Source organism: Stenella coeruleoalba (assembly GCF_951394435.1).
Source record: "Stenella coeruleoalba genome assembly, chromosome: 18".
NCBI classification, from domain to species: domain Eukaryota; kingdom Metazoa; phylum Chordata; class Mammalia; order Artiodactyla; family Delphinidae; genus Stenella; species Stenella coeruleoalba.
Window position 1 is genome coordinate 48,577,230 of NC_137164.1, and position 243,077 is coordinate 48,820,306.

At 40.0% G+C, this 243,077-nt stretch overlaps 1 protein-coding gene and 1 pseudogene across 5 annotated transcripts; both read left to right on the plus strand.

The window, feature by feature from the left end:
* Positions 1 to 19,982: 19,982 nt before the first annotated feature.
* On the plus strand, positions 19,983 to 222,650 carry LMO7 (LIM domain 7). 4 transcript variants are annotated; one of them, XM_079903486.1, is made up of 33 exons: positions 19,983 to 20,213; positions 20,964 to 21,034; positions 87,124 to 87,194; positions 101,020 to 101,089; positions 126,029 to 126,135; positions 161,493 to 161,523; positions 162,310 to 162,423; positions 166,542 to 166,740; positions 170,976 to 171,228; positions 172,199 to 172,477; positions 172,749 to 172,949; positions 173,785 to 174,504; positions 175,482 to 175,511; positions 183,595 to 183,712; positions 185,790 to 185,932; positions 187,232 to 187,658; positions 189,296 to 189,604; positions 198,751 to 198,865; positions 199,924 to 200,085; positions 200,946 to 201,052; positions 202,291 to 202,351; positions 204,031 to 204,087; positions 205,941 to 205,966; positions 206,847 to 206,951; positions 207,917 to 208,009; positions 208,423 to 208,676; positions 209,587 to 209,652; positions 211,755 to 211,807; positions 213,923 to 214,136; positions 216,986 to 217,264; positions 219,173 to 219,281; positions 220,397 to 220,499; positions 221,860 to 222,650. In XM_079903486.1, the coding sequence occupies exons 1-33, from the start codon at positions 20,048 to 20,050 to the stop codon at positions 221,880 to 221,882; spliced, it is 5,136 nt and encodes a 1,711-aa protein (XP_079759612.1). In that variant the 5' UTR covers positions 19,983 to 20,047; the 3' UTR covers positions 221,883 to 222,650. The 4 variants fall into 4 exon arrangements, with proteins under 4 accessions (XP_079759612.1, XP_079759609.1, XP_079759610.1 ...); XM_079903483.1 differs by lacking the exons at positions 172,199 to 172,477; positions 172,749 to 172,949; positions 173,785 to 174,504; positions 219,173 to 219,281 and having other exon boundaries at positions 200,865 to 201,052; XM_079903484.1 differs by lacking the exons at positions 19,983 to 20,213; positions 172,199 to 172,477; positions 172,749 to 172,949; positions 173,785 to 174,504 and having other exon boundaries at positions 20,662 to 21,034; positions 200,865 to 201,052.
* A 10,803-nt stretch (positions 222,651 to 233,453) lies between these two features.
* LOC307176486 (WD repeat and SOCS box-containing protein 1-like) lies at positions 233,454 to 236,059 on the plus strand (annotated as a pseudogene). Its single transcript has one exon. The product of its transcript is annotated as a WD repeat and SOCS box-containing protein 1-like (transcript).
* Positions 236,060 to 243,077: the final 7,018 nt, after the last annotated feature.

Consider the following 243,077-nt stretch of genomic DNA (forward strand, 5'->3'; position numbering starts at 1 on the left):
GTGGAAGAGTATTTGAAGAGTTAACGTCAAAACACGGTTGGTGTGATGGTCCATCTTTTCAGGAGAATATTGGTTACACAGGTGTATACATTTAGCAAAACTCATTGAAATCTTACTTCACTATATATACATTTTACCCCCCCAAAACAAAACAATAAAAAAAAAAAACAGAGCAGAGATGGGGTGGAATGAATATAGCAGAAGACCAGATTGGTCCAGAATGAAGTTCTGAACCCGTAGAATTGAATGTAGATGTTTTATACGTGCTTCACTGAGTTAGGGTGGATTCCTGAGGCTGTAACATGAAATAAGTGGTATTTTAAGAATCTAAAAAAGAGGGACTTCCTTGGTGGTCCAGTGGTTAAGACTCTGTTCTCCCAACGCAGGGGGCGTGGGTTCGATCCCTGGTCAGGGAACTAAGATCCTGCGTGCCACATGGCACAGCCAAAAAAAAAAAGAATCTAAAAAAGTGGATATATATATATATATATATATATATATATGTATATATATATATATATATATATGTATAACTGATTCACTTTGCTGTACAGCAGAAACTAACAGAACATTGTAAACCAGCTATACTCCACTAAAAATTAATTTTAAAAAAGAAATGGTCAGTAACTTGATGCAGGTGTTAACACTATGGTAATTATTTTGAAACATATAAATGCATTAAATAAATTGTACACCTTAAAAAAAAGTTGAATAAATTAGCTGTTTGTTATTTAAAGTGTGGTTACATCAGTATTACTTGGGGAACTTGTTAGAAATGAAGAATTTCAGACCCCACCCTTTACCTACTGAATCAGAATCTGTGTTTTCAGCAAGATCCCTGAGTGATTCATATTAAGTCTGGGAAGCACTGGATTAGAAAAAATAGACTATGATGAGGTCACTTTGGACCTATCTGAAGAGGGCCTGAATGAAATGTTGGCAATAGGGATGAAGAAATAATCTGAAACAATGCTGTAAATGGATAGTATATAGAGATGATGCTTTGGCATGCCAATAACAACAACAAAGTGTTCGGGTTTTTTGTTACATTGTTTGCATTTTGTCCTCAAATTTATCTTGTGTATCATCTTAAATATTTTAAACATTCCTAAGCAGTGTTCTGCCTGTTGCCTTGCTGGATTTCTCCTACATAATTTCTTTTTTTTTTATATATAAATTTATTTATTTTTGTCTGCATTGGGTCTTTGTTGCTGCACACGGGCTTTCTCTAGTTGCGGCGAGCGGGGGCTACTCTTCGTTGCGGTGCATTGGCTTCTCATTGCGGCGGCTTCTCTCGTTGCGGAGCACGGGCTCTAGGCGCGCAGGCTCAGTAGTTGTGGCGCCCGGGCTTAGTTGCTCCACGGCGTGCGGGATCTTCCCGGACCAGGGCTCGAACCCATGTCCCCCGCATTGGCAGGCGGATTCTTAACCACTGCGCCACCAGGGAAGTCCCATAATTTCTTAATAGCTTCTTAATCAGTGACATGTTAGCAAGAATTTACATAGTTTCTCAAAGTTTTCTAGGTTGAGTACTATTTAAAAAAAATTTTATTGAGGTATATTTGATTTACAATATTAGTTTTAGGTGTACAACATAGTGATTCAAAATTGTTATGGATTGTACTCCATTTAAAATTATTATAAAATATTGGCCATATTTCATGTGCTGTACAATATATCCTTGTCGGTTATTTATTTTACACATAGTAGTTTGTATCTCTTAATCCTATACCCCTATTTTGCCCTTCCTCCCTTCCCTCTCCCTACTCCCCACTGGTAACCACTAGTTGGTTCTGTATACCTGTGAGTCTATTTCTGTTTTGTTATATTCATGCCTTTGTTTTATTTTTTTAGATTCCACATATAAGTGATAACGAACAGTATTTGTTTTTCTCTGCCTGACATTTCACTAAGCATAACGCCCTCTAGGTCTATCCATGTTGTTGCAAATGGCAAAATGTCACTCTTTATGGCTGGGTAATATTCCATTGTATATATACCACATCTTCTTTATCCATTAATCTGTTGATATACACTTCGGTTGCTATCATATCTTGGCAATTGTAAATAATGCTGCTATGAACATTGGGGTTCATTTATCTTTTGAATTAGTGTCTTTGTTTTCTTCAGGAAAACTACACCCAGGAATGCAGTTGCTGGCTCATATGGCAGTTCTATTTTTAGTTTTTTGAGGAGCCTCCATACTATTTTCCCCAGTGTCTGCACCAGTTTACATTCCCACCAAGTATATGAGGGTTTCTTTTTCTCCACATCCTCACTAACATAGATTATTTGTGGTCTTTTTGATGATAGCCATTCTAAGAGACATGAGGTGATACCTCATTGTGGTTTTGATTTGCATTTCCCTGATGATAAGCAACGTTGAGCATCTTTTCATGTGCCTGTTGTCCATTTGTATGTCAAGTTCTGGGTCATTTCTGTATGTTGCTGTTAAGGACCATAATATGTTTTGGGGAAATGGGACTGACTAAAATGAAACTTTAAATTTTTTCTTGGTGGACTTTTGAGAGCTGACTAAACATCACCTTTCAGAAGGTGTAATTATTTGCTTTAAATTATTGAAACAGAGGAGCATTTATAAACTCTATAATATTTAACCCCTAATATATTGTGTTCATTTGTGACTAAAACAGAAGTTATCTGTATTTTATGGTGAATCAAACTTTAATATATCTTAAATGCAAACGATCTTTTTTTTTTTTGCAAACGATCTTTAATTCTGTAAAAGTTATTTAAACAAAGATCTGATTTAAATTTAATTTCCATCTTAGATTTGTGTACAGTATTAATTAGGTAAGCTTTATAATTGGGTTGTGTATAACATAAACCTGCTTATTTCATGTAATGAAAATATAGTTTAAGAGGTTTTTAGCCATTAATGTTTTTTTAAATAAATTTATTTTATTTTATTTATTTTTGGCTGCGTTGGGTCTTCGTTGCTGCGTGTGGGATATTCTCTGGTTGTAGCGAGCGGGGGCTACTCTTCATTGTGGTGCGCAGGCTTCTCGTTGCGGTGGCTTCTCTTGTTGCGGAGCACGGGCTCTAGGCATGCAGGCTCAGTGGTTGTGGCACATGGGTTCAGTAGTTGTGGCTCACAGGCTCTAGAGCGCAGGCTCAGTAGTTGTGGCGCACAGGCTTAGTTGCTCCGCAGCATGTGGGATCTTTCCAGACCGGGGCTCGCACCCGTGTCCCCTGCACCACTGTGCCACCAGGGAAGCCCCTAGCCATTAATGTTTGACTACTACTATAGTTTTCAAAAGAAGCCTCTATAGGCTTAAGATTCCTATATTGATGCTTATAAGAAAATTGCAAAGAGGCATATTTTCATTACTTTTTAAAAACTTCTATTTATAGAAATTTATTTCTTTTAGGGAAAGTTTACATACATGTATATAGGTGTATTTACACCCACGCATGCATATATATATGCATGCGTGGGTGTATATACATTATCTGGAAATTAATAAGTATATATGTGTATATATGTATGTACATATGCATATATGTGCATGTATATATATGTACATACACATTCATACCTTGAATAGGAAAATAACTTTGGTCTAAATTCTCTGCATATTATTAAAATCCCTGACTGAAGTTAAAGTAAAACCAGTTTGAAAAGTGTGTAATCATTGTGAAGGTTTTTAGAGATAATTTAGATGAATTTGTACGCATATAAAGTTTAATAATGTTTTAATCTTACAGAATTCTCTGGCAAGGTCTTAAAATGAGGTTCCTTGTGCTCTCAACGGAATTACTACCAAAAACCAAGTGTGGAATACACTGAGTTTTCAGATATCAGAAAATAAGTTTTGTCACTGCCTTTGTCCCTTTTGATTTCAAATTTTGACCGCTTACAAGCATAAACTATTGTGATTTGGAAGATCCAGTGTCCTAAGGGCATTTTTTTTCTTGGTGCCAATGGTGGCAGTAGATGAGACCAGTCCACCATGCCTTAGTTTCACATAAATTCTTACTTGTTTTGCTTTTCTATAAAAGTTATTCTAAACCTTTCTCTTGATTTCTTCATTTAGGATAGCGGTTCTGAACCTGTCTGTTGCTTCCACCTGATAGGTGAGAGTCCCCAGTATGACATTACTACAGTCCAAGCCTAGATATTATAAGGGAGGCTATGTAGACAACAAGGGCTATATAGATTATGAGCATTAATTTCTTGTCTAATTGATAGGATGGTTGGAAATCCCTGGTTTAGAGGCACTGAATGTACATAATCCATACTAAAAGCTATTTTGCAAAATGAATTATTTAAAATAATTTAAAATGCATAGAAATATGTAATAAAGCTGTTCTAATCTATGAGGCAGATATGAGTGTAAATTGAATTAAAATAAAAATCCATATGGTCAAGAATAAATCCCAAATGATATGAGTGACACATTTTAGTTCATTTAAAACTCTGCCCTTTATCAACATGTAAACATAGTTGGTATTTAAATAACAGTAATTATGCTAATAACATTATGCTAAAACATAAACATTGTTTACGTTGCTTTGCCTACTGAGAGTTTAACTACCTATGGTTGAAGAATGACAAAAGATGGCTTTTGAATTTTCCTTAGGGCTCAGTAGTAGAAAGTTATTTTCCTTTATTCTGCCCTGAATACTAAGTATTTGAAGGCAGACATTCCTCCCATCCTCCACCACCACTGGTAGAAGTATACACATTTGATAATAGTGTATACAGTTAATGGGAATGTTACATTGTTTATATATATATATTTTTACCACTGAAACCAAAACATATTTCATGGTCTGGGTATAATTTAAAAGAAACATGAAGAACTGATTTCTTTTATAAACAAAATGCACATGCCTTAAATAGTTCTTCATTTTAATATGATAATATTTGCTCTCATAGCTGTATTCTGGTATGACTTAATAATCAGCTACATATGAAGTATTTGAGATAACAGTACAGTAGTACTGATTTTATTTTAAGAACCTTAGAAAATGTGACTTGTGGGCAAAATAAACACAAAGAATGTTTAAAGGGAACTATTCACCTTACTGTTTTAGTTTTTACTATGCTTTTTTCCATTTTCAGAACCCATGTATCTCATTTGCTACAAGTATTCCAGTGGAGGCTCTTAATTTCCCAAGGCTAGTAGCCGTCTACTGTTTACTTACTGTGCATGGAATGCCTAGAGAAAGTGACTTCTATAGCTAAATTAATAAAGCATAGGAGAGAAAATGCTTAGGCTAATTTATTCATATCCCTCCAATATTAATTCTATAGTTTATAGCTATGTAGATATTAAGAATTTGTTGAGCGGTTAACCTGGTTTAAAATGGGCTCCAGTTATTCTCAAACTTTTCCATCTCAGGAACCCGTTAACACTCTTAAAAATTATTGAGGAGCCCAGAGAACCTTTATAGGTTATATTTGTCGATCTGTAAGTATTAAAAATTTATGCAAATTTTAAGAATTTTTATGAATTCATTTAAAAGTAAAAATAAACCCATTACAAGTTAAAAAATAATTTTAATTAAAATAACTTTTAAAATTTAGTGAGAAGAGTAGCACTGTTTCACATTTAACAAAATGCAAAATCTCTTTAATATCTGACTTATTGAAGACAGCTAGAGTCTCCTTTCTGATAATGAAAAGTGCTTGCTGAAGTTGGCAGTTTAGGGAGTCGGTGGTGATCTATGTCAAAACAATTTGAAGACAGTCATTGGAGGACAAAGTCAGTGTCTTTTGCACAGCATTTTATCCTCAGAGTCTGGTACAGTGCTTGGTACATAGTAGGGCCCAGATGATATTCAGTAGGTGATTGAACTATACTGCATTGGGTTGAGATGTGAATAGAGGGTGAAGATACGGATTCAGGGAGCACAGACACCACCTTCAAGCCACTTGGTTGAGAACAGGAGAGAAATTAGGTCATAACTGGATTCAGAGCAGGATCAGAAAGGTCTTTTAAAAGAGTGTTTCTTTGTGAGGAAACAAAAACAGCGGAGAGAAACTGAGGACACAGGAAAGAAAAGGGATGACAGGGGGACCTACGGAGGGTGGGGATGGGTAAGATATGTATCATCTAGCAAAGCATTTCATACTTTAATAAGCATATGAGATCCTAGATCTAGTTAAAATGCAGATTCTGAAACTGTGTATTTCTAACTAGCACCCAGGCTGCTGGTCTGAGGACCTCACTATGAGTAGGGATATTCTAGAACCCAGCTGAAGAGGTGAACCTTGGAGGAGGAGTCGATACCTCTTCCATTGAATTGGGAGATCTTGGCTGATGGAACTTTTTTTTTTTTTTTGCGGTACGCGGGCCTCTCACTGTTGTGGCCTCTCCCGTTGCGGAGCACAGGCTCCGGGCGCGCAGGCTCAGCGGCCATGGCTCATGGGCCCAGCTGCTCCGCGACATGTGGGATCTTCCCGGACCGGGGCACGAACCCGTGTCCCCTGCATCGGCAGGCGGACTCTCAACCACTGCGCCACCAGGGAAGCCCCTGATGGAACTTTTTTAAGAGAGAATTTTTTTTCTCTAATATCCAGTTAGTACCCTTTTCCTTTCTAAATACCCTTTCTAGTAATTTAGAATTTCAGTGTTCCCACAATGCTTGATTGATAGCATGATACTGAGGTTATGACATAAGATATAGTGATTTTACTATTTTAAAAAAGAGACATTATTAGGATCACTAACAATTGTCTAAATGTCATTGCTTCATAAACAGAGCTCAGACTTTGGTGTTAGACATGGTTTGATTCTTGGCTCTGACTGAGTGGTTTTGGGCTATTAACACCTTAAGTAAAAGTACTTTCATGCAGGTTGTTTTGTGAGAATTACAGGTGTAGTACATAAAAGCCAGCACACAAAAAGTGGTGTCTATCATTACCACAATCACTCCACAAGTGCAATAAGCTGTATTGAATGTAATTTCAAACTTTGTTTCATGAATCATCAGATTCATCTAATTTTTTAAAATAATTTAAATAAGAAGGTGGAATGAACAGATCACATTTCATTTCTATGCACAAGAGAACTGTGCATATTTCTTCTAGAATTCGGACATGGTTTAACTTAAAAAAAAAATCTCAAAATAGCTCAAGTTAGCAGACATGCAATTTTAGCAAGGATGATTGGAATTTCGGCCTTTCCTGTAATACTATTATATCCAAGCAATCCAAGCATACTGCTCATTAGAAAACATTTTTATCTGAATCTTTTACTCTTGGGGGCCAAGAATGCTGTTTTTCTTTTTTATAGCTATGTTTATGGAATGTAAATCACCCTGAGCAATTATTTTGACATTTCAAGTTATAACTACTCATTCTTCATTTATAGCTCTTTGAATTTTGACAAATTTCAATACAGTGACAAAACAAGGTCAGGTACATTCAATATAAGGTTATGGTGTACACCTATTTTAATTTGTTAGATCTACTGTGAAGAAAATGAGGATATACAATATTTCACTTTTTACAGTCGGACTTCCTATACTAAGAACAGACCTCCGAGCTCTGGGAATTTTGAGGCAACTGATCATTGCCCAGTGTCTGGGTATGTGTGGGCTTGCGGTATCTCAGGGAGGGAGTCAGCAGCACAGAAGGTAATAGTCCCTTGACTACTTCTATATTGTTGCTTTGAAAACAGCAAGGCAGAATGTCCTCATTTGGCTTTCTTCAGGAAACACATGCAGATGGCAGAGAGGAACTCAGTAGAAGGTTAAGAAATAAATACTGCAATTGAGATAAAAATTAAGTCAATATTCCAGACTATTCCCAGGCACATTTTACCTGAACTTTTATTGCCAGTAGTCACAGTATTGCAAATAATTAGCTCTGTCTTATCTATTTTATAATCATTGTTGATCTCTTGCACTGGTAGAATATGTGCAGATAGCGGGAGATATTAATATAGCATAAAGCATATTGTAATTTGTAGCGTGCTTTCACATACAAGGTGATGAGGGCATGCAGAAATGTCAGCCAAGCTACTTGAAGCCAGTTGTAGTTTAGGTTTGCGGGCCCAGTGTTATTAAGATCCTGCTGGACTTTGCTTTGAAAAGTTTTTCTCATTCTTCTTCTAAATCTTGTAATTGTTAAGTACTACCTTCATAATTCATGCTCCTATTCTAATCATGCTTTTAAGAGCTTTAAGAATTCTAAGCCCAGGGATCCCTTCAAAAAGACCTGACTAGAGCTTCCCTGCTGGCGCAGTGGTTGAGAGTCCGCCTGCCGATGCAGGGGACACGGGTTTGTACCCTGGTCCAGGAAGATCCCACGTGCCGCGGAGCGGCTGGGCCCGTGAGCCATGGCCGCTGAGCCTGCGCGTCCGGAGCCTGTGCTCCGCGGCGGGAGAGGCCACAGCAGTGAGAGGCCCGCGTACCGGAAAAAAAAAAAAAAAAAAAGGACCTGACTAGGAATGGATGCTTATGGTGGGTGCCATGCTGATTTACAACAACTATCCTAACCTGACATTAGATCTATTCAACAGATACAGCAATAAACATGGAGTATACTGATGTCTGATTCTGTAACATTTAGTTATGCACATGAAGAGTTTCTTTTCTCTACTGTATTGGCTGATTATATCAGGATACCAATTAAAAGAAGGTCTGAAAATTAATAACTCCTGCTTTTGATTTAACATCCAATAAACTTTTCTCTGGCCATAATGGCTTAAAGAACTGAGCACTTCCTTGGCAAAGAATTTTTCTGGCATGAAATATTACTGTAAAAATTTTTTTGTTGTATAACAAAATGAAAGGTTAATTTTACATTGCACTTATTTTGCAAATGATATGAAATTTCTACAAGCCACTAGAAGAGCAAAAATAATTTTAAGTGTCTCTAAAATTTGAATTAAAGTAAAAATATTCTTAGTATTTTATCGGGTACATATTTGTGTTTGACTTTTTTGGGACAAGCACTTGTGTATCTTGGTATCTCTGCTAGCTAGTATAGTGCCTTGGAGACTCAGCAAATGTTTGTTGTTGCTCAATAAATATATGCTGATTAGTTAATTTTCATTTTCCCCCATGTTAATGGTTTAGCTCTCCTAGTCATGAATTTTTATGCAGATATAAATTTGGAGATTAAAAGAAATTCTGGAAGGACTATTCTTATTAAGGTAAAAATTTTCTCTAATTTCTAAGCCAGAACCAGAAAAGTCAAAGCATATTTTGAATAATTAAATTGGTAATTTATTGTAGGTGTTGTCAAATAAAATTTTTCTTTCAAAATGGTGAAAACCTAGGCTATTGAAGCTTATCAATTTAGGTTTGTTTTTTGTCTTTTTTTAGAAGGAAGTTAAGAGTGGCTTTATTATTAACAGTAAAGTAGACACCAGGATAATACAAAACATAAAAAACAGAAACAGAGAGGAACGTTACATAATAACAAAAGAGTCTATCCATCCAGAAGACATAGCAATCCTAAATGCTTGCACCAAAAAATAGACTTCAAAATATGAAAAGCAAAAAATGATGAAATTGAAAGCAGAAATAGACACATCAAGGTCCCTTAATTTAGATTTATTTTTAAATATGTTATAGGAAGATAAAAATTATTGAAAATTTGGCCATGGTATAATTATTACTAAGATTTTAGAAAGTGAAATGATGGGTAAATAACATTCTTCTGGCCTATGCCACCACTAGGAGAATAAAGTCAGTTCATAAATGCATATGATACCCAGGTGTCTCTTGGGTATTCCTAAATCTTTGATCTTTTGGAGTTACATCTCCTTTAATTTTCAAATAGAATACCTTGAATGACTATTCTAGCTTCCCCAAATATCTCCAAGGATTTTTAAGAGCACATGTATCTCCAGCCTTCTCTGGTTCAATTATATGCTTCTGCTGAATTGTCAATTTCTGTTTCAGTCTTTCAACTATGACAGACACTGATCTTTCCCGGGTAGCACTTTGCCTCATGTAGGATTACCGTACCCTTCAAAGCACCACTAACATAAAGCTGTGTATCCAACTTTACCAAAGGTCTCCATACTGCAGGAGAGAATTAGAATATAACAATGTCCACCACTACCTTAAATCTATACGTTGAATATAACTATATCTCGAATCTAAGGCAAAAGAGTTAAACCTTTTGCAGGTATATCCAGCTTCCTAGCTATTCTGCCCTACATCAGAGTCCACCCTGTACTTGTTTGTTGGAGAAAACACCTTTCATAAATATTTCACAGGGCCAACTTCCATCCTACTTTAAGAATATTCCACTCACTACCTACAGGAATTGGTTTCTCTCTAGGACTCATTAGACATCCTTAGACACAAGAATGCACACAAGGGGACTTCCCTGGTGACGCAGTGGTTAAGCATCCGCCTGCCAATGCAGGGGACACAGGTTCAAGCCCTAGTCCGGGAAGATCCCACACGCCGCAGAGCAACTAAGCCTGTGCGCCACAACTACTGAGCCTGTGCTCTAGAGCCCGCGAGCCACAACTACTGAGCCCACGTGCCACAACTACTGAAGCCCACGTGCCTAGAGCCTGTGCTCCACAACAAGAGAAGCCACCACAATGAGAAGCCCACACACCGCAATGAAGAGTGGCCCCTGCTCACCGCAATTAGAGAAAGCTCGCGTGCAGCAATGAAGACCCAATGCAACCAAAAATAAATAAATAAATAAATTTTTAAAAATTGCTGTTGTTTAAAATAAATAAATAAACCAACTGACCCATACATTCAAGGAAATCCCTTTGCTTTGTTTCATAAAGAACCTTCTGAAGGAGGTGGGACCAAAGCTGGCCTGTTCTGTGGTTACTTCCAATCCTTGAGGGAACACCTGACTCTCCTCTGTGTAGACTATTTCATGGCTGTGCTGGAACTCTGAATAGACAAAGGCTTCAGTTCTTTCTTTTTCTTTTTTTAAAGGTAGAATATTTATTTATTTATTTAGGCTGTGCTGGGTCTTAGTTGCAGCACTTGGGATCTTCATTGCACATGCAGACTTCTTAGTTGTGGCATGTGGACTCTTAGTTGCAACATGCATGTGAGATCTAGTTCCCCGACCAGGAATGAACCCCGGGCTCCCTGCATTGGGAACGCAGAGTCTTACCCACTGGACCACGAAGGAAGTCCCAAGGGGTTCATTTCATAGCTGTTTTGTAAGGTCTCTTCACTCTGCATGATGGTGAGCATGAGATGTGCTAGAGATCACTCTGATCTCACTACTGATGCCCAGACAACTACTAGGGCTAAATCTAGGAGCACAACTTAGGTCTCTTATTCCCCAGGCCAGTCCATTTTATAGTTTTGGTAACCTTTCCTTTTTGAAGCTAATATTTTTTTAATATCCACCCACTATTCACAGAATAGGAAGAATGAAGGGGTTATTTTTAAAAATGTAGTTTGAATTTTTAGAAGTTTCTTATAATATATGGGTGTTTCCTCTCTGCAAAAATAAAATGAAATCTTTTATACTTCAAAATATAAATAAAAATGGCTATTACAATTCTAAGTTAATAACACAGTAAATGCTGTGCTTAATTTTTCTTCCTGTTTTTTTTTTAGCAGACCAAGTTGAACAGACAGTAATGTTGTTGGTCTTTTCAAGTAAACTTAATGAGAGGTCAGGTAGAACTTCTGTGCCAAAACATAAAAACACTAAGAAAGAAAATGTTTTAGAGAAAACAGGGCTTGACTATTCTTATCTTTGATTATTATTACTAAATATATCCTTTTAGGGAAAATACAGAGTTCATTTTACTCATTTCACTAGGTTGCAGGAAGAGAAGTTTAGTAAACAGACATTCTCTCTTTCTTCTTACCCAGAAGCCCCAATAGTTTATTTTAAAGATAATTTTAGGGTAAGTCCTTTTGATCTTACTGCTATCACTTAGAGAATTATAGTGTGGTTTTGCAAATCTGGCTAGAATGCAGGACCTTAACAACAAAAAAAACCCAACAAAAACCAAAGTCTTAGATTCTCTGTTAAATCATTTGAGTTCAACGATAGGAAACTCTTGTACATGCTGAAAAAATGAAACAAAACAAAAAACCCCAAAGCCTTCAGATCTTTACAGTAGGAAGAAAATAACCAACTACTCTTCAAATTATGGGGTTGGTCCCATGTTTTGAAAGTTACCATCTCTACTGGTCTCTTAATGAGCTGTCTGTGCACACAGGGGAAAGGTCAATAAGAACCAAGGGCTTCTATCTAGACTATCCCATCTCCTCTAGCAGATTCAGAAGACATGTTTAGGACCCCTGCCTTTATCCACTGGGCAAAGCACTCATTATCATCATATTACGGCTGTACTGAAAACTTCCTCAGTATTTGTCTGCCTTTTGGGGGAGTGATATAGTACAGGATTCACCTAGAATATTTTCCCTTTCTGCTTCCTGCACATCTACATTCCTCCCTCTTACCTTCATTTCTTAAATATTGTCTGTAACATTGTGGCTACTTTTTGCTCCCTGGCTTCCATTTCCAAATCTAGGGTTAAACCTACCTTTCTGAATATCATTATGTAAGTACTGACAACATCCGTAATCCTTTAATTACCAACACTGAAGGATGTATTTTTGTGGGCAAAGATGGGATAATTAGGATTTTATCATTATATATTTATTTATTTTTTCTGTTTACGAGAACTTTTATTTTTTTCCAGTTTTATTGAGACATATAACATATATTGACATATAACATTGTGTAAGCTTAAGGTGTACAACATGATGATTTGATGCACGTGTAATTGCGGAATGATTACCACAATAAGGTTAGTTAACACTTCCATCACCTTACATAATTACCATTTCTTCTTTTTTGGGGGTTATAACACTTAAGTTATACTCTTGGTAACTTTCAAGTATATAATATTGTTAACTATAGTTACCATGTTGTACATTATATCCCCAGAACTTATTCATCTTAAATCTGGAAGTTTGTATCCTTTGACCATCTTTCCATTTCCACCAGTCCCTGCCCCTGGCAATCACCATTCTAGTCTCTATTTCTATGAGTTTGGTACTTTAAGATTTTATATATATATATATATATGTATAACACATGTGTATATTTTCTTTATCCATTTATCCATTGATAGACACTTTGGTTATTTCCATGGCTTGGCTATTGTGAACGTTGCTGCAATGGATATGGGGTTGCAGATACTTCTTCAAGATACTGACTTCATTTCCTTCAAATATACATTCAGAAATGGAATTACTGGATTACATGATAGTTCTATTTTTAATTTTTTGAGGAATCGCCATACTATTTTCCGTATTAGCTGTATCAATTTACATTCCCACCAACAGTGCTCAGGGTTCCCTTTTCCCAGCATTCTTGCCAACACTTACCTCTTGTCTGATGATAGCCATTCTACCAGGTGTAGGATGATATCTCATTGTGATTTTGATATGCATTTCCCTGATGATTAGTGACACTGAGCATCTTTTCATGTGCCTGTTGGCCATTTGTATGTCTTCTTTAGAAAAATGTCTATTTTTTAAATCAGATTTTTGTGTGTGCTGTTGAGTTGTATGAATTCCTTATATATTTCAAATATTAACCTCTTATCAAATAGATGGTTCGCAAATACTTTTTCCATCTTCATTCTGTAGATTACCTTTTCATTTGGTTGATTGTTTCCTTTGCTGTGCAGAAGCTTTTTAGTTTGATGTAGTCCCCCTGGCTTACTTTTGCTTTTGTTGCCTGTACTTCCGGTGTCATCCAAAAATCATTGTCAAGACCAGTGTCAAGCAGCTTTTTCCCTATTTTTTTTCTAGGAGTTTTATGGTTTCAAGTATTACAATTAATTTATTTCCTGTTAGTTTCTGTCAACGGTATAAATTAAGGGTCCAATATCATTCTTTAGCATGTGAATATCTGGTTTTCCCAACACCATTTACTGAAGAGACTATACTTTCCTAATATGTATTCTTGGCTCCCATGTCAAATATTAGTTGACTATATATTTGTGAGTTTACTTCTGGGCTCTTGATTCTCTTTCATTGGTCTATGTGTCTGTATTCATGCTAGTATCATACTATTTAGATAACTATAGCTTTGTAATATAATTTGAAATCAGAAAGTGTGATGCCTCCAGTTTTGCTCTTCTTCCTCAAGATTGCTTTGACTATGTGGGGTCTTTTGTGATTCTGTATACATTTGTTGATTGTTTTTTCTATCGCTGTGGAAAATGCCATTGGGATTTTAATAGGGATTGCACTGAATCCATAGATGACTTTGGGTAACGTGGACATTTTAACAATATTAATTCTTCTAATCCATGAACACTAGATATCTTTTCATTTTGAATTTGTGTCTTCTTTAATTTCTTTCATCAGTCTCTTGTAATTTTCAGTATACAGATCTTTAACCTCCTTGGTTAAATCTATTTCTAAGTATTTTATTGTTTTAAAATAGGATTCTTTTCTTTCTTTTTCAGGTAGTTTGTTGTCAGTGTATAGAAATGCAAATAATTTTTGTATGTTGATTTTGTATCCACAACTTTACTGAATTCTTTTATTAGTTATAAGCTTTTTGGTGGATTCTTTAGAATTTTCTCTATACAAGATCCTATCATCTGCAAACAGAGACAATGTCATTATATTTTTTCATCTACCTTCTAGGAGTGATTCTTCCTGTTAATAAATATGTTTTATAAGCATGAGAAATATACCAGCCATGTGGATGTTGGCTATCTGAATCCATGAGGGTTGACATTTTTATGAGCCATATTCAACCAGAGTATAAAACTCAGTTATTTTATTAGAAGTGTTTCCACTGTACCTGTCTCTTCTTGCAATTCTTTCCAGCCACAAAGTCCCTTCATTCTTATCATCTTTGCCCCAGGCATCATCCAGCCCAGTGCTTCCCTGCCCCTTCCTCTTTCATAACACAGAGTAACTCCTTTCCCACAATTCACCTAACTCCTCTCTACTCTACCCCACACACTTGTTTAAAAAAACTTGGGCACCTCTACTGAACCAAAGCACTAATCGATGAAGCCAGTCTCTCCCTGTAGAGCAGTGGTTCTCAGTTGGTGGTGATTTGGCCCCCAGGAGACATTTTTGATTGTCACAGCTACAAGGGTGCTACTAGCATCTAGTGGGTGGAGGCCAGGGATGCTGCTAAATATCCTACAATGCACAAGACAATCCCTTATGACAAAGAATTCTCCAGCCCAGATTGTCAGTAGTATACCTGTTGAGAAATCCTACTGTAAAGAAATTCTTATATTACCTTCAGTAATCATTGGTATTTTCTACTCTGCTCCTATTAATGTTTTATTACTTCTGTGCATTAAAAGTTATATATTTTATACCCATACCCACACCAGTCAGTAATCAATGGTTGAACACCAGATACGTGTCAGGCAGAGTTAGGCACTCCTAAGTTGCTCATAGTTCTATGAGGAAGACAGACAGTATAATACCTCGTGATTGAAGGGGCTATGATTACATAAAGAAAAGGTACCTGGGCTTCCCTGGTGGAGCAGTGGTTAAGAATACGCCTGCCAATGCAGGGGACATGGGTTCGAGCCCTGATCCGGGAAGATCCCATATGCCACAGAGCAACTAAGCCCATGCACCACAACTACTGAGCCTGTGCCCTAGAGTCCATGAGCCACAGCTACGGAGCCCACATGCCACAACTACTGAAGCCCACATGCCTAGAGCCTGTGCTCCACAACAAGAGAAGCCACCGCAATGAGAAGCCCGCGCACCGCAATGAAGAGTAGACCCTGCTTGCTGCAACTAGGGAAAGCCCACGCACAGCAAGGAAGACTCAACACAACCAATAAATAAATTAATTAATTTTTTTAAAAAAAGAAGGGGTACCTAATGTAGCCCAGGATGATCTGCAAAGATATTTTGAAGGATTCTGAGAAGGAAGAGGCCTGAATTGAGCCTGGAAGAATACGTAGGAGAAAGCCAGGCAAAGAAAGGGAGAGAAGCACGTTTCTCACAAAGGGAAAAATATGGGTCAAGACACATGGTTAGAGAAGAGGGCAGCAGCAAGTCCTGAAGGATGTCAATGTGCTGGCAACGATCAGATGGCCCTTAAGCTGGCAACTGGGAGTCCTTGAAGGAGAAGCTAATTGGGTAGAATGATAAGATAAGATTTAACTTTAGAAAGGTCATACAATTTCTGAAATCTGGCTGAGAGCTAATGAGGGCCTGAACTAAACTGGAAATGAGGATGAGTAAGAGGGGCCAATTGGAGTGATATTGAGGAGAAAGAAAGGACAGGACTGGGGATGGAGTGGACGTGGAGGTAAGAGACGCGAAGTCCAGCATGACCCCCAAATTTCAGGTGTGGTACCATTTACAAGTCAGGGAAGGCAAGGGGAAGTTTGTGGGATGAGACAGAAAGTCAATTTTGGACGTATCTTTGTGTCATACAAATGTTTTCATTTATAAAAGTAGTATACATGTCTCTTACCAAAAAATTGTAGAAGAGAGAGAAGTATGAAATGTCCATCCAACCAGTGCTAAACTTTGGATGGAGTTTCGTTTTGTTTTGTTTTGTTTTGTTTTGGCTGTGCTGCGTGGCTTGCGAGATCTCAGTTCCCTGACCAGGGACTGAACCCTGGCCACATCAGTTAAAGCCCGCAATCCTAACCACTAGGCCACCAGGGAACTCCCATTTTTTGGGAGGGAGTGAAGTTTTTTCCAATTTGTTCTATGTGGAAAATTATGCATTTTAAAAATACAATCAGTGGGATGAATTGGGAGATTGGGATTGACATATACACACAAATATATATAAAATAGATAACTAATGAGAACCTGCTGTAGAGCACAGGGAACTCTACTTCACTTTGCTGTACCGTAGAAAGTAACATAACATTGTAAAACAACTACACCCAATAAAAAAAAATGCAATCACCAAATTGGGGTGCTTTATAGATGTTTTTTTCCCCACTTCGTAATATATTTTTAAACATCTCTCTGTGTCATTGAACATCCTTTTACATTTTTATTGACTGCACAATATCTCACTCTATGGAAGAACCATAATTTACTCCACATTTCTATTGTTTAGATTGCTTCGAGATTCTCATTTCTAGCAAATCATGTGTAATGCCATCACAGGTTGAGTCTTCCAGAAACTGACAGAAATGCCACTTGAAACATAAGCTATTTATTAGGGATTGACCCCAGGGAAGTGAAGAGGGAAGGAACAGCAATGGGCAAGGGAGACGTTGAACTATGACAGAGGTTGACTGCTTCAACAGACCTCATAGCTACAGAAGGGCCCATCAGGGCTGTCCTGAATTGGGTGGAAATGACTGGGCTTTTATAACCTCAAGTCACTCAGTCACCAGACAAGGGCTGCTCTGGCAGGGCATGACCTCAGGTGAGGCTGCCCTCTGTGGCTGAGGTAGACTTCCAAAGGGAGGCTTGGCCAGTGCATCTCTGTGTCCACTGCAGATGCTCATTGTGTGCATATATTTTCACTCATATCCTTAGGATAAATTCCCAGAAGTAGGACTGCTGCAGTAGAACGTGGGCATTTTAAAAACCTTTAATATTTATTGCCAAATTACCTCCCAGAAAGACGGGTCACTTTCTCCTACCAACAGTTCAGTTCGTCACTAATATATAAGAACATGACAATTGTACTGTTTTATGTTTTTAAATATTGAAAGGCACCTCAAATTCTTTTGGAAAATAAATAATATCTGTGATGTTTTGTTATTGTGAATTTCATTTTTAACTCCTAAGGCAGGTTACCTTTCTCTATAGAGCTGTATAAATCTTTCCGAAAGGATAAAACACTCTAATGACTGATGGTAAGACACAAAGAACCGGATTTCGGTCTCGTGAGTTGTAAATCTGCAACACTGAAGTGACAGAAACGGCTGGTGCGTGAGCTGACTTGAAACAGAATCTGCAGTACCCTACAGCTCTTTCCCTGTGAGTATTTGAGCAAATAAATGAAATTCCCACTTATTAGGAAGAATCCATATTTGACACACTACTGTTAGAGAGAGACGAACGGGAAATAACCATCATTTATTGAGTGCCTGCTCCATGCCAAGCAATGCCCTTGGCTTTTACATACACCATCACATTTAATTCTCACAAGAACCCTTTGAAGTAGTTATTATCACCACATTTTTCAGGTGAGGAAATTGAAGCTCACAGAATTTGGTAACTTGGTAACCTTAGTCATACAGGTTCCAAAGCCTGTGCACTTCTTGCCATCCTGGGCTGCTGCCCCCAAAGCTGTAAGTCAAGTGACACAGCAGTAGCTTTAAATGGTATAGTATATATATATATAAAACAACTGTAGTAACAGTAACTCTCATGAAGCTTGCAGAATGTCTGTCTTTCTACTGGGTTGGAAGTCCATAGGATTTACTATCTAAAATTTTTAAATTTTTGTAACACTTATGATACCCAGCACATCACACATATAATGTGCTCACTAAATATTTAATAGAACAGGTCTTAAATAGCTGGAAAGAAATTTCTTCCTAGTTTCGTTTATCCTTTCATCCTCATTTTGGGTTTGTCCTGATCATGGTGTCGTCAGGAGGCGAAGAGATGATCCAGTCGACCGTTTTCCACTTTAGCAGGAACAACTGTGAGCTCTTCTAAACAGACCCACTGATTACAGACAACGCCAGTGAAAAAAGGGTTGGATGAAAATAAACATAACAAATTCCTCTAGAAGTCACCCCAATCGGGAAGGATGCTGGTGAAATCTTTATTCAGAAGTGTAAATGAGTTTAATCCAGCCTTTAGATCTAACTTCTAGGTAACAGGAAATAGTGAGGGAAGAGAAATATGTTGAACACACCACAAAGAAGCCATAAGACAAATCTAGAAGTCTGCCTGGTTTCTTTTTAAGAAGATAATGTCATTCGAAAAAGGGGGAGGGGGTAGAGTGGGAGAGAAGGAGGAGGCTATTCTAAGCTAAAAAAAAAAAAGAGGTAACCGAACGCAATGTGTGGTTATTGTTTGAATTCTGGTCTAAGTCAGCTGTAAAAGACATTTTGGAATCCATTGGAGGAATTTGAATCTGGACTGGGCATATATTAATACTAAGTAATTAAGGTTAGCTTTAGTTAGGTGTGAAAATGGTAATATGGTTATGTAGAAAAGCGTTCTTTAAAGAACGAGATGTATATTATAATACTTAGAGAGGAAATATCTATCTTTTTAAAAAAATTTTATTTTATTTATTTATTTTTGTTTGCGTTGGGTCTTCTTTGCCGCGCGCGGTCTTTCTCTAGTTGTGGCGAGCGGGGGCTACTTTTGGTTACGGTGCACAGGCTTCTCATTGCGGTGGCTTCTCTTGTTGTGGAGCACGGGCTCTAGGCGCGCGGGCTTCAGTAGTTGTGGCATGGGGGCTTAGTTGCTCCACGGCATGTGGGATCTTCCCGGACCAGGACTCGAACCCGTGTCCCCTGCATTGGCAGGCGGACTCCCAACCACTGCGCCACCAGGGAGGCCCTGAAATATTTATCTTTAAGTAGGAAATATGTATATTTTCAGCAGAAAATGTGACGAGGTAAATAAGGCAAAACTAGGTTTTAGCTATCCATTATACTAGTCTCTCTGCTCTTTGACGTCGTTTTGCATCATAAAGAGGATCAACCAGGAAAAAAAAAAAAAAAAAAGGTATGGCTTCCTTTACCGGAGTAAGAATCGATCTTTATCTTCTTCCAACAGTGACAACATCAACGTGTGGGCCCGGATAGGGCTTCAGGAGCATGAAGCGAGATTCCAGGGAGCCTAGACAGACGAGCAGGTTCCTTTCCGGAGATCTGATTTCTGTGGGAAAAGAACCCGCGTAAGGCAACCCTTGAGCCTCCTACCCTCCAGTCCTGCGCACCTACCCAGGCCCCCTGCGGATGGTGAGTAACCCGTCACCTTACTGCTCCCTAAGTGTTCCCAGACCACGCAGGGTGGCGAGTGTGACGCTCAGGGTGAGGGCGGGAGAATGCTGGGTTCCCCTCCTCTCCGACCCTTCGCGGAGGGATGGGGCCTGAGTGGCAGGTATCTTCCACCTCACCCACCTGGAAGCGAAGCGGAGAGGGGCTGGCCCAGGCTGGGGGAAATGGGCCGCACATGCCAAGGCCACTACCCTCACCTGCCGCCAGGAGAGCTCTGGCCGCGGCAGGGGGCGGAGACCCGGGAGTGCGGACGTCCTCACCTGGCGGCGGGGCGGGCGCGCAGCGGACTCCGCCGGAGAGGGAGCGGCGCGCTGCGAAGTTGGGCCGCAGGTGAGGGCGGCGGGCTGGGCCGCGCTCCACCGCGGGGGACGTTTCTTGGCTGGGAAAGGTGCAGTTGTGAGCAGCTATTCCTGGTATGTCAGGCGGGCCGGGCGGCCGCGAGCCCTGGGGGCGCCTCTTCCTGGGGCCCCGGCAGAGGGAAGGCGGCCAGGCGGCCGGAGGCGGGAAGGATGCGGACAGGATGCGGGCGCGGGGGCGCATCTCCTCCGGGCGGGGCCGCGGTCCGGCGGGTGGCGCGGGAGCGGGTGCGTGGCCCGGGCCACGGCCTCCTGGCGGACTGTGGCATCCCCTGGGCCAGACTGTCCGACCACAAAGGCCGCTGCGGCCGGGAGCCCCCGGGCGCGGCGGGGGGTAGGGTGGGGAGGACGGAAGCGGCGGCTGGCCGGCCGGGGGTGGGCGGCGGGGGTGCGCGGGGGCGGGGCATTCCGGGAGGGCGGCGGCCGCGCAGCCACTTTTGAAGTCCAAACAGTCCTCTGGGTTGGTGCTGCGCGCCGCCTCTGGTAGCCCTCTCCGCCTCCCGCGCTCTGCCTGGGTCTCCGAGGCGTTTTCAGGAGTTTAGAGAAAGCCCCGGCTTCAAGTTCTCGTGGGTTCGAAACTTTACCGAACTGCAGGGTGCAACAAAGGGTCAGAGAGTCCGGGCGTCTTGCAGCCGGAGAGAGGCCGGAGCAGCGGGCCGGACGCGCGCGGCACTCCCGCCTTTCCGCGCACCCACTATGTCTCTCTCTCCCCCTCTCCCCCTAGTTCTGGAAGTGATGGAGGAGGCGGAGGCCGACTGCGCCCTAGCGTTCGCCGAGGCCCAGAGATGGGTGGAGGTGAGTGCCTTTACTCCTCTTCTTTCCGCAAGAGTTGGCGGCCTTGCGGCCGCTCCCGCCACTCTGCTTTCAGCCGCCTCCCGGACCTTAGCTTGCGCAGCGCCTCAGGCTGGTTCGCTCAGCAGTTTGGGGGACTTTGCAAGTTCTGCGCCTCCTATGATTTAACGTCCAACGAAGCCTAGCGCTGCCCTCCCCGCCGACGGTCTCGCTGGCTTCCCCGGATCTCCTCTGCCAGGACAGAGTCGAGAGCTTGGCCCCGCGGGTTTGGGGACCGCGCATCTCTGTGGAGCAGCCCACGTCCGCGCCAGGACGCCTGGGATGTACCTGCTGGGCAGAGACGGCCCAGGGTCCTCGGGAGCGTTTCTTTGGGGTGGCTAGAAGTGGAAATGCCTGAAACATACTTGCTTGGGCAGCGTATTGTGTGTTGTGTGGGAGGGCGGATGGAGGAGGTTAGACACCTGTGGCGCACCTGGAGCGATGCTTTCTCCGAGGCAGCTTCTGGAGCCCAGGGTGTGTGAATCAAGTCGCGTACGTTTTCCAGAGTCGGCATTGATAAGACTAAGATATCCTGAAATCACTTACTCAAGGGTTGTTAGTTTCCCAGCTGTGCCTCAGGGAGGAGATCTTCCGTTCCCCTCTTTGCCGTTAAAAAGGAGATGGTCTCTTGGAAGTTCCTTGATCAACGCATTAGGGTTACGTTTGTCTGTAGAAAGTTAACACCAGGACTTCTAGCCGTTTTATTATTGGATGAAAAAGATGACTTTTATAATGATGCTAAAGAAGTCTTCGGAGCAGATGTGAATCAGGAACCAAAAGTATTGCCTTTACCAGCCTTGCAGTCATTTAAGGGTTATTGATGCCACGTGCTGGTCTACTCAGCGTATTTAAAAATTCAAATTAGGATTAAAGGTTATTCCATGGAAAAACAAAATATTCAAGAATCCCAAAGCAAACAGTACTTTAAAACAATTCATTTCTCCTTAAAGAAGTAAATTATGTATGTGGGGAAAAAAAAGATAAACTTTAAATGTTATGTTTTTCACGCTAAAGGAAAGTGAATGTATCATTACCCACTAGACAGTGGCGGGAGATGGAGATGGGGGGCGGCTAAGAAATTAGCTTTGCCGTCTTTTTGTACTGAAACTTGAGCTGGTTTGAAGGTGACTTAGAACGGGGTGAGGGGAGCGCGTGGGGAGGTTGGGAGAAGAATAAACACTGTATTCTGAATTGAAATGAGAGTGGAAAAATTCCAGCAATGTAGTTAAGGGAAATAACTTCCCCCATTCATAAACCTTGAAAAGTCAAGGCTTCCAAAGGTAATTTTCCATTAGCAGTATGTACACTGCATAGTTTTAGAAATCAAACTTGCCCTTCTGTGTCTGAATGTTGAGATGGAGAGAGGGAGAAGGGAAGAAATATGGGGATACTTTTTTGGCCATACAGGGCTCCTGTGTGGAGTTTGTATCTGCAAGTTCTGTATTTGCTTCAGGGAATCTGTGAATATGGATGATTTCACATCCTTTCCTTTTTCAGTATACGGATATTTGAAATCTAAACATTGTTTTGTGTGTGATAGCTTGCTTATAATTGGAGACTTCTGTGAGAAATTTGTATCTAATAAACTCTGGGGAGGTGTGTTGTGATAAAAGATACCCCGTGTGCACGGTAAATGTGCTCTTCTTCCCACCACCATCCCACTCCACCTAAAAGTGTTTGTCAGCAATGATTTGGCAACTCTGTAGAGTGCTTTGTTCATCATTAGCAGAAAGCCAAATCTTTCTAAAGGCTTTGCCATATAATTTTGATATGGTTAACTCTCATGAAATTAAAATCAAGTGACTTTTTTCCCCTAGTGCCACAGGGAGCGAGGCAGTACGTTCATTGAAGATATGTGAATAATTTACATATTCACATATACTGTTGGTATACTTGGGACATTGAAGTGACAGCATTGTGTTCACTGTTAGGTTTATGTTATTTCTCCAGTTAGTGTCCAAATTTATCTGTCTCCTTAGCTTTGCCTTTATAACCAGAGCACATATTTTAAAATATCGCTCTTGCCAAAAGAAGCAGAGTGAATGAGTGTCTCATTCCACAACCACTTAACCCTGAGAACCCCTAATTTGAGGATAAAATATTGAGTCCAAAGTGTATTTATAAACTACTTTGGAAAGCAAGGAAGATTATAGTGTAAATCTTTCTTCTGCTTACTAATAGTTTTGCTCCATTTTTCCATTTCTATCATATTTTCTCCTACATACATTGAAGCATAAGTGGTTCATTCATATATATATTTTTATATATATACAGTACACATATATAAACATATATGTATTATGTGAATTATATCATTCATATATATGTATTTATATATATACATATAACACAAATAAATACATTAATATATTATATACTATAATATACATATTATATGTATTGTATGTAATATGCATATAATATAATCTGCTACCTTTATTCTCAGCTGCAGCTTTGACCAACCCAAGGTCAGAAAACCCCGATAACCTTGTACATCTTTGAAAGATGACCAGAGTCCATGGCCGTATGTCTTTGCCATTTCCATTCTCTGTCAGCGATTTTAAATAACTAATGTATTATTCCCACAACCAAAGTTCAAGTCTTAAATTTGTTTTGTTCTGGGAGGAGGAGAAAGGGTAAGGTGAGGGCTAGTGCTTGTTATTCTGCCAATTATTGTCATTTCATGACTCTTTTTGTTTATTTCAAAGTGTTCTTCGATATTTAAAAGTGTACATATACTTCTGGTTAGTTTCATATTTGAAATCAAAACAAATGTAGGAACATAACCTTTTACGGTAATTCAACATCATGATATTGGATTATTATCTGGTTGGAAATGTGGTTTGGAATATTAATAATGTATTGAGCTAGTTTATGATTAAACACGGGTTGAAAGCCAAATAATGTAATGGTTTGAAGGCAGAGGCAGAGGGGAAGCTTGATTCTAGCAAGGTCATGGAGTGGGAGAGGAACTGGTAGAAAATGCAGCCTGGACCCTCTAATTTTAGTCCTTTTCTTCAGCACCTTTTAATTTTCTGTACCTAATAGTTGCCTCTGTCCCTCTGTTGATGGAGCATTTAAAAACCTGTGATAAACAGACAAGATACCAACGAAATTGAAAACTGAGTATATTGCTCATTGCATTGGTTGGTCACCCATTCCAGTCTGTGACTTAATGTTCCTATCTAGGTTGAGGTTTAAACACAGTAGTAATTTTTATGACTGGAGCGGATCAGGCTAACTTAATTCAACACCTTCCTGCTCACCTGCCCGTCCTGTTATCTCTGTGTTCGAAGTTTTCAGTATCACTGTCACCCTGTAGAAGGACCAAAGGGATGCCAACTTGAGCTCATTGCCATGCCTGGCACCAGAATATGAATCCTTCCCCAGTTACTTCCAACTGGTCTGTTTCTCCACCTGCCCCATTTTTGTCCTTTGGGAGTTGTGTGCTGGTCATCACTTTTGTTTGCGTTTAGTGCTAAATTTTTAAAGAATCGCACTCTGTGGGTCCCCCATTGATATTTACAAAATTCCCCCAAGTGGTTTCCCTCTTTCTCTGTAAACTGCATCCCTTCTACTGGTGGTTTCCAACCTGTGGTCTGGCGTGAAAAGGTTTGCTGGGTGCACTTGAATCTTCAGTGCATACCGGTGTTGTCAATAGACTAAATGAGGGTCTTATGATTTGTACTGTTGCTTTTCAAATGGATGTAGAGCGACGTAAACAGACAAGATACCAATGCATTTGAAAATGTTACTGAATTCATAGAAGCATTTCTGGTAATTATATATAATTTCAATTAACAGATATTAAGCTTGAAAAGACTCTGATGGTAAAACTTTGTTTAAAATTTTAAATGTTAGAAAGCAATTCTTACACTAGCTGTTGCGATTAAAATTAGTTTTTCAGAATATAAACCTGATTTTGTTTTTTGTTTTCTGAGGAGCCATGAAAAGATTTTAAAAGTCCGCATTTACATTAAGCTGTGAAGTGTAGCATTCACAGCCCTTTACAATCTGGTCTCCGTCTGTGTATCTATCTTTATTTTTTGCTCATTTTCTCCATTACTATTTGCATAGTTGCCAGATAGCATAGACATTAAAAGCACAGATTTATACAGCTATCCCCAGAACTTATTTATCTTTATAACTAGAAGTTTGTACCTTTTGACCACCTTCATCCAATTCATGATGACTGCAATTAACACTGCTGTACAGTATATTTGAAAGTTACTAAGAGAGTAAATCTTAAAAGTTCTCATTACAAGGAAAAAAGTTTTTTGTAACTATATGAGGAGACGGATGTTGACGGAGCTTACTGTGGTAAACATCTCACAATATATGTCAAATTGTTAGGTGGTACACCTTTAACTCATACCAAGCTGTGTGCCAATTAAATCTCAATAAAGCTGAAAAAAACCCCAAAGCACCGTTTTGGAATCAAATCATTGTTCAAGTCCTGGCTCAGCTTCTTAAATGCTGTAGGCCTCAGTCAGTGTTCTTCCTTGAGCCTCCAGTGGTGCTTACGCCAGTTGAATGAGATGCTGACTGTAAAGGAATTAGTGCTCCCTAATCCTTGCTTGTGTTTCCCCGCCCCACACAGGGTGCTGTTTTCTCACCTCCAGGCTGTTGTGTGTGGAATGCCTGCTATTCCTTGTTTACCTAATATGTGTTGCTCCTCTGCATTCTTCCATGCTTGGGCTCTACAGTCAAGCTTTATGTGAAGCCTTTTCTCGGCCACCAAGCCTCCACCCCACCCATTCCTTCCTTATCACTATTGCTTGTATGGATTTTTCTTTTTTGCTCTCTGTGGTATAATTACAAACATTCTTCTGTATTAGACTAGACGCTAACTGAGGGCAGGAACAATAGCTTGTCTTTTGCTTGAGGATTTGGCACAGTGCCAGGTAAACACTTGTTGAGTGAATGTACAATCCTAAGGCTGGAGCTTTAATGAAACCTAAGGACCAGGACTCTTTCCTTCTCCCAGTGGAAATGTGCATCAGAGTCCAAAGCTGAGCTTGTTGCTTTGGCAGTTGGTTGGGACCAGCTACAAGATACGCGTTCATCTGGGTGCCAGTGTGTACTTACCTATTTACGCAGTATTTCCTCTTCTGCCCCAACCCTGTTCCTGAGTGATGTCACTCTACTCCTGCCTTTTAGTTACTGGTTCCCCTCATGGGGACTTACATTCAGTCGTTCTGTTATCCAGAAAATGCCTATGAAGTGCCTACTCTGTACCAGGCACTTGCTGGACTTGCTGATTCAACTGCCAATTCTTTAGTATCTTTCTAGGACCTCCAGACAGAGTGCACCCCGTGAGGAGCAGACATGCAAACAGAGCCTGCAGTGCCATCAGATAATTGCTCTGATGGAATTTTGCCCCGTGTATAGTGATGGCATCTGGGAGGCAGCCTGAGCTCACAGAGGAGGCAGCACTTGAGTCGAGGCTGGAGTGGGGCTAACACCTTTGCCCCCTGAGCTAGAGCATTGTGACTTTGTAATTTGTTGAGAGATGTTGAGGTTGCATACAGCACAACTTTCAGGAGTTGCTTGGAGTAGTTTATTTATTTTTATTTATTATTTTTTATATTTAAAAAAAATTTATTTATTTTTGGCTGCGTTGGGTCCTCGTTGCTGCGTGTGGGCTTTCTCTAGTTGTGGCGAGCAGGGGCTACTCTTTGTTGTGGTGCGCAGGCTTCTCATTGCGGTGGCTTCTCTTGTTGCGGAGCACGGGCTCTAGGCACGCGGGCTTCAGTAGCTGTGGCACATGGGCTCAGTAGTTGTGGCTCGTGGGCTCTGGAGTGCAGGCTCAGTAGTTGTGGTGCTTGGGCTTCGTTGCTCCGCGGCATGTGGGATCTTCCCAGAACAGGGCTCGAACTCGTGTCCCCTGCACTGGCAGGCAGATTCTTAACCACTGCGCCACCAGGGAAGCCCCAGAGTAGTTTATTTTTGTTCAAGTAACCTTTGCATGCAGTGAAATGCATAGGTTTTCAGTGTAGAGTTGCAGGATATACCTTTTTGTCAAATGTATAGGCCCGTGTACCCAGCACCCCAATCAACTTATTGAATATTTTTACCACTCAAGAACGTTTCCTTCCAGAAGGGCACATCAGTCTTTACCTCTCCACTCTTCAGATTTCTAGCATCATAGATTTCTCAGGGCAGTTGTGAGCAGCCAAGGGGTGTCTTGATGTCAGTTTGTTTCTTTTTTCTTTATGCAGCATCTTCCTATTTCTTAAACATCCTCTTTATTTAGCAAATAAGAAAGGATCCTAGGACAGGAGGGGCGGCGAGAGATGAGGGCGTTCACAGAATTCTCTTGGGAAGGAACTGATTCACACAGAGAGGAACCAGGACAGAGATGCTGTTAGAATAGCTTGATTCCAGGAAGGGTAAACAGATATGACAAGGTATTTCCTGAGGAAGTGGGAGGATTCTAGCAGTGTCAGTCATTCTGGATCCTTCCAGTGTACTGGTACACTGAAAGCTAGAAGTGGACCTCTTCTTAAAGTGGGGGAAAATACTAGGAACTTGTACCTTTAATAAAACAGAGTGTTCTTGAACTGGCTAGAGAAATGAAATCCCTGGGCCAAAGGAAATGAATGATTTTTTGGTTCTTTTTTTTTTTTTTTTTTGCGGTACGCGGGCTTCTCACTGCTGTGGCCTCTCCCGTTGCGGAGCACAGGCTCCGGACACGCAGCCTCAGCGGCCATGGCTCACGGGCCCAGCCGCTCCGCGGCATGTGGGATCTTCCCGGACCGGGGCACGAACCCGTGTCCCCTGCATGGGCAGGCGGACTCTCAACCACTGCGCCACCAGGGAAGCCCGATGCTTTGGTTCTTGATGCACATCATCAAGTCACTCTGTGAAAGCTTTGTGCTAATTTGCAGCCATGAGCAGAGGCTGGGGGCCCCAGCCTTTCATTATTCTGGCCAGAATTAGAAATTGTCATTTGCATTTTCCCTCTAAATAAATAGATGAAAGATGTGCATTCTACTTTTTTTTAGGTCACTAATGATGTTAAACATTTGTCTAACCGATGACTCATTGGGTTTTCTCCAGTGAGGAAGGGTGAAGCTGAAACAGGGAGGGTTCTACCTCCTCTAAATGAGGTCGCAAAAGGCTCAGAGGGCCCTTGGCCTGGTGACGTAAGTCTCTAAGTTCATAGGCCAGGGTAGGGCCATTGAGGAAGCGTCCCCTGAGTTGTCTCACTTTGCTTTTGGGTTGTTTGGAGATAGGCCCGTTGAGTTCTGAACACAATTATGAGATAAAGAATGGAACAGTTGGCTGTTTTGAGGAATTCTTGAAGCTTCTCCGAGGCTGAGAGAGGAAGAATTTCCCCGGTGTGTGGAAGGAAGTGTGCGATTCGTTTAACCTGTTGGGCTCTTGGCCTTCTCTGCGGTGCTCCAGGGCGCTCTGTTTCTGGATGCCCAGAGGGCTTTGGGTGGTCAGGGATTTCTACTGAGGCTAACTGGTCTCCTTTTTTTTGCGGTATGCGGGCCTGTCACCGTTGCGGTCTCTCCCGTTGCGGAGCACAGGCTCCGGACGCGCAGGCTCAGCGGCCATGGCTCACAGGCCCAGCCACTCTGCGGCATGTGGGATCTTCCCGGACCGGGGCACGAACCCGCGTCCCTTGCATCAGCAGGCGGACTCTCAACCACTGTGCCACCAGGGAAGCCCTAACTGGCTCCTTTTATCTCCTGCTTCCTTTCAAAATTACTTCTCAACATAACAGCATTTGAGTTTTAGAAAAGCACTAGTTTTGACAACGTTAGTTAAGAAAAACCAAGCAACATCAGCACATTTACCTGATTCTTTTAGTTCGGAGAAATCGATTGTCGGTGAACTCTTTCATCTATTACATCTATTATCTGCAGATTGAATTGTCCATATTGTTCCTGTGCTCTACAGTCCCTGACAGACAGTTCGCAGGTTCTTGTTGAACAAATGAAAGTTTTGTGTCCAGTCAAAAGGTTGGCTGATTTAATTGATGTCTGTAGATCTCCTTAAATCTGTTAACTGTCAAAAATGTATCTGAGCCCGAGGAAATGATAAACTATGTGTTGTACCCGTGTTTACTGTTTCCAAAGGTAATTTTTGGGTATGTTTCTTTAAAAATACTTTTGATGTACTCAGAGCTCTTTAACAAGGATGATACCTGTCATATATGCACAGCTTTGAAAACAGGTTTAGCACACTCACTCTGCCACTTACAGATGAATCGCCACACGGCCCCATAAACAGCCTTTTCAAAGACTGTAAAATCCTCCCTGGTAGGCTTCTCAAAGCCTGGTTCTAATTCCCGGGTACAGGATGCTCAGTTTGGTGCTTACGTGTGTTTAGATGATAGTGCGCAGCCCTAGACATCACATGTGTCTTTAAGTACCTGGGGGATTGTCTTAAGGAGAGAGAATAGAAAAGTCTTCTGTGGGCTTAGAGGGTAGAACTGGTAATAACTGATTGAGCACAGTGAGACTTTTGACTCGTATTTTAAAGACCCTTCTATAAAGAAAGAGCTGTCCTACACCAGAATGGACTGACTTGAATGGTGGGTTACCGCCTAGTGAAGGTTTTCCAAGAGTAGGTAAGTAACTGACAATTAAAGCAACTAGTAGTTATTTTTTTTAACTATGTGGAAGACATGTGGCTAGAGCATCATACCCACATGCTCTTATAATGAAAGACTATTATTACCCAAATATGTGTGTGTGTGTGTGTGTTTCCAGATGAGGAAAAAGAAGGGTGAGAGGTAAAATAATTTGCTCAAGGAAACACCAGAACTAGTAAGTGGTGGTTGGGGATTTGAACCCAAGCAATCTGACTTAATCAGTATATGCTGTTGTTCAAGAGGGACACCGGTCGGTAAATCGTGGTGAAGGATTTATAAATCAGGAAGAGAATGGGCTGTCAGTCTTCATTCCACCTAAAGCTGTAAGATTAGCTGCTTTCTGTTTATGACAAGTCCTCCACACACAACAGGTTCTGTCTTGTGATGTTAGTGCCTGGAAAGCTCGTGATCGAATATTATGTAAGCTACAGCATTGCTAACAGATACTCTTGAGCAATTGCAGACTTTAGGTTTGTATGTTCTGGTGTATCTAAGTGCTCCATAAACCCTTGAAAGTGTTACAAAATGGAAACATGGTTATATGATGACACTGAGTTATACTTTGTACTAGAGTAGGAGATAAATTACATCTAACTAGTTTCTTCTCTAAACAATTTATAAAATTCCCAATTTTTTCTCTTATACTACCTGATTTTAAGTAGTACATGGTATACCAAAATTGTACAGTCTGTTACTGTATAGTGCTTCGAAATATATTTCGTATTTTTGATGAGGATACTTTCTAGTTAGTGTTTTAGACTTGTAAGGACTGAAGCCAAGATCATGATCAAAGATTTTGCATTCTTGACTAGATTTAAATTTGACTTAGGTGTCTGAGCTAGGAAGGAAATACCTGATTTATTATATCACCATTTCATAATATTCAAAGGAAGGGTGGTTGTTACCAACCTTGTTACAAACTTTCTCATTAGAGTTTGAGGTCTCTCATTCTACCTGAGGAAGGAGAAGATAAACAAGCATTTTACCTTTACTTCTTGAGTGGTGTCTAATCAATTTGGAATTTTACCCTATTGCCTGAAAAAATATCGTCCATCTATCAGTAGCGTCAGACATAGTTGGCCACACCTTCCTTCTTGAAACATTTCCTTCAATTGCCCTCTGGGTTTTTCTCCCATTTAACTTGATATTTCTGATTTTCCTTTGCTGAATCCTAATTATTTGGGTAGATGTTAAGTGCCCTGGGGTTCATTCATCTTTCCATGTTGTCTCTTCTTTGTCTACAACCTCTCCCTTGCGGGTGTTATCAGATCCATAGCTTTGTACACCTTCTGTGTGCTGATAGCTTCCACGTTTATATTCCTGACCTGACATTGTGTCTGACACCCCCCTCATATACGTATGTGTATACACACACACACAGTCTCAAGATTTCCAATTGTAGGTCAAATAGGCACATCACACTTTGTTCAAAACAAAATTCTTAGTTCCTCTCCCTCCCTCCCACCCACCTACTCATCCCCTCAATGTTTCCCATTTTAGTAAATGGCACCACCGTTCACCCACTTGCTCAGGTTCCCAACTTCGAAGTCGCTGTTGCCTCCTATTTTTATCACACCCCACGTCCAGTCTGTCAAGAAATCCAAGTGGCTATATCTCCAGATACACCCAGAATCTGACCACCTCTTACCATGTCCATCATCACCTCCCTGCTTCCAAAGTAACAGCCAGGTTCCTCTTTAAAAAAGTGAACCAGAGATTGTACATTCAACTCTTGCCCTCTCTTCCCTCCACAATGGCTACCATTACATTGAGAATAAAATCTGAGTTTTTAACCCATGGTCTCCAGGTCCCCACATGACCTATTCCCTGTTTGCCTATCTCCTCTCTGCTCCCACTCTCCATCTTGCTTGCCATGCTTCAGTCATCCTGGCTTCCTGCTATTCCTTACATGTGCAAAGAAGGTTTTTATTTTAGGACATTAGCATTAGCTTTAGCTTCTGCATGAAAGCATTTCCTTCACCTATTCAGATCTCAGCTTAAATGATACCTCCTCCTCCCTGTCTCCCTTTCTTTATTTTTATTTTTTTTTGCGGTACGCGGGCCTCTCACTGTTGCGGCCCCTCCCGTTGCGGAGCACTGGCTCCGGACGTGCAGGCTCAGCGGCCATGGCTTATGGGCCCAGGTGCTCTGTGGCATGTGGGATCTTCCCGGGCCGGGGCACGAACCCGTGTCCCCTGCATCGGCAGGCGGACTCTCAACCACTGCGCCACCAGGGAAGCCCCCTGTCTCCCTTTCTATAAAATAATCAGCCTTGTGACCCCATACTCTTATATTTCATAGCACTTATCATCACTTGCTGTTGTATGATATATTTTTTGGTTTGGCTGTTACTCCCACAAGCATATGAGTGTTTTGATTTGTTTTCAAGCCTTGAATAGTGCCAGGTATTTAGTAGGCACTCAATAAATGGATAAATAAATGGATGAATGAACAAATGTCTTTTAATTCTTTACAGTTGATGTCTTTCTCACTCTGATATGACTGACTTTCAGGCTGTGCTTCCCTCAATAAGACAAGTTGGTTTTGTTATATTAGGGTTTTGTTGGTTTTGTTTTTCTTGTTCAAGTTCCGTTCTGGATTGAGCAAGTTCAAAGCATGTTTTTAAGAAACAAGTTTCAACCATGTAAAATTGACTTTGCTCAACCAATTGTAAAGATGCCCAAAGGTAAGCAAGTATCGTAAGGTAAGAAACATCCTAGAAAATTTGAAGATGAGCCTCCTTAGCTGAATATCCTGCACTGAGGACAGTGCATCGTCATGAAACTCTGGGTTTTAGTCATGAAAAAGATCTTACAACTCCCTGACTGGTGTCCTCCAGCTTGAGCGTGGACCATCCCCAGGAGCTAACTGGAGACAGAGCAGAAGAAAATAGCTTTACCTTGTTCAAAAACAAAAGAAAATAATTAAAAATTTGAGAACAGAAACACTTCCTTCTGTCCCATCTCAGACATCCGAGTCTACTTCACGCTTTCCCAGTGTTGCACTTTATACCACTTTTTTCAGGAGTCATTCTGAGATGGCGCATAAAGCCGAGAAGCGCACGTTTCCAAAAGAGCGTCATTCAGAAATGAGGGAAAAAGGGAAGCTGAAACTTTTTGTCTGTTTTTATGCAAGCGACTTTCTCTTAATGTGATTTAAAAAAATTATGCCTGGGCTTCCCTGGTGGTGCAGTGGTTGAGAGTCCGCCTGCCGATGCAGGGGACGCGGGTTCGTGCCTTGGTCGGGGAGGATCCCACATGTCGCGGAGTGGCTGGGCCCGTGAGCCATGGCCGCCGAGCCTGCGTGTCCGGAGCCTGTGCTCTGCAACGGGAGAGGCCAGAACAGTGAGAGGCCTGCGTACCGCAAAAAAAAAAAAAGTTAAAAAATTATTCCTCCTAGCTGTCATATGGATTAAGTGATAGCTCTCTTTTCATAAATAGAATGTTTTATTCTGTAAGTTTCAGGTGGACAGCATTATAATTCGACATCTGTATACACTGCAAAGTGATCGGCAGCACAAGTCTAGTTACCATCTGTTAAATATAATTTCTTTACAGATGAGAAAAGAGCGGCTCAGAGAAGTAGAGTTTCTTTCCCAGCACTGCTGATACTGTTAGAACAAGTGTTTGAAGTTATATTTTTCTATCAGAAGAACTCAAGCTCTCAACCATTTCATTCACCTTCCTCTGTTTCTCTTCCTCTTTTATGACTGTACCTGCTTTTTGGCACATACATGCTGTGTTGTACTGTTCCGTATGTCTGCCTCTGTCTCTCTTTTTTTCTTATTTCACAATTAAAAAGCATAAGAAAGTGCTTAGACTTAATATAAATGTGATGTAAATTCACACTAAGATGTAAGTAGATACTGTTGAATAACTTCCTGCCGTTGGGATGAGACGGGCCTAGAGACAGCATGTGTGTGTGCGTGTGTGTGTATTGAGGAAGGGGAGGCTTGGGCACTGGCTTTGGTGGTTCTTCCTGGGGCTCGTCCTGGCAGGGAAGAGACAGTCCCAGGGCAGCATGGGGATAAGTGTTGGAGAGCATATCTCTGGGGAGATGGGAGAAGCCTTTGGAGGCTCTTAGAGAAGGTCCTTCTGGAGCTGGACCAGAAAGACGATGGAACACAGTGTGCAGGGCAGTTGAGTTGGGTAGCGGTGTCACTGGCATGAGCAAGGGCCTCTTGGATTGTTCTGTTGGCAGGACAGAGAAGCTCATAGTCTACTTAGCGTGGAAGGTGCTTATTTGAAGGTAGTGAGAATTTCAAGCCCAAATTGTGGATAAAGAAGTTAATTTTTTTTTCCTGTGAATGTCATGTCAGGTGATGTTGGAACCCATGGGACAGAATGGGACGGTGGAGGGGAAAGACCATATCACCTAGAAGATCAAGGTGCTTGCCTTGGGAGTCAGTGTCTTTTGTTAAGAGGAAAGGAAGAGCAAAGAGAGGTTGTGGTCCAAATGCAAGGCAGAAAACTAGGAGGGTGTTAGGGACCCTAAGGGAAGTGTTGGTTCCGTGAAAGGTAGAAAGGAAGAGGATGGTCAGCAGTGTTCAGGACTAAAAGAAGTGATCAAGGGAAAAGAAGATGGAAAAAGGCCATTGAATTTGGCAAGAGACGTCTCTCACTTGTTGAAAATAGAGCTTTGGCTTGTTAGTGTGAGAGCCAAATGAAGCCTCAGGAAATCCTGCTGGGAAGTCTCAGTATAGGCGTGCGAGTGCCCTGAGAGAAGAGGTAAGGAGAGCTATTCAAGAAATCTAGATTCTCTTTACTTGTGTTACCAAATCCACTCCTTACCCCCAGCTTACATATACTAAATGTTCAAACCGTTCATACTTACGGGAAGTACACTCTAGGACAACAGGTCCGAAGGCATCATTGTGGTCTCTACATGAAGTACTAAAGTTGAAGCATACTGTCCTCTTTTGACATCTGTGCCCTTCACGTGCTGAAGATCATTTTAATCTCCTGAATTTATTTCCTGTTTCCTTAGCAGGGAAAATGTCTCTTTTGTCCTCAGGGTTTTTAGCTGATAATCACTTGGTAAAGTTACTTTGTTTACGGTATTTAGAATAAGTATATCTTTTTTTTTTAACATCTTTATTGGAGTAAAATTGCTTTACAATGGTGTGTTAGTTGTTGCTGTATAGCAAAGTGAATCAGCTATACGTATACATATATCCCCATACCCCCTCCCTCTTGTGTCTCCCTCCCACACTCCCTATCCCACCCCTCTAGGTGGTCACAAAGCACTGAGCTGATCTCCCTGTGCAATGCGGCTGCTTCCCACTAGCTATCTGTTTTACATTTGGTAGTAAATGTAAAATAGATATTTGGTAGTTATTTTGGTAGATATTTGGTAGATATTTTACATTTGGTAGTGTATATATATCCATGCCACTCTCTCACTTCGTCCCAGCTTACCTTTCCCGCTCCCTGTGTCCTCAAGTCCATTCTCTACATCTGTGTCTTTTATTCCTGTCCTGCCCCTAGGTTCATGAGAACCTTTTTTTTTTTTAATTTTTAGATTCCATAAATATGTGTTAGCATACGGTATTTGTTTCTCTCTTTCTGACTTACTTCACTCTGTATGACAGACTCTAGGTCCATTCACCTCACTGCAAATAACTCTATTTCGTTTCTTTTTATGGATGAGTAATATTCCATTGTATATATGTGCCACATCTTCTTTATCCATAGAATAAATATAAATAGTTTTGATTTAGTGACTCTAAGAAGCTTAAGGTCATATTAACCAGAAAACAGATGATAATAAAAGAAATAAAACGTTTAAAACTTTTAAATATCGATGCACATCGTTGCCATGAAGGTGTACATTTCTGGCCTGTTGGGTCTGTTTCTTTTCTGTGTTTAGCGTGGTATAGTGGCGAGAGTGGCAGGGTTTGAGGTAGTACTTCATAGGCATAGCTCGTACATGGCAGGTCCCAGAGTAAAAGGTGTGACATGGACAAGACACGTAGCATCCCTAGGCCTAAATTCTCGCTGTAAAGTGAGGGTTGCAAGGTGGTGATAAGGTTTAAAAAGAAAAGAAATTTGGGAGACGTGTAGGTTACTCAACAAAGTGTCCATGTTAGTAGTAGTATTCTACTTGCATCTGTATACAGTCAGAAAACAGATGATTAATTGATGACTTTTTTGGTTTTCCCTGGAATGGCTAATTTTTATGGATGTGTGTGTACGTGAGCGCATGTGCGCCTGCGTGTGTGTGAATCTCAAAATGCACTTAGATAACTTGCTGTGTATTCTAACCTCTGGTTTTCAATTATGGGTCTTTATTAAGTTCTTCTGTACTGTTCTTAAGCTGTGATAAAAAATCCTTTCATTTATAAGGACTTGAAGTTAGAATGAACAAATGCCTTATGAGTAATGAATTCTGTTTCTTTTTTTGGTTTGTTTTTACTTTTTTTCTTTGGCTGTGCTGCACAGCCTGCGGGATCCCAGTTCCCCACCGAGGGATCGAACCCTGGTGGGTTTGGCAGTGAAAGTACAGAGTCCCGACCACTGGACCACAGAGAATTCCCTGAATTCTCTTTCTTGATGATACTTCTGTCATCATCATCTCTCTAGGGACCCTCAAGTTCATTTTAGCACATCTTTGCTATTGATTCTTTTCTGTCAATGGACCTACAGTATAAATCTAAGGCTAGTCGACCTGCCTGAGACCTTTTAAGTTGAAGGAAGAGAATTCCATATTTATTGCACTGTTGAAAACACTGCCATATATTCTGTCCTCACTGCTGCTTTCCGTTCAGCTACTAGTTTCAGATCAGAGAGAAGGGTATGTAGATTATGTGCATTAAGATTCTTTCCACATAAATTGTTTTTTTCAAGTCTCTATGCGTTACTGTTATTTCAGTTATTCTTTGTTCTTCATGCGTCTTTTTTATCCTTTAAGTTACTTTTCATGTTTTGTGTGTGTCTTTGAATCATCTCATTAATTTCGCTTTTCTGCTGCATTCAGTTTGGAAGAGGCAATTGTAAGATCCTTCCAATAAAGACACTTTTTGATGTCATCCTAAAAATGAGCCTAATGGGCTATTTTAGAAAAGAGAAGCTTTTACCGTTTCCATGAAGAAAGGAAATGCATTTTTAGGTGTTTTATTCAAAGGATAACATTATACAACTGCTTGTTTTTAAGCCAATTTGCAAACATATTTAGACTTGGAAAATGCTTGTAAGCCCTGAAAGGTATCACTTGCCAAATAGCTGATCCTTTTGAAATTTGGCCTCACTTCTGGGAAAAGAATGTGGTTGACAGCACACTGCAATGTGCAGTAATCCTTTTTGTGTAAGGAAATGAATCTTCTTGGCTTGATAAACTCCAGATGAGTTTCTGGCTCTTTGATTATTACCAAGTCATTTAAAATTAAGGTTTCATTATTCAGTTTAGGTACAGCCACCGTCTCTGTGCTTGTAATGGCCAATGTGATGTTCAAATCCTTTGCACAACTGAAGCATTTTGGGGAGAAATTACATTTGGGTGGGCCATTTGGGGGTACAAGCTTATGATGTGCCTTAAGGAGGTCAAGTTGAAGACCCATAGGAAGTTCCGCTGGTGTCATAAAGGAGAATTTTCTTGGAAGCCCACCTAGATGTTTCTACTTAACTTTTCATCAGTCAACCTTTTCTGCAAAATAGTCTGAAAAATGTAGCTGGACACATAACTGCTCCCAACAATACGGCGGTTTCATTACTAAGGAGGAAGAGGTTGACAATGAAATCTCTGCCATACTTATTTTCTGATTGTTCCTTTTTTTGTAGCATTTTGCTTTATTATGATTGCAATCTAGTGTCTTAGCTCTTTGAAGATATTATAATTTTTTTTTCCCCTTTACTCCCTGCATTGTCTGTGTCTTCCAAGCTCCTTTTCTGTTTTTTCAGTTTTGGCTTTGGTCTCTTTTAAATTGGAAGTTTCTCTTAAACCTCTGATGATCATTGTCTAACTGCTCTTTAGGTTTTCTGTCAGTTTCTGTATGTGGGGCCATGTTCCTCACTACCCTCCCTACCCGGAGGACCCATTGCCTCTAGACTCTGATTCTTTTCTGGAGGAACTTGCCTGCTTTGGTTCTGCACTATGCCTTTGCATGTCCTGAAGTTGGAATTTCCTCCATTCTGTTTGGTTGGGTACCACTCCTCCATCTACTTTCCACGTCCAAATGTTTTTTCACAGTTTTCTTCTACTGTTGTCTCTTTTTGAATTCCCTTTGTCTTTGTGGATTAATGCCTTAAATTTCTGTGCTGTCATTTTGGTGAGGTTTTGGGAGGCAATGGAGAGAAATGTGTAGCCAGTTCATTGTGTTCAAGCAGAAGTCCAGTGTGTGTGTGTGTGTGTGTGTGTGTGTGTGTGTGTGTGTGTGTGTGTGTGTGTGTCTACAATAGAATAAAAGAGTAGAAAAACGTGGGTTGAATGACGGTTATAATTATTGCCTAGGTGAATTTCATACTAGTAAAATAAATGCCACCTTATATAAATTTTTAAAGAATCCTATCTTATTGTAAAATTAAATTGAGGGGCTTGTATAAATCTTAAATACATACACTGTAATGAGGCAAAATTTAAATCACAAATAAAGGGATAGTGAATGCAGGACAAGCAGAAAACGAGCATAAGAAAGAAACTAAAGCCACAGATGAGTTGCAGTTTCTGCTATGTTTTCTAATACCTGTGCTAGTAATAGGTCATAAACTTCATCTTTGTAGCAGTTAGTTCAGTTCAGAGACAGAATCTTGACCCCATCTGTGCCTTTCACAGCCTGGCTTTTATGCACACTCTTTCACTCACCTCTGAGGAAACTTGGCCCTTCAAGGGAAAAAAAGGAAGTTGACATGAGTATCTAGGTTCTAGTCACTTCAAATAACTACATCCTACAAAGAAGAGGACAGAAGATCAGAGAGCCTGAGTAACCTGCCCAAGGAAGAGCAAGCCATACCTCCAATCCTGGCTTCAGTCCTGCTGTCCTGTCTGCGACATCACAGTTGCTTCCAGTGACACCCCTTCTGTGAATGTTTCCCTAAATGAGAACGGCACTTCACTTGTTATAATTAGTTGTTTGTCTTTGCTACAAGCTTCTTCCTCTTTTTTTACCAAAGATTTAATATTTCTTTTATTTGTTCCCAGTTTTTTTTTTTTTTTCTGTACGCTGGCCTCTCACTGTTGTGGCCTCTCCCATCGCTGAGCACAGGCTCCGGACGCGAAGGCCCAGCGGCTATGGCTCATGGGCCCAGCCACTCCGTGGGTGGGATCCTCCCGGACCGGGGCACGAACCCGTGTCTCCTGCATCGGCAGGCGGACTCCCAACCATTGCGCCACCAGGGAAGCCCTGTTCCTAGTTTTATTGAGATATAATTAACATATAACTTTGTATTACTTTAAAGAGCACAACACAATGATTTAAGTATATTTTATGAAATGATCAACACAGTAAGTTTAGTTAACATCCGTCACCTCACATAGGTACAGATATTTTTTCTTGTGAGGAGAACTTTGAGATCTACTGTCTTAGCAACTTTCAAATATACAAAACAGTATTGTTAAGTGTAGTCACCATGCTGTACACTATGCTGCAAGCTTCTTGAGAGGAGTTGCCAAACCACCTAGGGCCCAAGTACAGTACCTGGACCCTTAAGGATGGCTCAGTAGAATTTTCTTGAAAGAAAAAAGTGTTGAATAAATTTAGTGCTTTGCACATAATACTGGTACTATAAATCCTTACTGAATGAGACCTGCGACTTGGTGACTTAGACGTGTAACCTCTGGAGGAAAGAAACGCTGGGGCAGAGAAGGAAAGCTATCAGTACCACTGGAAACAGTGTGTAATGGTGCTGGTATTTTGTGGTTAAAGGGAGTGTACTCCAAGTCTCTGATGACAGAGCCCAATAAATAGTTTTCTGTTACTCTAGTGAATTTACACCTGTAATTCTGGCATCATTAGTCAATAAATAATTCACAACTTGACCTGAGGATTATTAGAGATGTTTATAAAATACTCTATAAAACATAAACTTAGATTAGATTTTACTAATCACATAATGCACAGTGATCTTAAAGTTAGCAAATAAATAATTTAAATTCATTTTGTACTTTTTCTTTTCTTTGCAACCATGGTGGGTCTCTCTATGGCGAATGTAATAGAATCATAAGACAACACAGGATCCTGGGGTTTTTTTTTTTTTTCATATGAAAAATACCCCTTTCTCATTTTTATCATTAATACACTATCCTCTACCCTTTCCCCAAAGAAGAAATTTGGAATGTATATCAGGATCCTAAGCAGGAAACAGACCACAACTCACATGATTCAAAGAAGGCAAGGTCTTACAAATGTGTACAAAGAGGTAAGGGAACCAATAAGAAACAAATCTGGGGCCATTGAGGAGGACAGGCAGGTTTGAGTTTTAGTTGTGAAGTTTCTTGAGAGGCAGTGGAAAGGAACAGGGGAAAATAATACCCTGATCGTTCTGTTATTCTTTGTCACCTACATCTGACACTTCTCGTTGGACAAATCCAGTCAGAGGCCAGTTGGCTAAATAACCAAGATGATGCAGTCCTCAGGGGGGACAGGAGGGGGGTGTAATCAGATCGGTGTGGGGGGGAGCTAGAGAATAGGTTGGGGTGGAGGTGAGAGCAAACAAACTAACCAGCATAGATTTCACCCATTCCCATCTCTTTCTTTTTGTGTAGCCCAATTTTAGGTCTGGACTGAGAATTTTCCTTGTAGGATTTTGATCTTAAGGGTCCTTGTTGAACATTATTATACATTCCAGTCTCATTACTCAGGATCTTGGTCTACCGTTGTTTCTTCTTTTTTCATCTCAAGACCTCTGATACATGCTTAGATATACTTATTTCTCAAATATTTTCCTTAGGTCCTATTTTGGGTAAAAACGTTTCTGAAGCTTTGCATATCTGGAAATGTCTTTCTGTTACCTCATGGATGAATGATTCTTGTCTGGCTAGAGTTTTAGATTGCAGGCTTCATACTTCTGAAGTCTGTAGAGATGTTCCACAGGCCTCTCATTTCTAATGTGGTTGGGGAGAAGTTTTTGTAACTAGTTCTTATCTGGAAGCTTGTTATATTTTTTCGTGTAATATTTTGATACGAAAATATCAGATTTTATTCAACTCAGTGAAATTTTATTCCATTTGTTTAATTATCGCTCCCATCTTTAGTCACCTCCTTTTGTTGGTATTTAGGTCTCCAACTGCTCTCCCAGAAGTCTACTCATGATCTCTGTTTGTAATTTTGCTCTGTGGCAGACATTTCTTTGAGGCCTCTGCTCTTGGGAGTGCTGACGTTTCAATTCACCCGCTAATTTTTTTAGCTCATGGATTATACATTTTTTAGGTTACAGAAAGGATGGTTATTATTTTTTGGTGTTGACTTGAACTTCCTGAAGGGCTCGTTTTTTGCTCAGGTTGTCATCTGAGCCTGGCGGTAGCTCTGTTTCATTAGGAGTTGGGAAGATTTTTCTTGTTTATTCTTCCTTTGGCTGCTGGGCCCCCGTAGATATGTAGTTATTTTGCCTTGTCTCCTCATTGCAGTTCAGGTCCAGCTTCTGGGCTTCCTTGTATGATGGAGGCTTGGTGGTTTCTATCCACGTGGTGGGCAGTGAATCTGTTGATGGGTCCTTGGTCTGTCTATCTTGAGACACCAGCAAGAAACTCCTGTGCTCTTATGTGATTTTATGCTCTTCTACCCTTGTCTGGATACATCCCTATCTGCTCTCATCCTGGGGCCTGTGGAAATTGACCGTGTTCCCTTAAGGATTCAGGTCTGTCTGTGGGTCACTTCTCCCTGGGAGCCACTCTGGTCAGAGGTTTACCCTGGGGTCTTCCACTGTTGGTCCCCCAATTCTCTCATGCTGAAGGGGAGACAGTCCTGCAACAACTCCTTGTTTACTTGTCGGGGGCCCGGTATCTTGCCTGGAGCTGTGGGTCCAGGGGAAATGTATGGCTTAGATTTGAAGTTAGGAGAGGGAAAAAGGCTGTACATATTTAATATGATACCACCTCCACTGTATTTAAAAATCTCTTGAGCTTCCCTGGTGGCGCAGTGGTTGAGAGTCCGCCTGCCGATGCAGGGGACACGGGTTCGTGCCCCGGTCCGGGAAGATCCCACATGCCGCGGAGCGCCTGGGCCCATGAGCCATGGCCGCTGAGCCTGCGCGTCCGGAGCCTGTGCTCCGCAACGGGAGAGGCCACAACAGTGAGAGGCCACAACAGTGAGAGGCCCGTGTACGGCAAAAAAAAAAAAAAAAATCTCTTAGGCTTTCTATAGATACATTATTAATATTTATCATGTTTTTGACCATCTATTCAGCAATTCAGAGTGGTTATTCACCTTTGCAGTATGTTTAAAAGTTTAACTTCGGAGTTTTTTAGTGCATAAAGATGTTTTTGCATTTCAAAATCTGGACTGTAACATTTTCTCTTAAATTATGACTTTGGAGTAAATGCAGGCAGATTTTGTATACTAACTGGTTGTCATAGTTATGGTTTCAGAGATGCCATGTTTAGCCTGTGGTTAGTAGACTTTAGAACGTTTGTAGTCAGTGGAGAGAAATCCTAGACAACAATTTTCATTTGGATGTAAAATGTGTGGCTCTTGGAAAGGTTACATCAATTCTGTTGGCTATGAAAAAGCTTAGTTCAGGTCTGGCACACTGGCAGCCTTTCTAAGGGCTGCCCTATGAAGAAGGTTAGACTTTAGGACCCTTCTTTCCCTTCCCTTCTTGAGGGAGATTTGATACGATTGTTTCAAATTACTCTTCTGTCACCTTTTGTGAGAAAAACAAACTCGTCCTGTGCTGATTTCAAATAGTATTGGTATTAGTATTGGTATTTAAATTTTATATTTAAAAAAAAAGTAAAATTAATATCCAATTCATAGGAGCTCATCATTGGGGATAGAAATTATTACTAAAGTTTTTGTCACCCACAAGTAACCTTGATTACTAAGTGCCATTTAAAAATAAACGTTAGTGAGCTTCAGTTTTGTCTTAAATTTTTCATGGTCATTATATTTTGTTCCTTTAGTACATTTTTCTGTCCTATTTTGGACCATTTAAGAATGGGCCCATTTTAGGGAGGGACTGATTAAAAATTCATTTCTTCTTGCATTTTTTTTTTTTTTTTTTTTTTTGTGGTATGCAGGCCTCTCACTGTTGTGGCCTCTCCCGTTGTGGAGCACAGGCCCCAGACACGCAGGCTCAGCAGCCATGGCTCACGGGCCTAACCGCTCCGCCGCATGTGGGATCTTCCCGGACCGGGGCACGAACCCGCGTCCCCTGCATCGGCAGGCGGACTCTCAACCACTGCGCCACCAGGGAAACCCTTGCATTTTATTTTGGCATTTCATAAGGTTCCAGGAGAATCCAGGAATATATCCATTCTCTTTAGATTTTCAAATTGCAGTTAATAGTTTGTAATATTCTTATAAAAAACTTTATGTATTTACTGAAAAAATGTTTATCGAACACTTACTGTGTTCCACGTGATATAATTAATGGGACACAGCAACAAAGAAGTAGGTATAAGTCCCTAGCCTCGTGGGGCTTACTTACATTTTGGTGGGAGAGATAAAAAATAAACGAGCTGACGTTGTATTAAAGTTTTGTTTATTGCTCCATTTTAGTCTGTTTTTTGCTCATTGTAGTTTATCCTTTCTAAAAAGAAAATTTTAAATCCCACCACACTATCCAGAGGTATGTGTACCTTATTGATCGTTTTCAAGAACGAATTTTGATTTTATTTACTTCTAATTTTGGTATGCATGCAGGGGATGGGATTCCTATTTCATTGTTTCTGCCCTTCTCTTTAATATCAATCTTACTTCTTGTTTCTTGGCTTTCTTGCTTTTTCCAACTTCTTAAATTCCCAGCTCATGGGGCACGGTGCCTTCAGTTCGTGCCCTGGGAGACCGAGTGATTGCTGTCTTACCCCTTTTCTAGTCTCAGGGTCTTGTCTTTACTACTTTTGCTTTGCTTCAGAGCTGTCTGCTTGCCAGTGGGAGAGGGGCACCTCGGTCTCCCGAGGTTGTCGAGTTAACCACATGCTGTGCCATGAGGAGAAGGTACCTTTGTTTCCTAAATATTATTCCATTCGTTTGTCATGATTCCTTAGAAACCCATTCCCTGGAGTTTTCGAAATTTTATTTGAGTCTCCCTCCTGAGTAGTAGAAGAGATGCCTTTTGCCTCGTCAGGATTTTCAGGTGCGGAGCAGGGTTGGCTGATAACAGGTACTTTGTCAATGGAATTTAGAATGTCAGTAAGGGAGTATGGGGTCTCCAGGAGCGCAGTTAGTTAATAATGCAAGGCCACAGATAGTTTTGCAAACTTGTATTTTGACGTTTAATCTTCTCACTGTTTACTTCAAATCCCTTATTCTAAGAAGTTTTGATTATTCTCTCCAGCAGTAATTCTTCCTCCTACATGTTATTCTCCTACTTTATTTTTACCTCTAGTGTAGATAGCCATATCTTTTAGCGTTTTTTTAAATTGAAGTATAGCAAAATGAGTAAGTTATACATATATATTATATATTCCTATATAATATATATATTCTTTTTCAGATTCTTTTCCCTTATAGGTTATTACAAAAAATTAAGTAGAGTTCCCTGTGCTATATAGTAGGTCCTTGTAGGTTATCTATTTTACATACAGTAGTGTGTATATGTTAATCCCAAACTCCTACTTTATCCCTCCCCCCCACCCCTTTCCCCTTCGGTAACCATAAGTTTGTTTTTTATGTCTGTGAGTCTGTTTTGTACATAAGTTCATTTGTATTTTTTTAAGATTCCACGTGTAACTTATTTCATTTGATATTTGGCTTTCTCTGGCTTAACTTCACTTAGTATGATAATCTCTAGGTCCAATGGCTGAGTAATATTCCATCGTGTGTGTGTGTGTGTGTATATATATATATATATATATCTATCTCACATCTTCTTTATCCATTCATCTGTTGATAGACATATAGGTTGCTTCCATGTCTTGAGATAGCCATCTCTTTTAAAATAGTGATTTTTGCTTGGCTTCCTCTCCCATCCTAATGTGGGAACACTTGAAGGGCTGAGGCCCTGTTTTTTTCATCTTTGTGTTTCCCATAATACTGTGTGTGTGTATATATATACATATATATATAGTATGTGCCAAAAAAAGGCTGAGGTGTTATTAAATTAAATATTGTCACTTACTAGTTTTAGACAGAAAAGGTAGCTTCTTGACATTGGATGGCCAAGAATAAAATTCATGTACATGAATTTTACATGTGCTTTGTAAACTGCTAAGTGAGACCATGAGAAAGTGACTGAACTTCTCTGGGCTTTAGTTTTCTTATTGCAAAATGGTAGTCAAACCTGCTTCATGGGGTTTGGAGGATGAAATGACACAAGTACAAAGCTATTTCAACTGGAGTTTTTAAGGAATGCAGAAGACATGGACACCAGAAGTAACGAAAAGGGCCAAATTCCAGAAAAGGTAACTAAGACACTGGGAGCACACAAAGGGATAAACAGTGACTCTGAACCAGGACTGACTTCCAACCCCTGCCTCCTGTTTCTAGTTTCCCTTTGTCCGCTTGCTGGGGAGTCCAGGAGGCATGAAAGATGCCCCTGTGCCAGCACTGTCACGTTCAGAGTGCGTCTGTGCCCTGTGCTTTATTTTTATTTTATTTATATTTTAGCAACTTTATTGAGCTATAATTTACATCCCATAAAATCCTGTGCTTTATTAAAGATTCTTAAGCATCCCCCCTACCCTATGAAATTGTTGTCACTACATAGGGTTACCTTTACAGCTGAACAATCTTTTTTTTTTTTAAATGGGTGTGCTTTACTACTAGAAATTGTAAATTACAAATGTTTTGTATGTGGAATTTATAACCTTAGATTCTCATTTACCTGCCAATTTAAATTTTCTTCTTTGGGTTTTCAAATTCTTTTTTTACGTGACAAGTAATGCGTTTAACTGAATGGCTACTCAAGCCTGACCTTAACTCACCCTTAATCATGTGTTAAACTAAATTTCTTAATGTTCCCAGAGTTCCTCTCTGTGGTACTCATGGAATTTTTAGAAACTGATCATTTCACAAGGACTGTAATTTTCAGCTGCTTTTTGGCTTTGTCATTTATCTTTACATACTTGAAGTATTAGACAGTTTTTTACAGTTACCCCGAGGAGGTAATGATTAACCCCTGAAGGAGGACTGTGTGAGCAAAGATGTTGATTTCAGTGTCCCAGGTTCTCATCTCTCATATTGATGCTAGGGAAGAGTGGCAGATGAAGTTCCCATTTTACAGGTGAGAAAACTGAAGCACACTTAAGAACTTAATACACAGCTTCCAAATGGTGGAACTGAGGGCCTCTGATTTTAATCCTAATATCATTTGTGGATTGAGAATATTTTCCTGTGGATTATTCTAGTTAATTAAAAGTAGAAGTAAAGTTTTTAAATATTCAATTTTAACTCACTGAGTATTGTTGATTTCCTGGTATGTGCCTAGGAAAAGGAAGACCAATACATCCCTATGAGGAAAGCAGCTGGCCTTGGGGAATAAAACCAAGCCCTGACCCTGTTCACAGAGGAGGGGACCTCTTATTAATTCCCTTTAATTATCCCACCAACCTTTTATTCCTTTTGGACGTTTTCTGACTTTGATTAATGCTGAGAGTTTAAAGGAGCACTTGTAGCATCCTTAAGCTAAATAAAGTCTTTGAAGGGACCAACACACTGAGTTTCTCATTTGCTTTTAAGGCTGATGGTAACTGAGATGACTTGTTATGTGGGGGACAAGAATATTGATGATTGCTAGTGAGCTTTTGAGATGTCCTTCATGACTGTGTATATAATTTACCTGATCATAGCAAAGGTAATAAATCTGTTTTAATCGCTAAGTATAAGACTTCTATATCTAAGGATTTTCTCTGAGATATCTGTATTTTAAATTTAGATTTGTAAAATATTTAGTCATACTTTTTTTAAAAGTTCAGGCATAATTTTTTTTTTTTGCGGTACACGGGCCTCTCACTGCTGTGGCCTCTCCCGTTGCGGAGCACAGGCTTCGGATGCGCAAGGCTCAGTAGCCATGGCTCACGGGCCCAGCCGCTCCGCGGCATGTGGGATCTTCCCGGACCGGGGCACGAACCCGTGTCCCCTGCATTGGCAGGTGGACTCTCAACCACTGCGCCACCAGGAAAGCCCTCTGGCATAATTTTTATTCCTTTTCATATCACATGCTTCTTTAATCCATATAATTTTAAATAAAATTTTGAATTAAGATTTTGAAGTTTTAATATGTTTTAAGCTATCAGTTTAAGAAATATGAATTTAAAACAGTATACATAATAATACTGAAGTTACTAAAATAAAGTGCTGATGTTTTTATTTACCTCCCTGGGTTAATGTTTTAGTAGGGCTAGTCCTACCAGTTTTAGCATGGTTGGGGTCAAATGCTAACTGTAAAGTAAAATGGGTTTAGATTTACCTTTAATTGTCTTTAAGCTAATCATTTACAAATTGTTATGCTGAGGAACACAGGATAAAGACATTGCATTCTGTTGAAAGGTAAAAACAACAACAAAAATTCTTCTTCCTGGGGTGTAATGCAAAAAAGTAACATAAAATTCATTGTACTACAACTTTAGTTATTGCTTATTTTGTCTTTAAGAATCAAAATAGGACTTCTAAATGCTTAAATAAAACCTTCTTAAGTTTCAAAATCTTGTGATGAATCAGTACTGATGGTGAATACTGGTATATTTTAGTTTGGGGGCCATTTCTGGTTTTTATGTCCGATGTTTAAGATACAAAACACTTATGTATTGCTTCTCATAAAATTAGAAACATTTACGTGAATATGATTTTTTATATAAAATAAGTCAAGTAATATAATGACTAGGGAATAATTAATATTAGTAATTAATATCTTTGTCTTCATGTATTCCATCTAGAACTTAACATTTACCAAATGAAAAGTTTGATTTTCTTTTTACCAACTGCAAGGTACATGTGGAATCCAATGACAGGGTTGATTTTAATTTAGATAACTCCTGGTCCTTGAAAGGATATTTCTAAATATCTTTGGAAGGCAACAATAGATATATGTGTTTCTGCTCATAGTTTTTTGGGAAAAAAAATTTATGTTTCATGGTTGAAATTGATAGCTGAAAAATTTTGTTTTCAATTAGAAAAAGCATTTATGTACTGCTTTTGTGTTTAGTTATTTTAAAAATCTGAAAGTAATTGATGATTTAATTCTTACTGAATTATATACAACTGATAGATAAAATGTGGTTTATCTCCTTTGAAAATATACATCTGTTCTTTAGGTTTGACTATTTCCTACACATTTTTAAAAATCTAGTCTTCTTTCTAGAAATTCCCTTGATTTTCTTCCCTATGTCAAGATGCTTTTATCAGTGCTTTTTTTCTGTGATATTTTCTCTTTGCTCTGCAGTGGTGACTCTGATTTTTTTCTCGGTTTTTATATTTGGTAAATGGGATTTGGGGATAGACAAAGGTGAATGTAGGAAGTCTGTCGATAAATATTCTTTTTTTTTTTTGATGTTGGGGGTAGGAGTTTATTAATTAATTAATTAATTTTTGCTGTGTTGGGTCTTCGTTTCTGTCCGAGGGCTTTCTCTAGTTGTGGAGAGCCGGGGCCGCTCTTCATCGCGGTGCAGGGGCCTCTCACTATCGCGGTCTCTCTTGTTGCGGAGCACAGGCTTCAGACGCGCAGGCTCAGTAGTTGTGGCTCACGGGCCTAGTTGCTCTGCGGCATGTGGGATCCTCCCAGACCAGCGCTCGAACCCGTGTCCCCTGCATTAGCAGGCAGATTCTCAACCACTGCGTCACCAGGGTAGCCCCGATAAATATTCTTAAATATTGCTTTTAAATCTAAAATGTTGCTTCAATTTAAACTTTACTATTCCAGTTGGCTAAGAGAACACAGGAATGTGACCTCTTCTCAAGCTGGGCTTCTTGCTCACCGTGGACATAACAAAGAAATGTTTTCTAGTCCTTTAAGTACACTTTTATATATATCCAAACATTCAGAAATATGTTACATGGATTATGTCTTTCTTGATCTCATCATCGCCCTTTTTTACACATTCTGCATTCATAGTACAAAATCATAGTAAGGTAGTATTTCTGTAGCCAACATGGTAAGTCTTATTTACATGAGTATTCTCTGGGGCCCTAAAGCTGGTAAAAATGAACTTTCTCTTGCTGAGTTTAAATTAGCACAACGGCAGAGGGTCAGATATGTATATGGAATAAAATTGTTTTAGTATTTTTTACTTTTGAGGAAATAAAATGGCTACTGTGAATTACACTAAATGCTTCATAGTAGTTTAAAATTTTCTTTCATGCTCTTATCCTTCGGTGGAATAACCTATTAGATTTTTTAGTAATTTCTTTAGAAATTTACAGCTTTCAGAAAACTTTCAATTTTTTGATTGAGGTAAATTTTAGAAGCAATTAGAGTTCAGAAAGAAATATGTTCTGATAGTTTCCTTTTTTCTGTAGTATAATAATTGTTTTTTTAAAATATATTCTGCATGTTTAGAAGTAGTCATTTATTTTATAAACTTTATATGAGAAAAGATCAGATTTACTTTTGGATTCTTATTTTGTAAGTTAATAAAATTTTAGTCTGAGTGGAGTAATTAACTTGATAGATTTCTAATTCAAGGGGCAATTTGTATCTACTTGGCCTACATTTTATATGTTTTGTAACTATTCATTGTTGAAGGCTAATATTGTTAATAAAGTAGAGATTTTTACAAGCTTTGGTAGTTACTCAATTAAATGTATATTTTCTATTTAAGATCCTATTTTCTGCGTTATGAAAAGAAAATTGTGAGAGGATAGTTAGATGATATATCATAAAGTATTAGGATTTTTTCCCAATAATTTTTGGTGTAAGAATATTATAGTGTGTTTCTGATATCAGTTGGAGTCAAAGCAAGCTTTTGCTTTTAATTTGGTAATGTCTTGGGGGGTTATTTGTATTGATATAAATCATGCTTACAACTTACACCGAAATGCCTTTTAAAAATTGACAATAAACTGGCTTCTATTTGGCAGACGGATATTATGGTGACTGTTTAATTTTGTAATTGTAATCTTTTTTTGAAAATGAAGTTTTCCCATTTCTTAATTCTTTGTGTCAGGATTTTGAAACTTTAAAAAGTGGAAATCTTCCTAAAGTGTTTTCATTACTGCTCCATTAGCTCTAGGATGAGGCATTTAATATTCTTGATCACTTAGAATGGTGTAGAGTTGCTGCTGCCCTGGGACCTTACTGTGTTCCTAAGGCCATTCCAGCGTTCTGCAGGGATGGAAAGGCAGCACACTGGTCCTTTCATTCTCTCCCTGTATTCACATCCATTCACATCCAGTAAGTAGTCCTAGGCTGGTAAGAGAGGACTCACGTGTAGGCTGTTTAACTTACCAGGTCTGGGGACTGTTCCCCTCTGCGTCTGCCCTCCTTGACAAGCAAGAGTGTGATACAGATTGGTTCCAGCACCGCAGGCCCCCATACCCAAATCCACACACGCTCAAGTCCCTTGTATAAAGGGGCCTGGTACGATTAGCCCTTTGTGACCTGACTTGTCACTCTGCTGCTGGTCCCTCCCATTTTCTTCCTTCTTCAGTATTTCTCATTGTTTACTTTGTAAACTTAATCTGAAAAACATAGCCAATCAGAGTGCTTTTTCATTTCTCTATGAGAGCTAGACCATCTTAGCTCTTCACCTGTCATCTTAGAATTTTTTCCTGGTCACCCAACATGGTTACTGGGTATTTTGAGTGTTATTTCTCCACCATCAGAAATGATTCCTGTCACCCATCACATCTGTCCCCAAATTCCTTTTCTTTACTTTATTTGAATGTTGAGAGGTCTGAAATACTTAGGTAATTGAGATTCTACTATAAAGGAGAACCTCCTAATAATTTTGACGTTGGGAAGTAGGATGAATAACTTGCTTATATCCTAGTAGGGCAGGTTGTCAACCCATGTGTTGATATTTCTAACTGGGAGAATGATTGAATTTACTTCTTCATTAGATTAGTATCTATTAAGGATTGTGAGTGTGTGTGTGTGTGTGTGTGTGTGTGTGTGTGTGTGTGTATTCAATGCATGAGTGAAATTCTGGGCCTTATTCTGGGGATACAGAAATGAGTAGCCTACATTATATTTCTTGGTTTAGTTGTCTGATAAATGTCATCAGGCAGATAGGCAGAGGGAGCTGTGGGGGAGGATAGAGCACACCAGAATCAGACTGTAGGGGAAAGATTAGGAAATGCTTTCCAAAGAGGCAATACTTAATCAGAGTTGTGGCCATGGGTAGGTGTTAGCTGGAATACGTGAAACTGAAAGGCTTTTCTTCTAAGGAGAGGGAACAGGGTGTGCAGCACATGAGAGAGAGTGGCGTGCTCAGGGAATTCCCTGAAGGTTGGGGTAGCTGGAGCTTCCAGGGGCAGCTGGACTCCAGAGGGAACCATCTAAGGTAGCAGTTTTCAAGGTGTGGGTTGAGACCCCTGTGAGATCCTTTTATTTATAAAACAATACTAAGATTTCATTTGCCCCTTTCACCCTAATTCTCTCAAGAATATGCTAAGAATTTTCTAGATGCTGCCGTGTGTATGATGATATCATTGTTCTCTTGTTTAACAGGATGTGTGCTTGTGGATTCTTGTGCTTTAAAAAAATTTCTCACTTTAAATTTCTAACACAGTAAATATTGATAGATAAGCCCACATAAACAAACGTTCTTTGGGGCCTTCAGTAATTTTTAAGAGTGTAAAGGGATCCAAAAATCAGAGAATGCCCTTTTAAGAGTTTGGATTTTATCTTGAGTGTGGTAGGGAGTCATCAGGTAACTTTTGCAAGAGTGTGACGTGTTCAATGTTCTTAGAGAGCAGGGGTGCTGATAGAAACACAAAGTGCCTAGGGGCCAGCCTGAGGCAGAGAGACTGTTCCACAGCTATTGCTGTCATTCCGGAGAGATGTGAGGGTTTGAGCTACTTTTGGTGGGATAGACATGGTGGTGCAAATGGGGAGACCAAAAAGGGGGTAGAATCAGTGGCTCTGGGAGGGTTTGGCTGTGAGGAAGAAGTTCAGCTCACTCCCAGGTTTTTGATGTGGGATGCTGGCAACCAGTGGTATGATAAACTGAGTGGACAGGTTTGTTTGTTTTTCTTCTCCCCAGCATTTTATAGGTATGTTCCTCTGTTTTCTGGCTTCTGTTGCCTCTGATTAGAAGTAAGCTGGAATTCAAATCATTGTACTCCTGTAAGCAAAGTGTCACTTTTCTCAACTTGCTTTCAGGATTTTCTGGTTATACTTAGTTTTTAGCAGTTTGATTCTGACGTGTCAAGGAATTATTTTCTTTGAATTTATCCTGCTTGGTATTTGCTTATCTTTTTTTTTTTTTTTTTTGCGGTACGCGGGCCTCTCACTGCTGTGGCCTCTCCCGTTGTGGAGCACAGGCTCCGGACGCGCAGGCCTAGCGGCCATGGCTCACGGGCCCAGCCGCTCCGCGGCATGTGGGATCCTCCCGGACCGGGGCACGAACGCTTGTCCCCTGCATCGGCAGACGGACTCTCAACCACTGCGTCACCAGGGAAGCCCCTGCTTATCTTCTTGAATCACCAAATATGTTTTCCAATTTTTGAGGAAAGTTTGGCCATTATTTTATCAGATTATGTTTTCCTGCCATTCTTTTTTTCTGGGACATCAATGACAGTTGTTATGCTATTATGTTGGACATTTTAACAGTGTCCCTCATGTCCCTAAGATTCACTTTTTTCAACCCTCTATCTTTCTTTTCTTCAGATTGAGTAATTTGCATTGATCTATCTTCAGCATATCTTCAGTATCTTCAAAGGTTTCGCTGACTCTTTATCATCTTCCTTCTGCTGTTAATCTCGTCCAGTGAAGTTTTTATTTCAGAAATTTTATTTTTCATTTCTTGAATTTTAATTTGTTTTTTGTTGCTACTGTTATTCAGTTTTATAGTTTATGTTTCTCTGCTGAGATTGTCTTTCATTATTAGCATTTTTCCTCTCTATACCCGAGTATTGTACCTAAAATGCTTGCTAATTAGAACATCTGAAACATCTTAGGATCTCCCTTGATAGACTTTTCCCTTGGGAATGAGATCCTGTTTCCTGGTTCTTTTATGTCAACTTATTTGGACAGTATCCTGGACGTTATAAATGATGAGTTGTGGGAACTCACAATTCTGTTACATTTTGCCAAGAAGTGGTATTTTTATTTATTTTTTTGGTTTTGTTTTTGGTTAAAGCAGGTACGTCATTTGCCTGGATTCAAACTGTAAATTCTGTTTTACCTGTGGTGGTGGCAGCTTAAGTCTCAGTTCAGCTCTTTTTCCCTTAGTCTGGTGCTTGGAATCTGCCTGCACATCTGTGGTTTGGGGGCCTTCAGAGATCTGGGAGGAGTTTGTTTTGTTTTGTTTTGTTTTTTTGTGGTACGCGGGCCTCTCACTGCTGTGGCCTCTCCCGTTGCGGAGCACAGGTTCCGGACGCGCAGGCTCAGTGGTCATAGCTCACGGGCCCAGCCGCTCCGCGGCATGTGGGATCTTCCCGGACCGGGGCACAAACCCGTGTCCCCTGCATCGGCAGGCGGACTCTCAAGCACTGCGCCACCAGGGAAGCCCTTGGGAGGAGTTTTTATGCTTCCTTTCTCTAACTCTCTCTGGCCTGGAATTTCCCTCTCATCTTCTGGTGACTGTGGTTTTCCTGGGCTCCGTCCTCTAGTTCTGAAGCCCAGTGAGACTGTGAGATTTCTACCAGAATTTTAGCCACTTGCATGGTACAGACTGGGGCCTGTCCTCATCTAGCGTAGTTCGTTCATTCTTTCACATGTCAACTCACCTCCAGGCATTGCTTGTTTTCATTTCTTCCTCCAGGGCCTTCAGAAATTTTCTCTTTTTCTTTTAATGTATTAGTCCTAGGTTTATAGTTCTTATCTGTGTGAGAGTTGGCCTGATAGGAGTTATTTGGCTGTCCCAGAGGTGGAATTATGGTATTGTATTGGTATTATTTACCAAGAAAGAGAGATTATAGAAAGACAGTCTAATTAAGTGGGAGGTGAGAGGAGCAGGATGGATTTGCTTCTGGTCGTGCTGAGTATGATGTTAACCAAAGTAGAGTTATCCACCAAGTGGTAGTTATGGAAGTGTGACACTTAGAGGTGTGGTTTGGGCTGGAGGTACAGATGTAGGACTTCTAAACATGCCAGTGATGACCGAGGTCATGAGAGTGGATGAGCAAGGAGGAATGTTTTGAACCAGAGGACTGACCTGAATTCATAACTCTGGGGAACAGCCGTGTTTAAGAGGTAGGAATAGGATGAGGAACCCAGGAAGGAGATTCAAAGTGGAAGTGGAGTACAGTGGACCCTTGAACAACATGAGTTTGGATTGCACGGGTCCACTTATACGTGGATTTTTTTTGTCATCGATTGTGCACTACAGTACTACATGATCCGCCAGCCATTTGTTGAATTCGTGGAACTGTGTATACAGAGGGTCAACTGTAAAGTTATACTCGGATTTTCAACTGCCTGGAGGGCACCCCTAATCCCCTAATTGATCAAAAAGTCAACTGTAATTTGTAAGGGAAAGTTGTTAAAGAAACCAAGCTCGTGATCAGCAGTTCTTAACCTGGGATCTCTTGACCCGGTTGGTTCAGGATTAAGTTTCAGGGGGTTTCTGAACTCTCTGCAGCATGTGTATGTGTAGGATTTTTCTGGAGAAAGGGTTCATACCGTTCATCAGATTTCCAGGAAGGTTTGTGACCTACAAATAGTTAAATGTTGAAATAAACAGTATCAAAACAACCCAATCAAAAAATGGGCAGAAGACCTAGACATTTTTGTAAAGAAGACATACGGGTGACCAAAAAGCACACGAAAAGATGCTCAACATTGCTAATTGGTAGAGAAATGCAAATCAAAACTACAGTGAGGTACCATCTCACACTAGTTAGAATGGCTATCATTAAAAAGTTAACAAATAATAAATGCTGGAGAGGGTGTGGAGAAAAGGGAACCCTTCTACACTGTTGGTGGGAATGTAAGTTGGTGCAGACACTATGGAAAACAGAATAGAGGTTCCTCAGAAAACTAAAAATAGAATTACCATATGATCCAGCAATCCCACTCCTGGCCATATATCCAGACAAAACTATAATTCAAAAATATACATGCACCCCTATGTTCATAGCAACACTATTCACAATAGCCAAGACATGGAAACAACCTAAATGTCCATTGACAGATGAATGGATAAAGAAGATGTGGTACATATATACAATGGAATATTACTCAGTCATAAAAAAGAACCAAATAATGCCATTTACAGCAACATGGATGGAACTAGAGATTATCATACTAAGTGAAATAAGTCAGAAAGAGATAGACAAATACCACATGATATCACTTATATGTGGAATCTAAAATATGACACAAATGAACCTATCTATGAAACAGAAACAGACTCCCAGTCAGAGAACAGACTTGTGATTGCCAGGGGAGAGGGGGGTGGGGAACAGATGGATTGGGAGTTTGGGGTTAGTAGATGCAAGCTATTACATATAGAATGGATAAACAACAAAGTCCTACTGTATGGCACAGGGAATTATGTTTAATGTCCTGGGATAAACCATAATGGAAAAGAATATAAATAAGAATGTATATATGTGTGTAACTGAATCACTTTGCTGTACAGCAGAAATCAACACAATATTGTAAATCAACTATACTCCAATAAAAAATAAATTAAAAAATAAACAGTGTCAAATTAAAGTTCAGAAAAATGACTGGAGAGTGTCTATTTAATCTACAAATTTGGAGCTCACTAGTGGCTGAGAGCGATTTCAGGGTGCAGGTGGAAGACAAATTAGACTTCACTGAGAAGTGAATCGGAGATGAAGATGCAGAGCTAAGGGCAGGGAGTATAAAATTCTCCTGCAGGAAGTGTGGATGGTAAGCGGAGGAGAGATTGCCTGATAGAGGGGAGTAAGATTAAGAAAAGCCTAGCAGTGCCCCGCCTGGCCTCATGTGTCGCAGGGCCCTTGCCACACTATCCCCTTTGTGCTTATGTCCTGAGATTTTTAGTTTGTGAAAGCTGCTCTGCTGTCAAACTCTGGAGACTGCTTGTGTGGGCCGGCATGCCCGCACTCATAGCTTTTGATCCCAAAGATGTTACGAGCGCCATGATGATGACAGTTTATTTTTCTCTTTAGTTTGGTGTTCTTCCCCTATAGCACATTTTATTTTACTCTGCATATAGTAAAGGCTTAATGTCAGTGGCGTCAGTTTCAGGATATGGGATAGGGCCATGATCCGGTGGAAACAGTGGTCCCAGTGCCAAGGGTGTAGAGAACATCTCTGGTGCATGGTTTCCCTTACAGCTCTCCATGGATGCTCTCAGGTCTCTGGGGGGATTCCACGTTGCTATGTATGAAGGTTTCCCTGTCGTAAGCCCTTAGAATAGGGAAAGGCTTTCAAAACGTTGTCCAGGAGAAGTAGGGAAGTATGGAATATATCCCCCCCCCCCGCCCATGCTCCTTTCCCCCCACCTTTGGACTTCTTTTCTTAAGAGAGAAGTGCGATTAGATGGGAAGACACTAGGCTGAACTACTATGGGAATCAGAAAAGTAGGCTGAACTAGGGAAACTGAGATTTTGTAGCTTTCTGAACTCATCCTGATATCCTTCAATTAAAGGAAATCTGCAGAATACCTATTGTGGCTCATACCTATTGCTTGTTGTATTTTCTGTTGCTGAGAAGTAGAACACTTTCCAGCCTGCCTGTGTCCCCTCCTCACCCGAGCCAGCTACCTTAACACCAATTCTTGTTACTTCCAGCCCTAATGAAGCCGTGCAGTGTCACTGTACTTCTAATATCAGATAATGGTGAAAATAATTGATCAAAGATTAGATGAGAGCTAATTCTGCAGCAACATTCAATTCTTTTTTTTAAAAATTTATTTATTTATTTATTTAGTTTTTGGCTGCGCTGCAGGGCATGTGGGACCTTAGTTCCCCAACCAGGGATCGAACCTGTGCCCCCTGCCTTGGAAGTGTGGAGTCTTAACCACTGGACCGCCAGGGAAGTTTCTCAACATTCAATTCTTATACTAGAAACTTGTTAAGAAATGAATCTATAGTTGGATAAATTTGTGGTAAAGACATTTTGGACCCTACCCTTCTTAGACTCTTAGACAAAGAATAAAATATATCAAATCAGTTTAGAAGTTCCAGCTCCAGAGCCAACGCACTGCCCTCCTCACCTCTGTGAAAGCTGTGTATCACCTTGAGTTGTCACTGCTTGGTGAGAAAGTGCAGGGCAAGTGCGCACAGAAAGTGGAAAAAGTATTCACAGGGCTTCTGAGAAGCCTGAATGCTTTGGATAATCTGCATATTCTGTTCACTGCTTAATTTCTAAAAGTACAAATGGAAACGTAGTATACACACTATTCCGTTCCATGATTTTGGTACTTAACAGGATAGCTCGACTGCCCTTATATATTGGCACATAAAGGGCTTTAAAATTTTTTTGACAGTTGCAAAATCTAATATTTGTAATTACTGTATTTTATTGACTGGATGAACTAGAATTTATTTAACCTGTCCCCTTTTGACAGATACTTAATTTTTTCCTGATTTTTATAATTATACGCAACGCTTTTGCGAATGACATCGGGCGTACGTCATTTTGCGTGTGTGCGGTTATAACTGTAGGATGAGTCCCAGCAGCTGAATTGTTGTTTTCCTCTCTAGAGGGTCTGCCAGTTTACACTCCCACCAGCCACGTAGGAGAGGGTCTGTTAACCCCTATTCTTATTCTTTGTCAGAAAGATGAAGATGGTATCTTGTAGTTTTGATTTTGTATTAATCTTATTTATGAGATTGACCATCTCTTAATATGTTTAAGGGTAATTTGTTTCTTTTCTGTTAACTATATTGCTTTCTCCTTTTTGTAAGAGCTCTTTATTTATTAAGGAAATTGGCTCTGTCTAGGATGTGAGCTGCAAGAGTTATTGTGTGTGTGTGTGTGTGTGTGTGTGTGTGCACGTTGGTTTGTGTTTTGACTGTTTTCCTATGAAGAAACTATCTTAGTACGTAGTTGAGTTTATTAATCTTTTCTTTTGTGGCTTCTGGGTTTTGTATCATAGGGACCTTTCTCATTCCTAGAGTACCAAAATCTCCTAGTTTCTTTAGGTTATTTTGTAGATTCATCTTTTATACTTTAAAATCATTGATCTATCAGGAATGAGCTTACTCTAAGGCATGAGCTATGGATCTAACTTTCTTTTTCCCTCAGATGGCTACCCAGGTGAATTCACCTCTTTTTTTTTTTTTTTTTAATGTGATCTACCTATGGCAGACATTACAAGTTGTCTATCTGATATCCATTCTTCTCTCGTCACCCTTTGAACAGTGACATTTATGAGAATGTTAGTAAATCCAGATGAAAAGATTTGTCTTCTTAGACACCCTTGTGCTGAGAGTGTCCATGTGTCACAGGTGACTATAGGGTGGAGCTTCCAGGAGAGCTATTGCCTGGGTGACAAAGAGGGACAGGCTGATAGCATAACCCTTTGGTTTTATCCTTTCCCTCTTTTCCTGCCTAGGTGAGGGTAGAAGGTACAGATGGCCAGCATTTGTAGGCCATCAGGGAAATGATCGTGGATTACACTTTGAGGATGGATACTAAGAACTTTACAGAAAAAAGTAACTGAAATAAAACACTTGTGGAAAAAATTCCAATCTCTGGCAGCAGAAGTCAGAGTGCTTCTGTGTATGTGTATGTTGGCAAACTCAAAGCAGAGGGTGAGGGCTTCCCTGGTGGCGCAGTGGTTGAGAGTCTGCCTGCCGATGCAGGGGACATGGGTTCGTGCCCTGGTCCGGGAAGATCCCACATGCCGCGGAGCGGCTGGGCCCGTGAGCCATGGCCGCTGAGCCTGCGCGTCCGGAGCTTGTGCTCCGCAACGGGAGAGGCTCTCACAACAGTGAGAGGCCTGCGTACAGAAAAAAAAAAAAAAGCAGAGGGTGAAATACAATGGAAGAATGCAACTAAACAGAAGGACCGACTTCTTAGCTTTTATTCAGAATATATTGGCCTTCCCCAAATTGGACACAAGAATTGGGGTATTCACAAAACTACAATGAAATACGAAGGCATCTCAAATCAAATGTGTTGTTTTTCTCACTGGGTTGTAGCCTGGTTTTTGAAAGGTAGAGAAAATCTGCTCAAAGGATGTGATCTATTTGGTTTCAGCTTACAGACAATATCCTGATTAGAGTAATGAAATAAATAGTATCCAATATTTAAAAACTAGAGATTGAATTATAAAGGAAATACAAGTAATAATTTATTGAAATTACTGGATCGAATCTGCCAGCAACAGCAAATAGTTGTGGCGAATATATGGTTTCAGAGTCAATTTCAACTCCCTATCCCTGCTGTTTATAATTTTATTTTCAGGTTAGATTATAACAGAAGAATGTTCAAACATATTTGTACCCTGTATTTCCTTTCAGTTAAAATCTTTTCTAAACCAGATTTAAGTTAGGTTCCACAGTTGTAAAACAAATGTTTTCATGAAACAATGTTTAAACAGACTTATTTAGGAAATTGAGCTTTATTTTTTTTTAAGGTTGATACATCCTTCCCCCCCCCCCAATCTTAGCATTTGTTTCAGTTCCAAAAATAAACTTAAACACACTTTTTTGGAATACATTCTCTCCTCTATGGTGTTGATGGAAGTCTGAACCAACGAGACAAATCCGGAGACATCTCTGTCGCTAGAGGCAAGCTCTGGAGGTGGTGGGTGAGCTTTCTCAGAGGGAGCTCTGTATCTAAATGTTACCCAACCACTCATTGCTGGAATGCTATTCTTTAAACAAAGAATGAGTTATTCACTTAGCTGAAGAAGGTGGTCAATGAGACATGATGCTTGTAACAGAAAATTGAAGAACATTTTTTAAAAAAATTTATTTTTGGCTGTCTTGGGTCTTTGTTGCTGTACGCGGTCTTTAGTTGCAGCGAGCGGGGGCTACTCTTCGTTGCGGTGCATGGGTTTCTCATTGCGGTGGCTCATCTTTGTTGTGGAGCATGGGCTCTAGGCGTGCAGGCTTCAGTAGTTGTGGCACGCAGGCTCGGTAGTTGTGGCTCGCGGGCTCTAGAGCACAGGTTCAGTAGTTGTGGCACGTGGGCTTAGTTGCTCCGCAGCATGTGGGATCTTCCCGGACCAGGGATTGAACCCATGTCCCCTGCATTGGCAGGCAGATTCTTAACCCCTGTGCCACCAGGGAGAACATTTTATCAATTGTCTCCCTCTTCGTAAATGTCTCCTCCTTGTGAAACACACACACACACACACACACAGATGTCATTTACACGGTGCCTCTTCGAAGAAGCAAAGTAATAATTAAAATACAGGGGAAATTTTAGAAAGTTTCCCCTAAAACTACATATATTTTTAGAAGATTGCAAATATAAAATGTAGCCACCTTCTTGTTTAAAGCATCCTTAGCATTCTCTGTGGAGCAGAGTAGACCATCTGTAAATGTTAATGGAATGGATGAATAAAATTACGCTGTCAAGAACAGCATATTAATTATGTGACTTTCTCCAGACTGAATATTTGACTGACTTGATGAAACAGTGACTGTGGCTACTCACTGATCTCTGTGATTGCTAACGGAATTATAGTTAACAGAAACAGATTTTTCAGAGTTTACCCTGCTGCATCTAAGTTGTACACAGAGAAGCCAAGCGCTGGAAGCTGGTTTCTTTACATTAATATGGATACCTTCTCAGTGTCTTTGACTGCAGGGGGGCCGTGAACCTGAGGCAGTGTAGCAGGTAATGTAACACCAGGGCGGGGGAGCAAGAATTTGTGAGGTGTTGATTCTCTTGAATTCCGTGAATGTCCCTCTCTTTGTATCAATCCACACCTGAAGATTAGGTTTGTTCTCCTCTGGATAAAACATTCCTTATTTAATGCATTCCACAGCAGCTACCAACTGAATGTGAAACTTAAACCTTGTTTCACTAGCTAACAAAGATGAGAAGACATTGCATTATTAAAGCTTTTAGCCAATAAGAGGGGTGTTAGGTACGTAAGTGGAAGACAACCCCGCCCCCTTCGTTGTTTTTAAAACAGAAACAACTATTCAGGGGTAATACTCTTCTGTAATAAGGTGGCAATTCTTTGATGATTACACCTAAGGCCTTTTTCAAGGTCTTTTAACCTATGAAGTGTTTAAAATTGTAAATTGAACCTATTACTTTCAGTCTACAATTGAAGCTTTTAATACGAAAGCTATGAAGTTTTACTTTTGGATCAAATTCTGGTAGCTCAGCTTTTATTTTGTGCCCAAGATAAGAGCAACCTATCTTTCTTTTTTAGAGAGGTTTTTAAGGCTTTGTTTATGGTATAGAATAAGCCCAAGTATTTTTTTTTCCTGGATTGTTTTCCATGATTTTGTTTAATTCAGAAGTGACATAGCTATAATCCTACCTACATTAAACACTAATAAAACCTGCATATTTGGAGGAATGGCCTGGACACTGGTGGGAGATATAGACCTCGGCAAGTCCTCTCTACAAAAATCTACACTAATACTTTTGACTAATTAGAGATTAATTTACTTAATGGTTCTTTAAAATTGCAGTTCTTTTCTGGGAGAATTAACAATTGTCATTCAATTTTACCAGTATCTGCAATCAGAGTTTGACTCACTGGGGATATGTTTTGTATTGAAGTTTATAAGCTGCTTTATATTGAGATACTTATTCAATAAATAGGAGTACCTACTATGGGCTAGTGACTTTGTAGGTATTTGGGATATATTAGTGAAGAAACCAGACAAACATACAGAATAACTGTAAGTGTTAAGTTTATTACATAATTCAGCCAAATTTACTGACTTTACTGAAACCCTTATAGTAGAAGTCAGCTAGATTTCTTGAAAGCCTGAGCGAACTTTCTGGCCAACCCGATAGGCTGTGCATTTATCCCTGCAACCTTAGTTTTTAAGGAATATTTTCTAATGGGGCTCCGCAGAGCAGAGTTTCCATGGTGACCTTTGGAAGATGGGGTGGGGATGAGATTTATAGACTAGTGTATATGGCTCTTCAGTGATGCTCAGAATCTTCTGCCCCCCACACCCCTTTTTTTATTAGACCAGCTCTACGCCTATTGGCTTACACATGGGAATTCAGTATACTATTTCTTTAAAAAGGAGCGATCTACCTTAGTTTATAAATGGAGTGGGTGAGTGTTGGAAAACGGAGAATTATCTTTTTGTTTGAAATTTGCCTTAGACAACAGTGGTTTAGATATTCTATGATTAACCTTTGTTGCCATATTATTCTGTGTTCATCTATGAATTTAACTACTTTCTTGTCTTTCCAGCTTGGTAAAACTGTTCAGGACACTAAACAGATGATTATCTGAAATCCACAGCTCTCTTAGATGAAAGTGTGGAAAAGACCTTATACATAATCTGGCATTTGATCATGTTTTTTCTGCTCACTCCCTCAGATGAAGAAATGATGAGAGGGTATTTGTATCAGCTTTTGCCATGATCATGCTGTGTAACAACTTTAAAGTGTAGTCTTTGGACCACCTGCATCAAAATAATCTAGAATGCTTTTTTTTTTTTTTTATAAATTTATTTAGTTATTCTTGGCTGTGTCGGGTCTTCGTTTCTGTGCGCGGGCTTTCTCCAGTTGCAGGGGCCGCTCTTCATCGCGGTGCGCAGGCTTCTCATTGCAGTGGCTTCACTTGTTGCGGAGCACAGGCTCTACACGCGCAGGCTCGGTAGTTGTGCCTCACGGGCCTAGCTGCTCCGCGGCATGTGGGATCTTCCCAGACCAGGGCTCGAACGCGTGTCCCCTACGTTGGCAGGCAGATTCCTAACCACTGCGCCACCAGGGAAACCCTAGAATGCTTTTTAAAGCTACAGATTCCCAGCTCCCAGCCTGGACCCACTGACTCAAGTTTAAGTATCACTATCTTAAACCTCATTTCATATCAGCTCAGAGAATGGCAACATTTCTGACAGCTGTTTCACATCACGTGTCTCATACCTTTTTTTAAAATTGAGGTATAATTTACAGTGAAATTCACCCTTGGTAGTGAATTGAGATCTGACAAAACGCAGACAGTTGTGTGACTGCCACCTCGATCAAGTTACAGCAGTTTCATCCCCCCGCCCCCCTCCCCCAAATTTCCTTGTGCACCTTTCGTAGAAGATCCTTCCTTTTTTACCCCCTGTCCCTGGCAACCGCTGATCTGTTTTCTGTCCTTGAAGGTCCTTGTGGTTTTGTCATTTTGAGAATATCATATAAATGGAATCATACTATTTGTAGCCTTCTTTCACTTAGCGTAATGCAGTTGAGACTCATTTGTATCAGTACTTCACTCCTTTTCATCGCTGAGTGGTATTCCTGGAACAGATGCACCTCAGTTTATCAATTCCCATTTGAAGTATATTTGGGTTGCTTTTAGTTTTGGGCAATTATGAAGCCACTGTGAACATTCATGACAGGCTTTTTATTTCACTTGAGTAAATGCTGAGGCATGGGATCGATGGGTCTTCTTGTAAGTGTCTGTTTAACTTTATCAGAAATGGACAGACTTTTCCACATTGAGTCTTTCTCTTTATTACGCAGGTGATATTGAGCATTTTTTGTGTGCTTAGTTGCCATTCGTATACCTTCTTTGATGAAGTGTTTGTTCAGATTATTTGCCCATCTTTTAAATTGGGTTATTTGTTTTCTAGAGTTCTGTATTCTGGATACAAGTCGTTTATCATTGTGTTTTGCAGAAATTCTCCCAGTGGTTTGATTTTTTTTTTCAGTGTCTTTCAAAGAGTAGAATTTGTGTCCCAGCACTAATTATTGTCATCCTTATTTAATGCAATCATATATTTCTGTTTTTCTTCACAGATTCCTATTCAGCTGTGCCATTCTTCTCTAGTACTTTTAAGCCCACAAACATATCAAATATATCCACTGGCAGTATGGCGTAGTGGAAAAGAGTATTTCCTGTGTATCCAAATTTGTCACTTTGACAGTTCATAGTCATTTTTTTCTTTTTACAATTTTTGTCATCCAAGGCAGAAAGTCTTATGGGAAGGGCATAGGAGTTGGCCAAACTTCTTACGAAAATTTGGTTCAGTAAGAGAAAAAAGTAGAGGCTTAGCAATTCTGTAACTTAGCTAGAGAGTGTCAGAGCCTGAATGGGGCAGCAGGTGTCTGACCCAAAGCTTGTGCTTGTTACTATGCACTGTCCATTCTTCACTAACCATTTTACTCTTCTTTGTCCGTTTCAGCGAAGAGCCTTAGTTTTTCCTCTTACGTATTGTGATGTACAGTTTACAGAGAGCTTTGGTTGACAGCTATTGAGTAATCTTAGAGGCCCCTTCAAGGTTTGATCATCTATGACATTGTGATTTATCGGATTAATTCTGGTAAATTCCACCCATCTTCAGCTATTTGTAAGTTATTGCGTAAAAGCAGTGATATTGGAAAATTTAAGCATGTTTTCTGTAACTTTCCAGTTCGTTATCCCACAGGTAATTTTCCCAGAGCTTGTTAGATTATGAAAAAAGGTTTTGCCTTTGAGTATCCTTTGGTTTAGATTTTCCACGGAATTTGCCTCCATTTCATTTTGCATAGATTTACTAAACATCCTGTAAATGCAGACTTGAACTTGGAGTAACCTGCGTTTGCAGTTTCTGTGAACCCCGCTGGCCGCCGGGAACTAGGCTGCCACACCACAGATTTATGTTCTTTCCCCCTTCTGGCTAGAGTTGACTCATGCTTGTGTAAAGTTGAAGGAAACTAAAGCCTCATCCCACACTATTGTCTTCCAAAAGCACGCCAAAGAAAGAGACCAATTAAAAGAAGAAAGCCTGGCAGTGCATTTTAATCTTCTGCCTGTTCTGGGTGGCCTGCAGGCTCTGTGGAGGAGAGGAAGCAGCAGAGCCTGTGGAACATTTACTTGGATTTGTCCTATGGAAACTAACTCAGAACTCAGCTGCTCAGGGTTTGCACTGAAACAGCTCACGAAGAACATGTTGAAATGAAAGCCATGCTTTCCGGCCGACCTTTGAGTGCAGAGCTCTGTGAGGCCTCTGCAGTGGTGGCTGACAGACACGGACATTCAACAGTAAGAGAAGTTGGAGGAAGCCTGCATACAGAGGAAGTATCTACGGGTTGTGACAAATGACAAAAAAAGGATACAATTTAGTAGCAAGTTTGACGGTCCTTTATTCAAGGGAAAATAATTCATGGATGGGGGGGAGTACTGTTTCTGAGGGATTTGGGCAAAAGCGAGTTGACAGAGCCTTTGAGGCAGCAACATGGACATTGCATGATTGACCAGGAGGCCAGGAGTATCCTGGGAAGGCTAACAGGTCTAGCGTTTTCTAGCGTGAGGTGAGCCGAGCTGGAGGATTGGGGTCCGTGTATGTTAGGTGTCCTTGGCAGTTTTCCGTGAGTGTAGGCTGACTTAGGTTTAGGTTTGTGATGTGGGCCGGTCCACTGGAGTGGCCTCCATTTTTTTTTTTTTTTTTTTTTTTTGCCGTACGCGAGCCTCTCACAGTTGTGGCCTCTCCCGTTGCAGAGCACAGGCTCCGGACGCGCAGGCTCAGTGGCCATGGCTCATGGGCCCAGCCGCTCCGTGGCATGTGGGATCTTCCTGGACTGGGGCATGAACCCGTGTCCCCTGCATCGGCAGGCGGACTCTCAACCACTGCGCCACCAGGAAAGCCCTTGGCCTCCATTTTTTATCAGCCGTAATTATGTATATGAAATAAGGGGTGATGAAGAGGGAGAAAGTGGCTACTTCAGTTGTATCAATTTACTGCGAAAGGAGGCTCCGGCAAACAAGATTTCCCTCTTACCTTTTTTTTTAACCCCCTCCCCCCGTTTTTTTTTACAAGGGGTAAAATATGTTGACACTGGCTTTGTGAGAGGGGGCTTAGCTATGACAGACTAATGGAATGTGTGCAGAAGTGTCTCTAGGCAAGGTTTGTGGAAACAATACCCGAAAATAAATCCTTACAGTGAAAGAACTGGCGGAACATTAGGAGAAAGCGGGTTACACGTGCCATTGGTCATCCCATGGGGAATGAGAGACCCTCTACAGGGTCTGCCTGCATGAAGGCTGTTCTCCCTGTTCTGGACTTGTTGTCAGTGACTCTTTCCAGAATGTGTTTCTATAAAGTGACTACCGGTTATATGGAAGGGCTAAACCGTGACTGTATTAGGATTTGTTTGGTCAGAAATATTCGGCTGTCATGTGAGATTGAAGTCTTAAGTCACTGGAATAAAGGATGCGTAACTGTTTGAAGGAAAAGGACTTGGGAAAGCTCCAGAACACAGTACGAGTAATTTGGGAGAAAGCTGTGGTAGGGGATAGCACTTCTGGGCCACCAGAGGGCAGCATGCATTCAACAACTATTTTCTGAAGTCTGCATTTTCAAAGTACCACTGAGGACTGTGTGAAAGGGGGGCAGACCCTGGAGTGAAGTCAACTTTGTACTGATTTTATGCTCATCCCATCCACCTTGGATAACTCCAGCAATATGTCATTTTTTGGTCTCTCCATCTTTTTCTTTCTCCCCAAGCAGAGTTATTCCACAGCTTTCAGTATATATCTCTATATAGCACTTATTATATTTTTCTTTTTTTACTGAAATATTTTATTTGAAGGAACATAAAAATTAATTGCTTTTACCATGCGACTGTGAAGAATTAACTGCATCTTCCCAATAAAAATTTAATCGTTACTTTTATAACATTAAAGTAATTAAAGTCATTTACAAAGACAATATCAATTGAGACTCATCCAGTTATAACTAATCCGTTATAAACAAATAGCAATCTTAAAATTTCAGAATAAGTATCGTTAAACTGAATTTGAATATAGGAAGCTCATTGACTATGCTATAACAAATAGATGAAAACTAAAATGGATTTTACACTCTAGGGATATATAAGTGCTAAACATTCTAATTTCTTATACAGATAACAGAAAGCTTCATTTCATTATTGTAAGCTCTCAAAATTTATGCTTATTTTTTCTACTTCTGTCAATTTCCCGACACATTTAACACAAGCATGGAAATCTTTTCAGTAAATTGAGCACGTGCACCTCACACATGTAGTGAAGGATACTGGCCAAGTGACATATGTCTCATATTGTTTGAGTTTCCGATCTATTCTTTGCTTCAGACCCCCATACAAGTTTATTCTTTTCTCAAGCAACCTGTGAATTTGCAGTATCTTTTTTGGCTTTTACAGAGTTGGGGCTTTCAGCGGCTCTGATAGTTTTACAATAAGCTCTCCTGTAGCCATTTGGTTGCTGAGTTCTCAGCTTTCTCCATTTTGCAGTTGTCCACAGCCTGGTCTATGCTCTTGAAGGCCTGACTTATCATTTCTTTTTCTTTTTTCAAACCTATCCCTGACTCCAAAATACTGAATACGTTCCTTCCACTGGGCTTTATTTAAAGATTGTTTCTGACAAGGTGCCCCTTCATTCTTCGATTTATCTTTTCTGGAGAGTTTCTTTCCACCCCGCTTCCGCTTCCCAGGCTTGAGGTCAGGGTTTCATGCTTGGAATGCTTTTTATGCAATTCTTGAAATTTATTCCACATATTTAAGGGAATTCCAGAAAGGCACACTTTGTGTGCACTTACATGTGGCTCTGTTTCAGTTTTTGGTCTATCTAAGAGAAATCTGAGATTTGTTTCTCTCATTATCTGACCTTTCTCTTCCTGTGGGTTCAGGCTTCATCGGCAGAGTTCAGTGCAACATCACGTAGGCCAGGAGGAAGCAGCCCAGGCCCTGTCTTTTCCTGAAGTTCAAGTCTTTAAGAGAGTAGCTCTTAGAAAGGTACACCTTCTCCTGCTGGCTGCACACCTGCAAGCCTGCAGGTTCTGGGGCAGAGCCTCACTATAATCCCAATGTGGGAAGAATCCCCTCCTGGGCATAACACTCAACGGCCAGGTCCCAGGTAGGATTTCTAGACTGTTGACATTTTCATGCACTGTAAGTGTTTTCCAGGATTCACTGATTATAAACATAGTCCATTTTCTCAATGGGAAGCATCCTTACCCCCTCACTTTGGTGGGACAGAAAACCCCTTTCCCACCAAAGAGCTTGGGAAGGTGCTGAGCTGCCCCTTCCAAGGAAAATATGGACCTGGCTGGGGTCTTCTCTGGCCTAATCTGCCCGTGCTGGGCCTCCTGACAGATCCTCTGGAACTGTCACCAGGAGCCCAAGCCCATATTTAATTTTGTGTTAGGCTTTATGGGCAATGGATCTTTGTTAGGACTACTCAACTGTCTCTGCCCATTGTAGTGAGAGATCTCATTGCAATCGATTGGAGTTTGGGTTCCAATAAAGTTTTATTTATAGAAACAGTTGGCGGGCCTGGGTTTGGCCCATAGGCCCTAGTTTGCCCACCCCTGGTTTAAGATGTGGTTTCCAATAAATTAGGTTAATAAATTATTTTGTCTCCCATGTTGCTTTAACATAGTACCAAGCAAATTCATAAAGTACATTGATTTTGTTGAATATACTCTGATGTACTTTGAACGTTCTTTGTTCAGTGATGAAGAGTTATTTCCAATGGCTGAATAATAATTATAGCTACTTTTTCTGGTAATGCTTCAATGAAGTTCTCAGAAAATACGTAAGGGATCGTCTATGTGTTGTATTTGTAAATATTTAATTTACAGTTAAAAACTGGAGATTTGATTTTAGTAAATGAAAAGTTTTGATAAGTGCCTTTGGAGTGTATAGTCTAAGCAAAACTGAAAGGTTTTCCTAAACCAAACTGTGACCGAGAAGAATGTTTTTAAAAAGCTTTAAAAAAATTAGTTTTGCTTCAGGTAATGTGAATATAGCCAAAATATCTCTCTGTTTATAGACAAGTGGCTTAATGTTTGAAGTATTATTCATCCCGTCAGTCTCCTGGGTGTGTGTTGAGTAGACGATGTTTTTTCAGTGTAGTTTCAAAACGCAGGATGGTTTATCATAAGAAAAAAATGCAGGATCTGTGTGGTCTTGGCTTGACTTAGAGTCGCAGGTTACTGACTGTTAAATGTAATACGGAAATGTTTAAATCACACCGAGGTCTTCCCTGTAGCCGCCTAACCTCTTGTATCCTTACTGTCAGTCAGCCTTTGTCCCACCAAGATGGAAGAGCTTCGGTCATGGTGCTCAACGCTTGGCTTCTTGGTCCAGTGACCTGCTTCCTCCCAGAGCTTTCCACTCTGTCCCCTGGAACAATTTTATGGTGAACACTCCAACATTTACCCCTCCCCTAAACCTTCTCTTTACCTCTTTGCCTTAAGAGAAGGCCAGTCCTCCTTTTTTCCTGTTGCCTTCTCCAGTGGAGTTTGCCATCTCTCGCCCACCTCAGGGCTGGAAGAAGTGGCCACTTCCAGAGAGTTAGCCTGAAATGTTCACACAGCAGTATCTATGTCTTAGACCAGTTGGTTAGACTGTCCAATATCCTTCTTCCTCACTGCTTGCTGACCTCTGACCTCTCACTTGCTCCTTTTTATTCAGTGAAGACTTGAGCACCTGACTCATGCATCCCTCCTGCTCTGACCTCCCATCACCCTGGGTAACACAGTGTAGACCGGAAGGGTGCATCAGGTTCTCTCACTTCCCAATCTACGATATCCTTTCCTACTCCAGCCACTTTCTTTGACGCCCTAATCCTGGATTTAGTTATTTCCTGGAAGGGCTGCACTTCTGCATTATTAAATCCCAGCATCTGGGCTTCCCTGGTGGCGCAGTGGTTGAGAGTCCGCCTGCCAGTGCAGGGGACACGGGTTCGTGCCCTGGTCCGGGAAGATCCCACATGCCACGGAGCGGCTGGGCCCATGAGCCATGGCCGCTGAGCCTGCGCGTCCGGAGCCTGTGCTCTGCAATGGGAGAGGCCACAACAGTGAGAGGCCCACGTACTGAAAAAAAAAAAAAAAATCGCAGCATCTTACTCTACAGCTTACTCAGCAGCTTCAACTAAACATGCTTAGTCAAAGCCCCTTTACTTTCTTTCTTCTTACCAGCTGCCTGTCTCTACTTCCCTCCCTGCTTAGTGTAGTCTGCACGGTCTGACACTAAGCCACTTTCTTGAGATTGTCTTCAAACTGGCTCTCTTGTCCTCTCGCATCTACCTGGGAAAACCCAACTGCTGACGGCCTGCTCAGGTAGTCTTGATCTGCACGAACTCCAGGTTGCCTCGACCCTACTTGTGTGGAGCGGGTCCCAACAGATCCCAGCTAGTTTCAGAATCCTTGGTCTACTCAGTGTCTCTTTCTTTTTTTTTTTTTTAAATTTTTTTTTAACATCTTTATTGGGGTATAATTGCTTTACAATGGTGTGTTAGTTTCTGCTTTATAACAAAGTGAATCAGTCATACATAAACGTATGTTCCCATATGTCTTCCCTCTTGCGTCTCCCTCCCTCCCACCCTCCTTATCCCACCCCTCCAGGCTGTCACAAAGCACCGAGCCAATATCCCTGTGCCATGCGGCTGCTTCCCACTAGCTATCTACCTTACTACATTTGTTAGTGTGTATATGCCCATGACTCTCTCTCGCCCTGTCTCAGCTCACCCTTCCCCCTCCCCATAACCTCAAGTCCGTTCTCTAGGAGGTCTGCGTCTTTATTCCTGCTTTACCCCTATGTTCTTCATGACTTTTTTTTCTTAAATTCCATATATATGTGTTAGCATACGGTATTTGTCTTTGTCTTTCTGACTTACTTCACTCTGTATGACAGACTCTAGGTCTATCCACCTCATTACAAATAGCTCAATTTCGTTTCTTTTTATGGCTGAGTAATATTCCATTGTATATATGTGCCACATCTTCTTTATCCATTCATCCGATGATGGGCACTTAGGTTGTTTCCATCTCCGGGCTATTGTAAATAGAGCTGCAATGAACATTTTGGTACATGACTCTTTTTGAATTTTGGTTTTCTCAGGGTATATGCCCTGTAGTGGGATTGCTGGGTCATATGGTAGTTCTATTTGTAGTTTTTTAAGGAACCTCCATACTGTTCTCCATAGTGGCTGAACCAATTCACATTCCTACTCAGTGTCTCTTAATTAAGAGGTTATTTACCCAGGACCTGCAGGAGGGCTGCAGTTCCCTCAGCTCTTTTCTAGTTATCTCCGGATCCTTCACGCATGTGTACAGCTATTCACGTTCCTTCTGGGTTATCCAGTCCAGTTTTAGCTCTTTCAACCTGAAGCATCACTTCATACCAGTTATCAGATGGCTCTGCCTTCTCCCACAGCGTCTTCCTGGAGGTCTAACTCCAGGAAGATTTAACTCATTCCATCAAGACTTTTGTAGAAGGCAGATAAGACCAGTCACCTTCAGTCTTTTTTTATTTTATTTTTTTTTAACATCTTTATTGGAGTATAATTGCTTTACAATGGTGTGTTAGTTTCGGCTTTATAACAAAGTGAATCAGTTATACAAATACATATATTCCCATATCTCTTCCCTCTTGCGTCTCCCTCCCCCCCACCCTCCCTATCCCACCCCTCCAGGCAGTCACAAAGCACCTAGCTGATCTCCCTGTGCTATGCGGCTGCTTCCCACTAGCTATCTACTTTACGTTTGGTAGTGTATATATGTCCATGCCTCTCTCGCTTTGTCACAGCTTACCCTTCCCCCTCCCCATATCCTCAAGTCCGTTCTCTAGTAGATCTGTGTCTTTATTCCTGTCTTACCCCTAGGTTCTTCTTGACATTTTTTTCCCTTAAATTCCATATATATGTGTTAGCATACGGTATTTGTCTTTCTCTTTCTGACTTACTTCACTCACCTTCAGTCTTATTTCGACTTTCGACTTTGACTGGATGCAATTCAGAAGCATCTTGCCTTGTGTAGACAGGCTAGAGTTCGTAAGGCACTGTGCATATACGCTTGTGTAAATTAGTCTGCTCATTTTGAGGATTAAGAGTATGTTGTTATAGAAGCTGTAACTTGGCTTGATTTCTCACGTTGAGATGTGGGGAAGTGGCGTGGAAGTGTATGGTTCTCCCCAGTCCACGACTCTCGTGATCATTTTGGGTCAAGTGTGTGTGTAGGTGTGTGACCCAGCCTTTTGTTGTAATGCAGTTACCACAGTGGCCTGGAGCATCAGCTTAGGGTTCAAAAAATAACAGCATTCGTGGCATAAACGGTGATCATCGTCACCAGTGAAAGCACTTATTAAACAACCACATTTTGAAAACTGTCCAAATGTAGTTGAATAACGAATGCAGGCGGTTTTAAGTCTTTTTGTTCTGCACTGACGTTTGTTCTATTATTAGCCTCTTTCTGGAATATGGCTTTCGTGGTGTGGCCATTAAGGAATTCATCAAAATTTCATGTGGCCTGCATGGGTCTCCATTGTCTGTGGCTGCCATCTGGCTCTGCTTTAGGTGCGGCGATCATTATTTCATGCGGCACTCAGGGTCCCCGTCCCTGCCCGATACCCAATCTGTTTTCCTTCTCCTCCGGCTTTTCTGTCTTCTGACTTCATTCTCTGTTCCAGGATGTAGGACGTCTGTCATTATTCTCTGTTACGGGAGGAAAATATTAGTTCACGCTGGTTTTCGGCTTTTCCTTTTCCCCCAAGACATTAGTTAGGGCTTTCATGCGCTGCCAGAACCTCTCAGGTGTTTTTCCCCAGTGTAGGTACCATCTGTCTGATCCAGGACTCTTGTTCCTGGATCACGGCCTGAGAGGTAGGGAGGCTGGTTTGCTCTCCCATCCCCTCCCACTTTCCACTGCTGCCTTTTCTTTTTCCTGAGCTGTGTTCTTTTAGTCTCTGAATCTGAATTAAACCTTCTCTGTATATCTCACACAGCAGTTTCTCTTTTTCTCCTTTTGGCCTTTAGGAGAAGTGAATTAAGATATTTTTTTTCTTACAGATGTTTGTTGTTGTGTATGTTACGCAGTGGGGGAGGGCAGGAGAAGATGTGTAACCTTGACGGAGGTTCCTGAGCTCCAGAAAGTTTCAGTGTTGGACAGAAGAGCAGACACGGCCACTTGATGGTGACATAAGGCAGAACGGGGTGTCTACTGAACTAGTGGCTCAGAAAATCCGTCTCACAGAAGATGTAGAGGGAGAAGGACTCTTTTGGGGGCAGTGGTGTTTGGGGAAAACAGTGGAGGGTACACTTTGAGATGTTGAGATGGAGGGGTGAAGGCCCTGGAGGATACTGATTGCTTGTGTTTACACAGAATCAAGGAATCACGTGTGAGAATCCAGGGGTGAAAGACCTGGAGGGAGGGAGGGAAGCCTTACCCTAAGGGCAAATGGACCTTTGGAAGATTTTGAGCAGTGGTTTTTGATTTTTAAGGAATGATAGGTAGCCTTTGAAGTACAGAGTAGAAAAGGGAGATTAAGGCAAGGTGATCAGTAGGTTGTTGAAATGTTACATCTGCCAGAGGAGAAGCCGAGAACTGGGGTGGAGAGAATGACGTGGATTTGGAGGGACAGGAAGGTTCATGCTCGTGTTTTGAGTCTGGGCAGCTGGGAGGGTGTTGGTATCATGACTTCAGTAGAGAAGTGGGGTGTGGCGGTTCAGTCCTGGGTGAGAGGGTGAGGCCTGTCTTACATGTGGGCTCTGTGGTGATGTCTGGGTGCTCAAGAGGAGATGCTCAGCAGGGAGGTGTGAATATGAGGCTGGAGGGGCGCTTCAGGGGAAGGACAAGGGTTGCAAGTTCAGGGCTACCTGCTTGGCATTTGTAATTGAATGAACAGAGTTTAGAAGGTGGAGGAAGGCCACTGAGCAGGTGAACTGAAGAATTTGGAGGGCGTGGTTGGCAGGTTAAGCTTCACAGTTTGGAAGAGGGTGAAGTAATTACCCTGGAGAAGTTTTCCGGACTAACCCATACCCTCCTGCCTTGCACACATTCTGTCACACCCAGCTGCCCTCTGCCAGGGATCCCTCTCGGTTTTGCCTGAACATTCAGAGGCATCTTCAGTTTGTTGTGCTTGGTTGCCTGCCCGTATTATCTCCCTTTTCAAGCATAGTTCTAGGCTCGGAGAGCAGAATCCACGTACAAACCTAAGCCTCATAGAACCCAGATCTGTGAGCTTCCCTGATGCTTTACTGGATGAGAGAGAAATCATCCACGGTCCTGAGAGGAATCTTAGAAATCTCACCCATATGTTCGAACATTTTTTATAACAGGAGTTTACTTTCTGCAAAAATGCAGATCATTCCACATTGGAAAATTTTATTATGGTAGAAAGTTGTTCCATGTAGTTGGGTCCCAGGTCTACCTACCATTTAAACAGACTGTATATCTTAACGTGCAAATTTTTCTACAGAAGTCTCAAAATCTATTGTGTGTTTCAAAATCAATTTGGTAGAAACACATCAAAAGCTCTTATAGAATGAATAAAGGAGACAGATTAGTGGTGTTTATATTAATTTTTTTCAGCCGTATTGAGGTATAATTGACAAATCAAACTGTAAGATATTTCTCTTTTTTGTTTTCATCAAATGTTGCTTGGTGATATGTTCTTAAGCTATTTTGTTGAATTTTTAAAAAAATGTACTTGGATCTAGCCGTGAAAACTAGGAAACAGTAATTCCTTAACTGAGGTATTAAACTGCAGCTTATACCTCTGCAGTACCAGGAACTTGCCAGTAGGTGGTAGCAGAGAGCAGGAACTGATTTCCTGTTCGGTTTCCTTCGATTTCCAATAAAGAACCAAAGAAAGCATTTAGAGTTGTGAGCTGTAGTGATGATTTACTCCAAATTCTTTTTCTTGTAAGGAAATCAAGACTCACAGAGCTCTAGATACCTAACACTAAAACAGTGTTTATCGGAGACCATTCTTAGCAAAACTCCGTAAGGGTACTTCTGGAAACGTTAAACTTCAGGTGTCTGTCTCAGGCTCGCTTAGAGAAAGGCCTGGGACCTGTATTGTTTTACAGGCGTCACAAGTGATTCTTTTACACGCTAAATTCTGAGTCAACGAGTGAGAGTCCTTCCTACAGGGCAGGATTTATGCTGGGCCTTCAGAATGCAATGAAAATCCCTGTGGATTTTCAAACTGACATGCCTGCGGGGCCAGCCAGGTGGTGAGCTGGGGCGAGGAAGGGTGGGTGTAGCAGATGGGAGGGTAGGGTCTGTGGCTCTCTGCAGAGTGTGTTCTCCCCAGGGCCGCCCATCACTACCTCAGGGCAGCCAGTTGTGGCTTTTCAGGTAATGCATGCCCAGCGTTGGCAGACCATTTCTTTTTTTAAAGAGAAGCTGGTAACCCAGATCTTTGCTCCCTCTTGCCCAACATTGTGCGTGGGCCAAACAAAACGTGTTCAGGTTGGAGTCAACCTGTCGGCTGTGACAGCCCCTTCAAGGACTTAGGCCAGTAGGGGAGCCACGAAGGCGAGTACACGTGTGCCTGCGGTGATGTGAATGTCACGGGCAGCCAGGAGTTGAAGGCGCAGAGGGGGAAGAGGGAGCCCTCAGCACTGCATGAGGGGGTCAGGCACACATCCTGACATTGAGCTCTCAAGGTCTGCGATATATATATATATATATTTTTTGGCGTGGGGGAAACAATCTCATCCATTTGTATGGGCAGAGTCTTCCTTCTGTTATCCTAAGATGGAACATTCATATCAATCTTTTCACATGTCACTATACCAGGATACAGTTGTCCCTTGGGGGACACCTGTATCTGTGGGGGAATTGGTTCCAGGACCTCTTGGGGACACCAAAATCCGGGGATGCTCATGTCCCTCAAATAAAATGCCCTAGTGCAGTCGGCTCTCCGTATTTGTGGGTTCCACATTCCCAACACTCAGTACAGAGGGCCGACTGTGGTGCTGAAGAAGTTACTCTCAGTCCTTCCGTTTTTATAGTCTTGAAACAAAATTAAAATTATTATTAAATTAAATTATTACTGACATTATTACTAAAAACTAAAATTATTACCCAGCCAAGGATATTTTAAACTAATAATTAGACGTGTTATGGAGCCCTGAGCAATATCTACTTTTGAGATAAATAATCTGGAAACTTTGTTGATCTATTAAGGCCCTAGAAAGAACCTAGGGGAAACTTTGTTCCTACAAGTCGTTTGAGGAAAACTGATTTCTGAACCATTCTGTTGTGGGGATGGTAATTAGTTCACAACAGGAGCTAATGTGGAGGTGCTATGGCCCGCTGTGTCCCATCTTACCTGTGTTTTCTGTTTTGAGACCATATACGTAAAGTGAGCTATAAAAAAAGGCCATAACTGCACTTGAGAAAACTTAGGGTTGTAGAATTGTTTAGAGATAATGCAAAGATGACACATTTAAAAGTAAAAAGATAGATGCAAGTATATAAAAGGAAATATCGTGATTAAAACTTTTCTGTATGTGAGGTAGTGGGCTGGAAGTTTCACTTTGCAAATTTAGACCTATTCCTATGAAATTATAAGTAAGTTTTTTAGGGGGATAGACGTTTAGGAGATAGTAAACAAATTACTTTAATAGCTTAACATATATTGAACTTCCTTTGTGTATGGGGTATGAGATGGTATTGAACGCCTTTTAAAAAGTCTTCTTTATTGAACTTGAATAAAATGCACAAATTTTTAAGTGTGCAATTCATTGAGCTTTTTTAGAACATGTTTATTGAGATATAATTCACAAACCATACAGTTCACCCTTTTGAAGCGTACAGTTCATTGGGCTTTAGTGTATTCGCAGGATTGTGCAACCCTCACCCCAGCCTAATTTCAAAACGTTTTCATCACGCCCGGAGACACCCTATACCCATTAGCACTCACCCATTCTTCCCTTCCCTTAGTCCCTGGCAACCACTAATCTACTCTCGGTTGCTATGGTTTTGCCTTCTCCGGGCATGTTACAGAAATGAATCATCATATGTAGTCCTCTGTGCCTGGTTTCTTTCACTTAGCCTCATGTTTTCTAGGTTTGTCCACGATGTAGATGTATCAGTACTTCATTCCATTTTATGGCTGTATGATATTCCATTGTATGGTTATACCATCTTCTGTTTATTCATTCATCAGTTGATGGATCGATGGGTATTTTCAGGTTTTTGGCTAACACAAGTAATACTGCTATGAAAACTCATATACAGGTTTTTGTGTGAACATGTGTTTTTATTTCTCTTGGGCATGTACCTAGGAATAGGAGTGTAATTATCTCTTTGCTTCCTAGAAATTCACTGTTGAATGGAAGGAAGGCTGACGACTGTGTACCAGAAGGACGACATTGTTAGCTTGCAGTAGGAATCCATCAAGAATCATTTAGGCAGCTCCTGTGTCACAGGTCGCCTCAAGTTCGTCCCATAATGCCAAACTTACACTGGAGAGTAAAGCATATCCTAGGGGTGTGACTATCCATTTGAAGTTCATGTAAAATAAGTAGTGACTGTCACCTGTAATACAGATACACTATTTCCCACGATGAATGTTTCCCACAGTGATGACTCTCATAGTAATTCACCGGGAGGTAAGCAGGTTAATTGTTGAGACTTGCTAATGTGTGTGTGTGACATTTCTGCACAAAACAATGATGTCTCTTGAGAACCAATGATTATATTAAGCGTTTGAACTCTACTTAAACTATCCTGATAATGGATATTCACGTCTACATGTGCCTTGTGTGCTATTTGTTTAAAAAAACTCCTTGATCGAGGAGCAAACAATAATTTATGCGCTAGACTAGGCTTTTGGTGGACTTTTTTTCCTTTGCAGTATTTTACCTGTTGTCTGCAGCAGCATAAATTTGGAGTCTGAACTTGTATTTATAGACAACAATGTACTTTATACTTCATTCTTTAGAAGTAGTTTTGTGATCCTTCGCAGAACAAAGTATAGCTGTAGAGCTCGAGCACATTTTTGTGTGTGATGTTTCTGGTGAATTTAACTAGCTGCCAGTAGGGTTCAGGTTGTCTTGGATTTCGTATGTAGATGAAACCTGGTATGTAAATTGTCAGCCCTGGAGCACATCGTTCTTCCCTTGGTTTTATATAGTTCTTTCCAGTTGTGGCTTATTAATAGTTGAGGTTCAGCAAAAATAATCGGAGACTCTAAGCTAAAAGTTAGTATCAGGAAGTGGCCACTTCTTCTGGACCAGAAATTATGTTTAAATTCATTCTTTCCCCCCGCCCCCCAAATATCTGAGTGTAGCTGGCATTTGGCCTAATGATGATTAAGAATTTGGAGGGTTTATAAAGACAGTTGGCTTTTAATTATCCAGAACACACTGGGAGCTGTGTACTTTGCTGTTAGTCTTCCCTTCCCGGCTGCGTGAAGACTTGGGAGACTTCCCAAGAGAAGGGGAAGTGGGGAGGTGTAATTTACACTAGCCGCTAAGACCAAGGGCTTACCATGGGCAGTGGGGTAGAAAATGTTCAGATTTTTGACCACTATGAGACTTTCGGATTCCATTTAGAATTCAGTGATCTGTGCAATTCTAATACCACGATTTTGGAAGACTGTGCGTTGGCTTTGGGTTTGCTATCAAGTGATATTAGCATTGGCAAAAATAGTCCTGGTATATGCCGGGATATTATGTAGTACAATGCCAAGTCTTAAGAGAGGCCAGTGACTTGAGAATTACGTCACTTAAAGCAATGCTGAGTATACAATATAAGTTAACGAAGAACATGCTGTAATTCAGAGGCTTAACCACATTTTAGAGAGATGCCTAGGCTTAAAATGCCATTTTGACCACATATTTCAAAACAGGGTTATTAGACTTTTAAAGAGGAATTTCCAAGAATTGCTTCATCTTTTTATATTCCTAGCGCCAAGCACCGTGCCAGGTACGTGCATAGCAATTGCCATTTCGTGATTTTTGAATGAGTGAATAACCAAATACTTTCTTAGTATCTTAGTTAAAATTAAGAAAGATTATTTAAATGGAAAATTGAATTCTAATGTATTCTTCGGTCTGGAAAAAATTTATGTAGCAAATCAGTGGTGAAATGCTTTCAACTGAAGTTTTCATCTAAGAATATTCCCTTTTAAAAAGGTATATCACTAGAGTGATATGTTTCCATAGACTCTTGTATGTGTTTGTTCTTGAGCTAGTGACAAGACTAGGGTGAGTGATTTTGGGGAACTGAGGCAGGTTCTTCTTCTAAAACACAACCAATCTCCACCCTCCCTACCCCCCATACACTTGAAATTTAACTAGCAGTTTTGCTTTTTTTGGGGTCTTGTTCTTTCTTGCTTCAAATACTTGTGCAAATATTCATCAGAAGAGTAATTAGATTTAACATAAGTGACAAGTATGTGTAAGCCATATTTCAACCAATGAGAAGTTGGGTAAGACAGTTCTGCCCTTGAGAGTGTGCAGAATAGGCTGGGATGGCTGGGAATAGGTTCCTAATTACATTGTCAAGTTCACTCAGCGCTTCCATAGACACTCTCACTGGATGCTCACTGCCTGTTATGTAGGGACTGACCTAGGTCTCAACTCAAGCAAGCATAGTTTTCCTCAGTTTCCTCATGTCTAGATGGGGTAAGAGTGTCCACCACACAGGGTTGCTGTGAAGATTAAGGGAGATCGTGCACGAAGTAAACAGAGTAAGGGTTAGCTGTCAATCCTGGAACCCCTTTTCTAGCCGAGAAGACTGAGGCCTGGGGAAATTGGGAGACTTCATTATACAAAGGAGTCTGAGACTCCATCTCAGCTTCTCTGACTTCAAATTTTTATTAGTTTAAAAAGGCCACTACCCAGACTCCCAGGTATTGAAACCAAACTTATGGTTACCAAAGGAGATACGTTGGGGGTGGGTTGGGGGGAGAGCTTGGGATGAACATACGCACACTACTATGTATAAAATAGACAACCAACAAAGACCTACTGTATATAGCACAGGGAACTCTACTCAATATTCTGCAATAACCTATATGGGAAAAATATCTGAAAAAGAATGCATACATGTATTCAATATATGTATACTGAATCACTTTGCTGTACACCTGAAACTAACACAACATTGTAAATCAACTGTACTCCAATAAAATTAAAAAAAATAAGATTAAAAGGATAGAGCCCCACCCTTTTTGGAAGAACTGGTTTCTCTAAAATTGTGAATAACCTTTTCAGTAATTTTACTCTGGGCAAGGAAAGAGCTAGAAGGTAGACTTTTTATATTTAAATTATGTTTAGTTTTTACCTGATATTTTCGACTGTGTGCCACAGTCCTTGCATTATAGGTTTTTAGTATGTGTGACCAATGAGATTTGTCAAAGTTATTGAATCTTGAATAATGTATACGTCTCATGGAATTCATCATAAAAATTGGACCTGTTTTGCGGCATCATGGGATGCTGCAAAAAATGAAGTTTGATGGAAGAAAGGAGAGAAGGGTGTTTTTAATTCTTTGGTGGCTTCTTAGAGACTGAAAACACGACAGCTCCTTGATGTGTGCCGGCCTGGGGGGGAGTCTCTCTGTGGAAACCATGGCCTATAAGGGCTCTCTCGTTGGAAGGTGGGATATACTAGGTTATGTTTCTGAATGAAAATGTTAAAGCAGACCCATTGTTTGTGAATTGCTTCATGATGTGGTTCCTGTGTTCCCCAGTGCTTTCTGAGGGTAAATATTCCTTGGGGTTTTTTTTTTTTTTGGCATGACTTTGGTTGAAGTGATTGGCATGATGATCTCCTGTGTGTATCTTAAATATCCTGATGTAGTAGCTGATCAGTCAATTAGTAACTTAATTTGGAATCAACTATGAGCCCAGTTGAAGCTCATCATCTAGTTTTTTGGCAGCAAACATCCCTTTCCCTCTTTTTTTTTTTTTTTTTTTTTTTTTGCGGTACGCGGGCCTCTCACTGTTGTGGCTTCTCCTGTTGCGGAGCACAGGCTCCAGACGCGCAGGCTCAGCGACCATGGCTCAAGGGCCCAGCCACTCTGCGGCATGTGGGATCTTCCCAGACTGGGGCATGAACCTGTGTCCCCTGCATCAGCAGGCGGACTCCCAACCACTGCGCCACCAGGGAAGCCCCCTTTCTCTCTTTTAATACAAGCTCAAATGGGCACTGTGTTTTTGCACTGTGATTCACACAGAAGTATGGTGGAGAGTGCTTTTGGGATTCTAAACATCTTTTAAATGGCTGCTTAAAAGGAACTGAAAAATTTAAACGAGATGAGGGCCTGCTGACTTGCATTAGTGAGTGTTTTGCTGATACCAGTCTGCTATAAAGCGGTCTTTGAAAAGTTCCCAGAATGTTTGGGGTTTAGGTCATGTGGTTTCTTGGCCAGAATTGGAGCTGAGATGTGAAGTTTTAGAGAAACTTGTTGCTTAGATTGGTGGGAAATCTCCTCCAGTGAGAGGATTTAAATAAAGCTGTGAACCAAACAGTAAAGGGTATGAAGATAATTCCCATTGATATATTAAGTTAATATATTTCATAACAAAAGAAATGGGTTTTTTTGAAATTTGCCAACTTGGCACTTATTGAGGGTGTATTCGGTTGGTAGGTATTTTATTCCACAACATGTGCCCTTTGAAAGCTTTGTATCAAGGGCTTCTTTGGAGGCTACAGGTGGTAGGACGGGTTTGACGGCAGTGTTTGTGCGGTGTGTACTTTTGGCGCGCTGCTTCGCCCTTAACTTGCTCAGGGGGAGTAATTATAACTTCACAGGAAGCATCTCACCCAAGAGCCTCACACTTGGCCCTGTTGCTTCTTAGCTTCTTTCCAACAAGATGGCTGCTCAGCACGCAGGGACACATGGCTGGAAGATGCAGTGGCCTCGACTACAGTGTGTAGTCTTTTTTTTTTTCTTTTCTTTTTGAAGATATCAAATATTTTCAAATATCATTTGTGGGCTGTGAAGTAGATATGGCAAATACTTCTTTCCCTTTGAAAATCAGGGGACTGAGCAGTAACTTAATAGAAGTGTGTAGAGTGAGATGGGTCCAGGATCAAACCCCAGATGAAATCTGATGTACGTCTTAGGTTATTTCAGGTGGTACTGATTTTATTCAACTGCATTAGGAAAATATGGAAAGGGACAAGGAAGAGGGAAGAAAACAAGTTTTTACAGAAGGCAAGGTGTGGCCGTTTGACGACATAGTGATTACTCCTGTTTGTGTTGACTTTTGATAACTCAGTGGGAAACACGTGGTCTCTATTTAGTTCCTGTGAATCACAGCCTCATTACATAAAATGTATCACACCTCAAATAGCTTGCTAATGAGTGAGGTTGAAAATTATTGAAAATCACAATGAGTAATTGTTAGATTAGAACTACCAAACAATTTTTCTTTCAAAATTCTGGAATTTCTTTTAGCATACTGAATTCTTCAAATACGGATGCATTCACATTTTAAAGTATGATTTCATTTTTTTGAACAAAACAGCCTTCACTCTATTTTGAGGTCCTTTCTAAATCTCTATAATTTTTTTTTTTTTTTTTTTTTACAGTTTCCAGGATATAGAAGGTAGTCTAGTGGAGTTTTATAATGTAACTCAGTTTCTTCCTTTTAAGTAAAAGATGTTACTTCTGGCAACATGGACTTTCTCTTTGCTAAGATGAAACTTTTATTTTCATTCTACAGAGGGATAGTAATAGCTAATTGTGCTAACATTTGTGAATGCTTTTTCTGAATCAGGCAAGTGCTGAGGGCTTCATATGCAGTATCCCATTTAATACTCTGTGCAGCCCTGTGACGTAGGTACTACATCTCTGTTGCATCCCTGAGAAAACAAAGAGGTTAAGCATCCTGTCCAGGGTTATAGGTAGGAAATAGTGGGGCAGGGATTCACAGGCTCTAGAGCCCCACCCTGGCCTCACCTGGCCATGGTAGGTGCCGTGCTGTGTGTTGCTGTGTGTTTCTTAAGGAACGTGGCCCAGGCAGCTGCTATAGACTGAAAATCCCTGCTATGAATTTATGTTCTCTTTTTAGTTTAAAACTCTTGGGAAAACTTTTTTGTTTTAATTTCTTAGGAGAGGTCTTAGATGAGTTTATATTTATATGGATATATAAATTGCTAATTAAAAATTTTAATTTTTAATTAATCAGATGGTTTTCCTTGTTGAGCTTGAGGTAGATAGTATATACAGTGTATATATATATATAGTATATACAGTATGAACTGATAGTATATACAGTATGAACATTTTGTAATGTTCATGAAAATGTCAAGAGAAATGCTGAAACGATTAACAGATGAGTTTTCATTTTATCACACACACACACATACACACACACAGTCATTATGTGTTAAGACACAAGTCTGTTTTTTTTCAGGAACATTGAAAAAAAGTTAATTCAACATTTTTTATTTACAGAGTTACCTTTTTAATACCCTTAACAGTGGAGGATTATTTTTGAAGGCACATTGCATGGTAAAATACATTAATTTAAATTAAAAAAGTCTAAACACAGATGGAAGACAACTTAATTTTTTTTTTTTAGTTTAGAAACACTTTGTGTCTGATGCATTTGAAACATTCTGTTACTGAGTGCTTGTAAAATGCTGTAGGTTTTTGGTATCTGTTCCATGTGGATGATTCTATAACTTTCTAGAAAGTTAAACTTTCTGAACCTCAACCTTCTTACTAGTGAAAGGGGGAATAATAAGGATTATTAAACTTGAGGATGTGTGCGTTTCATAGATGAGAAAAATTACCCACATGAAAACTGGTGTCCTTCTCTTCCTTTATCCTTTAAATGTAGGAGACACAGGAAATTGACCTAAATCTGATGGAATCTGACTTCTTATTAATTTATATATCTATTGCACAAGAAACACCTGTGGTTACTACAGAATATACAGAAGCAAAAAAATACTAAAATCAGCTATAATTCTACCACTTAGAAATAATTACTGTTAATATATTTATTCTATATTTATTTATATAATGCATACTTATATATGCATATTTATATAATGCATAGAGTTATACAAATTGGGATCATACTCCATGTACTTTTTGACAAATTGCTTTATAATTAATATGTTCAGTATTCTCTACAAGTGATAAATCTACTTTTCTGACATGAATTGTAATTTCATGAAGTTTTCTGTTTTATGGTTATATTATAATTTATCTGATTTCTTATTGTTGAGCATTCAGGGTGTTTTAAGTTGTTGCTATTATGTGTAATGTTGTGAAGCAGTTCTTCTACTGATGTCTCTGAGTTCTTGTCCTGTTGACTTAATATAAATTCCTAGATCTGCACATAGTGTGCCCAAGAGAATGTGTGTTTAAGATGTCAGACACGGGCTTCCCTGGTGGCGCAGTGATTGAGAGTCCGCCTGCCGATGCAGGGGATGCGGGTTCGTGCCCGGGTCCGGGAAGATCCCACATGCCACGGAGCAGCTGGGCCCATGAGCCATGGCCGCTGAGCCTGCGTGTCCGGAGCCTGTGCTCCGCAACGGGAGAGGCCACAACAGTGAGAGGCCCGCGTACCGAAAAAAAAAAAAAAAAAGAGAGATGTCAGACACATTTTACAAATTGCCTTCAGCAATGGTAGTGTCATTTTATATTATCTTTAATTGTGTACAGAGCATGCCAGATTCCCATGTCTTCAAAATATAGACTCTCATTTAAGAATCTGTTTAGTTTTACATTCTGTCTTTGTAAATACAGTATAAATGGAGTCTGGTCTTATATCATCATTATTTAGATTTTGATAAGTGTATATGTACAAGAGTGCATTCGTATTTTGACATATGGAGGGAGGTGGTCTGAAATCCGCTACATACGATGATTTTGCCTTTCTGTAGTCTTTTTGGAGAAATGAACCATTCTGGATAGTTGGGTTTTCTAAATATCTATCTCTATTCCTTTTTTGTACTCAGCTTTTTTGTCTATATGGTGCAGAGGTATTCTTTTTTTTTTAACTTAAAAAATATTTATTTATTTTTGGCTGTGTTGAGTCTTCGTTGCTGCGCGTGGGCTTTCTCTAGTTGCAGCGAGCAGGGGCTACTCTTCGTTGCTGTGGGCAGGCTTCTCATTGCGGTGGCTTCTGTTGCAGAGCACGGGCTCTAGGCACACGGGCTTAAGTAGTCGTGGCACACAGGCTCAGTAGTTGTGGCTCATGGGCTCTAGAGCGCAGGCTCAGTAGTTGTGGCGCCTGGGCTTAGTTGCTCCGCGGCATGTGCAACTAAGCAGCCCTTAGTTGCTCCAGGGCTCTAACCCATGTCCCCTGCATTGGCAGGTCGATTCTCAACCACTGCGCCACCAGGGAAGCCCCCAGAGGTATTCTTTTGAGGGCTAATTCTTGTGATGTGTTGTCAGCGTGTTACTTGAAGGTTGATGTGTGTATTGAGGTTAAGCATATACCTCTGCGAGCTACCCTCAGGTACCTGATTGCACTGCATCTTGGCCATTATAAGGTAATAAGTCGGTGATATTTACCCTGTTTCAGATGAGCAGACTGGGGTTCATGGAAGCTATTCAACTTGCTTAAGGTCACACAGCTACTAGATAATGAAAGTGGGATTTGAATATATTTTTGTCTGACTTGCGCCCTTTCTCCTTCCATTTCGTCACTTGCTACACTGCCTCTCAACTGGCCCATCCAGTGCTGTTGACTGTCACTCTTTACTGCTCTCCATGTGTCTGTGGGGTCACAGCCCTTCTTCCTTCTAACTCACTGCTTCTAATCTACCTTGATTTGGGAATGTAATCCCTAGATTGTTTCAGTGGTGGGTAATTGAGTATTGGTGGCTCTGAGTGGCTTTCCTACTGACTAGAGAGAATGGGCTTTGACATCCGCTTTGGCCGTTCCTGGGACTTTTTCGTGCTTTTTAGCTTTGGGTAGGAGTTCCCAGATAAATGAGATGCTACTGTGTTTTCACTAGCTGGGATTAGTGCTCACCTTGAGTTTGTTTTGGATTTATTTGGGGAAAATTCAAGAGAGTTTGTGCTGCATAGGTTACCTGGGATAATACATGGGCCACTCAAGGTTATCCCTGAAGGAATATACCATTCCATTTGGATGTTTTACTGAACTCTTAAACTCTGTGTTTTACTTACGTGGCTGTGAGCTCCTTGCATTTTTTTTTTTAGATCTACACCCAGTATCTAAGTAAGTGCACGTAACGGAGACACTCAGCAGATGTTTAATTCATGCAGCAACATAGCCCTTCTGTAGATTAATGACCTTTGTAGGAAAGGATCTGCTACTTCCTCCTGCTTTTGAGTGTGTCACCTCCTGACGCAGGTTCCTGTCCCTGTTTATAGAACCAGCTTATGAGAAACCAACTTTAATTCTAGGAATAGCCATTGTTTTGTCAGTGACCCATTATTATGTGTACCTGTGGCACTGTTGGGTGTTGTGGAAAAGATGCAGAAGACATACAGGGGCTCTAGGTGGACGGTAAAGGTCACAGTGGTGAGTAAGGACAGCAGGAGCTTTGTAGCTCACCTAGGGTTTAAGATTAGTGACTTCCCAATCAGGTTTCCGAGATCAGATTTCTCCCTGAAGTGGCAGGTGGAGCAAGGCCTCTGCTTATGGGTGGTGGGTCCATCTCTAGGGCGGCTGCTGTCCCAGCTGTTGTGGTACACCTGTCCACACCCTTGGCTGGGGACTCAGTCCCAGGGTATTCCTGGAGCACCTTTTCCCTACATGGCCTCCATTTTCTCTGCTACTCTTGTCCCTATGGAATCCACTTTCCTCCCAACCACTCCACCGTCAGAAGACAGAGGAAGACAGAACTGGTAGACATTTTTTCAGCAGTTTCACTAAGAACATTGGTGGCAGTAATGGTAGATGGGCTGTTCATATGTAAAAGCCTTAAGTGGGGAATTGTCTGTTTAGAGTGTGTACCATCTTCCCTCTCTGTCTTTTCTCTCTCAATGTCAGGATTTAATCTTTTTCTTCCTATTGCAGTAAATAGCTCTTTACACAAATCAGGGCCATTTCATGAATATGTTTAGGGAGAGTCATGCCCTCTGCTATTTAGCTTTGTAATGAAACTTGAGGAATTTAAGGGTGAAAATGAAATTAATGGTGTGCGTATACAGTTGGTATTTCAAGTTTATATCTTAATCTGGTTTTATTTACTCTTAGTAGAGTAGATTGCCCATAGGGCTTCTTTTTTAAATAGAAAATATGCTCGAAATTAAGCTTCTAACTTTTGTTTACCCTCCATAAAATGGCTGCGTCATAGAAACCACTTGTTGTGGGTTTTTCTGTTTAGATTTGTTCATACTAAAATGGTTAACATTCTCTTTATAACATAGAACAGTGCACAGAATTTCCTGTATGGAACAACTTTTGGTGATACATGCACGTTCTCCAAGTATGATATTAGATGCATGTTAATTAATCTGATACTGGATTTGACTTGTGTATAATCCCTGATTTAGAGAAAACTAATACCCAAATATGTCTTTCAGGCAGTGACAGAGAAGAATTTTGAGACAAAGGATTTTCGAGCCTCCCTGGAGAATGGCGTTCTGTTGTGTGAGTAAGTATTTAAAGCATTAAAAAAATAATTCAAAAGCAAAGGGGCGTGTGTGTGCGTGTGCGCGTGCGCGTGCCTGTTATGAGGTGTCTTCATCCACCCCCACCCCACATGGCCACCATAGTCACTGATATGTCTTCTTGGTAACAAGTGAGATTTGATCCCTGCAAATTGACACCCTGACAGTACCAGACAGTAGGAAGGGGTTATCGGTCTCTGTATCTAAAGATAACATTGGTGAAATATATATTATTTTAAATTAGTAAACAAGAAAGATTCTGTTATTGATTGATGGGCCAGTAGGGGTGGGTGGTTGAGAAGCAAGCCCTATCGCATAGCACCAGCTCTCACTTGCTGTGGAAATTCTAATGTATGGAGTTGCCTGGTTTAGAAGTTAATATAAAGCTTGTTTCCTTCATCAGTAAACAGTGATGATTGTAGAACAAATTTAGGCTGTAGCAAATATTTCTTTGAACCTTTAAGTGGAGTCATTACATTACCACAATCAATTTGAGTCACAGGCCAGCCATTCATTCAATTAATATGATATTACTGAGAATCACATCTGAGGCTTTGGTTATCCTAAGTCAGATAGGCTTGTGCCACGATTGATGGTGTGGGACCTACAGTGTATGTTTAGTGTGATGTTTTGTTCCCCACTGGATGCAGAGTACAGTTAGCCGGGTGGTGACCTTTGGGGGTGAGGGGCAGACAGTCTATGGAACAGAAGAATGCAGTCCTGGGTGAGGGTCCAGGTTGCAGACGTGAGCAAATAAAGTATAAGAATGTACTTGTGTATGTACCCACATTTTTGAAACCACTTAAGTATTCCAATCTAGACACTTATCACATAAGTATTTATGGAATCTGTCCACAAGCAACCACTGGGAGTGTATGTGCTCATACTTAGATGATTTTGATTATCCTTTTAAAGGAAGGTTGTTTGCAGCAAAGATCCGGAGTCAGAGGGCTTAGGTTTGGTTCCTTGCTTCATACTTTTGGACATTTGAGCAAGTGACTTAACATCTGAGCCTTATTTTCTCATCTGTAAAGTGGAGATCAGGGTATCTGATCTGCCTAATTCACAAAGGTGCAAAGTTCTATAATACGTATATTAAGGTTTCCATAAACTATCAAACTTTGTATGAATACAAGTTGTTGCTAGGAAGACGGCCATGAAGATAAGTCTTTATCTCATCAGTTCTGTTGATAGGTGTTCACACTTCTTTGTCTTAGAGCAGTGTTATAAAGTCGAATCATATGAAGTGTTGATATTCAACTACGTGTGACCTACAGAAATGTCAGTTTCATGTGATTCTACCAATATGTAGTAGGACAGGCATATGAATAAGGGTCACAAGTAAAGTTTAAGGGATGTTTCTTGTCCTTTTCTGATGCCACGTTCAGAGTTGTTGTTGCCAAATAGTGTTTAAACTAATATTAGTAGGTCACGTGGCTAGCTCAATTGGTCACTGATAGGAAATTATCTTGGTTTGCAAATTATATGTTTTATATAGTCTAATGTGTTCAGAAGATGGGGGGAAAAATGGTTGTTAGACACATGTGATCTGAAAAGAACCTTAGCTATGAGTGTAGACTATTTAGAGCTTTGATGCAAATAACTTTGATGTCAGTTTTAAGTCCCATAAGTCAGGATAGGAGTTAGGTGGGCTTATGTAGGCAGTGGGCCTGTGGAGCACAGAGTTGTTTTTAGACATATGAAAGCATGCAACCCAAATAGGTGATCTTTTTAAGAACTCACTTTGTGGTTATATAGTTCCAGTGATGAACTATTACTCAAAATAGTTGTAGGGATCCCCCTTTTGGGGACATAGCCTCCATAACTAGGTCATTAAACATACTTGAGAGTGACACTTAGTGTTTTATTTAAAACGCAATTTATGCAGCAGCCTAAATTACTTGAGGTGATTTCCAAAAACTATATCCAACCTGAGTATATTGTTACCAGGAGGATATTCAGAGTTGATAAAAAACTGTTTTGATCACAGGCAGTACTGTTAGATTAAATATTATAAGTTCTACCTTAATGGTCACAGCAAACATTTAGATGCATGTTTAGAGATATATTAGTTTTTTTTAAATGTCATTTAAATTCACAACTTCCAGAAGCTCATTCTTAGATTGTTTCCTTATTGAAATAACACCAATTTGGGGTTTTGTGCATTACCAGCTAAGTCTAATCAATCTATTTAGTACCCAGTATTCTTTATTTTTAGTTTTTAAATTTATTTATCTTTGGCTGTGTTGGGTCTTTGTCCGCTGCGCGCGGACCTTCTCTAGTTGGGGTGAGTGGGGGCTACTCTTCGTTGCGGTGCGCGGGCTTCTCGTTGCGGAGCACAGGCTCTAGGCGCATGGGCTTCAGTAGTTGTGGCATGCAGGCTCAGTAGTTGTGGTTCACAGGCTCTAAAGCTCAGGCTCAGTAGTTGTGGCGCACGGGCTTAGTTGCTCCGCAGCATGTGGGATCTTCCCGGACCAGGGCTTGAACCCATGTCCTCTGCATTGGCAGGCGAATTCTTAACCACTGCACCACCAGGGAAGTCCACCCAGTATTCTTTAAATGAATGTTTCCCAAAAGTAGTGTCAGTAAATATTAAGCTGTGGTAATCAGTAATTTTAGTTTATGATGGGATCCCAAAGTACCGCATGATGTTTGTATTAAAAAAATTTCTTAATGGTGAATTGCATTATTTTTAGCCACTGGTTAATGAAGGCATTTTAATCTAATAGATGTAGTGTTGGAAAAAAGTCCAGGTAACTATATTCTGTGTAAATTTATAGCTAAAGAAAAGCCTAGCTGGTTGGTCTACAAAATGATTAAGCATCATTGTTTGATCACATATGCCTGAGTAGTTATTATGTCTAAGAGGAAAGCAAAACCTGCTGTTCAGAAGCCTGGTATTGTAAACCCTGACTTTTAAATTAGTGGTAAATATAGTAAGCTGTCTGTCTTCGAGAATATCTTGCCCATCTGAGATCTCAAGTTTTAGCTGAATTATGACTTAAAAATAAATTCAGATTTTATAATATTCTATAGGAAAAGGCTGACTTCTCTTTGGTTCACTGCCATAAAAATGACCAATTCTTGTGAAATATAGGGTCTGCTTATTGCCTTTTAAAAATCTCTAGGCATCCTAGTTCATTATCACCATTAAACAGTTTTCTTATTATTTTATTTAGTAATTTCAGCAGTCTTTTATGCTTTAGTAGGAGTTTATCCTTTTTGAACTGGCATTCTGGAATATCAAAGTCAAGAGTTGGAGGAAATGAGCTCATTATAGCTTTTCCCAACTGGCACTGTACTGACATTTCAGATAGTTTAAATTGGGTGTAAACTCTGCACTGAGGTTTCAGACAAGATACACATCTGAATAATGAGGGTAGTTATGTGCATTTATTGCCTTTTAATCTGAAGGTAGTATCTGCTGTAAATCATTTTAGTATCATTTAGTTTGATTGCCTGTGGGATCCAATCAGTTGAGGGCTAAAGAATACTCCCCCAGTTAAAGTCTGTTGTAGTAATTATTTTACTGTATACCTTAGACATGCAGTCTCTCTTGGCTTTATTAAACAGTGAAATGTGAACGAAATCTAATTTGGGTTTTTTTTCTAATTAGTAAAAGGATTGACAGGGGTCTATAAGGTGATTTCAACTCCTGGTTATAATTTTCTATGGATTTTATTAATAGTATTCATTCATCTGTCTCCTATCTTCAGTGTTTATTAGGGTTCCTGAAGACTCCCTTACTATATATTTAAAAATATAAGAGATTTGCCACTACGTAAGTATCTGCAGTCCTCTCTTGCTCTGTGGTTCTGCAGAATTATATCTCTTTAAATATATTTAGTTGGAGCATATCCAGCTAGTGATTAGTAATTTCATAGTTACTCATCTTATGATAGCAATCTTGGAAATATTTAAATGGAAACATTGTTTATTATCTTTATGAAGTAAGAAGATGTATTTGAAGGTAATCTTATTGGGTGTGTCTCTGGTTAGTCAGTCAGTACTTCCCATCCCTGGAATAATGCCAAGTCTTTGCTCTGTCCCAAGTCAGCCATGCAGACGTTTATGCCTTTTTGAACTCACAGCTCACATTTTTGAGGAAACTCTTCTCACACTGGCACCAGGCCTTCCTTTCCATGGCTTGCAGCTTGGAAAGAGTGGAGCAAATAAACATTCACCTACTGGTTTGAGAAAACCTGTTTCTATTTATATCTGCTATGTGAATACTATACTGTCTTCCTGAAACGACTGTAGTATTTTGTTAAAGGTGCATTCAAAAAAAGAAAAAAATTATTAAAAAATACTCCTGTTAATTTACTATGGGATACTCGAGTGATTGTTTTAAGACATCAGACAAGATAGAGACCTTGCCACTTCTCATTCATGCGAGAGGGCTCTATCCTTTGTTACAGTTGGAGACGTTCACACACTGAGTGACAGCGACATCAGTGGATTCTTGGGGCTTCTATGCAGAGCTCCGTGTAAAGCTCAGAGGTCCTTCTGTAAGGATGAAGTCTTTTTTCTTAGAGCTCTTACTGGTTTTGAATTTCCTGAGGACAGGTGCGTTCATACAGCTCACCAGCACTATCAACTGACCCTGATCCCATATTATAGCCATTTAAAATTTAAGTAATAAGAACTATTTTTCTTCACTTAAAGTGGTACAGACTTTGAAGTTTCTATATTATTTGATAATCCAGTAGTTTGCAAAGATGCACGTGTTCAAGTTCATAAAGATAATTAAAATTTTTAAAACTGCTTTCTCTTCATGGCAGTGTTTTATGGTTGCCATCTGTATGCTGTCTTTTTAACCTTCACAGTCATTTTTTTCTGTAATTTTATATCCACATATAGCAAACCGTCATTTTTTTAAAAGTAGTTTTTCAAGTTGAAGGTCAGCTTGGCAAACATCAATTAAAAAATTCACTTCTGTAATGGTAGTCATGTTATACAGACTCATTGCAAATTTTGCAGAGGTTTTTTTTACATTGTGGCCTCAGACTTGAAGGTAGAAAGCTTTGGTCCTGTCTCATGAACTTGCTGGTACCATCTATAGGGCTTTCTCATCCTAAATATAAATTAGTAAGAGGAGGGCACACAACATTTCAGTGCTAGGGTCTCTGAGGCAAAAAAAATGAGAATGGTGTTCTACTAAAAATAAATAGGAGTAATGTATGTGCTAAATGTGTGTAATATAAACAATTTATATTAAAGTTGATCAGAAAAAAGTTATTTTTGAAGTAGTTTCTTGATGTCATGAAGGCTCTCAGGTAGGTAATGGAAAACCACGTGTTGGCCAGGAAATGGTGAAAGTATAGGAATTCTAGTCGGTGCAACGAGAAGTATTAAGAAAGGGAAATGAATATTGCAAAAAGGACAAATATATAATGATATCACATCAATTAAAAGTAGAGTAATTGCCTTATATGAGAGACTTAATCTCTAGAATTTTTACTTACCAACAATCATCAGTCAGAAGGTCAGATGAGATCTAAGGGATAAAAGGCAATAGTGAAAATGTTTAGAACACAGTTTACTGTTTACTTGAGAGAAATGTGTGAGACTTATATTTTGTATGTTGAAATGTAATGGTAAACTATATGACTTAAGAAATGGAATGAAAAACTGTATTTCCAATAGTTGTCAATTTGTTTATAATTTTAAGCCAATACCCATGTTAAATCTAGTCAGACTTTTCTTAGAATAAATAGGATTTTAACATTCACAGGGAAGAATAAACAGGTGAGAAGAGGAAAAATCCTAAAATTAAAAATTTCTGTGGAATGATACTGTCTCAATATTAGAACAAATGACAGACTTGAGAAAGCACAGTAATTAAAAAATTATGGATTGCTTTATAAATGTACATATTAATGTAATTGGAAGGTCCAAAATACATTCTTATGCATAGGAAGTTGTGATAAAGGACAGATGAGAGAATGGAGAAGAGATGAGTCACTCGATTATTTGTATTGGGGTACATAATTGGCTAAGAAAATTAATTTACAAACTCAGCATATACCACAACTCAACATCAAAAAAACAAACAACTGGGCTTCCCTGGTGGTGCAGTGGTTGAGAGTCCACCTGCCGATGCAGGGGACACGGGTTTGTGCCCCGGTCCAGGAAGATCCCACAGGCCGTGGAGCGGCTGGGCCCTTGAGCCATGGCCGCTGAGCCTGCGCGTCTGGAGCCTGTACTCCGCAGCGGGAGAGGCCACAACAGTGAGAGGCCCGCGTACCGCAAAAAAACAAAACAAACAAACAAATGAAAACAACAGCCTGATAAAAAAATGGACAAAGGACCTGAATAGACATTTTTCCAAAGAAGACAGGCAGATGGCCAATAGACACATGCTTAACATCACTAATCATCAGCGAAATGCAAATCAAAATCTCAGTGAGATACTATCTCACACCTGTCAGAATGACTATTATCAAAAAGACAACAAATAACAAGCGTTGGCGAGGATGTGGAGAAAAGGGAACCCTCGTGCACTGTTGGGGGGAATGTAAATTGGTGCAGCCACTATGGAGAACAGTATGGAGCTTCCTCTAAAAATTAAGAATAGAATTACCATTTAATCCAGCAATTCCACTTCTGGTTATTTTCCCCAAGAAAACGAAAACACTAATTCAAAAAGATATGTGCACCCCTAAGTTCATTGCATCATTATTTACAGTAGCCAAGATATGGAAGCAACCTAAGCACCCATTAAGAGATGAAGGGATGAAGAGGAGGTGGTATATACGCGCAGTAGAATATGACTCTGCCATAAAAAGAATGAAATCTTGCCATTTGTGACAACATAGGTGGAATTAGAGGGTATTATGCTAAGTGAAATGTCAGACAGAGAAAGACAAATACCATGATTCACGTAAATATGGAATCTAAAAACAAAAACAAGTGAACACATACAAAAAAACCAGAAACACAGTCATAGAGAACAAATAGGTGGTTGCCAGAGCGGGGGGATGGGAAATAAGTGAAATAGATGAGAGAGATTGAGAGGTACAAACTTCAGTTATAAAATAAATGAATCACGGGAGTATAGTCAATAATATTGTAATATCTTTGTATGGTGACAGATGGTAACTAGATTTATCATGGTGATCATTTTGTAATGTATAGAAATATTGGATCATTATGTTATGTACCTGGAACTAACATAGTGTTGTAGGTCAATTATGCTTCAGTAAAAAAAAACCCAAACCCAAACCTTACGTATACTAGAATATAGCCTGGATTAAAATAATAAAAAACTGAGAAAATAAAACAGAAGAATTAAAAAAATTTTGGAGGCAGTTTAAGATTCTAAGCTTTGAAGGAATAGAAAAAACCCAGAAAAAATAGACTTGAAGTTTTATGAAATAGATAACTGGCAAATAACATTCTGGGAAAAATATTTTAAGCAGAATTGGCTTAAATATTATCTGGAGTTCAAATAAACTGGTAAGGTACACGTTTGAAAATCTCAATAGACAAATGAGCAAAGGATGTGACCAAATACTTCACAAATGAAGAAATACTACTGGAAATAAATAGTAAAATCTCTACCTTCAATAGTAAGAAATAATTATGTTAAAATCAGATACGATTTTTAAATTGAACTAGTAGATAATTTAAAATCTGTTAAAAAAAATGATGGCCGTGTTATGGCAAAGTAGTCTATGATATTCTCAAAATGACCAGTTGAGTATAAGCTGGTACAGTGCTGAACAGCAATTTGGCAGTATCTGTCAAGTAATTATATGCTAGTTTATTTATTAATATAAACATATATTTATTTATCATAAAGGTTATAAGACTTTCCCCAATAATTCTTTTGTTTTGGACTCTAAGAAAAGACTACAAAATGGGAAAAAGGTATGCATAAAGCCTCTTCATAGTGGAAAATATTAAAAAGAGCTTAAATATCTAACATGTGATACATAAAACATTGGTAAAATTTTTTATATCCCTTTCAAGCAGTGCTTATAAAGCCTGCAGCACTAGGGAGATCACGCAGTAGGGCTGACAGGCAGAGGGAAACAGTGTCGCTGTTTTATCATACCATGAGGTAGACACAGGAATGATACCAGCTGATGCAAAAGTAAATTGGTTCATATTGCCAGGTTCCTTTCCAGACAAGTACCAAGAGCTTGTCACTGATGGTTTTATTTCTAGAAATAGAATATAAGAAATGATAAGGAGCATGGTCAAAGATATACATATAGACATGCATCCAAGCATTTTTACAGTGGCAAAAGTTGGGAAGAACCTAAGTTCGACTGTGAGAATCCTCTGATTTATATGAAGGGATGGAGCAGAAGTTGCGATGTTACTTAGTAGTAAAGAGCAGAACCAGGACAGGAAACCAGAGTCCTCCTGCTAACACGTATGGCTATCGATGTTGTATTGGGAAATGTCCTGTTACTCAGCAAGATCCATTAGTGCCATAATTGTTGATGTTGCCTAGAATAAGAGGACTCTGCTGTCAGACCACTTGAGCTTTGCTGGACTCACTGGAGGATGCTTCAGGCGTAACAGTGAAGCTAAACGGAAAGTCCTATCATCATGAAATGATGATTATCAATGCATTGGTACTGACTTGTTGCCGCTTCACTTACTTTCCCATCTTAGCATGTCTTGTTAACCATTTATTTGTGTTGTATCCTAATTCAGCAGTATTCAAAATTACTGCCACAGGAATTCTAGAAATCAAACTTACACGAATTTTACTACCAGTCTTTAAAAATATCAATACTGAAGTAATCATAAAATTCTGTATTGAATGTTTTTTTTTTAGAAGATGTTGGGGGTAGGAGTTTATTAATTAATTAATTTAGTTTTGCTGTGTTGCATCTTCGTTTCTGTGCGAGGGCTTTCTCTAGTTGTGGCAAGCGGGGGCCACTCTTCATCGCCGTGCGCGGGCCTCTCACTATGGCGGCCTCTCTTGTTGCGGAGCACAGGCTCCAGACGCGCAGGCTCAGTAGTTGTGGCTCACGGGCCTAGTTGCTCCGCGGCATGTGGGATCCTCCCAGACCAGGGCTCAAACCCGTGTCTCCTGCATTAGCAGGCAGATTCTCAACCACTGCGCCACCAGGGAAGCCCCTTGAATGTTTTTAAACTTTAAAATTTTAAATTACATATGCTTATTACTTTATCCATGGATGTGTGATCACTACTCAAGATGGTTTTTATTTTTAAAATATTACAACTTATGAATTTAGCTGTAGATAATTAATTAAAAATATTAGTAAAACATGTACTTATGATAACCATTCTAAATTAATATATCTGGTAGAGAGCTTACTCTCTCTTTTTTCAAAAAATATTTATTTACTTATTATTTATTTATTTAGGCTGCGCCGGGTCTTTGTTGTGGCCCTTGGGATCTTTGTTGGGCATGCGGGCTTCTTAGTTGCGGCATGCATGCGGGATCTAGTTCCCTGACCAGGCATCGAACCTGGGCCCCCTGCATTGGAAGCGTGGAGTATTACCCACTGGACCACCAGGGAAGTCCCTAGAGAGCTTACTCTCTTGATCAGCATTTGACAATCAAGAGAGAACACTGAAGATTGACTTGTTTGGTAACAAAAAATGACAAAGGGGAATAGCACAAAATCATGTCTAGCATTTGAGTGAAACTAAAAAAGTTCTTCTAAATTTATTTCTACAAAGAAGATAGAGATTTTGAATCATTCACAGAAAAATTTCTGCGTTAGAAGTTAGTGGGTTTATAAAATATTTGATATGCCAGATCCTTCGATAAGTGCTAGGAGATGTGTTTGGAATGAGAGAACATCCTTGCACTTAGCACCTTCACTGGCTGGTTGCTCTGTGGCTGGTCCCAGTGCAGTGCTCTGTCTTTACTTGACATCTGTTTGTTGAGCAGAGTCTGCATCTCGAAGAAACCTAGACAAATGATTGTGTCGAGTAACAGATAAAACAAGGCATTGCTCCTTAATTTGTAAGGAAATGTGTAATATCTTTAGTATATCTTTTAAACAAATATTTAGCTTACTGACAGGAAAAGTTTGACTAATGTGGGGATATATGTTTAGAAAATGCAGCCGAAAGAAAGGTATTAAAAATATGTATGTGTGAATGACTAACCAAATACTTATAGGTGAAAAAGTTCACTCTCATTGCATTGATATACTCTTTGATGTCAGTCTTTGTGGTACATTTGGAAAAAATCTTTGGAAATAGGAAGTCAAAAGATGTCTCTCGATTTTCTACGTCTGCTGAAGAGCTTTCTGATAAAGGGGAAATGAGATTTGGCATTTGGAACTAGTTCCTGGAGACCAAGAGACAGAGCATCACATTCTAGTTCTCATTAAAGCCTTTTATAACTGAGCCAGACGCCATATTGAGCTCTATGTGCAGTTTTCTTGGAGTGTTGCCTCTGACTTATATTTAAAGTCAGGTCACATTCACTGGTGATGAGATTTCTGAACAGAGACAACTTCCTAGCATCTGTTATGTAACTCAACTCCCTTGGAGGGAGGGGCAATACATTTTGGGGAGGAGAAGAAGAGGAAATAGATAAAACTGGAGGAAAGAGATGAAGGAGAGGGGTTGTAGTCCTTTTTGCGGGGGTGCTCTACCATGGGAGATAGCAAGTGACTAGGTGTTTCCTGTTCTGGTTTTCATCTTACTAAAGGAGCACACCCCTGGTATGCTAGCAAAGTACATGGCCATGAGGGAAAGCCTGGGGGAGTCGAGGTATGATTCTATATAGGATTAGAGGGGTGGGGCAAAGGGATGCAGGCAGACAAAGTGGTCCCTTGACTGCCTCTAGTTCCTTGTGTACAGAGGTATCTGGAAAGTTAGCATGTTATATGGTTCTTAAATAGAGCCAGTGACCTGAAGCCAGTGTTGCCTTTAGGAATTCCACATGTATAATTGAAGAATACTTATTATGCAAAGAAGTTCCATTTGTAAAAGAGAGTAGTATCTCTCTTGTGTGGCACTTGTATTTTATTTGACATAAGACTATGCCCTATTCCTTTAGATAGACTTAAATTTCACAGAATTTTAGATTTTATGAAACCTGTTTTTCTCCCCAGAAGAAACATCCTAGTCTTTCTTTAATTGTATCTGAATATAATTACTCATGATTCATAATCAGATTGGATGGTCACTATTTGCCAAAACTATATGAGCATTTTCTCCATATTCTAGTGCTTAGAACTGATACCATTTTAACAGTTGACAAAATAAAACAGCATTTTCCTCTAGTCACACTGCTTTTTTTAGAGGGTAGTTTGCATGTTATCCAGAGTGTTGTTTTTCCTTGTGGTTATTTCCATGTTTGTACACATACGAGGAGGTTCAGGAATGGATGCCAATCCATTGGGTGTATGTTGCTTCTAAGTAATAGCTCTGAAACTTTCTGATGAGGGAGGAGTCCATTAACTCACTATTGGGAGATGTCATTTATCTGTGCTGTTTGCTTTACCTCTATCCCTTGCCTCCTTTGGCTGACTTAATTGAGAGTAGGCTGTGTTATTATCCATTCCAGAAACTGTATTAAAAAAAAATTCTCGGGCTTCCCTGGTGGCGCAGTGGTTGAGAGTCTGTCTGCCGATGCAGGGGACACGGGTTCGTGCCTTGGCCCGGGAAGATCCCACATGCCGCGGAGCGGCTGGGCTCGTGAGCCATGGCCACTGAGCCTGCGCGTCCGGAGGCTGTGCTCCGCAGCGGGAGAGGCCACAACAGTGAGAGGCCCAAGTACCGCAAAAAAAAAAGAAAAAAAAATTCTCTATTACTAACGCTGTAATACAAAAATGGTAAGCGAAGTAAACAGATAAATTGAATGATCTGGCCAAAGTTACCGGTGACTCAAGTGGGTGGAGGCGGAATTTATGACACACTTCCTTTAATAAGGACAACTGATGTCAGATTTCCCTGACATTTTATAAGATGCCCCAGCTCATATTGGTGTCTAACTTTTTTTTTTTTTTTTGCGGTACGCGGGCCCCTCCCGCTGCGGAGCACAGGCTCCGGACGCGCAGGCTCACGGGCCCAGGCGCTCCGCGGCATGTGGGATCCTCCCGGACCGGGGCACGAACCCGTGTCCCCTGCATCGGCAGGCGGACTCTCAACCACTGCGCCACCAGGGAAACCCCTATGTCTAACTTTTAATATCACAGAAAGATTACATTTTAAGGTTCAAGTTCCGTAGGAAAGTCACTGTCAAACTAGTGGTCAACAACTGCTATGAATTTCTTGGTTGACGCTATGTTAGAATTATGTTTCTGTTAAGTAATGTTTCAGTTATTTGTACTATGCGTTGCAAGAAGCCACCAGTAATAGAATTCAAGAAATACTTGCTTAATAGGGAACAACTAGAACAATTAAATTGGAAATGTCATTTCTTATAAACCTGCTCAATTCTTTGCTAGCTCTTCAGCTAGTGATTAAAGAAAAATATTGTGACCATGAGGGAGAAAGCCTTCCTTCCTACGTGATTTTCAGTGCACAAATAAGAAATTAGGAGTCAAAGAGTAACAGTTCTTGGAAATGCTTAAAGTCGAGGGGTGGTTCTGTCATCTATGTTGTCTAAAGATCTTTGTGTGAAGAAACTATGAAAACAGAAAAACAGCTTTTGTTCACCAGACTAAATCTTCATAAGCCACTGTTTGGTAATTTTGAATCCTGTTAACAACATTCTGAAGCTTATTAAGTTGAGACTTTTGTCTTCTTTATTTTTAGCACACTCAAGTGTATATATAAATCTCTGGAATGTTGAAGGAGTGACATTCCACAAGTGTCAGATTTTTTTTTTTTTTTCTGTTGCCCATTGTGAAGGGGAGACCAGTAAATTAAGAATGTTTGATTCTTTCTCCTATATTTGCTTTCCTTTTGGAACTCTGTTACAGAATAAAGAATTGTTTTTTTGTGGAAGCATTACTGAATAGGAAAATCATTGTTTCAAATTATAGTTTTCTGGCAGTGATTAATGATTAATTAATGAGGCTAGCTTTACTAGAAAAACATTATTATAATATTAAATTTCTACATGGCTTGGCACTATTATCAGTGCACAGCAACAAAAATATAGAATTCACCATAATCTAGATTTAGAACCAAAAATTGTACTCTTAAGTTTCAGGTGTCAAAGCTGGGCTCTAAAAGTGTTTTAGAATCTAGAGACTTACAAATATCCTTGCAGATTCTGTAATAGCAACATAAACTTTTGTTCAGTGTTAGATTCTGAAGTGACTGTTAGCCTATTTTGGGGAGTTCCGGTGCATTTAAATTTTTACCCAGTCATTCCGCAGTGATAACAAAGCAATCATAGAGTTGAATGAGTTACCAATGGGAAATAGTTGTTATTTGGATGAGTTCCACTGCACCCTTTACATATGGCAAAGAAAAAAATATGGTTTGAATCTACCTTTTTAAAACATGGATCAGTTTGAGAAAAAAAAATCAGTAAAAATGATTAAGAAAAAAGTACTCTTAGGTTGAAGAGAACTATATTACAATGAAAGAGATTCTTAAACTAACTGTTGAAACAGAATCAAATATTACCTTACTTTAACAAATGTGGAACTATTTTTAAAGGACATGTCTTTGAATGTAGAAGTGTGTCTGTATGTTCTAAGAGGCCCGTGTCACTGTTGTTGGCATTGCTGGTCTCTGTTTCTTGACTTATTTTCTTAGTTGTTTGCTTTCTGTTGTGCTCTTGGACCTGAAGAAAATATTGGGGTGGATGAATGACATGTATGATTTTTGAGGATGTTAAAAAGAACACTAAACTAATATTGGCATTCTTGTAACTGCATACGTTGTTTCTTTATTTACTTTCAGTTTGATTAATAAGCTTAAACCTGGTGTCATTAAGAAGATAAATAGACTGTCCACACCAATAGCAGGTTTGGTAAGTAATAAATTATCTTCAAAATTATACTTGTTTCTGAAATGTAAAAAGATGGGCATAAACACGTTCTCTTATCTGGAATTATCATAGATATTAGGTTTGGGGTCTTTTTTTCTCAAGAAAAGTATTTCTTGTGATCTTGTCCTTATATCTTTAGTTCTTCCTTCTGTTTCCATTCTGCCTGGAGGCTTTTATTCTATTTATTTAATTTTTTGTTTGTTTTGCTTCTTGTGCCCTCAAACTGCCTATATCCCCCCTTTTGGCCCATTTCTTCCACAAATTGCATTTGTTTAGGATCACGGTCTTTCCGAAACTCAGTCCTCCGTGTAGTGGTTGCTAGTTGACCACAGTTTATGGAAACTGGCCAAAGCTGATGAGTTGTTACATTTCAGGTGCTTCGTGCTTATACATTGCCCTTGCTCAGCATGCAGGTTTTGGAGTGTATTTGCAACATACTTAAGACCTGTCACCTCTTTTGGTTTCCTACCAACATCCTGTGTGATGTTGGGCAAGTCTCTGTCTTCTACTTTGCCTCAGTAACCTTTTCCATAAGATGACTATGGATGACTCTCTAGATTCATTCTAGCTTTAAATCCGGAGTTTTGTGTATGAAAAACACCCCATACTATCATTATATAGATTCTCTGCTGTATCAAGACCCTAGAGAGATCAATAATAATGTGGGACCATATCTTTGGAAATAAATAATTTATAATTACAAATGATGGATAATTTTCAAAATGTTAGCATTCCCGGGGCTCCCCTGGTGGCGTAGTGGTTGAGAGTCCGCCTGCCGATGCGGGGGACACGGTTCGTGCCCCGGTCTGGGAAGATCCCACATGCCGCAGAGTGGCTGGGCCTGTGAGCCATGGCCGCTGAGCCTGCGCGTCCGGAGCCTGTGCTCCGCAACGGGAGAGGCCACAGCAGTGAGAGGCCCGTGTACCGCAAAAAAAAAAAAAAAATGTTAGCATTCCCTAAGAATCAAGGCTGATGATGGGAGTCAGGTAAAAAATTAATTTTACAAAACACTCAAGTTTAAGACAGCTAATAACTGGAATGTAAATAAAATATTGTTAGTATTTTATCTTTGGAATAGTCAAGCTGCTTATAATACATTCAGGAACCTTCTGTTTGGCCATGCATGTGTTTGCAGGTATTAAAGGCATGACGGATTAAAGGTAGCAGTACTAAAATTTCTGGGTTTGCAGCTGGCATGAAGATGTCATCAGAATTTTGACAGGAATAAGTTGGTGGCAGAGTGTTTATTATTAGAAAATACCTGTCTAGGAGAGAAGGAAAGAAGAGTTTTTACAGTTGTCTCTTTGAAAGATCAGAAAATTACTATTTTCTTTTGAAATATAGAATGCAGTGGACCCTTGAGCAAAGCGAGAGTTAGGAGCACCAACCTCCTGCGCACTTGAAAATCTGTGTGTAACTTCTGACTCCCCCCCCAAACTTAACTGCTAATAGCTTACTATTGACCAGAAGCCTTATTGATAACATAGTCGATTAACCCATATTTTGTATGTTATATGTATTATCAATATATACTGTATTGTTATAATAAAGTAAGTTAGATAAAAGAAAGTGTTAAGAAAATCCTAAGGAAGAGAAAATACATTTACAGTACTGTACTGTATTTATTGAAACCATAAGTTTACATTGTCTGTTTACAAGATGAATCATCTGTCTGTCAATACCAACATCAATATTGTCTCATATGATACAAAACACTATAGCTGTTATACATATTACTGACATTAGTCATAAAATTGAAAAGGTAATGTGAAAAAGAAATTCATATTTATTTAAAGGTATAATGATTCATGCATTGTTAACAAAGAAACAACACTATGATTGCTTCATGGTTACCAAGCCTATACACTAATAAATGAACCATTATATGATTTTTGTGGCGTACAGTATTACAGTCATATTTATAATACAGTATTAGAAACATTGTTACATTGAAAAACCCACTTACCCGTGATGATAGTCCGATATGCAGTTTCTCCAATCATGAGAGAGAGAGAGGCATATTGTACTGTAATGTAATTCCTTGAAAGCAAAGTTATAAAACAGTAAGAAAACTAACAAATAATTTTATATTAAATATCACTCACCTTATGCCTGTGTAAAGGTATCTACATATATTTTATGCATTCACGATATATACTAACTTTTTCTTAATTTTTTCGATATTTCTAGGCTACATGGTTCATCTGTGAGTTTTTTCAAATTGTCACAAATCTCCAAAAAATTTTCCAATATATTTCTTGAAAAAATATCTACGTATAAATGGACCTGTGCAGTTCAAACTTTTGTTGTTCAAGGGTCAACTGTCTATATATAAAGTTCCAGAACAGTTGGGCTCAAATATTAATTCCTTCCTTCTTACCAAGTTACATCTGTTCTATTTCTGTCATGACTAAGCAACTGACATGATATTTTCATTGGTCTCAAACTTGGTTGGGTAAAAAACTTTCATATATATGCATGTATTGCAATATATATATATGTATGAATTACTTCTAGCAATATAGGAGTCAGAGGTGTTATTTAAGGAATAAAGTTAAAGAACTTTTGTTTTTGAAGTCTTCCTAGGAAGAAACATTCAATTTAATAGAATAAATATGTTTTATATGAAAATAACTTTTACGAAATAACTTCTGTGACAATGGAAAGTATGAATTGTATTGAAAGTACTCTGTTTTTTCAGATGGCTTGAGTTATTCTCAGTGTTATAGGTTGAATTGTGTCCTGCCCCTCAAAAAAATGATACAATGCAGGCATACCTCAATTTATTGTGCTTCGCTTTAGTGCACTTTGCAGATACTGCATTTTTTATAAATTGAAGGTTTGTGGCAACCCTGCATCGAACAAGTTTTATCAGTGCCATTTTTCTAACAGCATTTTTTCACCCCATGTCTCTGGGTCATATTTGGGTAATTCTTGCAGTATTTCAAACTTTTTCATTATTATTATATTCGTTGTGGTGATCCATGACCAGTGTTCTCTGATGTCACTTCTATGACTCTCTGAAGGCTCAGATGATGGTTAGTATGTTTTAGCAATACAGTATTTGTTAATTAAGGTATGTGTGTTGCTTCATTAGACATAATGCTACTGCACACTTGATAGACTACAGTTAGTATAAACATAACTTTTATATGCACTGGGAGACAAAAAAAATTCACGTGACTTGCTTTATGGCGGTGGTCTGGAACCCAACCCACAGTATCTCTGAGGTATGCCTATATACCGAAGTCCTAAACTGCAGTACCTCAGAATGTGATCTTATTTGGGAAGAGGGTTGTCACATGGAGTATGGGAACAGAGGCCATAATGGAGTAGGGTAGGCACCCTAATCTAATATGATTGGCATCCTTATAAGAAGATGGCCTTATGAAGGCAGGTACACACAGGAAGAAAGCCATGTGACAACTGAGAATTGGCGTGATGCGTCCACAGGCCAAGGAGGAGCAGAGATTGCCAGCAAACCACCAGAAACTGGAAGAGGCAAGGAAGGATTCTTCTACAGGTTTCATGGGAGCATGGCTTTGTGCATACCTTGATGTTGGACTTCTTGTCTCCAGAACTGTGAGACAATACATCTCTGTTGCTTTAAGCCACTTGGTTTGTGGTACTTTGTCATGGCAGCCCTCGGAAACTAATACAGATAGGTAAATGTTTCAGTTAATACTTGCCTTTTAAAAAACTTTTTATTTTGAAATGTAGATTCAGAGGAAGTTGCAAAAAAAACAGTACACGGAGTTCCTCTGTGCCTTTCACCCCAGTTTCCCGCATTGTAACATCTCGTATAACTCTGGTACAATATTGAAACCAGGAATTCACACTGGTACATTCAAAGACTTTAATCAGATCCACCAGTTTTACATGTAGTTAATGGTAACAAAGAGCAAAGATGCTTTCAAGCTACGTGAGGTGAAGAGTGTTTTATTGTAAGGATTTTCCAGAGGACTCTCGTTAATCTAGTGCTCAGGCATAAACATGGCAGCTGGGTTCAACATGACTACTTTTTTCTGTCCCATTTCTAACAGGAAATGGCATCCCTTAGTTGCGTTTCCCAAGAGAGGAATCTGAATGGATCAGATTACATTTTCTTTTTTTTTTTTGTTAAATTGGAGTATAGTTGATTTACAGTGTTGTGTAATGTTGTGTTAGTTTCAGCTGTACAGCAAAGTGCATCAGTTATACGTACACATACATCCACTCCTTTTCAGATTCTTTTCCCATATAGGTTGTTACAGAATATTGAGTAGAGTTCCCTGTGCTATACAGTAGGTCCCTATTAGTTATCTATTTTATATATAGTAGGGTATATATGATAATCCCAATCTCCTAATTTATCCCTTCCCCCCAGGTTTCCCCTTTGCTAACCATAAGTTTGATTTCGAGATCTGTGAGTCTGAGATTACCTTTTTCTTTCCAGGCTACAGATCTCGTGGGTCAGTGGCCAGCTAGTAGGTGAGTTCCTTAAGGGAGAGAGTGGTCTTGGCTGACTGGGCTGTGGTCAGGAGTATTCATTTCCTTTAGTTTGTTCAGTTCTGGTGTGTGAGTTGAAGTTGTTTCATGAATGAAGTTTGTTTGGGGGTAGATACCAAGTTAGGTCAAATACAGCAGTAATTACACAATTTCTGTGTAAGGGTTTGTTAAGCTATGTGAGTGTAATGCTCCAAGCCCCCTCTTGCATTCCTCTCTTTTTTACTCTCTTCTTCAGTTATGACTTTTATCTGTTTCATGTCCACTCCCATGTGTATTTAACTTTGAAGCCAAGGCTGTGGATTTACCCATGGCAGATGGACCTGTGTGAAACACTTGGAATATCCCCTGAGCAATGACAACACAGAGGGAGATGTTAAGATGATTCAGAAGTATATTGAATGCTTTGCTTAAAACATTCATATGATTATATGATTACTTTTTTCTTTAGGAAGGCAGTAATCATGTTCTCATAGGTCTTCTAGAGATACAGCTTTCCTTGCTTGATTGAGTTTTGTAAAGAAATACATTTTCCCCTATCCTTTAAATTCTTTTTGTTCTTTATAAAGCCATGCTTAAAAATTCTAACGCAAGAGTTTGAGTCTTCCAAAAATTAGCTGGTGTTAAATGTGGGTATGTTCAAATCACTGAAACTCAAAACCAAAACTTTGAGAATTAAAAAACTCAACCTCAAAACAAACCCCTGAGAAACAGGCAAGATATTCTGATGGTGAAAAGAGCCGTTGAACCAGAATATTATTTACCATCTGCATTAATGTGCATGAGATACAATATGTGTAGAAAACATCAAGGAAGTTATTAACCGTAAGACTTATAGTCATCTTGGACCCCTAATGGTCTATTTGTATTTTCTAAAGCAAGGTTTCTCAACCTTGGCACTATTGACATTTTGGACTGGATAATTCTTTGTTGCGGGAGTCTGTCCTGTGCATTGTAGAACGTTGAGGAGCATCCCTGGCCTCTACTCAATAGATGCAAGTAGCACTGTGCCCTCCATCCCCGCCTTGTGACAACTAAAAATGTCTCCTGACATTGCCAATAACCCCTATGGCATAAAATCATCCCTGGTTGAGAACCACTGAGCTAAAGAATCAAGAAAGTAAACCCTACCCTTTTATATGGACTAGTTTGCTGACTGACTACAGATTTCATTGTTCTCATGCTTGGCATTTCAATTGCGATTTCCCTTTGAAAAGCAATGGTATCCTAGAAAATTTAGTTTGAATCATTTGTTTGTTTGAATGTTTGTGTCTGTCAGTGGGCTTAGTAGAAAAATCCTTGGTATATCCGGACTTGCATGAAAAATATGGGCTCAATTTGAACATCTTTGCTCTAAAGTGTTATTCTTTCAGATTCCTTTAAGAGTGGAATGTGTAAGGTTGACTACAGAGGCTGGGAAAGTTGTCTCCTCATTCAGGAATGCTGTAGAATGTAGGAAATGGGCAAAGATGCCAGCTAGCTTAAGCTGTTAGATGTGTCATTTTCTCCTGCCTTCATAATGGTTATTTTAAGAAATAAAGCAAGTCTATGGGTCTGCCATTTTTCAGAAGGTTATTAGTGGTCAGTGTTCTTGTACCTGTGTAAAATTACTTCTGATTCATTCATCTTCACTCACCTATACACTTGGGTGTCAGCAAAGTAGTGCAACCTAGTCTATGCCAAGGTCACTGTTGAAACATCTAGTTGTTCCCTTCTGCTGTAGTAGAAAATTCACCTGAGGAATCAGCTATAAAATTTAAATATTCTGATACAGGTTTTATCATGTACTTTTCTGAAAACTACTCTTAAGCAATGACTATATTTATCCCATTAAAAATTTTTTTTTAGTAAAATAAGCCCAGGGGTTGGGAGAGGGGAGGTTTGTGAAACGCTGAGTTTGCGAGTTCTTTCTACAAGTAAAATCAAAATGTGAGACCTCAAGACAGACTGTTTTCAGGAGAAAAAAACTTTCTTCTGTTTCCTTTCTCTTCCAAGTTGAAATAATGTAAGAAGTACAAATATAATTACTAGTTTCATTCAAGGGTGGTACTTTTCTGGGTAAGAGGCAGGAATGAATTTTGTATGGTTGAAGAGAAAGTACTCAAGGAATATTAGAATGTGGCTTGGATGAACAGCCAGTATGAATATATGCCTTGCTTGAAAGAGTGGTGATTGAGAGTTGCTCTGTACTAGGTCAAACCCAATGTGTGTCTCAGAGGGAATATCTCTCTCGTTGGTAATAAGCAAGATGCATTTGTGAAAATATTTGGATGTTAATATATGCAAAACACTGATAACAAGCTGCGGCATGAGAAGAGAGGGGAAAATGGTGTACAGCTAGTTTAAAATAACCATTTAATGGTAAGATCAGTAGTGTCTATTTTCTGGTCTTTTTTTTTTTTTTTTTTTGCGGTACGCGGGCCTCTCACTGTTGTGGCCTCTCCCGTTGCGGAGCACAGGCTCCGGACGCGCAGGCTCAGCGGCCATGGCTCACGGGCCCAGCCGCTCTGCGGCATGTGGGATCTTCCCAGACCGGGGCACGAACCCGTGTCCCCTGCATCCGCAGGTGGACTCTCAACCACTGCGCCACCAGGGAAGCCCTATTTTCTGGTCTTGAATTTTATTGCTGACTTCGTAGATTTGTTGAAGGAGATCTTCCACCTAGTAAATTTGGGAGAGGCTTCCACCAAGCAAATTCTTTTTGATTCACTCATCCTTGCCAATTCGATTATTTAGCCAATAAGAGCAGGATTTTCGTACTGAGCTGATTCTGACTGCCCTGCCCCCCATCTTTAGATGGATGGGGGTCAACATGGAGGTCCCCTCCCATAACCCTACTCTTGCCTCAACTCTTAGTTTTCATGTTCTTTATTTCCTCACAGTTGATAAATAACAAAGGCTAAATGTTTCTATAAATTACCATTTCTCACCTCTTACTGTATTGGAATAATTTCATATATGTTGGGTCAGACCTTGGAGTTTTGAGTTAAAAGATTTTTTTTCTTTTCTTTCATTTCCTAATGAGACAGTGAAGGTTAAACTATATCAATACACTTGATTAAAACTGCTCCGTCTCGGTCTCATGATTAAAACTCTATTAAAGAAATGTTTTTATTACAAAGGGAAGGTGAACCACTGTTACAAGCTGTGTAACACTAACATTTAAACTATTCTTATTTTACTAGCATGCCAATCTCATTATTTTATTTGAAAACAAAACACCAATAACACAAATACGGAGTACTTTTTCTTACTTCTTAATAAAGACATAGAAGAGTACTATAATGTTACCATTTTTAGTGTACTATTGCACTGGTGTAAGAAATCATAGCATAAAAGTTAGCCAGTACTAAAAAAAAAAGATCACTTTGTGCATTTGAAATGACATTTTCCATGGTTGTATTTTAATGTAAATAACTTTTTTCTAATGTATCTTTTATTGGAATTTCTGTGGATCACCATCTGTACTTTGAAATGGTTTAGGGTTACCAGTAATCAAGTCTGAGGAAACAGACTGATGTGCATTGGATGTCTTCAAGGTAACAAATATTAGATATTAAATATCCAAATGCCTTAATACCTCCATGTAAATGGCATATAAATAAGTCAGTGATGACTGAGTTATTTATATAAAGTATTTTTAGGAGATCTCCTCAAGTTTTCTTGTCACCCTATTTTTCTCCAACTCTCAACTGAAATTAAGTATCACCAAGAGTAGAAACTTAGTGTCAACATTGAAATTGGTTACAATGCCCTTATAATGATGCAGCACTGTAAATCAGGAAACTCCGGTTTTATTTCTAGCCATAATCTCTTAGTCATGGCATTGGCACAAGTTTAGGAACACTTCCCTATGGTTTCAAAACTTACTCGTTTTTAAATCTAAGATGAACATTTATGTGCCAACTTTCAGCCTTGAGGGCAACTTTTTTCAAAACATTAATGAGGGCTTCCCTGGTGGCGCAGTGGTTGAGAGTCCACCTGCGGATGCAGGGGACACGGGTTTGTGCCCCGGTCTGGGAAGATCCCACATGCCTCGGAGCGGCTGGGCCCGTGGGCCATGGCCGCTGGGCCTGCGCGTCCGGAGCCTGTGCTCCGCGGCGGGAGAGACCACAACAGTGAGAGGCCCGCGTACCACAAAAAAAAAAAAAAAAAAAAAAAATTGATTCAGAGTAAGATTATGTCATACATGACAGTTTTATTCAGATACAAAGACACTTTGAACAATCTCTCTTTAGGCATCTTTTTAATGTAGAAATTGGAAATGGAAGAGCAGATGACGTTAATATGAAATAGAACCCAGGTGTAAGACTGGTGTCAGGGCATTGGTTGCTTGATGGGGTTTAGGCCCATGACTATCCCTCCTTTCCTAAAAATACTGAACACCTACTCTGTGCCAGGTACTGTTCTAAGAACTTGGGACACAACCACAAGTAAGGCAGAGAACGTTGCTCCCTAATGGAACATAGGCAGTAAGTCGATAATAACCTGTCAGGTGCCAATGATTACTGTGAAGAATCTATAATACCTTGCCAATTACCTTAATTACACTGAAAAAATAAAGTGAATGGGTAGAGAATGATTGAGTGCATGCATGAGAAGTGTTACGGAGAAGGGGCTCAGGAGCATCTTATTTCAGGGGCTGGCGTTTGATCAGGGACCTGAGTGAAAGGAGGGAGTGGGAAGATATGAGGATGGGTGGGAGTTTTCCATAGAGAAGGAAAAGAGGGGTGGGGTCAAGGCAGGATCAAACCGGACCATTAAGGAGGACTCTGCGTCTGGAACTGAGTGAGGCAAAGAGGTAGGCCAGCAAGGTTGTATAGGGCTTTGTGGGCTTTGGTGAGTAGACTGCATTTTACCCTAAGCCACTGGGGATGAGAAGCCGTTGGGGACTTTTGAGAGTAATTTAATTTGTTGTTAGAAATTATTGGTTGTCTGTGATAAAGGATGCACGTATTTGTGAATACACTGAAACCCATTGATTTGTGCCCTTTGGATGAATTGTATAGTATGTGCATTAATGTCTCAATAAAACTTAAAAAGAGATCATAGATTGGTGTTTGAAGAGTGGACTGAAGGGAACTGAGAAGCAGGAAAGTCAGTTAAGGAACAGCTTCAGTAATTGTGATGATTCATTTTATGTGTCAACCTGTGCTATGGGGTGTCCAGATATTTGGTCAGACATTATTATATTATCCTAGGTGTGTCTGTGAGGGTGTTTTGGATGAGATTAACATTTGAATTGGTAGACTGAGTAAAGCAGATTGCCCTTTCTATTGAGAGTGGGCCTCATCTAATCAGTTGAAGGCCTGCCTAGAACAAAAAGTTCAACCCTCCTGTGAGTAAGAGGAAGCTACTCCTGCCTCAGTGCATGAGCTAGGACATTGGTCTTTTCCTGCCTTCAGACAGACCAGAACTGAAACATTGGCTCTTCTTGAGTTTCAAGGCTGCTAGCTTTTGAACTTGTAGTTATACCATCCCACTGACTCTCCTGGTTCTCAGGCTCTGCCCACGAACTGGAACTATGCCATCAGCTCTCCTGGGTGTCCAGCTTATAGATGGGCAGATTGTGGGACTTAGCCTCCATAACTGTGGACTTAGCCTCCATGATTGTATGAGTCAATTCCTTTTTATAAATCTCCTTCATATATGTATCCTGTTGGTTCTGTTTTTGACTAATACAGTAGTTCAGGCAAGAGAATGTGGTGGCAATATTGGGAATGGTGAGAAGCTGTCAGAGTTTCCAAATGTTTTGATGGAAAAAGTGTGTAGGATTTACTTATGGGTTGATAGAGAAGCCAGGGTTTTTGTATTAGTAGTTTATTGACATAATACATATGGAGCAGAGGGTTGGTGGAGGGGAGGGGAGAATCAAGAGACCCTGTGGAGGATGAGGCAATTTGCATAGGTGGCAGATTTGCAAATGTCCAAAAAAGTGGTCAATGTTGATTTTAGATGTTATTCCCTAACAACATCATGGAAAAGATGATTAAAGGGATGGTTTGTGATTATTTAACAAGAAGGAAAATAATCACTAGAAGCCAGCCTTGTCCACCACAAACAAATGCTCTAAAGCAACAGATCACTGGGCTGGTCCCATGGAGAGTCCAGGAGACCTACTAGAGGTCATGAAATGGCCCACAATGGATTTTGCTTGACTCACACAGGTTTTGCTTGTCTTCAAAATTTAAATCAACATTTGCATACCCTCATATTTTAGATAAAATCTTCATCTCTAGCTTTGCAATGAATCTGGTAACAGCAGGCCTGTATTCCCCCAACCATTATATGGGGTGTCCCATAGACAGGATGGGAGCCTCTGGTTTCTTTGTTCTCTTTTGCCATCTCTTTGACATTATGCCCGTTTTATTCATTTGTATTTGATTTATTCATATGACCATCCTTGGCCTTTTAGGCATCTGTCTTAATTCCTGTAATGTGTCTGTTGTTGTAGCCTTGGTAGTTGAGATGGAAAAGCGGACCAGAATAATGTCTGTAGGCGAAATCTTAAATAATTGAGAAAAAATGCTCAGTTTTAAGGACCTGAATGTAAATCCATGTAAACTTGGAGAGAGGTTTCTGGCAGTTTGCCTTAGGGCTTGTACTTGCCCTAATTTTATTAAAAAAAAAAAAAGGTGGGATGAAAACATGGGAAATTTACCTAGTCTAGTTTATAGATGTTGGAGCAATCACGCATAGCTCATGTACTGGATATCAAAAACTGAAACTAAAAACGATCCGAATGGGCCTCAGTCTCCAAAAGGATATTCATCAGGAATATATTTCTACTGTATTCTACTGAAAAAAAATCAATCACATGAATTCTGTGATTTTATATTGGCTACAAATGGAATCATGCATTTTATGCCTTTTTCTGTGATACCTCACTAATAGCATCACATGACATTCAATTCAGATTCTTTATATCCACCTTATTTTTATTCTAAATTTGACTAGCTTCCTGGTCTGTTAAAACTAACAGGTCTTCTTCCTATGAACTGTGATGTCAATTCATAGGAGGTGACTACGCCACTGTATGTGAGCTCAGCTGACGGTATAATATAGATGCCACAATACGAAGTACCTGTGGTCTGCAACAAGAGAAGTTGGGTAAATTCTCTCCATTTACTGATTACTTACTATATGCTAGAAACTGTGCCAATCACATATCTATTTCCTCATTCCATCCTCACAATCACCCCATTATCCTCATTTTACAAGATGACCATTATTAATTACCTTTACAGTGATGGTTTTTTGTGATAATTAACCACACTTGGAGTCCTGTCTTGAGTTACAGATGCTTCACTCTGAGAAGGCAATAGCACACAGGAACCTGTCTTTTTTTTTTTTTTTTTTTTTTTTTTGCGGTACGCAGGCCTCTCACTGTTGCGGCCTCTCCCGTTGCGGAGCACAGGCTCCCGATGCGCAGGCTCAGCGGCCATGGCTCATGGGCCCAGCCGCTCCGCGGCATGTGGGATCTTCCCGGACCGGGGCACGAACCTGTGTCCCCTGCATCGGCAGGCGGACTCTCAACCACTGCGCCACCAGGGAAGCCCCAGGAACCTGTTTTTAAGGAGGCTTGGTAGCTGTAGGCAGAACATCTCCCAAAGATGTTCACACTCTAGCCCATTGAACCTGTGGATATGTTGCAAGGCAAGGGGGGCTTAGGTTGCAGGTGGAATTCGGGTTGGAGGAGAAGAGCCTGGATTAGCCAGGGGGCCCCAATATAATCACAAGGGTCCTGATAAGTGGAAGAGGGAGCGAGAACCAGATAGATGGTAGTGGAACAGAGACTCAGCCCGATGCTGCTGGTTTTGAAGATGGAGCGAAAGAAGCCTCAGGAAGGAAAAGAAAATCGATTTTCTTCCAGAGCCTCCAGAAGGAATAAAGCCCTGCCGACGCCTTGATTTTAGCCTAGCGAGACTGATTTTGAACTTCTAACCTCCAGAACTGTAAAATCATAAACTTATCTTGTGTTAAGCCACTAAACTGTAATTTGTGACAGCAGAAATGGGAAATTAATACAGTGGTTAAGAGCACACACTTGAGTTGAACTGTTTGGTTTGAATCCTAGCTTCACTACTTACTGGGTGACCTTAGGCAAGTCACATACCTCTTAGGCCTCAGTTTCACCGTGTGTAAAATGGGAACAGTTAGACTTTGTAAGCTTCTTTTCATGGGAAGTTGAGATTATTGGGAAAATTAGCTATTCTATGGAGAGCCAGTTGGGATAATAAGAGAATGGAAAAATGTCACATGAGCGACCAGAGATGTTGAGGAAACCAGGAGAAGCTGTGAGGTGGGGGAAACACATGGAGTGTACGAAGTAGGAAAGCTCAGGGGCTCTCCTGTGGGAGAAAGATGAGATTCATTTTGCATTAAGTAGGCAGGGATAGGATCAATATTTTATAATTACAGTGAGAAGTCTTTGGACTTTTTTTTTTTTTTAATTAATTTATTTATTTTTGGCTGTGTTGGGTCTTTGTTTCTGTGCAAGGGCTCTCTCTAGTTGCGGGGAGCGGGGCCCACTCTTTATCGCGGTGCGCGGGCCTCTCACTATCGCAGCCTCTCTTGTTGTGGAACACAGGCTCCAGACACGCAGGCTCAGTAGTTGTGGCGCACGGGCCTAGTTGCTCTGCGGCATGTGGGATCCTGCCAGACCAGGGCTCGAACCCGTGTCCCCTGCATTAGCAGGCAGATTCTCAACCACTGCACCACCAGGGAAGCCCCTTTGGACTTTTTTGACATAGAAATGACTAAAAGTGAGTCAGCCTCATAAAGCAAGGAGTCCCTGGGGTTGGAAAGACTTACAAAAGGGCTGATGATCCAGACATATTACCTGTAAAAGAGTCTCTGAAGGGGGTGGGGTGGGGGCACTGAAGGAACACGAATTCCCAACCATCTCCAAAGTTTTACTGTGTAGTTTTCCTTCATTAAACATGCTTTATTGATTCATAAGACATGCATTTTAGCATCATTATGACACGTTGATCTAAGCAATTACATGTTTCACTTTGGAACATACAACATGGATAATTTGAGGACAGAACTTTGTTTTCTTTTCTTCCCATTTTGTCCCGTCCCCCCACCTCTGGCAACCAACCAATCTGTTCTCTGACAGAACTTCTTAAGAATCTATGTTGGCACCTTTTTTTTCTTTTTTTAACAGAGTAGGTAAGTTTTAGAATTACTTCCTTTCTGATGTAAAGTTTAATAGAAATAATATGTAAGACCGTACCTGACTTCATGCTGCAGTTTGACAAAGGCTGTTATGGCTCCTGTGTAGTTAATTGTAACCCGAGTTGATTAAGCATGTCAATAACTAGCCTTTTTTTGTTGTTGTTGTTTTTAACATCTTTATTGGAGTATAATTGCTTTACAATGTTGTGTTAGTTTCTGCTGTATCACTAAGTGAATCAGCTATACGTATACATATATCCCCATATCTCCTCCCCCTTGCGTCTCCCTCCCACCCTCCCTATCCCACCCCTCTAGGTGGTCACAAAGCACCGAGCTGAGCTCCCTGTGCTATGCAGCTGCTTCCCACTAGCTATCAGTTTTACATTTGATAGTGTATATATGTCCATGCCACTCTCTCACTTCGTCCTGGAGTGAGGTGGATGGACCTAGAGTCTGTCATACAGAGTGAAGTAAGTCAGAAAGAGGAAAAAAAAAAAAAAAAGGTTCTGAAGAACCTAGGGGCAGGACAGGAAGAAGGAAGCAGGTGTAGAGAATAACTAGCCTTTTACGGGAGCACTCAGCCCTCCATCCCTCTGACCTGCTGCTGCCCTAACCTGCCAGCTCTCAGTCTCTCTCTCTTGGTCTGGCTTTGCTCTTGCCCCATTAGACAGTGCTGGGGCAAAATCAAACCACCAAGCTGCTGGCACAGTTATCATGTATAAGCCCCAGGCCCTCCGTGTCACCTGGCGATTCCTTTTAAGCATTTCTGGTTGGGTCCTATTTTCACATGTGACAGAACTTTACTGCTCTCCTTGTCCTCAATTCCTTTCTTACCGGCAAGTGACCGAGCCTTTTTCTTTGTAGAGAAGTAAGCACCCAAGGACAACTTAAAGACGAGCTGCTTATTTTCTTCACAAATAAGGATGGAAGTCGAATCTCTTGTGTGTTTACCTACATATTAGAATCACAGATTGTAGGTGTGCTACTTCACAGCTTACATTTATTAACTAAGCCGTAAAACAGGATGAACTTTCCAAAACAAAAAGAGCTAGGGCTAGCTGATCAAAACTGTGACTAAGCTGCTTTCTTAATGGAAATGGTATACTTAAAAGGCAAATTTGGATATATTGTCATTGTTGCTTGGGAGTTGCTTTAAAATCATTTTGTATGACCACAATTATTGTATCATAAGAATGGAATTCAATTCACTTTTAGTCATGGTCCAATGTGAGCTCTATAATACCTAGGTGTTTCGTGTTTACGCTAACGAGAAATACTGCTTTAGTTCATATTTGGAAAGAGTGTCCTTATTTTGTTATTTGTCAGAGAACTTGTCTACAAAGACTCTAATCACCTGCAGGAGTATCTTAGGATGCGCATTGCGATTCAGTAGGTCTGGGGTGGAGCTGCAGCTTCTGCATTTCTGACAGTTCCCGGGTGATGCCAGTGCTGATGGTGTGTGGACCACACGTTGAGTAGCAAGAGGCTAGGTCAGCTGTTCTCCAGTTTGATCCCCATCAGCATCGCCTGAGAGGCAGTACTGCGTGCCCCTTTGGTCATTCTGATGTGGCTGACAGGAGACTGTCACTCTAAAGCATGGACTTAGTTTCTCCGCCTCCAGCAGTGCTTACACCCTCTTGCTTGCTGGCACGTACCTGCTAACTTTCTGGCACTGTCAATTCCCGAGGCAGAGGAAATAGGGGCCATGTCATTAATAGAAAAGGAGTTGAGGTCACCAAGCCTCTTGGCCTTAGGATAAATTGACCGGCACCATCCTGTCCTCATGTTCAGAGGAATTGGATAACAGGCTCTTTTGAAAATGGAAGAATCTTGCTTAAAGTAGGCATAGAGCTGTACTGGGAAAAAAGGTCAGACTGAGCATGGGAAGATCGCTTGGTTCATTGATGGGAAACACTGCCAAGTGACGCCATTCTGGGAGCTTTGGTTTAAGATGTTGCTGGTATGGCCCTCAGGTCACAGGCCTGAGCACAGCTTCACTCTTCTTTAGAATTAGTTAGGATTTTCATCTTATTCAGGAATTCTGTAATAAATCTCTTTATTAGTCTTGTCTTTCTTTAAAGAACCCATTTTTGTGTATGACAGCTCTTGACCCTGTACACTCAGGAAATTTCTGCAGAGGTGGGTCTAACTGGTTTGATCTTAAGAGCAGACAGTTCCCCATCTGTTGTGGCATTAAGGTTTCGTGATTCAAAGTATTCCCTCTACATGTTGGAAGTCATCACACTTGAAATTTTATCATTAATGATACTTAAAGGGGCTTCCCTGGTGGCGCAGTGGTTGAGAGTCCGCCTGCCTATGCAGGGGACAGGGGTTTGTGCCCCGGTCCGGGAAGATCCCACATACCGTGGAGCGGCTGGGCCCGTGAGCCATGGCCGCTGAGCCTGCGCATCCGGAGCCTGTGCTCCTCAACGGGAGAGGCCACAGCAGTGAGAGGCCCACGTACTGCAAAAAAAGAAAAAAAAAAGATACTTAAATAACAAAAGTCCTCTAAGTAAGAATAAAAGTGGCTTTGGGCAGGTGAGAGCCTAGGGAGGTGGAGTATACACTTTAATGAGGATTTAGACTTTGTGTAACAAAATGATTCAGCATGTAAGAGAAAATAGTTTGTTGAGAGTAATGCAATAACACATCATTGTATACATACGTGTCAATCCCTATATCCCAATTCATCACACCACCACCACCACCCCCTGCTGCTTTCCCCCCTTGGTGTCCATATGTTTGTTTCTTTATATCTGTGTCTCAATTTCTGCCCTGCAAACCAGTTCATCTGTACCATTTTTCTAGGTTCCACATATATGCGTTAATATACGATATTTGTTTTTCTCTTTCTGATTTACTTCACTCTGTATGACAGTCTCTAGATCCATCCACGTCTCAACAAATGATCCAATTTCGTTCCTTTTTATGGCTAATACTCCACTGTATATAAGTACCACATTTTCTTTATCCATTCGTCTGTCAATGGGCATTTAGGTTGCTCCCATGACCTGGCTATTATAAATAGTGCTGCAATGAACATTGGGGTGCATGTGCCTTTTTGAATTATGCTTTTCTCTGGGTATATGCCCAGTAGTGGGATTGCTGGGTCATATGGTAATTCTATTTTTAGTTTTCTAAGGAACCTCCATACTGTTCTCCATAGTGGCTGTATCAATTTACATTCCCACCAGCAGTGCAAGAGGGTTCCCTTTTCTCCGCACCCTCTCCAGCATTTGTTGTTTGTAGATTTTCTGATGATGCCCATTCTAACTGGTGTGAGGTGATACCTCATTGTAGTTTTGATTTGCATTTCTCTAATAATTAGTGATGTTGAGCAGCTTTTCATGTGCTTCTTGGCCATCTGTATGTCTTCTTTGGAGAAATGTCTATTTAGGTCTTCTGCCCATTTTTGGATTGGGTTGTTTGAATATTGAGCTGCATGAGCTTTTTATATATTTTGGAGAGTAATCCTTTGTCCGTTGATTCGTTAAGCAAATATTTTCTCCCATTCTGAGGGTTGTCTTTTCATCTTGTTTATGGTTTCCTTTGCTGTGCAAAAGCTTTGAGGTTTCATTAGGTCCCATTTGTTTATTTTTGTTTTTATTTCCATTACTCTAGGAGGTGGATCAAAAAATATCTTGCTGTGATTTATGTCAAAGAGTGTTCTTCCTATGTTTGACTCTAAGAGTTTTATAGTGTCCGGTCTTACCTTACATATAGGTCACTAATCCATTTTGAATTTATTTTTGTGTATGGTGTTAGGGAGTGTTCTAATTTCATTCTTTTACATGTAGCTGTCCAGTTTTCTCAGCACCACTTATTGAAGAGACTGTCTTTTCTCCATTGTATATCCTTGCCTCCTTTGTCATAGATTAGCTGACCATAGGTGCATGGGTTTATCTCTTGGCTTTCTGTCCTGTTCCATTGATCTATATTTCTGTTTTAGTGCCAGTACCATATTGTCTTGATTACTGTAGCTTTGTAATATAGTCTGAAGTCAGCGAGTCTGATTGCTCCAGCTCCACTTTTTTCCCTCAAGACTGCTTTGGCTATTTGGGGTCTTTCGTGTCGCCATACAGATTTTAACATTTTTTTGTTCTAGTTCCGTAAAAAATGCCATGGGTAATTTGATAGGGATTGCATTGAATCTGTAGATTGCTTTGGGTAGTAGAGTCATTTTCACAATATTGATTCTTCCAATCCAAGAACATGGTTTATCTCTCCATCTGTTGGTACCATCTTTACTTTCTTTCATCAGTGTCTTATAGTTTTCTGCATACAGGTCTTTTGTCTCCCTAGATAAATTTACTCCTAGGTATTTTATTCTTTTTGTTGCAGTGGTAAATGGGAGTGTTTCCTTAATTTTTCTTTCAGATTTTTCATCATTAGTTTATAAGAATGCTAGAGATTTCTGTGAATTAATTTTGTATCCTGCAACTTTACCAAATTCATTGATTAGCTCTAGTAGTTTTCAGATGGCATCTTTAGGATTCTCTATGTATAGTATCATGTCATCTGCAAACAGTGACAGTTTTACTTCTTTTCCAATTTGTATTCCTTTTAATTCTTTTTCTTCTCTGATTCCCGTGGCTAGGACTTCCAAAACTATGTTGAATAATAGTGGCGGGAATGGACATCATTGTCTTGTTCCTGATCTTAGAGGAAATGCTTTCAGTTTTTCACCATTAAAAATGATGTTTGCTGTGGGTTTGTCGTATATGGCCTTTATTATGTTGAGGTAAGTTCCCTCTATGCCTACTTTCTGGAGAGTTTTTATCATAAATGGGTGTTGAATTTTGTCAAAAGCTTTTTCTGCATCTATTGAGATGATCATATGGTTTTTCTTCTTCAGTTTGTCAATATGGTGTATCACATTGATTGGTTTGCATATATTGAAGAATCCTTGCATGCCTGGGTTAAATCCCACTTGATCATGATGTATGATCCTTTTAATGTGTTGTTGGATTCTGTATGCTAGTATTTTATTCAGGATTTTTGCATCTATATTCATCAGTGATATTGGTCTGTAATTTTCCTTTTTTGTAGTATCTTTGTCTGGTTTTGGTATCAGGGTGATGGTGGCCTCATAGAATGAGTTGGGGAGTGTTCCTTCCTCTGCAATTTTTTGGAAGAGTTTGAGAAGGATGGGTGTTAGGTCTTCTCTAAATGTTTGATAGAATTCACCTGTGAAGACATCTGGTCCTGGACTTTTGTTTGTTGGAAGATTTTCTTTATTTTTTTTAATTTTTATTTTTTTGTGGTACGTGGACCTCTCGCTGCTGTTGCCTCTCCCGCCGCGGAGCATCCGGACGCTCAGGCTCAGTGGCCATGGCCCATGGGCCCAGCTGCTCCGCGGCATGCGGGATCCTCCCCAACCGGGGCACGAACCTGTGTCCCCTGCATCGGCAGGCGGACTCTCAACCACTGTGCCACCAGGGAAGCCCTGTTGGAAGATTTTTAATCACAGTTTCAGTTTCATTACTTGTGATTGGTCTGTTCATACTTTCTATTTCTTCCTGGTTCAGTTTTGGAAGGTTATACCTTTCTAAGAATATTTCCATTTCTTCCAGGTTGTCCATTTTATTGGCATAGAGTTGTTTGTAGTAGTCCCTTAGGATGCTTTGTATTTCTGTGGTGTCTGTTGTAACTTCTCCTTTTTCATTTTTATTTTTATTGATAATTTTATTGATTTGAGTCCTCTCCCTCTTGATGAGACTGGCTAATGATTTATCAATTTCGTTTATCTTCTCAAAGAACCAGCTGTTAGTTTTATTGATCTTTGCTATTGTTTTCTTTGTTTCTGTTTCATTTATTTCTGCTCTGATCTTTATGATTTCTTTCCTTCTGCTAACTTTGGGTTTTGTTTGTTCTTCTTTCTCTTGTTCCTTTAGGTGTAAATCTAGATCGTTTATTTGAGATTTTTCTTCTTTCTTGAGGTAGACTTTTATAGTTATAAACTTCCCTCTTACAACTGCTTTTGCTACATCCCATAGGTTTTGGGTTGCCGTGTTTTCATTGTCATTTGTCTCTAGGTATTTTTTGATTTCCTCTTTGATTTCTTCAGTGATCTCTTGGTTATTTAGTAACGTGTTGTTTAGCCTCCATGTGTTTTTGTTTTTTACATTTTTTTCCCTGTCATTGATTTCTAATCTCATAGCATTGTGGTCAGAAAAGATGCTTGATATGATTTCAAGTTTCTTAAATTTACTGAGGCTTGATTTGTGACCCAAAATGTGATCTATCCTGGAGAATGTTCTGGGCACACTTGAGAAGAAAGTGTCATCTGCTGTTTTTGGATGGAATGTTCTATAAATATCAGTTAAATCTGTCTGGTCTATTGTGTCATTTAAAGCTTCTCTTTCCTTATTTATTTTCATTTTGGATGATCTGTCCATTGGTGTAAGTGAGGTGTTAAAGTCCCCTCCTATTATTGTGTTACTATCCATTTCCCCTTTTATATCTGTTAGCAGTTGCCTTATGTATTGAGGTGCTCCTATGTTGGGTGCATATATATTTATAATTGTTACATCTTCTTCTTGGATTGATCCTTGATCATTATGTAATGTCGTTGTCTCTTGTAACATTCTTTATTTTAAAGTCTATTTTATCTGATGTGAGTACTGCTACTGCAGCTTTCTTTTGATTTCCATTTGCATGGAATATCTTTTTCTATCCTCTCACTTTCAGTCTGTATGTGTGCCTAGGTCTGAAGTGGGTCTCTTGTAGACAGCATATATACGGGTCTTGTTTTTGTATCCATTCAGCCAGTCTGTACCTTTTGGTTGGAGCATTTAATCCATTCACTTTTAAGGTAATTATTGATATGTATGTTCCTATGACCATTTTCTTAATTGTTTTGGGTTTGTTTTTGTGGGCCCTTTTTTTCTCTTGTGTTTCCGACTTAGAGAAGTTCCTTTAGCATATGTTGTAGAGCTGGTTTGGTGGTGCTGAATTGTCTTAGCTTTTGCTTGTCTGTAAAGCTTTTGATTTCTCCATCGCATCTGAATGAGATCCTTGCCGGGTAGAGTAATCTTGGCTGTAAGTTCTTCCCTTTCATCGCTTTAAGTATATCATGCCACTCCCTTCTGGCTTGTAGAGTTTCTGCTGAGAAATCAGCTGTTAACCTTATGGGAGTTCCCTTGTATGTTATTTTTCGTTTTTCCCTTGCTGCTTTCAATAATTTTTCTTTGTCTTTAATTTTTGCCAATTTGATTATTATGTGTCTCAGCGTGTTTCTCCTTGGGTTTATCCTGTATGGGGCTCTCTGTGCTTCCTGGACTTGGGTGGCTATTTCCTTTCCCATGTTAGGGAAGTTTTTGACTATAATGTCTTCAAATATTTTGGCAGGTCCTTTCTCTCTCTCTTCTCCTTCTGGGACCCCTACAATGCAAATGTTGTTGCGTTTAATGTTGTCCCAGAGGTCTCTTAGGCTGTCTTCATTTCTTCTCATTCTTTTTTCTTTATTCTGTTCAGCAGCAGTGAGTTCCACCATTCTGTCTTCCAGGTCACTTATCCGTTCTTCTGCCTCAGTTATTTTGCTATTGATTCCTTCTAGTGTAGTTTTCATTTCAGTTATTGTATTGTTCATCTCTGTTTGTTCTTTATTTCTTCTAGGTCTGTCTTAAACATTTCTTGCATCTTCTCGATCTTTGCCTTCATTCTTTTTCCAAGGTCCTGGATCATCTTCACTATCATTATTCTGAATTCTTATTCTGGAAGGTTGCCTATCTCCACTTATAATTTAGTTGTTTTTCTGGGGTTTTTTCTTGTTCCTTCATCTGGTACATAGCCCTCTGCCTTTGCATCTTGTCTATCTTTCTGTGAATGTGGTTTTTGTTCCACAGGCTGTAGGATTGTAGTTCTTCTTGCTTCTGCTGTCTGCCCTCTGGTGGATGAGGCTATCTAAGAGGCTTGTGCAAGTTTCCTGATTAGAGGGACTGGTGGTGGGTAGAGCTGGCTGTTGCTCTGGTGGGCAGAGCTCAGTAAAACTTTAATCCTCTTGACTGCTGATGGGTGGGTCTGGGTTCCCTCCCTGTTTGACGTGAGGTGACCCAGCACTGGAGCCTGCAGGCTTTTTGGTGGGACCCATGGCAGGCTCTGGGAGGGCTCAGGCCAATGAGTACCTTCCAGAACTTCTGCCACCAGTGTCCCCCTCCCCACGGTGAGCCACAGCCACCCCCTGCCTCTGCAGGAGACCCTCCAACACCAGCAGGTAGATCTTGTTCAGTCTCCCCTGGGTTCACTGCTGCTTCCCCTGGGTCCCGATGTGCACACTACTTTGTGTGTGCCCTCCAAGAGTGGAGTCTCTGTTTCCCGAAGTCCTGTCAGAGTCCTGCAATCAAATCCTGCTAGCCTTCAAAGTCTGATTCTCTAGGAATTCCTCCCCCCGTTGCCGGACCCCCAGGTTCAGAGGCCTGACGTGGGGCTCAGAACCTTCACTCCAGTGGGTGGACTTCTGTGGTGTAAGTGTTCTCCAGTTTGTGAGTCACCACCTGGCAGTTATGGGATTTGATTTTATTGTGATTGTGCCCCTCGTACCATCTCATTGTGGCTTCTGCTTTGTCTTTGGATGTGGGGTATCTTTTTTGGTGAGTTCCAGCGTCTTCCTGTCCTTGATTGCTCAGCAGTTAGTTGTGATTCTGGTGTTCTCGCAAGAGGGGGTGAGAGCACGTCCTTCTACTCCGCCATCTTGGTTCAGGCTCTGTTCTTTGTTGTACAAGTATTGTAGCCAGCTTCTAAAGTGGTCCCAGTGATTCTCACGTGATAGTCACTCCCTTATACCTATAAATTGTACCTAATTAACTAGATGCTCTAGCTGAAATGATTTCCTGGTGGAGTGTTAATGTGCTTCCTGGCTTCCTCTTGATGATTATAGTAAAATGCGAAAGGTGAAGTGACAGGTAGAATAGTAAACACAAGGGGTCACAGGAATTGCTGGTTTGGGGAATTATCAGTCTCTTTATGTTAATAAATGATTAATTTTTTTCTGAAAAATATCAAGAGAATTGAGAAATGGGTTTTTGGCAGAGATCAAATTCAGAGCGCTTGCAGGAAAACAGGATGGTCTAACGATGAAGCTGAGGGTGTGGTTGTACAATTGCTTAAGATCTTAGAAAGATACAAAGTGGTACCTTGGAAATCTGTCTGGTCTAGCAATAGGGCTTCTAAGAAGCTTAAGGGTGGTGTCTCTCAGTCTTCTCAGCACATGAAGAGAAGGGCTTGTCTTGAAGGAATTTGTGGTTGTGGCTTTTGTCTAAGGGAGTGAAGTCCAATAAGATTCACAGAAGACATATGGTATTTTTGAGGGAATTGTATTTGCATAAACTTTGAGGGAATCATATTTGCAGAAACTTTGTAAACTTAGACTGAAAGGGAAAGAGGATTACAAAATAAAAAGACCTTTAGTCCTCCAAACTTCTTCAGCCAGGAAGCAGACTGAGAAAGGTACACATCTGCAAACACAAGCTACTTTCCAAGGAAATGGAAAGATAATTTTTAAGGCGGAGCCAAGTGTCCGGAGAGTGAAGCAGAAAACCATGAAGGAGGTGTTCCCTGGCCTTGAATCCTAATGAAGGACCTGCCAACCTATGCTTTGCAGGACTTCAGAATCAGTGACCTTTCCTTTCTGCACACATTGAACTGGAGTGTGTCTATTGGTTACCCTACACCTGTCCCACCATTGTATGTCGGGTGTATGGGGCAGGTAACTTGTTGCTTCAGTTCACTGGCACTCAAGTTGAGAGAGCTATTCAAGGGCTGTTTCTAAGGCACCACACCTGAGGAGCCTACTGCTCCTCAGACTGAATGCCTTCCATTGAGCTGTTCAACTTTTGACTTAAGTTCCTTTAATCTTTGACCTCTGTTCAAAATGAATAAAATGAATCATGGATGGCAGCTTTCAGCTAGGTAGTTCGCGCTGCCTTTTACTGATAGTACGTACACTAGACTAACATCCTACCGCTACAAACAGGTTTTCTTTAAATGTCCCTGAGCTCCCTAACAGCATTGTTTTTCTCTGCCATACATTTGCTTCCCCTTTCCCTAAGTCTTCTCACACACCAAGAACCCAAACTGTTGAATTTAGCCTCTTCACCTTACTTCATTTCCCTTTCGATCATTCCCTCCCACGTTGCCATCGCAGCCTGCCTTTTCTTCCTGTGGAGATGAGCTTCCCAGCATGGGAAAAGGGTAACTGCCTCTCTCCACGTGGCAGAGAGGACCCTCGCGGCCACCTGTTAGGGAGTGAGGTGAGCTTTCAGGGGCCCTGAGCGGCTCACCCCTCAGATGTGGCGTTGCCAGAAGGTGTGAGGGGACCAGCCTGTGCTGGCATGTGAGGAGGCCATTCTCTTGCCTGAGAACCTAACAACGTGGAAGGTGAAGAGTCGCATGGCATCTGCACAAGCTCAAGCCCATAAAGGATTTTCTTTTTTGAAGTGGAGTAAAGATAGAAGCTCCAGCTAATTTTGCTCACCCGGTGTGTCTCTACTATTGTCAGTGTTGGTGCAGCTGTTGACGTGAATGAAGAGCCTTGGTTTGTGAATGGAGGATTTGGGTTTTGAAGTTAGACAGGAGGGCAACCTAGATTTTCCCGTTGTGGAGGCCCTTCCTGAGGCAGGTGCAGGGCATGAGTAACGACCACACCTCAGCTCTGCGGCTCAGCCAATGATCACTGGGCTTCTCCTGGGTCCTACAGTGTGGTTTCCCTGTCTGTCAGGAGCCGGGTTAGCAACCAAACCCAGATTCCAGGTGTGGTATTCCACAGTCGTTCTGTAATTTGTAATCATAGAAACAGAATGTTCCTCCTCTTCTTTCTTCCCTGCCAACAGTTTCTGGGTGGGTGAATGTCAGTAGCTGGAGTTATTTTTAAAGAGGAGAGGTGAGGCTTGTCGTGCAAAGCTGGGAAGAGGGCGTTTGTTTGCAGAGCAGAGCTGACATCCAAGTGTAGATTACTGCTCAGTGGCCAGGCACTTGTCCTATAACAGGTAATGTTTAACGTGTCAGTCACAAAGATCACAGGAACAGCATATGCCTGGCATGAGAGAGCACTGCCGTTTATGCTCTGGAAAAAGGCTATACGTGCACATGTATTAATATTATTTTTTTTTACGTACATGAGTGGCTTGGTCTTGCTTCCTCCTTTTTTGCTGGCTGTAATTGGACTTTGAAGCTTGGAAGTTATATCATAAAAATTGGTAACCTTTGTCTGAGAGAGAGCTCGGCTAAGCAATCACTTTCCACTTCTTTTCACAGGATAATATAAACGTTTTTTTGAAAGCTTGTGAACAGATTGGATTGAAAGAAGCCCAGCTTTTCCATCCTGGGGATCTACAGGATTTATCAAATCGAGTCACTGTCAAGTAAGTTTCACTGGTTTGTTACATGTTTTTTTAAACTTAGGGCTTGTGGCTTAAGTGTAAATAATTTCTGAGAGCTCTGATTACAGGAAAATTGTCCCTCCGTCTTCCTCTGTTTGCATTCCAAAACAGACCATTTAAGAAATAGTTTAGGGATTGTGAGTGTGAAGCTGTCTGTAACTGAGACCATGGTATCTTATTATTTTAGATTCCTGTATTAGCCAAAATGGTGGTTTATATTTTAATGCTTGTCCAACATCATAGTGTTTGGTTGCTAATGGTGAGGATGCTCATTATATTTATAAAGAAAATGGAGAAGGTTATATTTTAGCTTACAGAGTAAAAATTATTTGAAATTAAGACATGATTGCTAACATAAAAATGAGAGTGGGACAGTGATAAAAGAGACTTAATATTTGGAAAGCAGCGGTGCTTGGGACCAACATGTACCGCTAATGACTTTTGTCAACTGGCTGATTTCTAAAAATGAACTGTTTTTCACTCTTTTAATAGTATGGATGAGAAAGTGAAAGTGGGGGGGGGGGTGTGTGTGAAAACATGTGCGCAGGTGTCTGTATTGTGTTTTAGATGGAAAATGCTGTTTGTGTTTGAGTATATGGTTTCAGGAAATCTGGTTTTAAACTCTTGTAAGATTTTTCTCTTATAAATCTAAATTTGCTTTCAGTGAATCAGAATAAACTCATGTTACCAGCTCAGTGTGACAGGAAAATGATTTAATTTTGTAATAATGACTTCCTCCTTATCATGGCTCTTAAACATAATTAGCATTTTTCCATTGGAAAAAAATAAACACCTTATTCTATCTATAGAAATAATAGAAATGAAAAAATTAGCTTTTACCAATTCAAAGACTAAGTTTGAAGAGTTAATATCTCTGTTGTAATAGCTTTAAAGTCATTAAAAAATGACTGTAAAATCTTAAATATGGTCAAGATTTTTTTCTAAAGAAGAATAACCCTGTCTATAAATATTTTTTATAGTAAACATTGTCTTTAGCCATATAACCTAAAAACCTGGGTAGGATTAATCTTTTAAAAGCAATGATATATTTTTAAATGAACAAGCCATTTCATATCTATATGCTTCTAGTTCTGTTGAACAAGCATTTCTAAACGACACAGCAGTGATACGTGCATAGCAGGGATGGGTCTGTTAGCATTTCTGATTAATTGGAAGATTGTTGAGAGATGCTAAGTTTCATCACCAAAATGGCATGTTTACTTCTGCAGTATTCGAGGTCATGTTTAATTTCCATGAAAAATAACTATGGATGAATTTATTTTTCCTAATCAGCATTCTCTCATATGACCTATCTGATGGGCAAAGAAATTTTTAACTTTCAAAGTGTTTTTCTTCAGTTGTTGCTGTCTATTAAGAAGAAATGTCTTTTCCCCTTAAAATCATACTGTTTTGAAACTCTGTAGCCGATGTTCAGGGAGGCTATGAACTTAATAAAACATGTTTGTTGGCTTCTAATAACAAGAGTGCCCTGAGTGAAACTTGCCTGGAGCCTGTTTCATGAGACACTGGGTCTAAAGTGTTCAGGAAAAATCAGTATCTGGGCTCAGCCTTCAATGAAATTAAGTTAGTGACAAACCGAAACCGGGAGGTCACGTAGTTACAGCCGTAGTAGGAAGTATGCAGAACAACTTGTTTCAGTGGAAACCACAAGTCCATAAAAGCAAGAGGTGTCCAAGCAGTCCTAGTGAGAACATCTGCATGAGGACCTCGACACTCTTAATTAAGAGCATCGCCCCGACAGCTCCGTCTTGTTGGACCAAAGAGCACAGGGGTCGATCGTGGGACTGCTGCAAAGGAAGTGGAGGGTGGAGAGTGACAAAGCTGGCAGACAGCTTCTTTAAATGGTTGGCCAGAGCTCCTCTGCCCTGAGATAGCATTTTTTTAAAAAAAAATTATTTATTTATTTATTTTTGGCTGCATTGGGTCTTCACTGCTGCGCGCAGGCTTTCTCTAGTTGCGGCGAGCAGGGGCTACTCTTCGTTACGGTGCGCAGGCTTCTTATTGCGGTGGTTTCTCTTGTTGCGGAGCACGGGCTGTAGAGCGCGGGCTTCAGTAGTTGTGGCACGTGGGCTTCAGTAGTTGTGGCACATGGGCTTCAGTAGTTGTGGCACGCGGGCTTCAGTAGTTGTGGCACGTGGGCTTCTGTAGTTGTGGCTCGCGGGCTCTAGAGCGCAGGCTCAGTAGTTGCGGCGTAAGGGCTTAAGTTGCTCCGCGGCATGTGGGATCTTCCCGGACCAGGGCTCGAACCCCTGTCCCCTGCATTGGCAGGCAGATTCTTAACCACTGCGCCACAGGGAAGCCCTGAGATAGCATTTTTATAGAAGAAAGGGAAAATGTGAAGGAAAGCAAATAATTCCTTACAAAATAGTAATGCATTTCTCTTTAGTTTCAGTTCTTATGTAATGTGGAGGCTTCTGTAGGTCAAAGATCTTGTCCTATATTTATTGTAGATTAAAAGCCTTGGTGTTGGTTAGGCTGGTGGTTCTCAACTGGGGGCATTTGGCAACGTCTGGAGATACTTTTGGTTGTTATAGCTGGGATGGGGGTGCTACCGCCATCCTGGGGGTCAGGGGTGCTGCTAAGTACCCTTCAGTTCCAAAGGGTATTTAGTGGCCTCCGTAACAAAGAATTTCTGATCGCAGATATCAGTAGTGCTGAGGTTGAGAGGCCTTGACTTCAAATTTTTAGATTTCCACTCTGCCAGCAAGATAATTGTGTGGAAGGGAGGATACTGACATAAATTTTCAGCTGAAGTGTGACTTTTTACTTACTAATATAATAACATGTATTTCTGTGTTAGTATGTTTGTTCGTTTTACGGAAAGGCTCATTGTATTTGGAGCGTGCAGTAAGGTGTGAGTACTTGGACATTACCGTGCCCATCCATGTACATTAAAATTAGCAAAAGTAAAAAAAAAAAAAAAAAAAAAAAAAGCTCAGGGGTCTTCCCTGGTGGCACAGTGGTTGAGAGTCCGCCTGCCAATGCAGGGGACATGGGTTTGTGCCCCGGTCCGGGAAGATCCCACATGCCGCGGAGCGACTGGGCCCGTGAGCCATGGCCACGGAGCCTGCGTGGCCGGAGCCTGTGCTCCGCAATGGGAGAGGCCACAACAGTGAGAGGCCTGCGTACCGAAAAAAAAAAAAAAATTAGCAGAAGTGTGGCAAACTATTTATTATTTTAAATGCTCTATCAAAATTCAACCCCTAAGATACTGCATTAACAGTTCACAGACCTGTTGTTGGTCTTCCTGCACATGTAATCTAAGATACACGTTTGCAGAACATACTGAGAGCAAAGAACTACATGTTGGCAAATGTGAGGTATTTCTTTTTGTTAGTGGACGACAGTCCACTATCTATGTTATTAAAAGCATAGATGACACACAGAGCCTAGGAGAGTTGTGTGTGGTGAGAATGAGTGGCAAGAGCTGAAGCAATTAATATAAAGACCCACTGCTGTTGAATCACTTCACTAATCCAGACCCTGAGTACAAATCTTATTTTCCAGTAGTTTGAGATTTACCATTTACTTTGTAACAATTTTCGCTAGTCAAACAAGCTAGGGTACTCTTTATATTTCTGTAATTATACATATTAATTTTCTAACTGAATTATTTTATTTGAAGGAAGTAATAGTTTGAACTTTTCCAAATATGTTTGAATTATTCCACTTATTTTGGGACTACATATATGCAAAAGTCAGTTGATACTTTTAATTTTGACATTCCTGACTTTGATGGACAGGGTGTATCTTTACTCCTTTTCTTCCTGAAAGGGTAGTAAGCAAACTGGGGACTTAGCCTCCATGAATGGTAGATTGAGATTGAACCTGTCCTAGTTGAGATGTTTACTGAGGCCATGAAATTTAGCTTCTGCACCAATGATTAACTGCACTGTATTATTAACCATTTACCAAATATCCATACTGAGCTTAGAAACACACACAATCTGCAGAGAAGAGGGGGTGTGACTCCCACAGGGCCATCTCTGCACACTTTCTCTAAAAGGCCTGTGGGAGAGCAACCACAGCACACTGCAGAGCTCCTACAGCAAGTGTCATGGGCTTTGGTGGCATCTGGTCATTAAGAGGCACAGAACAATGGCTCGTTGTGGAAAGCAACTCAACAGAGCAGCCCAGACGTCCTGTATTGGAGGATTGAAGTTGACAGAAAGGTAGAGTTGAACATTAAAGGTTTTCATTTTGTGTCTAGCATTTTGACTCAGACTAAGTCCTGCATTTAAACCATTGCTCTAAACCAAATTATATATTGAAATTTCTAAGCTGAGAATTTGAACAGATTATAAACATGTTTTCTGTTTCCACCCCCTTACCATTCCAATCCAGTTTTTCGCACTTCCTTAGATACATTCTGTTCATAATACAATTATAGGATGGCGATGCTTTTGAACACAATATTTGTCATGCAAAGAAAAAGTATTTTTTAGTGTACACTTACTCTTTTGTTATTTACGATATTAATATTTTAGTTCTAAAATGTGACTTGAGATATTATTGACTGAGTTTTTTTAAAAGGTCTGTTTATCAAATGGAGGGTGGAGAAATCAAGAATCTGTTATTTTTACATGTACTAGTTACCAAAGGAACAGTAGTTGGAAGCGAAATTAATGTTCACGTATTTCCCTTGTGAAAATAACGGAGGCTCAAAATGATATTTTAAGGATTTAGCTGATCTCTAAAGCTTCAAAAGGTGCTTGATTTTGCAGCAATACTGTAAAGTCATGTCTTAGGAATTAAGTTCCCAGATGGCTCTCTTTTACAGTCTGCCAAATTTGACTTGAGATATGAATGTGTATGTGTATTTTTTTAAGGTTGTTATTCATGTAAGTAAAAATATACCTACTTTGAATTGGATAATTTTCAACTTTCTCTCATTTAAACCTGATTATACTACTTTTTTTTTCCAGATGTGTCTTTCAAATGAGTTTCTCAATGTCTTAATCTGTTTAAAAAAAATGAAAAGGAAAAAAGCAACCTTAATGATATCCAAACTTGGATCTGTAACTTGAGTATGGGGAGTTCCACCTGTCAATTCATGTTGCTATTTTAAAATGTTCCCTCCCTTCCTACCAAGTAATTAGAACAGAATAAAAGAGAAAGGAAGTTTACTGCATCACATATATCTCTATCCCATTCATTCTCTGGTGTTAGGTAGTTACTGAAAGGGGGACATTAATTCTTTTGGGTTGCCGAAGTCCTGTTTAAGGCCAGCAGCAAAAATATATGGTCACATTTTTCAAATGATCTTTAATTGCAAAGTTTGAATTTCTAAGAGTCTGCTCAACTGCAGAGAAGGTGGTGGGATATGAGCTGCAGGGACAAACTGTAGAATAACTAACAGTTTTACCTGTCATTTATTTCGCTCCATTTCTAGTTCTTAATTTATTTCTTCGATAGATCGACACTTTCTGGATGCCAAGTCTCCTTCCTCAGCTCCCCACTCCCTCAAATCCAAAGAGCCATGGGGTCTGATTTTGTCTTGGTTTGCTGGGTGAGACTTCATGTTATAGACTTTGATGGCCAGGATCTTTATCTACAAAAGTAACCCATCCTAACTTCATTGCTCCAAAGAATCTCACTTGGTGGCTCATTTGATTAGCAATTGTCATGAATCAGTTCATGGGAAGGTGGTAGAATTTGCTTCGCCTATCAGATAGCATTTGTTTTATAACGTGGTCCTTCAAAGGGTTAAACCAAAGAGATATTTTTGTTGAAGAGATTCTTTTTTCACCTAATTATCTGTAGGGCTGCCTATGTTGAATTAATCAAACTTTTACAGTTACATGCACTGTAATATCTGTAGTCCTGTCAGTCATTTTTGAAAATGAGAGCTTCACCGGCCACTGGAGATGTTAAGCATTGTTTTCCCCTGAATTTCATGCTATATTCTGGTCTGATTTAACTGATTGTTTGAGTGAAGGGTGTACATGGGAGGTGCGTGTGCTTACATCTGTTTCTGGAGCTACAGAGTAGAAAGTGGCAGTTAATCCAGCTATGGGGAAATTTTGGTTTCATTCACTTGCCAATCATACAGCAAGCATTGATTCAGCATCTTCTCTGTGGCCGGTACTTATACAGACATAAATAAGATGGAGTCCTGCCGTTAGAGGGGTTCACATTATAATTGAGGAAATGTCCTCATAAGTTAGAACACATTGTGTTAAATGCACAGGGCTCTCTGGGACTATAGAGATGAACAGTCATTTCAGCTTTTTAATCAGGAAACACTTCTAATTGAAGGTGACGTTGGTCTCTCTTCTGGGCTTTCAAAGCATTTCTTGTTTTTACCTACATCTAATTTTTCCCTAGACTTGAAGCTATCTGAGGGCAGAGTTAATGCATTTAATCTCCTCCTGACACCTTACGTGTTAAATACTTATTTGAAAATCAGATTTTAATTATGAAGATATGGAAATCTTAAAACCAGGCTTCGAAGATGAGAACTGAATATTTCTTTGCTAAGTGCTCCTATCTTTCTTCCTCATCTTTTCAAAATTGCAAAGCAGATCTGGGAAAGCAGTCACTAAACTTTTGGTTTGCTGGGTGAGACTTTTACTTATCATTTCAGAATATTGCGACACAATCTGAAACTTATACAGTTTAAAAGAAGAATGTGTGTTTCCTCTCAGTTGTGTGGGTAAAACTAAAATTGGAATGTTGGGCCATGTACTTTCCAAAGTATTTGGTGGAAGTTTTAATCCTTATGCTGATGTCCAATGATAAATGCTAGTATTGTTTTAACTGACATTTGAGGGATGTTGTTCCATGCTTATATTTATATGAAGCTTTATAAACATTTTAATGTTCTCATACCATCACCAATCTAAATGTATGCTTAAGGCTTGGGTGGAAAAGTATAGTTGTTACGTAGGTAGTTGGAATATCTTGTAGAAGCTCAAGGGCAAGGGACAGAAAATTTTAAAAGCAGGAATCAAGAGTGGAGGTAACTTAACGGGAAGTCATTAAAGTTACTTTAATAAGAAGTTTTACCAACAAGTTTACAGTAAGCCTTGTTTCTTCCAAAGTCAAGCTATCTGCCTTGGTACCTCTTACCTTTGCCTAATATTAAACACCAAAGCCAATTTGAAAAAAGTCACAAATTGCCTTTGACTTTGGCATGATAAAAACTATTTGAAGAATATGAGCGCACAGAAACATGAAGATTTCTTAGCAGTTCATTTGAATTGTTTCTAGTATACCCCAGGCTGGGTTTCTTTCTCACCCAGGATGGAATAGAATTTCAGTTGATGTGCATCAATTGTCATGAATAGACGATCATCCTAACAATAGCAGGGACTTTAGGTGCCTGACATGGGTTTAATCCCATCCCATTCAGTCACCTGGTGGCTGAATGACCTTAGACAGGTTAGTTTTCCTCCCTGTGATCACTTTACTGCTCAGTGAACAAGAGAGATGGAATGGCTAATATCCTGGAGCTTAGCAAATAATACCATTTGGGGATAGCCCTACTCCGCAAGGATATTGTACGGATTTTCATAAAGTCATGTATGTAAAGTGTATAGTGCTTGACATATAGTAGTGCTCAATAAGTGGTACTGAATTATCAATTGTGACCATTTATTTTATTTTTTAACATCTTTATTGGAGTATAATTGCTTTACAATGGTGTGTTAGTTTCTGCTTTATAACAAAGTGAATCAGCTGTACATATACATATATCCAGATTCTTGACCCTATGAAGTGAAGATATGTGTGCTCTGTAGAAGAACATGGAGGGAAAAATTTGGCCCCCAGCTACTTAAATTGTGATGATTGGCTATAGGCTTTTTGTTTTTTTATGAGAATTTTAGCCATTTTAGACTTATCTCTTCTTTCAATTAGGAGCAGATATTAAAACAGATGTTTTTCTGACATGTATGTTTAGTCAGCTTTTTACAGTGTATCTGTTTCATTAGAATAGCAAAGCTGGAAACCAGAGAACGTATATCTAAGTTATTTACTCTTCCTCCTGTTTATGTGGGACCAGCATAATTTTTATTAACTTTTTGAGACCTCAATTTTCTGTGTATTTTATGAAATGTTAGAAATATTGTAGTTTGATTTGGATTTATTTCCTTAAAAAGTTTCTATTTCCATATTTAAAAAAGCAAAAAAAAAAAAAGACATGAAACCACAAGCAGTCCACAACACAAATCCAAATTCAAAACTTTACTTTGGTGATTGGTTTAATATTTTCATCCCATTTTTCCTCTTCTGTGAAAATTCTTATCGTTTTGGTCATTAGGAGAGGAGAGGTGGTTATCCTTTGGATAGGCAAGATCAGATCAGATGCTGTTCTCTAAAAGGCTTTTGTAGGCCTTATGAATTTTTTGGCGGGGGGGCGGATAGGTGTTCATAATGTTTACAGAATTCAAATGCACACTGCAGCTATGTTGTCCCCCAGACAGAAAACTTAGCTGCTCCTTTTGGATATCTCCCATCTGTGCTGTCCATCAAAAGGCTACTGTACTGATAGCATAAAGGTCTTGATTATATTCTCTAAAATATTTGTAGTTTTAACTCTGGACATGAACAATCATAACTAGCAATAGGCACTGTTTGTGAGGTCATGAGCCTTGGTTCTTATTTACTTCCAGTTGTACGTGGTGAAACACATCAAGAAACTAGGAAGTATACTTTCATGTTGATGCTTTGACATAACATTATAGCTTGGTTCTTTTAAAATGAAGAGACTCGCTATCAAATGTTGAATAGGTATAAAAGTTGTATATTGATCATTTATTGGTTATTTTAAAGAGTCTAGGTTAGTGGAGTAGTTATATTTTAGGGGTAATTGCCCTGGTATAATTTGTCATGCTGAGCAGCCCTCCCAGGTGGGATTGGCTGCTGATGGACTGATTCTCCGTTTTTCAGAGACATACCTTCTGCGTATCCCTACTGAACTGAGAGGCAGGGTGATGGTCACTTTTTCTTAAGAGCTTAAAAGCATTGCTTCAGATACTACTGACCAAAATATACACAGTAAACTTAAGAAAACATGTTCCGAAAGTGTTACTGAGAAACCTTTAATTTTAAGGAAAAGTGTACACCTGCTGTATTAATTAAGGATACTTGCCACATTAAATGCATATGATAGTGTAATAAAATTCCATTCAAAAATAAGTAGGTTAAAAACATACTTGAATGAACACACTTCAGGTAAGCCAGTTTTTCTTAAGTTAAAAAAGGAAAAAGTGGGGGATCTTGGTGGCCTGGAAAAAGCAGCTGCTTTGAATTAAGCTCTGTTTGCATTAACCACCATAAATTTAAGAAGGGTTTGTGCTGTGTATTTTGAGCACTTTGGGGAGAAATCCCTAGATATCAAGTATCACTGTTATTACATTTCACCATTTCATTACATTATAATAACATTGATGGCTGCTAGACTTTGTAAAATGCTTTTGTTCTGTATTTTTTCTTTCACTTTTACTGAGATAAACGGAAATAATCTTCAAAAGAATCTATGTCTGGGTAGACAATTTGGCTGACATGTTACTAGGCTTCTTTTGACTTAATATTGAGAAGAAAAATTCTCTACTAAGTGGGGAGCTCAGACTTTATTTTGTGTATAATGTGTATTCATCTCAAAAGTGTGCAGTAGAGCACACACGTGTACACACACTAAGAACATATGTGAAAATTTGTAAAAGGCTTCAAAGACTGAGGCACCAGACCCTGAGGGTCCCTAGATCCTTTTTTATTTTAGTGAAGAATTCATTTCACCAGAAGGGCTTGGTCCCTGTCTTGGAGGAGAAATAGGAATAGTATGACTAAATATTGGTGTCTAAAGCATGCCCATCCCAGATTAAGAAATAGAGCTCTATGTCCTTTCTCATATTTTTCATTCTCTTTTTCATTCTGCTTACAAGAAAGAGTCAGGGTAAAAAATTCCCGTAAAGACTGATATCCATTGATGTAAGCCTTGAGCCGCTAGAGCCAGAGATTACTGCTGCTGGGGTATCTAGAAGCAGCACAGTCCTGATGGGCTGAAGAGGGAGGGTGGACAGGTACATGAGGCTTAGCCTAGGGGTACTGAGTTCTCTCATCTGTACACCTTTTATCTTGTGGCTTGTCAGCCGCAGCCATTGAATATTTAATATGTGCTGTGTACAGACCCTGAATCCTGGGTGGGTAGAAGAGAAAAAAAACCTACTCTTTCTCTACCTCGTTCTTAAAACCATAAATGGGGAAGATGAAAAAAGCATTCTTCAGTCTTAATGTTTGCTTTTGTGTCTTAAAGAGCATTGCAGTGATTTACAGTTTACAACTCTAAGGGAACGAGGGATTTGGACTGATGAATATCAACTAGGTGAGGGCATCACTGTACTACAGTGTCCGGAATATTTCATAACTACTCCATCAGGTTTAGACACCTGACAGACAGCTAGCTATCTGTCAGGTGTTTTACATTAGTTATTTCTAACCTAGTAACAGCCCAGCCAGCCATTTTGCTTCCAATGCATGAAATGAAGGGAGTCAGAGAGAAGAGTAACTTGTTTAGCTTATCTTGGGCAAATAACAGAGCTAGGATTTAAATTCAGGGGGTGTCTTAGCCTTCAAAGCTTGGATTGCTTCCACCGTATTGTCTAAACAGACTTGAACAGACTTTAAAAACTTGCTAATATTCTTTCTAGTGCTATGGGACTGAAATTGTCTGAGTTGCTGCTTAACCAGGCCAGCTATAGCCCAGATGGATTTGTGTGTATGACTGATATTACCTCATTTGATACATGGCCAATATCTTTATATTATAATTAAAATTTCCCCCTAGTTTGTGAGCTAAGTAACTTCAAATAGATACAATATTACTATGTGCCATTAAATCTAAGATCAGTGCTTTTAGATCTCCTTATTTTAGAAATGTTAAATAGACACATGTGTACCTTAGAATAGAAGAAGTATGCTACATGTGTGGTCTTTTCTCCCTGTCTAGTAAATAGAGTATTTGGATTTTATTGATATGCACACATAAAGGCCTTTGTAGGTTTTATGACCTTTACACAGATAGTTATGAATGTTCAGTTGTATTTGCCATTCTAATGGAACATTCCTGTTAGAGGCTGTGGATTGTAAAACCTTACTAATCTAAATTGCTCAGGATCATACTACCACACTTTGACCTTTACAGCATTGGCACGAACGTATATTTAAAAACAGAACTGGCAGGAAATTATTCTAAATAAGTTATTAATTTACCAATTTTTGATGCTTCATTTTACTTGTTAAAACCAAACCAAAAAACTCTCCAGAAAGTGGACATAGAGGGAACCTACCTCAACATAATAAAGCCCATATAGGACAAAACCACAGCCAACATTATTCTCAGTGGTGAAGAAATGAAAGCATTTCCTCTAAGATCAGGAACAAGACAAGGATGTCCACTCCCGCCACTATTATTCAACATAGTTTTGGAAGTCCTAGCCATGGCAATCAGAGAAGAAAAAGAATTAAAAGGAATACAAATTGGAAAAGAAGTAAAACTGTCACTGTTTGCAGATGACATGATACTATACATAGAGAATCCTAAAGATGCCATCTGAAAACTACTAGAGCTAATCAATGAATTTGGTAAAGTTGCAGGATACAAATTAATGCACAGAAATCTCTTGCATTCCTATATCCTAATGATGAAAAATCTGAAAGAGAAATTAAGGAAACACTCCCATTTACCATTGCAACAAAAAGAATAAAATACCTAGGAGTAAATTTATCTAGGGAGACAAAAGACCTGTATGCAGAAAACTATAAGACACTATGAAAGAAAGTAAAGATGGTACCAACAGATGGAGAGATAAACCATGTTCTTGGATTGGAAGAATCAATATTGTGAAAATGACTCTACTACCCAAAGCAATCTACAGATTCAATGCAATCCCTATCAAAGTACCAATGGCATTTTTCACAGAACTAGAACAAAAAATCTTAAAATTTGTTTGGAGACACAAAAGACCCGAATAGCCAAAGCAATCTTGAGGAAAAAAAAAAACAGAGCTTGAGGAATCAGACTGCCTGACTTCAGACTATACTACAAAGGTACAGTAATCAAGACAGTATGGTACTGGCACAAAAACAGAAATATAGATCAATGGAACAGGATAGAAAGCCCAGAGATAAACCCACACACCTATGGTCAACTAATCTGTGACAAAGGAGGCAAGGATATACAATGGAGAAAAGACAGTCTCTTCAATAAGTGGTGCTGGGAAAACTGGACAGCTACATGTAAAAGAATGAAATTAGAACACTCCCTAACACCATACACAAAAGTAAACTCAAAATGGATTAAAGGCCTAAAAGTAAGACCCGACACTATAAAACTCTTAGAGGAAAACATAAGAAGAACACCCTTGGGCATAAATCACAGGAAGATCTTTTTTGATCCACCTCCTAGAGTAATGGAAATAAAAACAAAAATAAACAAATGGAAACTAATGAAACTTAAAAGCTTTTGCACAGCAAAGGAAACCATAAACAAGACGAAAAGACAGCCCTCAGAATGGGAGAAAATATTTGCAAATGAATCAATGGACAAAGGATTACTCTCCAATATATATAAACAGCTCAAGCAACTCAATATCAATAAAACAAACAACCCAATCAAAAAATGGGCAGAAGACCTAAATAGATGTTTCTCCAAAGAACACATACAGATGGCCAAAAAACACATGAAAAGCTGCTCAGCATCACTAATTATTAGACAAGTGCAAGTCAAAACTACAATGAGGTATCACCTCACACCAGTTAGAATGGGCATCATCAGAAAATCTACAAACAACAAATGCTGGAGAGCGTGTGGAGAAAAGGGAACCCTCTTGCACTGTTGGGGGGAATATAAATTGATACAGCCACTATGGAGAACAGTATGGAGGTTCCTTAGAAAACTAAAAATAGAATTACCATATGACCCAGCAATCCCACTACTGGGCATATACCCAGAGAAAACCATAATTCAAAAAGACACACGCACCCCAATGTTCATTGCGACACTGTGTACAATAGCCAGGTCATGGAAGCAACCTAAGTGTCCATCGACAGAGGAATGGATAAAGAAGATGTGATACATATACACAATGGCATATTACTCCGCCATAAAAAGGAACGAAATTGGGTCATTTGTAGAGACGTGGATGGACCTAGAGACTGTCATACAGAGTGAAGTAAGTCAGAAAGAGAAAAACAAATATCGTATATTAACGCATATTTTTGGAATCTAGAAAAATGGTACAGAGGAACCGGTTTGCAGGGCAGAAATAGAGACACAGATGTAGAGAACAAGCATATGGACACCAAGGGAGGAAAGGGGGGTGAGATGAATTGGGAGATTGGGATTAACATATATACACTACTATGTATAAAATAGACAACTAATGAGAACCTGCTATATGGCACAGGGAACTCCACTTCACTGTACAGTAGAAACTAGCATAACATTGTAAAAGAACTATACCCCAATAAAAGATAAAATAAAATAAAATACACGGAATCACAAGAGAAACCAATTACATTGAAACATGGTTGTCAAAATAGTTCTGAAACACAAATATGAAATATAATACTGTGTTTTTATTAATGTATTAAATTTTAAAATACAAATTAAAAATAAATTTATCCTTAAAAACTTAAAAAAATTAAAAATTAACTTATCTTAAAAAAAAACGACTAAACCATGACTCCCTCCTCCAAACATCCTTGGCTGGGAATAAATGCTTATAAATTATTTATATATATACATATAATATAAATATATATATATAATATTTTCATTTCAGTTTAGGTTATTGTGTATTAAATCTTATGTAGAACCTTAATGCTTGATAATTTGAAGTCCTGTCTGAAAGCTCAAACTAAAAGCAAGAAGATAAATTATAGTCATATTACCTAGCTTATTGAATTAAAGAAGAAGAATTACTTCAGTACATCACTGCAAGTCCTGCTATCAGTGTAGCCATTGGAGGGTTTGAAACAGGTGGTAAGTACAAAGCACCAAGTGTAACAGTAAATAACACTGTCTAATTTCGGTAAGATGAAACTCCTGGGGGATCAGATAGTGACTCAGAAAAGCAAAGTCCAAGAAATGACTCAAGCACAGAGACACTTTAAGAATTCCTTTACTAAGACTTAGGACAAGTGGAGTGATCACTTCTTCTACCAAGTCATTAGAAGTTATTTCTTGCTAGTTGTTGAATGTAAATCTTTCATTCATAGGAAAAAATATTAAACTTTTATGTTGTGAATGTGATGTTTTTAGAAAGCCAAAGATAGTTGAAACTAACAGTAGCCTAAGATACACGTATAAGAGAAGAATACAAAGAAGGAAAAATTTCCTTTTAAATAACTAGTGGGATGGGTTAGATGCAGTAATAGAAAACACTTGTTTTAAGCCTGTTGAATATGTAAAAGGAGGAAAAGTACTGCTTTTGAGAGACGGAGTGGAGGAGAGTGGAAAGAAAGTAACATTCGAATGCTTTGCTTAATGCCTTGTATAATCTTACACCCTCTTTGTTAGAAAGAGTGGCTGCTTGAGTATACAGGTATGGAAGCTGAGAGGTTTGGCCTCTCACTCAAGGTCATGTGCCTAGCACAAGTGGGAACCCTCATTAGGACTCCAAACCCAGTTTCTCTCCATTATAATAATTCTGCTTTCAAGTGTATCCTAACGAAAGACAGGAAGGTCAAACAAAGGAATTTTGAACGTGTTAACGTGTATCTGTCAGACACGAGCTCCATGAAGTTGGTTGGATAGGAGGGAAGTTTTGGAGATACAGAAGAATTTGTAATTTCTAGAAGCTGTGGGTGAGAAATTACCCAGACTTTACTGAGAGTTAGAGTGCTTTAAACAAGTGCTTCTCAAACTTCAATGTGCACGTAAAACACCTTGGGCTCTGATTCAAATGCAGATTCTGATTCAATAGGTCTGGACAGGGCTGGGATTCTGTATTTCTAGCAAGCTCCCAGGCTGTGCTGATGAGCACCACGCTCTGAGTTACATGTATTTAGGCAATTAATGATAGTGATCGCATACTGGAGTGAGGGTTTAAGATATTGGGGCAGATGTAAGGCTTTAGTGTGGATCTGGAAGATAAGTTGGATTTGAGTGAGGTGGGAGACTACTACAGGAAGACTGGCACATCCAGAGGCACAGAGGTGAGAAGTTCTAATCATTTTAGAGAGCCCTTTAGATGCAAAGCAATGAGTAAAGTTAAGTAAGATCTCTGCTCTTGAGGCCTGAACTTATTTGTGGAGAAGGGTATGTATGCAAGGCATGAGTTTCTAGTCTAGGTTGGCAGATTAGAGGAGGATGACAGGTAGGTTGGGACCAGCTTGAGTGGTACCTCGAGTATCCTGGCTGGGGGAGTTTGAGCTATCTCTTAGGTAGTGGGATTACTACCGAAAGCTTGGTGCAGAAGGTTACAATGTTAAAATCAGAGATTTAGAAAGATGGGGTAATGAAGTAGTATATAATATGGATTGACTGAGAACTAGCTTGGAGGCTGGGACAGGTGTTGGGAAATGGTTGCAGTTCATGGGTGTTTTGATAAGGATGCAAACTGCTGAAAGCAGTAAAAATGTAAAAGAGGAGAAGATATTTGAAGTAGACATGATGGGGGTTGATTAGAATGAAAGAGCAAGAAGGGCCAGCTTTTGAGCTTGTGCAACTATTAGCAGAAACGGGAAAGGTAGCCAGTTTGGGGGCAAGATAGAAATGAGGTCTTACCACACTGCACTGGACATGACAGTAGAGTATCCAAATGGAAATGTAGGAGTTGTTAATGCATTTAATCAGAAATTATGGTCTTTTTTCCTTCTTTTAAATGCCAACAAAAAGAAGGGATTATTATTTGAGTCCCAAATCTCTTTTCTGTAGCGCCTTCTGGAAGTGTTAGGCCGGATTTCTTGTCCTAGGAACTATGCTTTCGGAGTAAGGGCAGTGGGAATGTCATGCCCTCACAGGAAACACTGTGGGCTTGGCCTCTGGGCTCAGGTGGATATTCAGATCAGTTCAGCGAATCCAACATCACTGTGTGTCCTAGCCTTGGGGTCCTTAAATCATAAATACCCCTGTTTGCGTGGTAGCCACCATCTGGACCAGTGTTGCCCGTACTAATCGCACTCACTTGCTTTGTATTTTCTCCTACAACCTGAGAAAAGTTGTCCCTTGTCTTTCTTGTCAACATCTTTTAAATCTAAACTCTGCGTCTCTTGTCAGCAACTGTTCCAGACAAGAATATGTACAACTCCCCATAGAATAGACCATTTCAACCACATTGTGTCCAAATTCGTACAACAAAATGGACTTATCTCCTTGTTTTTTCTCCCACCCATGAAAACCTTACTCCCAAACAACAGCATTGAAAAACAAAACTATGGAGTCTGCAAAACATCTCATTCAGCCTGACGGAATTTGATAAACCAAAACTGCTTCCACTTCTGTTCATCAAGGTTGGAAAAATAAGAGTATTTTAGGGCAGGTGTAACACCAGGGAATTTGATTCAATAACTAGATGGATGGATAAATGAATGAGTTTAACAAATATTTATTGTGTTCTTACTCTGTGCATGGCACTGTTCTAGGGATTGGGGATCCAGTTTTGTGGTGAAAAGGACAAAGCCTTGCCATTCTTAGGCATAAATTCTACTAGGGAGGACAATAATGAATAAAAATATAAAATGATGGGAGGTGGTGATAGGACTCTGAAACAAAATAAATCAGGGGTGGAGAGAGCACGTCAGGAAGGTTCGTTTTGATATGATATTTTAAGCATAGTTTTAGATAAAATTCTACATGCAGTAGATTTTAAAGGTACTAATAAAACTAGCCATTGGGATTAATGTTACATTTTATTAGAATCATAAAGAGTTTTGGTAAACTCTTCTCCTAAAACAAGCTCACTGATTTGAAGCTTTAGTGTATTTTAAAGTGAAGCCTCAGAAAGGAGGCCCATTAACCTCTGAAGGTCGGGCTGCAGGTTGGGGTGCGTCTGCACACGAGGCTTCCCCTCCTCTGCACCTGACTCCCACCTGGCAGCCTGCTGGCTGGCAGGGCTTGTGTCTTTGCATTTAGGTTTCACCCTCGCAAATGAATTAAGGGTTCAGTTTTTGTTTTAAGATTTTATATGGTTTGAATTCAAGGAAGCTTGCTTTGATCAGATAATTAACTACTTATGGTATTTTGACTCCTGCTTTTCATAAAAGATTTCGTATTTTGTCTGTTAGTCTCAAGTCTCATATGTGTACTTGAATCATGTATTCCCCCTCATGAGCCCATCGTGGCTCCCACTTACCCACAGGTCAAGTCCAAGCACACTTGAGACTTTAATGGAGTTCTACTGTCTAATCATGTGTGGCTTATTTACTTGCATTTTTATTTCCCTTCTACGTGAGCTTTGTCAACCAGTCGGGCCAGCCTCTTCCCCTGGACAGCCATTCTTACAGGCCAGGCACCATCTTGCCTCATCCGGGAAGCCCTTCCTCCCTCACTAAGAGAGGAAGCCAGATGCCTGGTTGTTAGTCCCAGGCGGCCAGTGCTGACTGCGATCTTTGCTCATTTCCCTTACCCTCTCTGTCCTTCCATTTCTTTACCTGTGAAATAGAGGACAACACTAGTACCTACTGCACAGGGACCATTGTGAGGATTAAATGAGTAAAGGTGAAGAGCTTGGATGCCTGACGCGTGGCACACATCCATTATACGCTGGCCGTTAACTACTATTGATACTTTACGTAAAATTTTAGACTACTGTGTTCTCTAAATATGGTGTGTATGATCTGCATGATAGCTTTTTTTATTTCCTACTCCATTTTTTTTTACCTTTATGGTAGATTTTTAAACTCCTAACTTTTAATATATCTAGAGCTAGATTGAATTATAACGTATTTGGTGATTGACGATCAGGTAGGAACAGGAACCCTATGGAGGGAGCAAAGAACACTTAGGGACGGTCCTTGTCTATTGCCCTTGTCTACTTAGAGGAAATGCTCGAGAGGAGGGGATGGACCCAAGGTGCTGAGAGAAAGTACTGCTGAGTTGCTGCCTTTTTTCTTTCTTGACTGTCTTATATATGAGTTAATTTACAAATTTTCTCATACTAATTTCTTTTTTGTTATAGTAAGAACACTTAACATGAGATCTATCCTCTTGACACATCATTAGGTACACAAGCCAGTGTTAACTATGGGCATAATGTATCAGCAGATCTCTAGACTTATTCATCTTTTATAGCTGACACTACATACCCACTGAAAAGCAATTCCCAGTTTCCCCTTCCCCTGGTCCCTGGCAACTACCATTCTATTGTCTGTCTCTATGTCTGTCGACTATTTTAGATATCTCATTTAAGAGGAACCATGTCCTTCTGTGACTAGCTTATTTCACTTGGTATAATGTCCTCCAGGTTCATACATGTTGTTGCAGATGGCAGGATTTCCACTTCCAGGTGTATAGCCATAAGAATTGAAGCCAGGATCTTGAGGAGCTCTCTGCACCCCCATGTTCATTGCAGCATTATTCACAATAGTCAAGATATGGAAACAACCTAAATGTCCATCGATGGATGAATAGATAAAGAAAATATGAGACATTACATGCTATGTACAATATTATTCTGTCTCATAGTAATCTTAATTCTGTATGTTTTCCTCAGTTTAAAACCTTAGTCTCCAATGCCCAGTAATATCTCATTTAATAAGATGCAGTAGAGATGACTTTGTGGTTAAAAATTGTAGGTGAGTTTTTTTTTTTTTTAAATAAATAAATTTATTTATTTATTTATTTTTGGCTGTGTTGGGTCTTTGTTTCTGCGTGCCGGCAAGCGGGGGCTACTTTTCGTTGCGGTGTGTGGGCTTCTCATTGCAGTGGCTTGTCTTTGTTGCGGAGCATGGGCTCTAGGCACATGGGCTCAGTAGTTGTGGCACGTGGGCTCAGTAGTTGTAGCTTGCGGGCTCTAGAGCACAGGCTCAGTAGTTGTGGCGCACAGGCTTAGTTGCTCCGCGGCATGTGGGATCTTCCCGGACCAGGGCTTGAACCTGTGTCCCCTGCATTGCCAGGCAGATTCTTAACCACTGCGCCAGTAGGTGAGTCTTAAGAAAGGATTGTAAGGGTGTGTTTCTTAAATGAACTAAGCAATATGATTTTACCCTTGGGGTAATAAGGCAGAAGGGAAAATAAAGGATCTGTCCATATAAGGAGATAGAGGAGGGAGAAAGAGCTGTGTATATGGAGAAAGGAGAGGTGTGGCAGAGGGACAAGAGTGACTCCCTCTGCCAGAAGAGAAAAGTGTGACCCAGGTGACATTCCTGTAGACTCAGTCTGTGCGACAAACAATAATAGGAAAGGAAGGACCTCTACTCTTACCCTTATGTGTGAAGAGGATAGTTTTTCTTTTTCTTTTTTGTTCTTTGATATTTAGAGTAAATGGAGAAGTATCTACCAACTTAAATCTTAAGAAATGTAAGACTACAGATCTAGGGATAACTGATGATCTCTCCATAGTCCTTGGATTTTTTTTTTTTTTTTTTTTTTTGCGGTACACGGGCCTCTCACTGTTGTGGCCTCTCCCGTTGTGGAGCACAGGCTCCAGACGCGCAGGCTCAGCGGCCATGGCTCATGGGCCCAGCCGCTCTGCGACATGTGGGATCTTCCCGGACCGGGGCACGAACCCGTGTCCCCTGCATCGGCAGGCGGACCCTCAACCACTGCGCCACCAGGGAAGCCCTGTCCTTGGATATTTTGATTACTATGATAACAACTATAAGCAATTGGATTTATTTTATATAAACAGAAAATATCCAACAGTGTTCTTAGGATGAAAAAGTTGAAAGCAAAAATAATTGAATAGCCCGTTAACGATTTATTCTTGCTTTAATCTTCTATTATTAGGAATGATTGTTTTTACTCTTTCCTTAAAGACTTATAAGTGGATAATTTGTCCTCTTAATTTGACTAACAGTTGTGTTAAAGAAAACTATGAAAGTAAGAAGGGCATTATCTCACCAAGAAGTTAGTAGTAAATCATTTTGCTAAAGGTCTCAAGTCTTACTAGTTCATTCATAAAACAGAATGATGCAATCAGGAAGAACTTACCTTAGTAAACTTTTACACTTCTATGTATTCACTTCCCTCCCAAATACACTGTTCACGATTCTCTTCATCCTCCCTCACTCCTAAGTAAATAATTTGACAGTCTGGTGTTTGATCCCTTTTTTGTGTTCTATTGAAAGTTTAAGACAAAATTTGGGGTTACATTATTTGAAAGGTTGTTTTTTATCATGTCTGAGAATTGCTTTCAGGGAATGACTTTGAAAACTTATTAATTTTCTGCTATCAGTTAACTCACTTGTGATTTCAAAAGCATTTTTAATTTCATAAGCCTTTAAAAATTGGCATATAGTTATGAGGAGATAAATACTGTTCAAAAGTTGTCAGCCTTCAACTCTGGAGCACGTTTATACCACAATCGTAATGAAGGTAATACATGGGAACATTTATTTATATTAGTTCAAAATGCTTAGTCACATCATGCAGTTGATGTGAGTGTTCACTGTTTTATTTGAACTTACCAGAAAAGCTCTCTAGGGAGTCTCTCTGCTACCTTTCATATCAACTTAAAAATTGTGGTGGGAATATTCCTTTATAAGAGGTAAGAATCAGACTATCGGAGCTGGAAGGTACTAAAGAGACAGCTCCATCCAGTGCAGTCCTCCTTTCACATGAGAGGGAAAATGTGGCCCAGAAGAGGTCAAAATGCTATTCCAAGGCCACTCGTGAGCCAAGACATGTATCCTGACTTAAGTCCCACCTTCTGGTTTGGGTGTAGTTATCTCCCCCCGTGTCTTATGCCCAGCTTAGCCAGGGCAGCAGAAGACTTGAACAAGAATAACACTTAATTTCACCTGGCTTTAACCTTTTCTTATTTCAGTGAGTGACTGTCTATAATATTGATACTTTGTCTACATTTTAGTTTATTATTCTACTTCAGATTTAGTAACTTGAATAAGATAAGGGCTATACTTAAATTTCAAAGGCAACCACCTTCTTTGATCAGTAGACCTGAATATGTTCACATTATTTCACATTTTAGAATATAAAGAAGGAAATTTACCAATGGCAATTTAATTGGTCTGTGCAACCGCTATCCACTTTTCTTTATCCATGTTTTGTACCTGTTTTCAACAAGTTGGTCTGTGTTGGTGTTTGTTAGTGGTGCCTTACAACCCTAATATACACAACTATTTTTATGTAAGCTACTTTGGTATTATAATTTTGTGTGTAGGATTTTCTGATAACGTGGTCTTAGATTCATGCTCATTTAATCTTTCACCAGATGCATTATTCCAGTGTTACCTAATCCAGACTTTCTTCTTAACTGGGGAAAACAAATTAGAGATTAGGTAATACAAAAATAGGTCTAGGCCAGTTTCTCACCAATTACCCTTTTTCAGAGATATATAACAGGAATGTATGATATTATGAGGAAATTATAAGATGACTGTAACAAAATTAACTTACTTTAACTTTCTGAATAACATTCCTTCCTTTAAAGCTGACAGTGGTTGGCTTTTCAGAAAACTTATAGGAGAAATCATTTCTGTCCTTCTTGAAACATTGTGTTCTGTGGACATGGTAGGTGTGTTTCTATGTTTGGGTGTTCTCTTCTGGATCCCATGGAGTGTTGGTGCTTTTGGAGTGTTAAGCAGTGAACTCAGTGATCTTCCCTGTCCTTTAGATCCCCGGACCAAGACATCCTAAGTGACAGCTTAGTGAACAGCGACAGCAGCAAATCGAGTGCATTTTTATGGTGCTCTCTTAAGCCCACGCAAGCCCAGGGAAACACATTGAAGTTTTTCAGTCAACACTTGAAAATCATTGGCAGCAGTTCCAGGCTTTTCACTTAACTCTGAGTTTCTTTGTGCTTTTTATTGTTTGTTTTTAATTCTAGTTGGGTAAGGCTAGAGGAATTATGTTTCAGTTTAACTTCCTTTTTCAGAGAAGTAGCTAAAGTGGTTGAAGCTGTAGCTTCGGTTAAGCTGTAGTTTTAACTTTGGTATGTTTCTAGGGCACTGACTCTCAATCATTTGCATGCATCAGAGTCACCCGGAGGACTCACTAAGACCCAGATTCCTGGACTCCTAACCCCAGAGCTGCTGGTTCAGGAGGTATGAAGTAGGGTCTGAGGGGTTTTATTTCTAACAAGTTCTGTGGTACTGTGGATACTGATGGTCTGGGGACCGTGGTTTGAGAACCTCTGTTTTAGGGGATAAATCAATGGGAACTACTCAAAGAGAAGGTATGTGACATTATTATCCTAAGAATATTTTTACTTCATCTTGTATAGATATTCAGCAAAACCCTCAGTACAGTTGACCTTTGAACAACATAGGTTTAAACTTGTGAGGGTCCACTTACACGTGGACTTTGTTCACTAAATACGTACTATGGTATTACATGTTCAGCACTGTTCAAAGGTCAACTGTAAGTGAATAATGTTTGTGGAAAGAAAATAATCCTCAAAGGTCCTTTGGAGGTAGTGAGACAAATACACAAAATGTATTTTATTAACGTCAGTAATGGATACAAGTGGATGAATAATGGTATGGCTCTATATTTGCATGAGTGATTGGGACTCTAAAGGGATGGTGTATCAGGGACTTGGCAATGTCCTATGGGAGTTTCCTGGAAATTGACATTTAAGAGTTAAATGTGTGACAGATTCTGGGCATTTTAGGCCGAAGGAATGGAATATATAGCTCTGGAGTGAGAGTAAACAGGTCCTGTTGTGTTAGACTTGTTTGATTAAAGTCAGAATAGAGTGGGATGCAACAGGAAATGGCTGAAAGACGGAAATGGGGATGTAACTAAAATTAAGTTCAAGATAAAGCATGGGGAGCCCTATGATTTAGTGGGGATGAGAGGGAGTAAATGGCCCCTTAAAAATGATTCTAGATGATGGGTAGGATAGATTTTTAGAAGAGGCTGAAGATTAATCTCTTCTTTCTGGTAATATTTTAGTGCCTATATTTTAAGTACTTAGCCAGAGATGAAGAATATTCTGTTTCTGAATTCATGGAGTTCACAGTCCAGTGGGAGAGACTAGGAAGATAATTTAATGGAATGCTTTAAAAGCACTCTGTGCGGAGCACCCATGGGCTCCCATGAGAGAGGCCTCTAGAAGATAGGAAGGCTTCAGAGGCTGGTGACATTTGAGTTTAATCTGAAAGGATGAACAGTTCAAAAGTGGGGAGAACAGTCAAGAGCCTTCTAGGAAGAGAAAACTTCCTGTTGTCTGTTATGTGGAGGTGGGAGAGATCAGGGCTGTTGAGAGAGTTCTAGAGCTGTTTTATAGAAAGAGTGTTGGGTTTATGCTGGGGCAGGTCATGAAACGAGGTGACCGAGAGTGGGCAGATGATGAATGTGAATGCTATGTTTTGAACTTTACTTGAGGGAAATAAACCGTAAGAGGTAAGAATGTCAAGATAGGAGACTTGGGGCTTCCCTGGTAGCACAGTGGTTAAGAATCCACCTGCCAATGCAGGGGACACGGGTTCGAGCTCTGGTCGGGAAGACCCCACATGCCGCGGAGCAACTAAGCCTGTGCACCACAACTACTGAGCCCGTGTGCCACAACTCCTGAAGCCCGCGCGCCTAGAGCCCATGCTCCACAACAAGAGAAGACACTGCAATGAGAAGCCCCAGCACCACAACGAAGAGTAGCCCCCCGCTCACTGCAGCCAGAGAAAGCCCGCGCGCAGCAGCAAAAACCCAATGTGGCCCAAAATAAAAATTAAAAATAAATAAATTTATTAAAAAAAAAAAGATAGGAGACATGGAGAGGATTCCATTTTAGGACGATTGTTCAGGAATCTCTGGGGAGGAGGAGGACCAGGGGGAAGATCGAAGACAGGAAATACATCTGAGAAAGAAGCAAGGAATTGCAGAGAGATTTAGGGACTAGAATTGATAGGACTTGTTTGGTGGGGAAGTGAGTGTTCGAGGGAGATGTTGTTTGGCTTAGGCCTTAGTTTTCTGACTCTGAAATTTGGGGCCCTTCACCAGTGCAGAGCATGTGGAAGGATGAACAGGCTCGGCGATTAGATGATGCATGCACTTACGAAGACTTATTCGATTTAAATTCTGAACTGCTGATAGTGGGAATATAAAGGGCATATCTGAGAAAAGTTGCCTGGGAAGTATTATTTGAATTTGGTTTAGATTAAATATGGTGAAGGGGAGAAAGAAGAAGAAAAAACTCATTCGATTCATTAGTCTTGGAAGTTTCAAAAAGGTATTCACAGAAAATGGGAAAATTGAAATTGATTGCAAGAAAGGTTAACTACTCTGAAGGACATCGGGATCGAATGTGTATTGAACTTGAAAGTTAATTGAAGAAGGCGGTGTTATATTAATCTGAATTTGAAAACCAATTATGTTATTCCTTTGAAGCATGTCCATTCTTTCTCAATGACTTATACAGAGTGATTGGTGATACTTTGATAAGGTTCTGAAATTTGAAGCATTATATGGAAGACTAAGAAGGAAATGGCACATCTATGGAAGGTGGTACATGTAAATGGAGATTTTTAAATGATCCCTGGTGTTAACTCTCTAATGAAAGACAGGCAGCTTTATACAAATTGCAAGGAAGATAAGTCATAGTATGTTTTTAATTTAATAGTTGGTCATTCTTGGAGAGTGAGTCAACTCCTCAGACTTCATTTACTACTCATGAGACTGGTTTTGGTTTCAGCTAATTTTAGGCCCATGGAAACTTGAGTATACTTTATGAAGAGGAATTAATTAAATTCTTAGATCCTCTAAAACAGTGGTTCTCAACATCGGACAATTTTGTGCCCCAGGGGATATTTGGTGACGTCTGGAGACATTTCTGATTGTCTTGACTAGGGTGAGGAGAGGTGTCTAGTGAATAAGGCCAGGAGTCTGTTTAACATCCTGCAATGCACAGGGTAATCCCCCGCAATGAAGAATTGTAAGGTTCAAATGGTAATATTGTCAAGAAACTCTGTTCTAAATATATATTGCCCCTATGAACCTTTGGCTTAAATATAGTTGTGAAAAATTTGGTGTTTTTTTAACAAACACTAAGATAAGAGAGGCTAATCTAGAACAGGCAAAATTTAGGACTAAAAATGATTTATGAAAAACTTGGGCTAGGGATTTTTTTGAGGAGGCCGTGGTGCTGATTTTTCCCATGGTGGAATTAAAAGTTTGAAACAAGTATCACTTATAGGCAAGGGAGAATAATGTGCTTAAAAGCAATATGGACCCTTCTGAATGTGTAACGTGAATCAATAGTTTGGTATGCACTACTTTGTCAATACAGCTTTGTACTATTCACACATAGCACATTTAATATAAACTACAGCTAAGGAATTGGTGTAATGGTATACTAACTTACTACTAATAATTTACACCTTATGCTTTCATGGTCATCAGAAAGAAAATAAATATTTACGTGCTAGGCACTTTAAATATATTTTGTTTAATTTTCACAAACCTTTAGTAGATTTAGCTTTCTTTTTTTTTTTTTAGATTAGAAAATGTACCTTCAGGAGACTAACCAAAATGTTTTCCCAGTTAATCTTGTTTGTGTTTAATTTATAATCTTTTTATTTATATTCGATGGGTACTTGCCTTAAAGAAACTATACTCATAAAGGCTTAGCAGTGATAAGAACAGGTAATCTCTGCCTTGCGTTTCTCTCACTACGAGAATTATTGTGATATATTTATTTACTTAGAAGGAAGTCCTTTAAAAAATGCTTTGGCAATTTTCCATCTGCAGAATCCCATAACGGGTTGTATGTGCAAGATAGTACAGTACAAATCTAAATTTTGCCAGAAAAGGTAGGGGGAAACTTCTGCCATTGTCTTTGGGAGACAGATTTAGGCAGGAAATTATTGTTGCCATAGATAGGTTTTGAACCAACACTTGGAGAGAATGTTGAGAGACATTTATACTTCTCAAGGATATTACAGACAATTATTTTTCAGGATTAAGAAAGAAGTAAATTATTAAAAATATATTAAGGTAGAAAGAGTGACTGCACTAATACTAAAACAGGGTTTTAGTCCATAGCTCTTAGTGTATGGCAAGTACGGATCACATCAAGTCTTAATAGTTTTGTGACCTTGGGGAAGTTTTTAAGCCTTTGGAGTCCCAATTTCCTAATCTGTAAATCATTAGATTGTTGTGTGGATTAAAGGAGATAATAATGCAATACGGTCAACGTAATGATTAATATAAAGTGCTTAATAAAGGTAATTATTATTAATATACATGATACAATTAAGCGTAAAGTGGACTTAAACAGGACACAATTGGGAAATACTTCATTGATACCAGAATTCCTTAAGATTTTAGTAACTGTTCTGCCAACAACTATGAGAAAGTGAATTTTTCAAAGTATAAGTAAAATGGATCTCTTGTTGTAGGGCTTTTCACAACTTCAATTTTCTGTTATGTGTTAAGGAGAAAATATGCAACACTTTGTAAAAAGTTTTGACCTTAAGCCCCATTCAATCCGCCAGTTTCTCATGCTTCGTGGTACACAGTTTGACAAATACTGACTTGGAAAATTCCTCACCTGGCACATTATTATTCCAATATCATGATGCTAAAGACTAGAAGATTTATACCTATAGTCGAATTTCTTGTTGGCTTTGCTAAGTGTGGACTCAGAAGTCTGGAAGGGCACCTGAGCCATCTAGCTCAGTATTCTCCCAAATTGTATGTTTAGGAACATCGGTGGTTTTGACGAGATTTTTGTTGATGTTAATACTTCTTTCTTTTTCTCCTTTGAGGAGAAGTAATTAGTAATTGAGTGAGTGTGTATTACATGTGTGTAAGATATTATAAGGGTTAAGAAAAGAATACAGGGCTTCCCTGGTGGCGCAGTGGTTGAGAGTCCGCCTGCCGATGCAGGGGACACAGGTTCGTGCCCCGGTCTGGGAAGATCCCACATGCCGCGGAGCGGCTGGGCCTGTGAGCCATGGCCGCTGAGCCTGTACGTCCGGAGCCTGTGCTCCGCAACGGGAGAGGCCACAACAGTGAGAGGCCCACGTACAGCAAAAGAAAAAGAAAGAAAAAAGAAAAGAAAAGAATACAGCAGTAATTCCTCAGCGCTCATCCTCATTCCCCTCTAAACAACATTTTTGACTGGTCCCTCCGTCTCGCTCTCCTTCCCTCCGGCGTGCCACTCCCATCACATTGGCTGGTCCTTCTGTGTCTGCCTTGCTGGTTTCTCCTCCACCTCTTAGCCCTTATGTTTTGGGTTTCCCAGCCCTCAATCCCTAGACCTCTTCTCTATCTACACTTATTTTCTAAGGGGGTCTCATGGTAGCTTCATGACTTTACACTTAATCTCTATGCTGACAACTCCCCAGATTATATCTCCAACCTAGATTTCTAGCTTGAACATCCTACTTGTATGTCTAATTACCAGTCACTTCACATTTCTACTTTGTCATGTGTCTCAAACTTCCCATGTCTAAAACCAAGCCCACTCTTCCCATTGCTGCTGCTACCTGGCATTGTTACCTACAGAAGTAAAATGATGGGTAGGCCTGTAATTGACACCCCCTGTAGTCTCTCCCCAGCACATTTTATATAATTGAAGGTCATAACTCCATTTAGTACACGGAGCATATATCATGGATATTAAATTCTATATTCAGGAATTGTCTGTTTCTGGGTTACCATCTAACAGGGGATATACATGTGTGAGTCTCAAATTGTGAAATCAGTTTTATGTAATAGCCAACATACTCCAAAAAGTAGAAAAGATTTGCAAAAAGTCTGTGGTTGAGAGAGTTAGAAACAAAACCCACTTTTCAGCTCCTGCAGCAGCTCCTCAGGTTCATTATTTAAGTGGAACTGTGTGCCGGTGTCTTCGAATGCATGTGGGTTTGTTTTTTCCTTTCTCTTTAAGTGAAACTTAGCTATTCTTAGTACTGTGTGGGTGGGGTGTGAAATTTAATAAGAAATGATTTTTAACGGGAGGGTAGTTACTCATTTGTCATGTTTGGAATAAGCATTATGTTCCTAGGGCAAAAACTGTTGAATTTCCAAGAGTTTTGTCTCACATAGGTAAGTACAGAAATCATCGTTTATCAATTTTTGCTCACTAATTATCTCCAGATTTGGTATTATTTTCTCAAGTGCCATTTTTACAATTTCCAGTCAGGTAGAGCTGCATTTTGTAGCAATGGCAGATTAAAAGCTATGAGTCACATGGTCTCACATTACTGGCAGATTGTCAAATGGAATACAGTTTCATTTTTAGGGATGAAGGTGGGAGGAAAGGAAGAATTTCAACTTCATTTTTTAAAATGCAGCTTACTTTTTGAGTGCAGTATTCCAAGAATTCGTCTTTAACTTTTATCCACACATTTCTTCCTCCTTCTGTTTGCCAGTCATTAGAGAAAGGTTTGCTCTATTTTATGTAATGCAATGGAAGAGCTTCCATGAATAATGTCTGTTAATAGAAAAAGGAGCCGTTACCTGATAGATTCCTAAATTCCTTCTTCACTTCCTGCATTTGGAATAAAAACAGCCCCTTCCCTCAGAGACAGTAGCGTCAGAAATTATGATGTCACTGTGCTTCTTAAAATTTCACTCAGTATCCTTTCCTCCCATTTGGAGGCAGACTGTCTTGTCTCTTATAGAAAACGATGCCGCAGCTGTAATGAGAAGGGCATCTGCTTTGAATGGTCTCAACCGTCTCCCCTGACCACACACATGCCTCCTCCCTAACCTCATGCATACCTGACAGATTGAAAGCAGATACGGTCCACACACTTTTTTCTACTGGTGACCGCTTATGAAGTCATGATCTAGGACCTCATTTCTTGACATTTTTTAAAAAGTTGTGAACAGGTGGCCAGACTACATAAGCAACAACTGGAGGGCAGGGATTACTTAGTGGCTTGGAGGAGGACCAAGTATTGTGTGAGCCCAGCTTCTCTAATGTCAACCCCGTTTCCCAAGCAGCACATCCCGGTCAGCTGAAGCCACCCAGGGCAGGGCAGGGCAGGGCTAGAACTGACTCTGGAAGGGTTGGGTCCATGCTCTACTCTGGAAGTAGCCTCAGGAAGTGGATGCTTGGGGACAAAATCACCCAGTGAGTTGCAGTTGTTCTGAGGAACAAAGGTAAAAGCTTATTTGAGACCAAGAAAAGGGGATGATCAGGGCTGTAGGATTAGGGATAGAAAGAGGGGTGAGTGTGTATGGCAGGGAGGAGACCCGGTGGGGTAGGAAGTTATACTTGAGTCTCTTATTGAACTCCAGATTCCTTGTAGCCAGAGAAGCTTGGGGTAGTGGCAGGTGGTACCACATGTCTCATCTCTCCTGTTAGGATGTAGGGAGTCTTCCCCTGTGGTATCTGGAGCAAAGATATTCCCACTCTATCAGAAATTCCAGCGTGAGTTTTTCATCACACGCTTCCTTGTATGATGCTTCAGTAAGACAACTGTATTTGATCTTAACCGAGGTTGGATTGGGCAGGGTGTGGGCTGGGATTTAGGGAGGAAGGATGATTTTGGAGCACGGAGAGTTCAGTGCTAGGGGATTTTGCTCTTAGGGCAGAACATGACAAGATTGAGCTTACGGTGCTGTCAGTGAAGAAGTTGGTACCTTGAGGAAAAGGTGTATCAAGATATGGAAGAAGAAAAAAAAAAAGGTATGGAGGAAGAACATAAAGAGAGAATTGGGAGTCGGTTTCAAGCTCTGTGAAGCTTTATCTTATTGGGGGGGAATTTTCCTCCAACTCTTTGTCCTTGATCTGCGGGACTGGCTCTGTGAGTGGCTTTAGGTGACTTATATAGGAGCACTGGAAGCTGGGCAGCTCTTAGCCAGGCCTGTGGTTGACTCCAGGGGTACAGTCGTGAGTCAGGTGTGGTTCCAGCTCTCTGCTGTCCACCAGGAGAGATTCTATGAGAGGCTGAGGTGGGTGCATGCATGTGGGCCCAGGGTTAGCTCTTTGGATAAACAGAACGTTTTTGGAAATATTTTTGATGACGCCCTAGAATACAGCTGGCCGCACCAAGCTATAATAAAACTAGAATCTCATCCTTTAACACTCTGTTCCCAAACTCTGCTGTCAGATAGGAGGGAGATAGACTTTGGCAATGCAGGCACATTTTTTTTCTCTCAGATTTTGAGCTTTTGGAAAATTGAAGGGTGTTGGCCTAGGCAGTCCCTGGTAGATAAAGGGCGGGTGAGGAGGGCTGGCTTGGGGCCAACATGGACGTTTGGCCAACAAGGGTCATACCACACTAGTTGGCCTTGCTCTTTGTTTGACCTTATTCTAGAAACAATTTCTTGTTCAAAGCCTTTCAGAGAAAGAGGGAAACGAAAGAAGAACATGGAAGAGTGTCTTGAATTGTGCTTCACAGAAATGTCTCTTCTAGGGGGAAAATACTATGTGTGGGGAGACTTGCCTGTCCTCTCGCCACTTCCCTTCCACCATACTGTGTGGTTGAGATGGGTAATTGGAGGACAGTCTCGAAGTGTCTCCTTTACTTGATCTGCTTGGGTTCAGTACTTTTCAAAAGTCTATCTTAGGCCCAGTGAAATGGGTATGTGGTTTCCAGGTGAGACTGTGGAGGCAAAGAGTTAGATAAGCATTGCCACATTCTCACAGCTCCCAAAAGTGGAGCCAGAAATCACACCCAGGAGGTCTGACTCCAGAGCCTGCCCTCCTAGCCACCCTGCTGCCTCGGGGAAGAATGGGCTCTCCCGATGAGAGCCAGAGCAGCCACATGGATTTTATTTCCCTGGTCCTTTCCTTAGAGATGGTGCTCTTTGATGGAGGATTTGTACGAGTATTTTAAAACAGCTTTGAATAAAGAAAGGATCAGACCTAGAGTTTCCTGGCTGTAAGTATACCTTGAAGTTAGGATAAGGTGGTTACTGATGGATCTTGTTCACTGATGGGCTTACTTGAGGGTTTATGGCTCTTTTCTTCCTGGCCTCTGGCAGAAAGTTTAGAGCTCTGTGATGAGCACATGTTTTCTGGTCCTTTGTCAGGTAGTGAAGAATTACCAGAGCTATTCCATTAACAGAGTGGAAGATGATATCTATGTCATACTTGCTATTTCTTGAATATTAATATTTAAATTAGTGTGTAATACACAGAGAAGGCTAGCAACATATTCAACATAGTCATTTTTTCAAACTATTAATGTTTCATCTCTGTCCCTTTTTATGGTAAATTTGGGTTTCAAGGAAGGTTTGGATTCTTTGGCCTTTGTCTCTCAGAGCTCTGCTGGGAAGCTTTTTTATCCCAGAGACCATCACTTAATCTTTGTACTCAGCACTTTGAAGCTGCCGTTTGTTTTTGAACCTGTGCCTTTTCTGGGTTATTGATCTATGATTATAAAGAATTCCTTTTATTGCAATTTTAAAGAAAATACCTTTTAAAAAGAAGCCCAGTTATGAGTATCAATACAGTTGGAGTCAAAACTGGATGTTTTAAGTAAGCTAATGTAATTTAACTGTCCTTTGACGTCACATAGGAATCTCCTGAGCTTTTATCATTTCAGGATTTCTTTTGCTGACTTACATTTCTGTAAGCTAAATAAATGTGTTCAGATTAGTATTGGTGAGCATCTGTGTGCCATGCACTGTGCTAGGCATTTTTTTAAAAAATTATGGAAATAATTAATTTAGAAAACTCCAGGAACTCAGAGGTTTTGTTTTGGTTTTTGTGGCTTTTGGCCACGCTGAGTGGCATGTGATCTTAGTTCCCCGACCAGGGATCGAATCCACGCCCCCTGCGTTGGAAGCATGGAGTCTTAACCGCTGGACCACCAGGGAAGTCCCATGTGCTAGGCATTTTTAATAAAATATTTTAACGTACTTGTCAGGTGGTAGACCCTGTCTTAAGACACTTGGGATATGACAGTAAATAAAATCACAAAAATTCCTTTTGGATTATGAAGAGACAGATAATAAACGAATGCATGCAGTTGATGGTTATAAATACAAAAATAAAGCAGGGATGACAGATGGGGAGTGTCAGGCAGGCTGGTTGCAAGTTAAATATTGGGGTCCAGCATGGCGTCACTAAGAAGCCTGTGTGGGTAGCTTGGTAAAGAAGTTGGGCCCTGCCCTCACATAGCTTACAGTCTAATGATAACTGCTGCTTGGTGAGCACTTACCATGAGGCTAGGGACTCTGCTAAATACCTGTGTACTTTTCTTCTGATGTCCTGGAATAAGGGCCATTATTTGCAGTTTCTCCAGAAGGAGATGGAAGCTTCAAGAGTTAAGTAAATTGCCGAAATGAACATAGCTAGTGGGACCTACATCTGACCCAAAGACCATGCTTTTGAACAGGGAATTATATACCATGTCAGCTGTTTAAATATCTGTTGTAAGGGAATTAGCCTATTTGTAGATCAGACTGTCTTATTTTGGGTTCTGATGGGTTAGGCAATATCTTGGATGGCTCATAGAGAGACTGGTACCATGAGTTTCTCCTCTGCCCTCATGCTTGCTCTATTTGGAAGGCCTTGGGGTTGTGCCCTGTGGCCACAGCAGGGAAAGGAGCCGCCTGGTTACTGACTTGCATACAATGAGATGTGTTTGTTGTGTGTCAGAAGTTGACCTCTATTGACTCCAGCAAATCATTGACTACTTGAATTCCTGGCATTACATTTCAGTGATAGAACAGCAGTTTGGCTGGCATGTGTGTCACTGTGTTCAAGAGCATGTTATAAATGCTCATATTCAGAAGGGATTGTGAAATGAGGGAAAGGTTGTAGTGCCAAGGTCACTGCTTATTGTGAGTGTTTATTCCAAAATAGGCCATACCTGGTGTTTACAATTATTGCTTTATCATAATACAAAGTAAATGAGTGTGTTGGATTAGAAACCTTTAGAGAGGGCTGTGGAAAGGAGGCCAGGCGTTCAAGAGAGCTCTGTTCCTCTTTCGACCCTCAGTGTACTTATGAGAAAAGTGGGGTGGTTTGCATTGACTGTTAAGAGTGTGGTGATTTTCAGCCTAATGTATCCTTTTCATTGAATATTGATGGTTCTTTGTGCTTTGGTTAATGTCTGAAGTGTGTTTGTTGGTCATTAATATAAAAAGAGGCTATATATTTTATCACCTTTTTTTTTTTTTTGCCCATGCTGTGTGACTTGCGGGATCTCAGTTCCCTGACCAGGGATTGAACCCAGGCCATGGCAGTGAAAGTGCTGAATCCTAACCACTAGACCACCAGGGAATTCCCAATATAACTCTTATTTTTTTTAATTGTCAGTTTCTAGTGATTTTCTCCCCCACTTCTTTGAAAAATGTTGATTTTGTTTTTACAAGATGATTTTCTTTTTTACTTAAGAGATAAGCTATGATTTAAGTACTTGGGCTGTAAAATTTATTTGCTTTTTTGAAGTATGTATCTTTTTCTATATGTATATTTTAAGTGTACAATTCACAGACTTTAGAGATGGAACTCACTTAAATAGCCAGCTTACAGATCAAAATATAAGAAATTTTCAGCGCCCTACAAGCCCCTCACCTTTTTCCAGTCACTTCCATCCTCCCCCACCAGGGTGAACAGTATCCTGACTCCTAACATCATATCTTTGTTATGCCTGTTTTTGTTCTCGACTTGAATGAATAATACAGTCTGTGCTCTGTTTGGCTTCCTTTACTTCCCATTGTTTGTCAGATTGAACCATATAGCTGCAGGTTGTTTGTTCTCATTGCTATGGAATATTGCATTGTGTGGATATTCCATAATTTATCCATTCTACTGTTAAAAGACGTAGGTGTAGCTCCAGTTTATTCTATTATGAATTGTGCTTCTATAAAGGTTCTCATGTGACTTTTGGTGAGCATCTGTAAGCATTTCTGTTGGGTATATATCGAGGAGTGGAAGTACTAGGTCACAGAATATGCATATACTGTATATTCAGCTTGGATAGTTGCTACCGAATGTATTAAAGTAGTTGTACCAATTTCCATTTCCACAGTAGGGTGAGAGTTTGTGGATTTTACTTTTGTTATTGCTGTTTTGGGGGTAGGTGAGAGGCAAATGTTGTTCTTAAGTTCATTTCAGTTCATGTTTATCTTATGGGAAGGAATGGTTGTAGCTGTCTTCATGGATTCTTTGAAAATGAAGTTAAATGTTTGTCTCCGTTTGTGTGCTCATTCTCTCCCCCTTTTCTTTGTCTCCCTGTGTATATATGTTATATATGTGTGTTTTATATGTCTTACACACATGATGTGTGTGTATACATATATATTTTCTTATAAAGGTACTACTTATGACTCTTAGACTGAAAAGCGACCTTGGAGGTCATCTAGTTCAGGCTCCTGCATCTCTCTGAATTAGCAATGATCCTGCTTAAGTCTCTGATGGAAAGCACCAATAGTTTAGGGTCATCCATCGCTTTGTTAATTAGCTTATGTTTTTTCGTCTTCAACGTTGCGGTGACATCTGCCTCTTTAACTTTCCCCACAAATGTCATGCCCTTTTACAGGTAGGGGGAAAACCCATGATGCTTATAATAGAGTGAAATCTCTTTAGGCAGAGATTCATGGCTATGTTTTAAACTGCACTTTTCAACATCTGCAGGGTTTGGTCTCTGAGCAATTTTCTCTGGGGAACTTGAGTGAAAAATCCCTCACGCAAAGTGGAAAAGAAAACTCAGGGCAAAATTACTTTTGTTTTTTCCTATTTAAGGTTTTTTCCCCCCATTTCCTGATTTATTTTCTGCCGTGAGCACGCATTGATTTTTCCCCCTTTTGATTGGGTTTAAACATTGTTTAAAATGAAAACTTACAAATGCAAATAACACATTTAAAAAATCAGACTGGGGCTTCCCTGGTGGCGCAGTGGTTGAGAGTCCGCCTGCTGATGCAGGGGACACGGGTTCGTGCCCTGGTCCGGGAAGATCCCACATGCCACGGAGTGGCTAGGCCCGTGAGCCATGGCCGCTGAGCCTGCGCGTCCGGAGCCTGTGCTCCGCAACGGGAGAGGCCACAACAGTGAGAGGCCCGCATACCGCAAAAAAAAAAAAAAACCAAACAGACTGTAATGAATAAAGTAATGAAAAAAAGACAACCTTGCTTTTTATAGAAAACTGACAATTATATTTCATGAAATCAATGAATATGGAAAAATCCTTCTGATGGATAATATACTGACTAAGGTTTCTGAACTTTCAGGTGGTATTAATATTCATAGAACTTTAGAATACAAATGAGTTTTTTCTAGTTAATAATTAACAATTTAAGGTTCATAGATATTACTAATGGATATTTTCTTTTTTCTTTACAGGCAAGAAGAGACTGATAGGAGAGTGAAAAATGTAAGATATATTTAATGGGACATTATAAATGGTTTTTTACTTACATGTTCTGTGAAAAGGTAGTGGGATCTAAAAATATCTGATATATTCTCTATCCTTTTTCTAAGTTTTGCTAGAAACAAATTCTAATTGTGTTTAAATATGATTGAAACATGTATTTTCTGACCTCATAGTATAAGAAGGTGGGTTAAATCTAGGGAGTGGGTCCTTACATGTTAGTAATGTGGTAAAGGCAAATGAATAGGCTATAGGATTTTTAGGAGAGCAAGTCAGAAACCACCAAAATCAGACTTTAAGGAAAAACACTAAATGTTTAAGGAATCTGGGCAATTGCCCAATGTAGACTTATATCTATAATATTCTGCATATTAGAAGAATTTCTAAAAATGTGACAGCTTTATTGAAAAACATAAGAGCTCAATATCATTATTAGGGAAGCTGAGAATTTTTGATTTTAAGTGTGCAGTCTGTAAGATTGTTGGAAAACTATTACTTTAAAAGTTTAATTTATGTTTTCTTACTGTAAATTTTTTCCTTCTCCATGTGTACCGGTAGAGTATAAATACCTGTTGGGGTCTAGGCTTTTGCTCTGAGAATGTGCTCAGAGATGGAAATCTAAGAAGAATTAACATTTTTAGTGACCCTTCTCCTTTACATAATTTAAAAGAAAATCTACTTTTCAACCATAGATACTGTCTTTTATCTAGAGTGCTCACTTGCATTTGAGCTTGCCATTAGTTACTAAATAGACTGATCTTGTTGTTTCATGGAATTTTTTTTTTAAAGGTTTTGATAACTTTGTACTGGCTGGGAAGAAAAGCACAAAGTAACCCCTACTATAATGGTCCCTATCTTAATTTGAAAGCATTTGAGAATCTTTTAGGGCAAGCTCTGACTAAGGTAAGGAAACTCTATCTATATGAGACAACTACTCTAACTAGTACTACTTCTCATCTTCCCCTTTCCCCTTCGTCTCTTTTTTCCACATGCCCTCTGCCTTCTTCTCCTCCCTCTATGATATATGGCGGCTCTGATTGGGATGGGTGGAGAGGACTGTTACTCATTTGCTGGCTTTGTAAGCCACCACAAGGAGTGAGTAAGTATTTCAGAGCAGTTTCCAGGGTATATGATATAGGTATATGTATTTATTTCTTAATTTTAGGTAACTCAACAAAATACTAATTTACTTTCTTTCTTAGGCACTTTATATAACCTAACTCTTTCTATATTCATTATGAACTTAACCTGTAATAGAGAGGTGCTTCAGGGCTATTAAAATATATGGAAGTTACTCGTTTCTTTATCTTACTGTCTTGCCATGAGTCATTATATCTCAAGTGCCAGCGCTGACCAGAGTTGGGCAAATCTTCACTCATAATATTCAGATGGGAAAATTAACTTCACTGTGGGGGTATTTATGCAGGAGAATCTGCTGTGCAGAAGAAAATATGTCATCAAATAATATATGGTCATCTAATTAATATTAGTTGCTTGCTGGGTCTTTATGATGATTAATCAGGCATTTAACATTAGTCTCTGGCACATTGTAAGGGTGTAATAAATGTTAGTTACTATAATTGGAAGATAGAAATTTTAGGATGAAAATGATCACTTTGCCTTATAACTACTCTGATCTCTAAAAAGTTTTGCCTGAACCCAGCCACATACATTATAGGGAGATGGGATTATAGTCTAGAAGATTAGGGTATTCCTTCTGGATTTTTATTTTCTAATTGTAAAGAGTTGATAATACCCTATTTAAATTCCTTAAAACAGTTAATTCAGATAACAGTTGAGATAATACCATGCACAAGCATTGTACTAGTTGTTGAGAAAACACTCATACAAGGCTGATGACCCTTCCTTACAGCACAACCCTCTGATGTAGACAGATGAACAGGTAGGTCAGTGCAATGGAGGAGGGCAAGGCTCTGAAGGATGAATGTGGCAGGGATTTGAGCAAAGGCAAAGCCTTGCCTTACAGGTATTTCAGCTAAGAAAACATCCAGTTAAAAATAACATAGGACTTTGGCTCTTGCATTAGTGTTCTCATTACAGCCTTTGGTTCTTTTTAGGGCAGTCTGACTCAGGTTGAATCATCCTAGTAGAGTGTCTGTGCTGGGAATGCTTTATTCGAGGCTGCTTCCTATCACCAGTATCAAAATCAGAGTAGATGAAAAAGAATTTTCAGGGACTTCCGTGGTGGTGCAGTGGTTAAGAATCTGCCTGTCAGTGCAGGGGACACGGGTTCGAGCCCTGGTCTGGGAAGATCCTGCATGCTGCAGAGCAACTAAGCCCGTGCGCCACAACTACTGAGCCTGTGCTCTAGAGCCTGTGGGCCACAACTACTGAGCCCGCATGCCACAACTACTGAAGCCCGTGTGCTTAGAGCCCATGCTCTGCAACAAGAGAAGCCACCGCAATGAGAAGCCCATGCACCACAACAAAGAGGAGCCCCCACTCGCCACAGCTAGAGAAAGCCCACACAGCCATATGACCCACGCAGAAGACCCAATGCAGCCGTAAATAAATAAATTTATAAAAAAAAAAATTTTCATAGGTAAAACTATAGTTGTGGTTCCGTTCCATTATTGTGGAGTGTGGAGAGCCATAAGAGGTGGGTGAATATATGAGCTGTTTTGCATCTGTTCTGTTAAAATCAAAATCATTGTGTTCATCAGACTTTTCTCCCTTAACTAGATAACGCTTAATGGCCAATCCAAAATATATATTAAAAAAAATACTTGCAGTAAGCTGTTGACCCTTAGTCATCCTATAAGTTGTAGGTGACTCATTTTAGGTGACTTGTCAGAGTAAAGTCCTTGGTGGGGGTTTGGGGGAGGAACCAGGCAACGGGGCCAAACTTAGGTTCTTTTATAACCACGGTGGCACATCATCATTATCTTTAACACTTACGAGGCCAAAAATCATCTCCTTGAGTTGAACTCTAAGGCTTCAACAAGTGTGTGTCTAAGAAACCTGGTAAATCTAAAGATTTACTTAGAATTTTAAAACCTATATTTTTTAAGAAGTATTTTGGTGGTACCAGCACTAAGCCCAGCTTCCCTACCCGCTTGGAAATAGGGTACAAAGCAGGCACTTTCATTTTCATGCTAGGATGTCAACTCTAATTCCAGGGTGTGTGTGGCGTCCAAAATATATGAAATCTCACATAAGTCTACTAGACCCTACTGGCACTTAAGCATTTGTCAAACAATTCAACCACGAATTAACATCCAGTCTTAGCCAAAAGTATGCCTGAGACAGCTGCTAATTATTCATTGTAAACATTCTTTCTTCAGCTTTTTATCATATCTTGAGAATGTTCCTAATTAAAAGTTGAAAGAATAGTACAACAAATACCCACCTGTGTTCCGTCGGATTTAATCATTAAACATGTCCCATATTGGCTTTATTTATGTATCCATCTGTGTTTTAATTAATCATTTCAAGGTAAATTGCAGACAACTCACCCCTAAATACTCAGCATGCATCTCTTAACAGTAAGAATATTCTTCCATATACCTGTGATGTCTACTAGACCAAAGAACAGTCATGAATTCCACATTAGTTAATATCCAGTCTATATTCAGAACATCCCAATTGTCTCCCAACTCTCTTTCATAGCTTTTTTTCTGAATAATGATTTAATGAAAGTTGACATATTACATTTGGTTGTTAAAGAACCTAGGAGTTCCTGGGGCTTCCCTGGTGGTGCAGTAGTTAAGAATCCTCCTGTCAACACAGGGGACACAGGTTCGATCCCTGGTCCAGGAAGATCCCACACGCTGTGGAGCAGCTAAGCCTGCGTGCCGCAACTACTGAGCTCGCGTGCTGCAACTACTGGAGCCCGCGTGCTGCAGCTACTGAAGCCCGCGTGCCTAGAGCCATTGCTCCACGACAAGAGAAGCCACCACAATAAGAAGCCCGTGCACCTCAACTAGAGAAAGCCCGCACACAGCAACGAAGACCCAAAGCATCCAAAAATAAATAAAATTAAAGGAAAAAAAAAAAGGAAAACCCTCTGCTTTAAAAAAAAAAAAAAAAAAAGAACCTAGGAATTCCTATCTCTATATTAGTATCATCACCTGAAAGTAACATTTCTGATTTTTACTATAGTAACAAAATTACCTTCACCATATTAAAAAAAATTATAGTTACTAGCTATTCATTGAGTACTATGTATTAGAACTATGCTAAAGGCTTTATAAATTCTACTTACATGCTAATTTTAAAAAGTCCGGTTGTATTTTGCTATTAACTTTCCTAGAGGAATGTTAGTTAAAGATGCTTATTTTAGTAAGTTCTATATGATTTACAAACCTGTGGTTAATAACATTTACATATTTCTATATAGCTGTTATATGAGCTAAACAAGTATTTCATTTAGATCCAGGGAAAATGTTTTATATTCAACAAACAAGTCTACTTTCCTTGGTTCACATCTAGGTTTTGAGTGAAAATAAATGAATTTGTGAAGTGTACGCCTGCTATTCTTGCCCCTCTCTCTTTTAAAACTTTTCTTTCTGTTAAAGAACTTTGTTATGGCTTTTTTGTTTATTTAATAAAAATGAGCCCTAATATTTCCTGGAGGTAGGCTGAATATAATCTTATTAACTTTTCTCCTTTGGGATATCAAAATTAAGGTTGGCTTTTCTCATTGCCTCCTTTCATGTTTATTGCCAGAGAACTGTAGATAATAATTGATTTTAGCCTTTGAATGTTACTCTAATTATTAGCTTTTCTTTTATTAAAACGTTCCCCCTTATTATTACCTTACTAAATAATATTGAATACCTCCATATAGTCACATGAGTGCCAAGTATTAGTTGTGGGAAAACATTTACAGATGTATATTCTGATTTTTATCAGATTTTTTCTGATTTTTAATGGGGCAGTCTCATTGCCTCACCTATCAAATGCAGCACAACTTGAACTATTGCAAATCAGTAAGCGATAACTGATTACATTTTTGGAAGTTTATGCTAACTTACAAGTCTTTAAAAAATGTTCTTCAGGCACTCGAAGAGTCCAGCTTCCTGAAGAGGAGTGGCAGAGACAGTGGTTACGGTGATATCTGGTGCGCTGAGCGTGGAGAATTTCTTGCTCCTCCAGGCAACTATAAGAGAGAAGATTCATTTGAAAGCTTGGACTCTTTGGGGTCTAGGTCATTCACAAGCTGCTCCTCTGATATCACGTTGAGGGGGGCACGTGAAGGTGAGTTACGTTTTGGACTGGACGGTTTATTTTTATTTCTTTGTGTATTGAGAGAAAATTGGGAATTGGAGAGAGTAGAAAAATGGAGTGAAACTATTGAGGCAAAAATTTCGCCAAGAAGTATATTTTTGTAGAGATGGAAATATAATTGGGGGTGTCTTTTCTTTCCTTCTTTCCTTCCTCCCTCCCTCCCTCCCTTCCTTCCTTCTCTCTGTCTCTCTTTCTGTCTGTCTCTCTTGTTCCTTCCTCACTATATTGCCACTAGAGGGGTGATAGTTTCACTTCTTTTAATCTTCTGTTTTTAGAGGAGTTTGGGGAAGAGACAGTTAACTATGACCTGTTTTATCAGCGATAATCTATCCTAATTCTTTTCTCTCCAGATTCGGGTTTAATAATCTCTGCCTCTGAGGCCTAGTAACTGATATATCTAAACATAAAGCAGAAAGTAAATAAGATTCTATAAAAGTCTGTTCTAGCTCCTGAATAAGCTTTCTTTCCTTTTCTTACTTTTCTGCAAAAGATAAAAAAAAAAAAAAACTTCTAAGAAAAAACAGGAAAATACTTTAATAATTATCTCTACCTAAGAAAAGAAATGATTGATATCTGTCATGATAGAATATTATGCTAAACTTTGATTAAGTAACAACACTGGCATTGTGTTAGAAAACATCTTTTGCGTCTGTCAGGGTCAGAGTAAACCCAGGACAAGTGTGAAAGGAACGTGTTAATGAAAGTTTCTGTTGTGGGAAGGAACTTTCTTTCAAAATCCCAATATTGTGGTCAAATCTGTTATTTAAATGCAAGTCTTTTGCCCCTGGCTATTGGGTGGTGTCAGAAATTTCTGACTGTATGCCTCTCGCAATTCAAATTGACTAGATTGAAACCACAAGTGAAGTTTCTTGAACTATTTCTGTTGCTTCCACCATCAGCATGAAAAATCGAGAGTTCTGGTTGTGAGTTTTTGCCGGATTGTTAGAGAGTTTTACTTTGCTTGTTTATTTTGATTATTATTCTTTATTTTAAGTGTTTTTCCTAATGTTTTTTTTTTGCGGCCTAATGTTTTTATTATAAAAAATTTCAAACATCAGCAAAGTTGGAAGAATTTTACATGAATACCCATGTACCTGCCACCTAGTTTTACCGTAACATTTTACTGTGCTTGCTTTATCACATACCAAGCTCTCATTCTCTGTGCATTAATTATCCATCTTATTTTTTGAGGCACTTCAGAGAACATTACACTTGTCCTAAATGCTTCAGCATGCAATCATTAGCTAGAATTCAACCTTTATTTGCTGTTGTTCTTTTTTTGTTTTGTTTTGTTTTGTTTTTTGGGTTTTTTTTGCGGTACGTGGGCCTCTCACTGTTGTGGCCTCTCCCGTTGCGGAGCACAGGCTCCGGACGCGCAGGTTCAGCGGCCATGGCTCACGGGCCCCAGCTGCTCCACGGCATGTGGGATCTTCCCGGACCGGGGCACGAACCCGTGTCCCCTGCATCGGCAGGCGGACTCTCAACCACTGCGCCACCAGGGAAGCCCTATTTGCTGTTGTTCTTTTAATGTAAATTTACATAAAAGCAATGTACAATGAATTTGTTTTTCAAAAATAGAATGAATCCACAAATATTATAACAAAACCCCAAATTCTTTAGCTTTTTGAGTAGTCGTGGCATTTAAGCGTTTAAAAAGTTAATGGCTATTTGCGTTAACCTTTACAATTAGTGCTGTATTTGTTGGCTGTTTGCTGTCTAGCTTTAATGTTTTCATAGCCCAGATGACTCTTATAATAGTTTTAAGGAAATGAATGAGTTCATAATTCATCTGAGTGATTAAAGCTGTAAAAGCAGAGGTTGACATTCTCAACCCACTACATTACTTTGTCCTGACTGAAGAACCTAACACATGTGATGTTTGAATTCATATCTGACCAACAGAAATAAAAGGGACCCGTATTGAAGGCATGTGGGAGTATACAGACTCCAGTCAGTTCAAATGCACTGATCCAGTGGTGTGACTTGAAGCACTGTCCTCAGATGCTTGTTGGGTTGGGTTCCTGGCCCTTGTGAGGAAAAGCAGAGGGTTACTGTCACGCTGCTTCCTGATCTTGGGAAAGGAGTTGCAGACCATGTTTGAAGAGGGTGGAAGTGAAGACTTGGTAATTACAACTAAGGGAAAAAAAAAAGAAAATCCTGGGGGCCACCAGGATGATAAAACATTTTTGTGATCAGTATGTTGAAATTCTGCTACCTACCAGGTTGTAATCCCAAATTGATGATCAATATAATACTGATGTTAAGATAATATTTTTAGGTTAACAGAATTGCAAAGTCATATTCCTTAGTTTTATATGAAGCCTCTGTTGACTGAAAAAAAAAAAAAGCAAAAACACAATCTAAAGGTTGAGAATTATGTTTTATTCAGCAGACTTGCTGAGGACTTAAGCCCAGAAGACAGTGTCTCAGATAGTTCTGAGGGACTGCTCTGAAGAGGTGAGGGTGGAGCTGGGATAAATAGGAGTCTTTGTAAAACAAAACAAACAAAAAAACAAACAAAAAACAACTCACTCAGGTAGTCAGAACATCAAAAGATTACTGTTAATTAAAGAAAAGCCAGACATCTCAAGTTAATGAATTTCAAGCTTTCCTATGTATGGAAAGATGAAAGAGTCTGGGCTCACTGAAATCATTCCTTTGACATGCACCTTAACTATATGGGGCGAGTAGCCTGCTTTTCTCCATCCTGAATCCCCTCAGGGTGCACAGTCGGGGACAGGTGCAGTGGCTGCTGGCTGGCTGGCCGCAATATCCTTTGTTTACTGATATGGCTGGTGGCATTTTTCATCCATCTCTCTTACCAGATCAAGAATATTTGCCTACTCTGCAGCAGACTGTGCTGGACTAAAAAAAAAAAAAAGTAGCTTTAAAAATTCCGAAGTAGAAGGATCTTTTGTACAAATTTCACATGTACAAGATTTTAGCAAGAATCCTTGACATTTCTCTCTGATTTTCAAAAAATGTACTAATTTAGGAGGCAGTAAAAACAAAGCGCGAGATTATTGACTATTAATCCTTCTGGTCATAGCTGCTATACTTCCTCCTTTCTTTCCATGACTCTCCTTTCCCTGTTCCTGTCTCAAGGTCTCCTAGCTGTGTGTTCAACCGCTTCCTGTAGCCTCCTCTCTGTTACTACTGTAGACTCCTGCCAGGCACGGTGGAGGGGACGAGACTGCCTTTGGCTCAGGTTTACCCTGCAGGTGTGCTCCTGCCTAGAGCCCACAGCTCCCAGGTCCTCAGGTACCGTGCACAGCCAGCCTCTGAGAGCTCCGGCGGGAAGCATGCAACATTTGCAAAGTTTCTTAACAAATACACAGAGGCAGGAAGAAAAGGGCAGAATGGGAGGCAGCTGAAGCTTATATCTATCGTATCTATATCGTATCTATTGTGATGTTTTGTACCCTCATTTCTTCCCATGTATTTAAAAGAACAAACTGACTTTTTTTCTTTTGAGAACAGATTAGTGTTTGTATCTGTCTGACCTTGAGGTGTATCAAAGTATATTCTTTCAAATTTGTGTGTAAATGATGTTGAATCAAAATACAAGGTTCCCAATATTTCCGTGACCACCATCAGAAAAAGCCTCGAGTTCTGTGTTCTCTTAATATTTTGGGGGGACATTAGAAGTCATTTGGTCCAACCTCATGTGTAATGTGTGATTCTTGCTCATAGGGGTCTCACAAGGATCTATCAAACTTCTTTGTGCTTTTTGCATCTCTTTCTTTGTCTTCCCTTGTCTCTCGCCTCACAGAAATTTTGGGTGACTGCATGATTTATTTTCAATGACTGAGTTTCCCTCGAACTACATTCAGATCTCGTTTTAGCCACCTTTGACTTGATTGCTAGATTTTATTCACGTGTATTCCATCAACAAATTTTATGACAAATCGTGAGGGCAAGGAAGACTGGGAAGAAAAGGGGTTCAGCCATAAACCGGGACTTTTTCTGCTTAGAATGTGCAACAGTGAAAGAATGTACTGCATGCATCTCCAGTATGCAAAGCAAGTTCCTCCTGATGGGTCTTATCACAACTTCATGACAAATTTCTAAAAATATTCCCTGCAGTTAGCAGTAGAGCACTGGGTTTCCAAGGGAAAGACAAAAGCAGGCATGCTGTGTGGGTTTCAGTTGGACGAGTAATCTGGAGAGTAAAGCAAATTCTTGTGCCTTTTTTTTTTTAATAGGTTGTGAAAGTGACACAGATTCTGAATTTACATTCAAAATGCAGGACCATAATAAAGATGATATGTCATATCGAAGGATTTCGGCTATTGAACCAAAGTCCGCTTTACCATTTAATCGCTTTTTACCCAACAAGGGTAGACAGCCATCCTATGTGCCGGCGCCCTTAAGGAAGAAAAAGCTGGACAAAAATGAGGATAACAGAAGAAGCTGGACAAGCCCAGTCTGCATAGAAGCCGATGGAACATTTCCAAGGTACTGGGATGCGAGCTGATTGTTGAATTTTAAAATTCAGTCTGCTTTGTGAATTTGCCAGGATATTTAAATTTGGTAAAAAGGAATGGTCCTTAAAATGTATTTCACAGATAACATAGAACTTCATTAATGAAGTATTTCTTTTACTTACCTATATTTTTAGTCATCCGTATCTTGAAGAGATTTCTTCCGTTTTAGAATGTCAGCGTATGATTTGCCGGTTCTTTTTTTAGATGCATGCCTTTAGCTCACTGGTTATCTTTCAGCTTCCTGGATGACTTACGTTGTTCATTGTGAGCTCTGCTGTGTTACTTTCTTCCATTATTTTTTTTCTGTGTTGACTGAGCTCAGTGGACACAAAAAGAATCCTTTTATTTCCCATCAAATCAGCAGAGCAAAGCATGATTTTTCGAATCCAGATTCCTATCAGAAGGAGGTGTATGGTTCTGAAAGTGGATCAGACTCGGAGGAGGAACGGAGGTTGCCGGATATAGTTTTGGATGACTTAGCCAACCGTAGATTCCAAATGAAAAAGAGGCCCGAGGGTTTCATCTCGAAAAGCATCTCTCCTAAGTCTTGTGCACCAGTCTTTTCTCCTGCTGACCCATTAGCCACTGAGCTATACAGAATGACGAGGTCAGAAAAATTTCTCTTGGATTGGAATGTCTATTATGCTCTTGATTTTTAATATGTAAAGTAACACCCCAGATGGTTTGCAATTTGTCTCTCTCTTTTAACACATTTTGTAGTTGTCTTTGGCCCTTCTGTATCAAGCTCTTCTCTAATTAAAATGAGATGCTATTATAATGCCTTAACTTTGTTGTAGGAGCTGGAATGATGAGACTGATGAGAATGGGAACTAATTGGCTGCATTCACAGTGTAAACTTTGTGAGACAGAAAGCATGCCTCTTGTGTTCTGTGTCACAAATTGCTCACGCGGTGTCTTAACTGGTTGGATGTTTTGAACAGTAACGAGAGGAGAACTTGGGGCACAAACGTGGAGAACTGGCCAACAGTACAAGAAACTTCAGACTCCTCTTGTTATTTGGAAGAGGCAGAAGAAAAGACAAGCATACCCAACACTGTAAGGGATGATCTTTACGTGCGAAAGCTAAGCCCAATCATGCCAAGCCCAGGGAATGCTTTTGATCAGTTTCTTCCCAAATGCTGGATCCCAGAAGATGTGAACTGGAAACGAATAAAAAGGGAAACTTATAAACCATGGTATAAAGAATTTCAGGGCTTCAGGTTTGTCTCTGTGCATGTTTCTTTTATTCTGGTGTCCGCTCAGTACCCTGGCTGGGTACATTCTATGTGTACTTTTCATGAGAGAGGTTAATTTCCCTTCAACATCTGTAGAATTGCTAACTGAAAAAAACTACTGTCTAAATTTAAACTTTAGGATCTGGATCGTAAAAAGTCCTCTCCATAGCCAGAGCTTGACATTATTTTTAGTCGCATCGTTCTCCAATTCTTTGTCTTCTTTTCTCTTTCCTTTCTCTATGTCACTCTACGGTAGAGGGAATTCAGACTCTGACGATGAGGATTCAGGCTCTGACAGAAGCTCCGCCATTTTTAGTAGAATACAAAAAGCAGATCATAGGCTAGACAGCAACTGTCAGAGACGTTCACTCTTGCTGGAACTGGCTAAGAAATGGACCAGAAACTCCCGGGACACCCATGCAGCCAGGAGAACTAGTGGTGCTTCAGATGAGCCCAGGTGTACCTGCCTGCATGAGCCCGCCTGCTTGGAGTCTGGCCTGTGACGCCTGTGCCAGCTTCTGCTGCTACTTTAACCTCTGGCCATGACGTGCTGAGTCGTGAACACTTAGGCACTTAATGTTTAGTTATAAAAGCATAACGTATGACATCGTGCTTTCTGTACAAGCATGTGAGCTTGAAATTCTATAGGATTAAATATTCTTTAGCACAATCACGTACAAGAGAGTATATAGTTACATGTGGCATAGACAGTTCTTGGGAAAACCGTTTTGAAAAGGCTTTTTAGGCAGTTGACCTAATTTTACAGTTGTGCGATGTGTGGAGCTGTGGAGAAAGGAAATAACTTATAGACAGACACTGGGACAGGCGAGACTGGTGGGAAAATGCAAAGAGAAGATTCATAGGAGTCTTTAATAAAGCTTCAGAGCATTTTATTTAATCTGCTGACAACCAGTGCTTGTTGCTCAGCTCTTGAAGATCACTGCTGCTTCTCTGGGAGGGGACTTAGGTCGTTGTGGCCAATGGGATGAGGAAGGGGTGGAAGGGAACACTGTGTGTATCAGGGAGCTTCACTCTCTTCCCGTTCTGGCCCCATCACTTGGCCTCAGTGGTGCCCACTGAGAGATACACTCTGCTCTTATTCCTTTAAATGGTGTCCAGGAAAGTCATGGATTACGGCATTAAATGCTGGTCTTTCTTCCCAGCAAGAGTCCCTCCCATGGCCCCCCAAAATAATTCACCCACAGTGACTGGCTAGTTGGTCTGCTACCTAATTACCTTTTCTCCCCAAATTTAATAAGATTCTCCCTTCCTTTTTCTTTTCTATGCTTCAGTCAGTTTTTATTACTTCAGGCCCTCCAGACATATTCTGATGACATCTTGTCTTCCGAAACACATATCAAAATTGATCCCACTGCTGGCCCAAGGCTCATAACACGCAGAAAGAATCTCTCTTATACACCAGGATATAGACCAGATGACCTGGAGATGCCAGCCCTGGATCCTGACTTAGAGAATGATGATTTCTTTGTCAGAAAGACTGGGGCTTTCCATGCAAACCCATGTGTCCTTCGGGCTTTCGAAGACTTAAGAAGGCTTTCTGGGCAAGACGATCCTGTAGAGCAAGATATAATACTGCAGTGTAGGGAAGGTGAACTTGTACTTCCAGACCTAGAAAAAGATGATATGATTGTTCGCCGCATTCCAGCACAGAAGAAAGAGGTGCCTCTGTCGGGAGCCCCAGATAGATACCAGCCAGTCCCTTTCCCCGAACCCTGGACTCTTCCTCCGGAAATTCAAGCAAAATTTCTCTGTGTACTTGAAAGGACATGCCCACCTAAAGAAAAAAGTAATAGCTGTAGAGTGTTAGTTCCTTCCTGGAGGCAGAAGAAAGATGACATGTTGGCTCGTAAGATCCAATCTTGGAAGCTGGGAACTACTGTGCCTCCAGTGAGGTTCACCCCTGGTCCCTGCAGCGAGGCCGACTTACAGAAGTGGGAGTCCATCCGGGAGGCCAGCAGGCTTAGACACAGGAAGCGGCTGATGGTGGAGAGGTCAGAGTGTGTTTCTGCAAGGATTTGCTTGTCATGGATGGTCTTGTGTGACTTTTCTTGTGTGAGAAAGTGGCATCGTATTGCCCAGCTCTGCATGTCATGAGCCATTTGGAAGCATCCTGTAAAACATTGATTTTGCTTTGAGAAACCTTTAGTCTTTGTGTGGAAAAAGTGCAATTCCATATTTGCACATCTCAACATCCCCTCTCTGAGACCTGTTTAAGAAGGTATATACACAAATGTTGCCCTTGGCCTTAAGGATGACTATGATACTATTCTGCCACATTGACGTTTCACGAAAATGTTTTCCAATTGTATTTACAGACTTTTATTCTCACGTCCAGGCATTTCTGAAACAGTCTGGTTGTTTGGTTTTCCATGTTTCTCATATTTCGGAGTACATGATTTTTGTGTAAAGATTTCCCTTAAAATATGGCATTGCAAGTTTCATTTAACTTGATTTTGATTTTGACCTAGACTTCTTGGACTATCGATGTGTGACTTTTTAAATTTATGGTTTAAAGTTCAGTGCAAACATTATTAAAATGCATGAATGTTATTTGCTGTCTGCTACACTTTACATGTATGTAATTATGGCCATTTTGATAATGAGTCTGCATTTATGTGTTATGCAACTTGCTGTTTTCATGACTGTTCAGTTTGTTGAACTTTGGGATTGACAAATATTGGGTTAAATGAAATTAGTAGATCTAAATCTAACTTATTAGTTCCTGGCAACAGGAAGCTTTTTTAAAAATGGGTTTGTTGGTTCAGAGGGAATCAGGAAATTCTTTATCTTAATCTGAATTCCTTGAGATATGAGATCAATGAGATTTTGAGACATGATCAAGAATGTGACTGAAGAAACAACCTTTTGAGATTTGTCCATCTCTAGTTCAACTCTTAAAGATGCTGATTTAGAAACTAACACAACTAGAAAAAAATGACTTTTAATTTTTGGTTTTCTGATTTCTTAGACTCTTTCAAAAGATTTATGGTGAGAACGGGTAAGTTTTGTGGTTCACAGTAAAAAAAAAATCTGCATTTTCTTTGTCCTTTTTGTAATACATCCTTGCATTTCTATCCTGGCATGCCACTAAATGGGGGTGCTCTGTGCTGTGCATGAGACTTAAAAAATGGGAAATCTTTCTTAATTCTGAAACCAAATGGTAATATTTCTGTCTGAGTGCCCAGTGCATGAAGTCCTATAGGGCAGCAACAGTTTGTTTATTAGAAATCGAAAATTCAGGCCCTTTTTTTTTTTTTTTTTTCTTAAGGAGTTGATGAAAAGTCACAAAAACACGTGCCTGAGATTAGGTGTATTTATTTTGGTATCTGATTGCTGCATAGACCAAACCTCTCATTTCTGGATGTTGAAGCCCAAATAACTACGTTTTAGAATATCTATGATGGAAAGAGAGTATTAGCATTTACTTTGAGGTTGGAATGCATGCAGTTGGCATTATCTGTGTACTCTCAGTTCAAGGGGAGCTTTGTTAGTTGGGATGGTGAGTGGCATTAGTCTTCCCTTAGTAGGATTTGGAAACACTTTCAAGATTCCTGATTAGGGTAAAATTTTATAACATGGCTGTATTATAAAGGCAAATCAGACTTCCAAAACTGCAAAAAAATTAAAATATTGGTAGTTTCCAATATAGCTGCAAGAACTATATTTAGAACTAATTCCCAGTTTTTGTCTACATTGGTCCTCTGTGTCTGAGGATGCAGATCCTGGAGCCAATCCCCCTCGGTTACGGAGGGGCGACTGTCCAGTTGTTTAATTCTAGTCACCTGGTAGACATAAAATATGATAAAAATAATTTTCTGGAAGTATTTTCCCTTTCTAGAATAACTGAGTTAAAATAAATACTTCTTTACTTTTAGTACACACCAACTATGTAGTCTTAGTCATTCTTAGTGCAGAATAACCAGCTGGCTACATCTTAATATTTTATATCAAACTTTCTGTAACTTTGTGAACCTACCTGCTGATACTTTTTGATCAAGAAGAAAATTTAAGTATGTCAAATATTTTAATCTGCCTAAGCCTTTTCATCTCTAAGGTTCTCTAATTTTCAATTAATTAATTAATTAATTAATTAATTAATTTTTGGCTGCGTTGGGTCCTCGCTGCTACGCACAGGCCTTCTCCAGCTATGGCGAGGGGGCGGGGCCACTCCTCATTGTGGTGTGCAGGCCTCTCATTGCTGTGGCTTCTCCTGTTGCGGAGCACGGGCTCTAGGGTTGCGTGGGCTGCAGCAGTTGTGGCTCGCGGGCTCTGGAGCGCAGGCTCAGTAGTTGTGGTGCACGGGTCTACCTGCTCCCGGCATGTGGGATCTTACCGGACCGGGGTTCGAACCCGTGTACCCTGTTTGGCAGGCGGATTCTTAACCACTGTGCCACCAGGGAAGTCCCAGGTTCTCTGATTTTGATAGCTTTGGATAATTTTGATAATGTGGAGATCTTGGAAGGTACTAAAAATTACTATTTAAAGCAATATAACCATTCTAGATGTCAAAGATGTAAAGGAGCGATGGGCAGCTAATTTCAAGTACTTCTCAGCCATTGATTTTAAAAATCAGGCTCCCAGCATGCTTTAAGTGTGCCTTGCAAAGGCACATTATCTCCTATCCAGTTTCTCATGTGTGCTTAAAGCGTTTCCATCAGGGAAGGTGAACAAGGCAATTTTTAGCATGACACTTAAGCATCTGCTAATCTCAGTTCATCATGGGAAAGCTGTTTTAACTTGATAAACAAATCTTTGCAGTATCAAACATTTTGAATGATAAGTTTCAGAGGAATTTTCTTTGGTAAATAAGGCTTTATGATGTAAGCAGGTGGTTTTTCTTGACGAGGATACATATACACTGAGTACAAGTGCTTCACGCGAATGTAAACCTGTACAGCTATTCCAATGGCTCTACCTGTTCCCTCTCAGGAACACACTGTATGACTGGGTTAAGGAAAGAAGAGAAAAACCCAAATGCTGAGGCTCAGCAAGCTAAGGGTTTTCCTGGGCCAGAGCCAGCAGCAGCAAATGCCTTCTGTAGACCGTTTCAAGATTGCTGCTTGCATAGTACACTATTTGTTTTAAAGGCTGTTCCCCATGCCGTTTACTGCCAAGGTAACACAAATAAAGCAAGGTTGTCTGTAAATGCAGACTGATGAATAATGCATGACTTGTCAAATAATGGAAAGTAAACAGATATATCTTCAGAAAACTGAAGTGCATTTTAGACCACTTGCAATTAAAATATATTATTTGGGATTAAAAAAAATTCTCTCAGTTACCAGTGTTTTTCTTAAATTGATCTGCAGTGAAAACAAAAAAAGATTTAAATTGGATTGAGTATAGACATTTAATCTAGAATTCATCTCATGTTTATAAACATGTTTGTAAATGATTATAAACATGAAACAAGTGATATTTCTGGGTGGTATTCCTCTGGATATCGTGTATGTTGTCAAGCTTGGAACACTTACCTGGAAAAATCATTACTGCTCAACATCCTGTGATGGAAAAATAACTGCCTATAACATGAATGCTTTCTTTTTGGTAAGAACCAGGTTAAAGAGAAATGTGCCTCACCTTTTGCAGGCTTCGATTGTTCATTTCTGGCTTGCTTTTTATCTGGCATTTAATACTTCTCACTTTATTTTTAGTAAGACGCTTTGTATGTGGCAGTCATTTTCTCACATGTGCTTTTGTGTTGCATGATTTGTCTTATGGTCCTGTGACATTTGAAAATTTGGTTATGATGCCTCTTGGCAGAAGCTGTTAATGACAAAGAATTTGTAATGATATATAGCTATAATTTTGTAATATGATTAAGCCATTGAGTCTACTGCCAGTAGCAACAGGAAATGAACATTGATTCAAGGTGAAGTTGTAATCAAAGACAACTAAGACACGTATATTTTACTTGTGGGGTTTTGGCCAAAAAATTCTGTAGAACTCTAAGACACGTAAGACAACAAGAAGGAAGGAAAAACAAAGTTGATGTGAGTTACTTTCTGAAGATTTTGCCCCCAAGGGACATTCAGCAATGTTTGTAGACATTTTTGATTGTCACATTGGGTGGGTTGAGGGGAGCGTTGCTACTGGTATTTAGTGCTTTTATAGCCAAAGATACTGCTAAATGTCCTACAGTACACAAGATTGCCCCCTACAATAAATAATTTTGGGGCCCCAAAATGTCAATAATGCAGCTATAGAGAAACACTGATTTAGACTCTAAACCTATAAAGGAAAAGTCTCTTATGTTATCTTATCATTATAATTTATGGTAATTCTAAAGCCTCTTACCCTGGTTTTAGCATTAATTACTCTTCAGAGAATTCCTACAACACCTAATGGAAATATATTTAGAGGTGCATAAATAGGTATATTCTTATCTTCCCTTGAAAGGTGGGGACCCCAAACTTAGCATCATGGAATTTCTGTTTGCCATATAAGGTTATCGGTGATTTTATATTTAGGAAATTTTGCTACATGTTGTTCCTTTTTGATCCCTTAGTTCCTAGATATTCATCTATAAATTTCCTGAGATTGTGTTCTAAAAGAATATCGTAACACTAGTCCCTGCACTGTGGGAAAAGAAAATAAGATTTTAGTGATCTTGTTTTATAATCTACTCCCTTTTTCTTAAACTTCCCCTTCTTTCTCTCTTCACCCTACATGCTATTTTAAAAAATTCTATTCAACTGAAAATACAACATAATAGACCTGTAGTTTTTTGGAAAAATCCAAATGCAGTTTTAAATTGGAGCTTTTGCAAATAAGGAAATACAAGGGTAAATGAACTGCAAGGGAATTATTTGCTAGTAAATAGTATCTCAGTTTGCAGAGGTAGACAGGTAGGTGTTATGTGCATTTTAGAGATGTGGAGAGAGAAACAGATGCCACAGCTTTCCCAAGGACCTGCAGCTCCTGAGTTGCTAGAATCAGACTAGGGTTTCGTACAATGAGGTAATCCATGGAGACTGCTCGGCGGTTGTTGTTGGCACACAGTAAGCCCTCAGAAGTTTAATATTATGCTGTTAACTCTGATAAGGAAGGAAAGAATTCTTCATGATCTGGCTGAAAGACTCCTACACTCAAAAAGTTCTCGATTTTATCAGTGTGGCCTGGGGTGACCTCTCTAATTTGAAACTGCTTTGGGAGTTAGTTTTCAGTAGATCTCTAATGAGCATATTTGCCTTAATAAGAATAGTTGGTGTATAGCAACAGATGGTTATTGAAATGCCATCAACATAACCTGACCCATTATTTCTCCTAACGACTCCTTCCTGGCTTAGCAGACAAGGAACTGAGGCTGAGAAAAGTTAAGTGGTGTTAGGTGGGGGTGAAAATTGGTGCCTCTGCTGGGTCTTACTTCCTGTCTCATTCTGGTGCCTGGCTCAACCTGTATGGAATGTGCCAGGCTTTCTAGAGGTAACTTTATCGATCCCAGGGAACACAAGGGGCTCATATTCCTGCCTTCCACAGGGACTTGTCTACTCTAGCCGTTGTTTGACTTACTTTGTTCATATTGGGGGGACCTCCTGTGTGCCAGGCTCTGTGCTTTGGGCTCCCCGGAGGGTGATGCAGCCTTTGCCCATGGTGATACCATGTTTTCTGAAAAGACACATGTTAAGGTTTCATAGTGCAGGAGGGTGAGGGCTGAAAGGGTCTGGGCCAGTTGAGACTGTCCAGCCTTCCTCCCACCAAAAGATTACTTAAAATATTTACATTTCCAATTTTGTTCTGGAATTTATGTAACCTCATGTGTTGGGCATCCACATTCCCCTCGTACCTTCGTCCTGAAAAAATTTTCTTTTTAGTGAGTCTGTTATTGTATTAGTTCATATAGCCTTATTCTTTGCAGTTATGACTTGAGTTTATATTCTCAAATCATATGATGATTTTTATATAGTCATACCTAGTTAATTATATATGATGTTAACAGCTCAATATATAATTTCATATATGTACTCATATATGTAATTCCTTAATATTCTTGAATAAATCCTATAAAGCTTTCTATATAAAACTTTGGGGAGGAGCCACAATTTCTTACAAAATTAGAAACATTTCATAGCTAGTTTATTTTGCATGATTAAATATGCTAAATCATACCTCATTCTTACCACAGATGTTAAATGAGTGTGTCCTGCATGCCCTGTTAATGTGTTTTCCTTCCAGGCAGCATGTGAACTTGTGAGGGAGGAAAGCTAAACATGCATGCCTGCTTGCACACTACATATGACATAATGCTGAGTGTTAAGTGCCACAAGAATGGTATAACTAAAGCATCACTTTTTGCAGGAAGACTTTATCAAAGTGGGAGAAGATTATCTAGGTCATTAGGACATTTACGAGCACCTACCGGGGCTGGGCACTCTTTTTAGGCACTGGTGATACAGCAGCAAACAAGTCAGACAAAATTCCTGCTGTGTAATCTTACAGGGCGAGGCAGGTGATGTGTAAATAACCATACAATTCAGATGGTGATAAATGCTATGGAGAAAACGAGGGATAATGTGAGTCAGGGGAGAGGGGCATTAGCTCGTCTTGTAGGGTGGTCAGGGGAGGAAACCCCCGAGGTAACATTTAAGCAGCTGACGGGAAGTGAGAGATAAACCATGTGCATATTCGGTTGAAGAGCATTCCAGGCAGATTAAGAGCAGGGAGGGAAGAGGTTGGGCCTGAGCCCGGAAGCCAGTTGGCTGGAACAGAGTGTGTGAAGGGGAGCTCAGTGGGGACAAGAGCAGAGAGGTAGGCAAGGGGCCAGGTAGTGTCAGACATTGAAGGTCTTGGAAGAACCTGCTTTTAACTCAGGTGAGATGGGAAGAAACTGGTGGGTGCTGAGTGGAGTCCTGTCACGACCTGAGTGCAATTTCAAAAAGGTCCTTCTGGCTGCTATGTTGAGAATACGCTGTTGTGCAGAAAGTGGTGGAAGCAGGGAGACTGATTATTGTAATAATCCGGGCAGGAGATAGGAGGGCCTGGATCAGGATGGCAGTGGTGGAGGTGGTGAGGAGTGGTTGCCCCTAGATATATTTAGAAGGTAGAGGGACAGGATTTCCTGATGGGATCAGTTATGTATAAGAGAATGAGAAATCTGGCATGACTTAAAGATCTTTGGCCCAGGGCTTCCCTGGTGGCGCAGTGGTTGAGAGTCTGCCTGCCGATGCAGGGGACACGGGTGCGTGCCCCGGTCCGGGAAGATCCCACATGCCGCGGAGCGGCTGGGCCCGTGAGCCATGGCCGCTGAGCCTGCGCGTCTGGAGCCTGTGCTCTGCAACGGGAGAGGCCACAGCGGTGAGAGGCCCGCATACCGCAAAAAAAAACAAAAACAAACAAACAAAAAAAGATCTTTGGCCCATAATACGAAAGGATGGAGTTGGCTTTTGTTGAGATGAGGAAGATGTGAGACCATGTTTTTGGTCTGTCAAGTTAAGTTTGAGTTGCCCATGAGACTTCTAAGCAGAGAATGAACAGGAAGTTGCATGCACCCAACCAGACTATAGTCTTGCAGGGATCCTGAGGAATGAGTGGCATTTAAAAAGGCATATATACTGGTGAAGGGTTTCTAAGTTGGAGGGAAGAGTTCAGGAGAGACCTTTACTGGATTTGGAGCCTGGGTGATAATTTAAGAAGCTTTTAAAAAAGTCTAGGTAAGAGTTGACTGTGCTCTGATCTAGGGTGTTGGCAATAGAAATGGAAAGAAAAAGACACTGAATAAGAGGACTTGATAACTAGGGAGAAGGGAGAGAGAAAGGTGAAAAATGGTTCTTCGGTTTCAAATGTGGGTAATTGGGGGCAGGTAGCATCACTGATAAGAGGAAAAGCAGGTTTGGAGACAAAATTGAGTTTGGCTACATCAACAATAATCATGTGTTTAGTAAGTTACCATTTACAAAATCCTTTCTAGGTATTATTTCCATTATCCTTTTACGGTGGCCGTGCAGAGATGTTTATTTAACGAGCAATTGGAATTGACTCAGACTGGGCCTAGGCCGTGGATTTGGGGGAGTCATTTACATAGAGAATGTAATTGAATTCCTGAGCTGGCTAAGGGCAAGCATGTTATTAAAAAAATGTGGTGATGGCAAAGTCTTGGGGAAGGCAAACTTAGGGGCTCAAGAAGGAGAGGGAGAGTTACTTAAATAACTAAAAGTGGAGTCAGTTACAGTGAAATAAAAATTTAGAAAGATTGGTAGGAAAGAAGATTTTGGGCACCCCACGTTTGAAAGCTCTGTGTCTCTCTCTTCTTCTCTCGTTCCTCCTAGCTGCTACTCAGTATTCAGATCTGACACCTCTCTTTCCTGGAGCCCTCCCTCAGTCTCCCTTCTCTGGTGTAGCTCACCATACCCTTCTGTGTGCGTGTACAGCACACGTGCCTCGTGGGCGGCACCCCACTCTCCTCAAACTACCCTAACTTGAACTCTTTGACACCTAACCCGCAGTACGTCCTCACGGCAGGGGTCACACATGGACAAAACGAAAGCTGCCTTAACAAAAAAGAGGATTATAATAGAGGTTATATTGTAACTGGCTATTGGAAACCACCTGTGGTCTTTGAGACCAAGCCCAGTGCAGTAGTGGGGCGGATGTTATAGAATCTTTGAGAAGCAGTGGCACATTTATTCCTGGTATTGAACTTGAGGAGAAAATATCAGGTAATCGTTAAATTATTTAATAAGTGCTCAGAAAAGGCAGCCAAACCTTAAAAGATTATCTCTGGGGGAGATAGAAAAATAAAGACAGGTGATTCTAGGGACTAATAATTATTTTTTTCCTAAAGTAATCTTTTTCTGCATCGACTACCTAAATATGAACATTGGGTTATTTTTTCAGACTTGTTCAGGGTTCATTTAGCCATTTTGTGAAAGAATTCACGCTTGACTTGAGTGCTAGGCTCTTGTTTCTGCGTTTTGGAAAAACACCATTTATCTCTGTAGTGCTATTTCTGTGATATTATCACGAAAGCATCTAGGTAGTACTGCAGAATTTTAGATGGAATTTCCAAATATAAGCCCAACCTTCCAGTTTTACCTTAAATCCGGTCACATGAACCTTGGTTACCATGGGTATTTTTGTCGTAGGAGCAAGTCCATGAGTGATGTCAGCGCAGAGGATGCTCAGAACTTGCGTCAGCTGCGTTACGAGGAGATGCAGAAAATAAAGTCACAGTTAAAAGAACAAGATCAGAAATGGCAGGATGTGAGTATTATTTTTATTGGGAGATGGGGAGGCAGGGAGGATGTATTTGTTTGACTCTTCCTTCTTTAAAAAGAGAGTCAGTATACTCAAGGGACGATTTTCCTTGCTATTCCAGATTTCAGTTCTGTAGAAAATGTGATGTTTTAACCATTTTGGTCTATTACTGCTACATATCTTAAAGGCCATTGTGTAAAACGGAAGCTGTTTGTCTTCTAATATTTTCTGTGAGTTCTCAAAAATGAGAAGCTGCTTCTGTGCAGTATAGGTAACTTGTTTACTTGCTTTGGTGGTTGAACTTGGCGTATGACTGTTACCGATGCTCATGAAAGGAAACACTTTGCTCAAGGTTTAGGGAGAACAGGGGAGCAGAGGGTCCAGCCCAGAGACTGGGTATCAGCAGGGAGAGAGGAAAGGGTTCTTAGAGTTAATAGAGGAGGTTTGGGGAGAAATACGAATTATAACTCAGTAATATTTTGGTTGAAAAAGCAGTTATCTAATGTGAATCAAAATTAGGTGTTTTTACAGCAATGACATTTGGATAAAGATTTAACCTTTAGTTTTGTCCCCGGCAGAAGGGAACTCTACCCTTTTAAAAAGCGTTAATTGTTTTACACCAAAGGAGTGTAAAGAAATACGATAGATAAACTACACAGAGCAGACCCAAAGAAGTCTGAGGACAACCTTTTGGTAAGAGGGTTGAGTGGTAGCATAAACAAAAGGGCTAGAGATAGTAAATCTTAATTTTCCAAGGAGTTAAAGATTACATAATACAGATGAAACCTCTGCCTTGGCCATGTTTCTAAATTCCAGTTCCTCTTTTATTTGGGAACACATTTTAATTGTCAAGAAACAGAAATTCAGTGTCAGTTTGCCAAAATGCATGATGACTGAGGCTGAAAATGAGAGGTATGGAGGGTTTATCCCTTAGGTTAAGTCAGACGAAAATTCACGCTGGTTACCTTGTAGGACTAATGTGCACTGCTTTTGTTCTTTCTGAAAATAGTTCATATGGATTTCAGGCTGTTTTTAGAAGCAGGAATGGCCCTGTCTGCTCCCAAAGGGTATATATGTGCCCTGGGGATGAGTTTCCTCTCAGTTTGAGAAGCTTACATGAGCTTCTGTTGGGGCTGCAGTGCCACTAGGAAGCATGGGATTTCTCTGTTTTGATGACATAGAAAAGTCGGTACCATCCAAACTGTCTTAACCCCTGGGTGTCAGAACCAGCTTAGGCTGCTAGGACTAATTTTAAAGGAGAATTAGGTTGATTGTCCTGGGGTCACCCAGCTAGGTGAGACTTAGGTTCCTGGATGTATGGAAAGCAGATGTCCACTTGTTCCCGTGTAATCCTCCTTACTGCCCTGTCCTTATGAGGAGTTGACCCGCTTTGAAATCACATACTTGAGGCTGGCTTCCCCATTAAAGCCTTTCCAAACTCCGCCTTCCCCTGCCTGGGATAGAAGTGATCACTTTCTCCTTTGGATCCCTGCTCTCTCACACAATCCTATCACACTCATTGTTGAACTTTATTTACCTGTCTGTCTTTCCCTCTAGACTGAGAGTTCCTTGAGGGGAAGTGCACCTTATTCATCTGTGTTTGTGGCCCCCTTGTCTCAAAGTAGGGATTGAACTCAGTATTTGTTAAATGTATGCTTCTACATTTAGCCATTTTACAGTCGCGTTTCTCTTCCAGTCTGACTAGTGAAACATGTCATTTTGTGTAAGAGTCAGATTATTGGAGTGAGATGGAAATGAATTTGAAACAGTTCCTGATCTTCTCTGACCTGGCATCTAATTACAAGCATTTAGCATTCTTTGTGAAATGGGCAAGTGAGGCAGGCTACCTGGGAAAACAAAAATGGGGCCTATCTTATTAGGTCAGGGCTTTTAGACAGATACATGAGATAAAAGGCTTGGTACAGAAACGCTGGCTATAAAAAGCAAAATTAGGGCACCTTGGCATCAAAGTTGTAGTGAATAGTTTCAGCGATGTAATGGGATCCTCTGGCGCGCTCTCACTGCTGGAGAGGGTGTGTAGAAATTCAGGTGTGCCTGTGCTGATGTGATTTTCTTCTGTCAGGACCTTGCAAAATGGAAAGATCGTCGGAAAAGCTACACTTCAGATTTGCAGAAGAAAAAAGAAGAGAGGGAAGAGATTGAGAAGCAGTCGCTTGAGAAGTCTGAGAGAAGATCTAAGACATTTAACGAAATGCTGCAGGACAGGTAATGAGGCTGAATGCATCTCAGGGTTGGAGATACCAGTGTTAGAAATAGATATTTTGTGTAAGTGTAGTGGGATGTACATGTGCACCAATATTAAACTGTCATTAAATGTGCATAACCTTCGAGCATTTTGCTCTGCAGTGAAAAAGCAGAGCATTGCTGTAATAAGTAGTGACTTGGATTAATGAAAGAAATGAGTACCTAAGGGTGGTGTACCTAATTTCTTCATTTTACACTGTATATTCACATGCAGGATTGGCTATATATGCAGAAAATAAACAACTTTTTCTCCTTTTAAAGTAAATTTAGGAATGGAATGGTCGGATAAAACCAGCTCTTACTCTTAACTAAATTGTGTAAAAGTATAGCAGAGTTCTTTTTCACGTCTTCGTGGTGCAATTAAAATTGTATTTTTAAAGGAAGACTATATAAACATCAGTGTGAGGGTTTGTTTTTTTTCATTGCAACATAACAGGATAAAGGTCCAATTTTTACTTGCCTGTGGAGCAGTTACTATGTGAAACCTTGAGATATTTACAGGTCAGGGAGAAGGCAAATAGTCTTTAAGGATAATGTCAAAAAGGAAATGTGCTGTCAGGTGAAATTAAGCAAAGCTCCTTTGTCCCCTAGAAGCCAGTGGTAAACACAGTTTCATTCACTTAAACGCAATGCAGTTGGCTTGAGAGGTACTCCTTACTAAATGGTAGCCGTGAGGCTGTTTCATCAGCCTCTCTATAGACAGGAATGGTGACTTTTAATCTGCAATAATTTTCCATGGAAATTCTATCAAGCTGTGTGAAATTATAGACTAACTTGATCTTAATGAAAGTCTGAGTCTTTTGTGGTCTTCTGTTTTTACGAAGCTATTATAAATTGTGTACAAGAGAACTCTCAACCCTGTTAAGAAATCCACATCTTTGGAGGGTTCAAATTGGTCGTCAATTAGTTATCGTTATAGTGTGTTAATTTTGGAAGCGTTATACACTTGTGGATGAAATTTTGAATAATCCCTTACTAAAGTTTTCTTATTAAAGTTTCTTTACAATTGCATATACTTCAGGGACCTTTTTTTAACCTCTTTAAGAAAAAAAAGTCAAGCTCTTAATCTTTCTTAGTGTGACATTAAAAAATTTGCATGTATTTATTCCCACATTCTCTTAATATTGTGTTATGATATGAAGTCAGTAGTCTTTTTGTTCCCACCCTTTTTTTTATGTTAATGACCAAAATAACATCTGTCTCTCCACCTCTGTGTGTCAAATGCCTAACTTTGTGGTTTTGGCGTTTCTTTCTGCTAAGGGAATCCCCAAATCAGATGTCTACAGTGACATCGAGGAGGAAACTGTATTCTTCTGATGATGGAGTGAATGAAGAAAAACTTCCCCCTATGCTGACTATGTCCGAAGTAAGTTCCCAGAGTGAGAGAGTAGAAGAGAAGGGAACCACTTATCCGACGGAAATTCCTAAGCAAGATTCTACAGCTTTTGCAAAAAGGGAGGCTACTATCACAGCTGAAATTCAGCTTCCTTCGAAAAGCCCCGTGGAAGAACAACGCCCAGCCTCTTTGTCTTCTCAGCATTCACGACAAATGGAGTCAACTCGAGTTTCAGCTGCTCTCCCTAGAAGTTACCAGAAAACTGATGCGGCCAGGTTAACGTCTGTGGTCACACCGAGACCTTTTGGATCTCAGTCAAGGGGAATCTCATCACTCCCGAGATCCTACACGGTAAACGTGTTTCTACTTCACTTAGTCTGTTCGCCAGCGCAAAATACCGGTGCACTTGTGCAGAGGTTTGAGTTACAGATACTTGATGGGTAAAATGTATATAACTTGTATATAAAGCAATTGTATTTTTACCAATTTAGATTCAATAGACATTTAATGCTTAAAATATAGCAACGATGCAGAACTGATTAAACTTTAAATTCAATGAAAGTCGAGCTGATACATTTAAAAAAATAAGTAATCTACATTCTAAGGCAGAGCATTTATTTTTTAGTGTCATATTTTCTCAAATATATCTTCTGTAAAGTATTAGGTTGCACTGTATGAAGTTGCCAATAGTCAGTTCTTTTTGACCTACAAAACAGCAATTTCATGTGGTTTAACCTAAATATTTTCAGGTGATTATGCACAAAGTTCTATTTTTCCTGATTTCCCACTTCATTAGAACTTGATATATTTGATTATAGTTATTAAAATGTATCTCATGGTTCAAAAAATACATATTTTTATTGGGGTTTTAAAGGATATAGACTCATTTGCCCTGAGAATGAAGCAGGGCTGAAAGTGAGTGTATTATTTTGAATTATTTAAAAGGAAGCAATACAGTCTTGAGCACATTGGTGTTCAAATTCCTTTTACCTCTGCCAATGAGGAATCCTAAAATTTGAAAATAGAAAAAAATTGATTAAAAAAATTCAAGATGAGGGAAGCCTGCCTACACTAGCCAGAAAAACCGCTGACCATTATATTAAGTAAATACAGGCATATTTGACAACATAAAAATTAAATTTATATGGTAGACACCATTAATGTAGTCCAAACGACAATTTATATAGGCTCAGAAAATATTAGTAAAATGTATTTTATATATAGGTTTACTATCCCTGAGATTTAAAATGCAAATTGATAAGGAAAGATAAACAGTAGAAAAGTGAATATAGAAATGGTTCAAGGGAGAGGGAATTTAAATGGTTGGTAACATAAAGTACATAGAAGCATGTTCAGTCTCATTAGAGCAAGAATGAGCTGTACAACTTTTCACCCATGAGATTGACAAAGATTTAAAACATTCAAAACGTCTAGTGTTGGCAAGGATGCAGGGACAGAGACATTCTTATACATTACTTTGGGAGTGCATTGCTACAATTTTTAAAGATATATATATATAAATTATATTTTATACTACATACATAAAATATTCTTTCATCCAGCAAGTCTACTTTTGGGAATCTGTGCTATAAAAATATTCTGGTTATAAAAAGATGTGCAATATTTTTGGTACACTTTAAATGACATTGAATGCATATCAAATGAATAAATTGTAGAGATCCATAGTGTGAAGTATTCAGTTGATCTAGTTTAGATTTCTGTCTGTTGACCTGGAGTGATGTAGATGGTCAAAGCAAGTTTCAGAGGTCTGTTTATAAAATAAACACTTCTGTAAAAAATAACTACTCCTACCACTTCATATGTACGGATCTGTTAGTGTGAAACCATGCTCCAAGCTTTTAGTAGTGGTTACTTTGCTGAGGGAGGTATATATTACTTTCATTACTTTAAAGTATTAATTTAATGTATATGCTTTTTAAATAGAAATCTAACAGAATACGAAGTTTAAAATGATGTTTCCTATTTAGATGGATGATTCTTGGAAGTATAATGGAGACGTAGAAGGCATTAAGAGAACCCAGAGCAGCTCGGTCAGCATCTCTGTGCAAAGACCTGACACGAGCCAGCTTGCGTCCAGGTCATCCAGCGAAACAGAGGCATCAGCACCCAGAGAAAGTGTGATGAGGCTGCTCTCTCCTACACCCACCTTCTCATCTCCTTCCCAGGGCCAGGCTGCCACTTCGAAAGACACGTTATCTTCAACATCTAGCCCTGATTTAACGTCTGAGCTTGGAGAAGGGAGAAGCTCACAACAGACAGAGGTCTCAAGATCACAGGTGGGTTTGGGAAGGCTTTTCAATCACCTGCTGCCCAGAAACATAAGTAATTAAATCAGGAAACCACGTTTCTAGCCTCTAGGCACTACAGTCTGGGCTGATAATGTAGAAAATGACATTGCATTGTATTTGTAACAGATCTTGGCGGAAGTAGATCTCTTCCAACTCTGAGTTGATGGATCCAGATGACCCTTGTGATATGGGTGTATGGAGACTTTTTGGACCCGTCTCCCTGGAGTTGGCTGGCTTTGCTCTCTACTCCCCATTTCAGCAGCTGTTGCCTTGCACCGTTAGCACTCAGTAGTCCGGGTTTGGGTGCAGGAGTCACTCAGGAGGTTTTTTTAGATGCAGGTCTAATAGAAAATGGGCAATAAAAGCCCCTTCTCAGGGAAGTGAACTGACCACAAGGAGAAACTGGTACACATGAGAGGGGAACTTCTTTCTCTACCATATGAAAAATCCTAGTGACTTTCAATAGTAATTTGTACTTTGGGAAGCCTAGAATTTTGTACCACTCCTTTTCTTTTAAGGGGAATACTGAGGCTTAGTTACAGTATGACAATTGCGTTCTTTAACATTTGGAGTCCAAATAAAGTATACCATCAGATGAAGAAGGACTGGGGGCATTTGTAGTTTTTCCTACTTAAAATCCCACAGTTGACTTTAAGAGAATTGTTAGGTAATGAATGTTCTTTTAGTTATGTTTTACACATAGGCTAAAGAGTTGTTGCTTGTCTAGAGAAGAGAAAGAAACTTTTCTCTTTTAGAGAAAAACCTTCAATAAGCAATTTGATAGTTGTATGAACCCCTTAGTGTGGAGATGCTTTTATGGTTCTGTGGCTTAGTCTAGCATTTTCTGATGCCTTACTAAAGTGTATTTTTTCCCCAAGGCACAACATCAAGTATATAACTTGGCCCAAGTTATATTAATGAAATATCTTTGTGTAAAATATGATACAGCATATTTTAGTATCATTAGTTTTTATTAGTACAGGAAAGCTTTACACGTTTAAAGTAAGCTTTTTTTCGTTGTGCTTATAAAGTACTCTGTGCTTGAGAAAACTTGGAAATGCAGGAAAACATACATAATAAAAATGACTTGGTAATCTCATCATTTAGAGATATTCTGTAGCATTTAGATATATTTCTTTCAGTTTTCCCATGTATATTTACAAACATATCTAAATCCAGTCTCTTCAGGTTGCTAAAATCATTGGTTGTGAATTATTTTTTTAACTTCACTTTTAAAGAATTGGGAATACGTAATTAGCATCATAAGTCTCAGTGGATGAGGACAGTAGCCTCTGTTATACTTGGGGAACATAAGGTACCATGGATGAATAATAAAGAGAGAAGCAAGGTGTCTTCTGTTTTATGGACTTGCCTGTTTGCCTTCGCCTTTTCAAATAGCAAATCCCACGAAACAGCCTGATTATTGTACTGTGTGCTCAGTGGTGGTAACTCCTTCAGGGTGGCAGTTGACTAGCTGCATCAGTGGATTAAGAAAAAGAGGGTGTGGGTGTGGCTTCCAGGTTAGAGCAGTTCAGAGGAATGTGAGTTAACATGGTGTGGTTTCAGGTTTTATCATTAGTGGATTTATGCTCTTTAGTCACCCAACTTGAAATGGAATGCTACCGGGCAAAGTTAGGCTTGACTTAATAAGTGGAGCAATCGGAATTCTTGAACAAATGTATATATCGTATGGTGACTTGCCTATCCCTGAGATGCTTGGTGTGTCCACGTCTGCACTCTGAGGAAAGTAGCTTATGTAGCATCACCCTGCTCTTGTCACTGAGAAGGAGCTGACTGACTTGGGAAAAGGGCTGGGAATGCACAAAACAGCCTAGGACCAGTATGGCCAGGGCATACGCAACACTCCTCCAAACTACCTAGTTCTAGGAGTTCAGAAAAACATGGTGTCTGGCTGAACATCTAGATGTCTTTCTCTTTTTTTTTTTTTTTTTTGGTACGCGGGCCTCTCACTGTTGTGGCCTCTCCCGTTGCGGAGCGCAGGCTCAGCGGCCATGGCTCACGGGCCCAGCCGCTCCGCGGCATGTGGGATCTTCCCGGACCGGAGCACGAACCCGTGTCCCCTGCATCGGCAGGCGGACTCTCAACCACTACGCCACCAGAGAAGCCCGATGTCTTTCTCTTTTAATTGAAGCGTACTTGATTTACAATATTATATTAGTTTCAGGTAGACGTCTTGGTAGCTTTGTAGGAGAGTGTTCTTCAGGTCCTCTTCCTTACTCACACTTGTGCTGGCAGTGTCCTTTCATTTCTTCCTACAGCATCTCCCTTGATGTTGTTACCCTTTTCTATCCCTGCTTCCGCTACCCTAATTCCAGTCCTTTCCCTCATCCGTGCAAACACTTAGTAAATAGTCACGTCTTTGTGCATTCTACACAAGGCTGGCACCAGGTTAATTTGCATGATGCCGGGCTGGACTGGGTAATTTCTCTGCTTCAAAGCCCCCAGTGGCATGCTGTGGTCTGTTCAGTGAAGTTCAAAGCACTCAGGGGAACACCGAGGTCTCTCATGACTGTTCCCAAACTCCCTTTGTAGTGCCGAAACGGCTAACGTTTACTGAGTAGCTGCTATGCCGACCAGGCTTCGCAAGGCATTGTTTTATTTAATCCTCACAGTGACCCTCTTATTGCTGTTTTGTAGCCATGAAAATGGAGGCATGAAGTGGTCATGTTACTTGCCCAAGGCCATGCAGCATAGCGAGTGGTGGAGTCAGGATTTGAACTCAGTTAGTTTGTCTCAAGATTGCCTTCACTGCCCTGTGTTGTGAGAAAGAGAGCGGAAGTAGGTGATATCTAGCCACATGAGTCTGCTTGATATTTCTGGAACATACCCTATACTTTCATGAACACATCATATATATTTTTATTCTTATTGTTGCCCTATTTAAAAATGTTCATTTCACCCATCTCTGTGTTTTGAAGTTCTCCTGTTCCTTCAAAGCACAGGAGGCTCGGTTCCTTCATGGATCAAGAGATCGCCTCCCCCTTGTTGGAACTGAACTTCCTACCCTTGCAAGTTTCATTCACTGAATGCTTCCTTTTCCATATGTTCGTTTCTCCTTCTCTGGTATTGTTTATACCCTCCATAGCCTTTACCCATAGTTGGCACTTAAGTATTTATTGACTTGAATTACATTCAAGGCCTTGATTACTAGACTGAAGTATGAACTTGATTCAGCAGGTAATTTAGGTCTTTATAGGTTCTTTAAGATTAAGGAGTGTTTTAGGAATGTGAGCACTGTGATGCTATATAGAATTATTTGAAGGAGGCGAAATCTGGGGGCAGAGATGGGCTAGGAGCCTCTCACAGAATTGTGATAAGAAGGGAGTTCATGGCATAAAGAAGCAAAGACTTAATGAGGGAAGAGCTTAAATGACCTCGTTTAAAATCTGCCCAGGAGTTTCTTTCGCACCTCCATTGCTAGTCTGGAGTTCTGTTTCTCTCTCTTCCCTTTTCTCACAGACTTCTCTTATGGTACTGCTTCTTTTCCAGCCTCCCCTGCCAGACTGGGCTGCCAGGGCAATTCTTGGGGCACCCGAACAAGGGGAGGCAGTGGGACTCCCAGAGTCCTCCGTCCCGCTCCAGCTGCCTCACAGATGTGGCTTTTCCCCCAAATTGGTGTTGCATACAGGGTTTTGTTTTTTTTGTCTTGTCCAAGCCTTCTGCCCCCAAATCTCATCCAAATCCACATTTCAGGACCTTTGCCCCAGATTTTTAAATCAGAACCCAGAAATAGGATGATACATGTGGAAGGAAGGAAGATTTTTAACACTTCCTAATGCCCAAGTCTACGAGAGTACCTCTTTTAAGAGTACCCAGGGTTTACCTTATCACATCTACCTCCTGTGCATTTTACCTGCTTGTCACCTTCACTAGACCCCTACCCTATCTAAGGGTAGGAAGCAAGCCTGTTGTGCTCACTGTTAGTACGGTGCCTGGATCTGTAATTATACGTTGAATGCTGACCGAGTTCTATTAGCTTTAGAGCTACATGTGTGAGAGTTAAATAGGATTTTCTTTAGTTGATCTGGAAACTGCCTAACCAGCATATATTACATGTATAACATTGTTTCCATGGGAAAAAGAAGATAATTACTGGCCATCAACCATGTGGCTTGGCACCTTTTAAAATGTTTCATTTAATTCTCTCAATAACCTAGCAAAGTAGGTGGTATTATACTCACTTTCACCAGTGAAATACTTGAGAGTTGAAAGTTATGTAACACACCCTAGGCTAGTTAAATGCTTAGGCCACATTTGCAACTTCTCCGACCCCGATTTTTTTTTGAAATGTGACATGCTTAAATTTGAGAACTGCCTTAAAACACCAAATGTTGACTTAATTTAACTTGGCCATGTCTCTAGAATTTTAGAGCCAATATGGACTGAAATATCTTCTGGTTCATAAAGAGAAAATCATTCTTAAAATTATTTTGAGGAAAGGTAGATATTTATCAAAACTCACCCGAACTGAATCTAATTCTGAGGTGCAGACTTCAAACTCTACCCAGCAGGCAATAAGGAGCTACCAGCAATTTTAAAACAGGGTATGATATAATAATTGGTATTTTCTGTAACTAAAGTTCTGGCAGATGTGAGCAAGATGGGGGGAAAGAAGTGCTGGAGGCAAGAGAGCCAGTTAAGAGGTGACCCACAGCAATTTAGAGGGGAAACCGTGACCTGAGTTCAGATGAGAGCCTGAAGGAGAATGGAAGGATGGGATGGTTCCAGATGGATTTATGGCTTGTGGACTTGCTGACACTTTATTAAGTGCATGTGTGTGGTGGTGCTTGGGAGACCATTGTGTAGAGGTTGTGTGGGGAGCACTTAGGGGAAGGAAGGGGAAAGAGGCCCAGAAAGAACCTGATGTTTCTAGCTTGGGTATCTGGTTAGACAGTGATGTGATTAACCAAAATGTGAAAAGCAAGAGGTGGAAGAGCAGGTTTGGGGGGGAAGATAATGAATTTAATTCTGAGTATGTTGGGCGTAGATAGTAGTTGATGACAATGCATGAGGTTGACTCAGGAAAACATGTGGTCAGGAAGGTGGGAGACTGACTAGGGGTGAAGAAGAGCAACAAAGAGAAAATAGAATAAAGAGGAACACACTAATGAAGCTGAGAGGTGGCCAGAGGGATAGAGGAAAAAGGCAGGAGAAAATGGAATAAAGGGTGACTTGGAAGACCGTTTCCCGTAAGCAAGAATAGTTTGTAGTGCCTGATGGCATGAGGGCCGAAAATGGATTTGGTAGGTAGGAGCTAAGCTGGGGAATGGGTTGACTCAAGTGGTAGAGCTGGAAACACCACGTGCTTCTTTGGAACGGATAATGGAGAGGGGAAACAAGTAGGTATAGACGCATCTTTGGTGAAGGAGAGTAGCTCCAGTGCCAGAGCTGCACCATGAGTTGAGGGCTACTCACTATGTTCTCGTTCCACTAAGACCCTGAAAAAAGAAGCTGAAGAGCCGTGTAACAAAAATCAAAGATTATGTATTTCCTCTGTTATTTGTGATTTTATAGCCTGAATCTACTTTCAGTGTTATTTGGTTTTATCAACTTAAGTAGGCTTTCTTTAAGGGAACATGTTTATCTAATTGAAAAAGTTTGAGGAGAATGGCCATCTGATTGACCCTGTTGTTTATTGATTCCCATCTGTGTTGATACGAGAATCTTAATTCATCAGATCTCATAAAAATAAATCTTACCATTGCTATGCCAGATCACCATGTCATTATTTTAAAATCTCAGATTTAAGTGTATATTTCTGTTTAAATTGTACCTAAATTAAGGGAAGTTATTTTTATTTTAGATGCTGATATGTTGGTGACTGTATTTTATCTTTCCCAGAATAGGCAACTGTGACCACTTGGGATAGTTCTTTATCAGTCATCAAGAATCTAGATTTCTCCCAATAATTTATATTCCTGGTTCCATCCAGTTCAAAAGGAAATTCCCACAGTGCCATCTTCTGAAACACGGACCCTTTGTAGAATACTCACATGGCATATATCTTGCAAAGAAAAATAAGGAAGTAGAAATCCTAATCATTGTTGAATAGTTTATGCTTGACTATAATTATAGATATATTCACCTGCAAAAAGTCTCAAGGATAATTTAATTCAAGAACCCAGGATTCCACAGAGATGCCAGAGAGACTGTCATGGTGGGGAGGCCATGCAAGAGGGGCCTCTGGGGCCCTTTCCCTGAACTGCCACCACCTACTTTAATCCTTTCTGTGATGTGGGAGGGAGATGGTCTGCATTGCAAGATAGGGTTTTGAAAACAGAAAGCTTTAAAATTAATGTCATTGTGAGAGAAAATTCTCTGGAAGACTCAGTGACATGCCTGAGGCCACCTGGCCATTGACAGAAATAGTCCTGTAAGTGCTCACATGGTTCTCTCTCCTTTGCCTGTGTGCACTCCCAGGACCCACGTAACAGGCTGCCAGGCTGTAGCCACAGTAAGGCTGACCTCCTCTATTAACTATTTCAGAGAGGTGGTTATTTGCCTTTTTATTATGTTCAAGTAGAGATTTATCTCCAAGGTAAGAGCAGTCCTTTGGAGGACAGTTCTTCTGGTCTAATACAGTTGTGACACTCTGCCATCTAGAGCTTAAGCTCATTCTCTTTTATCCTGTGTTTGGTGGAAAAGGGTAATATTGTTCACTTGCTCTCTCCCACAAAGTATTCTTTATTGTAGTTTGCAACTATTTATTAAAACTCCATCCTGTCTCTTATTCTTCAAGATAAAAAAACCTCAATTAGTGTCTTGGAATTTCTAACCCATCATTTGTCTCTGTGCCCTTATATAGCAATAGATTCTGCACTCTAATTGGCTTTAGGTCAGAATTTGGTGGGGGGAGTAGAGTGGGGTAAAAGTGGTGAAGATGACTGTTTATTTTCATTGAGTCATCTCTAATTTAAGTGTGTGGTGGTTTTGGTTAAGGAGTAGAACTAACCAGTAATTTTTTCTATTCATAGCAGAGTTTTGATATACTCTGGAGATTGGTATCCATCAGACTGATCATTAATGACTGTTCTCACTGTCTACATCTGGGTTCCCATATTTCAACTGCTTTACATGATGTCTGATGAAAACATTTCTATATTACTAGCTACAATTTTTTTCTTAAAAAATTCCATACCCACTTTGAAGAGTCAGTAATTGTTTCTTGAGAGCAAGGACCATGCCTAATTCATCTTTATTTCCCAAGTGTTTTATGCAGAATAGATGCACAATAAATGTACGCTGAACAAATGAGCAAGTGTGTATTTTTACAACACTAATTACTCATCTCCATACAATACAGTAAGTTCTTGATCCTTTATTCAATGCCTTCCTTGTCTTCTAATTCTTATATAATATCACAGTGTTTCTTAGAATATAGTCACTTAGATTTCAAACTTGTTCTAAAGGTAGAAAAACTCATGAATTGCCCTGTTGGTCCTAGGACTGGACTTAACTGCTAAATTAAAATAGAGGAGTTATAGGCCTTTTTCTGGAAAATAAAGTGGCTTTAGGAAGAATTTTTCTTTTTAAACAGTTAAGTCTAAGTTCTTGATAATTATGAATCAAAGAACTGGAAACACTAGTCTGGGAAACACATGCTGAATTTTATGTCTGCTGTTTACCCAAAACAAAAAATGTAAATTATGGAAGTTAATTAAAATTTTCACAGACCTAGTATACTAGAGTGTAAAACTTAAAATATTTGTTTTGGAAAATGGCCTAAGAAAGTCCGTGAAACTGAGAATTTGTGGCTGTGGACTGTAGGGATGGAGATGAAAATAGAGGTCTGCCTGTTGTCCAAGTTCTGGGGCCTGCGGGCTGTTGTTACTTCAAGGAGGTTGTGGCCTGGAGCTCATGGTGTCTCAGTGGGGCCCTCTTGGCATCTTACTGGTGGTTCCTCAGGCATGACCCAGTTCTGCATTTTGTAGCAAATGTAGCAGCTCTGCCTTTACTGCTCGACCTTCATGCAGCAGTAGGACAAGCAAAAATGCCTTGCCAAACTTTCAGATACCCATTCGGGGGTGGTACCGGTCCTAGATGAGTGATTCTGGTAGCTGAATTTTGTGTCTATGAACCCCTCAAAATTATTTGGCTAAATATATTGAATGTTGGAGGTAGTTTAAGTATTGTGACATTTTAAAAATAAATGATTTAAATCTTTTTTTGCATTTTCAAAGATGCCATTTTATTGCAATGTATTTGAGATATGTGTAAATTTTAAAGGTACAGCATGTTAATTTGATACACTTATATATTGTTATGTGACTGCTGTTGTAGTGATAATTAACATCTCTCACATTACATAATTATCCTTTCTTTTTAGTGGTTGGAAGTTCTAGTCTCTTAGCAAATTTCATTATAATAAGATATTGTTTGTACTCACAGTACTGTGTATTAGATCTCTAGGGCTCATTTACTATTCACTGGAAGTTTGTACCCTTAAACAACATCTGCCCAGTCCCCTCACACCCATCCCCTGGTAACCACCACTTTACTCTCTGTTTTATGAGTTTGGCTTTTAGACTACACGTATAAGTGATATCATACGTACTTGTCTTCCTCTGTCTGACTTACCTCACTTAGCATAATGTGCTCAAGGTCCATCCATGTTGTCACAGATGGCAGGATGTCCTTTTTCTCATGGCTGAATTCCATTGTGTGTGTGTGTGTGTGTGTGTATACACACACACACACACACACACACACACACACACACACACACACACACACCCACCCACCCACCCACCCACCCACATCTCACTCAGCTTCATTCCTGGGTTATAAAAAATGGTCTGTAACTTAGACCCAACTGTATGGTGGGCAAAAGCCTAAGCTTTATCAATATAAATCAACTGATTTATAGTATGCATGTGAAGAAAAATATCTATGGATATGACGATTTCCCTGATTTTAGCAGCAAAATAATAAACTCAGAGATATTTATGTAAGTGAAGGTTTTACCAAACCCAAGGGGAAAAGAATGAAGCTTCCGGTTTATCATGAAATAATTCAAGTGTACCTTGCGTGCAGCCTCCCTTCTTTCACGGATAGACTTTCCTCCACGTGGGTGCCAGGGACACTTGATCCCACCGTTTCATGTTTGTTTTCAGGATCAGTTCAGTGATATGAGAATCAGCATAAACCAGACGCCTGGGAACAGCCTTGACTTTGGATTTACAGTAAAATGGGATTTTTCCAGGATCTTCGTAGCATCAGTCGAACCAGGTAAATCATAGATTGAGCTCTCCTGAAGTTTCTTCTCCTTTGTTGTCCTGTGCTGTTCAGAAAGCCCCCAGAGAAATTAGTTTATTTGACAGAGGAAGAGAAAACACATGTGAAAAATGCAGCAGTAAAGTGAAGAGGCGCATCCTCTTCCCAGAGACTGATAGTTGGAGTTACAAATTACATATTGTTTGATCTTGCCTCGTTAATTTTAGTTTTGAAGGGTCGTAATTTTGTGACTTTTACAGACTTCAATTATCAAAACTTTAGGCTTAATATTTGGAAATACTAACAAACAACGCTAAATTGAAGAGCCAGAAAGAACTTTCCCTGATCATTTGTGTTTGTGATGGATACATAGGTGCTGTATAATCAATATGTTCGGAGCATCCTAATGTATCTGTTGCCCAAGGACTCCTGAGGATGCTTTGGGACTTTTACAAAAGCACTGCCCCTCCTCCACCAAATCAAGCCCAGAAACTCTTAGCAAAATATTACAAGACCTAAAATGAAAACGAAAGCTATTGTATTTATGAGGAGTTCCTCATTTACATATTTTAGCTATATAAAAATGCATGTGAACTTTGGTTATTTCTTTGAAACTTCAAGGCTGCTTTAATTAGATAACGGTAAGTAGTAATTTTAAGCCATTTTAAGCGGCTCTGTTTTTTTCTCCATTCTAGAGTGCATCTGGCTTTGGAAGCTCAGCTAAAGCGGAATATATATTTCACATTTTTAATTTAAAAATAATTTAAAATTTTCTTCCTAGGGGGTTAATAAAGAAATTTTATTGAACAGATGGGTTTATCATTTCCCTTTAAACGTTAAGGAAGATACATTCTATAGGATTAAAAAATGCCTTTGGTTGCTTTGTAATGTTGTAGCTACTCAAATATTTGATAACTTTAAGAAATTTTGTGACTCACCTGCACCTGAAAAGAATATGAGAAGTGATTAGGTGAGATTAAGAAGTCATTTTTTCTCTTAATTTAAATAAGCAGTGACTAGTAGGACATGTTTTTATTTTTTATTGGTAGTTTAATTTATTTTGCTTTATTTAGGTAGCCCAGCAGAATTTTCTCAGCTACAGGTAGATGATGAAATTATTGCTATCAACAACACTAAGTTTTCACATAAGGACACAAAAGAGTGGGAGGAAACCATGGCTAATGCTCAGGAAACTGGAAACCTAGTAATGGATATCAGGCGCTATGGAAAGTCTGGTGAGTTGGTTATACCACCGTGTTTGGCTTTCTAAATTGGGAACTGGTCTTTGGCAAGTGGTTATAACAGCTCGCTTCAATAACGTTTTCTTCTCTCTTCGTTTCACTTTTTTATTTTTTGGCTTAAAGATGTTTTGTGGTTATGTCGAGACAAGTCTTGAATGATGCTTCTTTGGATGTTCTGTCTGAAAGCTTTTCACTAGCAAATTTACTGAATTCTGCATTATTTATTGACTGATTTATATGCTGGACTGGCTTTGAATGCACACATCAGCTGAAGGCTCTTGTAATTATATCTGCATTTGGAAGTCATATGATGATGTTGAATATTAAGAATTACACCATGGTTTCACTTCCTCTACAGCATCATGACTGTAACTGGTATAAGAGAGAGCACAGTAGGTCAATATCCCAGTTGTTCATTCACGAAGAACTTTCGATGTACATTTCATTATTGTGTTGCTTAATTGTTGAGGTTAGATGGGGAAGGGCGTTAAGCCTTCCAGACCTACCAACTTATGATATCAAAATATAATACCCAGTCCTGGTTTACAGAAAGATTCAGCAGATTTGCCAGTCTTTTCACTATTAACATGCTCTAACCCTCTGTTTTTGGAAGGTGATCTGTTGGTAAAAGGCCTAAACTCTTCATTTCTTTCACACACTATCTGACTTGTTTGTCTTCTGTGTGTGTATTTTGTATATGTACATTCAGTACTTCGTTCTTTCAACTTCAACATTTACGTGTACTCATTTCTTGATCTTCGTGTACCAATCAGACTGGGGCAAAGACCAGCCTTCCCTGCCATTTACACGGCATAAAACCCTCAATCTCACCAGTATGGCTACCAAAATTATAGGTTCACCTGAAACAAAGTGGATTGATGCAACTTCTGGAATTTACAGCTCAGACAAATCTTCAAATCTATCAATAACAGCTGATTTCTCAGAAAGCCTTCAGAATTCTGTAAGTATTTCGAGAAGTGGGAGTATTTGGGTAGAGCAGAGCAACTATAGGAAGTGTGTTTGTGGGGGGAAAGAATCTGCTTTCTTTGAACAATTTTGATGCTGTTTTAAAAACAGATAATTGAATAAGGTAATTTATAGTAATGAGAATAAAATATATTTTTGAAAATCATAAGGCACTACTCATTAATAATTTAGAGTAATAGTTATATAATGAAAAAAATCAAAAGACCCCATAGTGATGTTTTGTAGGGTTTTTTTTTTTAAACATACATTTATTTATTTATTATTTATTTATTTATTTATGGCTGTGTCAGGTCTTAGTTGCAGCGGGTGGGCTCTTTGTTGCAGCGCGTGGGTTCTGTAGTTTTGATGGGCAGGCTCAGTTGCCCCGTGGCCTGTGGGATCTTAGTAACCTGACCAGGGATCGAACCCACATCCCCTGCACTAGAAGGTGGATTCTTAACCACTGGACCACCAGGAAAGTCCCTGCAGGTGTTTCTTACCAATCCTTCATCATTATACCCCTCTCTCAGATCTTTGTGAATGTGAAGTAGTTAATTATGTAAAATTATACACTATAACTTTTCTATGCTTTCCTTAGTCTTTACTGGTAAAATAGATATAGTAATTGTGTGCAGTTTTAAAACCTCATGAAGCAGTTTTAGTCCTTGTGTGGATGAATGTGATGGGTAGATTTACATATGTGGTTAAGAGATACACAGTTACATTAATTGATTTAAAATAATTATAATGTAGAAAATTTCTAATTATCAAAGTAATAGTTAAATTTAAATTTGCAAATAAATGTGTTTATATTGACTCCCTAGATATAATGGCTGTTATCCCAAGATGCTCCCTTTCATGTAATAAGGAGATCCTGCTACCTTGTATAAGAAAAGTTTAAATGTTAGAGAATCCTATATGACTGTGTTGCTTACTCATGAATATAAACCGAATGGACCAATGATTATTTGGCCCATCATGTTTCTTGGAAAATTAATGACTGATTGAGCTTAAAGCTATTCATGCTTACAGTTGGTCATTAATTCTTCCACAAATATTGAAGAACAATGAAAAAATTATGTTTCTATTATATGTGAAAGGCTGTAAAGAATATATTAATACTGTGAAAAATTCATGTCATTAGAAGATATTTTCACTAATGAGAAATGCATTATTTAAGCTTGAAGTCCAACTGGAGAGAATGTTGTTAACTGGCATTTTTATCCTTTCTAGAATACTGAATCAAAGGAAATTAATGGAATTCGTGATGAAAGCAATACTTTTGAATCAAAAGGTAAACATTACCATAATAGCTTACATTTATAATATAGGAGAAGTCATTGCACTCAAGTTCTGCTACTATAAAAATTAATATCTGTGAGTGAAAGCAAAACTGATCTACTGCAAGTTGAAACTCAGAGGTTAGCGCATAGATCCAATTGCAGCCAGGTGGAAGGGCATTCAGTTCCAGTGTTGAATAGTCCAGGAACTGCAAACAAAGCTTTGGCAGCCTGTCCAGGAGCTTTGAGTGCCTGTGTGTCTAATCCAAATAAGAAAGACTGGTTTTCCCGAGGCCATCAGCCTTCTCGCTATGGTGTGCTGGCAAAGGGAATCTTAGTTAAATACGAGGTTTCCTTTCTCCCTTTTACGTTGTGAAAGGGACAAGCCTGGAAGCAGCTAGTAATAAGGAAATGCCAGTGGCAGTAACAGTTGTTAGCAGAAGTGCCCATCTGTAATGAAAAAGCAGACATAGCATCTAGGGAAATTTTGCATTATGGAGTCATCACTCCCTTCCTTCTGCTGTCTATCTACAAATAATCGAGCTACCGCATGCTGTGTGCTATAGCTTAGGCACACAAAATAAATAAGAAAGATCTGGTCCACATAGACAGGGGAAGAAACCCAAAGAGGATGAAGCTTCTCTTAGCATGAAACTAGACTGCCGGGCACAGATCTGGGTTTTCTCAGTGGTTTGGTGGTTTTGAATCTGCATTTGTCAGTTCATAATACCTTACGTCAAAATCAAACCAAATTTATAAATTTCCCTTCCTTTATTGATTATTTATGTATCTAATTTCTGATAATTATGTGACTATATTTTAATTGTTTGATATTGCATTCTTTGACTGCTTTTCTCTTCATGATATTTTAATCTAAGATGTGCGGGTCCCGTTCTGTCTGTGTCTCAGCAGAGCACTTGTTAGTGACTATGGGGCGATACACAGGCCCTGTCATTTGAGGGTTTTGTTTAGATAAGTAAATATCAACTAGTGTCAAATAATAATTACATTTGCATTTTATGAATAAACTGAAGTATAATAATCATTTGCCATAATCTTGTGACAGATCTGTAGAAGTCAGAATATTTTCTTTTTTATCTGATTGAACTCTATTTGCTTTATGTAAAGTTAGGGGCTATAAGATCTTGGAAACTAGGGCAAAATAGTCTAGTCAGAAGAATATTTTAATTTTAGCATTTGGGTTTTTTTTAGAATTGTTCTCTGGATATTTATTTTCTTGTCCTCCTCCCCATTATTTTTAGTTCCTTTTTTACTTACTAGTACTATGAAAAATCTTAGTTACAAACAATTCTTCCTGTACTAGAAAAGATTTTGAATTGATTAACCTAAGCAAAAACATTTTAATTTCCACTTCCCTAAAGGGGTGTAATCTAGCACGGAAGATGTTACTTCAGCTACTTTGAAACTGTGATGCTACCTGCTAAAATGTATTAATCAAAATATTAGTTCCTTTTACTAATTTGAATGTAGTATAGACTACTAAAACTATGTGTGTCTTTGTGCATTGAAATAATCCCTATCTTCTACGGCAATCAGTTTTATCATTTTAAAAATAATATTGCTACAGAATGGAAAGATGTATCAAGTATCGTTTAGTTTTCCAGTGGTGAGAGAGTAAAATGAATGACATGGTATTGATGTGTTTTTTTTTGTGTTTGTATTTTTCAACTAGCCTCTGAACCTATTTCTTTGAAAAACTTAAAAAGGCGATCACAATTTTTTGAACAAGGTAAACTGCCAAGCTAACAATTCATGTACTTTCATGGAATTGTTCCCACTCTCCACTCTTTTCCTGATAGTCTGTGGTGCTGGGCACTGAGCCTCTTCTATTTGGCCATCATTATGACCAAGCAACGTAACCCATTTCCATTCTTTCCCTAGGGTCATCAGGCTTTTCTTACAGTTCATGGGTCTACCTCTGTGGTAATGGGTCTTTGTGTGTCCTTTGTATACCTCTGAAGTTTTTGTTTTTTTTTTAATTAAAAACATTGAGATGCTGTTTAAACACACACTACTTGCCACTGGGTGACAGTAAGAAATGAGGAATTTCATTTATGCCTTACTGCTTCCTACAAATTGCATAATATTAGATTACACCAACATACAATTGGCCAACTTTTAGAGTCAAATTTTGGGTTTTGGAAAATGCTCTGAATAAAGAACAGAGTTGTTGATTGCTATTGGGATGATGGCTTTGGAGTGTTAATAGGACCGCTCTGTAAATTTGGTCACATCTGTAAACAAGTACATTTTGAGATTCTCTTTGTTGGTGTAGTCGGGCAGTGCTGCGTTACAATGTGCCGTGCATGTGGCATTTCCTCCCCTTTCACGTTTGTCTAATGCTCTGTCTCATGAATGCAGTTTGAACTCTGTGCTTTGCGGTCAAGAGCTTAAAAGTAATATCCAACATTTGAGATGCAATGGCACAGTCAGTAGGGGGTGTGCTGTTGGTGTCTAAAATGTTATTATTTCTTACTTTTAAGATTATCAAAAATATTTCCAAACTTGCCTTATAACATGGTACTTACTGGATTTGTGTATTTTGTGTTAATCTATTCGTAGTCTTTGTTGGTGAATTAAGATTTCTTTTTGACCGTAAATAGAAGTAGCTTACCAGCTCTGCATGTACAAGGGTCCATTTGTGTCAGTGTCCTTTGTGTTTTTGATAATTTTTGTTCAACTCTTGTTATTCTATGGTAATTTAATTGAAACTGTGTGATATGCCTAGCTCAAATTGGCTAAAATAAAGCAATTCCTTTTCTTTCTCCATTTTCACGCACTTTTCTTCAACAGACTATTTTAGGGAAGAATATTTTCTTAAATCTCAAAGCAGTTTTCTTAAAAATTTGATTGTGTAAGTGAATAATTTATTTGACAGCTGAGGTTTCAGGAAAATTTAAAAATACAGCACGGTAGTGTTTTTTATGAAATTTGCTTACATGTTTATAATCATCGTACTACATAGAGGCACACACAATTATGTAGGCCCCATAAGAATAAAAAGAATAACGTTCTGCCCATAGGGTTACACATGAAGTCTGAATATTTTGTGTTTCAAATAATAGGAGTGGAAAGGGAAATGTTTCTTGAATGTGTTTGTTGGTGGCTTATTTCAGAAAAGTAGCTCCTTAGCAGTAAGGCCTGAAAAATGTGACTTACACCTGTCACAATGTAATTGAATAGCAGCAAGTAAAAAAATTGGGTTTGGTAGATGTTGTAATATTTGAAATTCAATTTTTCTTCTATTAGGCCAAGTTATGAGAATACTATCCACTTTATTAATAAAAGAACCCTGAACCCTTAGAAATAAGTACACCAGTATCTCAGCTCTAGCACCTAAAGATAAGATGAAACTTTGGCATCCACTGTTTCTCTTCTTTTTACTGACTTTGAATTTGGAAGATGAGTAACAAACAGATGGAACTAAAGAGAGAAATGTACTGTTGTTTGAAAAAACTGATGTCACTTAGTATATTGGCATAGAGACAGTTAGTGATACAACTTTCTGAAAGGAATTATTTCATAGAAATGAAGATTTATATTGTTTTCTTTTTCTTTCCTTGCCCACGTGCTGTAATATAGGAAGTTCCGATTCTGTGGTGCCTGATGTAAGTAGTATTCATTTGGTTTTGGAATAAACAAGGAGGCCTGGGTGGGACTGAATTAGCACACAGTAGCATCGCTTACCGTTATTTTAAGCTGCATGAGAGTTTATCCAGGAGTATCTTTCCAAGATAAAGAGACCTATTTTTTTTTTAATTGAAGTATAGTTGATTTACAATGTTGTGTTAGTTTCTGGTGTACAACAAAGTGATTCAGTTTTATATATATATATATATATATATATACACACACACATATTGTTTTTCATATTTTTTCCATTATGGTTTATAACAGGATATTGGATATATCAGTAGTTCCCTGTGCTATACAATGGGACCTTGTTGTTTATCCATTCTATATAAAATAGTTTTCATCTGCTCATCCCAAACTCCCAATACAACCCTCCCCTGCCCCTTGCCCCTTTCCCCCTTGGCAACCACGAGTCTGTTCTCCATGTTTGTGAGTCTCTGTTTCTGTTTCGTAGATAAGTTCATTGTGTAAGAGACCTATTTTGATATATAAAGCCCACCCTCCTTTAGTACAGCGTAGGCCAAGGGTGATATGAATAATTTATGTATGCAAAAGTACTTCGGTAGGGCTTCCCTGGTGGCGCAGTGGTTGAGAGTCCACCTGCCGATGCAGGGGACACGGGTTCGTGCCCCGGTCCGGGATGATCCCACATGCCATGGAGCGGCTGGGCCCGTGAGCCATGGCTGCTGAGCCTGCGCGTCCAGAGCCTGTGCTCCGCAGCGGGAGAGGCCACAACAGTGAGAGGCCCGCGTACCGCAAAAAAAAAAAAAAAAAAAAAAAAAAAAAAGTACTTCAGTAGATGACTTAATGAAGTAACATATTCTGCTTTGCACCTTTTCTCTTGTAACTCGGCAGCTTCCAGTCCCGACCATCAGTGCCCCGAGTCGCTGGACGTGGGATCAGGAAGGGGAGCGGAAGCGGCAGGAGAGGTGGCAGAAAGAGCAGGACCGCCTGCTGCAGGTAAAGCAGGGTAGTGTGGGTCAGCAGGAACACAGTTTGCTTTAACAGCTTTTCCTGCTCAGTGTCAACCTACATTAAGAAGCAACTTAAAAAAAATTAAAAGCCAATAACCTCATAATTAACAAATCTTTTGATATGTAGCACATTTTTAAAAAATAAATAAATTTATTTATGGCTGCGATGGGTCTTCGTTGCTGTGCACGGGCTTTCTCTAGTTGCGGCGAGCGGGGGCCACTTCTTTGTCGCAGTGCGCGGGCTTCTCGTTGCGGTGGCTTCTCTTGTTGCAGAGCACGGGGTCTAGGCGTGCGGGCTTCAGTATTTGTGGCATGTGGGCTCAGTAGTTGTGGCTTGCGGGCTCTAGAGCGCAGGCTCAGTAGTTGTGGCGCAGGGGCTTAGTCACTCCGTGGCATGTGGGATCTTCCCGGACCAGGGCTCGAACCCGTGTCCCCTGCATTGGCAGGCGTATTCTTAACCACTGCGCCACCAGGGAAGCCCCTGTAGCACATTTTTTATGAAATACTTTTCCATTTTGAAAATTTCCAGAGTCCTCCTTTTAAAATTATTTATTAGACCCTTTGTATATTTTTAGAGTATATGGCACCATCGTTTTATGGATTTTCCTATGCATGAGAGGTGTAGAGATTTGTCAGGACCTCCACCTGCATAAACTGTGTGCTTGGTCCATTGCGCCGTAATTCAGTGCCCCTTCCAGTTAGCTAGGGGCGTCGATGAATTACAGCCACAGTAAAGAGTGGATATGGGTTCAATTCTGAATGTCTGCCCTTTCCCAAGTCTGTATTTTAGCTCAGTATAAGCTATGATCTACTTTAGGGGTGCAAATCTGATTGGTTAAACCAATATCTCTGTCTTTAAAGATGGAGGTTGAGGGTAGAACTGGCAAAACGCAAATGAGAGATTAACATCATTAACCTATTAACTAATTAATATGCCATCTCATCTTGTAGGAAAAATATCAACGTGAACAGGAGAAGCTAAGGGAAGAGTGGCAGAGGGCTAAGCAGGAGGCTGAGAGAGAGAATTCCAAGTACTTGAATGAGGTAGTGTTGGCCCACGCCCTCTTCTAACTTCTCTACCTTGTTGGTGAAATTCGCTGTAAGCTGGAAGCTACCCCGTTTCACCTGGCTTTTGTCACACATTCACCTGTGTAGTTCTCTGAAAATACCAGGCTCTGGTTTGTCAATTTCACTGTGACGTTTCAGCCTTTCTCCTAGCTTCTCTGTTGTATCACTAAATAATCCTATCACTAGGCTCGAAGTGCATCTTCCTCTTCTGTGTTACAGCTCCACCACCCATGTGTGATTTTTGTTAGTGATAAAACTTTTAACGTTATTTCAAGTGGAATTCTGGGCCAACTACAATAAGTATCATTTAAAACTGAATATAGACGTATCTGTGCATAGTACAGAAATGCACAGATTCAGATGGGTTTCTTTTCTCCCTGGTCACGTAGGAGCTAATGGTCCTAAACTCAAACAGCATTTCTCTGACCACACGGGAGCCTGCTGTGGCCACCCGGGGCGAAGAGTCCAAGGCACCTGACAGCGAAGGAACCTCGGCAGAGGAGGAAACGAGGCAGCAGCAGCAGCAAGAGAAAGACCAGGAGCAGAAGCGGCGCCAGGCAGAGGCAGAGGCAGAGGCAGACGAGCAGAAGCGCCATGCGGAGAGAGAGAGGGAAACTTCTATCCAAATATACCAGTACAGAAGGTCTGTCCCCACGGCCAACGGGCGCGTGTGCTTTTTCAGTTGATCTGACTTGGGTGCCTCTGAAGTGGGGAATGGATACAGCTAACTGGTCCCCCTGCTCCCTGCTATCCGTCCTCCACGCAGGGCCACACAAGCAGAGGTGAACCTTTTTCACTGTCAGTGATCCTGTCACCTGACTTCCCTCCTCAAAGTTCCCATATGGCTCCCTGTCACGTTACAACATCATCCAGAGTCCTCGCCGTGGCCCCGATGGCTTGAATGAATTGCATCTCGGCCTTCTTGTCCACCCGGCTTCCAACCACTCTTCCCCTCACTTGGTCGCTTACAGTCACACTGGCCTCCTTTTCCTTCCATGAAAATGTCCGACTGACTCTGCCCCGGGACTTTTGCATTTTCTAGTCCCTGTACCTGGAGAAGACTTCCCTCACGTGTTTGTGTGGCTTACTCATTTTCTTTAAGTCTCTGCTCCAGTGTCACCTTCTCAGATTTTGCAGAATACCTCATCAGAAACACGTCTCTTCCCCCCACCCTTTCTCTCTGGTGTGCACTCGCCTGCTTTACATGATGCATTTATTTGCTTGTCTGTTAACCTGCCCCATCCCACTAAAATGTATTATGAGGCCAGTAAGTTTGTTTTGTTTGCTTCGGTAGCCCAGCCCTGGAATAGTACCAGAACATAGCAGGCACTCAGTGTATGTTTGTGGAATGAATGAATTGCAAATGTCTGTTGGCGGTAGTAGGTCTGTTTTCTGTAGGGATGGATTGAAATACTTCTGTATGTTTAGTTTTCAACTCAGAGACCATTCTCATAAAGAGGCTGGAATAACATTACTTTGATATCCATTTCTTAAACTCTGGGCAGGCATTAAAGTCTAATACTTTGAGCATAAACTCTTTTTCCATCTTTTAGGCCGGTTGATTCCTATGACATACCAAAGAGAGAAGAAGAATCTTCAGGTTTGCTTCCTAGTGACAGGTGTGTAGAGCTTTAATTGTAATTTGGTTGGAGTAATTGGCCTCTGAAGAATATTTGAGGTCTTGCCTAGATGTTTCGTAGGACTGCTTTAGCGCCTGCTCTTTTGTGGGATACAAAGATATCCTGCTGGTTGATGTTTGTATCAACTGGCTTTTGCCGTGTAACCAACTGCCCCTAAACTTAATGACTTGACTTACGATTTCGTGGGTCAGCATTTTAGACTAAACTCAACTGGTGGTTCTTTTAATTGATTGGGTCCCTAGTGCATCTACCACCAGTTTACTAAGCAGTTCTGCTTTGGGGAGTTGACTGGCCGTCAGCAGGGACAGTGAGAACAACTAAGCCATGTGTCTTTCAACATCCAGCAAGCCAATGCAGTCTTCTGTACATGGTGGCTGGACAGAGAAAAGAGAGAGAATTAAAGAGAGAAAGCGTGCGAGGCACCTTGCAGTATAAGGTCTGACCTGGTGCACCATTGCTTCTGCCACATTCTGTTATCTAAAGTCACAAGGCCAGCGCGAGTTCACGGAGAGGAGAAAAACCCTCTCTCTTTGTGGGAGGAGCCACAATGCAAGGGTAATGGACACAGAATAAGACTTGTGTTCATTTTTGCGATCTACCTGAAGCTTTATTTTAAAGAAGTTATAAGCAATGGCATAAGCTTACCAAAAGTTCCATGCGGACATCTGAAATGAGAATTGTAGCCTTCCTCTTAGTTTGATTAGAACTACTAGTCAGTTTCAGGGAATGAAGATAGGATTTCAGATACCTGAAAAGTTATATATTTCCTAAAACATTAAATTTAATATTTTAAAAGAATTTAAAAAATGCTTTGCACTCTTGAAATCACTAAGGACTTCTGAAAAGTCTGTCTATATATATATCCAGTGTATGACCATTAATCTGTGTTTTCACAGCTAAAATTTCTCCTTTAGGAAGTTCACCTTAGAAATAAGGAAGGGCTCATCTCTATAGGCAATCAGGATGACTAAATAGGGCTCAGAGTAGATAGGGAAAAGAAAAACAACATACATAAAGGTACTAATGGGCTGACATTAAGCTAGACAAAAAATTCTAGTGATGGATAACCTTATTTATAATGAATGTTTCTGGGTAACTTTAGATCATTAAAATGTGTCTCTCTCTTTTTTAAAGCTATGATTTATTTATATATATATAAATAAGCTTGATGTATGTGGTTCATTACCTTGAGAAAATAAGTAGATTTTAGGGAAAGGAAACTTAAGGAATCCTGGAAAGTATGAAACGCTCGTAGGTAGTTGTGAAAAAGCACGCCCTAGAGGCATTAAGGAGCGTAGCTAGACACCATGCATTAAAAATATTTTCTTCTACCTTAATACAAATGAAACCCTTCATGGATGTTGCCAACAGTTGTGATATAGTGTGTGTTACACATAATTATATGTTGTATTGATTATTATAAACGTCTGCATATACCTATGTATGACAATGTATATTATTATTGTATAATATATCATTATTCATTATTATTACTAGTATTTGAAGTTATTGTGCTTAGGAGAGTGAGAAAGAGATGAGCATGGATTGGTATATGGCCCCAAGGTTTAGGCCTTTTCAGAAGTTGCCTATGCCAGTGTGCTCCAGTACCTCTTTGGAATGCTAGGATAACATTTGGTGAGTTGCTGTTTCAGAGTAGGACCCTAATGCCCCCAAAGATGACTTCCTGACCCTCGGGCAGCGTGAAGGAAGTGCTGACAGTCTGCTGTTAGGTGATCTGATGACAGATGCTTTGTACAGCCTGGGAAGATTGATGTCTGGAAGAGAAGAGAGTCAAAGTATTCAAGCTGGTCAGAAAATCATAGGCTTTAACTGACATCAACTTGGAGAGGATTTTCACATGCTTCTGTTCCTAGCATCAAGCTCTTTTCTCTTTAGAGATGTCTTGTTTTCTGCTAGTTTGTGCAACATGAAAAATGCCTTCATATGAAAATACATATGGCTCTCAACAGACATGGGAAATAAATCAGCTGCTTTAAAAAGTAATCTTTTGGGGGTTCTTACTTCATAAATATGAAAAGGATGTTCTTAATGAGATGTATGTAATCTGTTCTGTGTTTTAGGAATAAATCCAGATCCACTACTGAACTGGATGATTACCCCACAAACAAAAATGGTAAATGTGAATTTTTTTCAGAATTCTTCCGCGCAATTGCTTCGTTATGCTATTACACCCTATGATCAGTATTTTTAAGGTCAAGGTATTTCAGGTTGATTAAGATTACGTATTTAAAATACAACAGATTTTTAGCACCCCTTCCCATTTGTGTATAAGAACAAAATTATCTTGTGCTTAATTTGGCTTTATTTTATGATGGAGGGAGTACTGCAAGATTAAAATGATTATAAATAGCTAAGGAAATCTGTGGAAATTTTGCAAAGTGATGCTGATACGATTTTGTATAGTGAATTTCATCTTGCCTCCAAAGAATTGGGACAGAAAAGTTTTCTGCAGAGTACCAGGGAAATTGTATATAAACCCGAAATTGCATATAAACCTGAAATTGGACATTTAAATGACAAGATTCAAAAAATTCAAAATGGGGCTTCCCTGGTGGCGCAGTCGTTGAGAGTCTACCTGCCGATGCAGGGGACGCGGGTTCGTACCCTGGTCCGGGAAGATCCCACATGCCGCGGAGCGGCTGGGCCTGTGAGCCATGAAAAAAAATTTACAGCCCTCTGTGAACAAAACAACATCCACAGGCCCCAATGGTCTGATGGCAGCTCTGGTTAAAGCTTGTAGAATTTACAGTTTCTAATAGGTTCTGTAATCACCCCTTTCCCCTTAACACAGAGGACCTTCCATCGTCTGGTCCTAGTTTAACTTTCCAGCGTATTTTGCTGTTTTCCCCATTAGGGGCCCTTAACTATAACCAAATTGTTCTCTCTCTCATTTTCCAACTTATCAGATGCTTTCTGATCTAGTTCCTCTGCTCTCACCTGTTTGGATTTCCAGTTTCTTCTCCCCTGAATTTGCCCCTAAGCACCATTAAAATTAAAGTTTAAGTACTTGAATCTGCCATGAAACATTTTTAACCTGCAGTGATCATATTCTCTCTTGAATGTAAACATGGGACCTGTTAGTAATAACAAGTGTGACTCTCAGAAATAGTTTTGTTAATATTTGTGACTAGTGTTATTAATCTGGCTATTCTTCTATGTATGTTTTCTGCCCTTTACTAACTGTAAGCTCTTGTATAGCACATGGTAGAGTTATTAAATATTTTATTGAAAAACTTGGCTATGCCAGTAAGGCATCTTTAAAATAGAAAACATTTTATTCCAAATCTGACCAAATTGATAAGCTGTGTGCATACACCAATGTAAACATAGGCGTGTATAAGAAACCTTTGGTGGCCTTGTTCATTGCTTACTGGAAGATAAACTAAGGCAGAATGAATTTTGAAAGAAAGACAATAGCAGTGAATCTGGAGAGCAAAAGAAAATAAATCCTTAGATGAAATTTTCTAATCCAAATTGAGATGGGGAGGATACATCAAAGTTAGGGATGTTTTACCCATATCAGGAATTAATCAGCAAATCCAAGGAGACAACGCCTTCAGGATAAAACCTGACTTAATTGTCACTCATCCAAATTATCGTTCTGTCAGTTCCTTTACAGGAGATACAAGTCTGATAACATTCCTTGCTTATCATTTGGATTACTTGGCTAGTTTTCAATTTCACAAAAGCCATTTCGGTCATTGAATATGCTCTCATTCCTATGATTTGGTCATGACTTATTCTGTGACTTATACCGTGAAGACTCGAGCCATGTTAGCTGGAGATGCATGCGTTTCTGTCTTCGCTCTCTCCGCAGGGGGAGTGTATGTTTTTTGAAAGAACAGAGTGCCCTGTTCCCTTGCAGAGTTGTCACAGCAAGCATTCAGTGAGCAGGTGCTTGATTGATTTTAATTTAGGAAGGAAGGAAATAGTGGAAGAGAAACTTTCTAGATGAGCAGTTTGTAATGTAATACTGCTGAAATCAAGGCTGGTTGTCTCCTTTTTAGGCAGCCCTCTGGAATGCCTCTGGGTGTGGAATTGGAATTTCTAGGGACAGGAGACTGTTCCTTTATGTTCTGAGGCAGCAGTCTCATTGAGAATTGATAATGTGAGCATATGTGCCCAATGTCACTTTTTTTTTTTTTTTTGCTCCACTGTATTTGAAGATTTATCCACTATGCCTTTTTTTAATGTGCTAATCCCAGAGCTTTTGATGTTTTTAATTTAGGAAGCAATAGATATTTAGACCGAACTGGGAGCAGTAGCTCATCGCAGAAAAGCTCCAAGAAGGAACAAGTCCCATCAGGAGCAGAGTTGGAGAGACAGCAAATCCTTCAAGAAATGAGGAAGAGAACGTCCCTTTATGATGACAACAGCTGGATCCGACAGCGCAGTTCCAGTGTCAATAAAGAGCCTATTTGTCTGCCTGGGATTATGAGAAGGTGAGAGACATCTTCGGAGTTATTTCTCCTTCTGTACTGAGGTGCAGATATTTAATTTCTAGACGTGCTGGCTGCTTTGGACAGGAGAGATGTCATCATTTCTTTTCTTATGTAAGATTTAGTGGGGGAAAGAGAAGGAGAGCAGATGTCATTGGGCACTTGTCACAGAGCACTGATTAGTGCCAGACACGTGCCAGGTGCTTTGTCTACATCATCTCACTTAATCTGGAAGGAATGTCTTGAGGCAGGGGTAGTAATTCTGCTTTTCCGTACGAAGAAGCTGTGACTAGAGCAAGCAATGCACTTGGACAAAACCACACGGCTAATAGGTTGCCAGGCTGCCTGTGGAGCTCTGATGTGTGATTCAGGTACTTAAATAATTGATGTGCTCTTAGTGCTTCCGTGGATGACGCTGAACCACAAAAAAAAAAAAATTAAACCTCTGTTTATAATGAGACAGTGGTTAGATTGGAATCATGAAAGTAGTGTTCACAAAGTGTGGACACCTAATTTTTGTAACTTAAAGGAAAATACAGAGATATCAATTAATTGGAGATGAGAGGATGAACTAAACAGATGTATCCTGGGTAAGTGAATACTGAAGCTACTTCTATTTAGTATTCCCACAGCTGACCAACCGAGGAAAATTACTGACAACACATTACAGACCAAGGGCTAATTACCTCAATGTAAAAGTAACTCTTGAAAATGAGTAAATAAACCCTGACAACTTTATAGAAACATAGACAAGTGATATGAGCAGATAGTTCATAGAAAAAGAAACAAAGTCAGTAAGCATATGACAGATCAACACTTCTCCTAAAACAACAGTGGTATGCCTCGCTGGTGGGATTTGTAGAGTTAAAAGGTTGATTAAATCTAGTATTGATTAAATTAACTTAAATCTAGTATGGATTGAATCTAGTATTGATTAAATCTAGTATTGACAATTGTATAAGGAAACAGGAATTCTTGTTCCCAACCGGGTGGGCAGTGTTTTCAGTGTTTATTAAGCAAAAGTTTTTGCGTATACCCCGTGAGCACTTGAGTTTCTGACACTTTATCTTCTGGGTATATTTGGATAAGTATGCAAAGATAGTATTGGCAGTAGCAAAAAAGAGAAATAATCAGAATATGTACAAATAAGAGTGTACTTGGTGCTCATTAAATAAATAGTGGCACCCTGATAAGTAGAATACTATACAACTATTAAAGAGTGAAAGAGACATCACTCTATAATATGCCACCTCAACAGTGAGTAGGTTAAAATAACAATCACTACTCTCAAAATTCTGAGCGTTGGCCGGGCAGGTCTTTGCATGTATTGGTTGGGGCACTTGGCAGCTGTAGTCATTTCGAGCTGCGGTTGGCAATTTGTTTTGCACGCAGGACCGGATTGTAAATAATTTAGGCTTGGTAGGCCACCCAAGTCTGCGTCATGTATTTTTTGTTGTTTTTTTTAATGACTGTTTGAAAAGATAAAATACCCTTAGCGCATGCATTTTTCGTATGCTGGCAGTGGGCTATAACTTGCTGACCTCTGATACTCCACCGAGAGCTCAGCTGGAGCTATTGGTTGGGAGCTGCTGTTCTCCAAATAGGCCTCCCCACATAGCTGCTTGGGTTGACTCATAACCTGGCACCTGGATTTAAAGAGGAAACCTTGCAAGAGGTATAAGCCCTGATGTGCAAGTGCTTATCAAACCTCCATTTGTCTCATGTCTGCTAATGTCCCATTGACCAACATCTCGCATGGCTAAGCCCAGAATCAGTGGGAGGGGACCACACAAGGATGTGGATACCAGGAAGATGATCCACTGGGGGCCACCAAAGTACCTTCTATCACCTGAACTGACATGAAGATAGTTCTAAGAAAATGCATATTACATGCAATAAAGCAAGTTATGAAGAATATGAGTTGTAGAATAATCCCATTTGTTTAAGCATGTTAAACATATGAACACATTACATATGTATATAGACGTGGTTATCCGTACATATGTAAATTTGTATATGTATGTAAATATATACTTGCATGTGTGAGGAAAGAGTCTAGAAGGATACACAGTCAACAGTGGTTACCTCTGGGGATTAGGGCAGGTAAATTGTAAGTAAAAGTGTATATACCCTGCTGGATTGCTTGGGTCTTTCTCATCATGATGATATAATACTTTTATAATTTGAAAAAAATACATATTTCAAACTTGGGGTAAGAGAGAAAGTTTTAAAAGTCATAACAACAAAATTGACCAGGTAGGAAAAAACCCTCATAATTTGGAGTCAATCTTTGTAGGTCAGAATTAATGTCAAGTACATAACGATCTTATTTACAAAGCAGAAATAGAGACACAGACATAGAGAACAAACGTATGGATACCAAAGGGGAAGGGGATGTGGAATGAATTGGGAGACTGAGACTGACATATAAACACAATTGATACTGTGTGTAAAATAGATAACTAATGAGAACCTACTGTATAGCACAGGGAACGCTTGCTCTGTAGTGACCAAAATGGGAAGGAAATCCAAAAAAGAGGGGATATATGCATACGTATAGCTGATTCACATTGCTGTACAGTAGAAACTAACACAACATTGTAAAGCAACTCTACTCCAATAAAAATTTAAAAAATTAAAAAAAATAAATGAAGGTTAATTGAATATGAAACATCATGATGCCTTTGATGAAAAGGAACTTTAGCTGTTAAAGGTAATTTTATATGTAACTGGCCTTGTTAGATTCATACCTGCTTATAAAATACATGGATATTTTAATGACTGTAATGGTGTTAAGTGGATTTCTAGTTGAATGTGTTCTATAACTTGGATGAACCCTTTCCGTGTTTCAGAGGTGAATCTCTAGATAACCTGGATTCCCCGAGAGCCAGTTCTTGGCGACAGTCCCCTTGGCTCAACCAGCCTTCAGGAGTCTATGCCACTTCCTCTGTCCAAGACTTCAGTCGCCCCCCACCTCAGCTGCTGTCCACTTCGAACCGTGCCTACATGCGGAACCCCTCCTCCGGCGTACCCCCTCCCTCAGCGGGTTCTGGGAAGACCACCACCCCGTCCCCCATACTGCGCAGCCATTCCCCTGCGGTTCCGCAGCCCGGCTGCCAGCCACGCAACAGGTGAGGCCCTTTGGGTTTTCCCTCTTCTTCCCTTCGTCTCAAGGGGTTGTTTTTCATTAAAAATTTCCCAAAATCTTGTCCAAGATTTCCAATGAAAAAAGAAAAACAAGCCTTTTTGAGTGTGTCAGTTTCAGTGTTCCTTTCCCAGATCAGTTCCTTGCTATCTTTCCATGCCAACCCAAGGGCATTTATGGATGTCTTATGAAGCCATTGGAGGCCTTTAAAATGTTGACTTCACTGCCACTGCCTCGTTTACTTGGGCCTGTGGTCAGTGTCTTAGATGCAGACGGACCTGAACAGTTCTCACTCTGGAATCATAAAAATATACAGTAGCTCAAGAATGCATGACAAATTGATGAGTAAAAGCAGTATTGTAAAATGTTTGACTGTTTTGATGAGACTGTAATATAAAATCATTTTATAGGAACTGAGTATGAAAGGAAAGCATTATAACCCAGACCCATCGTCTGTGGAACTTTGAACAAGCTGGCTTAAAAAATCCTTAAGTTAGATATGGCATTTTGGGTTTTTGATTTCCAAGACCACTGCTTGTCTCTTATCTGGTTTTCCAACATCTTACTCAGACTACATCAACTGAATTCTGCAGGTCATATGCTGCGGGAACTGTGTGAGAGTTATAATGGTGGGTCTTGGCACTTGCCTTTTGGTATGGGTCAAAGCTCAGATTATCAGCCTGTGTTGGGGTGCTATATCTGTGTAGCTTCTCCACAGATCACTGATGCTTCACAAAGCCACATACAGCAGTGTTTCTGTTGAGACCTGAAGGGAGTGCTACTGGCCTGTGCTACTTTTCATCACTATTGAAATACTGAAAAGTAGAAACACAATGATTAATATTGGGATTTTTTTTTAAGCTATCAACTAAAGGATTTCATTCGGAGAAGATATTTTTATCTAGCTAAAAATGTTGCTTGTGCCAGGATTTATAAAATGTGTATCAGGGAGCTTAAATTAAGAGAAGAAGAGATGAGGATTTTTGGTAAATTTGGAGGGAAGATAGGGACTGCAGAGTCGGGGAGAAGCCAGAGGAGAGAGTACCTGTTTCCTTACTGAGAACCCTGCCCTTGGAAAGCAGAAAGGAGACGGGGCTGTGGACTTCTCTGCCCTGAAAAGGTCTCTAACTAGAGCACGTGGTGCTCTAACGTGAGGCACTCAACAGCTATGCCCTTTCCAATGTCACTGAAGTGCTGTGCCAGTCCAGTGGGATGCAAAGATAAGAAGTAGCCTTCACCTTTCGGCCTGGGAGAAGAGATAAGCCTTGTAAATAAAGCAAAGTAGAAACTTGCCTTACCTATCTAAATGGTAGCTGTCAGGCAGTTTTCATGTCATTCTCCGCAGAGGCAGCCCTGTAAACCAGAGGTACAGTCAGGAAAGCACTGATACTTCTGTTGACCTAGAATATCAGGTGAATGAGAAAGAGGTTGAGAAAATAAGGTTGAGGTGGTAGGTTGAATAGACTTGCAACACCTCTCCGAAGCGGGGCTGCTCTTTCGGTGTTCGATGAGCAGAAGGCATGATTAGAGCTGTGCCTTGGAGGGTTTACCTGGCAAGATGATGTCGGCTGCATTAGAGGAGGGGGGACTGTTGCCGAGTACAGATGCGGTCTGAGGGTGATAGCACCGCGAAGTGCAGCATGGACTGATTACACGGAAATCCTTCGTGTATGTGACTAGGTGTCAAGGGTTCCAGAGCCGTCGTGGAGGTCCATCAAGGTACAGTATAATCAAGGCATACTTTGGTTGGCTGGTGAACGTTTTCCTGCCACAGGTTTATAAAATAAAGAGTTTCGTAAACTATGATTCACGTTAATACCAGAGTGTGATTTTTAGATAAGAGCTTTGAGCTACTCGGATGAAAGCCACCCTTCCATTCTCGTTCTACGTCTAGGTCGGTCAGTGGGAAGCGCATGTGCTCCTATTGTCATAACATTCTGGGCAAAGGAGCCGCCATGATCATCGAGTCCCTGGGTCTTTGTTATCATTTGCATTGTTTTAAGGTGAGACTGAGCCAGACAGCCTACAGGCCCGCATTGCTTTGCTTGGAGAGAGCATGGCTTCTTGCAGCGCTGGGTGTGGACCTGCCACTAACAAGCTAGGTGCTGCCTCTGTTGGTCTGTGCTGCACTTTGAATCACAAATGGCCTGCTACTGCTACTAGGTTCTCAAACCTGAACCTGGCTTCAAAACTTAAAGCCGGAAGCACTATGCACTTCCTATTTCCAATCTAAGATTCTATAAGTAAAATTTACCGTGCGTAAATGCTTTCTCTGACATGCTGCCACGGTTATTAACAGCATGGGGACATGAATTATAACAGTGTCCAAACCCTAGCTTTGAATAGGGAGAGTATGAAAGGAAAAATAATGTATTTTTACAGTTGCACAGTCTGCTTGTACCTCAGGGGCTCTTGCACATAAGAAAGAAGTAGGGCTCTATGACTCCCTTAGTTTGCAGTATGTCTTTAGAGACACATCTGTTTGATTCTTGAACTTGCGTTGGGCCAGAGAGAGAGATTCCGGTGGTTGATCCTGGAGTCCTTTAGAGCTCAGCTTGTTTAAGCTTGTCTATCTCTGGCTTGGGTTGTTCCTAGGCATAGCAGAATGAGTCAAAATTATTAGTGTTTGAGCACATGGAACCAAAATACCCGGCCTTGAAGGGAAGGCACTGTGAGTGAACCTCACCGAATTGGTGCTGGGGGGAATGCCTGTGGTGACCCACCCCAGGGCAGAGAGCCAGACACCCAGTCTTGGTGCCCTTCACCCGTTCCTTCCTGTGGTGCTTTATCCTCTCCATTCCGCTGGGAGAAAGGAAGATGCAATTTCTTTAAACCAATCAACGAATCATTTCTGTTCTTTTGGTATATTTAGAATGATATCTTGGCTCTTAAAATTGGCTTTATGAATTCTTTAATGTCTCATCTGGCAGGTTTCCTTTTCATCTAATTATCTTTGGGCCTTTTTTTTTTTTCTTCCTTTGCTGAAATGTATCTAAGAGCTTAGAAGCTGCATTTTGCTCAAATTTTTTTTTTTTTTTTTTTTTCTGGGAGTGCCCCAAGCTTTCTTGAGCTAAGTGTGGACGTTTCCTGTTTTTGCTTTTTTTTGTTTGTCTCCCAGTGTGTGGCCTGTGATCGTGACCTCGGAGGCTCTTCCTCAGGAGCCGAAGTCAGAATCCGAAACAACCAACTGTATTGCAACGACTGCTATCTCAGATTCAAATGTAAGAGAGCAAATCAGGGAGAAAATTTCTTGTCTTTTACGGAGACCACGGGTTCCCATGCATTTCCCTGAACCTGCCACCAGCTCCCCTTCAAGCTCCCTGCCCCAGAGCTCCAGGCTTCAGGAATCTCAGAGTATCCCCTTCAAAGAGGGTCCGGTGAGCGGGTCAGTGGGTCAGTGCTCAGGATTCCAGCCACACAAGGGTGGGTGTGGGACCAAGGAACCAGAGAGGGATGCGTGCCAGGAGTCAGGACGGTGTGCTGTGCAGTCTGCTGAGTCTGGAGAAACTTCTGATGACTCAAGCATAAAAACCAACCAAGACCAACAGTCAAAATGAATCTTCTGTATAGACTCTCATCAGTTTCTTGGCTAAGAAACTCTCATCATTTTAGCTGATTTCTATTATTTACTAATGGGGTCTGATTATGTGATTTAGAATATGACCAACTTTAAAAACCGTGGTTTAAAAAGGTAATAAAGAATAGTCAGCGTATGCTTTGTTACTCTATAATCATATGCTATCAAATTATACAATAATTTAAGCATTAATTCTGATGACATAGTGTTTCAGTGTCATTTTTGGAAAAATTGCGTTTTTCGAAAACTTCACATGCTATTCTGTGTCTAAGCCTGTTTTTGCCTGTAAGTGTGTTATAAACATAGGGTAGCGTAAGTAGATTGCATATCGTTTATAGCTACATAAAGACAACCATTCCTCCTTTTTATATTTTGAGCCTTGATGCTGGTAACATGTGTTTCTTCCTTATTGTGAAAGGGTGTTTGTTACAAGTGGTATCAGCCAAACCGTATGCTTTTGAGCTCTGAGGTATTTATATGGCCTTTATGTGAAGAGTGCTTTGGAAATGGCTTCAGCCCAGTCAACTCTCTCTTATCTGTCACCGTGTTTTGAGCCTTCTCACCCCGTTGGTCCAGACCTTTCCTGGATGCCAGCACTGAGGTGGGAGAGTGTCAAGGCTGGGCATGGAATGGGGAGGGAGTGTGTGTATGTGTGTGAGCTTTCCTCTCTTTAGTCAAAATTCCAAAGCCAAATATAATTGATTTTTGAACTCATCATGGAAAAATTGCCCATGCCTTTTCTCTCCTCCAGTACAAATAATAGAGAGTTGAGTGTAACTTGTTTCTATATCAGCAGTTAATTTTTACTCCATTTTTTTTGCAAAGAAAGACTTGTAGAACCCAGAGGTGTGATTTGCCCAGCTTTATCCTAAGTGAGTAACAGGGTAACTCTTTCTACCTCATGGGGTCATTCTCTGAACGATTCCTGCTATGTATCCCAGGTGGCGATATTCGAGTGTTTCTGAATCTAAGCGCTTTTCTTTCTTCTCTCCTTGCCTGATCAGCTGGACGGCCAACCGCCATGTGATGTAAGCCTCCACACGAAAGCACTGTTGCAGATAGAAGAAGAGGTGGTTGCTGCTGGTATAGATCTATAAATACACGTTGTATGTCCTTTTGCTCTCTTTTTTAAAAAGAATAATACTTTTTCTGGCCTCTTTAGATTACATCAGAGCATTATAGTCTTGGTAGAACCTGTATTTTTGTTGTTTATTTATAAGAAGGTAATTATGTGTGGGGAAAAGTGCAGTATTTCCTTTTTGAATTCAGCATTATAAAAGCACAGGGGAAAAATAAGAACTTCAAAATATTTTTTTGATGCTGATAATGATCTAGTTTGACTTTCTAATGGTGTTTTGAGGAGGGTTATTTTATTGTTTTTTTTTTTAAGTTTTGGAAACATTATTTGAAATAGTTAATATAAATATGTAATTGCATTTGCTCTGTTTATTATAATGTATTCTAAATTAATGCAGAACAATACGGAAAATTTCACTAAAATCCACCCCCAAATTTGCTTTCTGTATCCTTCTTTTCATTTATGTAATATTATTAAATTTTTTTTTAGCTTATATGACATTTTATTTGCTTGATTAGGGGAGCTCTATTTTCTTCACCAGAATTGTCACTAAGCAATTCCCAGTAGAAATTGCTTCTTTTCATTCATGGAAAATCATCATGGTTTGTATGCCAGAAGTTTTCTCCAGAAACTAGTGAGCCTTTCTGTTCAACTGCATTTGTAAATAAACTTGCTGATGCATTTAAAGAGTGGTTCTTTTTCTTCTGTGTGTGTCTGTGTTTGTCTACCTTCCAAGCCTTTTAATTTTGTTTCAGTGTGTGGCTTTTCTTGATACTATGTTTTATTTAGCATATTCACTGAGGAATAAATTGACATACAATAAAATGCACATATTTAAACTGTACAGTGACAGGTTTTGACATGTGTATATACCTATGAAACTATGACTGCAATCTTGATATCATTTTTCCTGAAAAATTTTAACAAGAAACTTTATTTTTGATGGAAAGTTGTTTTTGAATGCAATACGTTTTTATGGTGAGAGGTGAAGTGAATGGTGAATTGTTGGATGATGTGCATAGAATCTTTACATATTCTTTTACTTCCTCAGTGATAAGTTTAGAAAATCTATAGGATAAAAAAAAATCTATAATGTTTTAGAAATCTGGAGCGAGAGTGCAAGAACGCAAGACTTTAGCATGTTTTGAGCAAAAATATAAGCTTGCTTGAATCCTTTATAATAAGGAAACTGGAGTGGTTAATTCTAGGATATGAGAACTGTACTGGGATAGGTTAGAAGTATATAAGAAGCTGTAATGTGGGAGAACATAAAAAATTTAGTTCCAGTTTTTATTTTTGTTTAGTATTCTTTATTTCTGATTATTAGAGTAATGTGTGTTTTTTGATGAAAATTTATCAAGTACCTAAAGCGTGAGGAATATAATTCTCAATTCCAAACTTCAAAGACAAGAGCTCTGTGTTTAAGCTCAATCCGTACACAGTTATTTATCCTGTGTTCCTAGTTAACATTGGCTTGTGAGTTTTCCATGTTCTTAAAACCATTTCTATATATTTTTATTAATGGTTGCATAATGCTCCATTGTTTGGTGCTGTTAATACTTACCTGATAGTTCCTCTACTGCGTGCATCTCGATTGTTTCTAATATTTAACACTTTTTTTAAACAAATAGATTTTATTCTCTTTAAAGTGATATAAGTTACTTTTATTTTTTCCCCATTATTTTGATCTTTTATTGGAGTAAAATTGCTTTACAATGTTGTGTTAGTTTCTGCTGTACAGTGAAGAGAGTCAGCTATATGTATACCTGTATACCCTCCCTCTTGGACCTCCCTCCCCCCTCCCCCCCCATCTAGGTCACCACAGAGCACCGAGCTGAGCTCCCTGTGATATATATAACATGGTTATATATACTATATGTATGCATATATTTCTAGTATAAAGTCTGTGATGGACTCTCCATGATCATATCTATTTCTTTATATTATTTTCATAGACATGAGATTATTGGCTCAGAGGTTATGCATCTTAAGGCTGTCACGATGCATATTGCCACAGTGGTTTCCAGAAAGATGCTACCAACTTAGACTCCCACTAGCACCACACAGGAATTTCCGTTGCCTTGTTCTCTGCCTGACATATAGTAGCCCTCAGTATGCAGTAGCTGAATAAATCAATAAATAAACCACTGCTTCAATTTCTGTCTTGTTAATTCTGCTTGTTCCTACCTCTAGTACAAGCTTTATTTCTTACCTCACAGTTTTAGTTTTCTCATCCGACATCTTTACTGATCAGTACTCCTTTTCATCTAAATCCTGTGTCTTTTCATCTTAAGCCTTGTATACTGTTTTTCTTCTTCTCTGTACATTCTTATGACTTTTTTCCTCATCTCTCATATTATCTTGTTAAGTGATAATAATTTTGTTAGTACAAGTTGTTAGGACAGCTTTCAGAGATTTTCTTCTGAGACACCGGTGTTATAGCACCTTTGTATATGCCCATGAGAATTTGTAACTTCATTTAGGAACAAGGAAAGATTCAGTCATTCAACATTCTTTATTCAAGCGGTATGCGCCAGGCATAGTTTTAGGCACTGTAGATAGTGCAATGAAGAAATACAAAGTCTTGTCTCTTACTGGGCTTAGATTTCCAGTTGGGGGAGACAGTGATAAACGCAATAAAATGTAACATGCATGTGGAGATAAGGGTGTTGAAGCACAAATGAGCAGGGCGAGGAGGCTCCATGAGTGTTGGAAGTGAAAGTTCCGTGGTGCCTTTTTATATGGGTTGTAGAGACATCCTCTCTGATATTTGAGCCAAAGCCTGAAGGATTGAGGGAGCAGACCTTACAGATATCTGAGGGGAATGCATTCCGGATATAGAGAATAGCAAGTTCAAGTGTCCTGAGGCAGGAGAATATATGGTGTGCTCAGAAAGCGACCATGTGGTTAGGACGGATCAAGTGAGAGTGATGTGAGCAAGGAGGTGTGGGCAGGAAGACGCAGGTCTGCTGAGCAGGACAGAGACATTGGAGGGTTGAGCTGAGGAGTGAAATGAACTGACTTATGTTTTAAAATGACTGAAGACCACCACATAAACAATAGGTTGCAGAAGAGTAAAGGTAAAAGCAGGGAGGCGAGTTCGTAATCTATTGAAATTGTCCAGGTGAAAGATGTTCTCTTCAGCAGGGCGGGAGCAGGGGAGGTGATGAGGAAGGTGACAGATTACACAGTGTGCATATGTATCTCGAAGATGAAGTGACAGATTTTGGGGATGGGTTGGATGTAGCATAAGAGGAAGGGAAGAGTCCAAGTCTCAAGTGTTGTCTTAAGGAGCTGAACATGGAGCCACCACTTTCTAAAATGGATAAGGTGGTAGGTGGAGCCCAGTTGGGGTTGGTGTGGCAGGGAGATCAGGGTTTGGATTTTAAACATGGTAAGGTCTGAACAGTATTAGATAAACTAAATGACAGTGTCGAGTGGGCAGCTGGCTGTGCAAATCTGGAGTTCAAGGCAGAAGTCCAGGCTGGGGATGTAAGTGTAGGGTCATCAGTATATGGATGGAATTTAAGCTGAGAATCAAGAGGATATCACCTGGATTCTGACTGTAATTAGAGCAAAGAATATCTCAGAAGGACCAATTCCTGGGGTCCTCCAGCATTGGAGATCAGAGATGCAGAGGCAGGAGAAGAACCCACACACTGGTGTTCTGGAAATCAAGTCAATAGCATATTTCAAGGCGGAAGGGACCTGCTGTGTCAAAGGCTACCCAGTGATGCAGTAAGATGAGAACCCAGTCGATGACTGGAGATCATGTACATTTTGGTGTTCGTGGATTGACCACCTCAGATGTTCAGTTGGGCGGTCTTTCACGTACACAGCACCCAGCCCAATTTCCAGTGCCTAGCAACCTCTGAATGTCCTGATGTGTTGTCTATTTACCCAGTGAGATGAACTGAGGGAGAGCTTGGAAAGCCATCTCCAGGCCACGTTCTGTCCGTACCGCCCGCCCCGCGCCCATGATATGTTAGGAATCAGAGCTGCACTTCCCAGTGTGCTGTGAGTGAGTTCCCTTGACACGTGTGCTGCTTCCCCTTCACCACTTGCCCTGTAGTTTTGGGGGACTCTCAGAATGTCCTGGAAACAGAGGTACTGGGGTTGGAGTGCACTGGCTGCTTCCAGAGGCAGAGACAGCCAGCTGGGTTCTGTTCTGCCGTGTTCTGAGACGCAAACTTTGGGTCTCTCGGCTGAGGCCCCGGACTTGGTCGCTCTGCCTTACTTCAAGCTACAGACAAGCTTTTGTCCTTAAATTATGATTCACAGTTGAGTTTCATGGTAGTTGATTGAAATTCTGTACCCTCCCACCCCCGGAGTCTAGCATTGCCAGTGGTAGATCTCAGTGTTAAGGCTTTTCATCACTTTCAATGTCTCCATGTGTGCTTTGTGGGAAGCAGGGAGAGGCCAAGTCAGAAACTGCCGTCTAGGGGCTATATATTTTTTTAATTAATTAATTTTTGGCTGCATTGGGTCTTCATCGCTGCGCACAGGCTTTCTCTAGTTATGGTGAGCGGGGGCTACTCTTCTTTGTGGTGTGCGTGTTTCTCATTATGGTGGCTTCTCGTTGCGGAGCACGGGCTCTAGGCGCACCGGCTTCAGTAGTTGTGGCACGCCGGCTCAGTAGTTGTGGCTCGCGGGCTCTGGAGCACAGGTTCAGTAGCTGTGGCGCATGGGCTTAGTTGCTCCGCAGCACATGGGATCATCCTGGACCAGGGCTCGAACCCGTGTCCCCTGCATTGGCAGGCGGATTCTTAACCACTGTGCCACCAGGGAAGTCCTAGATGCCATATTAAGACATAAGAAAGTTCTACGTTTTAAAATTTCGTAAATATTCTTTAAAGTTACCCTTTATAATCTTGACTTAAAGAGGCCGTAGGTACATGTGTATTCTCTAGCCTTTCATTTGTTTTGTTTACACATGAGAATTATCTGTGTGTGTATGGGGAGGAATAATCAGAGTGCTGGGTCCATTGGGAATCTTTATAAGAGGCAGGGATCAAAAAATATCACCGTCATTTCTGCTGGCACACTTCCTGCTTCCTCCTACTTGAATTGAGCTTAGCAATTGAGTAGCCAAGAGAAGAGCTCTCTGTCCTCTGTGTTTGTGGGAGAACGACATGGGGGGAGAAGACGGCACATGGCCTGTGGACAGGCAGCTTCATAAGACAAGGCCAATAAAGGATTGAAGGGCCAGGCCATTTGTGAGTGGCTAATTCTAACATCCAGTCTGTCCCAAAGAGGTAGTGGGGAGGAGTGAGTGAGTGAGAGGAGTAGAAGGAAGGGATGATTTCTTCAATATTTTTGAGAAATCAAAAGTTTTTATTTTATGGGTAGGCATGACTGGTAGAGGAGGGAAGAGGATGCTTTTATCCCCTGTAGCCATTAAAACCCAGAGCCTCTGCAGTGCTAGATTCAGAAAGGAAAGTAGCGTGAAAATTAAATTTGTTCTATTCAAGAATGTAATCTAGGCATTTTATTCAATACTTAATTTTCATTTCTATCACGGTGTGAGAAGTAGCAAAAAAAAAAGAAAGAAAGAAAGAAAGAAAGAAACTAGCTGGGTTCCAAGGAATAGGCCTGGAATAAAAACTACTGCCTGATTGTTAGTTGAGAGACATCTCTAATAGTGTATATGCCAGGGCTGGGAGTTTGCTCATTTTATTTACTGCTCTAACATCAGTCCTTGCAATCTGGAAGAGTTGTTAAGGTATGCTAATGCAAGTCCCAGTTTATACCAGTAAAAATGGCATAAAAAGAATTTGAACTGTTTGTAGTGAGGTGGATGGACCTAGAGTCTGTCATACAGAGTGAAGTAAGTCAGAAAGAGAAAAACAAATACCGTCTGCTAACGCATATATATGGAATCTAAAAAAAAAGCGGTTCTAATGAACCTAGGAGCAGGACAGGAATAAAGATACAGATGTAGAGAATGGACTTGAGGACACGGGGAGGGGGAAGGGTAAGCTGGGACGAAGTGAGAGAGTGGCATGGACATATATACACTACCAAATGTAAAATAGACAGCTAGTGGGAAGCAGCCGCGTAACACAGGGAGATCAGCTTGGTGATTTGTGACCACCTAGAGGGGTGGGATAGGGAGGGTGGGAGGGAGACGCAAAAGGGAGGGGATATGGGGATATATGTATACATAGAGCTGAATCACTTTGTTATACAGCAGAAACTAATGCAATATTGTGAAGCAATTATACTCCAATAAAGACGTTAAAAATGGCATTTAAAAACCCTAGTATGTGTTTAAAATCCATGTGTACAGGACAGGAAAAAAGCCATTTTCAGATTAATGTTATAAAACATGGAGGGAATATTTGATGAATACAAAGCAATCCTTATTCTCATGGAGGGGAAAGGCACATACCCAAAGGATTCTAGTGCCTGGTAGTAAAGACCAGGGCTATGAGAGAAATCCAGTGTGTGAGAATCCATGAGACATTTCCATTTACATTTACTCAGTTGTGAAGCAACTTCACAGCCAAGTTGATATTTGAACTACATCTTTAAGAGCAGACATAATCTTAGCAGATAGAGCATGCAGAAGGAACAAAATACCATTTCTGAGTTGGGATCAAATCCCCAGAGGTGCCTCCCTTACGTTGTATTCGATCAAAAGCATACACACTTGGGCCTCTTTCGCAGAGGAATGAGGAGATCCCTAGTTACACTATGTGGGATCATGTCTCCATGGAGTGGTGAAGATCTGACGTAGGGTGGTGAGACCGCAAAAAGGAATAAGTCAATGGATGAGAGATCATGACTCAAAGACATGACACGACCTAAAGAGAAGCGAAAGAATAACTGTAGGACCCCAAGCCTGGGTAGTGTAGAGACTGATATTGTTGAAAAAGGAAATGAGTTCTGTTTTGGACATGCCACAGTACTACAGGGTTGACATACATAGAGAAGAAGTAGGTGAAGGTAGCTGGAAATAGGGGTTTGGGTTTAACTAGAAAGAAATGACATCCATTAGAGTTGGTTCATCTGCAAGCTCAAATTGATTTAGATATAAGTTTATTTCCTCACCTGAGAGAAAGTCGAGAAGGTCAGTTCATCCAGCAGTTTAACAGTGTCATCAAAGGCCCCTATCATTCATCTCAGGCTGTTTGGCCATCACAGCGCTGGCCGCTCCTAAGGCTGCTAATTACCACGGTTGCAAGAGGGCAGACAGGCTCCATGCTTCTTTTTTCATATTCACTGGAAGAGATGCTGAGCCCTCATTGCTCTTCAGCGTATAAGGGACCTTTTCCAGAAGCCATTGGCCAAACTTCTGTCTTCTCATAGGCCAGGCTTGGCTTATTTGCCCAGTTTTGAACCAGGGGGCCCCCTTAAGTGAGAATCACCTAGTGATGCTGACTGATGGGAGTTTGGTGGAGTAAATGTTGGGGGTTAACCACAACATTTACCATAGTTAGCCTTTATGAATTCTCTTAAAAATTGCATACTTGTATCAATATGATGTGAGATCCTGTCTTTCAAAATTAGAACCTTGTAAGTCGGCGAGTTTCTTAAGGAACGATATAGAGAGCACAGGGGAGAGGACAAGAATATTTCCTCTGTCGTACCCACCAAGGATCATGTGAGAGAGTACTTGAGAAAATTTGTTCTGTTCAAGCAATCATGAAGAGATCATGGTGGTGATGAGGTGAAAAATTGGTAACCTGGATAATTTGTAAATACTTGTGACTACTTTATGAATATAAAGTGTGAAAAATAGTCTCATACTTTTTCAGGTTTTTTCTGTAAAAATTCATGAAAGGGAATGGTGGGTTCAATGCTCATCTTCTTATGATTAAATTTGAAACTTAAGATTGTGGGTTTTAGGTACTGTAATCCCATGAGATCGTTTAATACATTTAGGTGACCCAGTAATTCTCTTGATGATTCTGTTTGACGATTCTGTGTGAAGCTCTTTAATGCTTACACTGTAAAGATCCTCAAAGCTCGTCATGGAGAGTATTTTTCAACACCAGTTTTATAACACAATCCTGTGAAAGATTATCAAAACTCCTTGCTGTTAAAATTAAATTGGGGAAAATAGGATTTATTGAAAATTCCCTAGGAGAGACCTATTAGAATCAGGAAAAGGATGGAGCAGTGCTTTCTAGGTTACATCCAGGCTTTTAACTTACATATTTTTGTGTGCTACGTGCTGTTACTTAAATTTTTTTTTTTTTTTTGTATTTTTGATAGCTAAAGTGCTTTATTAGATCTGTAATGAATTCATTGTCACAGACCTGCATGGGAAGCGTTGGTCTGCCTGTTGCCATTTCAGGCTAAATAGAGAGTTCTTCTTACATTTGTCAGAAGCTCATTTGCCCTTTCAACCTGTTCTACGGCAGCAGGAAAACATCCGTCACAGATGGCCAAGAGAGCTCCTGGGTCAAGCTTGCAAGTCCTCTGTGTTCTTAAATCCATTTCTACCTCCAAATCAGACTAGCTTCCTGGGAGCCCTTAGTCGTAAAATACTGACTTTGTGTCAGTTTCAAGTTCGGATGTATAGTGAGGTTTAGGATATCCATGTTGCCTTCTTTCTGAATACATTTAAGTTCTAGGGTCAGGAATATAGCTCACAGCTGAAGAGGAGGCCAATGGAAGTGCAGAGAGAAGCCAAGAAAGAGCCTCTCCCATGACCTGAGTTCACCTTAACAAGTCTTTATTGAGTATTCATTGTGTGCCAGGTGTATTAGGGACACGGTACAAGTGTGGTATTTTCATACTATAAAATAACTATGAATTCAGCTATGAAAATTAACATTTTTATAATTAAAATTATTTACAAACAATTTTATAGTCAAAATGAATATATACTTAGAGCCCCATTCCACCTGAAGGCAAGAAAACTCAAATCTAATCTTGCCCATTTCTTCTCTCCAGCTTTTTCAGATTTAAGTCCAATCAAATCAGGATATTCCCTAACCCCTCTTCTGCCCCACAGTTGTTATCTGACCTTGGCTTGGTTTGCATGGTGACAGAGTCATGGCCCCGTGGTGGACCTGTGGAAGCACCTTGTTCTATGCACCTCGTTGCTATGCCAGTGATCACTGCAGCACCTAGCATCCTGTCTGGTCTTTCTACCTGGTTAGCCCTTCACGATGGCATCCACTGTGGTGTCAACTTTCCCACCTGATCCATGGCTTGAAGGACCATGCAGCACAGGTCACCCAGTGTTCAGCTTCAGCCCTCATCCCTTCATCTCAGGCAGGTCATCTCTTTGGGTCAACAGGTCTGCTCTGTCAACCAAAGGTCCTCTCTGCCCCTAGATCCTGAATCAAATCTGCAAAGTCCCTCTTTCACATAAGGAAACATACAGCTTCCAGGGATTAGGATGGGAACATTATTTGGCATACCACAGTCACTTTGATATTTACCAACTAAAACCAGGAGTTAGTATTCTCCCCTTTTGCCACTATTTAAAAAGAGATCATTAGGATGACTCTGACTAAAAATGTTAAAGTTTTTTCTCAAATAATATGTATAAATGTGTGCTCATCACTAAAAGGTGTAATAAAATGACATTGGTCGACTCAGTAGGCTTAATTTTCAGTGGGATAGTGGTGGTTCCAGTGACCTCTGCGTTGCCCGTTTTGCCTCATTTCTTTGGGAGCAGTCCCTACAATGATGGGCAAGATGATCCATTGTGCTGTATGAAGAACATATTAGAAAATGTATTTGTATGTGTTTTTATATTTGAAAAGAAACATTTTAAGCATTTCTGGTATTTCATAGAAGGGTTGGCACAGACACGCTTGTCGTTATGGCTGTGTTAGTCACGTGTAGTGCAGAACGCATAGTGTAGTACGTAGATGTCCTGAGGGCTGAATGAGCACCCCACCCCGCAATGGTTTCTTCATTTGGCATGTTGTGATATATTACAATTTATTTATGTCATCACTTTGCAAGCAAGATTTTTAGAAACATGAGGAACACGAAGAAGAACATCTACAATTTTTCCAGTGATGCTTAAAGTCAAGTAAGATTTAATCTCTCCTTGACATACTACATACAGTAATAAATGTTTACAAGCATCTTTTGAGCTTACATAATAGCAGATGCATATAACGGCAAATCCCCTTGCTCTTCTTACTGAGGTTAAAATGGCTGAAATAAAATACTGGAAATAACATGGAAACTGACACAAGTATATTCCTTTGTCAGCAAATATTGCTGGAAGAGGCACAGAAAACATCACCGAAGTAGAGAAGAAACAAGAATGAGAACAAATAATTCGGTGTGAGACGTTTGCTCCATAATACAGGTGTCTCCATCGTATCTCAGCTTATGGTATTTGCTAAATTGTTTCAATGATGAAATACAAAAAGAACTATTTATGAGCCATTAAAATGTTTTAGGAGACTGATACTCAACAGTAAGTTACTTCTTGATTAAAAACAAGGGACTTCCCTGGTGGCACAGTGGTTAAGAATCCGCCTGCCAATGCAGGGGACACGGGTTCGAGCCCTGGTCTGGGAAGATCCCACGTGCCGTGGAGCAACTAAGCCCGTACGCCACAACTACTGAGCCTGCGCTCTAGAGCCCACGAACCACAGCTACTGAAGCCTGAGTGCCTAGACCCGGTGCACCGCAACAAAGAGTAGTCCCTACTCGCGGCAACTAGAGAAAGCCCGCGTGCAGTAACGAAGACACAATGCAGCCAAAAATAAATAAATAAAAATAAATAAATTTGAAAACAATTTATGGTAAAACTGGGTACATTTACCCATTGATGGAATGACTATTTTGGAATAAAAAAGAGATTCCAGAATATAGTTACAGAGTCTCTATAATATTACTATATTATTTTTACTGCATCATTTATTGCAAGTTTTAGTCTCAAACTGTAGTCAGAAATTAGCAAATGTGGTTCATTTTATAAAAAACGATTTTTTTTCAGCTTTATTGAGGTATAATTGACGCATAAAATTGCCAGATATTTAAAGTATACAACGGGCTGATTTGATACACATGTACATTGTGAAAGGATTTCCCCCATGGAGTCAATTAACACCTCCATCACCTCACACAGTTATCCTTTTTATTTGGCGAGAACATTTAAGTTCTACTCTCTTAGCAAATCTCAACTATACAATACAGTGTTATCAACTATAGTCACTATATTATACATTAGATCCTCAGACCTTACTCATCTTATAATTGAAAATTTATACCCTTTTACCAACATCTCCCTATTTCCTCCACCCACAGCCCTGGGCAACCACTTTTCTACTCTTTAAAAACAAGATCTTGCTCCAGTGTCTCGTCTGCAGTCGGTTGTGTGGAGGGAAGCGTCTTGGTCCGTAGGCGCGAGGAAGGGAACAGCATCTATTGTCTGTGTTTGACTCCGTAGTTTCGTCCTAGGCCTCCCGGAGCTTTCCCGGGGCGGTCAGCAGAAAACGCCGCGACCACCCCGCCCCTCCCCTCCGTCCCGGACCGGGAGGGACCCAGCCCGCGTCACGCCGCATCGCGCCCCCGGAATCAGACGGTGCCCCATAGATGGCCAGCTTTCCCCCGATGGTCAACGAGTAAGAGGTCGTGAGATCACGTACTACAGGTGAACTCTTAGCTCCTGCAGCTCCTTTTGACAAGAAATGTGGTCGTGAAAATTGGACTGTTGCTTTTGCCTTAAGAACTTTCTCTTGCATGGCACGAAGAATATCACCAATTCAAGCAGTTTAAGATTGTCAGGACAAAACAGTGATGGTGGTCAAAAAAATAAGCCTCGTGAACATATTATAGACTGTGGCGATATAGTCTGGAGTCTTGCTTTTGGATCTTCAGTTCCAGAAAAACAGTCGCTGTGTAAACATAGAATGGCATCGATTCAGATTTGGACAAGATCAGCTACTCCTTGCCACAGGGTTAAACAATGGGTGTATCAAAATATGGGATGTATATACAGGAAAACTCCTCCTTAACTTGGTAGGTCATACTGAAGTGGTCAGAGATTTAACTTTTGCTCCAGATGGGAGCTTGATCCTGGTGTCAGCTTCAAGAGACAAAACTCTGAGAGTGTGGGACCTGAAAGATGACGGAAACATGATGAAGGTATTGAGGGGCCATCAGAACTGGGTGTACAGCTGTGCATTCTCTCCTGACTCTTCTATGCTGTGTTCAGTGGGAGCCAGTAAGGCAGTTTTCCTTTGGAATATGGATAAATATACCATGATACGGAAACTAGAAGGATATCACCATGATGTTGTAGCTTGTGACTTTTCTCCTGATGGAGCATTACTGGCTATGGCCTCTTACGATACTCGAGTTTATATCGGGGATCCACACACTGGAGACATTCTGATGGAATCTGGGCACCTGTTTTCCCCACCCACTCCAATATTTGCTGGAGGAGCAAATGACCGATGGGTACGATCTGTCTCGTTTAGTCATGATGGACTGCATGTTGCAAGCCTTGCTGATGATAAAATGGTGAGGTTCTGGAGAATTGATGATTATCCAGTACAAGTTACACCTTTGAGCAATGGTCTTTGCTGTGCCTTTTCTACTGATCGCAGTGTTTTAGCTGCTGGGACACATGATGGAAGTGTGTATTTTGGGGCCACTCCAAGGCAAGTCCCTAGCCTTCAACATTTATGTCGCATATCAATCCGAAGAGTGATGCCCACCCAAGAAGTCCAGGGGCTGCCGATTCCTTCCAAAGTTTTAGAGTTCCTCTCCTACCGTGTTTAGAGGATGCTGTCTTCCCTAGTATTAGGGACTGACAACACACTTTACACAAACCTCAAGCTTTACTGACTTCAAGGTTTAGGAGATTTATTTAATTTGATACATTCTTGTATTGCATTTTCATCAGTTGAGCTTTTAAAATATTATTTATAGACCTTAGGAGAAATATTTCTGAACATATCAAATGTAAATATTTTTCTAAAATGTAACTGTGAGACCATATACATACATGTATATATTTCGATATAAGCTGCTGTGTGTTGAATGGACCCTTTTGCTTTTCTAATTTTTAGTTCCAACATGTATACATTGCTTCGGTAGAGCCACAATATGTATCTTTGCTGTAAAGTGGAAGGAATGTTTTCATTCTGGGACACTGAGTTAGACGGTAAATACTGACTTAAGAAAGCTGAATGCCTCATAACAAAATGTGTATTTGGTTGGGGGGTGGTCAGACAACTGACCTTCAAGTAAAACAGCTTTTGTCTAGGGAAGGATTTTGTTTTCCTTAGGAGTGGCAGCTGAGAGGTAGAATTTGAATGTGACATTATTAAATGAAAAATAGCCAGGATGCAACCAGGAAAAAAGGGTGTCTTTTTTTTTTTTTTCCTAACTACTGCTTGTGGGCCTTAATTTTGGAAAGCAGCTGGCTACTTTCACCCCTATGGTATAAATAAAGTATTATAATAAATTTTAGTCAATTTGAAAAATCTGTCTACTGCATTATTGCTAAATATTTTGTTGTTTCTACTAAGGGACAATTATTTTATGACTGTAGTGGGTATTTTTGCTTTTTGTTTATTTTTTACACATATCCTATGTTTCTGCAGGGGATAATATTGGTGACTTGCCAAAGAGAAGCAATACAATTAGTATATCTGTTTTTGCCTTCTGTTATTTATCTTACCTGCAGATATTAAGAATGGATGCATTATGTAAAATGCTTGATTATATATTTTTGTTGAGCTTTTTTTTTTTTTTTTTTTTTTTTTTTTGCTGTACGCGGTCCTCTCACTGTTGTGGCCTCTTCCGTTGCAGAGCACAGGCTCCGGATGCGCAGGCCCAGCGGCCATGGCTCACGGGCCCAGCCGCTCCGCGGCTTGTGGGATCTTCCCGGACCGGGGCACGAACCCGTGTCCCCTGCATCGGCAGGCGGACTCTCAACCACTGCACCACCAGGGAAGCCCCTTGTTGAGCTTTTTAACTAAAGACTTGTAAAAAAAAAAAAAAAAAACAGAACAAGATCTTTACTAGAATAAAATAACATTTTGTAATGAGATAGGGAATGACCATGCAAATATTTTTTTGCTACACTTGATGGCAACAACGTTTGATGGCTTTGTTTTCATTACTTTGGCAGTGGTTGAAGATATTCTGCAGATTTTCCTTTGCAAAAAAAAAAAAGGGGGGTTTTCAAATTTGTTGGCCTTTTCCCAAGGTGGCTGCCTGTAGTTTTCCTAGTAGATACTTAAAATACAAAAACAAGCTTAATAATCTTCTTGTACAATAAAGGTGATAAAAACAAATACAATGCATAACCCCTTTTGAAAGAAACATATGCTATGAGAGAACAGTTTGAAAATTAAATGTGTAAAAAGTTTCCATTATTATATGGTTTTGTTGCAAAAAAACCCTAAATATTACACACATTTCTCATCAGAAACTAAAATGTTTAACAGTATTTTCAAGTGATATATTTTTAGCAGAATTTGAACCAATTTGTTTAATTATACACAAAAGGCAGAGGACTCAGTGAGTGGAAGTAGTGGGATGGAAATTAACTAGCTCATCTTTTTTTTTTTTTTTTTTTGCTGTGGCTGGGCCCGTAGGCCATGGCCACTGAGCCTGCGCGTCCGGAGCCTGTGCTCCGCAGCGGGAGGGGCCACAACAGTGAGAGGCCCGAGTACCGCAAAAAAAAAAAATAATTTTATATATATATATATATATTTTTTTTTTTTTTTTTTTTTTCGCTGTGTTGGGTCTTTGTTTCTGTGCGAGTGTTTTCTCTAGTTGCAGTGAGCAAGGGCCACTCTGTCGCGGCCTCTCATTGCGGAGCACAGGCTCCAGACGCACAGGCTCAGTAGCTGTGGCGCACGAGCCTAGTTGCTCCGCGGCACGTGGGATCCTCCTAGACTAGGACTCGAACCTGTGTCCCCTGCGTTGGCAAGCAGATTCTCAACCACTGCGCCACCAGGGAAGCCCCAAGCTCATCTTTAACAAAACGTCTGCCTAAATGGTAGATGCCATTGAGCAATGAGTAGCTGCTTAGTGTGACTCAGTAAACCAGCCAAGGTCAAACTCCTTCCACCTGTCCCTTTGTGCCAGCCATGCACACCAAGGATGCCTGTACATTAGTCCACGACAAACTCTTCCAATCTTTGTATCACCAATCAAGATATTTTGTAAGATCAGAATATTCAGTCATATTGTGTTCATAAAAATATCTAGAAAAATAAACATTTTGAGGGAGGAAAGGCTTTATTTTTGTGCAGCTACGAAGACCCAACGCAGCCAAAACTAGCTAAATTTATTTAAAAATAAATAAAATAAAATAAGCATGTTTACAGTTCTGGCAACTAAAACCGAAAGAAGTAAAGTATCTCAGACCAGAACTGGAACTTAGGTCTTGTCCTGTTTGGGGTTTTCCCATCTTAAATCTTTTTTTTTAAACATCTTTATTGGAGTGTAACTGCTTTACAATGCTGTGTTAGTTTCTGCTCTATAACAAAGTGAATCAGCTATACATACACATACATCCCCATATCTCCTCCCTCTTGCATCTCCCTCCCACCCTCCCTATCCCACCCCTGTAGGTGGTCACAAAGCACGATCTCCCTGTGCTATGTGGCTGCTTCCCACTAGCTATCTATTTTACATTAAATGTATTTTTAAAATTACTCCAGGTGAAGGGAATTGCACTAAAACACACATCTGTTGGAGAATTGGAGCATTAGCGGTGGGACTCACTCTATTGTTTGGTTATAATACACATGGGGTGGAAACTTGAACTTTCAGAGACACAAATCTCCATGTGAAAAGCCTTTAGTGATCAAATAAAGCGCTCGGTCTCATCCTGATTTTGCATTTTTCCATTAAGAGCTGTATTTACTTGTCCCCCAACTTGTTGATGGTTGGATCCAAGTGTTCTAAATATTTTGTATCACCTTCATGGCAATTAGCACTTAGAATGTGGGGCAGGACGCTGTGATGGTTAAAACAACAGTACTGAGTCACAGGGTCTGTGGCTCCCTGCTTACCAGAGGTGTAACCTTGAGTGACTTACTTTCCCTCTCCGTACCTCAGTTATGTGTAAAACAAAGTTAATATGAGTATTACTAATAATCTATATCTCATGAGCTTCTTGTGGCCAAGAACAGTCCCAAGTCAATTCACGTAATGCCCTTAGGAAAGTGGCTTTTGCCAATAGAAACAGATAATGCACGTTAGCTCTTCAGCTGAATGGCAAACGCTGCATGTTGGAAGAAAGAATAAATAATCAATCTTCTAAAAACTCGATTTCGGCTTTTGAGATGATACAGGGTTGACACAATTTTAGAAAATCAACAATAAATAACAGCTGAGAGTGCAACTATGCTCCTAATTCCCCATTTCTTTGGAAGGATTTGCTTGCAGCGTTCCTTTTATGTATTTCTAACAATAGGTGGCAGTGTTGGCACAAGATGGGGAAAAAAAATCCACCAGGTTTTTTTGTTTTGTTTTTTTCCTTTCCCCTTCATGTTTGATAACTTTCTGATTAGTTTTTAAATCACCAATCAGTCCAGTATTAGCAGTCTGGGCACACCCCAATGCTAAGTCCAACAGGAGAGCGGCTGAAGGATTAACAGGAAATTTAAATGATCATTGCTTCATAAGGAGAAAATCCGGGCTGTTGCCAGGTGGAGAATCTAGGTCCTTATTTCTCTATCAGATGATTACACCCTATTTTAGGGCTTTTTTTTCTGCGCGGGAGTAGATTTAGGAACGCTTCAGCTCACTAACCGGCGGCCTGGAGACTGTCCCGGATTGCGCTGCCCGCTTAGAGAAGCTGTCCTGTCTCAGGCATCTCCACGTTTCCTCAGCTAATGAGCCACCTACAATCTGCCTGGGGGATTTCGTTGCAACGATTACTGACTCTCTTTGTGGGAGAGGCGAGTGACTGCCAAGACATTTGGGTCTTGCCTTTAAAAATTACCAGTTTTTAAAATAATTCTCTTATTGTTTTAAGATTTTTCACCTGGAGCTTCTCTGAGAAGGGTGAAGGTAGATTATCACCTGTTAAAATGGAAAAAAAAAAAAAAAAAGCAGCTGACACAACTGGGCAAAGGCATGGGGCCCACAGAAAGATAAGGATTCCTCTTCCTCCTTTGAATTGGATTTTTACAATGTTAATTGAGCCCAAAGATTTCCCATCAGGCAGATGAACTCTTTAATGGATTTGAGCATATATCTCTGTCTTTATATCCACACACACACACAATTTTTATTCATTCAACCCACAAATATGTTTTGATTGCCCACTATGAACCAGGCATTGTTTACTGAAAAGCAATATATGACCTAAAAGGTGAGAATTGTTTTATTTGGTGGACAAAATTGAGGACTTAACCCTGGATGGCAGCCTCTCAGATAGCTCTGAGGGATTTCTCTGAAGAGGTCAGGGAGGAGCCAGGGTTACAGAAGTGTTGCCACAAAAACCAAGTAGTCAGAACATCAGAAGATTGTGAGCTCCCTGGTGGCCTAGACGTTAGGATTCTGGGCTTTCACTGCCATGGTGGCCTGGGTTCAATCCCTGGTCAGGGAACTGAGATCCTGCAAGACGTGCAGCATGACCAAAAAAAGAAAAAAAAAAAAACAAGATTACTGTTAATTGAAGGAAAACCAGACATCTTAAGTTAATGAATTTAGTGCTTTTCTCTGGATGGGAAGATGCAAGAGTCTGGGCTCACTGAAATCATCCCTTTGATATGCACCCTAACTACTAGGGCCAGTAGCCTGCTGTTCTCCATCCAGAATCCCCTCCGGGTGCACAATTGGTGGTGACTGCAGTGGCTGCTTGCTTGATGGCCACAACATCCTCTGTTTATTGATATGGCAGGTGACATTTTTCATCCACAGCACTGATATCAACAATGCAGATAAAGCAGTGAACGAGACACATGTCAGCCCTCTTGTGGCGCTTATATTATCATACACACAAATGTGGCAGGTGGTATATTATCCTACACACAAATGTGGCAGGTGGTAAGTGCTGTGAAATAAGTGGTGTAAAGTGATAGAGAGAGATGGGAAATGAAGGGGATTCTATTTTAGATAGGGTGGCCAGGAAAGGATTCCTGAGTGTGGTGACGTCTGAGGAAGCACCTGAATTACCATAGATTGTTCCTGTCTCCCCCAAATTCATTATGTTAAATCCTAATGCCCGACGTCATGATATTTGGAGATGGGGCCTTTGGGAGGTAATTATGTCGTGAGAGGGGAGCCCCCCACGAATGGAATTAATGCCCTTATAAAAGAGACTCCGTAGAGATCCCTTGTCTTTTCTACCATGTGAGGACACAGTGAAAAGACGGCCATGTAAGAACCAGGAAGTGGGTCCTCCCCAGACATCAAATCTACTAGCACCTTGATCTTGGATTTCTCAGCTTCTAGAACTGTGAACAATAGTTTCTGTTGACTAGAAGTCACCAGCCTATGTTATTCTGTTATAGCAGCTCGAGCAGCTAAGACATGAATGAAGTGAGGGAGTGAAACAGGCAACGTTCTAGGGTAAGACTATTCCAGAGGAAAGGGCATATAAATGCTCTGAGGAAATTGGGTCATAAGGCACTGAGACAATCGGGGCAGATGCAGACTGATGGGGTCTGAAGCTTATGAAAATTAGCCACCCGCTTTAAGAGAGAATATAAAATTAGATACAAAAGTGAATATGTGAATAAAAATCCCAAGAAATGACAAAATTGTAAAAGTTGACAAATTGTGTAAGCATCAAAGTCCAATAAAGACATTTATACTCATTAACTGCCCGACACACCTATGAAATAGGTTTTTCCTGTAGTTTTGGCTACATACTCTTTGATTACTTCTTCATACGACTCTGGTGGTATAATATATTTTTATAGAGATAATAGATAATTTAGTCTTTCCTTTAACATCGTTGAGCAGAATATTATTGACAGTTTATAAATTTCTTTTTGGTTCTTTTTGGTTATGCCATGTAAATTTTCAAGATTCTCAGAGTTGAAAAAAATCTCAAAAATTTCTTTGAAATATGAACTTTAAGATTTGGAAGAATTTTCCACAGAGAAAATTCTGGTTTTGTTCATTTCCACTATGAATACTTTAAAAACTGGTTGCTGTGGAACCACATTCATATCTCGTTTGACTTTTGCCCTCCCGTCTTCACACTCCGACACTGGAGGGTGGGTCAGCGTGGAGAGGGCCGGGCATTTCCTGGAAGCCCTTCGTGAACCACAGCAACTACCACGCACAGAAGTGACTGCAAGCCGCAGGGATACACCTCACACAGATCACATGCCCCTGGATCTACCTCCCCTTAGCCAGACCCCAAATGCCCATGGCCACGCCACTGCCCTCTGACAAGAGGGGAGATGTATCAGAGGGAAATTAGGACTGGAAAGGAGACAGAGGCCTTAACTGATTGGGGTTGAACGATTTTTCTTTTGCAAGCTTTACAAATCTTATGACTACATTGACACATTACTGTACAAGTAAGGGCCCTGAACCTTAAGCTTCATAAACTCCATGGAAAACCCACCTCTCCTAGAATGCGAAGATATCTCTGCCCTACCCTTAGTTCATTGAAGGGAAAGGAGGTCCAGCAGTGTGGGAATTGTTTGGGAGAATACCTTAATATAACAGAGTTCCAAAACATACCCAATAAGCCATGGCAGACAGATTTCCCATCTTGGGCAGTTGTATTTCCCCAAACAGGGGTGACATGAGACCATGGGATGAACACGGCAGAGTCTGGGATGGTGACTTTATTGGATGTCTGGTGGTGAAGAGTGAAGGGGAGGTGGGTTTGGTAGTTTCACTGATAAGTTACTAGTCACTTTAATTTTGAAATATTTTTAAAAATATGTAAATCCCATCTATAAATTATGCTGATTTCACGTGAAGTTTTGCACAGGCTCAGCGGCCATGGCTCATGGGCCCAGCTGCTCCGCGGCATGTGGGATCCTCCCGGATCGGGGCACAAACCCGCGTCCCCTGCATCGGCAGGCGGACTCTCAACCACTGTGCCACCAGGGAAGCCCGCATGTGAAGTTTTAGGCTAAAACAATCTTCCAGAAGAACTTCTCCCTTGCAGTGGCCTGCTGTAGGGACAGCACGATAGCCTTTTCACAGTTAGGGCTTCCTCAGTAGGAAATTTAGGGAAATGTATTCAGACTAAATGTTCCATCCTGTAGTGGCCTATGATCCCTCATTTACCAATGTGACACTCCTGACAACACTAGAGCTGATGGTCTTTCTTTACAGTTTCAGTTATTCACACGATCTATTTGTATGGTTAAGCAGTACAGCACAGAGGTTAAGGGTGCAATCTTTGGCATCAAAAGTCACAGTTGTTATGAGCATCAGCTGAATTAATTTTGGGCGTTAGTCATTGGTTGGCACAAAGTAATATAGCGCATGTCAGCTGCTTGACTGATTTCTCCAGGAGACTTCTCCTCAAGCTCTTCCCTTTGCCTCATCAGTCCTCACTGATTAGACCAATCATTGGCATTCATGGTGCCACTTCTGGAACATGTCAGAAGGCCCGACTAATCAGGATGGGACCTGCCACCAGGCCTTATGAGGGCCATGGTCTAGCCTGGTCATATTTTTTAAGTTGTCTTAAAGCAGAAGCTTTGCCTTCCAAATAAAATCTTATAAAATGCAGCTTTTCAGGTTGAACCACAGATGGGGGACACAGAAGCCCACCTCTTTGCCCTATATTACTACCCCTCCCTTCCAGAGCCCTGGGAACCCTCCAAAATCTTATTGTTTCATAGAACACAGTTTGGAAACCCTAAAAATCAGCAAATTCTCTTTCCTAAATGTCAAAAGAAAAGGCAGATATTTTTCTAAATAGAGCCATGACTCCTTGTCATGTTAATGGGGCCAGGCTTACTGAGGGCTGTTTATCCACCTGTAAAGCCAGAGTCGTGATCTTGTGTCTCAACCAAACCTTCTAACCAAACTGTTGAGTGGACTGACTTGAGTTCCTTTTCTGGTTCCTGCTCTGTGTATTTTATGGTTTGGGGGTGGACAATGGCAGGAAGAAAATTGAGGGTTAGCTGTTTCCATTTTAGATTCAAGTAACATTTATTGAACATCTAGATATCATGCCATGAACGCTCATTGTTAACCTGTAAAGTATGTTTTCAGATGAATAAAGTGAGCTCAGAGAGGTGAAGTGCTTCCCTCACCTCA

What these genes read in the sequence shown, in the direction of transcription:
- LMO7 (XM_079903486.1), top strand. Translation starts at nt 20,048, where the DNA reads ATGGGCCGCACATGCCAAGGCCACTACCCTCACCTGCCGCCAGGAGAG. An exon ending in TAGGGCAAGCTCTGACTAAG is followed by an intron (nt 162,424 to 166,541) that starts GTAAGGAAACTC and finishes AATGTTCTTCAG; the next exon opens with GCACTCGAAGAGTCCAGCTT. An exon ending in CTGCCTGGGATTATGAGAAG is followed by an intron (nt 214,137 to 216,985) that starts GTGAGAGACATC and finishes TCCGTGTTTCAG; the next exon opens with AGGTGAATCTCTAGATAACC.